The sequence below is a fragment of the Heptranchias perlo genome, chromosome 44 (genome assembly GCF_035084215.1).
Source record: "Heptranchias perlo isolate sHepPer1 chromosome 44, sHepPer1.hap1, whole genome shotgun sequence".
Taxonomy (NCBI): Eukaryota; Metazoa; Chordata; class Chondrichthyes; order Hexanchiformes; family Hexanchidae; genus Heptranchias; species Heptranchias perlo.
Window position 1 is genome coordinate 4,019,138 of NC_090368.1, and position 284,586 is coordinate 4,303,723.

Here is a 284,586-nt window from a genome sequence, read left to right on the forward strand (position 1 = left end):
CCTTGAATGTATTCGATGACTCAGCCTCCACAGCTTTTTGGGGTAAAGAATTCCAAAGATTCACGACCCTCTGGGAGAAGAAATTCCTCCTCATTTCCGTCTTAAACGGGCGACCCATTATTCTGAGACTATACCCCCTAGTTTTAGATTCCCCCATGAGGGGTAACATCCTCTCAGCATCTACCCTATCGAGTCCCCTCAGAATCTTGTATGTTTCAATAAGATCTCCTCTCATTCTTCTAAACTCCAATGAATATAGACCCAACCTGTTCAATCTTTCCTCATAAGACAACCCTTCCATACCCGGAATCGACCTAGTGAACCTTCTCTGAACTGCCTCCAATGCAAGTATGCCCTTCCTTAAATAAGGGCACCAGAACTGTACGCAGTACTGCAGGTGTGGTCTCACCAGCACCCTGTACAGTTGTAGCATGACTTCCCCGCTTTTATACTCCATCCCCCGAGAAATAAAGGCCAATATTCCGTTTGCCTTCCGGATTACCTGCCGCACCTGTATGTTGACTTTTTGTGCTTCACGTACGAGGACAAATCGGGGGCACCTCCAGTTTGTTAGGCGGTGGTCGCATCCTCGGGTCAGGGAGTGCTGCGGTAGCCCACGGGGTACTGTCAATGGCCCACCCCCATTCAAATTTTCCCATGTTGTGACGTGCGATTGGTGCAAGTGACAAAAGGAGAGGTTGGATAGGGTCGTGTGGTGGTTACGTTACTGGACTAATAATAGAGAACGTTAGTTCAAAACCCACCATGGCAGTTTTGAGAATTTGAATTGGAAATAAAAAGCTGGTATCAGTAAAAACGCCCATGAGGCTGTCGGATCGTAGAAACCCAACTGGTTCACTAATGTCCTTCAGAATCGTACAGCACAGAAGGAGGCCCTTTGGCCCTTCTCTTTGAAGGAGCTATCCAATTAGTACCACTGCCCCTGCCCTTTCCCCACAGCCTCAAACATTTTTCCCCTTCAAGTCGTTCCCTTTTGAAAGTTGCTATTGAATCTGCTTCCACCGCCCTTTCAGGCAGCGTATTCCAGATCAGAACTCGCTGCTTAAAAAAAATCTCATCTCCGCCTCTGGTACTTTTGCCAATGACCTTAAATCGGTGTCCTCTGGTTACCGGCCCTCCTTGTCACTTTAGTGGGAGCAAACCTGCCCTCCTTACCTGACTCCAAGGGCCTATATGCGATTCCAGTCTCGCATCAATACGGTTCTCTCTCACCCGCCCTCTGAAACGGTCCCGCGAACCAGTTCTGTTGTATTAGAGGTGGGCAATAAACCTCCGGCTTTGCACCCAGAGAATGAATTTTAAAAAAAGAGAACAGCAGAGCTGAGGAAATATCAAGAGGCACGTGGATCCAAGTCTGCAGCAACTGCAAATATTTATTATGTCAGCTTTGTACAGAGGCGCTCAATGCAGCTACAACACCGACGTGGCACAGCTGGAAGAGACGGCGTGAGGTTCGTCTTCCAGCGGCTTGAGTCTTTTGCGACATCGGCACATCTGAGAAGGGAGAGTGGGATGTCGTGACGTACCAGAGGCGGGCGGAGGAAGACGCCTCACTCGGGGGAGCTGACGCGAGCAGAGGTCGATCCCCAGCGAATGGGGCGGTGCTCGGCTGTGTCAGGCTAATTCGTCAGCTGTTCTGTTGTTAGTTCAGCTCCGGTCGTAATTAGACACGAGTAGAAAAAAGGTGCGTAGCCCAGTGGTGCAGAGCTTTGTGGTATTAAAGCACGGGGTTGCGGACTAGTAGGATAATAGGCCTGGCGTCCATGATTTACCAACCCCCTCCCCATCAAATCTCTCCCCATCTTTTCTGAAGGTAGGGTGCCAAGTGTGTGAGCCTCGATGCTCAGTGCCAGCGGACTATTGAACCACGCAGAGCATCGCAGCTGAGGCCCCCCCAGGGCTGTCCTCGCCCAATGGCACACCTGTGCGCTTTCCAGCAGGGGGTGTCACTGAACAGCAATCAGGAGCAGGAGCTCTGGCTCATTGTCCCCTTTCCTTATGCCCAGGGGGACTGAGGATAACAACCCTATCATTGCCATGCTCACTCCTACAGGTAATCTGGCACCTCAGTGCAGACTGGGCATCGAACCTGGCACCTCCTGGTCTGTATGGTTGACTACCACAATGCGGGGGGGGGAGCAGTTACCCCCTTAGTGTTTGGAAGAGCTTACTGCATAGACCCAAATTGGTAGGATCTCAATATCCAGCACCTCTACCTCTCCCCTTCACTCACGCTGCCTGCATTCACAAGGATGTGGGGCAACTGGGCTACTGCACAGCTGACCACTTTTTTGCACAGAATTACTGCTCCATGCCGGTGTTTATGCTCCACACGAGCCTCCTCCCACCTTACTTTATCTCACCCTATCAGTATAACCTTCTATTCCCTTCGCCCGGATGCGTTTATCTAGCATCTACACTAATCATCACAACCACTCCATATGGTAACAAGTTCCACATTCTCACCATGCTCTTGAGCAAAGAAGTTTCTCTTGGCCTCTGGGATTCTCAACAGTAATAAATTTAGATTTATAACGAGCAGGGGGGAGTCCTATAACCAAGTCTCTTTTTGACAGCATCTCCCAACCCCAGCGAGAGGGAGAAAAACACCATCGCCTCCAGGTTCACCTCCCGTGTCACACGCCACCCTGACCGGGAGATCGAGCGGCCGCTCTTTCGTCGTCGCTGGGTCAAAACCCCGGAGTTCCCCTCCCATCGTCGTGGGTCCACCTTCTCGTGGGCAACAGATGTGGCCCTGCCAGCCTTACCCACACTGCCAACATAATGACCTTCACCCTTACTTATGAGAAAATGTCGCAAGTGTCCCCACTGACCCACCCGGGACGAACGGGAGGTGGGCAAACCACAGCCGTTGACCCCCCCATCTCATGTTGCCACAGAGACTCCTCCAGGTTGATGAGATACAGAAGGGTACATTTTTCACTTGCCCCTCAATAGCAACTTGATCAGGAATCTGTCAGACCTGCTATTTGCCATTCATTATGGCAGTATGGCTGTTCCTATTAAATCCCCCTCCTTCCCCCCCAAACAAAAATCCCTCTCCTCCTTCACAAATTGAAGTAGCAATAACTAGGGCTAGGTTACAGGCAATTCTCATCCATGTTTTCAAATCCCTCAATGGCCTCGCCCCTCCCTTTCTCTGTAACCTCCTCCAGCCCTACAACCTTCTGCACTCCTCCAATTCTGGCCTCTTGCGCATCCCCCGATTTTAATCGCCCCCACCATTGGCGGCCGTGCCTTCAGCTGCCTCGGCAATAAGCTCTGGAATTCCCTCCCTAAACCTCCCTCTCCTCCTTTAAGACGCTCCTTAAAACCTACCTCTTTGACCAAGCTATCGGTCACCTGTCCTAACATCTCCTTTTGCGGATCGGTGTCATCTTTTGTCTGATCATCGCTCCTGCGAGGCGCCTCGGGACGTTTTACTACATTAAAGGCACTGTATAAATGCAGGTCGTTGTTGTGAGAACAATGACCCATCAATTCAAGTCTTGATCACTGGAGTGAAATAACATTTCAGGTCGACGACCGTTTGGCAGAACTCCCAGTTTTTGTCTCACCCGGACAGGTGTCACCGGACAACGACCAGGCCAGCCACCGACAGAAGAGTGTTTGAAGCCAAAGGACATCATTGGTTCCGAAAGTGCCTGCAGGAGTTTCCCGATTGCCCCTGCCCTTGGAGATGCAAAAAAAAAAACACGGGAGGAAAGCCGTTTTTTTTATCCATTAGCTCAGGAGGTGGTAGAGAGAGCCACCCTGCATTAGAAAATCTTTTCATCCCTTCTGTTACCATGGCAATTAAGACGCAATTCTCATTATAGAATCATCCCTGTCTATCACCTTCTCTTACCCGTCTCACCTACTCAACCCACCTTATTGCACATCCATTTATCCAGCTCACCTGGCTATTTCCAACCTGCCCCAACCCAAGGACAGGTAAACCCACCTTGAGCGGAACAACAAGCCACAAGCATTTTTCCTAATTAACTTCTTAAAATATTTTTTCCCTACACAGCCAACTGTAAAGTTCATTTACCCCCCCACCCAACTTCTCTTACTCTCCTAAAGTACGGATCCACAAGCACCTTGCCCAAATGAGCCTGGGCTGCGAGTGTGCCGGCAAGCTATTCAACCACAAGAGGCACACCAGCCAGCTCCGTCCTCGCCCGAGGTCCGCACCTGCACTTTCCCGCAGGAGTCACTGGACCGTTTCTCCCCACCCCCCCCCCCCCCCCCACCTTTAGCTAAGGGACATTGAGGCAAATGGCAGTGTCCCGCCCTGGGGACCAGTTTACATTATCATAGAGCAGGGATGGATCCTGGGATCCTTTGGTCGATATAGCTCAGGTGTCGCAGTGTTATCTAGTGGGCAACTGGGGGGAATGTTTCTGGATCTATGCAGAAGATCTCAGATCACCAGGGCTGCCTCCCAAAAGTTCGGGGAAACCTCCCAATTGGACTGTCCCAATACTCAAGTCCAGATCACCACCGTCATTAGTATAAAAAGGGATGGGCACCTGCAACACTTCATAGCTCCATTGGGAGGGGGAGTGGGGGGGAAAAGAGAGAGAGAGAGAGAAAGGGGACAGTTTCAACTGAAGAAATCAAAATAATAATAATAATGAAAAAAAGGCACTCTCTTTGTAGTCCTAACGGCAATCGATTGCTCCGGGAGAAGCACATTCCCCCCTCCCAATGGAATTTCGGAACTTAGGGAGGGCAGAGTTCCGGCAGAAACAGCTCCCGCCCCCTATTCCGGTTCCTTCACCCCCCCGCCCCGCACCCCTCCCCAAACTTGTATCTTCATTTCATCCTCCCAGGCCCAGGGATTTCAGGGTCCAGGATTCAGTATAGACAATTGGGAATTCTTATGTTCGTCCTGCAGAAAGTATCTCAAGAACCTTAAAAACAAAAAGGAGAGAGAGGGAGCCTCGTCCTTCAAAAGGAACAAAGAATGGAAATGAAAGAAACAGCTAATAATACAATGCCCGATAAGAGTTGTTAAAAGATTAAAGCTTTGGATTGCTCAACAAATCTTCAACCTCAAACTCCATCCATCAACAGTCACAATCTCCGCTCCCTCCTCCTCCTCCTCCTCCCCATTACAGACTTCACACAGATCAGCTGAGATTATGAATCACCCTCTCCCCCCAACCCCCCTGCCATACCCCAAACCCCCTCCAGTCCCCAACAGCAAAGGGATCCAAAACGTCAAAGAATATACGAAGAAGCAAAGCTTAAATACTGTTTTCCAGGCTTGACATACTGGGAGGAAATGCCAGTGAGCGCGAGAGCGAGAGCGAGAGCGAGAGAGAGAGCGAGCGAGAGAGCGAGAGAGAGAGCGAGAGAGAGAGCGAGAGAGAGAGCGAGAGAGAGAGCGAGAGAGAGAGCGAGAGAGAGAGAGCGAGAGAGAGAGCGAGAGAGCGAGAGAGAGAGCGAGAGAGCGAGAGAGAGAGCGAGAGAGCGAGAGAGAGAGCGAGAGAGAGAGCGAGAGAGCGAGAGAGAGAGAGAGAGAGCGAGCGAGAGAGCGAGAGAGAGAGCGAGCGAGAGAGCGAGAGAGAGAGCGAGAGAGCGAGCGAGAGCGAGAGCGAGAGAGAGAGAGCGAGAGAGAGCGCGAGAGAGAACGAGAGCGAGCGAGAACGAGAGCGAGCGAGAACGAGAGCGAGCGAGAACGAGAGCGAGCGAGAACGAGAGCGAGCGCGAGCGAGAACGAGAGCGAGCGAGCGAGAACGAGAGCGAGCGAGCGAGAACGAGAGCGAGCGAGAACGAGAGCGAGCGAGCGAGAACGAGAGCGAGCGAGAACGAGAGCGAGCGAGCGAGAACGAGAGCGAGCGAGCAGCCTGGGTTAGAACCTTCTGCTGGGGAGTGCCAGGGCGCGGTGGGAGTGGGGGGGGTTTCTAGTGAGGGTAACGCTGAATTAAACCGCGAGTGAAGCTGGAATGGTTCAATGTTCCACTCCCAGACAGACAGGTCCAGTGGTCGATCTCAATGAGTTATCCACAGTGGCTCTGCGGGGGAGCTTACAGGAGCTGTAGTAGGTGGGTGTTGACTTTTAGACTAAGGAACACTTGGAGGAACTGCTCTTCTGCGGGCTGTCCAACGAAGTCTTGTTGCTTGAGGAGCCAATGCCCTAGGATTAGACAATAGAAATAGAAGAGTTAGACAAGAAGAAAAAAGACATCGTCAGGAATCTCTGATTTGCAAGGCCTCCGAATTGTTTTTGGGTGAGCCTCCCTCCCCCCTCCACCATCCCCACCTCCAATTTTCTTCCCGAATGTGCTTAAGGAAGAGATTTATGCTGGGGAACAGCACCGACCAATAGCCCTCTCCGGTTAGCTGGCCCGAGCAGCAATTCTAGCCGAGGCAGCGAGCGTCAGCAGGGGTAACGAAAGCTTCGGGAGGCGTCACAGGGAGAAAATCAGCCGGGGACTCCTCCTCTCCCTGATCCAAGTCCAGCGGAAAGTGCGAGTGCACGCATGTCGGAGGTGGCCCCCCCCCCCCTTGCCCTTGGTCCAATAAGCTGGTGACACTCGCTGTCTAGGCTCAAGACATGAAGACCGATCACTTGGGCAATGTCCTGGGGAGCAGACAGCACCTTTAAGAGGGGAGAGGCGAAAAGAGTAGGAAATCAATGCCTGCGCCCCGATAAACCCATAATCAGGCTCCCACATAGAGCAAGGAACAGGCGAGTGGGAAAGACTCTTTGGGGCTTGGGAGCCAGTCTACTGACAACAGTGCAAGGAAATCAGTCCTGCAGTAAACTTACCGATTTCTTGCTTGTCTTTATCAATATGTCGTGGGCCAGGGATTGAAATGCCTGTTAGTGATCAGACAGGGAGTTACGTTCAGTACGTACAGGATAACAGACAGGCTGGAGTGCACTTAAAAAGAAAAACTTTCAATTCTATCATCCTCACCGCATTGAAAAGCATTTCACGCAATGAATTATTTTTGAAGCTGGCTTACTGTAATGTAAAAAGATTTGCATTTATATAGCGCCTTTCACAGCCTCAGGACATCAGCCTGTGAAGTACTTTTTTTTCTTTAAAAAGTGTGGTCGCTGTTGCAATGTGGGAAACGCGGCAGCCAATTTGCGCACAGCAAGATCCCACAAACAGCGATGAAATAAATGACCAGCACGTCTGATTTAGGCGTTGACTGAAGGATAAATATTTGCCCAGGACACCGGAGAGAACTCCTCCTGCTTGTCTTCGAAATAGTGGCCGTGGGATCTTTTACACCCACCCGAGAGGGGCAGACGGGGCCTGGGCTTAACGTCTCATCCGAAAGACGGTTTTTCTCAAACAGAGCAGCCTGGTTGGCGCTCGACGCCTTCCCTCGAGTTTGATAGACCTGCCTGCTGGGTACCGAGCTGTGGGGTTTAAATGGAGGCCAGGGTTCAATCCGTGTCGTCCGTAAGACGGCACCTCCGACAGTGCAGCACTCCCCTCAGCACTGCACTGGAGTGGTCGGCCTGGGTTGTGTCTTGAACCCTGGAGTGGGGACATGAACCCACAATCATCTGACCCAGAGGTAAGAGTGCTACCAACTGATTATAAGGGTGCAAGATGCTGCTGATTTAAGAAGTTATTAAAGTCCGCTAAAGTTTTATGTCTATAGTTTACTAGTGTTGTGCCAACATTGGTCTATTTTCGCCTAACAATTCCCAAGTCCGTCTAGTCCGACGGATCGTCTGGCCATTATCACATCGCTGTTTGTGGGAGCTTGCTGTGCTGCAAAACGGCTGCCGCGTTCAAAAGTACTTCATTGGCTGTAATGCGCTTTGGGAAGCCCTGCGGTCGTGAAAGGCACTGTGTAAACGCAAGTTCGCTCTTTCCCTTCCTCTCACGATCCGCAATGTTCGATCGTTGCTCCGATCTCGGGTGCGGCAGCAGTGGGTCAACTACAGGTGGCCTCACTGCCCCTAGGATGGGGTTTGGGGTGGGGGGGAGTGGGGGGTGAGTAAGGTAGTAAGTCAGCCAGGTTTCCCGCTCGTGATCGCTGTTCAGTCAGTCCTGGTGCAGGTCACAAGTGCGCGCAGGATCGGGCTTGGCTGTGAAGCCCCTGCAGCTGAATTGCCTGCTGGCACTTAAGATTTCACACCCAAAGAATGAGGACTAGGCTAAGGTACTGGAGGGCAGCTCCTCCCCCTGGACCTTCCCCCCCCCCCTCCCCAATGTATGTTGGCACCTTGAGGAGTGGGGGATAAAGAAACCAGAAAATCGACAGAAGAATAATTAGTTTCAACTACAATTTGTGTTTATAAAGCAGCTTTGATGTTGTAAAACGTCCCAAGGTGCTTCACAGGAGCGATAATCAAACAAAATCTGATAATCCGAGCCACATAAGGAGATATTAGGGCAGGTGACCAAAAGCTTGGTCAAAGAGGGAGGTTTTAAGGAGCGTCTTAAAGGAGGAGAGAGAGGCGGAGAGGTTTAGGGAGGGAATTCCAGAGCTTAGGGCCCAGGCGGCTGAAGGCACGGCCGCCAATGGTGGAGCGATGGAAATCGGGGGATGCGCAAGAGGCCGGAATTGGAGGACGTAGAGATCACGGAAGGGTTGTAGGGGCTGGAGGAGGTTACAGAGAGGGGGAGGGAGGGGCGAGGCCATGGAGGGATTTGAAAACAAGGATGAGAATTTTATAATCGAGGCGTTGCCGGACCGGGAGCCAATGTAGGTCAGCGAGCACGGGGGGGTGATGGGTGATCGGGACTCGGTGCGAGTTAGGATAGTTACCAGAGTCAAACAGTAAAATAAAGAAAGAGGGAGGGGCTGGCTTCGCTCGGGCATGTTAGTGACTCGACAGGAAGTAAACTCCCTAACCTAACGTGAGGCTCAGTTTCCCAGGGAAAATCCCAGCTATTTTAAGCCAACACCCTTGTTATCTTCACTGAACAAGAAGGGAGAGTCTCGCAGCTTTACCCAAAATTGCGTACTTGAATGCAGAGTCTCAAATTACACCTGCCATTTAAAACGTACGAGACAAAAATACAGAATCCAGGAAAACGTACACCTGAAAGTGCCCTCAGGCCGACCTTAGTCACGGATTTCAATTAAAACTTCATCTGGTTTAATTAAAAACATGGGAGTGCTCCATCCACCTCCCCCAGGGTTTGAATCTGCTGCTCCCTCTCAGGAGTGTGCTGTAGGACGGGGAAAATGACCAGTGCAGCGCTGAGGGAGTGCTCCACTGTCGGAGGTGACGTCTTTCGGATCCCGTGTAAAAGATCCCACGGCACTATTTCGAAGAAGAGCAGCAGGGGAGTTCTCCCCTCCCCGGCCTCCTGTGGTCACTGTTGTAATGTGGGAAACGCAGCAGCCAATTTGCGCACAGCAAGATCCCACAAACAGCAATGTGATAAATGACCAGATCATCTGTTTTTTTTTTCCCCAGTGATGTTGGTTGAGGGATGAATATCCCCAGGACACCGGGGAGACCCCCCCTGCTCTTCTTCGAAATGGCGGCCGCGGGATCTTTTACGTCCACCCGAGAGGTTTAACGTCTCGTCCGAAAGACGGCACCTCCGATGGTGCGGCGCTCCCCTCAGCACTGCAGTGGGAGAGTCCGCCTGGATTATGGAGTGGGGACTCGAACCCACAACCTCCTGACTCAGAGGCTACCCACTGAGCCACAAATGACACTCGTAAATAGGGCGAGTAATCGGTTATCGCTCAGCGACCCTCTCTCCGGGGCCCCGTAAAGCACAATCGCAGATGCGGGCAGCCAGTCGCGCCACGTGTAGCAAGTTCACGAGCCCATCACTAGCTCTGCCCCTAGACCAACGTACGAGTGACACGGAGGGGAGCCGATAAGAAAATTTAAACTCGGACATTTCTTTTCCCAAACCTTTCCTGGTTAAAATGAGAGGAACTCGTCTTACCTCTTCCACGTTCAAGCTAGATTTGGCACTTGTTTCGAAGAATCGGATCCCGTGATCCTTTGCCAGCTGCAGCCAAGAGAAGAACAGACACAAAATTCAAGTTTATTATTACGGGATGCCCGGGTCTGGGTGTCGTGGCGACTGAAGGCCCGCTTGCACATTCCTTGGCTTTCAAAGAGCAGAATCAGGCAGAAAGACACTGGCGTTAACCGTAATTCTCTGTAAAGTCTTTTCCCCTTTCACCTCCAGGGGAGGAGAGGAGAGGAGAGAACTGCCTGACGATTCCTAACTGGCGTACGGTTCCAGGGGAGCTGGCCAACGTTTCTAAACCGCTATCGGGAGGGAAAACTCAGGCTTCAGGACACGGGCACTGCCCTTCCAAGCAGTGCAGTGCTGGATTCCTGCCCTCATTACCGAGGATTGATCCTTCAACTGCCTCTGTGTCCCACTCTCCTTGTACAGTGCAAGATAAATCATATTTAACCAGGTGTTTCCACTTGTGGAGGGAGTCCAAAACTAAAGGAATATAATTATAAGATAGCTGCCAATAAATCCAAGATTTATCCATCTCCCGGGTATGCAAATACTACCATTTATAGAACTATACTGCAATCCATTAGCAGTGACTATGACACAATGTGTGTTATTTTAAATGTTTAACTAATGCTTGCTTATTGCAAATGAATTGCTATCATTATACGATCAGGAAACACTGAACAGGCTGGGGCTCTTTTCTCCAGAAAAGAGAAGGCTGAGGGGGTGACCTGATCGAGGTCTTTAAAATTATGAAAGGGTCTCGATAGGGTAGACGTAGAGAAGATGTTTCCACTTGTGGGGGGAGACCAGAACTTGGGGTCATAAATATAAGAGAGTCACTAATAAATCCAATAGGGAATTCAGGAGAAACCTCTTTACCCAGAGAGTGGTGAGAATGTGGAACTCGCTCCCACATGGAGTGGTTGAGGCGAATAACATGGATGCATTTATGGGGAAGTACATGAAGGAGAAAGGAATAGAAGGATATGCTGATCGGGTTAGATGAAGTAGGGAAGGAGGAGGCTCGTGTGGAGCATAAACGCCGGCATGGACCAGTTGGGCCGAATGGCCTGTTTCTGTGCTATAAAATTCGATGCATGTAAAGAGAAGAGGTGAGAAGATTGGGGAATCACATTTCGCATTTTAAGCCACCGTTTATAAGATCCCCGACCTAATTGTAAATATTACTGTTTATAAAATTCCTGATCCAATTGTAAATATTCTGCCCGGCTCACTATTGCGGTTATGCAGTGTGCATTCAAGAGAGTGTAATCTGCTCTGCCAAGAGGATCTGCAGCTGAGGGGAATAACATAGATGGATTTAAGGGGAAGCTGGATAAACACATGTGGGAGAAAGGGACTAGAAGGATATGCTGATAGGGTGAGATGAAGAGGGGTGGCAGGAGGCACGTTTGAAGCATAAACACCAGCATAGACCAGTTGGGCCGAATGGCCTGTTTCTGTGCAGTAAATTCGCTGTAATTCTGGGTGATGCTTCCTTCACCTCCAGCCTCACTATTTCCATCACAATCTTTCTTGCTCCATAATTAAAATCAGCACAATTACGCTCAGCGCTTCTCTGAAATTTTCCTCTCTCGTACCTCCTAATTCCCTCGGCCTACCACACACACTCTTCCTACCTCCCTGCATCCTCGCTGCGTTGAAACCGAGACGTACCTCACCGTCTCCTACTCTTAACTCATTCTTTCCCCAGCGCCTCAAGCTTCCACAGCCCGATCTACAAGCCTCCACAGCCCAAACACTACACAAGCACATGGGAGTCGGGATTGTCCAACTCACCTTCTCTGCCTTGTCCTTGGCCACCTTCCTTTTACTTTCCATGTCACACTTGTTTCCCAGTAACATTCGCTCGACCGTTGCCGAGGCGTTCTGCGTGAAGGAAAGCATCAGCCATTAAACCCTCGAAGATTAGCGTTTACAAGTCACAAAATAAATATTGCATAGAGAGGACGGAAGACTTGCATTTCTAATCGGGCCTTTCACGACCTCAGGGCGTCCCCAAAGCGCTTTACAGCCAACGGAGCACTTTTTTGAAGCGTAGTCACCGTTGTAACGTAGGGAAACGCGGCAGCCAATTTGGGCACAGCAAGATCCCACAAAACAGCAATTTGTTAGAGGCCAGGTAATCTGTCTTAATGATGTCGGTTGAGGGATAAATATCGGCCCCAGGACACCGGGGAGAATCCCCCCCTCCGCCCCGCGCTCTTCTTCGAAATAGTGGCCGTGGGATCTTTTACGTCCGCCCGAGAGGGGCCTCGGGTTTAACGTCTCATCCGAAAGACGGCGCCCTCCGACAGTGCGGCACTCCCTCAGTACTGGCACTGGGAGTGTCGGCCTGGATTGTGTGCTCAGGTCTCTGGAGTGGGGGCTCGAACCCACGACCTTCTGACTCGGAGGCGAGAGAGAGAGCTACCCACTGAGCCACGGCTGACACAACGCATGTAAATTAAATGCTAAAAGGAAGCTCCTGGGGAACGAGATAGTGCAATGGATTCTTTCCCCCTCATGCCTCCGCAAAGCGTAGTCACCGTCGTAATGTAGGAAACGCGGGACACTTCTCTAAGTCAATGGCGCATTATAAATGTTGTTCACTGTCTTTTCACTTCTAGCACCTGCGTTAAAATTTTTTCCAGACTTACGGGATAAAAGTTCCTGCTCTCTGGTGGCTGTAAGAGCCCTACATGAAATGAGTTAGTCAGTCTCAACATAGACCTTAGGAGTTATGGACCTGCAGCCCAAAACTGCCTCTAATTCAGCTGCATCTTTGCACAAATTTGGCAATCTCGCTCACAGAAGCTGTGGGGCGGGCAGGCATTGGGTGGGACCGCTGGGTGGGCGGTGGGGCCCCGCCACAGGTGTGTTCTGGCCGGTATGTGGGAGTTGGTCTCACCTCTTTAATGCTCTTCATCCAGTTCTGTATGTTCTCGAAAGACTTCTCATCGGTGATGTCGTAAACCAGTATTATCCCCTGCGGCAAAAAAAAAAACCAGACTGGCATCGCAAAGTGCTTCACGCACAACGAATTACTCTGAAGTTTAATGACTGCCATGTAGGCAGGCGCAACAGCCATTCTGCACACAGTAAGAAAGAAAGAAAGAGAAGAGGAGAGGAGAGAGAGAAGAAAGAATAGGAGAAAGAAATAAAGAAAGAGATAGAGGAGAGAAAGTAAAAAGAGAAAATAGAGAGAGAAAAAATTAGACAAAACGCTTCCTACCATCGCTCCTCTGTAATACGCGGTTGTGATTGTTTTAAATCTTTCCTGTCCGGCCGTATCCCTGAAAGTGGAAACAGTAAAAAGGAATCACCATCTGGACAGAAGGACGTAGCATTAAGGACCGAAACCATAGAGAGCTCTGGCAAGCAATGTAACTGGCCAGCAGCACCTGGCTCCCTACGCGAGGCGAGGGGGAGGGCGGGAGGGAGCGAGGCGGGGGGGGGGGGGGGCCCAGCGAGGCGAGGGAGGCGTGAGTATCAGTGATCGTCACTTAAATCTGCACGTTTATGTCTTTTGCTCCCATCTATCCTCCCTCCGAGATCTCTGCGCTCCTCCAATTCTGGCCTTGTGCGCATCCCCGATTAAGCACTTTTTGAAGTGTAGTCACTGTCGTTATGTAGGCAAACGTGGCCGTCAAATTGCGCACAGCAAGATCCCACAAACAGCAAATGAATGAATGACCAGTTAATGGAACCATTCTGTGGAAGGGTAGGGGAGTCCTGACCAATATTTATCCATCAACCAACGTGACTAAAATCGATTACCTGGTCATTATCGCATTGCTGTTTGTGGGATCTTGCTGTGCGCAAATTGGCTGCCACGTTTCCTGCATTACAAGTGACTGCACTTAAAAAAAGTACTTCATCGGCTGTAAAACGCTTTGGGACATTCTGAGGTCTTGGAAGGCGCTGTAGAAATGGGAGTCCTTTCTTTCCTCCTCTTCATCTGCTTTTGCTGGTGTCGGTTGAGGGAGGTAACGTTGGCCAGGACACCGGGGAGAACTCCCCTGCTCTTCTTCGAACAGCACCGTGGGATCTTTCGTACCTCATCTAAAAGACGGCACCTCCGACAGTGCAGCACTCCCTCGGTACTGCGCTGGGAGTGTCGGCCTGGATTCCGGGGTTCAGAAGCAGGGCTTGAACCCATGACCTTCTGACTTGCAGGCTGAGAGTGCTACCCACTGAGCCAAGCTGACGCACCAGTGGGTGAACCTCCCTTTAAAGCATTAGGCGGGGGGGTGGGGGGTCAATATTCACATTGAAGGGTGGGTACAGTCACCAACTACGGTGATTCAGCACTCACCAGACTTGTAACTTGATTTTCTTCCCGTCGACTTCCACAGTTTTGATCTTAAAGTCGATACCTGAGGAGACGAGGAAAGATATTAAATTACTGGCTGAATAAAAAATGCACAAAGTACCCGGAAGGGCTGGGAAACTGGAATAAGAACAAAAAATGCTGGAAATACACAGCAGGTCTCTGTCGAGGGAAGGAACAAGTTAATGCTTCAGTCAGAGACCACCCTGCTTCAGGACTGGAAACTGTGAGCAAGCCCCTTAAGGAGTTTCCCTACGTTACAGCAGCGACCCCTCCTCAAAAAGTACTTCACTGGCTGTAAAGCGCTTTCGGGACGTCCCGAGGTCGTGACAGGCACTGTAGAAATGCAATTTCTTTCTTTCGTTTACTCCCCTCCTCCTCCTCTCCCGAAGAGACTGACTCTGGCCGGGGGGCATCGTTCCGCGGGGGTGGATCCCTCCAGGGGCCGGCCCAACGTGACAATGCCTTCACGCGGGGCCCCCCCCCCCGGGGCGGCGGCGGCGAGATATTCGACCGTGGGTGGGGACGGAACGTTGGCGAGTCGCCTCTTGCCCTCACCGGGCATCCCCCGTGCACCGCGTAGCCATCGGGAGCGGGAGCCCTGGCTGATTTCTCCCCCCCTCTCTCTCTCTCTCTTTATTAAACTGCGGAATGAGTTGGTCTAAATATGGGAGTGGGTGGAAGAATGGCAAACGAAACTTAATACAGGGCAATGTGAAATACAGCACATCGGTCGGAAAAAAAAGTTATCAACACATGCACCAACCAAGTACACGCACAGAGCAAAGGGGGCAAAACCTTAAAATCAGAGCTCGGCCGCTCAGGGGTGACGTCAGGAAGCACTTCTTCACACAAAGGGGAGTGGAAATCTGGAACTCTCTCCCCACCAACCGCGCCCCCCCCCACCCACCAGAAAAAAGCCTGTTTGGGGCTGGGGAGGTCTATTGAAAATTTCAAAACCTGGAGGTCGATAGATTTTCGTTGGGTAAGGGTATTAAAGGATACGCAACCGAGGTGGAGTTAAGATCCCAGGTCGGCCGCGATGTCATCGAACGGCAGAGCAGGCTCGAGGGGCTGAATGGCCTCCTCCTGTTCCTGTGCGAGTGGCGTTGAGGTAGCCGAGGAGGAGGTGGGAAAGAGACCAGAGTCTCGGCAGCTATAATGGTCAACCTGTACAGAGCCTGTACAATCAACAAAGCTAACAGAATGGAAAGAATTCGCATTTCTATCGCGCCTTTCACCACCTCAGGACGTCCCAAGGCGCTTTACAGCCGATTAAGTACTTTTGAAGCGAGGTCACGGTTGTGATGGAGGACTCGTGGGATCTTGCTGTGCGCAAATTGGCTGCCGCGTTTCCTACATTACAACAGCGAGTACACGTCAAAAGTACTTCCATTGGCTTGCAACGCGCTTTGGGACGTCCTGAGGTGATGAAAGGCACTTTATAAATGCAAGTTCTTCGCCTCTCTGTTGTCCTTATTCCCCTCAAGGGCATTGTTCTGCGGCTCAGTGTTTGAACATCCTGGTTCCTATGCACTCCAGGTCAGTCAGGAAGCCTGTTGCAGTAATCGCTATTTACCTAAGGCGCTCGGTTTCACCCGGTACACTGTTACACAGAAAAGTGAGTGCGCAGGAACGGCCCTGCATTTACACAGGGCTTTCTCATCATCTCTCAGAAAGGTCTCAAAGCGTCCTACGCAGGGATGGTTTAATCTGTGCGACGACTGTTCTCATGTGGTTAAACGTGGCAACCACATTATTCCAAAGCACACATTGTATGTATAAAGAAAAATGAAATGGCTCTGCGCTGTCCTCCAGTATCGGCTGACTGGTTTTCTCTGCGGGGGTGGGGGGAATGTACAAAACTAAGATGATACCAGAACTGAGAGGGAAGATTGAACAGGCTGGGGCTCTTTTCTCTAGAAAAAAAAAGAGAAGGCTGAGAGGGTGACCTGATAGCGGCCTTTAAAATTATGAAGGGGTTTCGATAGGGTAGACGTAGAGAAGATGTTTCCACTTGTGGGGGGAGACCAGAACTAGGGGGCCATAAATATAAAAGAGAGTCACTAATAAATCCAATCGGGAATTCAGGAGAAACTGCTTTACCCAGAGAGTGGTGAGAATGTGGAACTCGCTCCCACAAGGAGTGGTTGAGGTGAATAGCGTAGATGGATTTAAGGGGAAGCTAGATAAACACATGTGGGAGAAAGGGAACAGAAGGATATGCTGATAGGGTGAGATGAAGAGGGTCGCGTGGAGCATAAACACCAGCATGGACCAGTTGGGCCGAATGGCCTGTTTCTGTGCTGTACGTTCTATGTAATTTTGTACACAAGGCCCCATAATGGGATGAACCTAATTACTAACCTCTCCGTGCGTGGGAGTGTCAGCCTGGGTTACGGGCGGGAGTCTCTGGAGCGGGGCTCGAACCCACGACCTTCTGACTCAGAGGCGAGCGCGCTGCCCGCCGAGCCACCGCGGGCCATCCCCTGTCTACGCGGAGACAGCTGACCAGCAGCCACTCAGGCGAAGTGTTGAATGCTGCTGCAGCTTCCATAGCAACACAACCACAACATGAACCAATGCCTGTGATGAGGGAAGGGGATGGGATGGAAAATTAGGAGTTTTAAAAAAAAAATGACCCTTTCGATGTGGCTGAATCATGTTTTGAAGAATGCGGAGCCACAGGAGTCTGAAAAGATAATCTGTGTTGAGTGGAAATGATGCTGAACTTTCTGCTTGGCAGACGGAAGAGATGCATTTGCTCACAGATTCCTGCACTGAAGCAAACTCAGCCACGCGTGCTCCCCAAACATGACCAGGCACGCAGAGCTCAAACGCCTCTCTTTTGCCAAAAGGTTTTTTTGAGCCCGTAATCCAGGCCGACACTCCCAGTGCCAGAACCGAGGGAGCGCTGCGCTGTCGGAGGTGCCGTCTTATCGGATGAGACGTTAAACCGCGGCGCCCCCTCCCCCCGTCTGCCCTCTCAGGTGGCCGTGAAAGATCCCGCAGCCACTACTGGAAGAAGAGCAAGGGGTGGTGTCCTCCCCGGTGTCCTGGGGCCAGTATTTATCCCTCAACTGACATCACTAAAACAGACGGTCTGGTCACTATCACATTGCTGTTTGTGGGATCTTGCTGTGCACAAATTGGCTGTTGCGTTTACCTACATTACAACTAAAAGTGCTTAATTGGCTATAAAGCGCTTTGGGACGCCCTGAGGTTGTGGAAGGACTGAGGGAACGCTGCACTTTTGGAGGTGCCACCTTTCCCTTAAAGAGGTTAAACCCAACAGCTCAGCTGTGATTCTACCCACCCCCTCCCACAGTTGAATAGCACGCTGTCTGTTCAGGTGGATGTTAAAGTTCCAATGGCACTATTGGGAGAGGAGAAGGGGAGTTCTCCCAGTGATCTGACTCCATCCGTTAAGCAACACCGGTCGATAAACACACAAGACTTTAATTGTCCCAGAGAGCCTCACAAAAGGTAAGTACAGACAAGGGAAGCTTGTGGTGTCGGCCGCGGCTCAGCGGGTCGCACTCGGAGTCAGAAAGTCGTGGGTTCGCGTCTCGCCCCAGAGACTCGAGCCCGTAATCCAGGCCGACACTCCCGGCGCCAGTACTGAGGGAGCGCTGCGCTGTCGGAGGTGCCGTCTTATCGGACGAGACGTCAAACCGAGGGCCCCGTCTGCCCCATCTCAGGCGGACGTAAAAGATCCCACGGCAGAAGGTGGTGGGTTCACGGTCCGCTCTAGAGACTCGAGCATAGCCTTCTGATTCGGAGGAGAGTGTGCCATCGCTGAAATGCTATACAAACGCAGCATTTTAAAAAAAATACAAACCCTCTCCAACACCCAATCACTGCCAAAAACATTCCTTAATGTGTTGGCCGGACAGACAGCAAACTACAGAGCAGAACTGGAATAAACAAGCCTACAGAAACAGTATGGGTACACTGCATACTGTGTTTTTTCTCTTAATATTTCCTGTTTACAGGCTTCAACAAGGAAGTAAGTCCCAAAATGTCGGTAAACACCCTGGCTGCTCAATTTTGTTTTGAATGTTTGTCGATGTCACTGTTTCTCACCTTGAATAGACCTCAGTCCTGTGTCATAGATGCCTTCCAGTATAAACTGTTTGACATCAGAATGATACCGCGGCTTAAATTACGAGGACAGGTTGCATAGACTAGTCTGTATTCCCTCAAGTATAGAAGATTAAGGGGTGATCTAATTGAGGTGTTTAAAATGATTCGATAGGGTCGATGGAGAGAAACTATTTCCTCTGGTAGGGGAGACCAGAACAAGGGGGGGCAGAACCTTAAAATTAGAGCCAGGCCGTTCAGGAGGTGATGTCAGGAAGCATTTCTTCACACAAAGGGGAGTGGAAATCTGGAACTGTCTTCCCCAAAAGACTGTGGATGCTGCAGGGGCAGGGATTGAAAATTTCAAAACTGGGATTGATAGTTTTTTGTTGGGTAAGGGTATAAAAGGATACAGAATCAAGGCAGGTAGATGGAGTTCAGATACAGATCAGCCATGATCTGACTGAACGGCGAAATGTGCAAGAGTGTGAGGCATCGAGTGAGAATACGGTTGGGTTGGGCTGGAATGCGATGCCTCCACTGTTGAATGGCCTGATGACAATGACTCAAGAAACCCTGGGAGAGGTTAGCAGATCTTGTTACACACAGGGGGCTAAAGACATGGAACACTTTACCAGAAAGGACAATCCACATTTGCTTTTAAAAGGGACGGAGATCAACCATGATCTAACTGAATGGCGGAGCAGGCCAGAGGGGCCGAATGGCCTCCTAATGTTCCTACATGAAAGGGAAGTGGATGAATATTTGAAAGAGAAAAATTTAAAAGGGGTACTGGAGGATGGGGAATGGGACTAAGTGAAGAGTTCTTTCAGAGAGCCAGCACAGAGACGACGGGCCGAACGGCCTCCTTCTATTATTATTCTAGGTGAGAAAGCCGCCTCTGGGTGAGGAACCACGGGGCAGCCAGTGATTTGGGGAGGGTGGGGGGAAAAAACAGTAGGGACATATTTTCTTTATATAAAAAAGCTTTCAGCTTTAAGAGTGCTGCTAACTTTGCTTGATTACACGCGGTAACTTCACAAAAACCACTTCCAGTTACAGGAATTCCGACAAGAGGGCACATACGAAGAGGCTGAGGCTGTGTGACGGAGATACACCACTTCAGAAGTGCAAATATGTTAAATATGCTGCCCTCTGGCATTTCTAAGCATTCTGTAACACGCAGGTCAACACATGGGGGCGCAGGAATACTGCAGAAAACCAGAAAGATGGAATAGGCGGTGTTGGTCAGCAAATTCTCCCCGTGCTTTTTTTTTGGGGGGGGGGGCGGGGGTTTTAAGGCAAATTGTCACTCGTTTCTCCCTCTCCCTTCCTCCTCCAACTCTGCTTCTGGGAAAACTAACGAGAGACGCACCCCACTGCCAATTCCCCCCCCCACCCCCCACCCCCCGAAGTGTCTTGATAGGGGCGTTCACAATATCCCTCAGTGCCCCTGGGTTGGGGAGGGAGGGAGGGAGGGAGGGAGGGAGGGGGGAGGGAGGAAGAGTCATCGTGGCTCCTGCTCCTGAAACCCTGTCCGCGTGGACCCCGTGCTGGAAGGTCAGCTTGTGCGGACATCTGGCAAGGATCCAGCTGTGACGCACCTCACGGTCGAATGACCTGCCGACACTCTCTGCCCAGGCTCACACGGGCTGTATGACTAGTTAGGTGCCTGCGCCCAGGAAGTCAGTCAGCACCTTTTAGGCAGCAGGGGAGATGGTGAGGAGAACATAGTGGCTTAAAGGGGGAAACGAGTAACTCCAATATTCCCTCCTCCCCTCCCATGTGGGGGTTTGAACGCCTTGCTCCTGTTGACACATTGTCCTTGATGAAGCACTTGGGAGGGTAGAAAGGACAACAGTGTTTGATGGGACAGTGTAGAGGGAGCTTTACTCTGTATCTAACCATGCTGTACCTGCCCTGGGAATGTTTGATGGGACAGCGTAGAGGGAGCTTTACTCTGTATCTAACCCGTGCTGTACCTGCCCTGGGAGTGATTGATGGGACAGTGTAGAGGGAGCTTTACTCTGTATCTAACCCGTGCTGTACCTGCCCTGGGAGTGATTGATGGGACAGTGTAGAGGGAGCTTTACTCTGTATCTAACCCGTGCTGTACCTGTCCTGGGAGTGTTTGATGGGACAGTGTAGAGGGAGCTTTACTCTGTATCTAACCATGCTGTACCTGCCCTGGGAGTGTTTGATGGGGACAGTGTAGAGGGAGCTTTACTCTGTATCTAACCCTGTACCTGCCCTGGGAATGTTTGATGGGACAGTGTAGAGGGAGCTTTACTCTGTATCTAACCCGTGCTGTACCTGCCCTGGGAGTGTTTGATGGGACAGTGTAGAGGGAGCTTTACTCTGTATCTAACCCTGTACCTGCCCTGGGAGTGTTTGATGGGACAGTGTAGAGGGAGCTTTACTCTGTATCTAACCCTGTACCTGCCCTGGGAGTGTTTGATGGGACAGTGTAGAGGGAGCTTTACTCTGTATCTAACCCTGTACCTGCCCTGGGAGTGTTTGATGGGACAGTGTAGAGGGAGCTTTACTCTGTATCTAACCCTGTACCTGCCCTGGGAGTGTTTGATGGGACAGTGTAGAGGGAGCTTTACTCTGTATCTAACCCTGTACCTGCCCTGGGAGTGTTTGATGGGACAGTGTAGAGGGAGCTTTACTCTGTATCTAACCCGTGCTGTACCTGCCCTGGGAGTGTTTGATGGGACAGTTTGGAGGGAGCTTTACTCCCTCTACACCGAGGGGGGAGGTGGGGGGGGCTGCTTAAAAACCTAAACAATGGGAGAAAATAACTGTCGAATTTTTTAAAAAGGACCGAGGACACTGAGATTGAAGACAAAATAAATACTTACGGATACGACACACAACGCCCATTTCCTTCCCCCTCTTACTTCAAAAGCATTTTTCTGTGATTTTGAACGAGGATATTTACAGAATAAATAGCGTACTTTTTTTTATTGCTATTTAGGATGCAAGGTCTGCGGTGCGGAATCCTGCCCAAGGGAGAATCCTCGGTAGGTCACAGACCTCCCCTTCCCCCTTCGCTCCAAGCAGACCTCCCTCCTCCAAAAAAAAACAGGACAGAGGAAGCCTTCATTTACCCCCATCCCTTCCCCTCCCACCCCACTCTACCCCCCCCCCCCCCCACCAATAGTTTGGGTTGTAATGCATCAGATTTAAGGTCCTTGAGGTAAGGGGACAAAATACCACTGTCCAGTCCCTTGCACTGGTCTCAGCCTTGGCTCAGTGGTTGCACTCTTGTCCCTGTGGGGCTGCGGCCTTTCTCTCCAGAGAAGATGAAGGTCGAGGGGTGACCTGATAGAGGTCTTTAAGATTATGAAAGGGTCTCGATAGGGTGGACGTAGAGAAGATGTTTCCACTTGTGCAGAGTCCAAAACTAGGGGCCCATAAATATAAGAGGGTCACTAATAAATCCAATCGGGAATTCAGGAGAAACCTCTTTACCCAGAGAGTGGTGAGAATGTGGAACTCGCTCCCACGTGGAGTGGTTGAGGCGAATAACATGGATGCATTTATGGGGAAGTACATGAGGGAGAAAGGAATAGAAGGATGTGCTGATCGGGTTGGATGAAGTAGGGAAGGAGGAGGCTCGTGTGGAGCATAAACGCCGGCATGGACCAGTTGGGCCGAATGGCCTGTTTCTGTGCTATAAAATTCGATGCATGTAAAGAGAAGAGGTGAGAAGATTGGGGAATCACATTTCGCATTTTAAGCCACCGTTTATAAGATCCCCGATCTAATTGTAAATAATACTGTTTATAAAATTCCTGATCCAATTGTAAATATTCTGCCCGGCTCACTATTGCGTTCAAGAGAGTGTAATCTGCTCTGCCAAGAGGATCTGCAGCTGAGGGGTGGACGCTCCTGCCAACTCTAACTCCGCTGATGCCCGCCCACAGCCTGGCCCAGTTTCCCTCAACAACTTGTGGGTCAAAGTACGACATAATAGGCTGGATATTATATTTCACCCTTCCCCAAAACAATGTGACATTGGATCACCCACCCGGGACTAAGAGGAACAAATGATGTGCCAGCGAGTACAGGAATACAAGGGCTGCATCCAGAGCTTGTTGTCTGGCAGGTGACCCTTCCTTCCTTGTTAGTATCCAACCTCTCGCTCAATTGTACTGTGGTCAGTTCGCCTCTGAACTTTCTTCTCTTGTCCCTCTTAATCTCCGAATCCCCCCCTCCGTCCTACGCACCCTCCCTCTTCCATCCGTGCCTTTGTTACCTCCGGACTCCGACTATTCCAATGCTCTCCTGGCTGGCCTCCCACCTTCCGCCCTCCGTAAATTGAGCTCGTCGAAAACTCTGCTGCCCCCCTATCCTAACTCGCACCAAGTCCCGTTCACCCATCACTCGCTGACCCACATCGGCTCCCGGTCCGGCAACGCCTCGATTTTAAAATTCTCAACCTCTTGTTCAAATCCCTCCACGGCCCTACCCCTATCTCTGTAACCTCCTCCAGCCCCTACAACCCTCCGAGATCTCTGCACTCCTCCAATTCTGGCCTCTTGTGCATCCCCCCGATTTCCATCGTTCCACCATTGGCGGCCGTGCCTTCAGATGCCTCTGGAATTCCCTCCCTAAACCTCTCCGCCTCTCTCTCCTCCTTTAAGACTCTCCTTAAAACCTCCCTCTTTGACCGAGCTTTTGGTCACCAGTCCTAATATCTCCTTATGTGGCTCGGTGTCAAATTTTGTTTGACAATCGCTCCTGTGAAGCGCCTTGGGACGTTTTACTACGTTAAAGGCGCTATATAAATGCAAGTTGCTGTTGACGTTCCATGTATCCTCAAGTGTTGAAATCATTGCATCGTCTCCCACTCTACCTCAATTCTTTCCCAAGACCTCAAAATGATAGCACAGCAGGAGGCCATTCGGCCCATCATGCCTGTGCCAGCTCCATGAAAAAGCTACCTAATTAATCCCATTCCCAATTACTCTTTTCCCCCTAGCCGTGCAATTTTCTACCCTTCAAGTATTTATCCAATTCCCTTTTGAAAGTTACGATTGAATCTGCTTCCACCGCCCTTTCAGGCAGCGCATTCCAGATCGTAACAACTCGTTGCGTAAAAAAATGTTTCCTCATCTCCCCCTCTGGCTCGTTTGCCAATTATCATAAATCCGTGGAACTCCTCCCTCCCTCCAGCATTTAGCACCCAAACCTGGCGTCTTCTAACCAACCGTCTCCGACTGGTTTCGTCTTCGCTCCTATTCTCCTCCACCTTGGGTCCTGATCTGCGGCCCTTCACCTCAATTTAATATAAACGCCAGCTTTAAAAGTCTAGGAGGTTATGCTTGAACTGTATAAAACACTGGTTAGGCCACAGCTAGAGTACTGTGTTCAGTTCTGGTCACCACGTTACAGGAAGGATGTGATTGCACTAGAGAGGGTGCAGAGGAGATTTAAGAGGATGTTGCCAGGACTGGAGAATTTTAGCTATGAGGAAAGACTGGGGCTGTTTTCTTTGGAATATTGGAGGCTGAGGGGAGATTTAATTGAGGTGCATAAAATTATGAGGGGCCTAGATAGAGTGGATAGGAAGGACCGATTTCCCTTAGCAGAGGGATCAATAACCAGGGGGCATAGATTTAAAGTAATTGGTAGAAGGATTAGAGGGGGAGCTGAGGAAAAATGTTTTCACTCAGAGGATGGTGGGGGGTCTGGAACTCACTGCCTGAAAGGGTCGGAGAGGCAGAAACCCTCACTGCATTTAAAAGGTACCTGGATGTGCACCTGAAGTGCCGTAACCTACAGGGCTACGGACCAAGAGCTGACTAGCTCTTTCTCGGCCGGCACAGACACGATGGGCTGAATGGCCTCCTTCTGTGCCGTAAATTTCTATGATAAAACTATTTATGAAAAGGGCAGCATACGCATTCACTCACGTCAGACTATTTTCGCTCAGCCTCGAGTGCGGACAGCAGCGATAATTTCCAGACGTGCATTTCGGTTGGTTGACAGAGAGTTGCATCGCACGGATGAGACGTTAAACCGAGGCCTCCCTCTGCCCCCCCCCTCTCAGGTGGACGCAAAAGATCCCACGGCCACTATTCGAAGAGGAGTTCTCCCTGGCGTCACGGGGCCAATATTTATCCCTCAACCAACACCACTAAAAAGCAGACGATCTGGGTCATTCATCCCATTGCTGTTTGTGGGATCTTTCTGTGCGCAAATCGGCTACATTACGACACTTCAAAAGGCACTCCATTGGCGGTAAAGCGCTTTGGGGCGTCCTGAGCTTGTGAAAAGGCGCGATAGAAATGCAGGTTCTTTCTTATTAAAAGGAGGGGATAAAAAATCATCCAGGGCTACCTAGTAACAACTACTGGAAAGTGCATAGGAGAATGGGATCAGGCGCCTCTCCATTGCCCCCTCACTGATCTAGGTTTGTACAAGAAGAATAGCCACCCGAGATGAGGAACCAAAGGGGGGTCCAGCTGCCACGGGACTCTCCCTACATTTCAACAGTGACCACACTTCAAAAAGTACTTCATTGGCTGTAAAGCGCTTTGGGACGTCCTGAGGTCGTGAAAGGCGCAAAAGAAATGCAAATTCTTTCTTTTTTTTAACCCCCCCTGTATTAGTCAGGACCTACAGGAGAAGCAGGGGTGAAATAAAAAGCAGAAGATGTGTGTGATTTTTTTTAAAAATTGTGTTGCACCACACACACACTCTCAGGTTCTGGTTTGATGCACAGCACATCCTACATCACTGATCAGACCTTACTCGCAGGTAGGTTGACAAGAAAGACAGAACTTGCATTTATATAGCCCCTTTCACGTCCCAAAGCTCTTTACATCCAATTTGGACACAGCAAGGTCCCACAAACATCAATGAGATAAATCACCAGTTAATCTGGGTTTTTTTTCTGAGGGATAAATATTGGCCCCAGGACAACGGGGAGAACTCCCCCCTGCTCTTCTTTGAAATAGTGGCCGTGGGATCTTTTACATCCACTGAGAGGGGCAGACGGGGCCTCGGTTTAACAGCTCATCCAAAAGACGGCACCTCCGACAGTGCAGCACTCCCTCAGCACTGCACTAAGGGATCAACCTAGATTATGTATTCAAACAAACAATTTCATTTAGGTAGTGCCTTTCATGTCCTCAAGGCGCCCCAAAATGCTTCACAGCCTAGCAATTAATTTTGAAGTGCAGTCTCTGTTGTCGTGCAAGCAAACACGGCAGCCAAATTTGTACACAGCAAGATCCCACAAACAGCAAGTAAGATGAATGACCAAATCATCTGTTTTTTTGGCGTGATAAGAACATAAGAAATAGGAGCAAGAGTAGGCCAATCAGCCCCTCGAACCTGCTCCGCCATTTAATAGGATCATGGCTGATCTGATCCTAACCTCAAATCTAAATTCATGTCCAATTTCCTGCCCGCTCCCCGTAACCCCTAATTCCCTTTACTTCTCGGAAACTGTCTATTTCTGTTTTAAATTTATTTAATGATGTAGCTTCCGCAGCTTCCTGGGGCAGCAAATTCCACAGACCTACCACCCTCTGAGTGAAGAAGTTTCCCCTCATCTCAGTTTTGAAGGAGCAGCCCCTTATTCTAAGATTATGCCCCCTCGTTCTAGCTTCACCCATCCTTGGGAACATCCTCATAGCATCCACCCGATCAAGCCCCTTCACAATCTTATATGTTTCAATAAGATCGCCTCTCATTCTTCTGAACTCCAATGAGTAGAGTCCCAATCTACTCAACCTCTCCTCATATGTCCACCCCCTCATCCCCGGGATTAACCGAGTGAACCTTCTTTGTACTGCCTCGAGAGCAAGTATGTCTTTTCTTAAGTATGGAGACCAAAACTGTATGCAGTATTCCAGGTGATGTTGGTTAAGGATAAAATGTTAGCCAGGACACCCGGGAGAACTCCCCCTGCTCTTCTTCCTACAGCGGCCGCGGGATTTTTTTTAAAAATACGTCCGCCCGAGAGGGGCAGACGGAGGTCTCATCCGAAAGACGGCACCCCCGGCAGCGCGGCGCTCCCTCAGTACGGGCGCCGGGAGTGTCGGCCTGGATCGTGGGCTCAAGTCTCCGGGGTGGGGGCTCGAACCCACAGACTTCCCGACTGAAGACGTGAGAGTGCTACCCGCTGTGTCAAAACAGATACTTGAGGTTTTATGTAAGTTTTATATATATACACACACACACATTGGGTGGGACTTAGTCAGGGGCAGCAGCTAGCATTATTCTAGTTAGGAGGCTTCGGGGACATTGAGAGCACCGAAAGCATGAAAGTTTTTTAAAAAGTTGAGGGGTCCACTATACAGCCTGCAGCGTCCGATAGAATCCAAGTGGAGAGGGGAGGTGGATGGGGTGCGAGAGGGGAGTTTAATGCAGGCACCAATGCTATGAATACTGATTGGCATCCTGTTGATTCAGTGCAACGATTCCCATTGTATGCCTCCCCACTCCTACGCTGTAATGCCTCCTTTATACTGTACCCAGTCACTCGGCTATTCCTGGGCTGCGGTGAACTTGCCAAAGTGAGCAAGCCCAAAACACAACTGAACAAAATAAAAGAGAGAAAAAATCAGAATCATTTAGTCGCAGATGAATACATTAGAGACGAAAAGTGCTTTCAAGAGAGAGACAATCCCACTCACCCAACCATCTGCAGGAATATCCCACCACACAATAAAAGTTTTTAAAAAACTTTTTTCCCCTTTAATATATATAAAGTTTCCCCCCCATATTTTGTATTAAAATAAAACAAACATACACATAGCTCCAGTGTATCCCAAACTGACATGGGGGGGGGGGGAACTTTGCAGAAGAGATTGAGAGAGGAGGAAAAGTCTCTCTCTCTCTCTCTCAAACTTCTTTAAACTCACCGATGGTTGAGATATACGTGGTATTGAAGTTATCCTCGGCGAAGCGAATGATCAAGCAAGTCTTGCCCACCCCGCTGTCGCCTATCAGCAGCAGTTTGAAGAGATAGTCGTACGCTTTCGCCATTTTGGACCCAATTCTTCCTGTGAGAAGGAATTGGGACTCTGGAAAGGCTGAGGTTTTTTTTTTCTCTTCCCTCCCACATCAAGGAGTGGCCTCAACTGCGGACCTTATACGCAACCTCTGGCAAACCAGTTTTTTTTTGAGTGGGGGGGACTTTCCTGTCGAAAAAAAAAGTTCTCGCAAAGTCCTGGCTACTGCACAACTTTCTTAAAGGGGAGGGGGATGTGGAAAATTTCTTTAGGGGGAGAGAAATTCGGCTGATGAGACAATTTAAAGCCCCCCCCCCCAATATTTTCACATTTTGGATGGAAAATAGTTGGATATTATTTATTATATTAAAGTGCTGACACAATGATTCACAAGCAGAAACTATTGGCCATTTTGCTTAAAGTTATGTTTTCCGATTTTGAATCCAGCCCATTTTGACTGAGCAATAAGGGAGTGTTGGTCCAGAGTCACCGGACAAGAATCAGTCCAAGTGCCCCTTTTAGGGCACTGCTACTTCAGGGAAAAAACATCTGGTCCAACCAAACTAAAAGAAGCTCAACATAAGCAAAAAAAAAAATAACCTTCCCAACAAAATCGTCATGTTGCGATCGGTGTCCTGCACCCTGCGGTGCCCACCGGTCGCGAAAGGCCTCAAGCACACTGGCGTATTCCCTCTTCAAGACCAGGCCATGCCGGGAGGATGAATGTTTGCTGGGTTTTAGGTGGGAGAGGTTTGAACGGTCTCAATCCACTTAAAACAAAAAAAACAGGGTATGCTGTTAGCATCAAGTTGGCGCCTACTGGCATTAGGCTGGCAATCTCACTCCGGGGAGATCGTTGGGACCAGCTGGTGTGGGCAATTGAAAAGAAAGTCGCCCTGGTGTAAACAGCGGGCAGCGATCAGAGACTGGGGCAGAATCGAGGGAGCTTTACTCGGTCGCTATGTCCTCCCTCAACATCCCTGCCTTGTCGTCTCCCTCCTTGCTTTCAGAAGCCTTCGATTTGACCGGGCTTTTGTTGGATGCGCCTACAGTTGAATAGCCCAGGGACACACTCTGTCTAGGCTCACGCACAAAGAAAACCTTCTTGGGTGAGGCACTGGAGGAACGGCCATTGTCGTAAGCATCTTCAAGATAAACAGTGAGTGTTGGCAAGTTATTCAACTGGAAGGGGCTTCACAGACAAACCTGATTCTGCCCTCGCTCCAATGCCCACACATGTGCACTTTCCAGCAGTGGTCTTTAGAAAGTGATCAGGAGTCGGAATGCTGACTGATTTTTTTTTACTCGTGGGCAATAGGGTGAAGCCTAGTGCCTTCAGGGAGGGGGTGCAGGAAGCCAGTTAATAAATAAAAGTGGATAGTTGATGTCTTTAAACAGAATTGAGAGTGAAAGGTGGTTCCTGTTCCATCAGCAGTGAGTTGTGGCAATCAGTAGTGGGATGTGGCCTTGTAACCATGATTCCTCATGAAACTAAAAAGCTCATTATCGTTGCATTGCTACTCGTGAAATTTTTTATTCAAACTTCTTTCCAATATTCTCCCCTCCTGAAGTCATTTCACCTCGCTGGATTACAGACGGCACTCTGTAGGAGAGATGAGATTTTTTTTAACGCAGCAAGTGGTTACGCGCTGCCTGAAAGGGTGATAAATGTAAGGAATCTTACAACACCAGGTTATAGTCCAACAGTGTTGTAAGATTCCTTACATTTATCAACCCCAGTCCATCACCGGCATCTCCACATCATGAAAGGGTGATGGAAGCAGATTCAATAGTAACTTTCAGAAGGGAATTAGATTAAATACTTCAAAAGGAAAAAAATTGCAGGCCTATGGGGGAAAGAGAGGGGGGGAGTGGGACTAATTGGATAGCTCTTTCATAGAGCCGGCACAGGCACGATGGGCCGAACGGCCTCCTTCTGTGCTGCATCGTTCTATGATTCCAAGAACCACAAGTAGAGACTATAACATTATTTAAAATTGAATTGGATAAGCATTTGAAAAGGAAGAACATAATAGGATAGAGAGAAAGGACAGGCAAGTAGGATTGGACTAAGTGGCTTTAGAGCTAGAACCAGCACAGGTGCGATGGGTCGAATGGCCTCCTTTGCTGCTGCGATTTTTATGATTCCATTCTAATTAGCAGTAGATTTTTGTTTTATTGATGAAATAATAGATTACAAAACCACATGTTAAGCAATAAAAGGGCTTTAAAGATGGGATTTATTCAAGTGTATAGGGAGAGACTGACCTTCCCAATATGGCGGCTGCAGTGGCCATCCAGGACATGACGTCGGCGAGCTTCCGGCCCCTGGGCCTCGGGAAACCCCGTTATATCCGGGTCCCCGGGCCCGGATTCCTCCTTTTCCACGGCAGCGAGTCCACGCTAAGATGCCTGTGAGTGTCCGCTGAGGGCGGGAGACGGGGCAAAAGGCGACGAAACGCCTCTCAGAGGCCGGCGAGCGGGCTGAAAATGGCGGGGGGGGTAGACGGTAGCTGAGGTATCCGGGCAGAGAAGTGGAGGAGGATTCAAAGTGTTTTTTTTTCTCCTCTTTTGCCAGTCGACGAGCGAGCCGGAAAAAAAAACATGGCGGAGTTACTCTCTCCACTGCGAGGGGGCGGCGGCCGCTGCCCCTGGAGCCGGAGCGCGAGGCTGGAACCCTCCCCGGCCAGGGTTACCGGGGACAACGGCGCGAGGCAGATCGCCAGCGCCTGTCACTCAAAAGCCGCCGTCTCCCGGGGCGACGGCGCGAGTCCAAGTGTCCTTGTCTCTTCCCCCCCCCCCCCCCCCCGGAGCGCGTGAACACACACAAACCCAGCCAGTCGCCTGTAGATTTAAAGGGGATGGAGGTCGTGAGAGATATGGGATTTGAAGGAGAGGGAGGAGGTTGGATTGCAAACTGTTGTGAAGCAAATGCAAGTTTATTTTTTTATTTTTGCAAAACCTTGCAAAGAGCCCTGGTTGGGATTTTACTCTCATTGCATCCAGGGATTTGCAAACCGGAGGATTTACAAACCTCTGCATTTTTTTTGCACCGTTAGATGACTTGAGGAATTAGGCTGCCGATGTTCTCTGTCCCCCCCCCCCCCCCCCCCAACCTGCTCCCTTAAAGACGATTGAATTCATGTAGTTTGATTCTGTGCCCCGTGGCTATGTAAAAAGGAGCCGGAGGTTGATTGCTGCAGTGCGTGCTGTGAGCATGCAAACTCCCCTCCAGAATGCGTTTAAAATGAGGGACTTTCCCCTCGTGGTTTTTTTTAAAAAAGCTTTTGGATTCTAGCTGCCAAAATGGCAGTTAGGCCTCGTTTTGCAGTTTCATTTTGGGAGTCAGCTGACATTTAAAAATCACGTGGTTTACATGCCAAACTGTCTAAGCAGTTATTTTTTGTTGCAGGGTAAATAACGTGGAATTGTTCCTCAGTGTTTCCCCCATGTATGATTCACTACAGAACTGAGATTTATCCCCTTTTCCATTTTGAGTAGTCTTATTTTACCATTTGAGATTTACAATGCAGCACCAATATGTCAGCTGATTCACTGTCAGATAGGGTTTGGGAGACAGCAGTCCTGTTTTTGATTCTTAGGACTTGTCTGTCTCTGGGTGTTGTATTAGTACAGCATCTGATCGCATTCAGAAATAATAAGATAGCCACTAATAAATCCAATAGGGAATTCAGGAGAAACTTCTTTTACCCGGAGAGTGGTGAGAATGTGGAACTCGCTCCCACATGGAGTTGTTGAGGTGAATAATGTAGATGCATTTAAGGGGAAGCTGGATAAACACATGAGGGAGAAAGGAGTAGAAGGATATGCTGATAGGGTGAGATGAAGTAGGGAGGGAGGAGGCTCGTGTGGAGCATAAACACCAGCACAGACCAGTTGGGCCGAATGGCCTGATTCTGTGCTGTAAATTCTATGCAATCCTTCAAATGTTCCATGTGGCATTGTGTAGTACAGTTAATCTTACATGGGTAACTGGTGGCCATTTTGTGTCCCACAACAATAATCAGTGACTACACTTCAAAGGTACGTTGTCAGCTGTGAAGCGCTTTAGGACGTCCTGCGGTTGTGAAAGGCACTGTGTAAATACCAATTTTATTTTAAAGTGAAATGAATGAGCAGTTAATCAGTTTCTGGTGTGACCAGGATGCCCTGCTCTTCATACGGTGCCATGCCACCTTTTTACCAGGCACTGGAATGGCCAAAGAGACTTTAATGATTTGTCCTGGGGGGGGTTGGCACCTCCAACAAGGCAGCACTCCCTCCGGTTGGCACTGAACTCTTGGACTTGATTGTGAAGTATTTCCGGCTGAGCTAAGCTGATTATTTCTTAGCCAGGATGCCAGACTGATCGCTTGTGGCAGTTATTCCTGCTACATTTTTGTGGGTTTGTGGGGGATGGGAGTAGATGGCGATGGCCACTACTGGATTCTCCTTGAGCACACTGGCTGACTGATAGCCCGTTATCAGCAAGGTTACTGGTAGAGTGGTATATGTACACCTGTGCTCGGCTAAGGGACAGTGGTGCACCTGTCTGAAGCTCGTGTGCCGCTCAGGAGTGCAGGCCCACAGCGAGTAGTCTGCCTCGTCCCTCCCCTCCCTGCAGCCAAGCGCTGGCTCACATTCCACTCCTAAAGTAACTCATTGTGCGAGGGGCTGTGATAGGTTTCGGTGTGGTAAGATGCTATGTAACTGATCAAGTGGATTGCCATGTAATCCGGGGACCCACGTACAATCTTTTGTTAGGCTGGTGCCAGCACCTTGACTTTGCAACATGTGGATTTAATCCACCTGGATTAGTAAAGAGCAGCAGCAGGTCAAACTAGGTTTAAAAGGGGCACGTGTCATTTTTTTGGCTGCTGGTTTTAGTTAATCCCGAATGTTGATATCCAGCAGTGCCCTTAAGCCCGATGTGAAAGCGCTGAGTGATGTGGAAGAGTCCAGCTGTTCACTGATCTAAAGGATTTGGATGGCCGGTGGGGGAGAGGGACAGGGTTGTGGATGGTCAGTAAGCTTACAGTATTGTTTCTCTGCCTCCAGCTGGCAAAAGATTTGTTGCATCCGTCTCCCGAGGAGGAGAAGAGGAAACACAAGAAGAAGCGGTTGGTGCAAAGCCCGAACTCCTACTTCATGGATGTTAAGTGTCCTGGTGCGTACTACCCCCATTCTGTGAACGCAGAGATTGGGTTCAGACCCTGCATGCTGCTGCAAGGCTCAAAGCCAATTCCCACAATGTTTTGATCATTGGACGTACGAAATTAATTCGTACCAGTCTCTTTCCCATTGCTACTGGACGTAGGCCACAGGCACAAAACAGCCCCATACTCAGCACAAACTAGTGATCCTATTCTAGTGCAATGGGCATGTATAGAGGGAGCTTTACTCTGTATCTAACCCGTGCTGTACCTGCCCTGGGAGTGTTTGATGGGACAGTGTAGAGGGAGCTTTACTCTGTATTTAACCTGGCCTTTGTCTACCCTGCCAGTTCTTGATACTGATATTGGGAACTTGAAATCAGAAAATATTTCATTCCCTGACACTAACATTTTCCTCTATCCTTGAGTAAAATTTTGATCAGTTTTGTGGCATAAATTCCTTTTTAAGTACTTGTTCGTTCATCAGTTTGAAAGGCACACTTATCAGTTTCTGATTACAAATTCTTATGTTGCTGTTTCTTGTCAGGTTGCTACAAAATCACCACTGTGTTCAGCCATGCTCAGACTGTAGTGCTATGTGTCGGTTGCTCCACTGTACTCTGCCAGCCCACCGGAGGAAAGGCAAGGCTAACAGAAGGTAAGTGATGCCCGCCCTTTATCTCCTCGGCACAGCCGTAACGTCCAGTGACCCGAGTTAACTGCCTGAACGGGGCGTGCGGAGTAAACCTGTTGCTGGGGTGACTTGTGTGAAGTGGACGGGTGATATTGGGCACAGCTATAGTTGTACCCTGAACTTTGTCCCATTCTAAGCTCCAAACTCCCTGATGCACTCTCACTTGTCATGACATCTCTTGCTCTAAACTCCTCCTCCAAGACCTCAAAACTGTGAAACTCCTTCCTCGGGCTTCTCTTCCTCCTGCAATCAACAGGCTTTTATAAACTCAAGTTTGGCATCCGAGGTGCTTGGGTTTGATTTACCTTTTTAAAAAAAAATAGCTCCTTCTGTTTTTCAACCATGTGGGTGCCCTGCTTCTTGGAACTGGTTGTTCATCTGGGTTTCTCAAAATATAAACCCACCCGACTTGGTACGAGAGGAGGGGGCCCCAAAGGAGCAGAAATATTCAAATGAATGTGGGTGGTGTGTGGCACTGCCAATGGTATGGTCAGTTACCACCTGAAGGTAGGTATGTGTGGTGCCCCCCATGGTTGGATAGCCTGTCATTGTGCTGCGCGCACACACACACAGCTTAGGGCCTCCTCTTTAACTCGTGGCTTTGCTCCGTGCGTTTCAGGCCCTCTGTCTGTCTTGCGTGCCTTGGATACAGACTGAGCTCTGATTCAGTGTGTGGGGGGGGGGGGGGGGGGGGGGAAGAGGGGAGGGGAAGAGTCAAGCGGACCCAGGCTGTGTGGGATAGCGCACGGCACTGGTTGGGCTGGGAGCCCCAGGCGCAAAGCTGAAGACTAGTGTCTCCCGCACTGTTGCCGTTGGATGATTGCGCAGTGTCTGTTTTTAATGCTTTTTCTTTTTCCCTCTGTTGCAGGCTGTTCCTTCAGAAGAAAGCAGCACTGAAGTGAAGATTGTCGTTGAGGGATGGGTGGGACTACCTGCACAGCTGGGCGTTGGACTCTCGCTGCAGGATACTGATTCGTTTCCCTGGGATCTGGATGGCGGTTTGGGAGATGTGTAACTTGAGAATGAGGGGAGGGGGTTTATCACTGTCCCGTAGCCTTACCCATCTGGTTTATATAAACTTTTTTGGACCCTCTTGCTGGTATTGAGTTCTTTGTTAGAATTGTCAAATAAAAATGACATAAAGTATTGACTTTTACCTGTGGCTTCTTTACTGTTGAATGCAACAACTTCTGAAACTCTACAGCTGGCATCAGGTGTCTTGAGGCACACGAGCAGCTTGGGTACAACTCCTGGGGGTGGGGGCAAGAAAGAGTCTTCCTCCCCTGCCCCAACTCTTCTCCCACTGTCGATGGGGTGCAATCTCGAGCCTTAATTTTAGACGCGTTGGTTTAGTGGGGTAGCACTCGCTCCTCCGAGTCGGACGGTTGTGGGTTCAAGTCCCCACTGCAGAAATTTGAGCACAAAAACCAGGCTGGCACTCCTGGTGCGGTGCTGAGGGAGTGCTGCACTGTCGGATGATTTGTAAAACAGAGGCCCTGTATGCCCTCGGGGGGACGTAAAAGCAGAGTGCGTGACTGCTGATGCCCAGCTGAAATGCGTTGGTGGTTGCTGCTGGTCTTGAACAGGGCGGCTGAGTCTGCTGTAACTACACTGCAGCAACCGTGTAAAAGTGCTGTTGCCCACATCCGTACAGGATTCCTGGATGTTACAGGAAAACAGTTTCTCAGCCTAAAAGGAAAAGGGTGGGCCTTGATTTTTGGGTTCTCGTAACCTAAAATGGTTGCTTTGAGAATCGTATCCATTAAGATACCAGAGAACGATCAGTCAAAAGCTGCTCCCTCCACGGCAAGATATCCTTGGTGTTGGTTGCGCTGGGCTCGAATTCAACAACAACTTGCACTTACGCCGTGTCTTTAACGTAGCAAAGGCGCCGAATCGGAGCGACTATCCGACAAAATTTGACCGTGCCACATAAGGAGATATTAGGACAGGTGACCAAACGGTAGGTTTTAAGGAACGTCTTAAAAGGAGGAGGGAGAGATTTAGGGAGGATATGCCAGAGCTTCGGGCCAATGTTAGAGCGATGAAAATCAGGGGCCAGAGCAGGGGAGTGGGACTAATTGGATAGCTCTACCAAAGAGCCAGCACGGGGTAAACAGCTTAAGGGTAATGATATGCATTCCTAACTTGCAGGTGAAGGGTGCCCGTTTTGGTAAACTTGGGAGCTGGTCTCTTTCCTTCCCTCCTTCATCCCTCAGTCAAACAAATCATCTCTCATCCTCATGTTCAATTCCCTCCGTGGCCCCTTCCCTTCCTATCTCCGTAACCCTCCGAGATCTCTGCGCTCCTCCAATTCTGGCCTCTTGCGCATCTCCAATTTTCATCGCTCCACCATTGGCGGCCGTGCCTTCAGCTGCCTAGGCCCTAAGCTCTGGAATTCCCTCCCTAAACCTCTCCGCCTCTCTCTCCTCTTTTAAAACACTAATTAAAACCTACCTCTTTGACCAAGCTTTTGGTCACCTGTCCTAATATCTCCTTATGTGGCTCCGTGTCAATTTTCGTCTACTAATAACACTCCTATGAAGCCCATTGGGACGTTTTAGCGTATTAAAGACGTTACATAAATGCAAGTTATAAGAGTAAACAGTGAGCAGATTTTTTCACTGCTCAGTGAGATATTAATGAGGAGGGTGTAAATTTAGGATAATCACTAAAAGAATTAAAGGGGAGGTTCGGGGGAAAAACCTTTACACAGATGGTGGCTGGAATGTGGCATTCTCTGCTAGACAAGTAGAATCTGTGAGTTGCTTGAAAGAGTTCTTCCTTTTTAAAGAGGAATATTAAAGTTGTACGGGGAGCCAGCAGAGGAGTGGGAGTCGACTTGGTGGCTCATGTAGAAATACATTGGCAGAGACTTGATGCAACGTTCAGAGGGACCTCAACAGTTTTAAAACTATGTATTCTGCTGCATCCGGCTGGGCTGTATCGACCAGAAAGGCTCCAGGTTTGTGCTCAATTAGTTGATCTCTGTTTGGGTTCTAGAATTGGCTTCGGCGCCTCAGGTCTAGGGGGAGTTTTTAAAAAAAAATAAACCCAGCCAGGATTCCGGTCCCTAATCACTAGCCAGTGACCTCTGCAGGAAAACATACATGTGTGAATGTTGGGGTAAAATCAGGATCGGGCTTGGCTGTGATGCCTTCGGCAGTCAAAGAGCTTGCCAATGCTCATTGGCCACTTGGGGGAGTGACTGCTGTCTGGAAGTGTAACTTGCCGATAGTCAGAACCTTCAAGAAAGGAGGGAAGATGATGCATTTTAATGTCATTGGAAACCAGCCTTTAATGTGTCTTTAATCAATCTTTAATGTGTCACTAGATGGCACTGGATGTCCAACAGACTGGACTCATTGTACAGTAAGCACCTAATTGTTACTGTCATATACTGACAGATGCGATAGAGACTCCTCATTCTGCAGACTGAAAGGGTAATAATTAAAATGGGACTGAGCAGTCACAACCCTGTGTAGTAAGAGTTAGCCCACAGCATAAAACCACCTATAATGCAGCACAAATTGCCAGCAACAATTGCAAGCTGGCTGGTGTGAGAAACTGTATTGTGATACTGATACAATAGAGGGAGCTCTTCTGAGGCAGTTAAAGCTCAATGTTGGGAGCTTTACTCTTTATCTAACCCGTGCTGTACCTGCCCTGGGAATGTTTTGATGGGACAGTGTAGAGGGAGCTTTACTCTGTATCTAACCCGTGCTGTACCTGCCCTGGAAGTGATTGACAGGACGGTGTAGAGGGAGCTTTACTCTGTATCTAACCTGTTCTGTACCTGCCCTGGGAGTGATTGACGGGACGGTGTAGAGGGAACTTCACTCTGTATCTAACCCGTGCTGTACCTGCCCTGGGAGCGTTTGACGGGACAGTGTAGAGGGAGCTTTACTCTGTATCTAACCCGTGCTGTACCTTCTCTGGGAGTGTTTGATGGGACAGTGTAGAGGGAGCTTTACTCTGTATCTAACCCGTGCTGTACCTGCCCTGGAAGTGTTTGACGGGACAGTGTAGAGGGAGCTTTACTCTGTATCTAACCTGTGCTGTACCTGCCCTGGGAGTGTTTGATATCTGACCTATTCTGTACCTGATCAGTTTGTAGGCTTGATATTAGGCACTTGTATCACTGGACACATTCGGGCATGGATGCAGAATAAGCCAGAGGTAATAAAATCCACCAATGCTGAAATTACAAGGTGAAACAAGCTGCAGGGTCAGTCAGCGTCTGAAAGAGAAAAGGCTGGTTGAGACAGTGGGTGGCGACTCTTTTAGAACTCGGGGGCTGAGTCAGGGAGACTAAAAGCAGGGTGAAGAAACAGACTTCAGCTGTACAGCAGATTTACTTTATTAAACTCAAAGCCTATTAGAACATGTAAGAACAGCTACCAGAAAATGGTCCTTTATTGCAAAATGAAAAATCAAAATTACAATATTTTTAAAATAAAATCACGTTACAACAAATTTAATTCTGCTCAGGACAGATCCAGTTATTTAGCCGTTGACCAGGTCACTCATATCAACTCCAGGCTTCTCTGGAGGTGGGGCGTCTAATTCAATTTCTTTTTATACACAGTTTCAAATAAATATATTTTTTTATATTTAAGACCTGTATTATAAAAATATTACGCCTGCTTCTAAAAAAAAACGAGTTTCGTCAGACCTGACCAGATGCTTGGTTTATATATTTTTGTTTAAATAGTGAAAGCTTTTGTAAGACCTACTGGGAGAAGGAACGAGAGAGAGATACAGAGCAAGCAATCGGAAGGCAGTGACGGACGAAGAGGGAAGGGAGCTACGGGTATTGCTGGCCTTGTTTCCGTTCCTAAGTACACCCGAGTATTATCACAACCAGGCACCTTCCCATGCCCAGAGTTGGTTGGTGCGGTGGGGAGATGGATATTTCACCAATAACCCCTCCCTGAAACCCAGAGGGTTTCTCTCCACCAGCAACCCCCCTCCCACCATCTTTGCTAAAGGGGCTGAATCTCGCTGGGGTACGTACGGGTCTCATGGGCACTGGCGACTCTTTGGTACCTCGCTCGCCGGTCGCTGTTCACGTGAGCGCTGGCAGGTTATTCAACCATGGCTGGCCGCCCAGCCCAGCCCAATCCTGTCCCCGGCCAGCATCCACACAAGATGGGTTCGTTGGATAGCGACCAGGAGCAGGAACACTGGCTGATGTTCCCTCTTCTCCCCCTAGTGTTTGATGGGACAGTGTAGAGGGAGCTTTACTCTGTATCTAACCCGGGGAGTACTCGATCCTGACACTGGGTGGTTGAAATGAAAGGTGTTCCATTCCCCAGCACTGGACTCTCTCACCATGATTAGCATGAAATTCACACAGAAAAGTGCCTTGATGTCGAGTGGTTCACAGAACCCCAACCCTTGGCAGACCTGCTCTGGCAGGAATAGGGGGAAGGTGCCCGTGAGCAGCTTCATCGGCCGGCACGAGTGCCCTGTAGCCCGGTGAATCCAGTCAGCACCACCACAACACTCCAAGGCTCAGGCCAGTATACATTTGCTCCCTCTGGCACTCCAGCCGGTTGTTCTGTGTTAAAGGAGGGCGATGGGGAAGGGATGGTGATTTCCCCGTCCTCTGACACACGGTCCTTTCACCTCTGGGACCGTGCGTCAGACTGCTGGAGTGAACGTTAGCCGCGGGATCTTTACACAAAGTGAGTTGGGCAGGCTCGATCCAGTGGGCCCACTACACTGAACTCCCTGTGTCGGCACTGTTTAACACTAATGGGGTAGGAAAGGAGTTCCATTCTGGGAGTCTGGGAGAGCTTCAGGGAGTCAAAAGTGGCAACGCCTTCAATCCCCTAGCACAACGTCGGCCCAAGCAGTAAGGGGCCGATGCTGCAGTTTCAACGCACGGTCACCCACACACCACCTCGTAGCGGGGTATATTTAGCACTCGTACAGCCCGTGTGAGGCCGCTAACTGATCCCAAAACGACGGCCGGAGGCGGTCTCTTGATTTAATCCTGGACCCTGAGCCTGCACGGGGCGGGGTGGGGCGGGTATGAGGAAAGGCAGCGTGAGCTGGATTCAGACCCTGATCCTAGAGGTGAAGGGTCATTCTGTAACCCAATCGGTCACTCGGATATAGCGGAGTTCTTTCAAACACGGTTTCTCCGCTGACGCCCCCCCCCCCCCCCACTCCCCGGCCCCAGAGCAGTTGCCCCACGACTGAGATTTACGTGGAACCCATCAGCCCGCCCCCCCACCCTCCTCCCTGAACAGCCCACTGGTATCACGGCAGGACCACCAGTCTGGGGGCTGACGGGCTCCCGGAGTTAAGTGACCCTTCCACACACTGCCCACACCCCATCGACAGTGGCAGCAGCCGCATGGTGTAGAGGTGAGTAAACACACAGCATCAGGAGTGTTCCAGTCACGTTAGAAACAAGTGCACATCTGCAAAATTTTTAAAACATTATTGCGTTATCAATGAAATCGTTTCCCACTTGGCCTCTCCGGCTCAGCAATTCCCACTCGCTGATCACCTTTGGTCCTCCCGCCTCCACTTAAAGGTGCTTTGGCGACGTGGATGAGATGACCTTTTGACACAGGGGTTAAGGGGCACAGAGAAAGGAAGGGGGCGGGGGGCAGGTGGGGGGGGGGGGGGAGAAACAAGGCAAGCCAGGCGACGAGGCGAATGGCAGCGCTTCACAAATCGTGGAGCTCCGACAGGGTCTGATCCAACATTCGGTGCATGTCGAGGTTCTCCTCTTTGGTCTGTGAGAGTTTATCTGCGACACAGGGAAACAAAAAAAAAAGGCAAGAGACGGGCGTTAAAAGTGGCGCCAAGGCTGGTTGTCCGAACGGCGGTTTAACAGCGATCCTCTTGCCTCTGCGACAGGAGGTCAAGTTGGGAAGGCTGTTAAAAAAAAGCAAACGGGATCCTGGGCTTTATTAATAGAGGCGTCGAGTACAAAAGCAAGGAAGTCACGCTAAACTTTTATAAAACACTGGTTAGGCCTCAGCTGGAGTACTGTGTCCGATTCTGGGCCCCGCACTTTAGGAAGGATGTCAAGGCCTTGGAGAGGGTGCAGAGGAGATTTACTAGAATGGTCCCAGGGATGAGAGACTTCAGTTACGTGGAGAGACTGGAGAAGCTGGGATTGTTCTCCTTAGAGCAGAGAAGGTTAAGGGGAGATTTAATCGAGGTGTTCAAAATCATGAAGGGATTTCGATAGAGTAAATAAGGAGAAACTGTTTCCAGTGGCAGGAGGGTCGGTAACCAGAGGACACAGATTTAAGATAATTGGAAAAAGAACCAGAGGGGGGAGATGAAACATTTTTTTTACGCAGCGAGTCGTTACGATCTGGAATGCGCTGCCTGACAGGGCGGTGGAAGCAGGTTCAATAGCAACTTTCAAAAGGAGAATTGGATAAATAATGGAAGGGGAGCAAATTTGCAGGGCTATGGGGAAAGAGTGGGACTAATTGGATATGTCGTTCAAGGAGCCAGCACAGGCATGATGGGCCGAATGGCCTCCTTCCGTGCTGTAAGATCCCATGGTTCTAGCTGTACTTTAGGTCTGACCATTTCTGCATCAGGGACCCCCTGCAAATGGTGACGTGTTCATGGGCACCCCCCATCTTAACTTTTGACGGCCAGCGTCAGAACGGCAACGACATTGCTGTCATTGCAGAGAGAGTGTGTTTAATATTAATGTGCAGCAACAGAAGTAACATGCTAGCGAATCAACAAATACAGGAAAGATTCAGAAATGTGACGCCACGCCTGAGATCCCATCATAAACCCCCTACAGTCTTGTGACGCCAGTCGGAAACCCCCCACCCTGGAACTGACTGCCACTGACCTCCCTCACCTGAAGCTAAATACCTGAGCAGCACAGACTGTACCTTCCAGCAAGTACTGGACACCCAGGTAACAGTACAGTCCCGGCCAACATTTCAAAATCCCTCAACCGACACCACCAAAAACAGATTAATTGGTCGTGCATTTCGTTTGGCGTTTGTGGGATCTTGCTGTGCGCAAATTGGCCGCCACGTTTGCTTACATAACAACAGTGACTACACTTCAAAGCTAATTAATTATGAGAAACACCGAGCACATGAAAGATGCTTTGTAAATTTTTAAGTTCTGATCTCCCGTATTACAAAAAGGACACAGCGGCACTGGAGAAGGTGCAAAAAGGATTTACAAGGATGATACCAGAACTGAGAGGTTATAACTATCAGGAAAGGCTGAACAGGCTGGGGCTCTTTTCCTCTAGAAAAGAGAAGGCTGAGGGGGTGACCTGATAGAGGTCTTTAAAATTATGAAAGGGTTCGATAGGGTAGACGTAGAGAAGATGTTTCCACTTGTGGGGGGTGACCAAAACTAGGGGGTCATAAATATAAGATAGTCACTAATAAATCTAATAGGGAATTCAGGAGAAACTTCTTTACCCAGAGAGTGGTGAGAATGTGGAACTCACTCCCACATGGAGTGGTTGAGGCGAATAGCGCAGATGGATTTAAGGGGAAGCTGGATAAACACGAGGGTGAAAGGAATAGAAGGAAATGCTGAGAGGGTGAGATGAAGTGGGGAGGGAGGAGGCTCGTGTGGAGCATAAACACCTGCACAGACCAGTTGGGCCGAATGGCCTGTTTCTGTGCTGTAAATTCCATGTGATTCTTTGTAAGTGCAAGTTGCTTTTATCTACCATTGGGCATTAATAAAACTTATCAAGTGGACTGGCGCATCTCAGCTTCCTTCTTCCTCTCTTGTGAAGTCCCCTGACTCTGCTTAGGGCCTCAGACCCCATGGCTTGGCTGGAGAGGAGACAGCTGTGACTGCAATCAGCATGATCAACGATCGTTATTACGGCTGGGAGGACTCATCTCCGGAGGTGAGAACATAACCTAGGATTCACCCTGCCACGTCATCAGCTCCCTACGGGCTTCATCACCCTGCCCGTACTGAGGGAGTGCTGCACTGTCGGAGGTGCCGCCTTTCAGATGAGACGTTACACCGAGGCCACACCTGCCTTCTCAGTAAAATCTCCCACTATTTCGAGGAAGAGTAAGGGAGCTCTCCCTGAGGTCGTGAAAGGCGCTATATCAATGCAAGTTGTTTCTTATGTCGGTGAGAGTAAACGGCCCAGTTTATACAATATTATTTTGCTGTTGAGATGAAACTATCACTTTAAGGTCACTGTTAAAGCAAACACCGGGTGAGCTCAGAGTTCAGTTACTCGTCAGGCTGTTGGTTTTTTTTCTCTGTGATTGGCGAGGTGAGCTCAGAAGCCACGGCCGTTCTGGCTCCTGTTTCAGATACCTGCCGTTGCTTCGTCACACTTTATTTTTTGAAGGGATTAGATTAGACAGGGCTTGATGGCCGGCGCGGACACGATGGGCCGAAGGGCCTCTATCCGTGCTGTATAACTCTATGAAATCGGAATGTGACAGGTGGGAATGCACTGCGCACATTTGTTCAAGAATTATATATATATTTCCGAATTGTGTAAAATATTCTTAATGTTGCCAAGGCAAACGCCGTACACTGGACCTGAACTCGATCGAAACAGCTGGCTCCTTAGTTTCCGCAGATTGTAATCTTGCAACAATAAATAAAATTGCCCGCATTTATATAGCACCTTGTCACATCAATGAATTGTCTTAGTGCTTCCCCCAAATTACTTCACAATATAGTGCCCATTATGTATGCAAATACATTCTAAAGCAGCAGTTATTTTTTGCCGAATATCACTCAAGGGCCCCTCTCAGGAAAGCTGTACCTCGGAGTGAAAGGACATGGATTTTTGACAGTAAAGCCTCATCCGTGCCTTTGTTAACTCCAGACTCCACTATTCCAACGCTCTCCCGGCCTCCCTCCCATCTTCCGAAAACTTTAGCTCATCCATAACTCTGCCCCCCGTATCCTAACTTGCACCGAGTCCCGTTCCCCCATCACCCCCTGTGCTCGCTGACATACATTGGCTCCCGATCTGGCAACGCCTCGATTTTAAAATTCTCATCCTCGTGTTCAAATCACCCCGTGGCCTCGCCCCCCTCCCTGTCCTCTGCGCTCCTCCAATTCCAGCCACTTGTCCATCCCCCGATTTCCATCGCTCCACCATTGGCGGCCGTGCCTTCAGCCGCCTGGGCCCTAAGCTCTGGAATTCCCTCCCTAAACCTCTCCGCCTCTCTCTCCTCCTTTAAGATGCTGCTTAAAACCTACCTCTTTGACCAAGCTTTTGGTCGCCTGTCCTAATAGCTCATGTGGCTCGGTGTCAAATTTTGTTTGATAATCACTCCTGTGAAGCAGCTTGGGATATTTTACTGCATTAAAGGTGCTATATAAATGCAAGTTGTTGTTGTTGTAGTAATTTCCCCATCACAAGAACCATAGAGATTTATAAATGGAAGGCGGCCACACAGCTCATCATGTCTGTGCCACTGCTTTCCCAAAGCAATCAAGCTAATCCCACTGCCCCACTCTCTCCCCATAGCCCTGTATCAATCCCCAAACTAATCCCACTGCCCCGCTCTCTCCCCATAGCCCTGTATCAATCCCCAAATTAATCCCATTGCCCCACTCTCCCCATAGCCCTGTATCAATCCCAAACTAATCTCACTGCCCCACTCTCTCCCCATAGCCCTGTATCAATCCCCAAACTAATCCCACTGCCCCTCTCTCTCCCCATAGCCCTGTATCAATCCCCAAACTAATCCCACTGCCCCGCTCTCTCCCCATAGCCCTGTATCAATCCCCAAACTAATCCCACTGCCCCACTCTCTCCCCATAGCCCTGTATCAATCCCCAAACTAATCCCACTGCCCCGCTCTCTCCCCATAGCCCTGTATCAATCCCCAAACTAATCCCACTGCCCCACTCTCTCCCCGTAGCCCTGTATCAATCACAAACTAATCCCACTGCCCCACTCTCTCCCCATAGCCCTGTATCAATCCCCAAACTAATCCCATTGCCCCACTCTCTCCCCATAGCCCTGTATCAATCACAAACTAATCCCACTGCCTCGCTCTCTCCCCATAGCCCTGTATCAATCACAAACTAATCCCACTCCCCGCTCTCTCCCCATAGCCCTGTATCAATCCCAAACTAATCTCATTGCCCCACTCTCTCCCCCTCCCCATAGCCCTGTATCAATCCCCAAACTAATCTCATTGCCCCACTCTCTCCCCATAGCCCTGTATCAATCACAAACTAATCCTATTGCCCTGCTCTCTCCCCATCTTCCTCTACTTCAAATATTTATTCACTTTTCTTTTAAAAGATGTCATGGTCTCTGCTTCAACCACTTTCTGTAGTAAATGATTCCAAGCTCCAACAACTCTCTACATAAAGAAATTTCTCAGAACCTGCTCACTCTTGGTAGCAATTTTAAATTGAATTGGTGACTCCCCAACCAGAGAAAACAGTCATTTCCAATTCACCCCAGCCAAACCCTTCATAATTTAAAAATAACTATCGAGTCTCCTTTTAACCTTCTCCGCTCCAGTGGACAGAGTCCTCGTGTCTCAAGTCACCTCTGAACTATAAATTCTCAAGCATGGCATCATCCTGGAGGTGACCAAGGCATATAAAAAGGAAACAGTATGGCAGAAAGATTCAGAATGCGAGTTCAAGTCTGACAGTACAATAAGCAGACTCTGAATCAAACTGGGGAAAGGTAAATGCAGGACTGATCTTAGGAAGTTCTTCACACAGACAGCAATCAATAGGTGGAGCTGGACTCCAGGAAGTTGACTGGCAGTGGAGTAATTTAAGGCAGTTGGATGGAGCGATGGGGGAACGGGAGGGCTGTAGGGTCTTTCTGGTTGATGAGCTGGACTGGGCTCAATGACTTCCTTCATCCAGATGTCAGCCATGGCTCAGTGGGTAGCACTCTCGCCCCCGAGTCAGACAGTCGTGGGTTCAAGTCCCAGTCCAAAGACTTGAGCACAAATTCTAGGCTACCAGTACCGAGGGAACGCTGCACTGTCGGAGGTACAATGATAAACCGAGGCCCCGTCTGCCCTCTCCAGTGGATATAAAAGATCCCATGGCACTATTTGGAAGAGCAGGGGAGGTGTCCTGGGCAACGTTCATCCCTCAACCAACATCACTATCTCATTGCTGTTTGTGGGACCTTGCTGTGCACAAATTGGCTGCTGTGTTTCCCTACATGGCAACAGTGACTACACTTCAAATAGTACTTAATTGGCTGTAAAGTGCTTTGGGGCATCCTGAGGTTGTAGAAATGCACTGTATAAATGCAAGTTCTTTCACCTGTATCCATCTTGCGTCAATTCAGTCAGAACAGATACACCACACGCAACCCTTCCAGAATCAGACAGGCCAAAATGTTTTATTGAACGAATGGTGGTGAAAGTAAGACAAGGTGCATGAAAACTTGCATCAGGGCATGGGTACAAATTTTTTAAAAAAACAAAAAGTGATTTGCACTATATAAATCTTTAAACGTACACCCCCAGCCCATCAGCAAACTGGAAAATAAAAATTAACAGAATGCATAACCGCAGCTTACAAGAAAGGCGGGGGACAGAAAAATAGGTGAAGTTGGAAAGCAGAGTGGAAAGTCAAATTCTGGACCAGGCAGCAGGCAAGCAAAGGGAGGGGGGGGCGACGAACATGGCAAACAGAGAGCGCGCCCAGGTGCGAGAGCCACAAAGACGCAAGGCGTAAACGTAACGATCCGCAGCCGGGGGCCGCCGCAAAAGCCTGAAGGAGCAAATCGCTCTCGCTGGTCGGAGGCAACGGTAATTATCTGTACAAAGGAAGCAGGAAGAGGACGTGACGACACGAACTTCAGGCCCAGCTGCCACGCACTAACCCTTTGAGGACTACAGGCTTTTAGCTACTAAATTAATTTTATATATAAATATATATGTCTGCTATACACAAGGCTTTCAAATCCCTCCGTGGCCTTGCCGCTTCCTACCTAGGCCGACACTCAGTGCAGCACTGAGGGAGTGCTGCACTGTCAGAGGTGGTGGGTAAAATTTTGGAGTCTATTATTAAGGAGACAGTAGCAGAACATTTGGATAAACATAATTTAATAGGACAAAGTCAGCATGGCTTTATGAAGGGGAAGTCATGTCTGACAAATTTGCTTGAGTTCTTTGAGGACATAACGTACAGGGTGGATAAAGGGGAACCAGTGGATGTAGTGTATTTAGACTTCCAGAAGGCATTCGACAAGGTGCCACATAAAAGATTATTGCTCAAGATAAAGAATCACTGGATTGGGGGTAATATTCTGGCATGGGTGGAGGATTGGTTATCTAACAGGAAGCAGAGAGTTGGGATAAATGGTTCATTCTCGGACTGGCAACCAGTAGCCAGTGGTGTTCCGCAGGGGTCGGTGCTGGGTCCCCAACACTTTACAATCTATATTAACGATTTGGAGGAGGGGACCGAGTGTAACATATCAAAGTTTGCAGATGATACAAAGATGGGAGGGAAAGTGGAGAGTGAGGAGGACATAAAAAACCTACAGGGGGATATAGACAGGCTGGGTGAGTGGGCGGAGATTTGGCAGATGCAATACAATATTGGAAAATGTGAGGTTATGCACTTTGGCAGGAAAAATCAGAGAGCAAGTTATTATCTTAATGGCGAGAAACTGGAAAGTACTGCAGTACAAAGGGATCTGGGGGTCCGAGTGCAAGAAAATCAAAAAGTTAGTATGCAGGTGATCAAGAAGGCCAACGGAATGTTGGCTTTTATTGCTAGGGGGATGGAATATAAAAACAGGGAGGTATTGCTGCAGTTATATAAGGTATTGGTGAGACCGCACCTGGAATACTGCATACAGTTTTGGTCTCCATACTTAAGAAAAGACATACTTGCTCTCGAGGCAGTACAAAGAAGGTTCACTCGGTTAATCCCGGGGATGAGGGGGCGGACATATGAGGAGAGGTTGAGTAGATTGGGACTCTCCTCATTGGAGTTCAGAAGAACGAGAGGCGATCTTATTGAAACATATAAGATTGTGAAGGGGCTTGATCGGGTCGATGCGGTAAGGATGTTCCCAATGATGGGTGAAACTAGAACTAGGGGGCATAATCTTAGAATAAGGGGCTGCTCTTTCAAAACTGAGATGAGGAGAAACTTCTTCACTCAGAGGGTAGTAGGTCTGTGGAATTTGCTGCCCCAGGAAGCCACATCATTAAATAAATTTAAAACAGAAATAGACAGTTTCCTAGAAGTAAAGGGAATTAGGGGTTATGGGGAGCGGGCAGGAAATTGGACATGAATTTAGATTTGAGGTTAGGATCAGATCAGCCATGATCTTATTGAATGGCGGAGCAGGTTCGAGGGGCCGATTGGCCTACTCCTGCTCCTATTTCTTATGTTCTTATAGGTGCCGTCTTTTGGATGAGACGTTGAACCGAGGCCCCGTCTGCCCCTCTCAGATGGATGTAAAAGATTCCATGGCCACTATTTTGAAGAAGAGCAGGGGGGAGTTCTTCCCTGGTGTTCTGGGGAATATTAGTCCCTCAACCAACATCACCAAAAAACAGATTACCCGCTCATTATCTCATTGCTGTTTGTGGGATCTTGCTGTGCGCACATTGGCTGTCCCGTTTCCTACACTGCAACACTCCAAAAGTATTTAATTGGTTATGAAGCACTTTGGGACGTCCCATGCTATACAAATGCAAGTCTTTCTTTCCATATAAGGTCTTTCCTCACTCTTGATGGGGATTTTAAATTGATGACCCCCTCGTCACTGGACAGGCAAGAGAGTGGGGCTGTCCTTTTGACTGGGGTAGTTGTTTGGTAATAGACAAAAAATGTCTTGGTCTGTGTCGCAGCGGCTTAAAGAATCTGCCTCAGCCGGGAGATCCTGGCTTCAAATCCCAGCAGTGCCTTTGGCTGAACTGAGGGGGTCTTGTTCATACATAAAGCAGAAAGGTAGCATTTCACAGGGAAAAAGGGACTGGAGCAGAAGGCTGGGCACCAGCGCAGGCTTAACGGGTCGAGCGGTCTCCTTCGAACCTCGGACACTGTATGAAAACAGGAACTAAAATAATTCTTAAATATGTGAAGGAGGAAAAAAAAAACCAGGATCTGCAAGTTGTCCTTTCCTGAAACGAGACTTAAATCTGGTCATTTTTTTTTAAAACGTTGTGCTACAAAAGCACTGCAGTCCTCAAAGAGTGGGCTACTGCATTCAGAGATGGACAAACACTCCGGGCCATTCAGAAAAGAAACACAAAAAGCTAGCTGTTCACATGCAGAATCACAGTATTATATATATATATATTTAAATAAGGCATTTCTTTCTCTCTCCTCTTCCTTTTACATTTGTACACAGGCCCCCTCAGTCAGGGAGCTGGGAACATTCCCTCACCACCCTCAATAGTCATTTGTACTTCATAGCATTAGCTTTAGGTGGGAGCCCCTCACATGCGCCTGACTGTAACAGGAGTATTATTTGGGAGGTGAGCCGGGGCAGGGACGGTAATTCATAAAATCATACAGTAGGGAAGGAGGCCATTCGGCCCACCGGTGCTGTGCCGGCTCTTTGAAATTCCTCAACCGGGATCTTGGGTTCATGTCACGTTACACGTAACCCCACCAGCAGGAAAAAAAAGTTATCTGTTTTTAATACAACTGGAAATTTTCTCTCTCTCTCTCTCTGCCTTTTGGGTCTCTTTCTCTCTGTCTGTGTAATTTGACCCATTGTGTATTCAGTATACTGGGACCTACTGTTTTCTGTGGCTAATCTGTCTGAACACCAACGACACCTTTGATTGAGTGAATGAGGTTCTCAAATCGCATATCTTATATTAGGCTGGGACACCATCACACCACTCACCTGACGAAGGAGATAATCTCTGAAAGCTTGTGATTTTAAAATAAAATTGTTGGACTATAACCTGGTGTTGTAAGATTCCTTACATTTGTCCACCCCAGTCCATCACCGGCATCTCCACATCATTACTGCCAGTGACAGAGATATACCCACCAGTGCTGTACAGTGCAGACCTGAAACCAGCATCGCAACCTAAAAGCATCCATAAATAGGGAGGGTCACAGCAAGTTAGACAGGCTTTATGAACAGATCCGTTATGGGTCAGGTGCTCCAAACTAGTCCTCAAAACCCATTGGCCTCTCTCGCCTGTCAGCGAAAGGACACGGAGCAGTGGGGGGGGGCTGGGAACAGATTCTTTGGCTGTCCTTAAGGTTGAGGAGAGCAGGGGAGAAAAACAAGGAGGGAGGAAGACGGGGAAGGAGGGAACTACACACTCGATGGTTTCAGGAGGCAGAAACAACACACCCGGCCTTCTCACAACTTACTGTGAAATGCTTCGATTTGGCCACAGAGGTAAAGTTTTGGGAGACAAGACTAGAGAAAAAAAATCACTGGTGTGGAATGGAATTTTTAATGTTTATTGAGTACAGCAAATCTACAGTGTAGATAGCCACAAAACTTCGGTAAGGAAGTGGCGGTTTTTTCTTTAAAAGGTCAGATTTCCCAACCTAATATTGACATCTGATCGCAGTGCAGATTAAACCTGCACAAAGGAACAGTTTAGCCTGAACCTGGTTTATTGTGATACAACTCAACTTTGTGGGAGAAGAGAAAGAGGAGGGGGGGTGGCCCTTATACAGAAAATATCTTGACTTCTAAGCATTTAACAGCGGGATCTACTTATTTGTAGCAAGACAGAGGGGGGAATTTTCACCTAACTCGCCGGGCAGGAATCCCACGGGACTGGGTAGGACGTGGATTTACACCCCGCTTGATATTACTCTCCGTTGACTCCAATGGAGAGTGAAATCGGGCGGGGGTGTGAGACCCGACCAGTCAGCTCCCCGCTGGGCGGAGTTAGGTTAAAATCACCAACCCACACCCTCCCCACAGCGTTTGATTTCTCTCACAGGTTCCTCTTTGACACTTGCATTCCCCTCTCTCTCTCTCTCGGCCGCCGGTAACCGTCCCGCAAAAAAAAAGTCGCGACAAACTTCCAGTCGGAAAAAACTCACCTTGGAAAACTAAATGTGTGGGGGACAGACGATGTGGGGCCGGGGCGCGAGACTGGGCGAGATTAAGATCATGACCAGACGGACACACTGAGCACAGACGGACACAACGAGCAGAGGACACTGCACTCAAATCGCTAACGTCGCTAAAATAGATTATCTGGTCATTATCTCTCTGCTGTTTGTGGGATCTTGCTGTGCCGTGCTTCCCCACAACAGTGACTGCACTGCAAAAAAGTACCTAATGGGCTGGAAAAGTGCTCAAGTTGTGAAAGGCGCTATACAAATGCAAGTTCTCTCTGTCTTTACAGAGCAGCCAAACAAACCACGAAGCTCGAGGGACAAAGAGAGAGCTGAGGCTCAGTGAGCCAGATGGAGGGGAGCATAAAGAGGAACGGGCCCTAAACGTGACTAATAAAAGGAGATGATCTGCGATTGTACCCAAACACAACAGCAGACGCTCCCTCATCCCGACAATCTGCGAAAAGGTTTTCTACCCGGTGAAATTATCAGTGTTTATTATTAGTGTTTTACACCAGCAGAGACACAATTGAGGAGTAAAATTAGGCCTTTTAGAACTGAGGCACACAGATTACACCCACCGCGCCCCCCCCTCCAGCTGAAACCGAACGTGCGTCAGCAATTCCAAACCAGATCCACGACACACACCCAGTTAGAGAGTGCAAAAACCCACAGCATGCGACAAATGCTACAGTACACAGCCCTTCAGGGTTCATGTATATTTCGATAGAGTAGATAGGGAGAAACCGTTTCCAGTGGCAGGAGGGTCAGTAACCAGAGGGGACACATTTAAGATAATTGGCAAAAGAAGTAGAGGGGAGAAGAAGAGAATTTTTTTTTTAATATATGCAGCGAGTTGTTCTGATCTGGAATGCGCTGCCTGAAAGGGCGGTGGAAGCAGATTCAATAATAACTTTCAAAAGGGAATTGGATAAATACTTGAAAAGGAAAAATCTGCAGGGCCACGGGGGAAATTGCAGGGGGGAGTGGGATTAACTGGACAGCTCGGCGTGATGGGCCGAATGGGATCCTTCTGTGCCGTATCATTGTGTGATATCTACAGTGTGAGGGGATGGCTGTCTGCCTTTTTGTGCTATTGTTAGGGAGCTGGGAGAACAGTGATTGAGCAGAGACCTGCATCCTTCGATCATGCAGCCCAACAACCACCCCCCCTCCCAAGTAGGGCTGGAGGCTCCACGCTGGGGACCGTCAGCAGCTATAGGGAGGCTCGGAAATCTAGGGAAATGGAATTTGCTGTAACGTGCCCCCCCCCCCCCCAACATCTGGGACTGGTCCCTGGAAGGAAAAGTGCGGACAGTAAGCTGCGGTCGGACTTCCCCTTTAAAAAAAAGGTGGCTGCTCTCAGGAAGCAGATCCACGCCGCGTAAAATAAAAAAAAAGGAAACACTGCACCAGAAGGTGAGGCGCTCTCGTATAGATTCTGTGACAAAATCATAGTAGCGGCCACACAGTCGGGGGGTGGGGGGGGGTGAAAGAGAGAAAGAGGCCCTCGTGCTTCCGCACAGGGAGGAAAGGGACAACCAGTCCGGTCACCGCTGCCTCCTGCAGAACAGGAAAGGCCCGTTTAGCCCGTGGGTTTTCAAATTAGGGTCTGCACAGTGAGGTGTGTATGTGGGGTTTGGGCGCACCATGTGCTGTGAACACGACGTCTTGCGAATTCTGTCCCCCTACATGCTTTCTTCCGTTGCAGTATGCTAATGAAATGTTTTTTTTTTTGCAATGGTAGCACCATTGGCTAGTTGCCCCTGCCAGGGGGGGGCTCTGGGGAATGTGTCAGTATCTGCAGGGAGTCTCACCCCCACCCCCCAAACACAGTTTTGAAAACCACCCATCTTGGGGGCTAGTTACAGCTGCACTGTTCAGAGTATCAAGAGCGGGGCTCCCTCCTATGTCCAGCGTTATAGGGGGACACTCAAAAAGGACCAGAGATGCCGCAGGTGGTCCCAGGCCGTGAGCGGAACCCAATGCACTATCGGGTGCGGAATGGTGTCTTTATTACAGCTGTGTAGAGTAGTTAGGTTATAGCACGTGAGACAACAGCTGCATTCAGCGAGCGAGCTGGGTTTAACAATGCATCACCGGCCATCAGGCAAGACACCAGCGCTGTACGCTGGGGTTAGAAATCGAGGTGATGCACAGCTGAGCAAGCAGGCAGCAAAGGGGCCAAAGAGACCAGGTATTTACATGGAGGTCATGTCATTCAGAGCATGGTCCAACTCCTCGCTGATGGCTTTATACTTCAGCTTCTGAGCGTACAGTTCATCTGGCAGAGTGAGACCGAGACAGCAGCGGAGGCGGGAGTATGAAAAGGAGATGGAGGAAGCCAGCCAGGGGATGTGAAGGTGGTGATCCAGTTGGTAGAAAAGAAAAATAAGTGGGACAAAGGAGGAAAAAGAGGTTGGAAATAAGGGAATGAATAAGAAAACATGAAATGTTAGAACAGGAAAGTAAATAAAAGTGTGATTTAAATACAGTAACTAACCGAATAAACGGACGTCAAACCAGAATAGTTCCATTTCTAACAGTGCATATTGAAGTGCTGATCCCTCTCCCAGCGTGTGTGTATATAAAGTGCTGATCTCTCTCCCAGTGTGTGTATAAGTGCTGATCCCTCTCCCAGTGTGTGTATATAAAGTGCTGATCCCTCTCTCCCAGTGTGTGTATATAAAGTGCTGATCCCTCTCTCCCACTGTGTGTATATAAAGTGCTGATCCCTCTCTCCCACTGTGTGTATATAAAGTGCTGATCCCTCTCCCAGTGTGTGTATATAAAGTGCTGATCCCTCTCTCCCACTGTGTGTATATAAAGTGCTGATCCCTCTCTCCCACTGTGTGTATATAAAGTGCTGATCCCTCTCTCCCACTGTGTGTATATAAAGTGCTGATCCCTCTCCCAGTGTGTGTATATAAAGTGCTGATCCCTCTCTCCCACTGTGTGTATATAAAGTGCTGATCCCTCTCTCCCACTGTGTGTATATAAAGTGCTGATCCCTCTCTCCCACTGTGTGTATATAAAGTGCTGATCCCTGTCCCACTGTGTGTATATAAAGTGCTGATCCCTCTCTCCCACTGTGTGTATATAAAGTGCTGATCCCTCTCCCAGTGTGTGTATATAAAGTGCTGATCCCTCTCTCCCACTGTGTGTATATAAAGTGCTGATCCCTCTCTCCCAGTGTGTATATAAAGTGCTGATCCCTGTCCCACTGTGTGTATATAAAGTGCTGATCCCTGTGCAGGTCCCAGGACCAGTTTACAAACACTTATCCCTATGAAGATTCCAGTACTGCGGATGACTTTTAACATGTCTGGGAAGCCACAGAGAGTACGATAGCATCTCTTCTCTCCCCCACCCCCCCCCTCCTAACTTTGTCCAAGTTACCGTTGTTTCAGGTGCAAATGCAGATAGTGTGCGACTGCAGGCTACCCCACCGTGGGGGCAGCACCGCCCAAAGCTCAATCTGGTCCTATAAACGCGCACACCCACTTTCCAGCAGGAGTGGCAGGGGAAACCTTGGCCCATTTTGATCCTCCCTGACCCTGGCTGCGATCAGGGACTGAAGCAGAGACTCTCCCCGATCTGTATGGTTCAACTACGGCCTGAGCTTTACCAACTGAGCCGGCGAGGGAGGGAGGAGCTGCGAGTCGGAGGAAAGGGGGGTTAGAGGTCAGCATGGGGGTTACTCAACTCTTACACAACAGCCAATTAGATCTCAATCCCAACCGGAAGACGTGCAGGTTTCCTCCCTCAGGGCACGGGAAACCATCAGCAGAACCCGAGAGTTCCTGGGAACAAAGGGAATGTCTATTTAAACCCAACTTTATGGGAAAGCCATGGCAAAAAGAGATGGATTGCGATGGTCAAAACGCCAGTGAAAGACCCTTGGAAGTAAAACAGAATTTGACTTATTCACTTATAAACCCGTGGGGTCCCAATAGGACTCGTACAAAGGCAAACTACCTGCTCGCTGAGATTCCTTACACAGAATTTACAGCACAGAATCAGGCCATTCGGCCCAACAGGTCCATGCCGGTGTTTATGCTCCATGCGAGCCTCCTCCCACCCCTCTTCATCTCACCCTATCGGCATATCCTTCGCCCTCATGTGTTCATCTTGCTTCCCCTTAAATGCATCTATGCTAGTCGCCTCAACCGCTCCACGAGTTCCACATTCTCACCGCTCTCCGGGTAAAGAAGTTTCCCCCCGAATTCCCCTGTTGTAGTTACTAATACACTGTTCAACAACTGACTACAGAATACTCATTAAAATTACACTATAACACGGGGGCCACACTATAGATTATCTACGGGGTCATTGCAGTGACTAAGTTAATTTCCACAGTAATTTTTTTTTACATGGGATTTCAAACTGGTGGTTTGGCGATCGCAGCCCACGTTCGGGTCTGGCTTTCGAGGGCAGGAAATTAATGGGCCCTATGATCAGGCCCAGAGTGCCACCTGGAGGGGCAATGGGTTAAAGTCGGATTTCAGTGAAGCACCAGGTGCTGCATCAAGTCAGGAGGAGCCGACATCGGGCGTTCAATATTTCATGTCGCGGTGCAGGGTGGCACAGGGGCGCCAGAGACCCCGGGCAAAGTGTAAGACTGTGCTGCAATGAATGAGTCCCTCCCCGCCACTGAGGGTTTGGCTCGGTGGTAGCACCCTTGCCTGAAAGTCAGAAGGTTGTGGGTTCAAGCACTCACATGTCAGACTTGAGCCATTAAACTAGACCGTACTGAGGGAGCGCTGCACTGTCGGAGGCGCCGTCATTCAGATGAGACGTTAAACCGAGGCCCCGTCTGCCTGTTCAGGCGGCTGTTAAAGAGCTCATGGTGCAGCAAGGGATTCATCTCACTGCTGCATGTGGTCTTGCTGTGCACAAATTGGCACAGCAACTACACTTGTGAAGCGTGTTAGGATGCCCGGAGGATGTGACAGGCGTTATAATCAATGCAGGTTTGTTCTTTCTTTGCTATTGATAGGATTAGCGACACACACTGGTGCCATTTTACCTTCCAGTTTTACTGTACGAAGTATACACAAAGTCGATTGCCGTTTATACAGCTCGAAGGGCCCCACAGAGGCAGCAGTTGCTGGATTTTCAGAACAGTTTAACCCACGTACCTTCTAAGTCATCAATGGTCTTCTCCAGCTTCGCTACGGACCGCTCTGCAAACTCCGCACGGGTCTCAGCCTAAAGACGACAACACCACCACACAGGTTAACCCAGGGTAAAGACGACAACAGCTTGCTTTTATATAGCACCGTTAACGTAGTAGAACGCCCCAAGTGTTAATTGTATCCATGTGATTAATAGCAATTAATGTTAATTGTATTCAGGTGGTGAGTATCAATTGGGGACTCTCTCATATCCATTTATAAGAGAGCTGATCTAAGGTGATCTCTGTGAATAAAGGCTTGGAAGCAACTGAAGACCAGGCTCGAGTATTCTATCCATCACCTGGCTATCCAGTTTGTAACACCAAGGCCCCTCACAGGAGCGTAATCAGATAAAAATTGACACATAAGGAGATATCAAGACAGGGGATCAAAAGCTTGGTCAAAGAGGTAGGTTTTAAGGAGCGTCTTAAAAGGAGGAGAGAGAGGCGGAGGGGTTTAGGGAGGGAATTCCAGAGCTTAGGGGAGGGGATAAAATCAGCTAGGGTTCCCACTCCCGATCGCTATCCACCAACACTGTCCAGACTGCTGGAGGACAGAGATTGGACGAGGATACGGTCAGGCTCTGCTGTGTCCCAACAGACAATTAAGGGGAAGCTAGACATGTACCGTGAGGGAGAAGAGAACAGATGGATATGTAGATATGGGTGAGATGAAGTAAGGTGGGGGAGGCTTGTGTGGAGCATAAACACCGGCACAGACCAGTTGGGCCCAATGGCCTGTTTTTGTGCTTTACATTCAATGTAATGTTAGTTCCTTGAGGAGAGGAGAGGGGAAAAGGCACGAGGGTTGAATTTGATCGACACAAACCACAGAGCAAAGTATTCTCACCTCCTTGAGTTTATCGGTCAGGAGTTTGATCTCTTCTTCATATTTGTCTTCCTTTTGGGAGTACTACAAGAGGGGGGTGGGGAGAAAGAGAGAGAGAGAGAGAGACTAAATCAAATAATCTGAGAGACTGCACACAAATCTTATCTGTTACCAGTCATTAGGTACAACTTCAGGAGCAGGAGCAGAGGGAATGCTGCTTCAACAAACCCATTTATGGCATCAAACCAAGTCAATGTTTATTTATTTTTTTAACACAAGGACGTCTCTAACCAGCAGTTTACAGTGTGAGCTATAAGAAGGGGGTGGGATGCAACGTGCTGACTGTTCAGCACAGGGAGAAAGACACCTTTGAGCGATCCACAAGCCCCCCCCCATAGCCATCATCGGTCCCGATCGAGGGGCAACAGGACAGAGGCCCGTGTTTTAACTCCAGGCATGGCTCTTGGGAGCCAGGGTCAGGTTGCAGACTTTTCCTCCTTCATCCTACATGCCCGGGGCCTATCGGCATTTTTAGAAACACCATTGATTGGGGGGAGGAAGGGGGCTTGGGCTCGGGTCTTAAGACTGAGGGAACAGCAGAAAAAACAGGAAATTGGAGGGCAATAGCCCAAATTAGGCACCGGTTTACACAGCAAGCACATTTTTAGTACGTGGAATCGTATTTAAGGCACAATTGTCGTGGATGGTCGGTGCAGAAACGACTGAGGAAAGGGAGCTTCAGAGCAGATCCTCTTGCACAAGAGGCCCGGGGATCCGTTGCAATGTTAACTTCCGCATTTTAAATTACACACGTTTCCTGCTTTGAATTTGCATCCATCGCTTCAAAGTTTTAGGATCAGGGTGTCGGTCTGCCAAGTACAACATCCCGCCTCCTGAGGTAGAGGAGGCGAAAACCTTGGAGCCATTTAAGAACTTGCCTTTGTAACGACGTTCCAAAGCCCTTCACAGCTAATGAGTTACTTTTGGAGGGCAGTGACTTTACGTGGGGAAATGTGGCAGCCATTTTGTGCACAGCAAACTCCCGCAAACAGCAAATGAATAGCCAGTTAATCTGTTTTTGGGTGAGGAATGATACACAGGGCACAAGGAGACCTCCTTGCTCAGTATCAGTTGATTGACCAGAAAGGGGCATTGCAACCAATCTTGGTCCAGTCATTCCCCGACCTACGTTTGCATCCTCACCTTCCATCAGGATAGCAAGCAGGAGTGGGATCACCGGATTCCCCCCTCTCGCTCCAACTGCTCCACCAGCTTACCCTGAACAGCCCAGGGATGGAACCTCAGACTCCCCTGCTCTGCGGCTCTCACAAACTGATTTTTGAAGGAATTCCTCGAGTCCCCTCCCCCCAAACCAGATGGACCCTTCCACTGGGCGGTGTCACTGACTGAGCAGGCAGGGAGAGACCCCATAGATGGGATCAGTGGACAGGGAACGAGGGGGGCAGCACAACTGCAAGAGGACAGAAGGTATTGTAGCCGAATGTTAGGCTTTTTGAAAAGGATGCGGGCTTGATGCCAACTCCAGGAGTTGAGCAAATAATCGGAGCGGGCATCCCAGTGCACCACCGAAAGCGCGTTGCTTTACCAGAGGTGCTGCCCGCTGGGTGACACATGGTGTCAGCCGTGGCTCAGTGGGTAGCGCACTTCCCTCTCAGTCAGAAGGTCGTGGGTTCAAATCCCACTCCAGAGACTTGAGCCCATAATCCAGGCTGACACTTCGATGCCACTACCGAGAGTGCTGCACTGTCGGAGGTGCTGTCTTTCAGATGAGACATTAAACAGAGGCCCCGTCCCCCTCTTTAGGTGGACGTAAAAGATCCCAGGGACTTTCGAAGAAGAGCAGGGGAGGTCAGAAAAGTGGCAAATGAAGTTCAATCTGGAGAAGTGTGAGGTAATGCATTTGAGGAGGGCAAACAAGGCAAGGGAGTACACAATAAATGAGAGGTGTAGAAGGACAGAGGGACCTTGGAGTGCATGTCCAGAGATCCCTGAAGGTAGCAGGACAGGTAGATTAGGTAGTTAAGACGACATACGGGATACTTTCCTTTATTTGCCGAGGCACAGAATACAAGAGCAGGGAAATTATGCTAGAACTGTATAAAACACTAGTTAGGCCACAGCTTGAATACTGTGTACAGTTCTGGTCACCAAATTACAGGACGCGACTGCACTAGAGAGGGTACAAAGGAGATTTACGAGGATGTTGCCAGGACTGGAGAATTTTAGCTATGGGGAAAGACTGGATAGACTGGGGTTGTTTTTTTTTGGAAAAAAGGAGGCTATGGGGAGATTTAATTGAGGTATATAAAATTATGATAGGACTAGATAGAGTGGATAAGGAGGACCTATTTCCCTTAGCAGAGAGGTCAATAACCAGGGGGCATAGATTTAAAGTAATTGGCAGAAGGATTAGAGGGGAGCTGAGGAGAAACTTTTCCACCCAGAGGGTGGCGGCGGCCTGGAACTCACCGCCTGAAAGGGTGGGAGAGGCAGAAACCTTCAACTCAGTCAAAAAAGGTACTTGGATATGCACTTGACATGCCGTAAACTACAAGGCTACGGACTCAGTGCTGGAAAGTGGAGTTAAGCTGGATGGCTCTTTTTCAGCCGGCACAGACACGATGGGCCAAATGGCCTCCTTCTGTGCCGTAAATTTCTACGATCACTAAAAGAGATTATCTGGTCGTTATCACGTTGCTGTTTGTGGGACCCTGCTGTGCGCAAATTGGCTGCCGCATTTCCCTAGTGACTACACTTCAAAAAGTGCTTCAAGAGGTGCTACAAAAATCCAAGTTCTTTCTTTCAAGCCAATGCCCCACCTGCCTGCTCAAGTGGACAAAGACCCCATGGACCTGTTTGCACAGGTCTCCCAGTACCCTAGCCAGCATTCATCCCTCAATTAATGCCACTAAAAAAAAAATTAACTGGTCATTGTGGACGTTAATGGCACAGAATAATTGCCTACATTAACAGTCAATGCACTTCAAATTTAATACACTGTGTGAAATGCTTTGAGATGCTCTGGTGCAGTAAGACAATACAAACACAAGTGCAATAAAAACAGAAAATGCCAGGAACACTCAGCTGGTCAGGCAGCATCTGTGGAGAGTGAAACAGAGTTAGCGTTTCAGGTCAAACGTCAACTCTTGTTTCTCTCTCTACAGATGCTGCCCGACCCGCTGAGTGTTTCCAGCATGGCCCGATTTTATTTCAGATTTCCAGCATCCGCAGTATTTTGCTTTTGATCGCAACTGCAACCAGCAGCTCCTTCCGCTGCCTGGCCGATGAGTGGAGGATCCTTCGATGTCTTGTGAAGCGCACGACGGCAAACAAAAAAAAAAGGACCAGGGGAGGAAAGGAAAGAAGAAACCCGGGCACAAAGGCAACCCTACCTTCTCAGCCTGGGCTTCCAGTGACTTGAGATTATTCGTCACATTTTTAAGCTCCTCTTCCAGCTCTGCACATTTGCTGTGGTGCAGGGAGAGTAAGGAGGGACAGAGGGAGGGGTGGGGAATAAGTGACAAGACAGAGGTAAGAAAAAGCAACCAGATGATGGGTATTGGGTGGGGGGGGGGGGGGGGGGGGGGGGGGGAAGAGGAAAGAGAGGAAGAAAGAGAAAAAAAAGAGAAAGAGAGAGATGTGGTATACACAAAAAAAAATGGGGCACACGGAACACGCAGGGAAAGACAGAACAGAAAGAAAAAAAAAAGAGAACAAACAGTGAAAACAGAGCAGCACGTACCTCCTGAGAGATCTCGGGCAATTCATTCTCAAACTTTATGCTCAGGGCTGTCAAGTTTTGTTTTTAAAATAAAAAGTTGTGTTTAATCATCCCATGCACATATCACTAAAGTAAGCCGCCAGTATGAAGGATAAATTTTAAGTTAGCGTCTAGTAAATTAAAAACTAGTAAACGGCCCGTCGCGTTGTCAGGAATCTTTTTTTAAAATATTCAAGGAGGCGACAAAGTTGGAGACTTGCTGGATCAAAACCAGATTAAGCGGAAAATCGTGACATAAAAACCGCACACGTGATACCACGGTGCACAAAATAGCTGCTGCATTTACCTTCACATTGCACGAACTCTCTCCCCACCCCCCCAAAAGGCCGTTGAGGCTGGTGGTCAATTGAAAGCTTCAAAATGGAGTTTGGTAAGATTTGTGTTAGGTAAGGGTATTAAGGGTTACGGAGCCAAGCTGGGTCAATGGAGTTAAAGATGCAGATCCGCCATGGAGTTAGATCACCACTGAACAGGACGGTGGGTTGAATGGCCTCCTCCTGTTCCAATGCATGTAAAGTGTGTCGGGACATTTGAGACAGTGCAAGGCGAATGTCTTATTCACGTAGTGGAGGCAAAAACTTGAGTCATTTAAGATTTAGTTAGATGGTGGCTGAATGAGCTGCCTCTGTTTATTGTGTGATCGTCTGACAGCGTTCATCATTTCCCCCCTCCTCCCAGCGTTATAGTGAACGAGACCTACACTGGTGGGGAAGTGCCCGTTTCTTCTCAAGTGTCCCTCTGCAGTGCTAAAAGGAACTCCAGGATGCAGTGTTTTGGGGCTTTAATATGCTGGCTCTAAACACTTTCAGCCTCAGGTCTCAGTTGAATCTATGGCCACGGGCCAAAACCTCGACTGCGGCATTCTGTGCAGCTTTCACCGTTAATGGACGGGGCAGTTTGTACAAGGGTTGCCAGGCCCAGGGCGGGAGGGAGATGGCGCAGGGTGCGGGACGCTGTTGGGGTTCTGAATTTTGCTTCCCGAGGAGAGTTTGTCCCAAAAAAAAAGCATAAATAGCCAGTGCCTGCAAGTCATGGGGAGCAGAAGCTAGCGCAAAGATGGACTTCGGGTGTCGGACTCTCGTTTTAGAAGTTTACAGATGATCCCCCTCGATGAACTGGACTGCCATTGGACAGATGGCAATCTTCCTCCTCACCAAGAGAGACACATTGTGTTTGGCATATTACTGCTTTTTCTGTAAATTTTCTCCTCCCTGCAGGTATGAATACACAGGCGTCATTTCCAAGTCGCCATCACTCGTGGAACAGCCTGGGCACACTGAGGTGTCGGTAAGCTATTCAACCACGGGAGACATCACAGCCAACCCAGATCCTGTTCACGCCCAAAGTCCATTTGTACACTTTCAGCAGAAGTTGGTGGGGGGGGGGGGGGGGGTGGTTGGATTGTGGAGCAGGAGACCTGGATGATTTCTCCCCTCCCCAACTCAAGGGTGCAGAGGCCAAAAGCAGCATCCCAGACACCGGCACAAAACCAGTAAGCAAACCCGGCACCTTCCTGGCCTGTACGACTCAGGTACTCAATGACTTAGGCACCTCATCAATCAGGGATGGACCTGTAACCTGGCTGAGCACCAGCAGTCAGCGGTAATTATATTACGGCATCATGCAACAGATTTACAAAGTGAGACCTCGCTGACTGGCAACATTCCGCTTTAATTTATATCCCGGACCCCGAAGTTCCCAGCTAATTATTTTTTGCCGATGGAATTTTCATTTAAAACAAGCCACGTCAGGAAGAGAAATAACACGGAACCACTCGTGTGAAGTGAGACACAGCAGTCATTCACAGCTCAGGAGATACCAGTGTTCTTATGTAAGTTTTCTGGGCCAATAGGAATCCCAAATTTTGACATGTTCCTGGGTCGATTGAGTAAAAGTAAAAATTTGGTATGTGCTCAATTTGATTTATTGTCGTCAACTGGAGGCATCAAGACTGTATTGTATTTCAGTGGGATACATTTCAGAGGCTTCAATATAGTCAATGAAAAAACCACACACTGGTGGAGAGAAGCTCAGTGTGTGCCCAGCACTCCCTGCAAGAATAGGCCTTGGTAAAATAGATTATGTTAAAAACACAAAACAGTGCACGTGCTAAGCAGGTATTGTCCACCTGCTGCCCATTGGCACTGTCTTCTATTTTTATTCCAAAATTTCACAGCAATGCAGTTTTATCTCGACACTCAATTGTTAATCAGACAGCAGTATTGGGGTCCACGCTATCGGAAGGATAGTGAGGCTTTAAGAGAGGATACAACGCAGATTCAATAGGACGCTGCTTGCTACGATGAAATACAAATATGACGAAAGGCTTGAAACATTGGATCATTTTTTTTTGTTAGAACACCACTGATTATGGGGGCGGCATGACAGAAGTTTTTTAAAATTATGGAAGGATGGGACGAGGTAGATAGAAACAGACTGTTTCCAGTAGTCGAGGGGTCCAGAACGAGGGGCCGTAGCCACAAGATTAATTGTGAGAGATTTAGAACAGAGAGCCGGGGACACAGACACACAGACATGAGTGGATGAAGGAAAGGGATATGGGAACAGAACAGGTATATACGATTAGAACTAATTGCTTGACCAGAGGGTAAACACCGACATGGACTGGTTGGGCCGAGTGGCCTGTTTCAGTGTTGTAACTACGTGTCGCTGGGATTAAGAGTGGGGCAGTAAAGCAAATTAAGCCCACATCAAACCGACACTCCCTTAAACTTTACATTTAGATTTGGGAGGAACCATAACAGTGCATTAAATTCACTGGAAACGTGTAAATAATAGTGTGGGTGATTCAAATATTTAATATCCATGGCGGCACACACTGTAGAACGAAGCAGCCCCGATTTCTCCCTTTTATTTCCAAGATTGCAGGTATGTGAGCAAGTGAGGGAAACTCATTTCAAACAAGTGCGAAAACAAGGCAATAAGTTCAGTACCTTTTCCTCTAATGCAGTTAAGGCTTTCAAGTTCTGATCCCTGGTTCTAAGCTCCTCGTTCAGTTGCCGCATAGTGCTGTTAGTGTCCACAAGGCACGTGCAAGAGGGGTCAAGGGTCAAATGGGATGATTTGGTAATGTAGAGCATGCAAAGGAATCAGAAAACAAAAAAAGGATACAAAAAAAAAAGGGGAAACAGTCATGACAAGCTTTGCCCGCCGAGAGCCCCGAGAACTTAAGATGTTGAACAAAAGCAAGTTAAAATGGAATAGTTCACAGCAAGATGTCACTTTTCCCTCTGAGGAACCTGTTTACTGCTCAGGTCTAAAGTGCTGAGGGATCAAAGGAGAGTTGTGTACCTCCTTCCCCTCAACGACAGCACCAATGCTTACAGGTTGACCTTACACGATGGCCTAGAGGGGAACCACACCTCCTGGTGTAGTACCGCGTCACGCACACTAGAAGGACTCGGGTTCGAATCCCCAGTGAATGCTGAGTTAGCCAATTTCAGCCAGGATGGAGGTTGGAGTGCTACATTGGTCTGAGTGAGAGGGGAAAATAGCAAAAGAAGCCATGGCTGCCTGCCCAGTCACTAACCAGTGACTCTTTTTACACAGCGTACACATGAACCTTGGGTTGAGAAGGTCGGGCTCAGCCGTGATGCTCTCCACAGCTGAATAGCCTAAGCTCACACATTTAAGAATGGCCACTTAAGTGAGGTACTGGAGGGTACGTGGTGCCTGTGGAAACCTATACCCCAGTGAGCAGGCAACTGAAACCAAAATCCCTCACGGAGCTCTCGTTATACTGACCGGACCAACACAGCTTCAGGGAGATCAAAAATCTCTACTCAACTTTAAAGGAATCCTGCAGATTATGCATACTTTTCATCAATTAAATCTGGCTCCACAAACAGAATGAGAAAGAAAAAAAAAAGAACAGAAAGAAAAGACTGAATCCAGATTCCTAATCACTATGCAGGAGTCGAGTGACTTGCTATCACTTGCTGCTGTTGAGGCCCAGATGTGTTGGGACCGTGAGCTTGGTGCCAGCGGGTGACTAACATCAGTGGAGCTGTACTCCAGCCAGAGTGGTCACCTTCAGATAAAGAGGGAAAACTGGGATAGAGGGCAGGAATTAGGGAATGTTCGCATGGGACATAAAACAAAGCAACAGCAGCATGGGTTCATACCAGTGATATTCATTTGAAATCTGCTCAGGAAAGTGACATCTTCACTGCACCAGTTAAAGTCTCGAAAATGCAGCTGGTTTCCAAACACATAACCCAGACACATTTAACCTTAAAACTTTCTTTCTTTTTTTCCCTCTTCCCCCAACCCATAAACTGTAGCTTAATAACACTGACCATGCACCATTAAAGAGGGTTCCCTAGATCACCACCTTCTCAAGGGCAATAAATGCTGGCCTCGCCAGCGACGCCCACATCCCATGAACGAATAAAAAAAAAACTCAGGTGTCAAACATTACCTGACGTCCGTATTCGAGGGGCTTTGCTGGACTGGCCGAGCTCGACTCGCTCTGAAAGTTTCCTGTGGTTGTTTCGTGCTGGCACTGTAGCAGATGGTACGGCTATAGCACTTTCCTGCTATTGAATGTCTGCCCGTTTCCAAACTGAGCTTGTGGTCTCTCAGGAACATCTCAGCCCTTGACCCACAAATTCAGTCACGTGTTGATGCCTCGATGAAAGGCATCCGCACTGAGCCTCAGCTGGTAACATGCATCAAGGGCAGGTTCAGTCACGCAGAGCAGGAAGGTACCAGATTCCATCTCCGGGTTTAGGGAGGTGCCAAATATGTAGATGACCAAGTAGATATTTTCCCCATACAATTGACTCAATCATAAAACACACTGCAGGAAACCAACCAGATTTTCGGGACTTAACCACTAGGACCCATCACCCAAGCAATGTCTGTTTTGAGCCAGGTAACCACAATTCCACGCCCATGCTCACGAGCAAACAAGAGGACGAACAGTTGGAACTGAATACTTACGACTCTGTCACCTCAGCACGCTCCTCAGTGCGCTCCAGGTCACTCTCAATGATCACCAGCTTACGGGCAACCTACAGGAAAGATAGTTTGCCGGTTAAGTGCAATTTGTTCCCATTTTGAAGTCGTACTCCGTCCTTATATACTCAAAGTAAAATATTACTTATGTAGAGTTGGTTGTAGCATAGGAGCTTTTCTGCATTACAGGCTGAAGAATTGGGAGACAACACTAAGGAGCTATAATGGGAGGTTGCAACTGACAGGTTTACATAGGCAGTTTCCATTATAAATGTGGACATAAGAATTTATACTGGCAGTGCACACAGAAACAAAGGGGGGTAATTTTAACCCAACCCTGAAGGAGAGTGATATTGAGCGGGGTGTAAAACTGGTGATCCACCCGATCTCATGGGTTTCCCACCCGTCCAGTTAGGTTAAAATTAGACCCAAGATATTTAAATATTATAGATGTAAAGCATGTTTTGCCCATCAGACACTACACTTTGTTACAGATACAAAACAATCTTAAAAAAGGAGAAATGCTGGGTGGTTCTGACAAGTAGCCTGAAATTTACAAAGATTTTCTAATATGTACAGTCCCTTCACCAATTAAACTGAGGCTGTTTTTAAACTTTGAATTAGACTTTGCTTAATGGTAAAATAACACATTGTGTGCGCACTACATGTATTAACATCCCAACCTGTCTATCCCATTGAACCCCCCGCCCCCCATCATTCACTCACCTCTTCATACTTGCGGTCAGCCTCCTCTGCGATGTGCTTGGCTTCTTTTAACTGGATCTCCTGCAGTTCCATCTTCTCCTCATCCTTCAGGGCCCTGTTCTCAATCACCTTCATCCCTCTGGGAAGTTAAGAAAAAGCTTCGAGTCAGCTAGGTGTCGGGTGGTCTGAACAAATGCAGTTACATTCACCTGCCTGACGCCAGAATCCCCACAACAGGAGCGTTCGAGTGAATAAACTAAGCCATCATGACCTAGAAGATCCCAGGTTCAGTCTAAGAGTTAGCAGATATCAACTGGCATCACCCATCACCCCGAGCTCGCTGACCTACTTTGGCTCCTGATCCGGCAACGCCTCGATTTTAAAATTCTCATCCCTTGTTTTCGAATCCCTCCATGGCCTCGCCCCTCCCTATCTCTGTAACCCCCTCCAACCCTCCAAGATCGCTGCGCTCCTCCAATTCTGGCCTCTTGCGCATCCCCCGATTTTTAAACCGCTCCATCGTTGGCGGTCATGCCTTCAGCCGCCTGGGCCCTAATCTCTGGAATTCCCTCCCTAAACCTCTCCGCCTCTCTCCTCTCCTTTAAGACGCCCCTTGAAGCCTACCTCTTTGACCAAGCTTTTGGTCACTTGCCCCTAATATCTCATCGTGTGACTCGGTGCCAAATTTTGTTTGATAATCACTCCGGTGAAACACCTTGGGACGTTCTACCATGTTAAAAGCGCTATACATCACTAAAAAATAGATTAACTGCTTATTATCTCATTGCTGTTTGTGATTGCAATTTGTTGTTGTAGCAGGGGGGACATAATTGGCCTAGGCTCTGGGGGGAGGGAGGTGGAAAGAGAAGGGAAAGGGAAAATGGGGGTGGAGAATCATTCAGAGTCCGTGCTCCTGATCCCTACCCAGCAACCCAAGCTGGAAACAGCACGTGTGGGGACAAGGTTTCCACTGTGACGCCCTCTATAGATAAATAGCCCACTACTCTATCTAGGCTCACACATGAACAATGACCACTTAGGAGGGAGCTATCAGAGTATAAGGAGTCTGTGGAATCATAACCCAGCACGATTCAGCACATCTGATTTGGGCAGGGGGAGTGAAAAGAGAGGGGTTCCAATAATATTTATGCTATGAACAATTGAGTTTTCCAATCTCAATTAGGGTGGCACGGGAGCACTACAGTTGTATTATAACAGTGACTACGTTTCAAAAGTAATTAATTGGCTGTAAAGCGCTTTGGGAGGGCCTGAGGGCGGGAAGGGCGCAAAATAAATGCAAATTTTTCTTCTTTACAGCTGGTTTCAGCTCCCTTGAGTTTGGGACAAGTAAGAAAAAGCATGTTTCCTACTCTCGATTACTATCCGGTGAATAGAACGTGAAGGAACAAGTGCGTCCACATCGGCAGAGAGAATTTGCATTTATTTAGCGCGGTTCATGACCTCAGGATGTCTCAAAAGTGCTTTGCAGCTGTTGTTTTGCAGGCAAATGTAGCAACCAGATTGTGCATTGCACGGTCCCACAAACGGCAATGCGATAGTGACCAGTTAATCTGCTTTTAGTGACGTTGGCCAGGACACCAGGAGAACTCCCCTCTCTTCTTTGAATAGTGCCTTGGGATCTTTTACGTCCACTTGAGGGGACAGACGGGGCCACGGTTTAACGTCTCATCTGAAAGACGGCACCACAGACAGTGCAGCACTGGGTGTGTCAGCCTGGATTACGTGGGACTCGAACCTACGACCTGCTGACAGAGGCGGGAGTGCTACCCACTGAGCCACGGCCGACTCTTATTGGGTTAGAGATTTGGCTGTGTTTGCCCGGATGCACGCGCAGCGATATCATCTGTTGGCCTAGTGCACGCGCAGAAGAGTGACATCATCAGGTTGCCCGAGAACCGCAAGTCTCCACGTGGTGTCACTAATCACTCCGTATAGATTTTGTCCTTCCAAACTGTTGGGTTATGTCTGGAGAGAAAACCTTTTGAGCTGCGTAACACTTGGGGTGAAGTACAGGTCGGTCACTGGGGGCAGGACCAGAGTAAAGGGCAGGTGAGTCACACTTCAGGCGTGTTGGACCAAGTGTGATTTCTCCTCCAATGGATTGTTACCAACACAATGAATGAGTCCAGTGACAACACTGACTGTCACATTAATAAATCAGGACAATGCCTTTATTGTTAGCTCTATTGTGCAAGTGGTACGAACTGATTACAGGAGACTGCGTACAGCCTAAACACATTAATGACACAAAGGACTTAGCTCTTCAGTGAATCTACCACATTAAATAGTCCTTAAAAATATTTTAGGATTACTTCAAGTTTGCCTATGTAACAGTGACTGTAGTATCTCTCCGACCACCCCCATTGATATCAAGTAATTCAGTGCAAACCAGGGACGTCCATGGTCTATGTGGGCAGGAGATATGATATTGTACAGACAAAATAATATTAGAATTTACAGCACAGAAACAGGCCAGTCGGCCCAACTATTCTATGCCGGTGTTTATGCTCCCACCCTACTGGCATATCCTTCTATTCCTTGCTCTCTTACGTACTTATCTAGTTTACTCTTAAATGCATCTATGCTGCTCGCCTCAACTACTCCATGTGGTAGCGAGTTCCACATTCTCATTGCTCTCTAGGTAAAGGAGTTAGAAATGCCTTAGGACAGTAGGGGATTTAACAGTCCCTCCTTCAGTCTCACCTCTCGCTCTCATCCGCCGCCTTCTCAGCCTCTTCCAGTTTCTGCAGGGCAGTGGCCAGGCGCTCCTGGGCACGATCCAACTCCTCCTCAACCAGCTGGATGCGCCGGTTCAAGGAGGCGACCTCCGCCTCGGCCTAGGCAAGGGAAGAGAGAGAGAGAAAAAAAAACAGCTCATGAGTGACGAGGCCAGGTACAATGCACCGTACTGAAGACCAAGGTCACCAGAACGCAAGGAAATCTGGAGCGAGAAACCGTCATTTGGCCCATCAGTCCATTGCATCCAGAGCCCACGTCTGATAAATATCATGGACTCCTCTCCTCCCACCTTCACACACACCTGTTGATTCCCTCCTACATTACAACAGTGACTACACTTCCAAAGTACTTTTGGACATCCTGAGCTTGTGAAAGGCACTATATAAAAGCAAGTCTTTTACTTAAGGGTCAATAATTTCCGACCTGTACCTCCCCCCAAAGGGGAAACAAAATCTGGCAGCGTTATTAAATATCTCTAACTCTCAATCCCCTCTCTCAACAGATGCTGATCCAGCTCCTTTTTAAAAAAAAAGCGGTGACAACTGACCCTGAATCAACACCCTTCGTTGGGAATTTATTCTGCACATCCTGTTTGTACCACAGTTTACATTATCACATTACATGATGCACCTGCACTAAATTTAAATCAAAATGGCCTTCTGATAATCAGGAGTGACTCACACAAGATATCTGTGCATACGCATTTTCCAGCTGAAATCACTGGATAACGATAATAACCCGGGCTGATTTTTCCTTCATAGTTCAACTGCAATATTAAGGGGAACGGATAGGGTGGATAGAGAGAAACTATTTCTGCTGGTTGGGGATTTTAGGAGTAGGGGGCACAGTCTAAAAATTAGAGCCGGACCTTTCAGGAGTGAGATTAGAAAACATTTCTACACACAAAGGGTGGTAGAAGTTTGGAACTCTCTTCCGCAAACGGCAATTGATACTAGCTCAATTGATACTAGCTCAATTGATAATCAAAGGTATTAAGGGATATGGGCCAAAGGCAGGTATATGGAGTTAGATCACAGATCAGCCATGATCTTATCAAATGGCAGAGCAGGCACGAGGGGCTGAATGGCCTACTCCTGTTCTTATGTTCCTAATATGGTTAAATACAACAACCCTAGTTGGGATCAGCTATCGCAGCACAGACAGAATATTGTGCCTTCCCGTGCCGAGGGGAGAAGGGACAGGCCTGCTACAATTCCTCAGCTCCCCTGGGCTGGGCAGGGGAGAAACATCATGGTTCCCAGTCCTGACAGCTAACCAGCTAACTGCAGGAAAACGTGCACGTGGGGACGACGAGCGAGGATATGATCAGGCTGGGCTGCAAGATCCTACTCCCCCCCCCACCCCCCCATTAAACCGCCTGCTGACAGCCACTGTATCAGCTCACACACGAAGCACAGCTAGTTAGAGGGTGGCAGGCACCTAGGGAATCGTATACCACCTGCGGATAGCGAATTCGAGAAAGGAGAGGGAGAAACTGGCGGGAAACAGAATTTTAAAATGCGTTATTGATAACCAGGTTATCTAGTCATTTGTCTTACTGCTGTTTGTGGGAGCTCGCTGTGCACAGATTGGCTCCCGTGTTTGCCTGCAACAGTGACTACACTTTGAAAGTAATTCATTGGTAGCACAGCACTTTGGGTCATTCGTAACACATGATAAAGAAGAAAGGACTTGCATTTATTTAGCACCTTTCACAACCTCAGGACATCCTAAAGCGCTTTACAGCCAATGAAGTACTTTTGAAGTGTAGTCGCTGTATGTACTGTAAGGTAGGAAACGCGGCAGCCAATTTGCCCACAGCAAGGTCCCACAAACAGCAATGAGATAATGGCCAGATAATCTGTTTTTTTGGCACTGTTGGTTGAGGGATAAATATTGGCCCAGACTGGGGAGAATTCCCCTGCTCTTCTTCAAAATAGTGGCTGGGGGATCTTTTACATCCACCCAAGAGGACAAACGGGGCCTCGGTTTAACATCTCATCCGAAAGACGGCACCTCAGGTAGTGCAGCACTCCCTCAGTACTGCAGAGACTTCAGCACATAATCCAGACTGGAACTTCAGTGCAGGACTTGAATCCACAACCTTCTGACTCAGGGGCAAGTGCTGAGCCAAGGCTGACACTTCAGCCAGTTATTTGCCCATTGTTTAATGGGCCCCTTCTCCTCCCTTAGTACTTTGATAAGGAAGGCCGTGAATTTCAGGAGACAAACTCTGTAATTGAGATGACTCATCAGCAACGGGGCTGTATATTAAATGTTAAAAAACAGATAATGTGCCATATAAATGCAATTTCTTTCAACAACTTGCATTTATATAGCACCTTTAACGTAGTAAAACATCCGAAGGTGCTTCACAGGAGTGATTATCAAACAAAATTTGACACTGAGCCACATAAGGAGATATTAGGACAGGGGACCAAAAGCTTGGTCAAAGAGGTTGGTTTTAAGGAGCGTCTTAAAAGGAGAAAAGAGGAGGTGGTTTAGGGAGGGAATTCCAGAGCTTAGGGCCTAGATGGCTGAAGGCACGGCTGCCAATGATGGGGCGAAGGGAGTGGGGAATGCACAAGAGGCCAGAATTGGAGGAGCGCAGAGATCTCGGAGGCTTGTAGGGCTGGAGGTTAGAGATAGGGAGGGGACGAGGCCATGGAGGGATTTGAACACGAGAATGGCCACAGGCTAAGCGCCAGAGCCCGCCAACACCCCAACAAAAGGCAGCATCGTCAGGATGGAATAAACCTTAAACAAAAAGGAACTATGTCCTCAACAAGGCAAGATTGCTTGAGTTTTAAACCGAAAAGCACCTGGCTTTTAGTCAGAATATTGACGGTGGAAGCATACTATTTTAGCAATGCCTTTGAATGGCTGTACTTTCAGGAAGGAAGCAGCCACCCACATCCGATGGCTTTGCCACACCCTGCCAGCGCCTGGGTGTTGAATCAACTGCGACAGTGCACATGTACCAGCCCTAGAGAGTCAGCACCTCTGGGCTGCGGGAGAAAACCAGTGAGAGAAAAAGATGTCACTCGGTAACTAGTTAACCTCATTCACTGACTCCTGACTCAGCCTGTGGGGCTTCAGCCAGGAGAAGTGCCCAGCAGCCAAAAAAAAATAATCAAATTCTTGTTTGTTCAGTTAACAATGCTGTCAGTCTTCCTGAAGAGCTGTTGCCAACTAGAGGGGATAGACTGTACCATGCCCACATTGGCTGGGTCAAACACACAACTGTTAAATATTGAGATTTCATCTCTTTCCAACATAACTATTGGGCTTATCTGCACCTATAGTACTCAATTGCAAGGACCAGGTGGGTCCCAGATTTGATCCCTGCTCTGCCGTGATCTCAGCTGTGGGTTTGGGGGAGAAAAAGGGGGACGGGGTACGACAATTAGCGTTAGTGCTGCAGGGTTCAAGGAGGGGAAAAAAAAGCCAGGCTTCATGCTCCTGATCACTATCCAGTGACCCCTACTGGAATTGCATGGGACACAATGTGAGGGCCAGTGCTGGATCCAAAGCTATATGCACTCCAGCCCTAGCACCAGTCTGTCAGCTTGGCTCAGCAGAGGCAGCACTCTATCCTCTGAAGGTCAGGAGTTCAAGCCCCATTGAAGAACTTGAGCTCATATTCTAGGCTGACAGTTCACTGTGGTACTGAGGGAGTGCAGCATTGTCTGAGGCGACTTTCTTCGGATGAGACGTTAAACTTAGGCTGTCTGCCTGTTGCAGTAGTTCAGATGGACATTAAAAGATCCCACGGCACCGTCCTGGCCAACAATCCCGCCTGTCAACCAATACCATCCCTCCCCCAACACCACATCATGGCGGTTTGTGGGTCACTATAAAATGGCTGCAATATTTCCCATCGCAATGGTCACTGCCCTGAAAAAAGTGCCATCTAAATGCAAAGATTTTTCTTGTAAATGTTCTCGAACTGCATAACCCCAAACAATTTTTGTATATACTGAAACCATCGAATTCTCTGCCACAAATCTATGCTATTCACCTAAACCACTCCACGTGGTAACAAGTTCCACATTCTAACTACTCTCTGATTAAAAGAAGTTTCTCCTGAATTCACTGTCGAAGCAGAGTCCATTAATTCTTTTAAAAAGGGAAATCAGATAATTGCTCGAAAAGAAGGATTACTAAGAGAGTATGTGGAGCGAGGAGAGTTGGATTAGACTAGACGGAGAGAAACCCGTGCAGATTTGAGGGGCTGTTTTTGTGCTGCAACATTTGATGATTGCTGTAGGAGACTAGTGCTCCAAAGTACTCCACGAATGTCAAAAGACAAGTTAAAACTTTTAATTTCTTATCCCAATAGCGACCCACCGTTTCAGCATCCGGCCCGGATGGTTGCACTAACAGGCAGCAATCTACAGCTGCTCGGCTCTGGGAAATCATGACCGCATTGCCCAGAGAGTTAAAATGAACCCAATTTCCCCCTCTGTAGCCCTGGGGCTGTCCAACCCAACTCAGTCCCATTGCAGAGACTTGAGCACAAAATCTAGGCCGACACACCAGGGCAGTACTAAGGGAGTGCTGCACTATCAGAGGTGCAGTCTTTCAGATGAGACGTTAAACTGAGGCTCCATCTTCCCTCTTAGGGAGTGAGGGGAAGAGTGGGATTAGACTGGGTGAGATATTAAAGGGTACGGGGAATGAGGGGGAAAGTGGGATTAGACTGGGTGAGATATTAAAGGGTACGGAGAATGAGCAGGAGAGGGGGATTAGACTGGGTGAGATATTAAAGGGTACGGGGAATGAGCAGGAGAGGGGGATTAGACTGGGTGAGATATTAAAGGGTACGGGGAATGAGCAGGAGAGGGGGATTAGACTGAGTGACATATTAAAGGGTACGGGGACGTAAAAGATCCCATGGCACTATTTCAAAGAAGAGCATGAGAGTTTTCCCCAGTGACCTGGCCAACATTTACCCTTCAACCAACATCACTGAAACAGATTATTTGGTTATCACATTGTTATTTGTGGTACCTTGCTGTATGCAAATTGGCTGCCGCGTTTCCTACATTTTGAAGTGTGGTCACTGTTGTAAAGTGCTTTGGGACGTCCTACGGTTGTGAAAGACGCTATATAAATGCAAGTCTTTCTTTCCTCTACTACCACCCTAGCAGAGACCAGCGACGAAAGGCAGGAAAATCCCTAGCCCGTGTGGTTCAGTCCAGCACCAACTGGTCGGTGAGATCACCGAGCAAACAAAATCTCAAGGCTTTGTTCTGAAAAAAAAACACGGCCTTTTTCGGACCTCCAGTTGCATCTCACTTCTGCTTCTCCCCCACCCAGTTCCAGTCTCACTTCCTCTCTTCTGCTCCCCACATAATAGAAAAAAGGCCTGTGTCACTGACAAAAAATAAAAATCAGACCACCCATGCAGAAGTAGTTGTTTAGCTTGAGTAAACCAGCAACTTAAGGGTCAAATCAATTTTGTATAGAGAGAGAATGATCAGTAGATATAGAGGGCCTTTCAATCTTCAGGGTATCCCAAAGAGCTTTACAATCAATGAATGAATTACTTTTGAAGGGTAGTCACTGATGTTATAGGAGGTGAATACAACAGTCCCACAAACAGCAACGAGATAAGCGACCAGTTAATCTGTGTTTTTGTGTGGTGTTGATTGAGGGAGCAATGTTGGCCAGTAGACAGGGAAAGCTCCTTTGAATAGTGCCATGGGAGCAAGGGCTTAGATGAATGTCTCATCTGAAGGACAGCACCGCTGACAATAGCGCTCTCCCCCGGTACTGCACTAGGAGTATCAGCCTAGAAGATGTGCTCAAGTCCTGAACCAATGCAGTTATGATGATTGTGCTGCCAACGGAGGCATTTCTCACATTCTGCCAGGCTCCAACTCACCGCATCCAGTTCTCAACCAATGCTCACAAAAATGGTTTAAAAAGTGTAAGATCCCCCTGATGGCCCGGGGGGTAGCTCAGCCATGCAGGCCAAGAAGGTCCCAGGTTCAATCCCTGGGTTGGGCCGAGATCACCAGGGTGTTAGTAGTGGCACTCTAGATGGTCCCAGCAAATCAGTCACATCCCAAATACAAACTCTCAGCCCGACGGCTCAGTGGATAAATGCCTCTCAGGTGGATGTATAAAATCCCACGGCACTATTTCGAAGAAGAGCAGTGGCGCTTTGCCCGGTGTCCTGGGCCAACATTTATCCCTCAACCAACATCACTAAAAAAACAGATGATCTGGTCATTACCCTCACTGCTGTTTGTGGGATCTTGCTGTGCGCAAATTGGCTGCCGCAGTTTCCCTACAACGTAACAGTGACTACCCTTCAAAAGTACCCCATTGGCTGTAAAGCGCTTTGGGACGTCCTGAAAGGCGCGACAGAAATGTGAGTCTTTTTTCTTGATGCGATGTGGTACTGAGCGAAATGGATCAGGGAGGACAACTCGATACCTGGTTTGTGCAACATTTGGCAACGTTGCACGGGATCAGGTGGATCCAAGAGCACAAACGGGCGCAATCTGCAGCTAAAGCTATGCGTGCGTTTTTTCGCAGGATTGCTCTAACAAGCACGCCATCCACCTCCTCCCTCCCTATCCAAAATGACAGCTAAGCGTGAACTTTTCCTTCTGTGGTTAACAGCTAGCTACTGGATGTACTGACTAGCTTCAAGCTCTTGCTGAAAGTTAAGACCAGGGCTTCTTTTAGTTTTTGCAATGATTCGCTATCTATTGGATCATTTCTTCTCTTCGCTCGCCATCTTCCTTCACCTACCCCAGCCACACTGCAGACTTGTCAGTCAAAATGACTCTTCGCCACCCCTGCCCCCATCGGGCAGCAGACATGATACAGGAAGGCTCCATCCTTGATCTGTGCTGAATTAGCTGATCTTAGGTAGGTTAACTGTAGGGATGTTACAGTTGTCCTCAGTACAATGGACAGGGGTCAGAGAACAGAAGGGGGGGGATCTCCTTGGCTTTACTACCCCCCCCCAACTTCTGATCACTCACTCCCCAAGAACGAACTAGAATTAAGCTCTATGGCCTCCATATTTGGTGAGCAGGGGAGGGAAAAATGTCTAAAAACTTGCTTAATTCAAATTACTTTTTTGTGCAAAAATGCCTTTGAATTATCAGAAGCACACAGCATACATATTGTAAAATAGATTTTCTTCCCCTTCCTCTTTCCTTTCTGCCTAACTCCCTTCTCTTCCCTCTCAGCCTCGGCTCAGCGGGTAGCACTCTCGCCTCCGAGTTAGAAGGTTGTGGGTCCAAGCCCCACTCCAGAGACTTGAGCACGTAATCCAGGCCGACACTCCCAAAGCAGTACAGAGGGAGTGCTGCACTGTCGGGAGGTGCCGTTTTTCGGATGAGACTGTAAACCGAGGCCGCATCTGCCCTCTCAAGTGGGCGTGAATGATCCCACGGCCACTAATTCGAAGAACAGCAAGGGAGTTTTCCCCGGTGTCCTGACCAACATTTTATCCCTCAATCAGCACAACTATTTGCTCACTGCTGTTCGAGGGGCCTTACTGGACCTCAATTGGTTATTGCGTTTCTTGCCTTACAACAGTGACCACAATTCAAAAGTACTTCTTTGTAAAGTGCTTTGGGACATCCTGAGGTCGTGAAACACGTCACAGTTTTTCTTTAAACAGTCAAAGTGAAAGCTTATCCCCACCCTTGCTTTTTCCAAACAGGTTAGTTTCAAATCTGGTCACCATAGAACGTTATTAATAGCCAGGATCATGCATCCCCTTGAACAAACTGCATGGTGCTCTCAAAACTCGGCCGTATTAATGCACATTTATTTTTTCAGTGCGAGTCACACCACTGCTGCCACCACTTCCTCTTTACACAGGATCCATCTGTATTTGCTCAACCTGCCTCACGCACCAAAAAGTGCAGTCACAGATCCTTACACAAAAAAAAATCATGTGTCTCCTCCCACACACACACACTATACAGCCCATACATACTCAATAAATGCTTATCTTCAACAGCACTTTTTAGAAAAAAGTTTCAAAGAGGAAGGAAACAGTCTGTGTTGAAAGCATTCCCCCCCCCACCCCCCATTATAGAGCAAAAAAAGTTTATAGCTGGGCTCAATTCGTAGCACACTGCTAGCTCTAGTGATGAGCCATTTCTCTAATCCCATTCTCCTGCTTTTTCATCCCCCTCACCCCCGTACCAGTCAATTTTTCTGTGAGGGTCCATCTAACACCCCCTCTTCTATATTGCAATTGACTCCTAGAACTTATGGTAAAGCATCCCATATCCCAATAAGATCTTCCAACATCCCTATTGAAAACACAAGGACTGAGTTTATACCTCTCAAACATCTCAACACTTCAGATTCAATGGATTACATTCAAGGTGCTGGTATTGTCTATTGCAGACAATTTGACGAGTAAAATTTCACATAGCAGAGATGAATGATCAGTTAATGTGCTTTTTTTTTAAAAAATGTTGATTAGTCAGGACATCAGGAGAACTCCCTGCTCATCTTCAATTACTGCCATGGGATCTTTAACACTCAGTTCAACAGGCCTCCATCGCCTTTGACGACGCAGCACTCACTCAATTCGGCATTAAGGAGTGTGATGGAATACTCTCCACTTGCCTGGATGAGTGCAGTTCCAACACTCAAGAGGCTCAACACCATCCAGGAAAAGGCCATCCGCTTGATTGGCAGCCCATCCACCACCTTAAAACATCCATTCCCTTCACCACTGGTGTACCATGGCTGCAGTGTGTCCTATTTATAGGATACACTGCAGCAACTCGCCAAGGCTTTCTTCAACAGCACCTCCAAACCAGTGACCTCCACCACCTAGAAGGACAAGGGCAGCAGGTGAATGAGAACACCATCACCTCCGAAGTCACACACCATCCTGACTTGGTCATATATCGGCCGTTTCTTCATAGTCATTGGGTCAAAATCCTGGAACTCCCTCCCTAACAGAGGGAGCACCTTCACCACACAGGACTACAGCAGTTCAAGATGGCAACTCACCATCACTGTCTCAAGGCCTAATTGGGATGGGCAATAAATGGCTCGATAACCCCTGGTTACCGATTCACTAACCAATGAATATAATCTTTTTATCCTTTCTTAATTTAAGACACGTCCCAGACAATTTCTCGAGTGTGATGCTCCTTTAATTGGTAAGACAGCGTATGAATGCGTCACACAGATTAGAAAGGCCCCATGTTTACATACAAACATACTCCACCCCCACCCAGTTTGTGTCGGTTTTGCTAATCTCAGTTGAGGCAACAGCACCACATTACAAACGGCCTCGGCGTCCCTGGGCTTGGGGATAAGGGTTTAAAAATTAACAGCCAGAGCTCCCCTGCTGGTTTTTATTTTTCACTGTTACCGCCAAAGTCCAGGGGTGCTAAGACCATTTGTAGAGATGTGATGTTGCCCCACAATGAGTGAGGTTAAGATCAGGCACAACATTGAGGTCAGACTCGGAGACTACCCACTTTAGCAATGAGCTGACGAGCTGCAAATACCTATGGAATTGTACCCCAGCACGAGTCAGCACTGGATGGGAAGAAAAATCTGATGGGTGTGGGATAAACAAATCACTTCAGATATTACCCAATATACAAAGAATTGTACAGCTCAGAAACTGGCCATTCGGCCCAACAAGTCTATGCCGTTGTTTATACTCCACATGGGACTCCGCCCACCTTATCAACATATCCTTCTATTCCTTCCTCCCTCATGCATTTGTCTAGCTTCCCCTTAAATGCATCTTCGCTATTTGCCTCCTTGTGGTAGTGAGTTCCACATTCTCGCCACTCTCTGGGTAAAGAAGTTTCTCCTGAATTCCATATTGGATTTATTAGTGATCATCTTATATTTATTGTCCATAGTTTTGGACTCCCCCACAAGTGGAAACATCATTGAAACTATAGCAGAATTCTCCCAGTACATCTGACCTATTTAGAACGGGGTGGGGGGGAGTTTGAGACTGATTGGGACTAGCTTAGTGGTATAAACTGGGCGACGTGGACGTGTTGGGCCGAAGGGCCTGTTTCCATGTTGTAACTTCTATGATTCTATGATCCATAATGGCCCAGTGAGCCTGGAGATTAAGTCTATTCATTTTGCAACTCTGCAGCTCACTGAAATTCAGAATTCCCCCAAGAATGAAACAGTAACTAAGATGGCTGGTTTCTGAATTGCTGCGTCACAACATTCCCCTGATTTTAAGAGCCACTTCTCTAAAAACAAACTGCTCTCTCAGATTGCCAGTTAATAATTTTTTATGGAGCCAGAGATCACATCAGGGGTTCGAGCAGTTTCCCCCGAAGCACACCTTACCCTACAATAGGCCCACGTCGGCCCTCCAAAGCAGGATAACCACCTGCATTTCCCCTCCTCCTCTCCTGAAGATCCTGGCTCTTGCTGGAGTCTAGCTCCACTGGCACTAACACCTTCCAGTATCCCACTCACTTTCCATTCAAGTATCAGCATCGAAGTGAGTGTCTGCAGCTATTCAGCAACATCACGGCCAAACCCAATAATGTCCCCAACCTGAATGCCGCATCCCCCCCACACACTGGGAGGAAGAGAGAGGGAGAAAAAGGCAGCCGGGGTTCTTCCCCCAGATCATTACCTAGTGAATGCTGGACAGTGCACCTATGAGGATCAATTGAGGACAAGTTACCACCCCTCCAATGTCAAATAACATGCCACCGATGATCACTTGGCACGCCTACCGGAGGGCAACTAGTACCTGTGAAACCATACCGCAGTGAGGTGCAAAAGAGAGGAGAAAGACTGGCAGAAAAGGATAGAATTTTTAAAAATATACTAGCAGATCTACCATGGCATTGCTCAGAGGATACAGTGTGATGATTACATTACAAAGAAATAAACGTGGCACAAGTGCAAACCTTACGCACAGCTTAATATTAAGTCTTGTATATAGCACACACTTGAACAAAGTGTCATGCTTTCTTCCTGTAATACTTTCCCCATCACACTTCTTATTTTCATAGTATCATAGAAGTTACAACATGGAAACAGGCCCTTCGGCCCAACATGTCCACGTCGCCCAGTTTATACCACTAAGCTAGTCCCAATTGCCTGCACTTGGCCCATATCCCTCTATACCCATCTTACCCATGTAACTGTCCAAATGCTTTTTAAAAGACAAAATTGTACCCGCCTCTACTACTGCCTCTGGCAGCTCGTTCCAGACACTCACCACCCTTTGAGTGAAAAAATTGCCCCTCTGGACCCTATAAAACAGCTCACTGCGAGCATTGCTACAAGAGGCCCGCTAGCATACTGTAAAAGTCTTGCATACAGTGCATGCTTCTGGTAAAGTGTCGCACTTACTCCCTGCAAACCTTCTCTCCTCTCCCCTCCCCCGCCACACACCACACTTTAACAGAGTATCCTCTGACTCACTGTGAGCAACGCCACGGGGCGATGTGCAAGTACGCTTTTTTAAAAAAAATCTATATATGGGAAGGAAAGGCAAGCATAACCACAAGCGATCGTATCACTGCTGAGCAGGACGAACCTTCCGACACCGGCTTAAGAAGCTTTCAGCTGAAGTGGGAAGTTGTGTGACTTGGTTAAGTCAGTGGATAAGTTTTATTTCCAATCATATCTCTATTGTTTTCTCTTAAATGCCGGTTTTCTCCCTTCCTTGTTTAAAGTGATCGCCCAGGTTTCAACGTGCACTTGTGGTAAAGTAGTCCATACCCTGATGGCCCTGTCCTATGTAAAAAAAAAGATTCCTACCAACCTTTTCCCCCTCTGTTGAAACCTGGGCGATCACTTTATGGCTCAAGAACTAATCCGGAGTTTAAGATGGGTAGCACATATCAGTCAGCGTGTAAAAGATCAGGCTGAGCATTGAGTGTGACATTCTGACAAGTCACTAGCTGAGGTGTTAACCTGCCTCCCTCTCTGTCTCAGATGCCTACTGATATGTTGTGCATTTCTATCCAATCTCTGGTTTTACTGACAAACACACGACTTTTGTATACTTTTGCAGTAATGTGTTCTTAATTTCGGAGTCAGGTCGTGGGTTCAAGTCCTACTCAAAACACTTGAGCACATAATCCAGGCTGGCACACTCAGTGCAGTACTGAAGGGATGCTGCACAGTCAGAGGTGCCTTCTTTCGGATTAGGTGTTAAACTGAGGCCCCTGTCTGCCCTCTCGGGTGGCCATAAAAGATCCCACGGCGCTATTCGGAGAAAAGCAGGGGAATTCCCGCTGTCCTGGCCAATATTTATCTCTCAATCAACACCTTTAACAGAATATCTGGGCATTTATTTCATTGTAGTTTGTGGGATCTTGCTGGAATCAGCTGCTGCATTTCTTCCATTACAACAGTGCCTACACTTCAAAAGTGCTTCATCGGTTGTGAAGCGCATTGGGACGTCCTGAAAGGACGCTTGTTACAGCATAGTAGGAGGCCATTCAGCCCATCGTGCCTGTGCTGGTCTTTTTTTAAAAAAGCTTCTTAACTTGTCTTTTCTCATACTTCTCTTTTGGAGACATTGTGGACCTTGACTCATTGGGGGGGGGGGGGGGAAGAGATGTTGCACGGGCACACACACACATCGAGGAGGGGGGGGGGGGGGAGATGTTGCATGGGCACACACACACATCGGGGGGGGGGGGGGGGGGAAGATGTTGCACGGGCACACACACACACATCGGGGGGGGGGGGAAGATGTTGCACGGGCACACACACACAGAGGGGGTAGGGGGAAGATGTTGCACGGGCACACACATCGAGAGGGGGGGAGGGGGAAGATGTTGCACGGGCACACACATCGAGAGGGGGAGGGGGAAGATGTTGCACGGGCACACACATCGAGAGGGGGAGGGGGAAGGATGTTGCACGGGCACACACATCGAGAGGGGGGGAGGGGGAAGATGTTGCACGGGCACACACATCGAGAGGGGGAGGGGGAAGGATGTTGCACGGGCACACACATCGAGAGGGGGAGGGGATGTTGCACGGGCACACACATCGAGAGGGAGGGTTTGCACACGCACCGGGGGAGGGGTGGTCACGCAAACGCACACTCACTGGCAGCAATGATAAGAGTTGGCTGCCGAGGCGCGCCCAACATTATGTACAGCTGGACACCGACCTCTCCCTCCCGCCCGCCCGCCTGCCTGCCTGCCTCTCGGTTACTCACATGCTCCCGGGCCTTGCGCTCCGCTCCCATCTCCCGCTGTAGGCGCTCGGCCCGCTCCTCCGCATCGTCCGCCTGTTGCTGCAGCACTTTGATCTTCCGCTTCACCGCCTCGAGACACGTCCCGGCCATCGGGACTGCTGCGTACAACCCCGGCCCCCCGAACCGAACCGAACCGAACCCGGTGCAAAGTGAAGCAAGAGGGAAGAAGTCGGGGCTGCAGGGCCGCCGCCGGTTTAACAGACTCGCTTCCTGTCAGAGACACCCAGCGACAGCGCCGGAGCGTCTCCAGGAAGTGACCCGCGCGCGAGGCGGGGTGATTGCGGCTTTGAAAGAAATAGGCGGGAAAGCTCCTAACGGTCGGTCCTACTAAGCTAAGAGAAATCAAATGCCAAATGTTGGCCAGTCTGCGAGAAATCGCCTCAAATGTTGGTCAGTCTGAGAGAAATCTCCTCAAATGTTGGTCAGTCTGAGAGAAATCTCCTCAAATGTTGGTCAGTCTGAGAGAAATCTCCTCAAATGTTGGTCGGTCTGAGAGAAATCTCCTCAAATGTTGGTCATTCTGAGAGAAATCTCCTCAAATGTTGGTCATTCTGAGAGAAATCCTCTCCAATGTTGGTCAGTCTGAGAGAAATCTCAAATGTTGGTCGGTCTGAGAGAAATCTCCTCAAATGTTGGTCGGTCTGAGAGAAATCTCCTCAAATATTGGCCAATCTGAGAGAAATCTCCTCCAATGTTGGCCAATCTGAGAGAAATCTCCTCCAATGTTGGCCAATCTGAGAGAAATTGCCTCCAATGTTGGTCAATCTGTGAGAAAACTGCTCAAATGTTGGCCATTTGTATCGAACCTTGGTTAGACCACTTAGAGTACTGGGCGCAGTTCTGGTCTCCATATTATAAAAAGGATATAGAGGCACTGGAGAAGGTGCATAAAAGATTTACAATGATGATACCAGAACTGAGAGGTTACACCTATCAGGAAAGACTGAAAAGGCTGGGCTCTTTTATCTAGAAAAGAGAAGGCTAAGGGGTGACCTGAGAGCGGTCTTTAAGATTATGAAAGGGTTTGGTAGGGTAGACATAGAGAAGATGTTTCCACTTGTGTGGGAGACCAAAACTAGTGGCTACAAATATAAGATAGTCACTAATAAATCCAATAGGGAATTCAGAAGAAACTTCTTTACCCAGAGAGTGATGGGAATGCGGAACTAGTTACCACAAGGAGCAGTTGAGGCAAATAGCATAGATGCATTTAAGGGGAGGCTAGATAAACACATGAGGGGGAAAGGAATAGAATGTTATGCTGACAGGGTGAAGAGAGGTGGGAGGAGGCTCGTGTAGAGCATAAACACTGGCATGGACCAGTTGGGCTGAATAGCCTGTTTCTGTGCTGTTCATTCTATATCATCTGGGCCTGGGGGGAGCCGCAGTTTGGACACCCCCTAATTTGTGGAGTCAGTAGCAGATATTAGCGAGTGACCGCAGAAGCCACGATTGTGTGAGATAACTAAAACCATTCGTAGCACTGTCCTCCCCATGGAATGGTTCTGCTGCGAGAGTTAGCACCTTCAGGGGAGGAAATAGGAGGGGGAGGAGGGCAGAAATGAATCCGTGAAGAGAAAAGGCTGTCACACACAGAAGATGCCCATTTCAAATCGTTGATTTGAACCTTTAGACATTTCCAAAAGCTTAATCCTCCCAACTGTCAAAACATTTGGAGTTAGGAATATGTTTGGAATTCAAAGCATTCATTAGTAATCTCTCTGCCAGTCGTGGAAGCATTTTATTGCCTGCGGGGGATGGAGGGCCTCCTGACTGACAAATGCCAGAATGTTAAAAAAAAATCTCTGTGAAATCGCATCCTTCTGTTTTCTGGTAATGGCATCACTGGCTAGTTGGAATAGTGCACAGAAAGCTGAAATGCAGTTCTGACCCTATTTTGGATCAAAAGGAAATGAACAGCAATGAGGACGTTTTATACTTCGGTGGTTTTGGGTCTTTTTTGTCCTTTGTGGAGCGTCTCTCTCTCCCCCGATGCACCATATAGTTTCCCTAGCTGAGAAAACACGAGATGCTTGGCAAGCATAAGGGATACGGAACCAAGGTGGGTATATGGAGTTGAGGTACAGATCAACCGTGGTCTAATTGAATGACAGAGCAGGCTCGAGGGACTGAATGGCCTGCTCCTGTTCCTATGTTTCTAAGCTGCTGGTGAAAGGGGCATGGGGTAAATTGATAGATTTTTGTTAGGCAAGGGTATTAAGGGTTACGGAACCAAGGCGGGTAGATAGGGTTGAGATACAGGTCAGCCATGATCTAATTGAATGGAAGAACAGGCTCGAGGGGCTGAATGGCCTCCTTCTGCTTCTATGTTCTTCCTTCACTCCTGTCCTGTGAGCAGTCCCTGCCCCCTCCCCAACACCGAAGGTAACAACGCAGCATGCTTGGTGAGGAATCACGATGGAGCAGCCTGGTGCAGGACCTGGCGACAGAATAAGTTGGATTGTGTTGTTATTGCACGGGACTCCAGGATTTGGTCCATCGTGCTTCTGCTGGTGCTGGCTCTTCACCTGCAGATCTCTACTGTAATCCCATTACTCTTCCCTTCCCTGTCTCTTTGTCTTTGTTTGGTGAAGGCTGCTGCTTTTAGGATTTAGAGTCCAACACTGTTGGAATTATTAGATCTGTGTTGCAGCTAATTTGCGAATCAGCAGTACCATTAAGTTGGACTATCAAATGGTAAATGCAACTTGGAAACCCACTTCTTGTGCAGTTAGTAACACAGGAAGTCTTGGGCTGGACTCCCGGAAGTGCCTTCCCCTGTCTTGCTTGGCATTTGCATTAAGGTTCCCCTTTAGACGCCAAGTTTCAACACTTTAAAAGAAAAGTCTTGCACTTATCCAGGGCCTTTCAAGGCCTCGGGATGTCCCAAAGTGTTTTACAGCCAATTAAGTACTTTTTGTAATGTAGGAAACACAGCAGCCAATTTGCACACAGCAAGGTCCCACAAACAGCAATGTGATAATGACCAGAAAATCTGTGTTTTTTTTGTAGTGATGTTGGTTGAGGGATAAATATTGGCCAGAACACTGGGGAGAACTGCCGTGCTCATCTTTGAAAAAGTGCCATGGGATCTTTAGCGTCCACCTGAGAGGGGTAGATGGGGCCTTGATTTAACATCTCATCCAAAAGACGGCACCTCCGACAGTGCAGCACTCGGAGTATCAGCCTAGATTATGTGCTCAAGTCTCTGGAGTGAAACTTGAAGCTATAATCTTCTGACTCAGAGGTAAGAGTGCTATCCACAGCTGTCACATATAGGAGGAGCAAGGAGAAACAGTCAGTGAGTGCACCACCTGGTGATCTAACCGGGTAATCATTGTGTCACAGAGATGCCCGCAGGTTCCACCAGCCAACCTTCAGGATATAGGCTTCGATTAAGATGAGGGCTAGCTCAAGAATGATGGAGTTGAGGACATTTTGCTCGACTATCACTTTGGCTAGTAAATGGAGACTGCGAGGTTGTGGGGGGAAGACATTAAAAATAAGGGAGGGAGGAATAACACTTTGAACATCCTCACTCACATCAGCCGCTTTCTTCTCAGCCAGTTCCAGTTTCTCCTGGGCATCTTTCAGGGCCTCTGAATACTTGTCCAGCTCATCCTCCGTCCCTTTGAGCCTCTTCTGCATGGCTGCCAGCTCATCCTCCAGCTGTCAGAGATGGAGCGGGAGGAAAAAAGAAACAGTGGGAGAGAGAGAGAAAGAAACAGGGCGAGGGAGAGAGAGAAAGAAACAGGGCGAGGGAGAGAGAGAAAGAAACAGGGCGAGGGAGAGAGAGAAAGAAACAGGGCGCAAGAGAGAGAAAGAAACAGGGCGCGAGAGAGAGAAAGAAACAGGAAGAGAGAAATAAACAAAGGGAGAGAGAGAGAGAAAGAAACAGGGAGGGAGAAAGAAACAGGGCGAGAGAGAGAGAGAAAGAAACAGAGGGAGCGAGAGAAAGAAACAGGGCACGAGAGAGAGAAAGAAACGGAGAGAGAAATAAACAAAGGGAGAGAGAGAGAGAAAGAAACAGGGCGAGAAAGAGAGAAAGAAACAGGAGGAGAGAGAGAAAGAAACAAAGGGAGAGAGAAAAAGAAACGGAGTGAGAGTGAAAGAAAGAAACGGAATGAGAGTGAAAGAAACAAGGAGACAGAGAGAAAGAAACGGAAAGAGAGAAAGAAACGGAATGAGGAAGAAACAGAGGGAGAGAGAAAGAAACAGGGAGCGAGAAAGAAACAGGGAAAGAGAAAGAAATAGGGAGAGCGAGATATACAAACAAAATAAAAAACAGATTATTAAGATAACAAAATTAGATGGATTATGTTAAACAAAATGAACAAAAGTTACATATGAGCATTTATGATAAATATTGTAATGTAATAGAGAATGATGAGGGGATATCAGAGTGTTACAGTGAGGGGTGTGGGGTATATCAGTATTATAGTGAGGGGTGTAGGATATATCAGTGTTACAGTGAGGGGTGTGGGATATATCAGTATTACAGTGAGGGGTATGGGATATATCAGTGTTACAGTGAGGGGTGTGGGATATATCAGTGTTACGGTGAGGGGTGTGGGATATATCAGTGTTACAGTGAGGGGTATGGGATATATCAGTATTACAGTGAGGGGTATGGGAAATATCAGTATTGCAAGGGTGAAGGGTGTGGGATATATCGGTGTTACAGTGAGGGATATGCGCTATATCAGTGTTACAGTGAGAGGTGTGGGATATATCAGTATTACAGTAAGGGATGTGGGGTATATCAGAGTGTTACGGTGAGGGGTATGGGGTATATCAGTATTACAGTGAGGGGTTTGGGATAAATCAGTATTACAGTGAGAGGTATGGGGTATATCAGAGTGTTAGATTCTATGATTGTTATTATTATACGAGACTCCTGTACAATTAAATCAGAGACACTGACACATTCATTATAAATGGGGTAGAGGCTGTGTTAAAATGGTGGACAGTGGAGTGCTAGTATTGTTAAAAGTGTGTCCAAGCTGTATAAGGTACCATATAATCAAGTATAAATTGCACCTTCCTGCTTGAGGATGCAAGTTATCCACTGTGACCAAAGATTTTTTTTTGCAGGAGAACATAAGTTAACATCAGTTGGTTAATCATACAATTATATAGCATAGAAGGAGGCCATTCGGCCCATTGTGCCCATGCGGGCTCTTTAAAGAGCAATCCAATTAGTCCCACTCCCCCCTGCTCTTTCCCCATAGCCCTGCAAATTTTTCCCTTTCATGTATTTATCCAATTCCCTTTTGAAGGTTATGATTGAATCTGCTTCCACCGCCCTTTCAGGCAGTGCATTCCAGATCAGAACAAATTGCTGCATAAAAAAAATGTCACCTCATATCCCCTCTGATTCTTTTGTCAATTATCATAAATCTGTGTCCTCTGGTTACCGACCCTCCCGCCTGTGGAAAGTTTCTCCTATCTACTCTATCAAAACCCCTCATAATTTTGAACACCTTTATCAATTCTCCCCTTAACCTTCTCTGCTCTAAGGAGAACAATCCCAGCTTCTCCAGTCTCTCCACATAACTGAAGTCCCTCATCCCTGGTACCATTCTGGTAAATCACCTCTCCAAACTTATTGAATTGGCCCAATGGCTTGGAGGATAATTGCACTGCCCAATGTAGCCATATACATCAGAATGTTCCAGGTGCGTTGATCTCGATGGGGGTATTAGTTGGATGAGCCGTTACAATCGGCCTTATCACCTGTAGGATGGGGAGGCAGGGTTCCCCTCTCCAGATCGCTATCCAGTGATTCGCGCTGGAAAGTGCGCACATGTGTGGCTGTCAGGACTCTGCTGTGATGCCCTGCATAGTCAAATAGTCTGCCGCCATTCAAGCTCGCTCGAAGATTGGCTCCTGGGACATGGAGTTGGGGGGGAGTATGGGCTCTATCTGGGGTACCAATTCCACAGGCGCTCAGTGCCTCGCCCGAGCTGCCATTCTTCACCCACAAGTCCGCGCAGCGACCTAAGGCCCTTGACCGCGAGGTGGGGGGAGGTGCGCAGTCACAATCGAGCCCCAATCCCTCCCTCCCTCACGTCCCAGCAGGGGTGGTTGAATAGCAGCCAGGAGCCGGGCTGACTCGCACCCACCCCCTCAACCCAAGGGCACTGAGACTGACTGCGACACCTGAACCTCTACCTCGATCGAGATCAGCGCAGGCCAGAGATGGAACTTGGGACCACCGGCCGGCGCGTTTAACCACCCCACCCCGAACTGTGGGGAAGGAAGCGAACAGATTTAGTGTGATTTTAAACGAGGCCCGCCTGCTCTCCTCCATCTCACCTGCTTGCTCCTCTCTTCTGCCGCCTTCTTATCCGCCTCTGCCTGCTCTGCTCTGTCCAGTGCATTTTCCTTGTCCAGCTTCAGCATCTGCATCTTCTTCTTGATGGCCTCCATTATGTATTTTTTAATAGAAAGGAAAAGCAAAGAAAAGAAAAAAAAATCAAAGCAACGACACGGGGAACAAGTGCCGGAGGTTACGGCTCGGAGGGATTGGGAGCGAGGGAGCGCCTGAGAGAAAGATGCCAAGTTGCAAAGTGGCCCCTTCTCTCTCTCTCTCTCTCTCTCTCACACACCGGATGATATCTCCCCTCGTCTCCGAAGCCCAACCTGAGACTATTTTATTCAGCCGGCTAGACTCAGTCCACACCTCGGGACACGTCCAGGGTCGAGACAATGATTGGCTGGCCGTTTACCAAGCGATCCCGCTGTGTCTGGGTCCAATGGACAGCTGGTTGCTATTAAAAGAGTGGGCAGCTGCCAAGGCTCTCCTCACTGACTGTTTTTTCTTCCCGCCTCCTTTCCTCATGGACTGAGTCTTTACATCGAATTTACAGCACAGAAAGAGGCCATTCAGCCCAACGCATCTATGCCGGTGTTTATGCTCCACACGAGCCTCCTCCCATTCCTACTTCATCTCACCCTATCAGCGTATCCTTCTATTCCTTTCTCCGTCATGTGTTTATCCAGCTTCCCCTTAAATGCATCTATACTATTCGCCTCAACCACTCCATGTGGTAGCGAGTTCCACATTCTCACCACTCTCTGGGTAAAGAAGTTTCTCCTGAATTCCCTATTGGATTTATTAGTGACTCTCTTATATTTATGTCCTCTAGTTTTGAACTGCCCGCACACAGTGGAAACAGCTTCTCTACGTCTACCCTATTGCACCTCTTCTGCTGAGGTACAGTTTCCACAGAGCTCAGGGACCCTCCGTTATCTCACCCGATGTTCTTGTTCGAGCCTTGAAGGCGAGTGCCATGGACCGGAGACATGGCAGGCTAGCACGATCCTGATGTCCAGGCATTTAATTCACTGCAAGGGTTGCTGGGGGGGGCGGTCACTGGATAGCGATCAGGAGCAGGAACCCCCTGGCCGATTTTTCCTAACCCTAGCCCAGATCAATGAGGCCAACTGTAGTGCCCCATTTGCCACCCTAGCTGAGATCAGCTGTCAGCCGCAGCTCAGTGGGTAGCACTGTTGTTTCTGACTCAGAAGGTTGTGGGTTCAAGTCCCTCTCCAGAGACTATGAGCACAAAATCCAGGCTGATTCTCCCAGTGCAGTATTGAGGGAGTGCTGTACTGTCAAAGGTGATGTCTTTCAGATGAGATGTTAAACCTACCCTCTCAGGTGGATGTAAAAGATCCAGGGCCACTATTTTGAAGAAGAGCAGGGGAGTTCTCTCAGGTGATCTAATTGAGGAGTTTAAGACGATTAAAGGATTCAATAGGGTAGATAGAGAGAAACTATTTCCTCTGGTGGGGGTAGTCCAGAACATGGGGGCAGAACCTTAAAATTAGAGCCAGGCTGTTCAGGGGTGATGTCAGGAAGCACTTCTTCACACAAAGGGGAGTGGGAATCTGGAACTCTCTCCCCCAAAAAGCTGTTGAGGCTGGGGGTCAATTAAACTTTTCAAAACTGAGATTGATAGATTTTTGTTGGGTAAGGGTATTAAGGGTTACGGAACCAAGGCGGGAAAATGGAGTTAAGATCCAGATCAGCCATGATCTAATTAAATGGCGGAACAGGCTCGAGGGGCTGAATGGCCTACTCCTTTTCCCGTGTCCTATGTCCTGGCCAATATTTAGCCCTCAAACAACACCACTGAAACAGATGAGCTGGGCATTTATTTCATCACTATTTGTGGGGACAGATTTCGACAAAAAACTTTGAGAAGTCCCTCCAGCTTTCACAGAACATAAACTGTTAACCGGGAATTTTAGCGTAGTTTATCTGCCGGAATTTATCTGCCTGGCTATTTTGAACGATGTTACACTGCTCCGGCCTTCACCCGTCGCGGCCTGTCTAATCCGTGCGTCAGGAGGCTTACAGTGTGTTAAGATGGGCCTATTCCTGTCGGGTAACCTGAGTCACACGAAAATTAATCCCCGGGAAGAATTTAACCAACAACTATCAAATCACACATCGGTTCCACACACAATTAGACGGTGATGATGTCCTCAAGGCTTTTAAGAGTCATTGTTTTTAAAACCACAGGCACCAGCTGTCCTGCAGTGCACCCAATGTCCATTCTTTATCTCCAAGTCTAAAAAGTGTGGGCTCTCTGGCACTTCGACTCTTGGGGGCGTCACAGCCAGGCATGATCCCGTCCTTGCCTGACATCCACGTGGAAGCTTTCCAGCAGGGCTAGCAGTCAGGAGCGGGAACAGGGTCTGATTTTTTTCTCCTTTGAAGCCCAAAGGAACTAAGAAAGAAAGACTTGCATTTTTATAGCACCTTTCACGACCTCAGGACATCCCAAAGCGCTTTACAGCCAATGAAGTATAGTCACTGTTGTAATGTATGGAACACAGCAGCAATTTGTGCACAGTAAGCTCCCACAAAAAGCAACGTGGTAATGACCAGATATTCTGTTTTTAGTGATGTCGGTTGAGGGACAAATATTGGCCCCAGGGAGAACTCCCCTGCTCCTCTTCAAAATAATGCCATGGGATCGTTTACATCCACCTGAGAGGGGCAGACAGGGCCTTGGTTTAACATTTCATCTGAAAGACAGCACCTCCGACAGTACAGCACTCCCTCAGTACTGAACAGGGAGTGTCAGCCTAGATTTTTGTGTTTAAGTTTCTGAAGTGGGACTTGAACTCACAATCTTCCCATGCAGAGGGGAGAGTGCTACCCATCGTCTTATCCTACTTGCTGAGGCTGAGATCATTTCAGACATTCCTTGGTCTCTGTGTCTTGGCATCACCCTGAGTGGTGCATTTACCCAGTGACCACAGAGAGGGAAAACCTTCCTGGGTTCTGAACTGTCAGAATCCCTCAGTCATGTTAGCTCCCGTAACATAGACTGTCGTTAAGTGTTGACTGTCGATGTGAATCTTTCCAAACCCGGATCCTGGTCCAATCCCTGATCTTTCCTGAATTAGCAGATCTCAGTGACAGTAGGAGAACTATAATTAGACTCAGCATCCCCTGGGCTAAGGAGGGAGAAATCAGACACCACTCCCGCCCGATCAGTATCCAGTGACCCCTGCTGGACATGGGAAATTAGTGTAGAGAGAGCTTTACTCTGACTCTTACCTGTGTTGTACCTGCCCTGGAAATGTTTGATGGGACAGTGTAGAGGGAGCTTTACTCTGTATCTAACCCGTGCTGTAATTGCCCTGGGACTGTTTGATGGGACAGTGTGAGGGAGTTTTATTCTGTATCTAACCCTCTACCTGCCCTGTGAGTGTTTGATGGGACAGTGTAGAGGGAGCTTTAATCTGTATCTAACCCATGTTGTACCTGCCTTGGGAGTGTTTGATGGGACAGTGTAGAGGGAGCTTTAACCTGCAGCTAACCCGTGCTGTACCTGCCCTGGGAGTGTTTGATGGGACAGTGCAGAGGGAGCTTTAGTCTGTAACTAATCCATGCTGTAACTGCCCTGGGAGTGTTTGATGGGACAGTGTAGATGGAGCTTTACTCTGAATCTAACCCGTGCTGTACCTGCCCTGGGAGTGTTTGATGGGACAGTGTAGAGGGAGCTTTACTCTGTATCTAACCCGTGCTGTACCTGCCCTGGGAGTGTTTGATGCCAATACTGGAGTTTGAAATGGAAGTTGTTCCTTTCCCAGCAGGAACATCCCTCACCCCGATGAGCATAAAATGAAAAAGAATCAGACTGGGCAGAGATGTCCCCACAGCTGAATCGCCCTCCCCATTTGCTGTCTCGGCTGAAGCATGAAGAATAAGCACTTTGGTGAAGCACTTGGCTCGTGGAACTGTCACCAACAAATGTCTGGACCTTCGGGGGAGGGGCGGGAAGGGGGAAGAAAAATTCAGGAAATTACATCGCTGACTAAAAAAAGAAGCATGACTGCTCCTTGCTGGCAGAGCTCGGCTTACAGACCGAGTTTTGTGGGTCACGTTGCCTAATGATAAGGTCATGAATTTCCAGGATTATAACAATGGATTATGGGAAACAGAAGAGTGGGTGAGCAAGGTGCTATTTACAGGGCACAAAGCTCCATAAAAGGCCTTTTTATTGTAGGTGTCACTGCTCAGGCAGGTGATGGTGACCTTATCGCATTGGAACTCGGTCGCTGGCACTTGGGCAAAGCAACAGGTGGGTTGCATCCTAAGGATGCCCTGCTTGGGAAGAGAGAGAGAGAGGCATGCATTAATAGGCGGTGAGAGCGATAGACAGAGGGAGAGAGAGAAATAAATAGGGAATAAAAAGAGACAGAGGGAGCAGGCAAGAGACAGACAGATGTAGAGAGAGAGAGGCACGCATGAGTGAGCAATAGATAAAGGGAGGGAGAGAGAAATAAATAAGGAGACAGAGAGAGAGAGACAAAAATAAACTAACTCCTGAATTTCCTTAGGAATATAGGACAACAGGGCTGCATCCATCAGACTTCCCATCCCATAATAAACCTAGTTTCTGTTCCTTCAGCATTCGATGTCGGGTTATTCATAGAATCGTACAACACAGAAGGAGGTCATTCGGCCCATCGTGCCTGTGCCGGCTCTTTGAAAGAGCTATCCAATTAATCCCACGCCCCCCACCCCTGCTCTTTCCCCATTGCCCTGAAGAATTTTTCCTTTTCAAGTATTTATCCAATTCCCTTTTGAAAGTTACTATTGAATCTGCTTCCACCGCACTTTCAGGCAGTGAATACCGATCATAACAACTCGCTGCGTAAGAAAATTTCTCCTCATTTCCCTTCTGGTTCTTTTGCTAATTATCTTAAAAATCTGTGTCCTCTGGTTACCGACCCTCCTGCCAGTGGAAACAGCTTCTCCTTATTTACTCCATCAAAACCTCATATTATTTAGAAACCTTAACACTGTTTCAGCGAGTACAGAAGTGTGGTTGGAGTTGGTGTTTATCTGTGCAGTGCATCTTGTCTCTGGTCCCGTTTCTTGCATTGTTAGTTCCAAGTTTTATTTATAATCAAAAATGTTTGCCAACTAGTTTAAAATATAAAGAAAAGGCGACCAGTTTTACCTTAGTTAATCAACTCTTTCGTTTATTAGCAGGTCTCCCGTGGCATTGCTTTGGTATTAGGAGGACACTCTGTTTTACAACTATACCAATGTAACGTACAATATATATAGGCTAATAAAGTTCAGTGGTAAGTAACATGAGCTGTCCCTTTTAAAGCCACAAGTTTTAATTGCTGTAAACGAGCACAAGTAGAGGTCACCTAGAGCGTAATTGCTGCTTGGCACGACCTACAGTCAATTGGAGGGCAGTTGTTTCTCTGAGGATTGGCATCAACTCAAAATGACTTTATTTCTTCCTCTTTATATTTGCTTTTAAGATTGTTTTGTACCTGTGACTAAGTGTGACACTTGGAAGTGTGAAGTCTGAAGTGTGATAGACTTAATCTCTCACACGCACTTGTGTACATAAACAAATTTATTACAGTCGCACAGATGATGGTCCATCTCCTGTAGAACGGGCCAGGCGCTGGAGGAATATGTCTGATATGTAGTTGCTTTTCAAAAAAACAACCCAATATCAAACATATCAAACAGAGTCAGGCAGAGCGAGCGAGTTTGATGATCTGCAAGGTCCAGAGCAAGAAGTGGGGAGGGAGGGAGTTGTGGGGTCCGGAGCGAAGGAGATCGGAAATTAACAAGATCCTGAGCGATAAGGGTCCAGAGATCAGTGAGGTCCCAGAGTGAGTGTCCATAGGCTACTTCAGAAAATCCTGGAGAGGTGACTCAAGAATATATAGGTCAAATAGGCTCCAGATACCCGTTCCTATACCCACAGCATCGCTGATTCACTGAGGGGAACTCACTCCGCCCTGACCTTCTGTGGCCAACACCAAGTGAGACCCTTAACATCAACTGAAAGATTTCTCTTCTCCAAAAAAGAATAAATAAACCCAACTTCCTAAACCTTTCTTCAGAACTTAAAGTTTCTGATACCCAGAATCTGATACCCAGAATCTGATACCCAGAATCTGATACCCAGAAGGAGGCCATTCGGCCCATCCTGCCTGTGCCGACTCTTTGAAAAAGCTGACCAATTAGTCCCACTCCTCGCTGCTCTTTCCCCATAGCCCTGCAAATTTTTTCCTTTTCAAGTATTTATCCAATTCCCTTTTGAAAGTTATGATTGAATCTGCTTCCACCGCCCTTTTAGGCAGCGCATTCCAGATCACAACAACTCGCTGTGTAATAAGTCTGGTGTTCACAGTACGACGCTCCCTATGATTGAACGGACGGGGCTTCACACCGTTCTCTAAATGGGTCTGATCAGTACAGTATACAGCAGTAATCCAACGTCTGCATTTGTGGTCTATCCCTCGGCTAACAGAACCCAGTACCTTACTAACATCCTTACTGCACCTCAGCATTGTGCTACTGATTTCATAGATTAACCCACAGTAACACCTCCCTCTCTCTCCTGGTCAGCACACTGTCCCGTTGACAACACACACTACAACCCTTGGATATCTCTCCTGTCAGCACACTGTCCCACTGTCCCATTCAACACATTAACCCCTCAATCTCTCTTGATCAGCATGCTATTCTACTGTCCCATTTACCACGCAATATAACCCCTTTGCTCTCTCCCCTGATTACACCCTGTTAAATTTAACACACAATATAACCCATCGATCTCTCTCCTGATCACACCCTGTCCCACAGTCCCAATTACACTCACTGTAACCCCTCAATCTCTATCTCTCTCTCCTAATCACACCCTGTCCCACAGTCCCAATTAACACACACTATAACCCCTTGGTATCTCCCCTGATCACACCCTGTTCCATTTAACATACACTATAACCCCTCAATCTCTCCCAATCAGCACACTATCCTGAAGATGTGATAGGTGCTATATAAATGCAAGTTTGCATTTTTTTTTGTCTACAAGTCCAATATTTATAACAGGTTCTGCTGGTGAGATTCACCATTTTAAAATCAAATAGCAATTACAAACACTTTCAAACGGAAAGTAAAACCTGTCAGATGAAGGTTCTTCGGTCGGTGTGAGTCCTCTCGAGTGCCTTGCATGATCGAGGGAGCTGCCGGGACCCGACATGGAGGCCTTGGGGTCTGTCCTGCCTCCTTGCCTGGGATCCTCCTGCCCTTTTTATATACCCCCATTGCAGTTTATAGTCAGGTCAGAGCATCACGAGTGTGTGTGTGTGTGTGTGTGTGTGTGAGTTCAGTGTAATTAAGTCTATTGATTACCCCTGCCCTCAGTTTGTAATGCTCTGGTTTCAGAAAATCTATCGGATCGATGGGCTTGCTTGCCTGGAGCTAGCAATGGACAGGGATTGGGCGGGGAGGAGGTTAATCCATTACTAGCACCTTTAACTAAGGAAACTTAATGTGAAACAGCAGCAGGCATCAATCTGGTTTCAAATTCCACAAAGGTTTTAACTGATGCACTCCTCTGAGTCAGAAAGTCGTGGTTTCAAGCCCCACTCCAGAGACTTGAGCACATTATCCAGGCCGACACTCCCAGCGCCAGTACTGAGGGAGAGCTGCACTGTCGGAGGTGCCGTCTTTTGGATGAGACGTTAAACCGAGACCCCGTCTACCCCTCTCAGGTGGATGTAAAAGATCCCACGGCCACGATTTCAAAGAAGAGCAGGGAAGTTGTTCCCGGTGTCCTGGCCAATGTTTATCCCTCAACCAACATCACTAAAACAGATGATCTGGGTCATTATCACATTGCTGTTTGTGGGACCTTGCTGTGCGCAAATTGGCTGCCGCGTTTTCTACATTACAACAATGTCTACACTTCAAAAAGTACTTGATTGACTGTAAAGCACTTTGGGAGGTCCTGAGATCATGAAAGGCATTCTATAATTGCGAGTCTTTCTTTTTGCTTTTTGCTCAAGATCAGGGAAGAGAACATCTGGAATTTTAACACAGTACCTGTGCAGAATTCCAATCTATTACAGGACAGCTGTGCACAAATGCATGAAGGAAAACCGGGAATCTCCAGGGATTTCTAGGAGAGGGAAAGTGTGTGCTGAAGCCCCAGGTGGCAGAGATTTTAAAAGTGTGACATTACAGGGTGTGTGAAACGGGCGGGATAGCTGACACCCCTCCCCACCCTCCGACTGAACCACTCACTGTGGTACTGAGTCATACAGGTCAGGAAGATCCCAGGTTTGATTCCCCCCCACCCCCTTCCCGGTCTGTGCTGTTAGCTCATCTGAACAGTGATGATGCTGCTTTTGGCCTCTGAGCCCCTGGGCTAGGGAGCAAGGGGGGGGGGGGGGGGGGAATCAGCCGTGAGCAGGAACCCCAGCCAATTTCCAGGCTTTCCACTCCGGCAGTTATACAGGTGGCTGAATGAGGACAAGATCAGGCTCTCCTCCAGAGTTGAATAGCCTGCTGCCCACTCACTGTCCAGGCTCACGCGTGGAGAGTGGCCATTTGGGCGAGGTATGGGAGGGTGTACAGCGCTTGTGAAATCATACCCTCAGCGTCCTTAACAGAGGAGTATATTAAAACAGAGCAGGAGAAGGCCATACGGCCCCTCGAGCCTGCTCTGCCATTCAATCAGATCATGGCTGATCTTCGACCTCAACTCCTGTTTCTCGCCCGATCCCCATATCCCTTGATTCCCCTAGAGTCCAAAAATCTATCGATCTCAGCCTTGAACATACTCAACGACTGAGCATCCATAGCCCACTGGGGTAGAGAATTCCAAAGATTCACAACTCTTGTGAAAAGGAGAAAAGATTGCTGGAGAAAAAATAATACATCTGCATATTCAAAAATCTTGCATAGAGCATGCATTTCCTGTTGTCTCAATTTTTGGTCACGCCTGCATGTCGACATTTACCATTGCAAATTGCTATGTCAACAACTCCCAGTCAATTTTTCCATTTCAACCGTCACGGTGTAGTTGCAGTCTCTGGACACTAAGTGGCACCATGGAGCAAATTTTCAGTCTCTCTTTCTCTCCCAACTCCATTGCCATCTTACCTATTAAAAAAAATCTATGATCTTTATCAACTAACTGTGGGAACCCCCACAGGGCCAATTTCAAAGTAAAATTATACACACACGGGAGCCACATATAAAGGGACGGAAACCTGACTGCAAACATGGAATTGAGGGGGAAGATGGGCACGGATTTGGGAGGCGACAACATGTTCATGGAGTCTGTAAAGGAAGGGAGGTTGGAGATGGGGCGGTAGTTTGCAAGGCCAGCAGGGTCGAGGGTGGGTTTTAAAAGAGTGGGGGGGGCCGATACCTGAGGAGAGGAAACCCTTTACGACATCAGATAGCATGGGGGCCAGGAACGGATGTTGGGTGGTCAGCAATTTGGTGGGAAACATAGAATCATAGAAAATTTACAGCACAGAAGGAGGCCATTCGGCCCATCGTGTCCGCACCGGCTGAGAAACGAGCCACCCAGCCTAATCCCACTTTCCCACACGGGGTCGAGGGAGCAGGAGGCTGGTCTCGGGGACAAGATGAGTTCGGAGAAGGCATGGGGGGAGGGGGGAGATAGAAGAGAAACTAAAGAAACAGGATCAGGACTAGCTAGGGCCATATAAATGCAAGTCCTTCTTTCTTTAGTGCTCCAGTAAACTATCATGATGTAAGTTGGATAGTCTGCTTATAGGAGGAGGAGGGGAGGGTGCTGTAACTTTGACTGAAAGGAAACAGCTTGGAGCTGGCAGCACCCCCCTCCCTCCTCCCACCACCGCACAGAAGGTCCAGTCACATTAAAGAAATCGATGGAATGAAAGACCGGATAACCTTGGAATATTGTCCGCCCTCCCTCCCTGTTTAAAGATGGCCCACTATTCCTATTCAGCAATTAGCACACTGCCGGCGGGAGAGGAGGTGTTGGCATGACGATGATGGGGACGGACAGTCCTGGCTCGCATTGGAAGGGTCTCCGCTCGCACTCCCGCTCCGCCCCACCGCACACTGTCAATACCTTTAGTCAGTTCACAGCAACAGGCCCGCCCTACAGGCCCATTTGGCCTCTCCCCAGCCCCGGCCATCCCAAGGTCAAGCAGTGCGTCCCTCGAGCTAATCATTAACTATAACCATCAGCGCAGGAGCGTGAAGGGCAGACACTGTCCTTTTCAGTTAAAACATCAGGGACTTCGGTTATGTGGAGAGACTCGACAAGCTGAGATTCTTCTCCTGAGAGCAGAGAAGGTTAGGTCTCAGCTGTGTTCTGGGCACCACACTTAGGATGTCAAGGCTTTGGAGAGGGGGCAGAGGAGATTTACCAAAATGGTGCCAGGGACTTCAGTTATGTGGAGAGACGGGAGAAACTGGGGTTGTTCTCCTTGGAGCAGAGAAGGTTAAGGGGAAGATTTAAGAGAGGTGTTCAAAATTATGACCGGTTTTGATAGAGTAAATAAAGAGAAACTGTTTCCACAGGACACAGATTTAAGATAATAGGCAAAAGAACCAGAGGGGAGATGAGACATTTTTTTTACGCAGCGAGGTATGATCTGGAATTCGCTGCCTGAAAGGGCGGTGGGAGCAGATTCAATAGTAACTTTCAAAAGGGAATTGGATAAATACTTAAAAAGGAAAAATTTGCAGGGCTACGGGGAAAGAGCAAGGGGGAGTGGGACTAATGGGATAGCTCTTTCAAAGGGCCGACACAGGCAGGATGGGCCGAATGGCCTCCTTCTGTGCAGTTTGATCCTATGGTCTTTGCAAATGTTAAAGTGGAACAAAAAAACCTCACTGACGGGCAGCGATTCAAATATGGTCATTGTTTACAACATCTTGTGTTTCTATAGCGCTTTGAACGCAGAAAATACTCACTGTCTTTTTCCCTCTTTTTCTCCATCTCATTCTCACACCGCCCCTCGCTTTCTCTATCTCATTCTCACTGACTCTCCTTCTGACTATCGCTCATTCTGTCTGCGTCTCTCCCTCTCTCTGATTCTCGGGGGGAGGGGGGGGTGGAATTTTAACCCCCAAGGACGGGTGGGTTGGGGGAGGGTGGGAAAGAAAATTGTCAAAATTCTCAAACCAGACCCCAACCCACCTTCCTGTTTTGACGGAGGCGCGACTGGGTGCGTGTGAGTAACCTGCTCGCTGGAGCAGGGGCACTTATTATCACATGCTAATGAGGCTCATTTGAAGAGATTTTAACATGAATTTAAAACTAACTCCCCCAGCACGGATTTCCCGGGGCTCGGGAAACTCGTCAGTGAAACGGAGGCGAGAATGAATAAAGGCTCAGTGCTTACAGCTGCTTTCTCAGTTCCCTTCGGCAGACATTTTGCTGTGGTCCTTGTGGTGAGACACTGGTTGCAGAAGTTCGGAGGCTTTCAAATGGACAAAATCAGGATGGGAGTGGGGGAGGGAGCGCCATGGGTGCGATTTCGATTGGAATTCAGACGAGGAAGACAATCACCATCCACGGCAGCAAGGTCATGCTGTGGTGGGTGCTGCAGGTGCACAAAAGAGAGGAGAACAGCAGAGAGGTCCGGGATCGCCTCGATTTTTAAATTCTCATCCTTGTTTTCAAATCCCTCCATGGCCTCACCCCTCCCTGACTCTGTAACCTCCTCCAGCCCTACAACCCCCCGAGATCTCTGCGCTCCTCCAATTCTGGCCTCTCGCGCATCCCCGATTTCCTTCGCTCCACCATTGGCGGCCGTGCCTTCAGCTGCCTAGGCCCTAAGCTCTGGAATTCCCTTCCTAAACCTCTCCGCCTCTCTCTCCTCCTCTAAGACGCTCCTTAAAACCTAACTCTTTGACCAAGCTTTTGGTCACCTGTCCTAAGGAGATATCCTTACGTGGCTCAGTATCAAATTTAGTTTGATAATCGCAACAGTGAAGCGCCTTGGGACTTTGATGTTTTACTACATTAAAGGCGCTATATAAATGCAAGTTGTTGTTGTTGTCGTTGAGCGGAGAGCGACAGAGGGGCCGAGGTCGCATGAGGCATTACCCACATAACAGGGTGTACGGATAGAGGGTCAGCTTCCTGGACCTATCTGAGGAGCAGTGCCTCGGCAGGCTCAGATTGACAGGGCAGGTGGTCGCAGGAGAAGAGCTGCTCCCTGTTGGACCTGGTGGCCACGCATTGCCCATCGCTGTCAAAGTCACCCAAACTGCCCTCAATTTCTTTGCTTCTGGCTCCTTCTAGGGCACCACTGGACTCATTTTGAGGGCCTCTCAGTCGGCTGCACATAAATGTATAAGGCAGGTGACGGATGGGTTGTTTTCCAGGGCACTGTCAACTTCCCACGGCGACGACAGTAACCAGAATGAGCGGGCTGTCGGATTTGCGCCCCTGGCCGTCTTCCCACGGGTGCGGGGTGCCACTGATTACAAACACGTGCAATCCGAGGACCACCAGGTCAAGCCGGAATATTCGTCAACCGCAAGGGATTTCATTCCATCAATGAACAACTGGTGTGCAAGCACAAGAGGAGGTTCACGCAGGTGTGCGCCAGATTCCCTTGGAGCTACCATGATGCTTTTATTCTGCGGCAGTCCAACATTTCAGATCTCTTCCTACCAGGAGACAGACTTAAGGGCTGGCTCGTAGGAGGTAAGGGATACCCCCTTCAAACTTGGCTCATGATACCTGTGAGGAACCCCACCAAAGAAGCGCAAGAGTGCTACAACAAGAGCCACATGACCACCAGGTGTGTCAGCGAGCAAGCCGTCAGCGGGTTGAAGATACGCTTCAGGTGCCTGGACAGGTCTGGAGGCGCCCTTCAGTACTCGCCAGCGAGGGTCTCCAGAATCATAATGGTGTGCTGCGTCCTGCACAACATTGTGCAGCAGTGAGGATTAGAGGTGGAAGACGACCAAGGCGCTCGTCAATCATCTTCTGATGACGAGACCATTGAAGTAGAGGAGGAGGACGAGGAGTAATACGAAGATGGGCCACCCATTGCCAGACCAGCCATGTACATTGCTGTTCGGGATGCCAGGGATGACCTCGTAGCTCGAAGCTTTCAGTTAGTTTGTCAGACTGGAAACAATTAAATCTTTGTCCCGCTGAGCAGAGCTTGTAGAGGAGTGCGGACTCTCCACAGCTGTCCCTGCTACCAGTGTCTGCTCGTGCTCACTTGTGAATTGTGAATCACCAGGTGAAAACCCAACTAACTGTCTAACTGGACCCATCGAAGTGCGAGTATTTGCGCTGGTGCATGTCTGTACCTGTGACGGTGCGCCCTCAGAAGGAATGAGCTCCTCTGAGGAATCGTCGTCAGGCAGGTCCGCTGACTGTTGCTCAACGCGTGAAGGTCCTGCAAGACAGAAGAAATGGTTATGAATTAGTCCTGGCAATGTAACAATCAGCATACTCAAGCTTCTCATAGTTCAGTGATTTATGAAATAAAGTCAATCTGTGTGTCAGAGTTCTTTTTAATTCTGTCACCAGACATCTGCGAGTTCCCAGTCTCTCCATCTCCGCCTATCAGAGACGCAGAGGTGCCACTTGTCTCCATGGCCTCCTCCTCTGCATCTGTCAGCTGGACTATTTGTAGTGGGCCACTTCCAGTCCTCTCCCTCTCCCTTGCGTTTTGCGCACTCTTCTACAAGGGGCGAAAGAACAGACCTATGAGTGAGTGTTCACCCGATGGATGCAGTGCATTCGGTGAGGGTGACTATCAGACGGATGCGTCATATTGCCTAAGGATCGGGGTGAGTGGCAGTGGTAGATGGACAAATGGGGAGGTGAGGAAGTGCATAAAAAGTGAATGATGAAGCTCTTGAAACTTAAATGGGTGCGAGGAATGATATGGTGGAGCACGCTTGGCAGGACAGAATGAAAGGAGGGTCGTTGTACACCACAGGATGTACGTGAATCAGCAACTGTACACACATTTCCTGACCCAATTAGGTACACAAATCTTTGAAGATGGCAGGACAAGTTGAGAAGGCTCTTAAAAAAGTATATGGGATCCTGGGCTTTATTAATAGAGGCATAGAGTACAAAAGCAAGGAAATTATGCTAAACCTTTGTTAGACCCCAACTGGAGCATTGTGTTCAATTCTAGGCACCGCACTTTAGGAAGGATGTCAAGCCCTTGGAGAGGGCGCAGAGGAGATTTACTAGAATGGTCCTGGGGATGAGGGACTTCAGTTATGTGGAAAGTCTGGAGAAGCTGGGATTGTTCTCCTTAGAGCAGAGAAGGTTAAGAGGAGATTTAATGGAGGTGTTCAAAATTATGAACAGTTTTGATAGAGTAAATAAGGAGACACTGTTTCCAGTGGCAGAAGGGTCGGTAACCAGAGGACACTGATTTGAAGTGACTGATAAAAGAACCAGAGGCGACATGAGGAAACATTTTTTTACGCGGCGAGTTGTTATGACCTGGAATGCACTGCCTGAAAGGGTGGTGGAAGCAGATCCAATAATAACTTTCAAAAGGAAATTAGAGTAGGGGAGTGGGTCTAATTGAATAGCTCTTTCAAAGAGCTGGCACAGGCACGATGAGCCGAATGGCCTCCTTCTGTGCTTTAACATATTATGATTAAACCATTTCCTGCACTGTATCTAAGAACGGGATACAATGCTCCTGCTGCTCACCTCTCCTTTTTTTCATTCGTTCATGGGATGTGGGCGTCGCTGGCGAGGCCGGCATTTATTGCCCATCCCTAATTGCCCTTGAGAAGGTGGTGGTGAGCCGCCTTCTTGAACCGCTGCAGTCCGTGTGGTGAAGGTTCCCCCACAGTGCTGTTGGGTAGGGAGTTCCAGGATTGTGACCCAGCGACGATGAAGAATCGGCGATATATTTCCAAGTCGGGATGGTGTGTGACTTGGAGGGGAACGTGCAGGTGGTGTTGTTCCCATGTGCCTGCTTGTCCTTCTAAGTGGTAGAGGTCGCGGGTTTGGGAGGTGCTGTCGAAGAAGCCTTGGCGAGTTGCTGCAGTGCATCCTGTGGATGGTACACACTGCAGCCACGGTGCGCTGGTGGTGAAGGGAGTGAATGTTTAGGGTGGTGGATGGGGTGCCAATCAAGCGGGCTGCTTTGTCCTGTATGGTGTCGAGCTTCTTGAGTGTTGTTGGAGCTGCACTCATCCAGGCAAGTGGAGAGTATTCCATCACACTCCTGACTTGTGCCTCGTAGATGGTGGAAAGGCTTTGGGGAGTCAGCCACCTCCAACCACGCCTTCTTGCTGAAAGTAAGAGAGTTTCTTCCTCTTGTTGCTCGGCTAAATTATTGCCCTCCTGCTCTGGACTGCCCCTATCAATAACTCAAGGGAAGCATCATTAAATCTGGGTGCTGCCCTTGCTCGTCCTGAATCCACCTTCAATAACTCTCACCATCTCCTTCCAAAACTTCAAAACTTCCAAGTTACATTTTTGCATTGGCCCTTTAAATAGTGGAGTTTTGATTGCAACATGGGGGTGCGCATCGCGCCTCACAACTGGGAGACACAAGACCTGGAAATAAAATTCTAATTAGGCAGCCTTGTTAAAATCGTACATTCCGACCCGCTAAATTCTCTTCCAGGTTTTGCGCACGCAACTTCACCCCTCGCCCCAGCTCGGAACTCGCCTCTGCATTAAATTCCAGGCCTCTATCTCTCATTCTCACTCTGTCTCTCTCTCTAAGAACAGAAGAAATAGGAGCAGGAGTAGGCCAATCGGCCCCTCGAGCCTGCTCCGCCATTCAATAAGACCATGGCTGATCTGGTCCTAACCTCAAATCTAAATTCATGTCCAATTTCCTGCCCGCTCCCTGTAACCCCTAATTCCCTTTACTTCTAGGAAACTGTCTATTTCTGTTTTAAATTTATTTAATGATGTCGCTTCCACAGCTTCCTGGGGCAGCAAATTCCACAGACCTACCACCCTCTGAGTGAAGAAGTTTCTCCTCATCTCAGTTTTGAAAGAGCAGCCCCTTATTCTAAGATTATGCCCCCTTGTTCTAGTTTCACCCATCCTTGGGAACATCCTTACCGCATCCACCCGATCAAGCCCCTTCACAATCTTATATGTTTCAATAAGATCGCCTCTCATTCTTCTGAACTCCAATGAGTAGAGTCCCAATCTACTCAACCTCTCCTCATATGTCCGCCCCCTCATCCCCGGAATTAACCGAGTGAACCTTCTTTGTACTGCCTCGAGAGCAAGTATGTCTTTTCTTACGTATGGACACCAAAACTGTATGCAGTATTCCAGGTGCGGTCTCACTAATACCTTATATAACTGCAGCAATACCTCCCTGTTTTTATATTCTATCCCCCTAGTAATAAAAGCCAACATTCCGTTGGCCTTCTTGATCACCTGCTGCACCTGCATACTAACTTTTTGATTTTCTTGCACTAGGACCCCCAGATCCCTTTGTACTGCAGTACTTTCCAGTTTCTCGCCATTGAGATAATAACTTGCTCTCCGATTTTTCCTGCCAAAGTGCATAACCTCACATTTTCCAACATTGTATTGCATCTGCCAAATCTCCGCCCACTCACCCAGCCTGTCTATATCCCCTTGTAGGTTTTTTATGTCCTCCTCACTCTCCACTTTCCCTCCCATCTTTGTATCATCTGCAAACTTTGATATATTACACTTGGTCCCCTCCTCCAAATCGTTAATATAGATTGTAAAGAGTTGGGGACCCAGCACCGACCCCTGCAGAACACCACTGGCTACTGGTTGCCAGTCCGAGAATGAACCATTTATCCCAACTCTCTGCTTCCTGTTAGATAACCAATCCTCCACCCATGCCAGAATATTACCTCTCTCTCTCGCTATCTCTCCAGATCTCCCTGCCTTTTTCTGACTCGTGTGTGGCCTGTTATGCCAGGTATGGATGTGGCTGAACCTGTTGGATGGAGAGGCGTTGTTTTTTTTCAGTTAAAACAAACAGTGCCCTTGAGATTAATTTACATCTGGGAACGCACAATGGTTAGCCAAAAATGACTATTTTTATTGCAGAAAGCGGCTGCTCTGGTGTACCTTAGAGGGGAGGGGTCTAACAGCTTCATGATCTTTTAATCTCTCTCGTTCCATCTGCTCAGTCGGTAGCTCTCTAGCCTCTGTGCCAGACAGTTGTGGGTTCAAACCCCACTCCAGGACTTAATCTAGGTTGACGCTTCAGTGCAGTACTGAGGCTGCACTATCAGAGGCACTGTCCTTCAGCTGAGACGTTACACCGAGGCCCTGTTCTGGTGTGCGTTAAAAGATTCCCCAGCACTATTGGAAGCACAGTAAGGTGTTCTCCTGGTGTGTAACATTCTACCTCAACCAACATCAACAAAAAGCAGATTAACTGGTCATTCTTCTCATTGGTGTTTGTGGGATCTTGCTAGGTACAAAATTGCTGTTGCGTTTTCCTATTCAACAGCAGTCACCGCAAACGTAGAAACATAGAAAATAGGAGCAGGAGTAGGCCATTCGTCCCTTCAAGCCTGCTCCGCCATTCAATATGATCATGGCTGATCCTCTATCTCAATACCATATTCCCGCTCTCTCCCATATCCCTTGATGCCGTACTTTAATTCATTGCTTTTGAGATCTGAGAAGGTGCTAAATAAACACGTCATTCCATCTCTATTTCCTGCATTCCCTCTTTTTCCCTTTATTCCCTCTCTCTTTCCTTCATTTCCATTCCTTTTCCTCCATTTTCTCTCTTTTTCCTTCATTTCCTCTTTTTCCTTCATTCCCTCCTTCCTTAATTCCCTCTCCTCCATTCATTCTCTTTCCCTCGCTTTCTCTTTCTCCCTCACTCTCTCCCTCACTTTTTCTCCCTCGCCATCTATCTGTCTCCCCTCACTCTATTTCCCTCACTCCTTCCCTTTATCCCTCACTCCCTCCGTTTCTCCCTCACTTTTTCTCCCTCGCCATCTATCTGTCTCCCCTCACTCTATTTCCCTCACTCCTTCCCTTTATCTCTCACTCCCTTCCTTTCTCCCTCACTCTCTCTTTCCATCATTCCTTCCCCCTCTCCCTGGCCCGGCTGCCCAGTGCTGCATTCTCCCAGCACTGCCGGGATGGTTTAGTGCTGAGTACAGCTGCCTTTTGAGCAGTTAAAAAGAAAAGAAAGACTTGTCTCCTCTATTACTCTTTCCAAACTTGCTGGTGCCCTGCACTGTGGGCCTCGGGCCTCTCAGCTGTATAAAACAAAAAGTAACAAAGTTAAGCAGTGATCTGCATCAAAAATCAACAGTTTATGAAAGAAAAAACTTGCATTTATCTCGCGCCTTTCACAGCCTCAGGTGTCCCGAAGTGCTATACAGCCAGTGAAGTACTTTTTGAAGTGCGGTCACTGTTATAATGTAGGGAAATGCGGCAGCCAATTTGTGCACAGCAAGATCCCACAAACAGCAATGAGATAAAGATCAGATTACCTATTTTAGTGATATCACTTGAGGGACAAATATTGGCCAGGACACCAGGGAGAACTCCCCCGCTCTTCTCCCAATAGTGCCCTGGGATCTTTTACAGCTACCTGAGAGGGGCAGATAGGGCCTCGGTTTAACGTCTCATCTGAAAGACGGCACCTCCGACAGTGCAGCACTCCCTCAGTACTGCGGTGGGAGGGTCAGCCTGGATTTTGTGCTCTAGCCTCTGGAGTGGGGACTTGAACCCACTGACTCTGCTACCCACTGAGCCACGGCTAACACTGCAGACAATCTCTACCTTCCTCCGCTATCTCCTGGATGGGAGGGCTGGAGTGCTACCCACTGAGCCACGGCTGACACCGTTGACTGGGATTGGAGTTTTGGCCAGTGCGGCAACGACAACAACAGCAACTTGCCTTTATACAGCGCCTTAAATGTAGTAAAACGTCCCAAGGCGCTTCACAGCAGCATTGTCAAACAAAATTTGACCCCGAGCCACATAAGGAGATAGTGGGACAGGTGACCAAAAGCTTGGTCAAAGAGGTAAGTTTTAAGGAGCGTCTTAAAGGAGGAGAGAGAGGTAAATGATTTTATTAAAAAGCAGAGAAAAAAAATAGTCTCACCATAACCAGATGTTTCCCTTCAACTTTCCAATTGTTGAAATGTAATATTTAGTTTATTTTTGCTTTAGAATGATTTATGTATGTCCTAACTAGTTTTATATCTTCCCCTCACTCTCAGTTGCAAGAGTCGCATTTGGCCAGCAGAGGGTAGCAGACGCTACAGGACAGGAATTGGAGAAAGTGTTTAAAGGTCAGTAATTTTACATAAAGTTTGTATTTTACTTTAAATAAAGGGACAGAACCGCAACTGTAAATGCAAAAAAAAAACCTGGGAAATGCAAACAAATTGGAAAAAAAAATTAGAATAAGTTAGTATTTAGAGGTTATCCTTTAGAGATCTGCTGGGGGAGGGGTGGCATTTTGTCATTACAGCAACAACTTGCATTCATGTAGCGCCTTTAACATAGGAAAACGTCCCAAGGCGCTTCACAGGAGCGTAACCAGATAAAAAATAAAAAAAATTGACACCGAGCCAGAGAAGGAGGTATCAGGGCAGGTGACCAAAAGCTTGGGGTCAAAGAGGCAGGGGCCCTAAAGGAGGAGGATTCCAGATCTTAGGGCCCAGACGGGGGATGCACAAGGGGCCAGAATCAGAGGAGCATAGAGCTGGAGGAGGTTACAGAGATAAGGATGGTGGGGTGAAGCCATACAGGAATTTAAACACGAGGATGAGAATTCGAGGCATTCACACAGTTTCCTCGACTCTCGTTTTTTTTTCCCATTTAATAAGGAGGTTTGTGGAGGAGCGGGGTGAACCAGCGTACTTGTGTTCAAATTTTCTGCAGTGGGACTCGAACCCATATCCTTCTATGACTCTAGAGTCACGTGTGCTACTGACTGAACCATAGCTATCACTTAGCATAGGTTACTGGAATGGGGGTTGGGGTGAGGGGGGTGGCTAGTGTCAGTGTCCACAGAACCAAACCCAGTAAGAGTCAGGAGAAGCGGGGAGAGAACTTTGGCCAGGATTGGGGAGGGGGCGAATTGCCCAGTCAGCCGCGATCGTTCAAGCTGGCGGCACCCGGTTCTGCCCTTTGGCCCACTCCTCCCAGGGGTTAAAGGGCGAACTGAACCAACTCTGGCCAAGGTGAACGCCACGAGTTTTTTTTAGAAAAAAAAAATCATCTTTAAAAAAAAAACAATTCGGAAAAAAAAAACAAAACAGCCTCTGTGTAGGCCACACCCAGCCTACTGTGGGAGCAGCTTCCCTTACAATTGTTGGCACATTCCACTGTCAACAGACTGAGCAAAGGAATTCCGTGGAAGGTTATTTCATTATCGAGCTGAGGCCCGCTTCGCCGGTCCAGGAGTAAAGAAGAGCCACAGGTGCCTTTAAGAGCAAGTAACTAAAAAAATTAATAGCCAGATCTGGCATTAAGCTTTGAAGAGCCTCGGTCAAGTTGCCAAAAGAACCGGTCACGCTGCAGGGAAGGAAGCATGTCGAAGATGAGCGGTGGCAAGAGCCCTGTTTTCATTGTGGTGGTCCTGCTGATTTTGCTGGCCATTCTAGGCCTGCACCAATGGATGATGGTGTCGGAGAACAACTTGCTGAAGCAGGAGACCGGGCAGTCGAGGGAGGTGGCGGGGAAGCTGAGAAGGGAGAAGGAGGAACTGCACAACCAGCTGGCCGAGCTGCACATGACCCTCGACGACAAGAAGCGCTACATCAGCGACATCGACGGCAAGTTCCTTAAAGCCAACGCCGACCTGGAGAACAAGAGTTCGATGCTGCAGCGCTGTGTGGAAGAAAAGGTAAGAACTTGCTTTTAAACAGTGCCTTTCACCACCTCAGGACCTCCCAAAGTGCTTTACAAGCCAATGAAGTACTTTTTTCAAAGTGTTGTAAAGTAGGAAACGCGGCAGCCAATTTGCGCACAGCAAGATCCCACAAACAGCAATGAGATAAATGGCCCAGTTCATCTCTTTAAGGTGTTGGTTGAGGGATAAATATCAGCCGCAGGACACCAGGGAGAACTCCCCCCTGCTCTTCTTCGAAATAGTGGCCGTGGGATCTTTTACCTCGACCTGAGAGGGGCAGAAGGGGCCTTGGTTTAACGTCTCATCCGAAAGACGGCACCTCCGACAGTGCAGCACTCCCTCCGTACTGGCACTGGGAGTCTCAGCCTGAATTATGGGCTCGAGCCTCTAGGGTGGGACTTGAACACATGATCGTCTGACTCAGAGGCGAGAGTGTTACCCACTAAGCCGGGGCTGACACCGTGTTTTTAAGAATTTATTTTTATAAATAAAAATGTATGTAAATATTTAATACCTTGCTGCTTACAGCACAGACCTGGATTGAATCATTAACCACTGTGTGACACGGGCCATCAGGGGCCTGAACGTCTGAATTTTAATCACCCATTCTGGAAAAAATGGTATTAAAGAAACAAAATCATGACTTGCAGTTCTAGATTCCAGCAATTCAAAAAGTGCTGAATGAAAGAGGGACTTTCACTTTGAATCTGGTTGTGCGCTGAACAGGTTTAAAACGAGTTCTTCTACCCATATTCATTCCGCAACTGGATCTCTCCTCCGCCTGGATCTCTTGCACCCTGCTCCTAAACAGGGGGAGGGGCAGCACAGGGTTCACATGCAAAGAAGAGAGACAGAAAGTCAGAGCGAGATAGAGAGAGAGAGAGAGAATGTTAGAGGGAGATAGAGAGAGAGAGAGAGAATGTTAGAGGGAGATAGAGATAGAGAGAGAGACACACACACACAAAGTCAGAGAGAGATAGAGAGAGAGAGACAGAAAGTCAGAGGGAGATAGAGAGAGAGAGACAGAAAGTCAGAGGAAGATAGAGAGAGAGACACACACAAAGTCAGAGAGAGATAGAGAGAGAGACAGAAAGTCAGAGGGAGATAGAGAGAGAGACAGAAAGTCAGAGAGAGATAGAGAGAGAGACACACACACAAAGTCAGAGAGAGACAGAGACAGAAAGTCAGAGATATAGAGAGAAGAGAGAGAGGGAGACACATACAAAGTCAGAAAGAGAGAGAGAGGGAGAGAGAGACAGAAAGTCAGATAGAGAGAGAGAAACAGAAAGTCAGAGAGAGCTGGAGAGAGAGAGACAGAAAGTCAGAGAGAGATAGAGAGAGAGAGACAGAAAGTCAGACAGAGGGAGATATAGAGAGAGAGGGATAGAGAGACACAGAGCAATACCGAGAGAGAGACAGAATGTCAGAGAGAAGCAAGATGGATAGAGAGGCAAAGAGAGAGATATGCAAATGGATAGAGCGAGAGAGATAGATAAATGCAGAGAGATAGAAGATCAGAACAATAGAGACAGACAGAGAGAATAGAGACAGAGTTACGGAGACACACAGACAGATATAGCGACACAGACAGTGAGAGAAAGACAGGCAGAGAGACACATACAAACAGGCGCACAGAGATAAGAACACAGACATGCAGAAAGGTGAACACAGTAAGCCAAAGGAGGTTCACACAGAGACATTCAGATTTAGCCCCCTGTTGAAAATTCATTAAAACCTGTAACTTTCTTTAAAAATTGAGAACACCAGTGCAGCTGAATAGAGTGGGAAGGCATTCAGAGAGAGAAAGTTGAAGCAGGGGCATAAAACTCTTTAACCCAGCAGTACAACACTTACCCACTGGGCCAAACTTCCTATATCTTTGTTTTGCTTGGATCTTCCCAGCAGGAAAATGGACCTCAGGATGAGGCCAAGATTGGCTGAACTGCGATGCTACACTTGGTAGAATAGCATGCCGCTACTCGCTGCCCAGACCGCTCCGTCAAGTTACTAGAAAGGGGCACAATGTTATCCCCGTCCCCCCCTCCAGCAAGGGGATACTGGTTTCAGGGAGGGGGGAGTTAGTGGTGCATTCTGGATCATTTAACTTTATACTTCACAATTAAGAAATTTTTAAGTTAAAAATAATTATAGGAAAGATATAAGTGACATTTTTGTTTATTCATATTCAACAGAACTTCACTAAAAACAATCTGAAAAGTCACTTCCTCCCCCACACTGACCCTCTACCCCTCCCCCACACTGACCCTCTACCCCCTCCCCCACACTGACCCTCTACCCCTCCCCCACACTGACCCTCTACCCCCTCCCCCACACTGACCCTCTACCCCTCCCCCACACTGACCCTCTACCCCTCCCCCACACTGACCCTCTACCCCTCCCCCACACTGACCCTCTACCCCCTCCCCCCACACTGACCCTCTACCCCTGCCCCACACTGACCCTCTACCCCTCCCCCCACACTGACCCTATACCCCTCCCCCACACTGACCCTCTACCCCTCCCCCACACTGACCCTCTACCCCCTCCCCCCACACTGACCCTCTACCCCTCCCCCACACTGACCCTCTACCCCTCCCCCACACTGACCCTCTACCCCCTCCCCCCACACTGACCCTCTACCCCTCCCCCACACTGACCCTCTACCCCTCCCCCACACTGACCCTCTATCCCCTCCCCCCACACTGACCCTCTACCCCTCCCCCACACTGACCCTCTACCCCTCCCCCACACTGACACTCTACCCTTCCCCCACTGTGACGCTCTACCCCTCCCCCACAGTGACACTCTACCCCTCCCCCACACTGACACTCTACCCCTCCCCCACACTGACGCTCTACCCCTCCCCCACACTGACGCTCTACCCCCTCCCCCACTGTGACGCTCTACCCCTCCCCCACGCTGACGGTCTACCCCCTCCCCCACACTGACGCTCTACCCCTCCCCCACACTGACGCTCTACCCCTCCCCCACAGAGACGGGCTACCCCTCCCCATAGTGACCCTCTACCCCTCCCCCACAGTGACCCTCTACCCCTCCCCCACAGTGACCCTCTACCCCTCCCCCACAGTGATGTTCTATCCCTCCCCCCACAGGCCACTCTACTCCTCCCCCTCACAGAGGGATTTTCTCCCCTCTCAGTCCTGACTCGAGAGGCGAAAGGCGCTAATGTAAATGCAAGTCCTTACTTTCTAGCGGGTGAAGGTCACTGGGCAAATCGCAAAACTGAATTCAATAAATGTGACAATTTGTTTTTCAAAAATCCATTCTGGGGATGTGGGCGTCGCTGGCAAGGCCGGCGTTTATTGCCCATCCCCGGTTGCCCTGAGAAGGTGGTGGTGAGCCGCCTTCTCGAACCGCTGTAACAGTGTGACACAATCAAGGGGCTTGTTGGGCCACTTCATAGGGCAATTAAGAGTCAACCACATTTCTGTGGGGACTGGAGTCACATATAGGCCCCAGACCGGGTAAGGACGGCAGATTTCCTTCCCTAAAGGGAGATCAGTGAATCAGTTGGGTTTTTACGACAATCTGACAGCTTCACGGTCACCTTTACTGATCCCGGCTTTTCATTTCCAGATTTTTAAAATTGGATTAAAATTCTCCAACAGTCATGGATGGGATTGGAACCCACCTTCTACTGGATTAATAGCACCAACATCTGGATTACTAGTTCAGTAACACGACCACTATTCTACCATACCCCTTAAAGCCCCAATTCCTTCACTAACGCCCTTCAGGGATGGGAGTTTGGCCTCACGATGTGACTGACTCTTACTGGCCTCTGAAGTGGCCCAGAAGAGTCACTCAGTCAGAAAGAGAATCAATCGGCACACTAGCAAGGGAGGGATGGGCAATAAACACAGCTCAGCTTTCATCTCCGGAACATATATTGATTCAGAATCCTGGTTGGCTTGATTGCATTGTAAATATCGCCACTCCCCCACTCCCCCTCCCCCACCGCCTGTCTGAAGTAAATCATTCAATGGTCAATCGGTGTGCTGCCCCATTGTTCTGTCCGTTCATTTACTGGGAGACCAACTGAACCATGGTTCAGTGAGGAGAAACAATTAAAAGCAACCGAGCTGAAAGTCGAGCCTATTGCACTCACAGGTCACAATCAGGTTTCAACCAGCTCTTCTCAAGATAAGACCAATGTAAGGAATCTTACAACACCAGGTTATAGTCCAACTGTTTAATTTGAAAATCACAAGCTTTCGGAGTCTTCCTCCTCCTGACGAAGGAGAAAGCCTCCGAAAGCTTGTGATTTTCAAATAAAACAGTTGGACTATAACCTGGTGTTGTAAGATTCCTTACATTTGTCAACCCCAGTCCATCACCAGCATCTCCACATCAAGATAAGACCTACAGTATAACTCCATGAAATGGGGTCACAATTAAAGGGGAACTGAATAGCGTAGCGGGCCCAACAATCTCTTGCAGAGGCTTTCCCCTGCAACTCTAAATCCTCCCCCTCTCCCTGAAGAGGTATAGCCTCCGTCCAGTACACCCCACCCAAACCTTTGTACTTTTACAGTCAACCTTTAGGGCACCAGTGGGCGGGAATGATGGGGCCAATGATCCATTGGTGGGCTAGTGGTTATGGTGCTGGACTAGCAACCCAAAGGCTGGTAATTTGAGGGCTGGTACCAGAAAGTGACCATGAAGCTGTCAGATTGTTGTAAAAACCCAGCTGGTTCACTAATGTTCTTCAGGGAAGGGAACCAGCCCCCTCCCTACCCAAAACTGACCTACATGTGAGTCCAGTCCCACAGTAGGAGGTTGGCTGTTAATGCCCTCAGGGCAATGAGGGATGGGCAATAAACGCTGGCCTTGCCAGTGTCGCCGACAACACAACAAGCTCGACATCATGACAAAGCAACTCATTCGATCGGCAGCCCATCCACCACCTTAAACACCCACTCCCGCCACCACCAGCACTCCGTGGCTGCAGTGTGTACTATCCACAGGATGTAGGATGCACTGCAGCAACTCACCACCGTTTCTTCGACAGCGCTTCCCAAACCCACAATCTCCACCACCTAGAAGGACAAGGTCAGCAGGTGCTTGGGAACACCATCACCTCCAAGTTCCTCTCCGAGTCACACAAACCGTCCTGAATTGGATATATATCAGCCGTCCCTTCTTCGTCGCTGGGTCAAGATCCTGGAGCTCCCGACCTAACAGCATTGTGGAAGCACATTCACCACACGGACTGCAGCGGTTCAAGAAGGCGGCTCACCACCACCTTCTCAAGGGGCAACTAGGGGATGGGCAATAAATGCCAGCCTTGCCAGTGACGCCCACATCCCAAGAATGATATTAAAAATTCTCACAGCTCACTTGCTATTCTGGTTGAGACCAGCCTGATTCCTGCTCAGCTATTTAGGGAGCAGAGTCAAGAGTCAACATGTGTTGGCAGCTGTTGCTCAGTGGGTAACACTCTTACTCTCTATTGTGGGTCCAAGTCCCACTCCATGACTGGAGTGCGCTCCAGAGCAGTACTGAGGGAGTACGATGAATATGTCAATAGCTGTTATTCTTCATTAAACCAAGGCCCTGTCAGGTGGACCTTAAAAATCCCATTGTGTTATCACAGAATCTTACAGCAGGAGGCCATTCAGCCCATCATGCCAGTGCTGGCTCTTTGTAAGAGCTATCCAACTAGTCCTGCTCTTTTCCCAGAGCCCTGCAAATTTTTCCTTTTCAGGTATTTATCCGATTACCTTTTGAAGGTTACGATTGAATCTGTTTCCACCGCCCTTTCAGGCAGCGTGTTCCAGATCATAACAACTCACTGCGTAAAAAAGTTCTCCCCATCTCCACCCTGGATTTTTTGCCAATTATCTTAAACCTGTGTCCTCTAGTTACTGACCCTCCTGTCAGTGGAAACAGATTCTCCTTATTTCCTCTATGGAAATCTCTCATGATTTTGAACACCTCCATTAAATCTCTCCTTAACCTTCTCTGCTCTAAGGAGAACAATCCCAGCTTCTCCAGTCTCTCCACTGTCACTGAAGTCCCTCATCCCTGGTACCATTCTGGTAAATCTCCTCTGCTTCCTCTCCAAGGCCTTGACATCCTTCCTAAAGTGTGGTGCCCAGAATTGGACACAATACTCCAGCTGGGACCTAACCAGTCACGTGGAAACTCTTGAGAGCGGAGTTTACAAGCCTCTATTGCTAGTGCCAGGTGCACAGTGGGGGGCACAAGACGAGGTGGTGGCGGGGGGGAGCGGGGGGAGCTGTAACTTGGTCTCTCTCACCTGCACTCCTGTCATCCACCCTATCACCTTTCCAGGCCCCCCTCACCCCCCCTTTTCCTTGGCCATGGCCCTGGAATATGTCAATGAGATGAGGGCAAGTCTGTGATCTAAAAGAGGGTGTGGTGAACATAGGATCATAGGAACAGGAGTAGGCCATTCAGCCTCTCGTGCTTGCTCCGCCATTTGATAAGATCATGGCTGATCTGTGATCTAACTCCATATACCTGCCTTTGGCCCATATCCCTTAATACCTTTGGTTGCCAAAAAGCTATCTATCTCAGATTTAAATTTAGCAATTGAGCTAGTATCAATTGCCGTTTGCGGAAGAGAGTTCCAAACTTCTACCACCCTTTGTGTGTAGAAATGTTTTCTAATCTCGCTCCTGAAAGGGCTGGCTCTAATTTTTAGACTGTGCCCCCTACTCCTAAAATCCCCAACCAGCAGAAATAGTTTCTCTCTATCCACCCTATCTGTTCCCCTTAATATCTTATAAACTTCGATCAGATCACCCCTTAACCTTCTAAACTCCAGAGAATACAACCCCAATTTGTGTAATCTCTCCTCGTAACTTAACCCTTGAAGTCCAGGTATCATTCTAGTAAACCTACGCTGCACTCCCTCCAAGGCCAATATGTCCTTCCGAAGGTGCGGTGCCCAGAACGGCTCACAGTACTCCAAGTGCAGTCTAACCAGGGTTTTGTATAACTGCAGCATAACTTCTGCCCCCTTGTACTCTAGTCCTCTAGATATAAAGGCCAGCATTCCATTAGCCTTCTTGATTATTTTCTGCACCTGTTCATGACACGTCAATGATCCATGTACCTGAACCCCTAAGTCCCTTTGGACATCCACTGTTTTTAACTTTTTACCATTTAGAAAGTACCCTGTTCTATCCTTTTTTGATCCAAAGTGGATGACCTCACATTTGTCTACATTGAATTCCATTTGCCACAGTTTTGCCCATTCACCTAATCTATCAATATTACTTTGTAATTTTATATTTTCATCTACACTGCTTACAATGCCACCAATCTTTGTGTCATCGGCAAACTTAGATATGAGACTTTCTATGCCTTCATCTAAGTCGTTAATAAATATTGTGAATAATTGAGGCCCCAAGACAGATCCCTGTGGGACACCACTAGTCACATCCTGCCAATGTGAGTACCTACCCATCATCCCTACTCTCTGTCGCCTTTCGCTCAGCCAACTTCCTAACCAAGTCCGTACTTTTCCCTCGATTCCATGGGCTTCTATCTTAGCTAACAGTCTCTTATGTGGGACCTTCTCAAATGCCTTCTGGAAGTCCATATAAATAACATCCATTGACATTGCCCTGTCCACTACTTTAGTCACCTCTTCAAAAAATTCAATCAGGTTTGTCAGGCACGACCTACCTTTCACAAATCCATGCTGGCTCTCTCTGATTAACTGAAAATTCTCGAGGTGTTCAGTCACCCTATCCTTAATTATAGACTCCAGCATTTTCCCCACAACAGATGTTAGGCTAACTGGTCTATCATTCCCCGGTTTCCCTCTCTCTCCTTTCTTAAAAAGCGGAGTGACATGTGCAATTTTCCAATCTAGAGGGACAGTTCCTGAATCTAGAGAACTTTGAAAGATTATAGTTAGGGCATCCGCAATGTGCTCACCTACTTCCTTTAAAACCCTGGGATGGAAACCATCTGGTCCTGGGGATTTGTCACTCTTTAGTGCTATTATTTTCTTTATTACTGTTGCTTTACTTATGTTAATTCTATCGAGTCCCTGTCCCCAATTCAATATAAGTTTTCTTGGGATTTCCGGCATGCTATCCTCTTTTTCGACTGTAAATACTGACGTGAGGTTGCATGACTGGGCTTGTTCGTGAATTTTTCTTTTATTCGTTCATGGGATGTGAACGTCAATGGCGAGGCCGGCATTTATTGCCCATCCTTAATTGCCCTTGAGAAGGTGGTGGTGAGCCGCCTTCTTCAACCGCTGCAGTCCGTGTGCTGAAGGTTCTCCCACAGTGCTGTTAGGAAGGGAGTTCCAGGATTTTGACCCAGCGACGATGAAGTAACGTCGATATATTTCCAAGTCGGGATGGTGTGTGATTTGGAGGGGAACGTGCAGATGGTGGTATCTGCTGCCCTTGTCCTTCTAGGTGGTAGAGGTCGCGGGTTTGGGAGGTGCTGTCGAAGAAGCCTTGGTGAGTTGCTGCAGTGCATCCTGTGGATGGTACACACTGCAGCCACGGTGCGCTGGTGGTGAAGGGAGTGAATGTTTAGGGTGGTGGATGGGTGCTAATCAAGCGGGCTGCTCAAATTTTGTAGCTTTTCTTCAACAAAATAAAAGCTGCGCGCTTTCTCCATCTCCCTCCTTTCTCTCTTTCTCCTCTCTCTCCCTTTCTCACCCATTTCTCTCCCCTTTTCTCTCTCCCCTTTCACTCTTTCACTCTCTCCCTACTTTCTCCTCCCTTTCTCTCCCTCTTTTTCTCTCCCCCCTGGGCCATCCTGTCCTTTCCTCTCTGTGAGAAAAGATTTCTCCTCATCTCCCCTCCCCCTCTACCCCCAGTTCTTTCGCCAATTATCTTAAATCTGTGTCCTCTAGTTACTGACCCTTCTGCCAGTGGAAACAGTTTCTCCTTATTTACTCTATCAAAACCCCCTCATAATTTCAAACATCTCTATTAAATCTCCGTTTAGCCTTCTCTGCTCTAAGAAGAACAATCCCAGCTTCTCCAGTCTCTCCACATACCTGAAGTCCCTCACCCCTGGTACCATTCCAGTAAATCTCCCCTACACCCTCTCCAAGGCCTTGACATCCTTCCTAAAGTGTGGTGCCCAGAATTGGACACAATGCTCCAGCTGAGGCCTAACCAAGTGCACTTTTCTGGGCAAGTTTATTGGCACTTCAGCGCAACTCAGGAGGAAAGACGGAGGTGGAGGGGGTTAAGGAGGGAATTCCGGAGCGTGGGGCCCAGGAGGATGAAGGCACGGCCACCAATGGTGGAGCGAAGGGAGGGAGGATGCACAAGAGGCCAGAGTCAGAGGAGCAGAGAGCCGTTTCCTCCTGCAATCTAACGACTTTTAAAACCCGAGCTTGGTATCACCCAACTGCTAGTGTCAGCCGTGGCTCAGTGGGTAGCACTCTCACATCTGGGTCTAGGAGGTTTTGGATCCTAAGCCCCACTGCAGAAACTTGAGCACAAAATCTAGGCCGACACTCCTAGTGCCAGTACTGAGGGAGTGTTGCACTGTCGGAGGTGCCATCATTTGGATGAAATATTAAACCGAGGCCCTGTCTGCCCTCTCAGTTGGATGTAAAAGATCCCAGGGGCACTATTTTGAAGAAGGGCCGGAGTGTTCTCCCCGGTGTACTGGGCCAATATTTGTCCCTCAACCACCATCACTTAAAGCAGGTTATCTGGTCATTATCTCATTGCTGTTTGTGGGATCTTGCTGTGCGCAAATTGACTGCTGGTTTTCCTACATTACAACAGTGACGACACTTCAAAAAGTGCATCGTCGGCTGTAAAGCGCTTTGGGACGTCCCGAGGTTGTGAAAGGTGCTATAGAAATGCAAGTCTTTATTTTTTATTTCTTAACTTAGCTTGTCTTTTCTCATAGTCTCTTTTTCAAACTTGGTGGCGTCCCTGCATTGTGGGCCGTGACTCGGACTTCTCAGTATGTCAGAGTTTCGTGGGTTTGAGCCCCACTCCAGGGAGTTGAGCCCATCCTCCAGTAGTGAGGGAGTGCTCCACTGTCGGAGGTGCCGTCTTTCGGATGAGACATTAAACCGAGGCCCCGTCTGCTTGACTGTAAATGATCGCACGGCCCCATTGAAAGAAGAGTGGGGAGTTCTCCCCAGTATGGTGGAGCCAACATTTCTCTCTCGACCAACACCACCCAAAAACAGATTAACTGGTCATCCATCTCATTGTTGTTTGTGGGATCTTGCTGTGTGCATTCACCCAGTAACTGCGTAGTTCAGATAAGGCGCTGTGTTCAAATGGACTTCATTGTTGTGATGCTCTCATTAGCCCGGAGAGACTGGGGTTGCTGAGAATTATGCTGCGTCCTTTCAAAAGTTTGTTTTTCCCTTGCCCTCCTTTTCCAGAAAAAAGTGGTAGAAGTTGGTGAAAAACAGAAAAAGGAACTAAAGACAAAGGAAGGTAGGAAACAAAGCTCTCTTTTTAAATGTATTCATTAAGGGAATAAAACAATAATAGCGACTATTGTACGATGTTGCTCGATCCTCCCTGCTACTGTGTTTTATTCAGCCTCAGCTCATCTGCTGCTGAAACCCTAACCCGTGCCTTTGTTACCTCTACACTCGACTATTCCAATGTTCTCCTGACCAGCCTCCCATCTCCCACCCCCTGTAAACTTGAGCTCATCCAAAGTTCTGCTGCCCCCATATCCTAACTCGCACCAAGTCCCGTTCACCCATCACTCCCACTGTGCTCGCTGACCTACACTGGCTCCAGTCAGGCAACGCCTCGATTTTAAAATTCTCATCCTCCTGTTCAATTCCCTCCATTGCCCTCGCCCCCTCTCTATCTCTGTAACCTTCTCCAGCCCCACAACCCTCCGAGATCTCTGCGCTCCTCCAATTCTGGCCTCTCGCCCATCCCCCGATTTCCATCGCTCCACCATTGGCGGCCGTGCCTTCAGCTGCCTGGGCCCTAAGCTCTGGAATTCCCTCCCTAAACCTCTCCGCCTCTCTCTCCTCCTTTAAGATGCTCCTTAAAATCTACCTGTTTGACCAAGCTTTTGGCCACCTGTCCTAATATCTCCTTATGTGGCTCGGTGTCAAATTTTGTTTGATTAACGCTCCTGTGCAGCGCCTTGGGATGTTTTAAAGTTGCTTTGTAAATGGAAGTTGTTGTTGTTTCAAAGCTGCCATTTTTGTGTCTCCTCCCCAGGCCCCTCCAGTGTCTCGGTGGGTAAATTGACTGCCCGGTCTGTGCCGAGTCTCAGCCAGGGTAGCTGTAGGCGGGGGGGAGGGGGGGAAAGGTGGGAGTGGAACAATTGGTGCTTCAGAGCTAGGGAAGGGAAAAAAAATCAGCCAGCGGTTTCCCACTCCCGATCGCTCTCCGGCGACCCCTGCTCGAACGTGCGGACATCAGGCCCGGCCGCGATGCCCCACATGATCGAGCATCCTGCTGACTCTCCTGCTCTGTGGCTGGCCCGTGAAGAATGGTCGTTGTGCGAGCGGATGTCCTTTGCCTGTGGGACCTGCATCCCAGCGCCTTCAGGGGAGGAACATAGGAACAGGAGGAGGCCATTCAGCCCCTCGAGTCTGTTCCGCCATTCACCTAGATCATGGCTGATCTGTATCGTATCTCCACTTACCCACCTTGTTTCCGTAACCCTTAATACCCATACCAAAGAAAAATCTATCAATCTCAGTTTTGAAATTTTCAATTGACCCCCAGCCTCAAAGCTTTTTGGGGGAGAGAGTTCCAGATTTCCACTCCCCTTTGTGTGAAGAAGTGCTTCCTGACATCACCCCTGAACGTCCAGGCTCTAATTTTAATGCACCCTTATTCTGGACTCCCCCACCAGAGGAAATAGTTTCTCTCTATCTACCCTATCGAATCCTTTAATCATCTTAAACACCTCAATTAGATCACCCCATAATCTTTTCTACTCAAGGGAATACAAGCCTAGTATGTGCAACCTGTCCTCGTAATTTAAGCCTTTTAGCCCAAGGGAGTATTAAGAAAAGCTATTAACATCTGCTTCTCTGCTTCGCAGTCCCATGGGGACATTAAGAAAGACCGCAACAAAGGGGAAGCAGTAAGCCTGAGGCCGAGGGTGAGATGACACACATTCCATTCACTCGCCCCCTAGTCTCCAGACGCACAGGTCGAAAGTCGATTAAACAATCCTGCATGGTATGTGCGTGGGAGGCATATTACCTCACACATTCCCCTGTGGCCAAAAATAAGGATCCTGGTTCAACCCCCCACCCCCAGTCTGGGCTCAGTTAGGGGGGGGGTGGTCGCTGCAGCTGGCTACAGTGCCCCCCTAGATTCGGGAGGGGGTAAATTCATTCAAGGTCTCCCCCCACCACCAGTCACTGTCTAGCGACCTTGCTGGGGAAGTGCACGTTTGCAGAATGCTTGGGCGAGGGCAGGATGGCGTCTGGCTGCGATGACGCTCTGTCTAGACTTACACTGGCGGAGTGGCCACTGTGGGGGAGGTATCAAAGGCATGACTGTATTCCCCCCCCCCCACCCCGGCCATGGTACTACCCCCCCTACCCTCCCTCACCACCAATGAGGCAGTCAGTGCCTTCAGGAGATAGCTGAGGAAGGTAGAGATTGTCTGCAGTGTCAGCCGTGGCTCAGTGGGACCTGCACCCCAGTCCCCACTCCAGAGACTTGAGCACAAAATCCAGGCTGACCCTCCCACCGCAGAACTAAGGGGGTGCTGCACTGGCAGAGGTGCCATCTTTCAGATGAGATGTTAAACCGAGGCCCTCTCAGAAGGATGTAAAAGATCCCACGGCCACTATTTGGAAGAAGAGCAGGGGAGTTCTCCCCGGTGTCCTGGGCCAATATTTATCCTTCAACCAACATCAGTAAAAACAGATTATCTGGTCATTATCTCATTGCTGTGGGTGGGATCTTGCTGTGCGCAAATTGGCTGTCGCATTTCCCTACATTACAACAGTGGCTACACTTCAAATGTACTTCCTCGGCTGTAAAGCGCTTTGGGACGTCCTAAGGTCGTGAAAGGCACGATAGAAACGCAAGTCTTTTTTTCTGGGGCTGGAGAATGATACATTTTAATATATATATATAGTGAATTACGGACACCTAGGGGACTGGCATCAGCTGTCTGTGTTTTGCAGGTGTCCTTATTTTAAGATGATGTGGAGATGCCGGTGATGGACTGGGGTTGACAATTGTAAACAATTTTACAACACCAAGTTATAGTCCAACAAATTTATTTTAAATTCCACAAGCTTTCGGAGGCTTCCTCCTTCCTCAGGTGAACGGTGTGGAAATTTGAAATTCGAAAATTTCATTTCCACACCGTTCACCTGAGGAAGGAGGAAGCCTCCGAAAGCTTGTGGAATTTAAAATAAATTTGTTGGACTATAACTTGGTGTTGTAAAATTATTTTAAGATGGTTCACAGTACCACCAATTACTGACCCTAAATCGAGAGTCACAAGGTGACTCGCGGGGCAGTTTTCAGCCATTATACTGCACACAGAGCACGCGACAGTTGTAAGAAATTACATTACATAGAATTTTACAGCACAGAAACAGGCCATTCGGCTCAACTGGTCTATGCCGGTGTTTATGCTTCACATGAGCCTCCTCCCATCCCACTTTATCTCACCCCATCAGCATATCCTTCTATCCCTTTCTCCCTCATGTCTTTGTCTAGCTTCCCCTTAAATGCATCTAGACTATTCGCCTCAACCACTCCATGTGGCAGCGAGTTCCACATTCTCACCACTCTGGGTAAAGAAGTTTCTCCTGAATTCCCTATTGGATTTATTAGTGACTATCTTATATTTATGGTCCCTAGTTCTTGTCTCCCTCCGTAAGTGGAAACATCTTCTCTACGTCTACCCTATCGAACCCCATCGTTATTTTAAAAACCTCCATCAGATCACCCCTCAGCCTTCTCTTTTTCTAAAGAAACGAGCCTCAGCCTGTTCAGCCTTTCCTGACGGGTAGATCTCAGGACACCAGATATAATCGGCTGCTTTACCCGCTATCTAGAGCAGCAACCCCGGGCCCATACAAAATTGATAGGCGGGAAAAGATCAGCTGGTCCATCAAGCCTGCGCCACACACCATGATGGCCGGACCATCAGGACTAAACACGTCCCACCTCCACCTTGTAATCTCCTGGGAGAGGCAAAAAAACAGAGAGAAAAATACCTAGGGCCAATAAGAGAAAAAATACTCTCCTACCCCCTCAGGCGATCGAAACCAGTCCAGAAGAGCACACGGTGTTATCCATAAAGACACTTGTTTTCTATATAACACAATCTCTGCCCCGTCAGGAATGGGTCCAGCTCCCTCTTGACAGCAGAGAGTCAGCACCAGCCGGTAATATATTCCAGAAGCTCACTACTCTCTGAGGAAGGAGTATCACAAGTTACCCAGATATCAGATGTGTGGGAAGTGAGCAAAAGGGAACTAACTATCCAGGTAAAAGTGCAAAAATGTCACAGCGAACAGACCCTAAGTGGAGATTCTATGGTTGGGGAGGGGTGGTGGGGCGGGGGGGTGGAATAGAGGAACAAAAGGGATCTGATTTAGAAAAAGAAGAAGAGGCGTTAAAAGTTTGTTTGCTTGTTCAGAAATGTTACACTTTACAATTCATCATGCAGATGAGCTAAAGAAAATGAACGAAGAGAAAAAGAAGGTGGAAATGAACATGGAGGAATTCAAGAAACTCTGTACGGAGGTGGATATGACGAAAGATTTGGCAAAGTAAGAGGGAAATTCAACCTTGACGAGAGCACGTATCCGTGTGTGTGTGTGTGTGTCTGTGCATGTGCGCGCGCTTAACATGTGTCACAGAATCTCCAAAGAGCCTCAGACATGTTAAGGACATGGATGCGCTGGGAGGGTGACATTAAGGTCGCCAACTTTATTTGGATGTATTCCTTGGAGGTTTCATCAAATGACCTCCTCCCTCCAATTGCCCCCCCCCACACGCTCCCCTCCCCATTGGTCGTCCATTCTCATAGTGCCACATCCAATTGGAAAGCGAATAGACTCTTTGTTATCCAATTGGACGGTCCTTGGCTATCAGTCGAACAGCTATTCTTATAACCAACAGTGTTGAAAGAAAATGAATTTTATTTTGAATGCCCCTATGGTGTTTCTCTTGGGCTGTCCTGGAGACTAATCTTCAATTCTAGGAGACACCAGGAGGGTTGGGAACCCCTAGGTGACGCTCAATATTGACAAACTCCTGGGGACCCCCTATAAATACTGACACACTCCCGGGGACCCCCTGTAAATACTGAGAAACTCCCAGGGACCCCCTGTAAATACTGACAAACTCCCGGGGACCCCCTGTAAATACTGACACATTCCCGGGGACCCCCTGTAAATGCTGACGAACTCCGGGGGACCCCCTATAAATACTGACAAACGCCCGGGGACTCCCTGTAAATACTGACAAATGCCCGGGGACCCCCTGTAAATACTGACTAACTCCCGGGGACCCCCTGTAAATACTGACAAACGCCCGGGGGCCCCCTATTAATACTGACTATCTCCCGGGGACCCCCTGTAAATACTGACAAACGCCCGGGGACCCCCTATAAATACTGTCAAACTCCCGGGGACCCCCTGTAAGTACTGACACATTCCGGGGACCCCCTGTAAATACTGACAAACTCCCGGGGACCCCCTGTAAATACTGACACACTCCCGGGGACCCCCTGTAAATACTGACACACTCCCGGGGACCCTCTGTCATTACTGACACACTCCCAGAGACCCCCTGTAAATACTGACACACTCCTGGGGACCCCCTGTAAATACTGACAAACTCCCGGGGACACCCTGTAAATACAGACACATTCCCAGAAACCCTTTGCAAATACTGACACACTCCCGGGGACCCTCTGTAAATACTGACAAACTCCCATGGACCCCCTGTCATTACTGACACACTCCCAGGGACCCCCTGTAAATACTGATACACTCCCAAGGACCCTCTGTAAATACAGAAACACACCTGGGAACCCCTGTAAATACAGACACACTCCTGGGGACCCCCTGTAAATACTGACACACTATCGGGGACCCCCTGCAAATACAGACACACACCTGGGGACCCCCTGTAAATACAGACACACTCCTGGGGACCTCCTGTAAATACTGACACACTCCCAAGGACCCCCTGTAAATACAGACACACCTGGGGACCCCCTGTAAATACAGACACACTCCAAAGGACCCCCTGTAACTACAGGCACACTCCCACAAACCCTCTGCAAATACTGACACACTCCCAAGGACCCCCTGTAAATACTGACACACTCCCAGGGCCCCTTGTAAATACTGACACGCTCCCAGGGACTCCCTGTAAATACTGACACACTCCCAGGGACTCCCTGTAAATACTGACACACTCCCGGGGGCCCCTTGTAAATACAGACACACTCCCAGGGACCTCCTGTAAATACAGACACACTCCCGGGGGCCCCCTGTAAATACTGACACACTCCCGGGGACCTCCTGTAAATAGTGACACACTCCCGGGGACCACCTGTAAATACTGACACACTCCGGGGACCCCCTGTAAATACAGACACACTCCCAGCAAACATTGACACACCATATAAGCCTGAAATCCCGATCAGGCAGCCACAAATGGGTTGGGTGGATAGGTCTGACTGCTAGGCCCGAGGCCTGGCCATGACTAAAGGTAACCGGGCGGGCAGGAGCAGGTGGGCTGCAGCCCAAAGCCCAGAGAGCGGAATCGGGCGGCCACAAATGGGTAGGCGGGTAGGGAGGAGGGGGAATCCAGCTGCCCCAAGGATCGGGCGGGGAGACGAGGTGAACCTAAGAATCAGACAGTGGGGAGCTGAAAATTGGGTTTAAAAAAACAAATAAAATGGCAGCAGAGAGACAAGAGAAGCTGGGATTGTTCTCCTTAGAGCAGAGAAGGCTAACGGGAGATTTTAATAGAAGTGTTCAAAAATTATGAGGGGTTTTGATAAAGTAAATAAGGAGAAACTGTTTCCATTGGCAGGAGGGTCAGTAACCAGAGGACACAGATTTCAGATAATTGGCAAAAGAACCAGAGGGGAGATGAGGAGAATTTTTTTTACGCAGTGAGTTGTTAAGATCTGGAATTCACTGCCTGAAAGGGCGGTGGAAGCAGATGCAATAGTAACTTTCAAAAGGGAATCGGATAAATACTTGAAAAGGAAAAATTTGCAGAGCTATGGGGGAAAGAACATGGCGGAGAGAGGGGGGGTGGGGACAGTGGGACTAATTAGATAGCTCTTTCAATGAGCCAGCACAGGTGTGATGGGCCAAATGGCCTCCTTCTGCGCTGTAAAATATGATTCTAGGTGGGCCTGGGAGGCGTGGGTGAGGGGGGTGTAACAGACCACCTAGTGTCCAGAGGCCTGGAACGATTCATATCAACAGGAGACATGTGACAGCCACATCATGAACATATAGATTAACAAAGGCAGGCGGGTGACACAAGTATTGTTGAGCTATAAATTCCGTGACAGACGGAGTAATGTTAATGACTACAAGCAGAGCAAGCTGCATGCAAAATGTCTGATGTATTCGAGATATCGATCGATGCGGCCCGTGCTGGTTTATTTTTCACCTGACACAATGCTTCTTGTTTACAGGAAACTCTGCCCTAAACCTGCAATTTAGGTCAAGCCATAGGTAAGAGTTAACTTCAGTTTTTACTTCACCATTTTTCTACCCCCTCCCAGCCCTCTCCTCCTTCAGTCATGAAAGTGGAACGGCCTGGCCTGTAGAGAGACATCCCCCTCCCCCCCACCCTGAATCCTGCTTCCTTTCATTCAGTCCGAGGACGGCCTTCCACCTTCCACCCTCCATAAACTTCAGCTCATCCAAAACTCTGCTGCCCAGTAACCTAACTCGCACCAAGTCCCGTTCACCCACCACCCCCCTGTGCTCGCTGACCTACATCGGCTCCCGGTCCGGCAACGCCTCGATTTTAAAATTTTCATCCTTTTGTTCAAATCCCTCCATGGCCTTGCCCCTCCCTCGCTATCTCTGTAAACTCCTCCAGCCCTATAACCCTCCGAGATCTCTGCACTCCTCCAATTCTGGCCTCTTGCGCACCCCCGATTTTCATCACTCCACCATTGGCGGCCGTGCCTTCAGCTGCCTGGGCCCTAAGCTCTGGAATTCCCTCCCTAAACCTCTCCGCCTCTCTCTCCTCCTTTAAGACGCTCCTTAAAACCTACCTCTTTGACCAAACTTTTGGTCACATGTCTTAATATTTCCTTATGTGTTTTTATTTTAATATTTCCTTATGTGTTTTTATTTTAATATTTCCTTGTGTGGCTCGGTGCCAAATTTTGTTTGATAATCACTCCTGTGAAGCGCCTTGGGACGTTTTAAAGGCGCTATATAAATGCAAGTTGTTATTGTTTTGTTGAGAGGACCTATGTGGATTGTGTATTTCACCAATTATCACTCCTCTGCCATCTTCTCCTCTGGACTCCTTGCTGGGCTCTGGTTCCAGTAATGCCTTTCACTTTCATACCCTTCTGTCTGATATGCTGACAGAGTGAGATAAAGAGGGGTGGGAGGAGGCTCGTGTGGAGCATCAACACTGGCATGGACCAGATGGGCCAAATGGCCTGTTTCTGTGCTGTATAATTCTATGTAATTCCACGTTGCGCTCTGTATCGCAGTGTGTTCAACTTTTACTCTCTCCTACTGTGGAAATCTCGTGTTCCTTCTATCTCCTGTCTCTCACACTTTCTCTTTCTCTCTACCAGTCCTTTTCCTTCTCGCTCTTTTGCCCGCTCTGTACTCCTCTTGTGCACACGCGCACTCTGTCACAATTAAACAGGGAATTATTCCACCTTTGCAAACTGTGAGTCTCAAGACAACATTTTTATTGATGCTGTAAAGGAGTCATGTGGAGATGAATTGAAACAGAACTGTTGAAACCACAATAGGTGCTGCAGTGGCAAATAAATGAGCTTTCTGTGCCACAGTGATTGGTCATTTTGAGTGTACAGGTTGCTCTTTCAATCAGTCCTCTCGTACATTGAAGTTTTTTATGCGTTTCTGTGTATGAGAATGTAGCTATCCTTTCACATTACTTTCATTTCTAACAAAGACAGAACAGTAATGTAGACAGAATAGGTTTAAACTGTGTTCTCGCAAATCCTGCCTTTTCCCCTCAATGACACAGATAACATTGGAGAAGGATGAATTTCAGGGCCGAAGACTTTGTACTGTAAGGATAGGCACATATAGGTAATTAAATAAATAAGCTAGGTGGATAATATTGAGCTTAAACGGCTGTTAGGATTAAAACACAGGCTTTTGATCACAGCAGGAGGAGTGTAAGAAAGGAGATTGCTGCAATGTACAAAGACAATAGGGTTGCATCATAGGGTTTGTACAACAAAGCTATGGCTTGGGAAAAACAATGATAAGAAGTAACAGCGTTGTATGAAAAGACATGAGGCCTCTCATCCCTGTCCAGCAATCTGTTCAAAGAGCCTGGGGTCATAAAACACCTGATAGTCTTGCATCCAGCATGAAGTAGAGAATGGTATAAAAAGAGCTACAACACTTGATTTCGTAGGAACCTTTGCTTTGCTGACAAGACCCACGTCCGTGGATAGGCTTGGATAAGCCATTCTCGCAATTCACGCCAAGAAGTTCACCGCACAGCTGGTTTCAGATGTGGGGCTAACAGTGTCCTATTCCAAATGGAATGTTTGAAAGATGAACGTTTAAAGGAATAAATGAAGTTAATTCTCAGACATAGTACTGTCTCTAGCTTTACGAGGATAAGCAAGGCATTATCCAACTCCGTGGCTCAGTGGGTAGCATTCTGGCCTCCGAGCTAGAAGGTCATGGGTTCATAGTCCCACTCCAGTGGATATTGAGCATAAAATCCAGGATCACAAATGCAGCACTGTCAGTGGTTTTGTCTTTCAGGTGAGATGTTAAACTGAGGCCCTGTTCTGCCCCTCTCAGGTGGAAGTAAAAGATCCCATGGCACTATTTTGAAGAAGAGCAGGGGAGTTACCATAAGAGATAGGAGCAGGAGTAGGCCATTCGGCCCCTCGAGCCTGCTCCGCCATTCAATGAGATCATGGCTGATCTGATTTTTACCTCAACTCCACTTTCCCGCCCTTTCCCCATATCCTTTGACTCCCTTGCTGATCAAAAATTTGTCTAACTCGGCCTTGAATGTATTCAATGACTCAGCCTCCACAGCTTTTTGGGGTAAAGAATTCCAAAGATTCACGACCCTCTGGGAGAAGAAATTCCTCTTCATTTCCGTCTTAAACGGGCGACCCCTTATTCTGAGACTATACCCCCTAGTTTTAGATTCCCCCATGAGGGGTAACATCCTCTCAGCATCTACCCTATCGAGTCCCCTCAGAATCTTGTATGTTTCAATAAGATCTCCTCTCATTCTTCTAAACTCCAATGAATATAGACCCAACCTGTTCAATCTTTCCTCATAAGACAACCCTTCCATACCCGGAATCAACCTAGTGAACCTTCTCTGAACTGCCTCCAATGCAAGTATGTCCTTCCTTAAATAAGGGCACCAGAACTGTACGCAGTACTCCAGGTGTGGTCTCACCAGCACCCTGTACAGTCGTAGCATGACTTCCCTGGTTTTATACTCATCCCCCTAGAAATAAAGACCAATATCCTGTTTGCCTTCCGATTACCTGCTGCACCTGTATGTTGACTTTTTGTGATTCATGTACGAAGACACCCAGATCACTCTGTACTGCAGCATTTTGTAGTATTTCTCCATTCAAATAATATTTTGCTTTTTTATTTTTCCTCCCAAAGTGGATGACTTCACATTTTCCCACATTATATTCCATCTGCCAAATTTTTGCCCATTCGCTTAACCTGTCAATATCCCTTTGCAGATACTTTGTGTCCTCATCGCAACTTGCTTTTCCACCTATCTTTGTATCATCAGCAAATTTGGCCACAAGACAATCTGTTCCTTCAAGGTTCTCCCCGGTGTCCTGGGCCAATATTTATCCCTCAACCAACATCACTAAAAATGTGGTCATTTAACTGCCGTGTTTCCTACATTACAACAGTGACCACACTTCAAAAGTACTTCATCGGCTGTAAAGTGCTTTGGGATGTCCTGAGATGGTGAAAAGTGCTATAGAAATGCAAGTCTTTCTTTCTTTCTTGTTTTTTTCCCTCTTTTCTTGGGGTCTCCCCTGAGATTACATGGCTGCGGGGTGGGGCGGGGGGTGGTGGTGGGTCAGTAGGAAGTGTCTAGACACGATGCTCCAAGCCATCATGGTGTGTGGGGCAGGCTTGATGGACCAGCTGGTCTTTTCCTGCCCATCATTTCCGTATGGTGGTATCACAGTAAAACCTAACCTCCTATGTTCTTTCTTTCTTACAGTCATTTCAAGGTGGGGGGGGGGTCGTTCCCAGGGTTCGCCGGGCACGTCAATCAGGACCTCGTTCCAACGACCTTCACACAGAGCTTTGCTGAAGAGATCAACCTGAGAGAGCACGGAAATGACCAAGAGCATTGGGCTCATCCACCCCACTCCTTCCACACACCGTGTCCAATCTTCACAACGGTGGGCTCTACCCGCCCTCCTATCTATCTCCTGAAGAAAGCAAAAATACACGAGCTAGTTCCAACACACTGACCCTCCAATATTGAGATAACTTCCTCTATGGCATTCAGCCCTCTAATCATTTCATCTTTTCCATCCATAACCGTGTTGTCCAATACGTTAGTCACTAGCCACATGTGGCTCATTGGGAATCCAGATGTGGTGAATTGCGTTTCTGATTAGTAAATAAATAATACCATTAATATCATATTTAATATCATTAAATATAAAAACCATCATTGGGCGTGGATCTCATTTGCACGGTGTATGCAAGTGTACTTTAACACCTCTGTGCGTTTGTTGGCCAAATGGTAAGACCCCCAATGAATATTACTGGCACTTGTGTACAGCCCACACTTCCTGTAAGTGTCACACTTCCTGTCACACTTTGGCCGTCACACTTCAGATGTCACACTTTGATGTACCGTCTGACTCGCGACGAGCAATGCCACGGGCAATCCGCTCGTGATACATTAGCAGATCTCCCGTGCACTTCCTGTAAGCGTCACACTTATTTCCTGTAACACAGTGCCCGTCACGCTTTGGGACAACCACTCACCACGAGCAATGCCAGAGGAGATCTGCTAGTCATCACACAATCCTTCAGTTCCGTTCCTAACCAGCTAGTTACACAGCTTTTAAAGTCAAGGATTGAGAGCAGGCCCATCGAACCTCGTCCCCTTATCTCTCCAGTAACCCAACTCTTGCTAATCTGCCATCCATCTGTGTCTCTGTACCCTGTCTGGCAGATTATCTCAGACAATTGTTCACCTTCTGTGTGAAGTTCCTTCTGATTTAAATTGGCCTTTTGGTTGTTCATATTTACAGTCTCGGTTTCAGTGATTTTATTAAAAAGCGATCAGGATTTGTTCAATCTGAGAGATTTAATATTTCTTTCACCGCTCACTTGAAAGGGAATTTTATATCGGTATCTTGAAGTTATAGCGAGTGTTCTAGAGTCCCGTTTAAATCTACCTGTTGGCATTTTTCTTTACTTGTTCCTTTTTTTTGTGTGATCATCGAGGCGAGGGATGTCAGCACTGGGGAGTGGAACACTTTCAAATTTCAGGCAGCACGAGCCTTCCCTCTGCTGCACCCCCAGTTAAAATCGACCCTCGAGTATCAGCATCGAAAGCTCCCAGTTCAGCCGCTGCACGTGTTGGACGCAGTGTAAGGCTCCCTCCGCACCACCCCAGGCATTGTTCCATCTCCCACAGGCTCCTGTCCCGGGGTGAGATTGACTGGTGATGGATTAGGGGCAGCTTTTTCTGCAGTGGGGCTCATGTGGGTCTTGACTCCCCAAACTCATTTTGCGTAGGAAGGCTTTCGACTTTGGAAGCTGTGAGGTTAGAAATTCGTCTCAGGGCGGCAGTGTAAAACGGGCGCTGTGGCACAAGCCAAGGGGTCAACCGTGGCTCAGTGGATAGCACTCTCGCCTCTGGATCAGAAGGTCATGGGTTCAAGTCTCACTCCAGAGGCATTGAGGCACATAATCCAGGCTTATACTCCCAGTGCCAGGGAGTGCTGCACTGTCGGAGGTGTTGTTTTTCAGATGGGACGTTAAACCAAGACCCCCGTCTGCCCCTCTCAGGTGGATGTAAAAGACCACTATTGGAAGGAAAGCAGGAGAGTTCTCCCCGGTGTCCTGGGCTGATAATAATTCCTCTACCAACATCACTCAGAAAACAGATTTTCTGGTCATTATCGCATTGCTGTTTGTGGGATCTTGCTGTGTGCAAATTGGCTGCTGCGTTTCCTACATTATAACAGTGACTACACTTCAGAAGTACTTCATTGGCTGTAAAGTGCTTTGGGACGTCCTGAGGTTGCGAAGAGGCGCTATAGAAATGCAAGTTTTTTTCTTTTTATACCCCCTGTGGAACTGAATATTGGGCCGCTGCAGCCAATGCAAGATGAATTTTGAGCCCCCTTTGAGTGCTTAGTCCTGTGGCGGTGGTATTTTTACGATGTTTGTCTCTCATACTATCTGGTTTTTAATCCTTCAATAAATATTTTTTATTCAATAACAGCTGTAAACCTTTCTGTGTGTAACAGTGGTTGTTCATAGAATCATACGGCACGGAAGGAGGCCATTCGGCCCATCGTGCCCGTGCTGGCTCTTTGAAAGAGCTGTCCAATTAGTCCCACTCCCCCCTGCTCTTTCCCCATAGCCCTGCAAAATGTTCCTTTTCAAGTGTTTATCCAATTCCCTTTTGAACGTTATTATTGAACCTCCTTCCACCGCCCTTTCAGGCAGCGCATTCCAGATCAGAACAACTCACTGCGTAAAAAAAATGTCTGATTTCCTCTCTGATTCTTTTGCCAGTTATCTTAAATCTGTGTCCTCTGGTTTACCGACCCTCCTGCCAGCGGAAACAGTTTCTCCTTATTTACTCTCTCAAAACCCCTCATGATTTTGAGCACCTCTATTAAATCTCCCCTTAACCTTCTCTGCTCTAAGGAGAACAATCCCAGCTTCTCCAGTCTCTCCACGTAACTGAAGTCCCTCATCCCTGGTACCATTCTGGTAAATCTCCTCTGCACCCTCTCGAAGGCCTTGACATCCTTTCTAAAGTGTGGTGCCCAGAATTGGATATAATACTCCAGCTGCAACCCTCGAGGGCAGAGATTACGAGGCTCCATTGCTGGTGCCGGACACACTACGGGAGGGCACAGGACGAGGTTTGGGGGGGGTGGGGGGCTGTGCTTTGCCAACTTGAGGTTGGCAGCCTGGGCTGGTAACCTGCTTCCCCTCACCCTTGTATTTTGTTAGCTGTGGGACTTTACAGTTGTATAGAGCCTCGGTCAGACCCCATTTAGAGTACTCCGTTCAGTTCTGGGCACCGCACCTCAGGAAGGATATTTTGGCCTTGGAGGGGTTGCAGCGCAGATTCACCAGAATGACACCGGGGCTTAAAGAGTTAAATTATGAGGACAGGTTGCACAGACTAGGCTTGTATTCCCTCGAGTATAGAAGATTAAAGGTTGGTCTAATGGAGGTGTTTAAGATTATTAAAGGATTAAATCCTTTTGGGTTGCATAAGCTTGGCTTGTATTCCCTTGAGGATTTGGGAGGGATCAGCCATGATCTAATTGAAGGGCGGAATGGGCTAGAAGGGTTGAATGGCCTCCACCTGTTCCTATGAATGAGGCATTGGTGAGCAGCCAAGCCCTGTGAGAGTCGGCACTAGGAGGGGCAGGAGGGAAGCAAATTGGAAAAGCAATTAAACCCATAATTTAAGACGAATAAACCATTGCAAGATGTTTTATAGGCATTATCAGTACAGTACATATCATAAATAAAAACAGAAAACACTGGAGAAGCTCAGCACGTCAGGCAGCATCTGTGAAGAATGAAAGAGTGCTAATGTTTTGGATCAAAGAACTGTACATATCAAAGTTCAGTACAGACTGTACAGGACCTGCAGTTATGTGCAAAGAGTCTGGCATTGAATCAGAGAATCGTACAGCACAGAAGGAGACCATTTGGCCCATCGTGCCTGTGCTGGCTCTTTGAAAAGTTCCACTCCCCGGCCCTTTCTCCATAGCCCCTGCAAATTTTTCCTTTTCAAGTATTTATCCAGGGTTGAAGGTTGCTATTGAGTCTGCTTCCACCGCCCTCTCAGGCACCCAGATCGTAACAACTCGCTGTCCGTCACAGGCAGGTGAGGGCTCTTCCATGGCAGGGGGCCTGAGAGTGGGAGGGGTCGCTGTTCCCGAGAGTGGGAGGAGACGCCGGCCTGTGGGCGGGAGGGAGATGGCTCTGGCATAATTGACATGGTACAATTGCGAACACACCCAGCTATCTGAAATGTTGATTGACTGGTACTTTCAGGTTCAGCAGCTTCATCTAACCAGCACTCCCTGTTTGTGGTATTGTGTCAGCATTCCTCGTTAGACATAAGCACGGGAAAAATTTAACTAGAACTTGGAACAACATGGCGCTCAGCGGGTAGCACTCTCGCCTCTGTGTCAGACGCTTGTGGGTTCAATCCCCACTCCAGAGACTTGAGCACAAAATCTAAGCTGATCCTGCCAGTGCTGCACTGTCGGAGGTGCCGTCTTTCAGATGAGATGTTAAACTGAGGCCCCGTCTGCCCCCTCTCAGGTGGACGTAAAAGATCCCACGGCCACTATTGGAAGAAGAGCAGGGGAATTCTCCCCGGCGTCCTGGCCAATATTTATCCCCCAATCAACATCACTAAAATAGATTATCTGTTTAGTATCAGGGAAAGCTAGAGGGAGAAAGGAATAGAAGGATATGTTGATAGGGTTAGATGGGAGGAGGCTTGTGTGGAGCATAAACTCTGGCATAGATCTGTTGGGCCGAATGGCCTGTTCCTGTGCTATGAATTCTATGTAAGGCTATGTTTTAGCAGGTTAAACTCCAGCATACCCCCCCATGCACATTAGGATTCCATAAGCCATGGCTCTGCCAACCTCCACCTAAGCTCTCTGGACTTGGGTAAGCTGGATGAGAGATAATAGAAACATAAAAAATAGGAGCAAGAGTAGGCCATTCGGCCCTTCGGGCCTGCTCCGCCATTCAAAATGATCATGGCCGATCGTCTCAGTACCCTGTTCCCGCTTGTTCCCCATAATCTCTTGATCCATTTAGCATGAAGAAATATCTCCTTCATGAATACATCTAATGACTTGGCCTCCACTGCCTTCTGTGGTGGAGAATTCCACAGGTTCACCACCCACTGAGTGAAGAAATTTCTCCTCATCTCAGTTCTAAATGGCATACCCCGTATCCTGAGACTGTGACCCCTGCTTCTGGACTCCTCGGCCATCGGGAACATCCTCCCTGCATCTAGTCTGTCTAGTCCTGTTAGAATTTTATATGTTTTGATGAGATCACCTCTCATTCTTCTAAACTCTAGTGAATATAGGCCAAGTCGACCCAATCTCTCCTCATACGTCAGTCCTGCCATCCCAGGAATCAGTCTGGTAAACCTTTGTTGCACTCCCTCCATGGCAAGGACATCCTTCCTCAGATAAGGCGACCGAAACTGCACACAATACTCCAGATGTGGTCTCACCAAGGCCCTGTATAACTGCTCCCGATCGAGCTCCCATATGAAGTCAGCAGGAAATCCTACAAGTGGGAGTGGGTTTCCCCAGCAGTTTGCTTCAGAGACTCTGGGCTGAAACAAAACTTTAAAAAAAAACAAATAAAACGAACAGCTTTCTGAAAACCAACATTCAATCTCCAGGGCGAATCACCAGATGTTGTCCAAACCTCTGCATCCACTCCTTAGACTCAATCGCCTGCCGTAAGGGAGATGGTGTCCTCTGGTGGGCAGTAGAAATTAGGAGGTATCTGAGAGTCTCCAGTTCTTGGCTTGGCAGATATAAGAAAGAAAGGACTTGCATTTCTATAGCGCCTTTCACCACCTCAGGATGTCCCAAAGCGCTTTATAGTCAATGAAGTACTTTTTGAAGTTGGCCACTGTAAGGTAGGGGATATGATGCAGAAAGTTCCCAGGGCATAGGGTTGCCAACCTTCCAGGATTGGCCCTGGAGTCTCCAGGAATTAAAGACTAATTTCCAGGACACTGCTGCAGGCAAAAAAACCCAACGGGGTATTAAAAAAAAGTGTTTAAAATTTTCTTTGAAGACTTTTGTTTATTAGTTATAAAATTTTCAAACATGGGGGGGAAGAAAGGACTGTTTGACTGACAGTCAAGAATCAGCCAATTGGGTAATGAAGAGTCTGTTTGGTTTTTGATTGGCTTAGGAAGGTGGGATGCAGTGAAGATGGATGTGTCGGGCGACCAATGGGGAGAGTGTGGGGGCTGGAGGCGGGAGGTCATGTGATGAAACCTCCAGGAATACGTCTAACCAGAGTTGGCAACCCAGGCTGGGCTGGGATTGAAGATGAGAATGGCACAGACATTGGGAACATTACATCGTTTAAGTAATGCCGTCTGTGTAATTCACAATCTTCCACCCCAAAAAGGCTGTGGATAGTGGGAGTCAATTGGAGCTTTCAAGACTGAGATGGATAGATTTTTGTTGGGTAAGGGTATCGAGGGATATGGAGCAAAGGCGGGTAAATGGGAGTTGAGGTGCAGATCCGCCATGATCTAATTGAACGGTGGAGCAGACTCGAGGGGCTGAATGGCCTCCTCCTGTTCCTATGGCCCTAAGACAAAACGCGGGTAACAAAAGGTAGCTTAGCCGTGCAATGAGGTGACCTTTCGCACAAGATGAACATAGGAACAGGGTATGGGGTCGGAAGGTCAGCTCAGGGTCAAATGAGACGACAAGGTTGCGAACAGTCTGGTTCAGCCTCAGACAGGAGGGAGGTGGAGAGGAGGGGGGAACAGAGTTTGTGGTGGGGGCCAAAGACAATGGCTTCAGTCTTCCCAATGATTAATTGGAGGAAATTAATTGGAGATCTCCTCTTGACCTTCTTTGTTCCTACTGCATTTATATAGCGCCTTTAACATAGTAAAGCGTCCCAAGGCGCTTCATAGGAGTAATTATCAAACAAAATTTGATACCGAGCCACATAACGAGATATTAGGACAGATGACCAAAAGCTTGGTCAAAGAGGTAGGTTTTAAGGTCCGTCTTAAAGGAGGAGAGAGAGGCGGAGAGGTTTAGGGAGGGAATTCCAGAGCTTAGGGCCCAGGCGGCTGAAGGCACGGCCACCAATGGTGGAGTGATGAAAATCGGGGATGCGCAAGAGGCCAGAATTGGAGGGGCACAGAGATCTGGGAGGGTTGTAGGGCTGGAGGAGGTTACAGAGATGGGGAGGGGGGTGCATCCTTGGGATCAACATAGTGAATCTCTTCTGTACCCTCTCCATTATGATCAGTTATGGACCATTCTAGCCTTCATGAGGAGGATTGAAAGGTGAACCTGCATTTATCAGAAATGTCGCAAAGTGCTTCATCTACCATGAACTACTTCGATGTGCAGTGACTGGTGTTATGTAGACTGCCATTTTGTACATAGCACAATCCCAGAAACAGCAATGACCAGCCAAGCTGTTTTTAGGCGAGGGAGGAATATTGGCCCAGGACCTCAGGGGGAATTCCCCTGCTCTTCTTCAAAATAGTGGCCGTGGGATCGTTTCAGTCCGCCTGAGAGGGCAGACGGGGGCTTCGGTTTAACAGCTCATCCGAAAGACGGCACCTCCGACAGTGCAGCACTCCCTCAGTACTGGCGCCGGGAGTGTCGGCCTGGATTATGGGCTCAAGTCTCTGGAGTGGGGGCTCGAACCCACGACCTTCTGACTCGGTGAGATCAGGAGAAATTAAACTGGTACCTTGCGGATGTATGGTATAACTAAATGGTTTATTGGTAAATGCTAATACATTCTGTTGCACAAATCGCGCGATAGCTGGAGTCTTTTGAATGAGGCAGGGTCGCTGTTGGCTTCTCTGCACTCAGATGCGCTCCTTATGGAAGGTCTTCCCCTGCATGTGTAGCTCCTCCAGGTACTGTTGGTATTCAGTCTCGAACAACTCTTTCATCGCTGACTGGCGGATCTTTAAGGGAGACATGGAGGGGTGGGGAGGAAAAGTGGGTTGATTCATGTCACTATCGCCGGGTGGGGGGACTGATCGCCCACCCCGCCCAAGTGCGTCCAGCCCCTGCCCCACCCGACGCAGAGCCTCGTCGATCGAGGCCACCTGTGGGGAATTCCCAGGCCTGCTCCTCAGGGTGATTGTGGACGACCCTCCCTCTCCCTCTTACCCCTCTCCCTCGCCCCTTCCCCCCCACTATGCTATCTCCCGACACCTCCCTCCAACCTCCACCGTAAAGTCCGCCATGAATCCACGGCCTGGATAACGGGTTCCGGCAGGGGCTGTTCGACTGTGTGGGGCGGCGGGATCATCCCCGCCATCCACAAACGTGAACTTTCCAGCACGGGGTGACAGACAGCAATCAGGCCTTTCAACTCTGACCCTGAGGTAAAGGAAGAAAGAAAAGATTTTGCATTCCTATCGTGCCTTTCACCACCTCAGGACGTCCCAAAGGGCTTTACAGCCAATGAAGTACTTTTTGAAGTGCGGCCGCTGTTGTGATGTAGGGAAACGCGGCAGCCAATTTGCGCACAGCAAGATCCCACAAACAGCAAATAGAACCAGAGAAAAGATACAGCACCAGAAGGGGGCCATTCGGCCCGTCGTGTCTGCACCGGCTCGAAGAAATGAGCTAAATGACCAGCTAATTGTGATTTTTTTTTTTAAAAAGTGACGTTGATTGAGGGATAAATATTGGCCAGAGGACACGCACAGAAGTCAGTAAGGGACCTTGGATGAAAAAAATAAGATTGAATTACTAGAAGAAATGCTTTTCTTGCCATTTTAACTTCATAGTCCATTTGCTTCCTTTCGCGATCATTTATCTTCCGTCTCGCTGTAGCGTCAATGAACTTCAGCGCAATGTTATAAGTCAAGAGCTTACGCCACCTGCCAGGGAACAACGTACGACACAGAGAGCTAAACATCAAAAACTTTCATTTATCCTGCGTCTTTAACTTGGTAAAAACGTCCCAAGGCGCTCCACAGGAGCGATTATCAGACAAAAATTTGACACCGAGCCGCAAAAGGAGATATTAGGACAGGTGACCAAAAGCTCGGTCAAAGAGGTAGGTTTTAAGGAGGGGCTTAAAGAGGCGGAGAGGTTTAGGGAGGGAATTCCAGAGCTTAGGGCCCAGGCAGCTGAAGGCACGGCCGCCAATGGTGGAGCGATGGAAATCGGGGGATGGGCGAGAGGCCAGAATTGGAGGAGCGCAGAGATCTCGGAGGGTTGTGGGGCTGGAGGAGGTTACAGAGATAGGGAGGGGAGGGCGAGGCCATGGAGGGATTGAACACGAGGATGAGAATTTTAAAATCGAGGCGTTCCCGGCCAGGGAGCCAGTGGGTGATGGGTGAACGGAACTTGGTGCGAGTTAGGATACAGGGGAGGGCAGCAGAGTTTTGGATGAGCTCCAGTTTACGGAGGCCGGCCAGGAGAGCGTTGGAATAGTCGAGTCTGGAGATAACAAAGGCATGGATGAGGGTTTCAGCAGTAGAACGAGACCCAACTCGGGCTCTCAACTTTACTTTACTCTCTTTATTTATTTTTGCCCCCTTTTGAAAGAAAGACTTGCATTTATATAGCGTCTTTCACGACCTCAGGACAGCACAGTGCACTTCCCAGCTGACGAAGGATGTTTTTGAAGTGTAGTTACTGTTTTAATGTGGGAAATGCGGCAGCCAATTTGCGCACAGCAAGATCCCACAAACAGCAATGTGATTACATTCAATTACACAGCACAGGAACAGGCCATTCGGCCCAACTAGTCTATGCCGGTATTTATGCTCCACACGAGCCTCCTCCCACCGTTCTTCATCTCACCCTAATCTTCTATTCCTTTCTCCCTCATGTACTTATCTAGCTTCCCCAGATAATGACCAGATAATTTGTTTTAGTGGTGTTGGTTGAGGAATAAATATTGGCCCAGGACACTGGGGAGAACTCCCCTGTTTTTCTTTGTAAATAGTGCCCTGGGATCTTTTACTTCCCTCTTGGAGGGCAGACAGGACCTCGGTTTAACATCTCATCCGAAAGACGGCACATCTGACAGTGCAGCACTCCCTCGGTGCTGTGCTGGGAGTGTCGGCCTGGATTTTGTGCGCAAGTCCCTGGAGTGGGACTCGAACCCACGACCTTCTAACTCAGAGGCGAGAGTGCTGCTCACTGAGTCATGGCTGACACCAATTTATTCCCTCCTCTCCTCGGAGAGACCCTCGGTGCCGGGTCACTGCCGACCTCTCACCCCCTCCAAGTGGCTGTTTGTCAACTGTTAAGGTAGGACAGAAAGTGTCAATGGGGATATTCGTCCACAAGGGGCATCGCAGCCGAGTCCGGTCGTGCCTTTATCCGGTCTCCAGACGCACATTCTGGCAGGGGCGGGGGAAGGGGTGGGGTGGGGGTGGGTGATGGAACTGATTTTTCGATCCCCTGACTCTGGAGTGCTGAGGCCCATCGTGGGGGCCTCGATCGCCGATCCTCCCATTGAGATCAGCACAGAAACTGGAATTGGACCTGTGGCCTTCCCTGGTCTGCACGATTGTCCAGATTGTCCCGTCCGACGGATGGAAGGAGACTTAATAACAGTACGGAGATCCTCGAAACCGGGGCCGAAAATGGAAGGGGAACAGAGAGAGAGCCAGTTACCTTTCTAATTCCATCTCGATTGCTTGGATAGTGTCTTCTCTCTGAAATGGAAAAACAAAACAGTAACAGATAATTGCTTGATTGAAATCTTACATCGGTGAGTTTCGGCAGGCTATTCGACTGCATGGTTCCTCACCCTGACGCCTAGACTCACGCAAATTCCAGAAGGGGGGAGGGGGGGAAAAAAATCGCTGGAGAGAGATCAGGACTGTGCCCGAAATTTATTTTCCCCCTCCCTAGCCAGGGGCACTGGGCTCAATTGCAGTATCCCTACAACCACCCCAATTGAAATGATTCGGCCCATCGTGCCTGTGCCGGCTCTTTAAAAGAGCTATCCAATTAGTCCCACTCCCCCCTGCCCTTTCCCCCCCATATTCCCTGCAAATTTCTCCTTTTCAAGTATTTATCCAATTCCCCTTTTGAAAGTTATTATTGAATCTGCTTCCACCGCCCTTTCAGGCAGCGCATTCCAGATCACAACAACTCGCTGCGTAAAACAAATTCTCCTGGGTGAACGGGACTTGGCGCTAGTTGGGATACGAGTAGCAGAGCTGAGGATGAGGAGGCCATTCAGCCCCTCGAACCTGTTACATAGGATCAGGAGGAGGCCATTCAGCCCCTCGAACCTGTTACATAGAAACAGGAGTGGGCCATTCAGCCCCTCGAACCTGTTACATAGGATCAGGAGTAGGCCATTCAGCCCCTTGAACCTGTTACCTAGGAACAGGAGGAGGCCATTCAGCCGCTTGAACCTGTTACATAGGAACAGGAGGAGGCCATTCAGCCCCTCGAACCTGTTACATAGGAACAGGAGTGGGCCATTCAGCCCTTTGAGCCTGTTGCATCATTCAGTTAGATCATGGCTGATCTGTATCTTAACTCCATCTACCTGCCTTGGTTCCCTAACCCTTAATACCCTTGCCTAATATAAATCTATCAATTTCAGTTTTGACATTTTCAGTTGACCCCCAGCCTCAACAGCTATTTGGGGGGAGAGAGTTCCAGATTTCCACTCCCCTTTGTGTGAAGAAGTGCTGCCTTACTTCACCCCTGGATAGCCCTGAATGGCCTAACTCTAATTTTAAGCTTCTCACGTCAGGGTCCCTCAAGGTGGGACGCGTTGTCGAGCCTGACGATTAAAGCCCCTCTGCCAGCTACATCCTGGATTGACGAGGAAATAAAAAGCGTAAATTTAAATTAAAAAATGCAAAAAAAAAATCAAGAAATGAAATTGAATTCTGACAGATTGAAGCCCCTTCAGTGAGGGCTGGGAGTGTGTGTTGGGGGGGGGACGGGGACAAGCAGTTTGAAAGGCTGCAGGGGAGGCTGGAAGGGGTTTGTAGACTCTGCGTGCCCCCCATGGTTGAATTGCCGACTGGGTACTGCACCTTCAGGTTCTCCTTCACATGGCTTTGGTTGAACCTGGCATTTGCTCGAGTGCGTGAACACATGTCGTCGGCGGGGAAATAACAGGAAAGGCGGAAAAAAAAATCGAGATTTAAGAAGAAAATGATTAATAAATAAAACCAGCCAAACGCCTGAAGTTTAAAATGTTCTGAACACGCGGCTCCCTCCTCTTTTGTTGACGGAAGCGGCGTCTCGTTGCCAGGGTAACGACGTTGCCAAGGTAACGACGTCGCCAGGCCGTCTTAAAGGGATAGCGGCATGCAGAATTCTTAAAGGGTGCCAACTGAAAAAAAAAGAAAAAAAATTGCATTTATATAGCGCCTTTCACGACTTCCCAAAGGGCTTTGCAGCCAATGAAGTAGTCTCTGCTCTTACTGTAGGGAAACACAGCAGCCCATTTTTGCACAGCAAGATCCCACAAACAGCAATGAGATAGTGAGCAGATAATCTGTTTTGGTGATGTTGGTTGAGGGCTAACTTTTGGCCAGGACACCGGGGAGAAGTCCCCTGCTCCTCTTCGAAATAGTGCCGTGGGATTTTTTTTTTTACATCCACTTGTGAGTGAGGGGCGGACAGGGCCCCGGTTTAACACCTCGTCCAAAAAGACGGCACTCCCTCAGAGCTGCACCGGGAGTGTCAGCCTAGATTATGTGCTCAAGTCTCTGGAGTGGGGCTTGAACCCAGGACCTTCTGACTCAGCAGCAAGTGCACTACCCACTGAGCCACCTCGCGAGGCCACCAACCTCTTTTGATCTTGATTTTCATTATATCATAGTAGGTACAGCACAAAAAGGAGGCCATTTGGCCCATCGTGTCTGTGCCGGCTCTTTGTAAGAGCTATCCAATTAGTCCCATTCCCCCGCTCTTACCCCACAGCCCTGTAAATTTTTTCCCTACGAGTATTTCTCCAATTCCCATCCCCTAACTTCAGTTCACTGTCTAAAGCTCCTCCTGTTGAGCGTCTTGGGATGTTTTGTTAAGTGAGAGGCCTTAAAGAAGAAAGAACTTGCATTTATATAGCACCTTTCACAACATCCCAAAGTGCTGCACAGCCAACGAATTCAATCCGAAGTTTAGTCACTGTGGTTCTGTAGCGACACGCAAGGTCCCACAGCAAAAACAGCAAATGAGATGGATGACCACTTAAACCTGGATTTGGTGCTGTGGATTGAGTACATGTTGGTAAGGACACTAGGAGAATCCGAGAATCATACAGCGCAGAAGGAGGCCATTTGGCCCATTGTGCCTGTGCCGGCTCTTTGAAAGAGCTATCCAATTCGTCCCACTCCCCCCCCCTGCTCTTTCCCCATAGCCCTGGGAACTTCCTGCTCCCCTTCAAATTATGCCATGAGATCTTTTGTGTCCTGAACAGGCAGACATATTTTTAACGTGTGCACACTTTCCAAGGCATAAAAGTGTTAGAAAAATAACTTCTCTCTCTCTCTCCATCCAAAAGACAGCACTTCTGACAATGCGGCGCTGCACTGGAAAGTCAGCCTAGATTAAGTGCTAATGTGAGGCTTGAACCTGCTGACTCAGAGGTAAGAGTGCTACCAGCTGAGCCAAGCTCACTAAAAAATAACAAATCTTTTAAATCTGACTAATTACAGTGTCTAGCAGCTGAATGAGCAGCCTCGTGTTACATAACATTGTATTTTTTTTTACAATATATTTTGAAATATGTTTAAATGAGTCAATTTCACTGCAGGAATTACCCAATAATAATACAAATAGCAGCACCTCTGCTTTTAATTTACGGGTGAGTTATGAAGAGAGTGCAGTAATGTCGCTGAAATTCATTGGGAGAATTTGGCAATAGTGAGAATGGAAAGAATGAATCATCAGCAAGATTTAGAAAATACTGGAAATAACCAGACATAGCAGGTTAGTCAGAATCTGAAAGTGTATGGGACTCGCAAACACTTACGATTTTAAGGTATGTAGTTGAGAAAGCTAAAAGGGAGGGGAAAAAAGGAACTCTTTCTGTGCTTTCTGCCCCAGTGAATCACACAACTTAAAACTACAGTGCAAAATTAATGATTCTGTCCATTACTTGACTAAAGTTAGATCATTCCACTTTGGGCTGGTCTGTATTTTATATACATTTCCCTTTGTATGATCATGTTAATATGCCTGTCTGCCTCTTATTTTCCAGTTTTAAAGAAGCGTCCATACCTGAAATGTTAACATGTCTTTCTCTCCACAGATGTTGACTAGCCTGCTGTGCGTGTCCAGCATTTTCTGTAAATGTTTCAGATTCCCAGCATCTGCTTTTTGCTTGAACGTCTCCCTTGAATCTCAGTAATCAGAATTCGACATTACTCAAGGAGCAGTCTGATCAGAACTGTAAGGAATCTTACTACACCAGGTTATTGACTATAACCTGGTGTTGTAAGATTCCTTACATTTGTCCACCCCAGTCCATCACCGGCATCTCCACATCATGATCAGAACTGGGTACTGATGAAGAATCCCACCTTGGTGGTGGAAATCTGGAACTCTCTCCCCCCAAAAAGCTGTTGAGGCTGGGGTTCAATTGAAAATTTCAAAACTGAGATTGATCGATTTTTGTTCGGCAGCGGTATTAAGGGTTAGGGAACCAAGGCAAGGTAAATGGAGTTAATATACGGATCAGCAATGATCGAGTTACATTGAGTCTACAGCACAGAAACAGGCCATTCGGCCCAACTGGTCTGTGCTGGTGTTTATGCTCCACATGAGCCTCCTCCCTCCCTAGTTCTTCTCACCCTATCAGCATATCCTTCTATTCCTTTCTCCCTCATGTGTTTATCCAGCTTTCTCTTAATTGCATCTGAGCTATTTGCCTGAATTACTCCATGTGGGAGCGAGTTCCACATTCTCACCACTCTCTGGGTAAAGAAGTTGCTCCTGAATTCCCTATTGGATTTATTAGTAACTATCTTATATCGATGACCTCTAGTTTTGGACTCCCCACAAGTGGAAACATCTTCTCTTCGTCTATCCTATTGTCTTAAAGATCTAATTGAATAGCGGAACAGGCTCGAGGGGCTGTTCCTATGTTCAGATGCTGATTAATTTACTGTGTGATGTAATTCCTAGAATTTATTGCTTTTATTTCAGATTTCCAGCATTTAAAAATGTTCAATCATCTAATTAAGGCTTTAAAAAAAATATATATATAATTTTATTTAAGGAAATAATGCTGAGCTCATATGGGAGTTGAGGGGGTTGAAAAGCTGAAACAAGCCTGTATCAAACATGGCCGCCCACTGACGTCAGCCGATGACGTCAGCGCAATGCCTCTATTACTTACTACGGGAGGAGGCGGGGGGGAAACCAAGTACCCACAACGCATGCGCGGTACCCGATGTTGCAAATCCCAGGATTCCTTGCTTCACTTACGTAGCCGTCACCTCGACATGCGCAGTGCGCGCCTCTCGCCCATCGGCTTTCTTCCCTCAGCAAGATGGCGGCCGCGAGAGGCTGTTGCGTGGAGAGCGCCCTCCACAGGGAGCTGATCTGCTCCGTCTGCCTCGAACTCTTTCAGGAGCCCGTCATTCTGAAGTGCGGCCACAATTTCTGTCAGGGCTGCATCCTGCACGTGTGGGAGAGCCGGGAACGGCAGCGGAGAGTGGCGGGAGGGAGAGGGGGAGGGGCGAACAGTAGGGGGCGGGGCGCCTCAGGGGGCACAGCAGGGGCTGGGAGCGGCTACTCCTGTCCCGAGTGCAGGCAGGTAGGTGTCACACTTACTTCCTGTCACACCGTCCCGTCACACTTACTTCCCGTCACACCGTCCCGTCACACTTACTTCCCGTCACACCGTCCCGTCACACTTACTTCCCGTCACACCGTCCCGTCACACCACCCCGTCACACTTACTTCCTGTCACACCACCCCGTCACACTTACTTCCCGTCACACCGTCCCGTCACACTTACTTCCCGTCACACCGTCCCGTCACACCATCCCGTCACACTTACTTCCTGTCACACCACCCCGTCACACTTACTTCCCGTCACACCATCCCGTCACACTTACTTCCTGTCACACCACCCCGTCACACTTACTTCCCGTCACACCGTCCCATCACACTTACTTCCCGTCACACCGTCCCGTCACACTTACTTCCCGTCACACCATCCCGTCACACTTACTTCCCGTCACACCACCCCGTCACACTTACTTCCCGTCACACCGTCCCGTCACACTTACTTCCCATACCATCCCATCACGCTTACTTCCCGTCACACCACCCCGTCACACTTACTTCCTGTCACACTATCCCATCACACTTATTTCCTGTCACACCGTCCCGTCACACTTACTTCCCGTCACACCGTCCCGTCACACTTACTTCCCGTCACACTATCCCGTCACACTTACTTCCCGTCACACTTACTTCCTGTCACACTATCCCGGCACACTTATTTCCTGTCACACTATCCCATCACACTTATTTCCTGTCACACTATCCCATCACACTTATTTCCTGTCACACTATCCCATCACACTTATTTGCTGTCACACTATCCCGTCACACTTCCTGTCAGCTATCATCTCGTCACACTTGCTTTCTGTCAACTATCATCGCATCACACTTACTTCCTGTCAGCTATCATCTCGTCACACTTATTTCCTGTCACACTATCGCATCACACTTACTTCCTGTCAGCTATCATCTCGTCACACTTATTTCCTGTCACACTATCCCATCACACTTATTTCCTGTCACACTATCCCATCACACTTATTTCCTGTCACACTATCCCATCACACTTATTTCCTGTCAGCTATCATCGCATCACACTTGCTTTCTGTCAACTATCATCCAGTCACATTTGCTTCCTGTCACACTTTCATCCTGTCACACTTCCTGTCTGTCATATGTTCATCCTGTCATTCCTTCATCCTGACACACTTGCTTCCAGTCACACTATTACCCTGTCACGCTTACTTGCATCACTCTCCTCCCGTCACCCTGTCACTGTCTGCTCACTTCCCGTTACCCTTTAGCCATTGCACTTCAGATGTCACACAGTGAGTGATGCCAAGGGAGATCTGCGCAAACAGGACTGAGTTGGCTGGCCTTCGAGTGCCAGATTGCCAGAGCTCGGGGAACTGCATATGGCCCATGGCACACAGCTTGGCTACCGGTTCCCTAGGGTCCAGGGCCCCCAGTTTGAAAAGATAGTGTTGGAGTGACAGGCGAATTGAGGGAATCGAGAGCAATATAGAGTAAAAGGGTTGCACAGCAGGGAGTTACCACCATTGTGCTTTACTGAAATCCCAGCAACAACACTGTGCAGTGTCCACGTAACTTCACGTCATGACATCCCCCCACAATGACCCAGTTGTCTCTCAGATTGCAGAAACATAGCTTTGATTGAAATATAGACTGGTCTTATCGAGGCTTGAGTAAGTGCGAACAATCTTTATTGCTAATTGTTTCATCTTTGCGTGCAGACTTTCCCGAATAAAAACTTCACCAAGAACTTCCTGGCTGCAAACTTAGTTGAGAAACTGCAGGAAATTAAGTCTGCCTCCAACTCCCACGGTCGCTCAGTTCCGAAGAGGTGTGAGAAACACCAGAAACCCATGACAGTGTATTGCAGGACCGATCACAAGATCCTCTGCAACTTATGTAGGTTATCGAGAGCGCACAGGTAAAGGCAACTGATTAGTCGTGGCACACCGCCCTGAGATTTTGCTTAAAATTCCTTCCCTGAACCCCTCTGCCTCTCTCGCCTCCTTTAAGACGCTCCTTAAAACCTACCTCTTTGACCAAGCTTTTGGTCGTCTGTCCTAATATCTCCTTATGTGGCTCGGTGTCAAATTTTGTCTGATAATCGCTCCTGTGAAGTGCCTTGGGATGTTTTACTACGTTAAATGGAAGTTGTTGCAGTAAAAAGATCCAGAGTAAGGTAGTGGTCGTTGAGCCAGCATGTTTTGCCTCCCATATTCGTGCCCATCTTGTTTGAATCTCTCCAATGAGATTTCCACTCCTCTTTCGACCTCTCTGCAGCCTTTGACATGGTTGACCACACCATGCTTCTCCAACACCTCCACTCCAGGAATAACCTGCGGCCAATTCAGGAAATACTTGCGGAAAAATCCTCTCCAGCTTCCTAAAGTGGCTCAGTGGGTAGCACTCTCGCCTCTGAGTCGCAAGGTCATGGATTCAAGTCCCACTCCAGAGACTCGAGCACAAAATCCAGGCTGTCGCTCCCTGTGCAGTACTGAGGGAGCGCTGCACTGTCAGACAGTGCTGTCTTTCAGATGAGACGAGAAACCCAGGCCTCGTCTGCCCCCTCAGGTGGACGTAAAAGATCCCTTGGCGCTATTTGAAGAAGAGCAGCGAAATTCTCCCTCAATCAACGATGATCTGGGTCATTATCACATTGCTGTTTGTAGGAGCTTGCTGTGAGAAAATTGGCTGCTGAGTTCGTGAAAGGCATTATAGAAATGCAAGTCTTTCTTTCTTAATGCCCCTTGAACTGGCTTAGCAAGGTACTCAGTTGTACAAAACATAGTAGTGCATGCAGCCATTGTCAGCATCACGAACATCCCAAGAACAAACGCTTAAAACAAAAAATGCCAGGCTGGAATAGTGGGCATTGACCTATTGCTGAGGGAATGTTTGACGTATCTTTATTTGCTCTGGTTTTTAGGTCTTGTGATGTTCTACTAGCTCATGAATTAACTGAAGAATTCCCGGTAAGCAGAACTCTCTTAAAGAGCCATGGCTAATTTTAATGTTTGTTTTTTTTTTAAATAAGGCTGCTGGTCGCTCCCAGCAATTGTAAATGACACTACTTTGCCATGAGATCAGCTCTTCAGACGAGATGCTAAGACAAATTTCCAGTTGCCCGCTCCGGTGGTTCCGATGGACGTTGCAATCTCTCTCCTTTTGGAAGAAGAGCGGGTAGTTCTCCCAGTGTCCTGTCCAACATTCCTCCCTTGACTAAAAACAGATTAACGTTTCATTTGTCTCCTTGCTGTTTATATTGCGTTGCTGGTGCAAGAATGGTTGCTGTGTTTGCCTACATAACAACCGTTACTGCACTTCAAAAAAGTAATTCACTCTGCGAAACGCATTGAGATGTTTTGACAAAGTGATGACGTATTATATAAATGTACATGTCATTTATCTGCTCTCCGTCCCCAGTTCCCCAACCTGGCAAATATTGACATACTCCCAGGGACTCCCTGCAAATATTGACATGCTCCCAGGGACTCCCTGCAAATATTGACATACTCCCAGGGACTCCCTGCAAATATTGACATACTCCCAGGGACCCCCTGCAAATATTGACATACTCCCAGGGTCCCCCTGCAAATATTGACATATTCCCAGGGACCCCCTGCAAATATTGACATACTCCCAGGGACTCCCTGCAAATATTGACATACTCCCAGGGACCCCCTGCAAATATTGACATACTCCCAGGGTCCCCCTGCAAATATTGACATACTCCCAGGGACTCCCTGCAAATATTGACATACTCCCAGGGACTCCCTGCAAATATTGACATACTCCCAGGGACCCCCTGGAAATATTGACATACTCCCAGGGACTCCCTGCAAATATTGACATACTCCCAGGGACCCCCTGCAAATATTGACATACTCCCAGGGACCCCCTGCAAATATTGACATACTCCCAGGGACTCCCTGCAAATATTGGCGTACTCCCAGGGACCCCCTGCAAATATTGACATACTCCCAGGGACCCCCTGCAAATATTGACATACTCCCAGGGACCCCCTGCAAATAATGACACACTCCCGGGGACTTCCTGTAAATATAGACACACTCCTGGGGACCCCCTTCAAATAATGACACACTCCCGGAGAACCCCTGCAAGTACTGACACACTCCCGGAGACCCTCTGCAAATACTGACACTCCCGTTCTAACTTCCAAACGACAGTCTCACCTTTGACAGTGCCAAAAGAAAAAAACAAATTGCAGAAAGTGTTTTATTCATTTACAGCAGCAGACATAATGTAAGTTACTGAATGGGGGTGGTGGGGGGGGGGTTACGTTACATGTGAGGAAGGGGCTCCAGACCCCTTAGCACTTTCCGAGGCCTACTCAGAGACCATATTTCACTAATCTGTATGTTATATTAAATATCTTGTGTGTGCGTGCATTTCTTGCTCACAAACTTCACTTCCTGTTGTCACAATGTTTGGTCACACTTTTGGTATGAACATTTAGCATTGAAAATGACTATGTAATCAGTTGCAATGGCCACGCCCTATGTAAACAGGTCCCAATGTTGCCGGCTGTGGCCATTAGGTGGCGCTATATCTCCGCTGCATCATGAGCAACACCACAGGATATCTACTAGGGCTTAATAGCTTCTGACACATTTCTCTATAATTTCAACTCTATGCCTCATCAAACGCTGCGACAAATGCTTTGCCAGGACCAATACTTGTACATTGTCAGCCGTGGCTCAGTGGCTAACACTCTCGCCTCTGAGACGGAAGGTTCACAGTCCCACTCCTGAAACTTGAGCACAAAGTCTAAGCCTACACCCCCCAGTGCAGCGCTGCACTGTCGGAGGTGCCCGTCTTTTCAAATGAGACATTAAACCGAGGCCCCATCTGCCCCTCTCAGGTGGGACGTAAAAGATCCCCTATTTCAAAGAAGAGCAGGGGAGTTCTCCCCGGCCAATATTTATCCCGCAACCGCCACCGCTATAACAGATTATCTGGGTCATTATCATGCTGCTGTTTGTGGGAGCTTGCTGTGCGCAAATTGGCTGCCGTGTTTCCTACATCACAACAGTGACTACGCTTCAAAAGTACGTCATTGTCTGTAAAGCGCTTTGGGACGTCCTGATGGCGTGAAGGTCCCTGTGTAAGTGCAAGTTCCTTCTTTCCCTGAGCTTTTTTGTTCAATTGCAGCTTCTGACCTGCAACATTTGCTGTGGTTTCTGCAGAGAGGACAAAGAGGTGCATGTAGTTGTTGTATTATGTGTAGGTGTCAATTAAAGTTTGGTTCACGTCCCGTGGAACCAAAACACTGATGTCCCGGTGCCTAAGCACAGTGACTGAGTTAACCCTGATGACGGCAATCTGCAATGCTATAAGTGATTGGGATGACACCCCACAATTGAAGGTACTGGGAAGTGATCTACTGTTTTTTTTGATGCCTAGAATATAATCAAGCCTGGGGTGACATTTTCAGGATCTACAGGACATCACACTAGTAATGCGTAAAGGAAACCAGGGACAATTATAATGGGGAGGGAGCACCTGGTCTCCAGTCAGCCAGCATCTTGCCGTTGCAACAGGAATAGGATTGGGAATTTGGCGTGTGTGTGTGTGTAGGCAGGGTTGGGGTTGCAGGTACAAGCCTGTGTCCCTCCATCCTATTGGTGCTGTAGAGTACTGAGCCCCAGAGGTAGCAAATCTCTTTGCAGAACCTAAGTGTCAGATTGAAGAGAGCAGCAGACGACAGCCAGGTGTGAGGGAAAGAAAGATAGAAGAGGACTGTAGCGCGTGGAACGTAGCAACTGGAATAGGCCATTCAGCCCCTCGAGCCTGTTCCACCATTCAGTTAGATCATGGCTGATCTGTATGTTAACTCCATTTACCCGCCTTGGTTCCACATCCCTTAATACCCTCGCCTAACAAATGCCTATCAATCTCCGTTTTGAAATTTTCAGTTGACACGCCCAGCCTCAACAGGTTTTTGGGGGAGAGAGTTCCAGATTTCCACTCCCCTTTGTGTGAAGAAGTGCTTCCTGACATCACCCCTGAACGGCCTAGCTCTAATTTTAGGACTACTTCCCCTTGTGGACTCTGGCAGTCTGGTGGCCGTCTTATATTTGCGGTAAGGGAAGAGTCCTTGGTTCCTGCCCAAAATGTCTTAATAAGGACAGGAGCCTTTGTAATTTTCTTGGTTGCCTATTCTGCCCAAATAATGACCACTGCACCAAAGGCAAGAAGCCCTTATCTTTTTATTTTTTCCTCCCTTTATCTCCAGGCCCATATGTAGCAGATGTTGGAATGGTTGCAGGAAAGGAGAAACTTGCTCCAGTGTGTGAAGAAATGTGTCGAGGGGATGGTCTCAACTGTCAAGGTGGGTTGATATGTTGGGGGGCGAAGGGGGGGGCTTGCCTAGTAGATCCCTGCTTTGTGCATCTGTGGCTGCAAATCCAAGTCTACACAACCCTTGAATTTAGGGGCAGGATCACAACCTTCTAGTTGGATTGCTGTGGCTCTGGGCCATTGTCTTGGACACGAGTGTTCAAACCTCAGCCTGGCCTGACAGTCTCACTTGGCATCTTGGGCAGGGAAAAAAAGAAAGACTTGCACTTATACAGCGCCTTTCACGACCTCAGGACGTCCCAACATTTTTTACAGCCAATGAAGTACTTTTGAAGTGTAGTCACTGTTGTAATGTAGGAAACGCGACAGCCAATGTATGCACAGCAAGATCCCACAAACAGCAAGGAGATAAATGACCAGATAATCTGTTTTAGTGATGTTGGCCCAGGACACCGAGGAGAATTCCCTTACTCTTCTTCGTAATTTACGTCCACCTGAGAGGGCAAACGGGGCCTCGGCTTAACGTCTCATCTGAAAGGGAGAAGGGTTGCTAGTCTTAACCAGAACAAATTGTTATTTTTGTTAGGAAGTGTATTAAGGGTTACAGAACCATGGCAGATAGATGGCGTTAAGATACAAATCAGCCATGATCTAATTGAATGGCGGAACAGGCTCGAGGGGCTGAGTGGCCTGCCCCTGTTTCTGTGTTCCTAAATTGGGAAGGGGAGAAACTGCAACTGGTGGGATGGGAAGCAAGTGTGTCAAGTGGTTCGATCAAGGAGTGTTACTGGCATTCTGTGGAGATGTCTGGAGGCTGGACTGGTGGAGGATTGTGTGGTGGGACTGGATTAACGGAGAGAAAATGAGGACAGAAATGCAACAAAAAAAACGCACCCCGCGTTGTTTTAATGGAGGAATTGAGCCCAGGTTGAAGTGGATGTAGAGGCATGAGAAGTTAGTGGCGAGAGTACATTACATAGAGAGAATAGTAGATATTGTAGGCAAATTCAAATAGGAGCTGGATAGATATTTGGCAGAGAAAGGAATAGAGGGGCACAAGAGAGTAGGGTATGGGATTTCTCCCAACTATGGAACCAAAATGGTCTAGTCCTGTTCTGTACATCCTAATAAATTGATAACCAGGAGCGATTCCCAGACCTTGAGGACATTCAGCCAAGTTGTCATAAGCTGTGAAACCCATCCTAAAGGTCAACTGGGCTCCTCAAGAGTAAAGACTGAAAATTATTTTTTGGCCTCCTTCCGTACGGTAACCTTTCTATGGTTCTATGATTTGCCTGCATCCATTATTGCCTGTATGGATGCCTGTATCCATTATTCTTAATAACAAATTTGTGTTGATAGAGGCAGTTTCATTGTATGTCTGTCGAGTACCCATCGTGTGAGTCCGGTTCTCATCCCTAATCCGTCCTTGCGCTACACATTTGAAGCCCTGTTGTTGTCTGTGCAGCCCCTCTCTGACCCAACAGCTCTCGGGCCCCCTCAGTGCTGACTCCTAGCTGAGCCTAATCCTACCTTCTCTCAACTTCCTCCCGTACATTTCCAGCAGGGAATTACTGGCTGGCTGATCAGGAGCATGAACCCTTTTTGTCTCTCCCTCCCATCTCCAATCGTGTAAACGTGGCATTGGAGTCACAGTGCCCGAGGCTCCTCTCATGAGCCAGAAAGTGACTCAACCTACATTCCAAGAATCATAGAATCATACAGCACAGAAGGAGGCCATTCGGCCCATCGTGCGTGATCCGGCTCTTTGAAAGAGCTATCCAATTAGTCCCTCTCCCCCCTGCTCTTTCCTCATAGCCCTGCAAATTTTTCCCCTTCAAGTATTTATCCAATTCCCTTTTGAAAGTTACTATTGAATCTGCTTCCACCGCCCTTTCAGGCAGCGCATTCCAGATCTTAACAACTTTCTGCTTAAAAAAATTCTCCTCATCTCCCCCTCTGGTTCTTATACCAATTATCTTCAATCTGTGTCCTCTGATTACCGACCCTCCTGCCAGTGGAAACAGTTTCTCCTTATTTACTCTATCAAAACCCTTCATGATTTTGAACACCTCTATTAAATCTCCCCTTAACCTTCTCTGCTGTGAGGCGAACAATCCCAGCTTCTCCAGTCTCTCCACATAGCAGAAGTCCCTCATCCCCGGTACCATTCCAGTAAAGGTCCCGAGTTTGATCACTATGTCTCTGCCAAGTGAGTTGATCTCAGCCAAGGGTGGCCTCAGTACCTGGATTAGAGAGGGCTTCCCACTCCCGATCGCTATCCAATGGCTCCCACTGGACAGCACAGGTGCGGACAGCGGGTGAAGAAAATTTAGGCATGGTTGTGTTTGCCCCTCTCTCCCCACGATCAAATGGCCAACGCTTACTGCGTGGACTCACATGAAGGATGGTGTTGGAGGGTGCCCTTTGCCCTTGGAGCCGAGAATCCCAACAGGACTCAGCGGCTTTGGGAGAGGGGGTGAGAAAGCAGGGGATGCAAAATACCCCAATCCTTTTTTTGGGGGGAGCGAGGGGAGGGGGGGGTCCTTCAGGTTAGAGATTAACTTTGTGTTGTTTTCTTTTAAAATTTCCCCCCCTCCCGCCCCATCTATTTCCGTGAAAACGAACAACAGAAGAGAAAAAAAGAGCTGAAGGCAAGAATTCGGAAAGAATTTGCAAAACTTATAGAGTTTCTAATTGAAGAAAGGGAGATTTTTTTAGTGCAATTGGATGTGGAGGAGCAGGCGGCAATGGAGGAAGTGGAGGCGGGACGGATGGACCTGGGAGCTACCATTGTGGAGCTGGAGCAGTCCATCGCCGACATTCAGAGCAAGTTGAACCGTTCCGTCCCACTGGAGGTAAAGAACTCTCATTTGGTTTTGTGGGGGTCGGGGGTGGGGGGCGGGAGAAGGGAAACTGGGCGGTGAAGTGGGTTAGATGCTGGGTCTTGGGTTCAAATCCAGATGGACTGACGGGATGAACGGCCCCTCTCTCTCTCTCTCTCTCTGCTCGCTGGCTCCTGATGAGAACGGAGCTGCCCCTTAAGTTGGCACTAAATGGGCAGCCGCATCCAGGGAAGGACGGTGGGGGTAGGAAATGGATGACTGCGGTACCGCAGGGGCCACTTTTCTGAGGTTGCGACTGAGGCATATCATTGGGTGGTGACGCTTTAACCTGCATCCAACCCGTGCTGTACCTGCCCTGGTAGTGTTTGATGGGACAGTGTAGAGGGAGCTTTACTCTGTATCTAACCCGTGCTGTACCTGCCCTGGGAGTGTTTGATGGGACAGTGTAGAGGGAGCTTTACTCTGTATCTAACCCGTGCTGTACCTGCCCTGGGAGTGTTTGATGGGACAGTGTAGAGGGAGCTTTACTCTGTATCTAACCCGTGCTGTACCTGCCCTGGGAGTGTTTGATGGGACAGTGTAGAGAGAGCTTTACTCTGTATCTAACCCGTGCTGTACCTGCCCTGGGAGTGTTTGACGGGACAGTGTAGAGGGAGCTTTACTCTGTATCTAACCCGTGCTGTACCTGCCCTGGGAGTGTTTGATGGGACAGTGTAGAGGGAGCTTTACTCTGTATCTAACCCATGGGAGGGATATTGTAGCAGAACGAGGTATAACATACGGGGTTATTCCATGATAAGTGACCCATGTGGGTGCTACATCCCAGGATTGTAAGTCCTTGGGAGGGAGGACGGTTGGGACCCTCCACTTTTCTTCCACCCACTTCTGGGCGGACAGGGGCAACAAATCAGATGGGATGGGTCTCCTCTGAGTCACTACTCTCCGTCCCCTATTCAGGGGGAGATTCCCCAGCGGAGGCCAGGGTTCCTTCGAAAATGATACGAGCGTCCCTGAGGCTGCAAAATTGGCCCGGGCGGCCAGGCCGTGTGGAGAGTGGAAGTCCTGTCAAGCCCTAAATGTGTCCCACTTCTGCAAGATCGAGGCCGAAGCCCTCCACCACTGGGGATTTTCCTCGCCTCGTTTCTAGGTCTGTTGTAGACTAACTGATATCGATTAATTCCCATGATTACTCAACAACTCCATCATTATTGTATCGTGCGACTATCAGGATGGTAGAAGGCGAACTAGATGGACCTTGGCTTTCCTTCATCTCGCAATTCCTATCACAGTATCATAGCAGGTACAGAACAGGAGGTGGCCATTTGGCCCATTGTACCTGTGCCGGCTCTTTGAAAGAGTTTTCCCACTCCCATGCTCTTTCCCCATCGCCCTGCAAATATGTTTGAACATTTTTAACCAGCTCGAGTCACAGGAACAGGAGGAAGCCATTCAGCCCCTCGAGCCTGTTCTGCCATTCAGTGAGATCACAGCTGATCTGTATCCTAACTCCATCCACCCTCCTTGGCTCCATATCCCTTAATACCCTTGGCTAGCAAAAATCTATCAATCTCAGATTTAAAATTATTAATTGAGAGAGTTGCTCACTTCTACCACCCTTTGAGTGAAGGGTTTCCTAACTACTTTCCTGAATGGCCTGGCTCTGATTTTAAAGTTAGGTCCCCTTGACCAGGACTCCCCCACCAGCAGAAAAAGTTTCTCTCTACCCTATCAATTCCTTTCAAAATCCTAAAAAACATCAATCAGCTCGCCCCTTAACCTTCTGTATTCTAGGGAACACAAGCCTAGTTTATGGAATCTCTCCTCTTAATCTAACCCTTGGAGCCCCGGTAACATTCTGGTGAATCTGCGCTGCACGCCTTCCAAGGCCAATATGCCCTTTCTAAAGGTGCGGTGCCCAGAAGGGTACACAGTACTCCAGATGTGGTCTAACCAAGGCTTTGTATAGCTGTAGTCATCTCTCGGATCGGCATTGAGCGAGGCCCTTTGATTTAGGATATGACTATTGTAACTTGTCTCATAGTATTAAGGTTTGTAAGTGATTGTGGTTGCTCTGTTGAATATGACCTTCTCCCCCACCTCTGTTTCGCAGGAGATGCTGGATTCAATTTCCCGGTAAGCTTGTGTTCCTGGTTTCTTCTTTTTTTTTAATATAAATTCTGTCCAACCTTGGCTCCGGCCGACCTAGATTTTGGTCTCCCCCACAAGTAGGCAAACGTAGCAGCCAATTTGCGCACAGCAAGCTCCCACAATGGTCAGTTAATCTGTCTTTGGTGGCGTTGGTTTTGAGGGACAAATATTGGCCAGGACACCAGGAAAGCTCCCTTGCTCTTCTTCGAATAGTGCCATCCGATGTCCATCCGGGAGGGCAGGCGGGGCCTCGGTTTAACGTCTCTTTTCGAAAGACGGCACCTCCATTATTATGTTGCACTACCTTGATAAAGGAGTGTCAGTGAAGATTGTGAGCTCAAATCCTGGAACGGGGCTTGAACCCGTGACTTTCTGTCTCTGTGGCGAGATTGCCACTCATGTGTGCAGGATTCTCTTATCTCTAGTCCCATTACTTTGGCCTTTTTATTATTATAAAATTCTCATCCTTGTTTTCAAATCCTTCCATGGCCTCGCCCTTCCCTCTCTCTCTGTAACCCCCTCCGGCCCTACAACACCTGAGATCTCTGCGTTCCTCCAATTGTAGCCTCTTGTGCGTCCCTGATTTTAATCGTCCCACCATTGGCGGCCATGCCTTCAGCCGCCTCGGCCCTAAGCTCTGGAATTCCCTCCCTAAACCTCTCCGCCTCTCTCTCCTCCTTCAAGACGCTCCTTAAAACCTACCTCTTAGACCAAGCTTTTGGTCACCTGTTCCAATATCTCCTTATGTGGCTCGGTGTGAAATTTTGTCTGATAATCGCTCCTGTGAAGCGCCTTGGGACGTTTTACTACGTTAAAGGCGCTGTATAAATGGAAGTTGTTGTTGTTGCTGCAGCACAGCTCTGTAGAGCATGCATTTATATTTAAAATCTTTAAGCTCTTACCTCCCACCCCTTTGCAGGCCAATTCCACGTCTTGAGAAATCCACCATGGCAAAGCTGAACCCACGATGGGAGCTCTTTACCGGACCCCTTCAGTTCATTGCCTGGAAAAGGATGCTAGATATCGTCAATCCAGGTACCAAGAACACCACGTCCCTTAGCTCAAGGGGGAATGGCTGGGTAGATAGATGCCCCTCGGTCGCCTGCTGTTCGAATTAGAAGCCTCAGCCGGGCATTCAGGAGCAATGTGCACTGTATTCGCTGCTCACAACGCGGTCCCCTCTACATGGGGAGAGCAGACGCAGATTCCGTTCAGTCGGGAGCCTGAGCCACCGATCGCTTGCCCCTTTAATTCTCCGTCCCACTCTGACCTCTCGGTCCTCGGCCTCCTACGCTGTTCCAGTGAAGCTCAACGCAAGGGGGATTGAAGTTATAGGGTGAAACTCGGGACGCTGGTGAGCAGGCGGCTGGCAATCTCTGGTCTGGAAATGACAAAGGTGTGATTAAGGTCCTCAGTGGCATGGTCGGTTGAGATAGGGAGGGAGGCAGGTGATATTTCAGTGGTAAATGTAAGTATCTACACGCGCACAAGTCCTTATACTGCCTTGAAAGGAAAGGAAAGAGTGAGACCTCCTGCCCATCCACTGTCTATCTAAAAGAAACTGGAAAAATATTCCTTGCCGTTTATGTCTGCGTATGAGAGGGTGTGGATGTGTGTTTGTATGTTTTTTTTTCATTCATGGGATGTGGGCGTTGCTGACAAGGCCAGCATTTATTGCCCATCCCTAATTGCCCTTGAGAAGGAATGTTTCTGTGTTTGTATGTTTGTGTTTTCTGTATTGTGTTGTATGTTTGTGTGTGTGTTTGCCTGTTTGTGTTGTGTGTTTTGTGTTTGTCTGGTTGTGTGTGTTTGTCTGGTTGTGTTTTGTGTGTCTGTGTTTGTATGGGTGTGTTTTGTGTATTGTGTTTGTCTGGTTGTGTTTGTTTGTGTTTTGTGTGTTTCTGTTGTGTGTGTATTGTGTGTGGGGTGTGCGTCTATAATTTTGTCCCCTGCAGTTTCACAGTTGAACAATTGGTGGAGCTGTTGCCTCTCGGTCAGAGCTAGTGGTTTAACTGAGTACAGGGGAGAGCGCCATGAATGGAGGCAGATGTGAGGGGTCTGTCAGAGGGAGAAGTGGAACCACTGGTCTGTTCAGTAGTTAATTTTGTGCGCTCCCTCGAAGGCTGAATGGGTAAACGAAGGTATGATCCCTGATCCCTAGTCTGTACTGAGTTACTGAATCCGGGCTCTGCCGTGATGCACAACATGACTGAATAGCTTGCCTCCTTCTCACTGTCTCAGGCCGGCCCAAGAGGAATTGGATGAGATACCAGTACCCGTAGTGCTGTACTGCGGCAAGAGGTAGCTGGTAGCTCCTTTAAGAGACGAGGGAAGAGAACAATTACTGGGGACTTTACATAGAATTATTTGGAATTTACACAGAAACAGGCTATTCGGCCCAACTGGTCTATGCCGGTGTTTATGTTCCACACGAGCCTCCTCTCACCCTATCAGCATATCCTTCTATTCCTTTCTCCCTCATGTACTTATCTAGCTTCCCCTTAAATCCATCTACGCTATTAGCCTCAGCTACTCCATGTGGGAGCGAGTTCCACATTCTCACCACTCTCTGGGTAAAGAAGTTTCTCCTGAATTTCCTGTTGAATTTATAAGTGACTATCTTATACTAAACAGTGTTCTCCTGAGAGGAGAGAAGGTTATGGGGAGATTTAATAGCGGTGTCCAAAATCATGAAGGGGTTTTGATAGAATAAATAAGGAGAAACTGTTTCCACTGGCAGGAGGGTCGGTAACCAGAGGAGACAGATTTAAGATAATTGGCAAAAGAACCAGAAGTGGCGTGAGGAAATGTTTTTTTACGCAGCGAGTTGTTAGGATCTGGAATGCGCTGCCTGAAAGGGTGCAGATTCAATAGTAACTTTCAAAAGGGAATTGGATAAATACTTGAAGAGGAAAAATTTTCAGGGCTATGGGGGAAAGAGCAGGGGAGTGGGACAAATTGGATAGCTCTATCAAAGAGCCGGCATGGGCACAATGGGCCGAATGGCCTCTTTCTGTTGTGTATCACTCTATAATGGATGGGATGGGGGGAGGGAATGCTATCATGGTGCCTCTTCCCTAATTCTGTTCATTGATATTCCCAGGGCTGGTGAACCTATATTTCAATCCCGTCACCGCCCACCCCAACCTCAAATTCAACGGCGATTGCACTGCGGTGGAGTCCTCGAGCTCGCGCGCCGCCGCCACCCCCGACAGCCCCGAGAGGTTCAACCGTTTCCAGGCCGTGCTGGCCAGCGCCCACTTCACGTCCGGCCGGTGCTACTGGGAGGTGTACGTGGGGGACTGTGTGGCCTGGTACCTCGGCGTGACCTGCGTCCACAGCACCCGCAAGGGCTACGTCAAGCTGGCGCCCACCAACGGCTACTGGAGCATCTGCCGGCTGCTGGACTACTGGGCCAACAATGAGCGGCGGAGACCCCTCGCCGTGGACTCTGACCCGTCCAAAGTGGGCGTCTACCTGGACTTCGACGGGGGGCAGGTCTCCTTTTACGACGCCAGCTGCATGACCCTCCTGTGCACTTTCAAGACCACCTTCCGGTGCCCGGTGGTCCCGTTCTTCAGCCCCAGCAGAGAGGTGGGCGGAGTCCTCAAGCTTTGCCACTTCTAACGGAAGCGATGGCGCTCTCTCTCTCTCTCTCCACGAAAACCCCAAGGAGCCGCCGTGTAGTCATTAAGTAAACGTAATGAGGTATTCTATCTGTGACAGCTTTCGCTCTTTCTAATTAGTAAGGACTTCTACACCCGCTTGACCATTCTGTGATGTCTCCTCGGAATCGATAACTCCTCTTACTTTTAAAGAAAATAATTTCCATAGCGCCTTTCACGACCTCAGGACGTCCCAAAGCGCCTTACAGCCATTGGAGTACTTTTTTTGAAGTGTAATCATTGTTGTAATGTAGGGAAACGCGGCAGCCAATCTGCGCACAAACTGCAATGTGATAATGACCAGATCATCTGTCTTAGTGACGTTGGTTGACGGATAAATTTTGGGCCAGGACGCCGGAGAGAACTCCCCTGCTCTTCTTCGAAACAATGCTGCGGGATCTTTTTGCATCCGCCCGAGAGGGGCAGACGGGGCCTCGGCTTAACGTCTTATCTGAAGGACGGCACCTCCGACAGTGCAGCACTCCCTCAGTATTGCACCGGAGTGAGCCTGGATTATGTGCTTTGGAGTGGGACTTGAACCCACAACATTTGTAATTTAGAGGTGGGAGTGCTACCCACTGAGCCACAGCTGACCCGTTTTATTTTACTAGGTAGGTAGGCGCAGCCGTTTCTGTTTCTGAACAAAACTGTATCCTTCAGTACCCCTCAGGTTTAATTGGTGTGTTACGCAACTGGAAATTTCACACTTACTCCAATTCGCTTCAATGTTGTGTGATACACCTATTGTGCAATTCGTCATGCACCCACCACTGCTGCCTCCCCTAGTGACAGACCTGAACCCACCAATACTTCACCTGAGTGTTACACAGACCTTAATGTTGTCTGCAAAAGCAACCCAAGTCTGGAAGGACATCTAGAATTGTACTGCTGGGTGTTTGTGACAGTTTAGGTGAGTGACTCGCCTTGGCGAAGGCTCAGTGGGTAGCACTCTCGCCTCTGAGTCAGAAGGTTGTGGGTTCAACTCCCACTCCAGAGACTTGAGCACAAAATCTAGGCTGACACTCCAGTGCAATACTGAGGGAGTGCTGCACTGTCGGAGGTGCTGTCTTTCGGATGAGACGTTAAATTGAGGCTCCGTCTTCCCTCTTGGGTGGATGTAAAAGATCAAATGGCATTATTCGAAGAAGAGCAGGGGAGTTCTCCCCAGTGTCCTGACCAATATTTATCCCTCAACCAACATTACTCAAACAGATGATCTGGTCATTATCCTGTTGCTGTTTGTGGGAGCTTGCTGTGCGCAAATTGGCTGTCGCGTTTCCTACATTGCAACAGTGCCTACACTTCAAAAAAAAAAGTACTTCATTGGCTGTAAAGCGCTTTGGGATGGCCTGAGGTTGTGAAAGACGCTATATCAACGCAAGTCTTTCTTTCTATGGGGCACTCGACATGTGTGGGAGCCCTCACCGGACATAGCTCAGCCATTGACTCGGTGGGTGACTCAGTGCAGTAGTGACACTCTGAATCTTCAGATGTCTGTATCAGACGTCTTAGTCAAAAAATGCACCGCTTCCCCCACTCTCAAAGCAACATGGTTTCCTCCTTTTCATGGTGGGAAATTTTCAGAGACAATAATCCAGGACAAAATCAATTGGCACTTGGAAAAGTCTGGGCTAATTGATGAAAGTCAGCATGGATTTGTTAAAGGAAAATCGTGTTTGCCTAACTTGATTGAGTTCTTTGATGAAGCAACGGAGAGGGTTGATGAGGGTAGCGCGGTTGATGTTGTGTATGTGGACTTTCAAAAAGCATTTGATAAAGTACCACGTAATAGACTTGTTTGCAAAACTAAAGCCCATGGGATTACAGGGACAGTGGCAGTGTGGATACAAAATTGGCTAAGGGACAGAAAACAGAGAGTAGTGGAGAATGGTTGTTTTTCAGACTGGAGGGAAGTATACAGTGGTGTTCCCCAGGGGTCAGTATTAGGACCACTGCTCTTTTTGATTATTTATTAATGACCCGGACTTGGCTATAGAGGGTATAATTTCAAAGTTTGCAGATGACACGAAACTCAGAAATGTAGTAAACAATGTGGAGGATAGTAACAGACTTCAGGAGGACATAGACAGACTGGCGAAATGGGCAGACACATGGCAGATGGAATTTAATGCAGAGAAGTGTGAAGTGATGCATTTTGGTGGGAAGAGTGAGGAGAGGCAATATAAACTAAATGGTACAATTTTTAAAGGGGGTGCAGGAACAGAGAGAACTGGGGTCCACATATACAAATCTTTGAAGGTGGCAGGACATGTTGAGAAGGCTGTTTAAAAAGCATATGGGATCCTGGGCTTTATTAATAGAGGCAGAGGCAAAAGCAAGGGAGTTATGCTAAACCTTTATAAATCACTGGTTAGGCCTCAGCTGGAGTATTCTGTTCAATCTGGGCACCGCACTTTAGGAAGAACACCAAGACCTTAGAGAGGGTGCAGAAGAGATTTATTAGAATGGTACCGGGGATGAGGGACTTCAGTTACGTGGAGAGACTGGAGAAGCTGGGATTGTTCTCCTTAGAGCAGAGAAGGTTAAGGGGAGATTTGTTGGAGGTGTTCAGAATCATAAAGGGTTTTGGCAGAGTAAATAAGGAGAAACTGTTTCCAGCGGCAGGAGGGTCAGTAACCAGAGGACACAGATTTAAGGTGATTGGCAAAAGAGCCAGAGGCGACATGAGGAAACATTTTTTTATCCAGCGAGTTGTAATGATTTGGAATTCACTGCCTGAAAGGGCGGTGGAAGCAGACTCAATAGTAACTTTCAAAAGGGAATTGGATAAACACTTGAAGGGAAAAAAAATTACAGGCCCGTGAGGAAAGAGCAAGGGAATGAATGGGACTAATTGGATAGCTCTTTCAAAAAGCTGGCACAGGCACGATGGGCCGAAAGGCCTTCTCCTCCTAATACTGTGATGCCCTGTAGAGGGTAAATGGGGAGGTGTGGGATAACCATTCATAGACAGTGGGTTGAATTGATCATTCACACCACACCAAACTGCAGCAGATTTCACTCTGACTAAGTGTTAGTGTCTGATAGCTGATCTGAATCCAGAGTTTCACTGGCACTTTTGCATGACTGAAGCACAAGGTAGCCAAACCTTTCATTCCTAGATCTGGGTGCTCCTCTCCATCCTCCTTAAAACCATAAAGAACCAGTTAATTTCTTTTCAGGTGATCTGGATGATTTCCTTAGAGATTGTACGCATTCCCATTTTTCTTTCTGTCTCCCGCCAAAACCGCTATTTCTTCTTAGGACTTTGTTTGGTGCAGTAAATCTGAGAGAGATTTGCACCGGAAGTTCCATAAAAGTGCAGATGAAAGACTTACAGTTTTTCCACAATATAAGATAGTCACTAATAAATCCAATAGGGAATTCAAGAGAAACTTCTTTACCCAGAGAGTGGTGAGAATGTGGAACTCACTACCACAAGGAGTGGTTGAGGCGAATAACATAGATGCATTTAAGGGGAAGCTCGATAAACACATGAGGGAGAAAGGAATAGAAAGAAATGCTGAGATGGAGGAGGCTGGTGTGGAGCATAAGCACCAGCACAGACCGGTTGGGCCGAATGGCCTGTTTCTGTGCTGTAGACTCTATGTGATTCTATGAGTGGGTTCTGGCCTGGAAAGGTGTGATACAGAATGGATAAGAAAGAAAGACTGGCACCTTTTATAACCTCAGGACGTCCCAAAGTGCTTTATAACCAATGTAACTCCAACTTTTGAAATGTAGTCACTGAGGTAATATCGGAAACACAGCAGTCAAATTGCACACAGCAAGGTCTCAGACACAGCAATGTGATAATCTGTTTTAGAACATAGGAACATAGGAACAGGAATAGGCCATTCAGCCCCTCGTGCCTGCTCCACCATTTGATAAGATCATGGCTGATCTGTGCTCTAACTCCATATACCTGCCTTTGGCCCGTATCCCTTAATACCGTTGGTTGCCAAATAGCTATCTATCTCAGATTTAAATTTAGCAATTGGGCTAGTCTAGTTTAGTGATAACTATTGGCCAAGACACTGGGGAAAACTCCCCTACTCTTCTTTGACCTGTGGGACCCTTTACATCCACCCAAGAGGGCATACAGCTCCTCCTCAGTTTAACGTCTCGTCTGAAAGACGGCACCTCCGACAGTGCAGCACTCCCTCAGTAATACACTGAGAGTGTCAGCCTGGATTATGTGCTTAAATCTCTGGAATGGGACTTGAACCCACAACCTTCTGACTCAGAGAACTGGGGTGCACATATACAAATCTTTGAAGGTGGCAGGACATGTTGAGAAGGCTGTTTAAAAAGCATGTGGGATCCTGGACTTTATTGGACAAAAGCAAGGAAGTTATGCAAAACCTTTATAAGTCACTGGTTAGGCCTCAGCTGGAGTATTGTGTTCAATCTGGGCACCACACTTTAGGAAGGATGCCAAGGCCTTAGAGAGGGTGCAGAAGAGATTTATTGGAATGGTACAAGGGTTGAGAGAATTCAGCTATGTGGAGAAGCTGGGATTGTTCTCCCTAGAGCAGAGAAGGGAACCCACTGAGCCACAGCTGTCACCATGCAGGGGGGACTCAAAGACAGTAAACCAGTTAACAAAATGCTGGACAGATTACTGGAAGAGTGAAATAAAAATGTAGAGGTTACGAGTTGTTATGATCTGTAATGCGCTGCCTGGAAGGGTATTGGAAGCAGATTCAATAGTAACTTTCAAAAGCGAATTGAATATATACTTCTGAAGGAAAAATTTTCAGGGCTATGGGGAAAGAGCAGGACTGTTGGGAATGCTCTTTCAAAGAGCCAGCACAATCACGATGGGCCGAATGGGCCTTCATCTCTGTTGTATGATTCTATATGCAGATTAAGCAGGCGTCGCCAGAGTGCAGCATCCTGTGTCAAATGGAGGGGCGTGAGGCTCCTTTAAATGTGTGAAAGATTGTGGTTTGGTGGTTAGTGTGAAACACAAAAGAAAATTAAAATCACCATCTGAATAACGAGATCGGTATCATAAGCACCAGAGGGGACGCGTTATTAAAAGAGAAGATCAGAATCTCAGACGAAAGTAATATTCGGAGACGAGCTCTTTGTTCCAGTAATAATATATATATATCTTTTTTTAATTAACAACTGAAAAAAAAAACACACACAAGTGTGGGTAAAATATTACAGTAAGAGAGAGGTGGGGAGGCGGGCAGTGAGTGTTGCAATTAACAATTCACGTGTGGGAAATGGCAGACTTTCTGCTGTCGGTAAGCGTCTGCTCAAGGGGTATCTGTGACATTTCAGGGCCTAGCTCTTCCCACAGTAAGTGGTGGTTCTGATGGGGCACTGGGGAGAAGAAGGGGCTTCCCTTTGCAAAAAGAACCCTGAGCTTCAAAAACACTGGAATAACTGACTCAGCTGCAGGCACCGACGGGCAGGTTTGTGCGTACGACAGGAGCCTGGAGCTTTTTCTCTTCCTGTCTTGGGTTGCTGGAGTCTCATTTTTAAAAGTTTCAGATCCCCTGTTTTGCCAGATATGAAAGAAAAAGAAAGACTTGCATTTCTGCAGCGTCTTTGGCGATCTCAGGACGTCCCAAAGCGCTTCACAGCCAATCAAGTCTTTTTTTAAAAAGTTTTGCAATGTAGGCAATGCGGCAGCTGATTTGCGCACAGCAAGCTGCCACAGACAGCGACGAGATAATGGCCAGATAATCTGTTTTAGTGATGGGACACCGGGGAGAATTTCCCCTGCTCCTCTTCCAATGGTGCCATGGGATCTTTTACATCCACCCAAGAAGACAGAGGGAGCCTCAGCTTGACGTCTCATCCGAAAGACGGCACCTCAGATAGTGCAGCACTGGAGTGTCAGCCTAGATTTTCTGCTCAAGTCTCTGGAGTAGGACTCGGAGCCATGACCTATGACTCAGGTGAGAGTGCTCCCCACTGAGCCACGGCTGACACTCGAGCTGCTAAAAGATCTCGGTGCTCTAGCTTAGGACTAAGAAGGGCCCCTCCACCCCCACGAGATCCAAACAGGACAAACCAGAGAGTAGGAGCGGTAAATTGAACTGAGTTGCCTACTCGACGCGGGTCAGATAAAGCAGGGCTCAGGTGTGCGGCTCGCAGTCGTAGTGCGGACACTCCCAGCTTAAGAGGCAGGTAAAGCGGAGCCACCGTTTAACTAAGATCTCGCGATTCCCGAAGAGACGACTCTCTCACGCCTCCAAACCTGCCCAATTGCTAAACTCCTGAGGAGAGGAAAGCAATTCAAACCAGGCAAAAAAAAAATGTCACAACAATGAGCTTCCTCCATGTAATTATGTGTTGAATATTATGAGGAGTTTTGATAAAGTAGATAGGGAGAAACTGTTTCCACTGGCAGGAGGGTCGGTAACCAGAGGATTTAAGGTAATTGGCAAAAAAAAGCCAGGGGGAAGATGAGAAATTTTTTTACTCTGCGAGTTGTTGTGATCTGGAACGCGCTGCCTGAAAGGGCGGTGGAAGCAGATTCAATAGTAACTTTTCAAAAGGGGAATTGGATAAATACTTAAAAAGGAAAAATTTGCAGGGCTGAGGGGAAAGAGCAGGGGGACAGTTCTTTGAAAGAGCCGGCACAGGCAGGATGGGCTGAATGGCCAGCTTCTGTGCTGTATGCTTCCATATTCCTGCCAGGTAATGAATAGCGCACCACAGTGTACCAGAACGAGTTAATCCCCTCACCCCAAACCTATGCACAGATTTTTCAAGGGTGCCTGTTACATCATCAAATTTTGTCTGTCTTTTGATTTTTGTATCTGTTGGTTTTATTAACTTTATTTTTGTTGCTGTACACTAATTAACAAACTAAAATGTTTTCTGCAATGAATGGTTTGTTTCCCGTTGAGTCTGAAGTTAGGACTGGGAGTGTGCCAGTATTTGCAGCGGGCCCCAGAGAATGTCAGTATTTGTAGGAGCTCCACGGGAATGTGTCAGTATTTGCAGGGGTTTTCTGGGTGTGTGTGGGCATTTTGCAGGAGGTCCCTGGGAGTGTGTCAAAGAAAGAAAGACTTGCATTTCTATAGCGTTTTTCACAACCCCAGGGTGACCCAAAACACTTTACAACCAATGAAGTACTTTTGAAATGTAGTCACTGTTGTAATGTAGGGAACGCAGCAGCCAATTTACACACAGCAAGATCCCACAAACAGCAATGTGATAATGACCTGTTAATAATCTGTTTTAGTGATAAATATTGGCCAGGATACCAGGGAGAACTCCCCTGCTCTTGTTTGAAATAGTGGCCTCAGAATTTTTTACAGCCACCTGAGAGGGCAGACGGGGCCTCGGTTTAACATCTCATCCGAAGAACGGTACCTGCGACAGTGCAGCACTCCCTCAGTACCGGCACCAGGATTATGTGCACAAGCCTCTGGAGTGGGGACTTGAGCCCATGACCTTCTGACTCATGAGCCGAGAGTTATACCCACTGAGCCACGGCTGACACCTGATTAAGTCCGGCTGGCTGGGCGGTCATGCAGGCTATGTTCGCTCTGTCCTTCTGCGCCCATCACCATCACCCCTACAGGTACCGCAGAGAAAATTTAGTCGTAAACCTGAGATGTCACGTAAGAAGAGACAACCTTTCGCAACACAGACGCGAAGGACGTATTTTGTGAAACAAAAAAAAACACCCGCAAGCAAAAGCTGAAGTTGACCTGGCAGCTGTGACTTGGAACGTGCTGGGTGAGAGGCCTCAGATTGCCGTACCTCAGTGCAAGACCAGTTACGTAACCAGGTGGTCAGGCTCTGCCGAAGTGATGGTGCGACAGGTTTTTTTTTTGACGAATCTGTGACACTGTTAAATAACATCTTAAAAGGTCAGAGCACTGTGATTAGTAAATGGAAAGACTGTTTCCTCTCTGTAAATCACTGGTGTCAACAGTTTATTGTCTACCTTTCTGGTAAATTTTGCACCGTTTCCACTCAGAATGCCTCTGATGTCACATTTGGCGACAGTTCAGTTACTGTTTTTATTCTGAAACTCTCGTTCTCGAGACCTCCCGTGGGATTAAAGGTCGTGCATTTATACAGCGCCTTTTTACGCTCTCGAAACATCCCAAAGTACTTCGGAGCTGATGAATTACTTCTGAGGTGCAGCCGCTCTTGTTTTGCAGATAAACACAGCCGCAGATTTGCACACGGCGAGATCTCACAAACAGCAATGCGATAAAATGTCATTTGAGTAGCCCTTTCACCTCTTGAGTTAGAAGGTCCTGCTCCAGAGACTTGAGCTCCTAATCCAGGCTCCCAGTGCCGTACTGAGGGAGTGCTGCACTGTCGGAGGTGCCGTCTTTCGGATGAGACATTAAACCGTGGCCCTGTCTTCCCTCTCAGGTGAATGTAAAAGATCCCACGGCACCATTTTGAAGAAGAGCAGCAGGGAGTTCTCCCCGGTGTCCTGGCCAATATTTATCCCTCAACCAATATCACTAAAACAGATTGTCTGGTCATTATCACGTTGTTGTTTGTGGGAGCTTGCTGTGCGTAAATTGGCTGCCACGTTTCCTGCATTACAGCAGTGTCTACACTTCAAAAAAAGTACTTCATTGGCTGCAAAATGGTTTGGGACGTCCTGAGGTTGTGAAAGGCGCTATAGAAATGCAAGTTCTTTTTTCCTTCAACTAACACCCATGAAAACAGATGACCTGATCGTTATCTCATTGCTGTTTGTGGGGCCTTCCTGTACAATAAAATGGCCGCCGCGATTTCCAACAGAACAACAGTGGCTGCTCGTCTTAAAACAAAAAGAATAGCTGTAAAGTGCTTTGGGACGTCCCGACGACATGACAGAGTGCTGTAGAATTGCAAGTTCTTTCTTTACTTCACCTTCCGTCTTACGCTTAATGGTGCCCTGCACTGCGGGGATCTGAGTTTCTCAAAGAAAGAAAAGAAAGCCCTTGCATTTTTATGCGGCAGCCAATTTGCGCACAGCAAGATCCCACAAACAGCTATGACCAGATCATCTGGTTTTTTTTGTATTGATGTTGGTTGAGGGATAAATATCGGCCCAGGACGCCGGGCGGAACTCCCTTGCTCTTGAGATCTTTTACGTCCCCCCGAGAGGGCAGACGGGGCCTCGGTTTAACATCTCTTCCAAAAGACAGATAAGCAATATATTTTAAAAAAATTAGTCGGCGACGGCTTTCGAGAGAGCTACCAGAATATTTTATATCTCGGGGCAGTGGGTTAGGTGGCTATCGCTCTGCCCGTGACTCGATTGTGTAATCAGTTTCTGGCCACTTACCTAACCAAAACCACATTATCATAAAGTGGTCAATTTTTTTTTTCCTGTCGGCCAACTCTAGCACACAATTAGCCGCGAGAAAGTGTAGCGTGATTGACCAACTGGTGTTTCCGTCTGATTACGCTCCTGTGAAACGCCTCGGGACATTTTACTGAGTTAAAGGCGCTGTATAAAAACAACAATTTGCATTTATATATCGCCTTTAACATGGTAAAACGTCCCCAAGGCGCTTCACAGGAGCGTTATCAGATAAAATGTTGACACCGAGCCACATAAGGAGATATTAGGACAGGTGACCAAAAGCTTGGTCAAAGAGGTAGGTTTTAAGGAGTGACTTTAAGGAGGAGAGAGAGGCGGAGAGGTTTAGGGAGGGAATTCCAGAGCTTAGGGCCTAAGTGGCTGAAGGCACGGCCGCCAATGGTGGGGCGATGGAAATCGGGGGATGCTCAAGAGGCCAGAGTTGGAGGAGCGCAGAGACCTCGGAGGGTCGTGGGGGCTGGAGCAGGTTACAGAGATAGGGAGAGATAGAAATGTCCCAAAGCACTGTGCATAGAATGAAGTAAAGTGCAGTGACTGTCATTCTGTAAGCACATGAGGCCGTCTTTTTGCAAATACCAAGATCCCACAAATAGCGATGAGATGAATGAACATAGTGGAGCGATGAAAATCGGGGATGCGCAAGAGGCCAGAATTGGAGGAGCGCAGAGATCTCGGAGGGTTGTAGGGCTAGAGGGGGTTACAGAGATATGGGGGGGGGGGGTTGGCAAGACCATGGAGGGCCTTGAACAAGAGGATGAGAATTTTAAAATTGAGGTGTTGCAGGACTGGGAGCCGATGTAGGTCAGCGAGCACAGGGGTGATGGGTGAACGGGACTTGGTGTGAGTTAGGATACAGTGGGGCAGAGTTTTGAATGAGCACAAGTTTAAGGATAGTGGGAGGCCGGCCAGGAGAGCATTGGAAAATTTGAGTCTGGAGGTAACAAAGGCATGGATGAGGGTTTGGATCAAATTGCAAGCTTCTGGGGGTTGATTGAGCCAAAAGCACATCTTATATAGACACCTGGTGGAAAATGGGGGCAGAGTTTCCTGTTTCTGCACCTGGGGCTTTTAGATTATCTGGGCTCAGTGAATACTGTAAAATTGGACAGAGAGAAGAACATGCCCATGAGGGAGCCTATCTGATTGTCGTCCATATAAGTTAAGATGGTCTGGTTATCATCACATTGCTGTTTGTGGGATCTTGCTGTGTGCACATTGGCTGCTGCGTTTCCTACATTACAACAGTGACTACACCTCTAAAAGCACTCCATTGGCTGTGAAGCGCTTTGGGACGTCCTGAGGTCGTGAAAGGTGCGATAAAAATGCAAGTCCTTTCTTTCTTTCGTGTCCGTAGGACGTCCCAAAGTGCTTTACAGCCAGCAAGTGACTTTCGAAGTGTAGTGGCGAATGTGGTGGCCAATTTGGACGTGGCAAGGTCTCACAAACAGCGATGAGATAAAGGACCAGCTGTTTTTGGTGGTATTGGTATAAGGGAGGAATGTCCGGCTCTTCTTCACATAGTGCCATGGGATCTTTTACGTCCACCTGAACAGAGCCTCAGTTTAGCATCTCACCTGAGAGACCACGCAGCGCTCCCTCAGTACTGCACTGCGAGTGTCAGCCTAGATTTTGTGGTCAAGGCTTTGGAGTGGGGCTTAAAACCACACCTTCTGAAACAAAGATGAGTGCTACCAGCCTAGAAATATATGGGTAACATGCTCCTAGCTTTGTGATGCACATGTAACACACTTCCAACTATGTGTTGTCTTGTATATAACGCAGATGATATTAGCCTAGGGAGGAACTTACATAAGAAACATAAGAAATAGGAGCAGGAGTAGGCCATACGGCCCCTCGAGCCTGCTCTGCCATTCAATAAGATCATGGCTGATCTTTGACCTCAACTCCACTTTCCCGCCCGATCCCCATATCCCTCGATTCAACTTCGAACAGATATAAGAAAAGCCTTGTCACCACCCTCACTAACAGCTTCCAACCTCTCCCTCCATCACCTTGTCTCTTTATTTTATTGATGGAATCGAGGGAAAAGTACGGATTTGGTTAGGAAATTGGCTGAGCGAAAGGCGACAGAGAGTAGGGATAATGGGTAAGTATTCACATTGGCAGGATGTGACTAGTGGAGTCCTGCAGGGATCTGTCTTGGGGCCTCAATTATTCACAATATTTATTAACGACTTAGATGAAGGCATAGAAAGTCTCATATCTAAGTTTGCCGACGAGACAAAGATTGGTGGCATCGTAAGCAGTGTAGATGAAAACATAAAATTACAAAGGGATATTGATAGATTAGGTGAATGGGCAAAACTGTGGCAGATGGAATTCAATGTAGACAAATGTGAGGTCATCCACTTTGGATCAAAAAAGGATAGAACAGGGTACTTTCTAAATGGTAAAAAGTTAAAAACAGTGGATGTCCAAAGGGACTTAGGGGTTCAGGTACATAGATCATTGAAGTGTCATGAACAGGTGCAGAAAATAATCAAGAAGGCTAATGGAATGCTGGCCTTTATATCTAGAGGACTGGAGTACAAGGGGGCAGAAGTTATGCTGCAGCTATACAAAACCCTGGTTAGACCGCACCTGGAGTATTGTGAACAGTTCTGGGCACCGCACCTTCGGAAGGACATATTGGCCTTGGAGGGAGTGCAGCGTAGGTTTACTGGAATGATACCTGGACTTCAAGGGTTAAGTTACGAGGAGAGATTACACAAATTGGGGTTGTATTCTCTCGAGTTTCGAAGGTCAAGGGGTGATCTGATCGAAGTTTATAAGATATTAAGGGGAACGGATAGGGTGGATAGAGAGAAACTATTTCCGCTGGTTAGGGATTTTAGGAGTAGGGGGCACAGTCTAAAAATTAGAGCCAGACCTTTCAGGAGCGAGATTAGAAAACATTTCTCCACACAAAGGGTGGTAGAAGTTTGGAACTCTCTTCCGCAAACGGCAATTGATACTAGCTCAATTGCTAAATTTAAATCTGAGATAGATAGCTTTTTGGCAACCAAAGGTATTAAGGGATATGGGCCAAAGGCAGGTATATGGAGCTAGATCACAGATCAGCCATGATCTTATCAAATGGCGGAGCAGGCACGAGGGGCTGAATGGCCTACTCCTATGGTCAGTACTCCTTTGAACTTTCTCTTCCTGGTCATCCCTAGCTCCAAATCCACCATCGTGCAGTCTCTCCCTCCTCCCCACGCCCTCACTGTGTTGAAATCCAGACTCGTCACCTGCTCAAACTCATTCTTTCACCGGACCCCAAGATGTGCAACTCCTCATCTCTCTCACCCTCCTACAATCTCCAGGCTTTGAAATCCCAAGCGTCCCCTCACTGAGCCACTACTTCTCGATCTACATCCTCTTCTCTCCAACTCTTTTCAACCTGGCTGTTGTCCTGGCACTGTGGATCTCTCGATCCAAACACTCCACCGCTGGAGAGCCAGAGGTCAATGCTTTGGACACAGTCAGTGCTCAAGAGTTCCATCAGCTGTGGGTGATAATGGGTTAATTGTCTCCCTCAAGCCAACCCTCTAGCCACAGATGAAATACTGACTAACGAACATTTAGTAAATGGGTCACGTTACGTTACGTGTGATTGTTTTTTCCCTCTCGCTCAGTGATTGGGGTCTGTTGCAGATGCCTTGTTTTCCATTCTGCTGTGGTCAGGGCTCGATGGCAGCCTGCACCATGTTTCCATTTTGTGGTCAACTGACCATTTCGAGAATATTCGAGTGTTTGCGAAAAGCCCACAGCTGTATCTCGAGACCGCAGGTTGTAGACAACGCTTTTTTTTTGGCAATTCTGTTTAATTTCTCCAGGTCAGATGAAGGCCGTTTGGGTCCCTGACAGTCAATCCCTGCGTCCTTCGAGAGGGTGCTGTCCATACTGTGTGAGTTTAGACTGCGAGGGAGGGCTACATGATATGCCTGGTGTTGCAACGAGATTCCCAGACAAATTGCTAAGGGCATTATTGCATGCTAGGCGTTACCTGGGGCTCAGTGGGTAGCACTCTCGCCTCTGAGTTGGAAGGTTGTGGGTTCAAGTCCCGCACCAGAAACTTGAGCGCAAAATCCAGGCTGATGTTCCCAGTGCAGTACTGAGGGAGTGCTGCACTGTCAGTGGTGTTGTCTTTCGGATGAGATGTTAAACTTTTTTTAAATTCATTCATGGGATGTGGGCGTCGCTGGCGAGGCCGGCATTTATTGCCCATCCCTAATTGCCCTTGAGAAGGTGGTGGTGAGCCGCCTTCTTGAACTGCTGTATTCCGTGTGGTGACGGTTCTCCCACAGTGCTGTTCGGAAGGGAGTTCCAGGATTTTGACCCAGCGACGATGAAGGAACTGCGATAAATTTCCAAGTCGGGATGGTGTGTGACTTGGAGGGGAACGTGCAGGTGGTGTTGTTCCCATGTGCATGCTGCCCTTGTCCTTCTAGGTGGTAGAGGTCGCAGGTTTGGGAGGTGCTGTCAAAGAAGCCTTGGCGAGTTGCTGCAGTGCATCCTGTGGATGGTACACACTGCAGCCACAGTGCGCCGGTGGTGAAGGGAGTGGATGTTTAGGGTGGTGGATGGGGTGCCAATCAAGCGGGCTGCTTTGTCCTGGATGGTGTCGAGCTTCTTGAGTGTTGTTGGAGCTGCGCTCATCCAAGCAAGTGGAGAGTATTCCATCATACTCCTGACTTGTGCCTTGTAGGTGGTGGAAAGGCTTTGGGGAGTCAGGAGGTGAGTCACTCACCGCAAAATACCCAGCCTCTGACCTGCTCTTGTAGATACAGTATTTATATGGCTGGTCCAGTTAAGTTTCTGGTCAATGGTGACCCCCAGGATGTTGATGGTGGGGGATTCGGCGATGGTTATGCCGTTGAATATCAAGGGGAGGTGGTTAGGCTCTCTCTTGTTGGAGATGGTCATTGCCTGGCACTTGTCTGGTGCGAATGTTACTTGCCACTTATCAGCCCAAGCCTGGATGTTGTCCAGGTCTTGCTGCATGCGGGCACGGACTGCTTCATTATCTGAGAGGTTGCGAATGGAACTGAACACTGTGCAATCATCAGCGAACATCCCCATTTCTGACCTTATGATGGAGGGAAGGTCATTGATGAAGCAGCTGAAGATGGTTGGGCCTAGGACACTGCCCTGAGGAACTCCTGCAGCAATGTCCTGGGGCTGAGGTGATTGGCCTCCAACAACCACTACCATCTTCCTTTGTGCTAGGTATGACTCCAGCCACTGGAGAGTTTTCCCCCTGATTCCCATTGATTTCAATTTTACTAGGGCTCCTTGGTGCCACACTTGGTCAAATGCTGCCTTGATGTCAAGGGCAGTCACTCTCACCTCACCTCTGGAATTCAGCTCTTTTGTCCATGTTTGGACCAAGGCTGTAATGAGGTCTGGAGCCGAGTGGTCCTGGCGGAACCCAAACTGAACATCGGTGAGCAGGTTATTGGTGAATAAGTGCCGCTTGATAGCACTGTGAACGACACCTTCCATCAATTTGCTGATGATTGAGAGTAGACTGATGGGGTGGTAATTGGCCGGATTGGATTTGTCCTGCTTTTTGTGGACAGGACATACCTGGGCAATTTTCCACATTGTCGGGTAGATGCCAGTCTTGTAGCTGTACTGGAACAGCTTGGCTAGAGGCGCAGCTAGTTCTGGAGCGCAAGTCTTCAGCACTACAGCTGGGATCTTGTCGGGGCCCATAGCCTTTGCTGTATCCAGTGCACTCAGCCGTTTCTTGATGTCACGTGGTGTGAATCGAATTGGCTGAAGACTGGCTTCTGTGATGGTGGGGATATCGGGAGGAGGCTGAGATGGATCATCCACTCGGCACTTCTGGCTGCAAACGCTTCAGCCTTGTCTTTTGCACTCACGTGCTGGACTCCGCCATCGTGAGGATGGGGATGTTTACAGAGCCTCCTCCTCCCGTTAGTTGTTTAATTGTCCACCACCATTCACGGCTGTAAGTGGCAGGACTGCAGAGCTTTGATCTGATCCGTTGGTTGTGGAATCGCTTAGCTCTGTCTATAGCATGTTGCTTCTGCAGTTTAGCATGTATGTAGTTCTGAATTGTAGCTTCACCAGGTTGGCACCTCATTTTTAGGTACGCCTGGTGCTGTTCCTGGCATGCTCTTCTACACTCCTCATTGAACCAGGGTTGATCCCCTGGCTTGTTGGTAATGGTAGAGTGAGGAATATGCCGGGCCATGAGGTTACAGATTGTGCTGGAATATAATTCTGTTACTGGCCCACAGCACCTCATGGATGCCCAGTTTTGAGCTGTTAGATCTGTTCTGAATCTATACCATTTAGCACGGTGGTAGTGCCACACAACACGTTGGATGGTGTCCTCAGTGCGAAGACGGGACTTCGTCTCTATGAGGTGGTCACTCCTACTAATACTGCCATGGACAGATGCATCTGCGACAGGTAGATTGGTGAGGACGAGGTCAAGTAGGTTTTTCCCTCACCACCTGCCGCAGGCCCAGTCTGGCAGCTATGTCCTTCAGGACTCGGCCAGTAGTGGTGCTACCGAGCCACTCTTGGTGATGGACATTAAAGTCCCCCACCCAGAGTACATTCTGTGCCCTTGCTACCCTGAGTGCTTCCATCCAAGTGGTGCTCAACATGGAGGAGGACTGATTCATCAGGTGAGGGAGGTGGTTTCCTTGCCCATGTTTGACCTGATGCCATGAGTTTTCTTGGGGTCTGGAGTCAATGTTGAGGACTCCCAGGGCCACTCCCTCCTGACTGTATATCACTGATACCGCCACCTCTGGTCGGTCTGTCCTGCCAGTGGGACAGGATATACTCAGGGATGGTGATGGACGAGTCTGGGACGTTGGCTGAAAGGTATGATTCTGTGAGTATGGCTATGTCAGTCTGTGGGACAGCTCTCCCAATTTTGGCACAAGTCCCTAGATGTTCATGAGGAGGACTTTGCAGGGTTGACTGGGCTTGGTTTGCTTTTGTCGTGTCGGTGCCTAGTGGTCCGATGCCGGGTGGTCCAACCGGTTTTATTCTTATGACTTTTTTTTAAACGAGATTTTACAAATGAGTGGCTTGCTAGACCATTTCAGAGGGCAATTAAGAATCAACTATATTGCTGTGAGTCTGGAGTCACATAGAGGCCAGACCGGGTAAGGACGGCAGGTTTCCTTCCCTGAAGGGCATTAGTGAACCAGATGGGTTTTTACGACAGTCCAGTAGTTTCATGGCCACCATTACTGATGCTAGTTTTTTTAATTCCAGATTTTTATTTAATTAACCCTAACCCAGCTGCTATGGTAGGATTTGAACTCATGACTCTGGATTATTAGTCTAGGCCTACTAGATTACTAGTCCAGTAACATAACCACTACTTACCCTACTGTAAAAAGTCCCAGGGTGCTATTTCAAAGCAAACACAGGGGGAGTTCTCCTTGATGTCCTGGAAAATATTTATCCCTAAACATTAAAACAGATTATCTGGTCATTTATCTCATTGCTGTTTGTGGGATCTTGCTGTGCACAAATTGGCTGCCATGTTTCCTACATTTCAACAACTTTTTGGTGTAAGTTGAGGGATAAATATTGGCCCTGGAAGAACTCCCCTGCTCTTCTTCGAAATAGTGCCACGGGATCTTTGACATCCAACCTGAGAGGGGCAGACAGGACCTTGGTTTAATGTCTCATCCAAAAGACGGCACCTCCAACAATGCAGCACTCCCTCAGTACTGCACTGGGAGCATCAGCCTAGATTGTGTGGGCAAGTCTCTGGGATGGGAATCGAACCCATAAACTTTGGATTTAGAGATGAGAGTGTTACCTACTGAGCCACAGCTGACACGTAACAGCAGCTAAACAGAAACCCTATGGGTGTGGATTTCTCAGTAGTTTGGTTGAGACTCAGAGCTTGGGAATGCATTTCCAGAAGTGACCCAAAAAAAACCCCCCCATTGTACTGCCCTACTGCACTGGTGTGATATTTCCATTTCTCACACCAGCTACGCTGCGGCCTCGACAAGATTGGCAGTTTAGTGCCGGGTAGCTCTGTGCGGAAGGGAGAATGCCACCTAGAGAGATCTTGGTGAGGATCGCACAGCAAAAGCGCTGATAAAAATGGCCAGGTGCCGAACGACGTACCAACCTTCTCAAGTTGGATTTATATTTCCTTCATTTCTAAACCACATGGACGCTTTGAATAACCACATATCGATGTTACTCACCAACACTGGGCTGGCTTAAGTAGCACAAAGAGACCTCCTTAAGTCGGCCAGAAGTACTGTGCACAGTTCTAGGATGTCTGCGTGCAGTTTTGGTCCCCTAGTCATATTACTGCATCTCAGAGGCTACAGAGGGAAGCAGCAAGGAGCCTGGGTGTCGGGAATTTAAGTTATCAAGAAAGGATTAAGTTGGGCTTCTTTTCGCTTATCCACCACACTGGCAGGCGTAAAGAAAAGAAAGACTTGCATTTATACAGGACCTGTTTACATCCCAAAGCGCTTCACAGCCGGTTAAATACTTTTAAAGTGTAGTCACTGTTATAATGTCGGAAACAGTAAGGTCCCACAAACAGCAGTAAGATGACAATCAGATCATTTGTTTTAGTGATGTTGGTTGAGAACTAAACAGCGGACCAGGATACCTTCCTCTACTCTTCTTATAGGGCCATGTGATCTTTCATGTCTACTAAGAGGGCAGATGGGGGCCCTCAGTTTAATATCTTATCACAAAGACAGCTTGGATTATATATTACAAGTCTCTAGATTGGGGCTCGAACGTACAACCTTCTGACTCAGAGGCGAGAGTGCCACCCACTGCGCCACAGCCGACGCACGTATGTTGCATAGTGACGTGGTGAAGTAGGAAAACCCTCACAGCTAACAGTCTGGGCTGAATTTGAATCCAGGTCCCAGAAGTGAAAATCCAGTGTCTAATCCACTCCGCCAACCAGTTCCTCCCCTCTTACATTGCTTGTACTTCCATGAATTTAAGCAACTGAGTTCACAGTTGGATTAGCCCCTCCGCATCGCTACATTCCATCCAAAGCGTTGGTCGTGGCTCAGTTCGTTCCTCCAATTCTGGCCTCTTGCACTTCCCCCACTTCCTTCGCTCCACCATTGGCGGCCGTGCCTTCAGCCGCCTGGGCCCTAAGCTCTGGAATTCCCTCCCTAAACCTCTCCACCTCTCTCTCCTCCTTTAAGACGCTGCTTAAAACCTACCTCTTTGACCAAGCTTTTGGTCACCTGTCCTAATATCTCCTTATGTGGCTCGGTGTCACACATTGTCTGATTTACGCTCCCGTGAAGCGCCTTGAGACGTTTTACTACCGTTAAAGGCACTGTATAAATGCAAGTTGGTGTTGCTGTGTAGGCTGCAGTGTTGTAAGAACATAAGAACATAAGAAATAGGAGCAGGAGTAGGCCAATCGGCCCCTCGAGCCTGCTCCGCCATTCAATAAGATAATGGCTGATCTGATCCTAACCTCAAATCTAAATTCATGTCCAATTTCCTGCCCGCTCCCCGTAACCCCTAATTCCCTTTACTTCTAGGAAACTGTCTATCGTGTATCGAGGGGGCAGATGTTTAGTGTAAATCTTGTTTATTTTTTCATTTAATTTGTCCTCCCAAACGATACAGAGCAACATCAGAAGAAATATATATTTTCTTCCCCCAATTAGAGGTGAAGTGAGATGAATTGTAGATACTCCTTCCAAATATTGCCCAATCCCCTCCTGTTAAGTTTTTCTAAAGGGGGGGAGCCCTGCTAAAAGTTGAATTTTTACAGCAAAAATGCTGCATTCTAAACATTATTTTACTTCACAACTGATAGAATTTTAATTTGAAAAAAAGTACCAGCAAAAAATAACTAGAAGGTGTAAATGTTAAATCCCTGGCAAAACTACAAAAGGAGGAGATAGGTCGGATGTTTTATTTGCACAGAGGGTTGTTAGGACGTGGACGGTCCAACCAAGCACAGTAGTAGGAGTGGAATCCAGACTAGCTACGCAAGGCGATATTTGGAAAATTAAAATTTAAAAAGGGTCTGGGAAGGAGCATGGGAATGGGACTGAGAGGGAAGCTCTTTCAGAGAGAGAGCACAGGGACGATGGGCCGAATGGGGAGAGGGCAGGGGAATGGCACTGAGGGGGAAGCTCTTTCAGAGAGAGAGCACAGGGGCGATGGGCCGAATGGGGAAAGGGGAGGAGAATGGCACTGAGGGGGGAGCTCTTTCAGAGAGAGAGCACAGGGGCGATGGGCTGAATGGGGAGAGGGCAGGGGAATGGGACTGAGGGGGAAGCTCTTTCAGAGAGAGAGCACAGGGGCAATGGGCCGAATGGGGATAGGGCAGGGATAGGGGGAGCTCTTTCAGAGAGAGAGTACAGGGGCAATGGGCCGAATGGAGAAAGGGCAGGGGAATGGGGTGAAGGGGGGGGGCTGTTTCAGAGAGAGAGCACAGTGGCGATGGGCCAAATGGGGAAAGAGCAGGGGAATGAGGCTAAGGGGTGAGGTCTTTCAGGGGACGAGGTCTTTCAGAGAGAGAGCCACAGGGGCGATGGGCCAAATGGGGAAAGAGCAGGGGAATGGGGCAATGGGGGTAGCTGTTTCAGAGAGAGAGCACAGGGGTGATGGACCGAATGGGGAAAGGGCAGGGGAATGGGACTAAGGGGAGAGGTCTTTCAGAGAGTGCATTGGGCCGAATCCCTCCTGCGACACCCCCTCTTCATATGGGCGCTCTCCCCCATTCACAAATAAGTTCTTCCCCTCCCTCCCCACCAGTTCACAAAGACACTGTTCCCCTTCAGCAACCCCTCCCCCCCCACAGTTCAGAGTCACTCGCACTGCAATAGCCGATTTGCTATTGGGGATTATCGTCGACTCGTTCACGTTTGTGCGTACTCCTGCCTCTGCCACCATTACCCCCCGCCCGATGGCCACGGTGGTTTCAACTCAGCCCCCGGTGTGATTGTTTAGAGCCGGGCCGTTCAGGGGTGATGTCAGGAAGCACTTCTTCACACAAAGGGGAGTGGGAATCTGGAACTCTCTTCCCCCCAAAAAACGCTGTTGAGGCCGGGGGTCAATTGGAAATTTCAAAACTGAGATTGATCGATTTTTGTTGGGTGAGGGTATTAAGGGTTAGGGAACCAAGACGGGTAGATGGAGTTAAGATACAGATCAGCCATGATCTAATTAAATGGCTTTAGCCACATGCACTAATTTTAGTGGAAAACACCTTCCACACAATACAGGTAGAGCGGCGGCTGAGATGAACACTGAGATATAGATTTTTGGACTCTAGGGGAATCAAGGGACATGGGGATCGGGCGGGACAGTGGAGTTGAGGTCGAAGGTCAGCCACGATCTGACCGAATGGCGGAGCAGGCTCGAAGGGGGCGTATGGCCTACTCCTGCTCCTATTTCTTATGTCCTTATTAGGCTCGAGGGGCTGAGTGGCCTTCTCCTGCTCCTATTGGCATTGGCAAAGTGCAGCTCAGGTTCTGAATCCCCCCCCAAAAGAAAAAAAAAAGGTGGGGGGGGGGGGGACAAGGCAATTTCACCACATCCGATTTCGCGCCCCCTCCCCACATGTCTGCAGGCACTGTCCTCTAAAGGGTTAAACCGTTGCCAATGGACGCCAGCGACCACATTTTTTTTTTAAGAAGCCTGTTGCGTGAGAGGATCACCGCGTGCTTCAAAGATTCTCAGAATCCCCAGAGAGAACGTTAGCTTCTTAGAAACCTCCACCACCCACCCACCCCCACCCCCCCGTCCCCCCCGCCGCCCCCCCCCCACTGCCTGCCCGCCCGCCCGCCTGCCTGCCTGCCACCTCCGATTTCAGCCCTGGGCTCGGTGGAGAGGGCACCAAGAGACAACAAAAAAAAAAACTATTTCCTCGCACCCAACGGCAGTGAGAGTGGGATTTTTTTTTCTCTCTCTCTCTCGCTCTGTGCTTTCCGCAGCGCGAATGGGACCAGGCTGCCTGAGGCAGAATGTCATTGTGTTATCTCCTCGCTCTAAGCTCTTGTGGTCTGCCACCGAGGGGGCTCGTACACATTGCATAAGCGGCAAGGCTTAGCTAATATTGACAGTTAAGTTAAATGGATGGGTCTATTGGTGGTTTCCTGTAGGCTAACACTTACCAACTGACTGACTGTTAATCTCAGCTCAGTTGGGTGGGTGCGAGGGAGTGAGAACTCACTCGAGGGAACAGTCAAGAAATACGAGTAGCAGATTGCCTCGGTTGGCAGCACTCTCGCTCTCTGGCTCAGAACGTAGTGGGTTTGAGACCCACTCTTGGAATCGTACAGCACAGAAGGAGGCCGTTCGGCCCATCGTGCCTGTTCCGGCTCTTTGAAAGAGCCCTCCAATTAGTCCCTTGATGCCTTGCAAATTTTTCCCCTTCAAGTATTGATCCAATTCCCTTTTGAAAGTTATTATTGAATCCGCTCCCACCGCCCTTTCAGGCAAAAGGTTCTGACGGAAGGTCTTCGACCTGAAACGTTAACTCGGTTTCTTTCTCCGCAGACGCTGCCTCACTTGCTGAGCTTTTCCAGCGTTTTCTGTTTTTATTCCAGATCATGACAACTCGCTGCGAAAAAAAATTTCTCCTCATCTCCCCCTCTGGTTCTTTTGCCAATTATCTTCAATCTGTGTCCTCTGGTTACCGACCCTCCAGCCACTGGAAACAGTTTCTCCTTATTTACTCTATCAAAACCCTTCATAGTTTTGAACAGCTCTGTTAAATCTCCCCTTAACCTTCTCTGCTCTAAGGAGAATAACCCCAGCTTCTCCAGTCTCATAACTGAAGTCCCTCATCCCTGGTACCATTCTGGTAAATCTCTTCTGCATCCTCTCCAAGGCCTTGACATCCTTCCTAAAGTGTGGTGCCTGGAATTGGATGCAATACTCCAAGTGGGGCTTGACCATTGATTTATAAAGATTTTACATAACTTCCTTGCTTTTGTACTTGATGGCCCCGATGTTAGAGGGGAGGAGGCGGGATGGCAGCGGTGGGGTGAATGGGCGCGCGGGTAACCCGCCCAATAAAAAAAATATCCGTTCCCCACACATTCGCGATTCAATTGGTGCCACTTAACGTGGCTTCCGGGTTTGCCGTCCGAAAGCTGCGCGGCGGGCGGACTGCGCACCCGCATCACAGGCTGTCAGCTGGAGGAGCTCCATTTAAAGGGGCAGTCCTCCAATGGCTGCTCCTGGAGCAAACAGCCGCACACCACAGTGGAGCAGCACAGGGGCAAGGCTGCTCCAAGATTCAACCATGCCTCACTCCAGCTGCTACTGGATGGGGTGAGGAGGAGGAGCGGTCTTTTTTACCCGACGGACGGGAGGAAGTGGCCTGCCTCTGCCACCAAGAAGGCCTGGCTTGAGGTGGCAGAGGAGGTCACCAGCAGCAGCAACATCTCACGCTCCTGGGTCCAGTGCAGGAAGCGCTTCAATGACCTAACTAGATTAGCCAAAGTGAGTACACTTATTGATTCTCTTACATTCCGTCTTCCACATCACTGCCCCTACCCCCCAACTCATTCTGCACTGCCTACAGTACTCTATCACATCACTCCTCACATCCACTCAAACCTCATCCTCATCTTACCCGCATTTCCTCACCTCCCCATTAGTCACCCCACCACTACCACTCAACCCAATCCTCATAAAATGTCATGGCTCTGTCTCATACTCACCGTCTGATGCATCTCTTTCACGGTCAGCCTCACCCAAACCAATGCATTCTTCAGTTGGCCACTTCACCATCACTCACTCACATGTCTGTTCTTTCTCCCCTTATAGGAGAAGAGAATGCAAAATGCACGGGAGAGAGGGAGGACCGGAGGGGGGGCCGCAACAAATCGTCATCCTTACAGACGCAGAGCAGGAGGCGCTGGAGCTCAGCCGAACCCTCGAGCGCCTGTCCATCAGGGACGCCGAGACTGGCAGCCGACAAACGTCTGGTGACAGAACTTTAACATTCAGCACTCACAATATGAACTGATGTTAACATGCCTTGCCATCTTCAGCACCTCAGTATGCTCATCGTAACATGACACATCTGTGATGATGCTCAATATTGCATTCTGTTCTAATACAGGGCCTTCAGCAATCGCTGTGATGGCAGAGGGCAATTCCTCAGAGGACCTGCCGGCCTCTGAGAGAGCACCGTCACATCTTAGCGAGCCATCCACCAGCGCAGACACTCACACCTCGTTGGGTCCTAGTCCTCAGTTAGTTGGGTTGGCACCTGGTGAGTTACCACACACATGTGAGCACGAGCAGACACTAGTGGCAGGGGCAGCTGTGGAGAGTCTGGGTCGGTGGGAGCACTCCTCTCCAGGCTCTGCTCAACTGGACACAGATGCTGAACCCTGGGGGCCATCCTTTAAAAGGAGAATGATCGAGGTACATTTGCGAGGTACTGGAACAGGTGCCACGCGCACTCTCCACAATAGCGCAGAGGATGGAGGAGTCCAGCTCCTGTATGAGTGGAATGTGGCACAGGTACGGGAGGGAATCTCTGAGATACTGTCACGGGGACGTGAGGGAATCTCTGAGATAGTGTCACAGGGATGTGAGGGTATCTCTGAGATAGCGTCACAGGGATGTGAGCAACTCTCTGAGATACTGTCACAGGTAAGTGCGGGAATGTCTGCGATGGAGAGAAGGCTAGCCTCCATTGAGCTTCAAGCACGGCTCACAAATGAGTCCATTCAGGCCCTGACAACGGCCGTTTGGACTCAGGCTGAACAACATTCTGCCGCCTTAAACAGGCAGACATACACAAGCACTGGCCTTACAAGGCATCATACATGTCCTTCAAACTGTTGCCCAGCAGAGTGATAGAAGTGATGTGGGCCTGGCCCAGGGGAGGGATGATGGTGAAACAGAGAGCAGGCATAAATGGGTCATTTTCAGGTTGGCAAGATGTAACGAGTGGAGTGCCACAGGCCTCAACTATTTACAATCTATATCAATGACTTGGATGAAGGGACTGAATGTACGGTTGCTAAATTTGCTGATGACACAAAGGTAGGTAGGAAAGTAAGTTGTGAAGAGGACATAAGGAGTCTGCAAAGGGATATAGATAGGTTAAGTGAGTGGGCAAAAGTTTGGCAGATGGAGTATAATGTGGGAAAATGTGAACTTGTCCACTTTGGCAGGAGGAATAGAAAAGCAGTATATTATTTAAATGAAGAGAGATTGCAGAACTCTGAGGTACAGAGGGATCTGGGTGTCCTAGTACATGAATCACAAAAAGTTAGTATGCAGGTACAGCAAGTGATTAGGAAGGCAAATGGAATGTTGTCATTTATTGCAAGGAGAATGGAATATAAAAGTAGAGATGTTTTGCTACAGTTGTACAGGGCATTGGTGAGACCACATCTAGAATACTGTGTGCAGTTTTGGTCTCCTTATTTAAGAATGGACATAATTGCTTTGGAGGGGGTTCAGAGAAGGTTCACTCGACTGATTCCTGGGATGAGGGGGTTATCTTATGAGGAAAGGTTGGACAAGTTGGGCCTGTGTACACTGGAGTTTAGAAGAATGAGAGGTGATCTTATTGAAACATATAAGATCCTGAGGGGACTTGAAGGGGTAGATGCTGAGAGGATGTTTCCCCTTGTGGGAAAGACTAGAACTAGGGGACACAGTTTAAAAATAAGGGGTCTCCCATTTAACACAGAGATGAGGAGAAATTTTTTCTCTCAGAGGGTCATGAGTCTGTGGCACTCCCTTCCCCAGAGAGCAGTGGAGGCAGGGTCATTGAATATTTTGAAGGCTGAGTTAGATAGATTCCTGATTAACAAGGGAGTCAAAGGTTATAGTAGGTAGACGGGAAAGTAGGGTTGACGTCACAATCAGATCAGCCACGATCTTATCAAATGGCAGAGCAGGCTCGAGGGGCCGAATGGCTCTTAATTCGTATGTTCGTATGAAAGGGGAGATGGAAGTGGGGACGCCACTCAAAGCGCTCCCACGTCTCACCCGTTGCCCCTCTCTCAACCAGTAACCGCAATGCTGCCTCCTCTCCAGGCGGCCGAGTCTGCCCCTGCACAAGTGCAGGTGGAGCAGTCTTTGGAGGGGCCCCTCACGGGCTCCAAAACCCAGAGGGTGTAGGCCCAAAGCATCTAAGCAGTCAGGGCATGAACGTGAGCAACCTACCACTACATCTGCTGCAGCCACAGGGGATGCACCACGTAGAAATAGTTGTAAGAGAAAGGCGAAGGTTTTGTGAGCACGAAGGGTATGAACAAGGGTGTTTGACAGACTGTCATGTTTTTCATTTATATTTAGTTTTTGTTAAAGTGACATTAAATTTTATGATTGTCACCACTGCTGCCACATCTTGCCCATTCTTGACTGGCTTTTCTGTTAGGGCCCTTTCGTGAGGTTCACCATGAACGGCGACACTTGATGCCACTCATTGGGTCACTTAAAGTGGGCGTATGCAGGACTGTTTTGTGCCTGGTGTGTGCGCTGCTCTTTCCAGGTGGTGTGAGGACTGGACTGTTCACACCTTCTGATGTTAGGAGAACCGTTCACACATCAGTGACTCCCTGGCCTCATGAACAGCCAGGTGAGCCGCTGCTCTGCCCATGGGTTCCTCCTCCTCCTCTTCCTCCTCCATGAGGGTGGCAGATGTGGATGGGGCCTCCTCAAGGGGCACCCCTCTCTGTTGTTGCCCTCTGTGCCCTTGTGCAGGTGCCCGTGGCGCAGCACTGTGTTGTGGAGCTCCACGTGGCGGAGGTGGACGCCGTGCCTGGCGAGGCTGGTGATGTTGCTCGTCCTCGGATGTAGTGGTGAGTGCAGCGACGGCACCTGACGGTGTGAGTTTGAGGGGGTCCGCAAAGTAGTTAAATATGTGCGAACAGAAGAATTTTGAGTGGAAAGTAAGAATTTTCAGTGAAAACGCAAAGATCGCACAGCCAAAACTTTGAAAGAACTGAGTGCCCTGCTGCAATAAATGACCTTTTCTCCCCATCTGTCAAATAAGCATTTGAATGTGCAGCTGGCTGCTGGCTGAAACACGTCTGTTGCAACATGGAGTGTTTCCCACAGCACGGGAAACACGCTGCCTCAATGTGGAGAAAATCAAGTAGTTCAACTACTTAAACTATCTAAACAATTGTGCCAAGTATCATCCCGCTGGCTTTAATTGCCGGTGGGACTTCCACATTCGGGAGGCGCACACGCACGCTGACGCGTCAGCGGGGAACCCGGAGGTCTGTGGGTTGGAGCCGGGTTCCGAACCGGAAAGGGATTTTCCCGATTTTTGGAGCCCTCCTGCCCCCAACGCAATTTCCCGGGAAAATTGAGCCCCATGTCTCTATTTATAAACCCCAGGATCCCATTCGCTTTTTTAACAGCCTTCTCAACTTGTCCTGCCATCTTCAAAGATTGGTGTATGTGAATCCCCAGGTCGCTCTGTGACTCGGGTTCATAATTTAGGCTGTTCCACAGGGGAGTGCTGCACTGTCGGAGGTGACGTCCTTCAGATGAGATGTTAAACCGAGGCCTCTTCTCCCTGTTCCACTGGATATTAAAGATCCCCCGACACTATTTGAGCAGGGGAGTTTTCCTGAAATCCCGGGCCAACATTCCAACCTCAACCCCAATGCCATATTCGTTCATCTTATTGCTCTTTGTGGAATCTTGGTGTTTGTAAAATAAGTGGCCTCGCACATACAGAACAACAGTCACTGCACTTTACTACGTTCTGCGCGCAGTGCTTTGGGACATTTCTATCCCTCCCTATCTCTGTAACCTCCTCCAGCCCCTACAACCCTCCGAGATCTCTGCGCTCCTCCAATTCTGGCCTCTTGCACATCCCCGATTTTCATCGCTCCATCATTGGCGGCCGTGCCTTCAGCTGCCTAGGCCCTAAAGCTCTGGAATTCCCTCCTCCTTCCTCCTTTAAGATGCTCCTTAAAACCTACCTCTTTGACCCAGCTTTCGGTCACCTGTCCTAATATCTCCTTGTGTGGCTCGGTGTTAAATTTTGTCTGTTCGCGCTCCTGTGAGAGGTTTTACTGCGTTAAAGGCGCTATATAAATGCAAATAGTTATTGTTGTTTCTAAGAGATGCGAAGAGGCGCTAGATAAATCTCTCAGAATTCACGGACTGACAGGATTGATTGGGTTATCCCAGAGATTGCTGTGGTGATCAGTGTGTCCTTTGTTACGTGTGGGCCACACTCCTCGTTAAGTTGGTAACTATACTGCTGGGGAATGAACTCAACTACGCTACAGGAACTTTAAACCCTCATTTTGTTCTCGATTCTACTGGCGACGGTCATGGAAAGTCAGGACACGGCGAGTTTCCCCCGGATGCCATTAAAAGAAAGAAAGAACTTGCATTTCTATAGCGCCTTGCACGACCTCAAGATGACGCCAATGAAGTACTTTCTGAAGTGTGGTCACTGTTGGAAACATAGCTGCCAATTTGCACACAGCAAGATCCCACAAACAGCAATAAGATAACCTGTTTAATGATGTTGATTGAGAGATAAATATTGACCAGGACACCGGGAAAATGCCCCTGCTCTTCGTTGTGCGTTCTTTCACTTCTACCTGAGAGGGGCAGTCGAGACCTTGGTTTAACGTCTCATCGGAAAGATGGCACCTCCGACAGTGCAGCACCCCCTCAGTACTGCACTGGGAGCGTCAACCTGGATTATATGCTCCGTGTCTCTGGAATGGGTACTTGAGCCCATGATCTTCTGACGCAGAGGCGAGAGTGGTACCCACTGCGCCAAGGCTGACACCTATTTTGTCAGTCTAGCTAAGTGGGGTCTGCAGCTTAGGGAGCTCCACCTAGTGACTACGTGTCACAGAAGGGCAATGCCCAAAGTGAGGAGTGTGCGACACAAAGAGCAAATTTAATCTATTATGGATTTTCTTGCCCTTGCTTTCCCTTAGGCCTGGGGTACAGTTGACCGAACAATGGCAGCGATCCATTTAAAGTAGCTCTGCACCATAATTAAAATCACCCAAAAAGAAACCCCTCCATTTTACTCACAACTGCCAGGCAGCCATTTTGGGAATAAGACTCTAAACGGGGCTATTTCCAAGTTTTAGTTTTATTTTATTCACAGATGAAATTCAGGCCTAGTTTTAGTCAAGCCCTTTGTTCGCAAATCTCAGTCATGTTTTAGTTTGAGTCTTAGAACAATTATTTACTCAAAAAAAAAATTGTTTCTCATATTTTCACCCTAGTCTCTTCAGGAATTTTTAATGGGTCAAAATTTATGTTTAAAAAATGTCCCAGTTGTTCCAAGGCTATAGGAAATGTTGAGAAATATTAAACTGGCGCTTACAAACATCATAGAATCGTAGAAATTTACGGCACAAAAGGAGGCCATTTGGCCCATCGTGTCTGTGCCGTTATGTAAACAACGGACAGGAAATGACCAGCTGGCCCGTCAAGCTTGAATGAAAACTGGGATTTTTATTCGGATGTTTCAATTTCCAACTTCTAAATAACTTCCAAAGGTTGCGGATTATTGACTGCAACAAAACAAGGGGGAATATCTGTATTTTATGTGATGGAAGGTGGAAATCCCAAGAGTTCAAATGGAGCCTGTTTTTCACCATAGCAAATTTCAAAACAAGAGGTCGGGAGACAAGTTGGCTACAGGACAAGGCCAAGCTGATTGATCTGATTGTAAGTGTAAAGTGAATTGTGCAAGGTCGACACACTAACATGGAATAGGAAGATCGATGATGGGCAACCATCTGCTCATTAGCATTCTTTGCAATAAGCCCACACCATAGTGTCTTTGATCCTGCACAATTGACAGCTCTGACTTTACACAGAATTACATTGAGTCTACAACACAGAAACAGGCCCTTCGGCCCGACTGGTCTGTGCTGGCATTTATGCTGCACACGAGCCTCCTCCCACCTTTCTTCATCTCACCCTATCAGAATATCCTTCTATTCCTTTCTCCCTCGTGTTTATCCAGCTTCCCCTGAAATACATCTCTGCTATTCGCCTCAACCACTCCATGTGGGAGCGAGTTCCACATTCTCACCACTCTCTGGGTAAAGAAGTTTCGCCTGAATTCCCGATTGGATTTATTAATGACTCTCTTATATTTATGACCTCTAGTTCTGGTCTTCTTCACGAGTGGAAACATCTTTACGTCTACCCTATCAAACCCTTTCATAATTTTAAAGACCTCTTTTCTAGAGAAAAGAGCCCCAGCCTGTCCATTGCTTCCTGATAGTTATAACCTCTCAGTTCTGGGATCATCCTAGTAAATCTTTTTTGCACCTTCTCCAGTGCCTCTATATCCTTTTTATAATACGGAGACCAGATCTGTGCCCAGGACCCCAATTGCGGTCTAACCAAGGTTCGATACAAGTTCAACCTAACCACTCTGCTTTTCAATTCTATCCTGCTAGAAATGAACCCCAGTGAATTGTTTGCATTTTTATGGCCTTATTCATCTGCGTCGCAACTTTTAGTGATTTGTGTATCTGACTTGAGATGTCTTCGGACCGAAGAGGTAACTGCGGAATTCTCCCGTAGTCTTCAGTTCTGGCAGAAGATCAAACTACATAGATGAATGGACATTCGCACCGTCCACAGACAATGGATCTAAAAGAGAAGATGCAAAAAAGATGATCCCAGAACTGAGAGGTTATACCTACCGGGAAAGACTGAACAGGCTGGGGCTCTTTCCTCTAGAAAAGAGAAGGCTGAGGGGTGACCTGACAGAGGTCCTTAAGATTATGAAAGAATTTGATAGGGTAAATGTAAAGCTGTTACCGCTCATGTGGGAGTGAAAAATTAGTGGCCATAAATATAAGATGGTCACTAATAAATCCAATCGGGAATTCAGGAGAAACATCATTACACAGAGAGTGGTGAGAATGTGGAACTCACTCCCACATGGAGTAGTTGAGGCGAATAGTGTAGATGCATTTAAGGGGAAGCTAGATAAGCCTTGCTGCTTATCAGACTCCATAAGGAATACATTCTAAAAAGGGTTTTTTAACCTTTTATGGACTGGCTCTAATCTTTAAGCTTTGTGCTGTATCACGTTCTTCTGTTTGTTGATCTTGAATTGTGGTTCTAGCCTGAAAACGTTGGTATTTTCCGCCTTTCGGGAGAGACAGGAGAAAGCGCTCTGTGATTCTCCAGTGAATAATTAGCAATTAAGCGTTAAACCTGGGCCTGCAATCTAGTACGTGGCTAGTATTTAAAAACACATTCACGGGATGTGGGCGTCTCTGGCAAGGCTGGCATTTTATCGCCTGTCCCTAGTTGCCCTGAGAAGGTGGGCCTTCTTTTTGAACCGCTGGTAGCAGTTCGATACAACCGAGTGGCTTGTTAGGCCACTCCAGAGGGCAATTAAGAGTCAACCACTTTTGGTGTGAGACTGGAATCACACGTAGGCCCAGACCGGGTAAGGGCAGGTTTCCTTCCTTAAAGGACATTAGTGAAACCAGTCGGGTTTTTACGACAATCCGACAGCTTCATGGTCACTTTTCATAGAATCATACAGCACAGAAGGAGGCCATTCGGCCCATCGTGCCTGTGCCGGCTCTTTGAAAGAGCTCTCCAATTCGTCCCACTCCCCCTGTTCTTTCCCCGTGGCCGTGCAGTGTTCTCCCCTTCATATATTTATCCAATTGCCTTTTGAAAGTTATTATTGAATCTGCTCCCACCGTCCTTTCAGGAAGCGCATTCCAGATCAGAACAACTCGCTGCGTAAAAAAATATTTCTCCTCATCTCACCACTGGCTCTTTTGCCAATTATCTTAAATCCGTGTCCTCTGGTTACCGACCCTCCTGCCAGTGGAAACAGTTTCTCATTATTTACTCTCTCAAAACCCTTCACGATTTTGAACACCTCTGTTAAATCTCCCCTTAACCTTCTCTGCTCTAAGGAGAACGATCCCAGCTTCTCCAGTCTCTCCACTTTTAATGATACCAGCTTTTTAAAAACTGAATTCAAATTCTTAAGCTACCATGGTGGGATTTGAACTCACCTTCTTTGGGTTACTAATCCAACAATATAACCACTACACCACCTTACGGTGCAGGAGGTGCTGCTATTTGCCATGAACACATCTGAAGTGTTGGATGGGGAAAACCCCAAAACGCCACACTGACCGATATTGCTTTAATTTTAGTCCCTTCTCACTAACTCAGATTTTTAATTTTAGCCGTGATAAGAAATTTGGCTCTAATTTTGAGTTGTAGCGACCAAAATATAATCACTTTGATCACTGGTTAACGCTGCTCAGGTTTAACAAATGGACCTCGCTGCTGTGAGATGTAAAAAGGGGGAGTAGAGAACTGATTCCTTGAGTTAAAGAAAAAGCCTTAGTTACTTCTCTTTTAAATGAGGACACTTAGAAATGCATAACAGTTACAGCTCGGAAACAGGCCATTTGGCCCAACTATTCCCTGTCGGCATTTACCCTCCACGAGAGCAATTAGTCCCAGTCACATTTATCCACCCCGTTCCCCTAACCCTTCAACCCCTTTACCTTCACGTGTCTATGCAATCTCATCTTGAATGTTCTCACAGTTTCTGCCTCAACCACTAACCCTAGGAGTAAATCCCACAGCCTCGCAACTCTGTGTGTGTGTGAAGAAGTTTCTCCTGCCCTCTCTCGCTCACGTTTATCTACAGCCTCTTGTTCTGGACCCCTCAACTACTGGAAACAACCTGCTTCTATCCACCTTGACATGATTTAAACACTTCTATCATATCGCCCCCGTAATTTGCGTTGTTCTAATGAGAAAAGACCCAGTTTTTCAAGTATCTCTTCGTACTTGTATTTCCTCGTACCTAGTGAATCTGCATTGTACCCTCTCTAAAGCCTCAATATCCCTGCTATAGTGTGGAGCCTAATACTGCACATAACGCCCTAACTGAGGTCATATTAAGGTTTTATATAAGAACATAAGAAATAGGAGCAGGAGTAGGCCATACGGCCCCTCGAGCCTGCTCCACCATTCAATGAGATCATGGCTGATCTTCGACCTCAACTCCACTTTCCCGCCCCATCCCCGTATCCCTTGATTCCCCTAGAGTCCAAAAATCTATCGATCTCAGCCTTGAATATACTCAATGGCTGAGCGACCACAGCCCTCTGGGGTAGAGAATTCCAAAGATTCACAATCCTCTGAGTGAAGAAATTCCTCCTCATCTCAGTCCTAAATGTCCGACCCCTTATCCTGAGACTATGCCCCCTCGTTCTAGACTCTCCAGCCAGGGGAAACAGCCTCTCAGCATCTGCCCTGTCAAGCCCTCTCAGAATCTTATATGTTTCAATGAGATCACCTCTCATTCTTCTAAACTCCAGAGAGCACAGGCCCATTCTGCTCAATCTCTCCTCATAGGACAACCCTCTCATCCCAGGAATCAATATGACGGTGAGAGTTTTAGACGGGATTCACTATGGAGGCGGGAAGTGGAAAAACGTTCTGTCACGTGTTTATGTTTCTAAGTTGCTCTCGAGGTGTGGGTGGCACTTGCAAGGCTGCATTTATCGCCCATTTATGCCCCGACAAGGCGGTGACTGGCGTCCTATGGAAATTGTCTTTACGACTGAGTGGCTTGGTAGGGGCACTTCGGAGGGCGTTAAGAGTCGACCATGGTGTCCATACTTAAGAAAAGACATACTTGCTCTCGAGGCAGTACAAAGAAGGTTCACTCGGTTAATCCCGGGGATGAGGGGGCGGACATATGAGGAGAGGTTGAGTAGATTGGGACTCTACTCATTGGAGTTCAGAAGAATGAGAGGCGATCTTATTGAAACATATAAGATTGTGAAGGGTCTTGATCGGGTGGATGCGGTAAGGATGTTCCCAAGGATGGGTGAAACTAGAACTAGGGGGCATAATCTTAGAATAAGGGTCTGCTCTTTCAAAACTGAGATGAGGAGAAACTTCTTCACTCAGAGGGTGGTAGGTCTGTGGAATTTGCTGCCCCAGGAAGCTGTGGAAGCTACATCATTAAATAAATTTAAAACAGAAATCGACAGTTTCCTAGAAGTAAAGGGAATTAGGGGTTATGGGGAGCGGGCAGGAAATTGGACATGAATTTAGATTTGAGGTTAGGATCAGATCAGCCAGGCTCGAGGGGCCGAATGGCCTACTCCTATTTCTTATGTTCTTATGACCGCGTTTGTGAGACTGGAGTCACGTGTAAAAGAATAAGAAAGGAAGAAGAGTGCTGCACTGTCGGAGGTGCCGTCTTTCAGATGAGACGTTAAACCGAGGCCCCTCTCAGGTCGATGTAAAAAAATATCACGGCCACGATTCAAAGAAGAGTAGGGGAGTCCTCCCTGGTGTCCTGGGCCAAAATTTATCCCTCCGCCAACATCACCAAAAACAGATGATCTGGCCATTATCACATTGCTGTTTGTGGGATCTTGCTGTGCGCAAATTGGCTGCTGAGTTTCCTACATTACAACAGTGACTGCACTTCAAAAGTACTTCATTGGCTGTGAAGCGCCTTGGGACATCCTGAGGTCGTGAAAGACACAATAGAAATGCGGCCGTGCCTTCAGCTGCCTGGGCCCTAAGCTCTGGAATCCCCTCCCTAAACCTCTCCGCCTCTCTCTTCCCCCTTTAAGACGTTCCTTAAAACCTACCTCTTTGACCAAACATTTAGTCACCTCTCCTAATGTCTCCTTTTTTGGCTCGGTGTCGATTTTTGTCTGATAACGCCTTGGGACGTTAAAGGCGCTATATAAATGCAAGTTGTGGTATAATAAATGAAATATCCAAAGTCTCTTATCCCTGTCACACTCATTTGGTCACCTGCTGTAGTTTGTCTCCCACTTCTTGCGTGTGAGTTGTGGTGTATTCATGTGATGCACATACTTTATTGAGAGTGAAAGCAATAAAGATTTAATTGTGCATTGGGATAAGAAACTACTTATATTGAAACCCCATGTTGTTCATTTAGAAATTTACAACAACAACTACTTGCATTTATATAGCGCCTTTAACGTCGTAGAACGTCCCAAGGTGCTTCACAGGAGCGTAAATCAAACAAGATTTGACATGGGGCCACATAAGAAGATGTTAGGACAGGTGAGAAGTAGGTTTTAAGGAGCTTCTTAATCTTAAAGGAGGATGGAGAGGCGGAGAGGTTCAGGGAGGGAATTCCAGAGCTTAGGGCCCAGGCAGCTGAAGGCACGGCCGCCAATGGTGGAGCGATGGAAATCGGGGATGCGCGAGAGGCCCAGAATTGGAGGAGCGCAGAGATCTTGGAGGGTTGCGGGGCTGGAGGAGGTTACAGAGATAGCGAGGGGCGAGGCCATGGAGGGATTTGAAAACAAGGATGAGAATTTTGAAATCAAGGTGTTGCCGGACCGGGAGCCGATGTAGGTCAGCGAGCACAGGGGGTGATGAGTGAACGGGACTTGGTGCGAGTTAGGATACAGGGGGCAGCAGAGCTTTTAGATGAGCTCAAGTTTACGGAGGGTGCAAGGTGGGGAGGCTGGCCATCTAGGCTAGAATTGTTTTATTCCCCCCGTCCCCCCCCAAGAGGGGGTAGGGGGCGGAATTTCAAATGTACCTGTGCATGATGTGCTGCCACTTTAAGGAATTCAAGCCGCTGTCTCTTTAAATGTCCCTGGAGCTGTGTCAGTCTCCACGCGTGGCGCAACCCACCAGCGTCACGCGTGTGGAAACACGGGGCTGAAATTGACACAACCTTCCAGGAGAGTGGCAACAAACACCTTTCCCATTCCCCGGCCTGCACAGAGCCCTCTGCGCTGATCCACCCATGTTTTCAAAAGCATTTGAATTATTCCTGTTAATATTTTATTTCCCACTCCTCCCAGTCAAGACATTGCGAGCCAATCCCTCACTCTCTCAAACTGCGCATTCACAAGCTGCATTGTTTGTTTGTTTGTTTGTTTCCCGTGCCGTTCATTTTTTTGCAGGCCGTTTCTGCTGCCTTGCTAAGGAAGGTGGAGGGTGTTTGTTTTTTCTTGCTAGTCGTCCTGAATTGTTAGTTGCGATTTCAGAGACCCCCCCCCCCCCCCCTCCCCCCCGCCGCCGTTTGCAGATCTGTGATCTGGTGAAATCATTGAAACGCTTCAAATACCTGGAAACAAAAGCAAAGGCGGATTTAAAAGTAGACAAACCTTCATTCGTAATTATTTTAAATGCTTTTATGCCAAAAGACGTTTATTTGTGTAAAGTACAGCTAAAAAGAACTGGTTAAAATATAGCATATATCAGAAAATAAACAGATGTACAATCTTTCCAAACAAGAGTTGAGGAGGAGTGTGACATATTGGATGGGATAAACATAGTGAGAGAGGAAGTATTAAGGGGTTTAGCATCTTTGAAAGTAGATAAATCGCCAGGCCCAGATGAAATGTATCCCAGGCTGTTAAGAGAAGCATGGGAGGGAATAACAGAGGCTCTGACCATCATTTTCCGATCTTCCCTGGCTACAGGCGTGGTGCCGGAGGATTGGAGGACTGCAAACGTTGTACCGTTGTTTAAAAAGGGAGAAAAGGGATAGACCGAGTAATTACAGGACAGTCAGCCTAACCTCGGTGGTGGGCAAATTATTGGAATCAATTCTGAGAGACAGTATAAGCCGTCATTTAGAAAGGCACGGATTAATCAAGGACAGTCAGCATGGATTTGATAAGGGAAGGTCGTGTCTGACTACCTTGATTGAATTTTTTGAGGAGGTAACAAGGAGGGTCGATGAGGGTAACGCATTTGATGTAGTGTACATAGATTTTAGCAAGGCTTTTGACAAGGTTCCACATGGCTGACTGGTCAAAAAATGGGATCCATGGGATCCAAGGGAAAGTGGCTAGTTGGATCCAAAATTGGCTCAGTGGCAGGAAGCAAAGGATAATGGTTGCCGGGTGTTTTTGCGACTGGAAGGCTGTTTCCAGTGGAGTTCTGCAAGGCTCAGTACTAGGTCCCTTGCTTTTTGTGAAATTAATTATTTGGATTTGCATGTGGGGGCTTGATCAAGTAGTTTGCAGATGATACAAAAATTGGCCGTGTGGTTGATAGTGAGGAGGAGAGCTGTAGACTGCAGGAAGATATCAATGGACTGGTCAGGTGGGCAGAAAAGTGGCAAATGGAGTTCAATCCGGAGAAGTGTGAGGTAATGCATTTGGGGAGGACAAACAAGGCAAAGGAATACACAATAAATGGGAGGATACTGAGAGGTGTAGAGGAAGTGAGGGACCTTGGAGTGCTGAAGGGAGCAGGACAGGTAGATAAGGTGGTTAAAAAGGCATATGGGATACTTTCCTTTATTAGCCAAGGCATAGAAAAAAGAGCAGGGAGGTTATGCTTGAACTGTATAAAACACTAGTTAGGCCATAGCTTGAGTACTGTGTACAGTTCTGGTCACCACATTACAGGAAAGATGTGATTGCACTAGAGAGGGTACAGAGGAGATTTACGAGGATGTTGCCAGGACTGGAGAATTTTAGCTATGGGGAAAGATTGATAGGCTGGGGTTGTTTTCTTTGGAGCAAAGGAGGCTGAGGGGAGATTTAATTGAGGTGTATAAAATTATGACAGGACTAGACAGAGTGGATAGGGAGGACCTGTTTCCCTTAGCAGAGGGGTCAGTGACCAGGGGGCATAGATTTAAAGTAATTGGTAGGATTAGAGGGGAGCTGAGGAAATTTTTTTTCACCCAGAGGGTGGTGGGGGTCTGGAACTCACTGCCTGAGAGGGTGGTAGAGGCAGAAACCCTCAACTCATTTAAAAAGTACTTGAAGTGCCGTGACCTACAGGGCTACAGACCAAGTGCTGGAAAGTGGGATTAAGCTGGGTGGCTCGTTTTCGGCCGGCACGGACTCGATGGGCCGAATGGCCTCCTTCTGTGCCGTAACTTTCTACGATTCTACGAGACTGAGTAACAGGTTCCTTCTATTACTCGCTCTGTGATTCTTTTCTTGAATACTTTTGCCTCTTTTCTAACCTCCCCTCTATTAAAAGGTAACATCTCTCACACTGCACTAATAATTTTGATGTGGGGGGACAGAAATGAAACCGCCTTTATTTATAAATATGGACTAATAACTCCCACTTTTTATTCAGGATCAGCCCTGTATAATGTGCAGAGATAAAGAAACTGAATTAGCCAGTGTTTTTTTTCAGATCAGGATCCTTGCTTTCTGGAAAGAACTCGATTCTGTGCCTAGTGACGATTTTTAAAAAAAAAAATTAACAATTGTAAAGTTTTCTGTAAATTTAATATTTGATGCATTTTTCAGCACGCCCTCCGAATGCACTAACGTAGAAAAAAAAAGTTTAAGGCTAGTAGTTTCAAAGTTTTGATACTTAATTCACCATCCCATAGATATTAAAATCATAATTTTAAAAAATCAATTTCTACTCTCCAACCTCGCTGCTGTAATTTAAATACTTGAGAACATGCAAAGCTCCTCCCATGTAAATCCTTCAATTTTATACAGCGTATATATTTAATTTTGGTTCTCAGATTAATTCCCCCCCCTTCCTACATAGAGGTTGTAGCGAGATGAAATCACACACACACTCAGTCTCCATTTGACTCAGTTTGTGATAGCTCATTGCAACTTGGACTGTCAAACGATTAAAGAGAGCTTAGTCTCTGAGCTCGACTCGATTTCCCTGCTCAATCCTCTCTCTCTCTCTCACACACACACACACACACACACATATCTGATGTACCCTTTACCCTGCCCGTCTCCTAAAAGTAGATACCACCCACAGAGACAGTGAGGACTTTATGGACCGATTGCTTCCAGATGCCGACTTTCCAACCATGCAGCAGCACCAGTCCTGCAAAGGTAGGATGTGCATTTTATTTTCAGACCAGATTCTCTGCAGACCGGGGTTGTCATAATCTCAGCGAGCTTGCATGGGCTGCATATTTCTGTATTGCGACTCAAACACAACTCACAAATCTTGTTATTTCTGCTGCAGCTTAGACCGGTGATAGAATAGCAGGGGAGGGGGGAGAGATAAGACACCTGATTGCAATTGTTTATTCACGACCTGTATTATCGAAGAGGCTTTTTTTTGGTGCATTGGAGCTGAATTAAACCTTTTTTTTTTCTCCTCTCTCACTGTGCAAGTGCAGCTGGCCGGGATTGAACAGTGTGCATAATAGTCCTGGGATGTTCCTCGGCCTGCACCCCCCCCCCTCCTCTCCACTCCACTCCACTCCCCCCCCTCCTCTCCACTCCACTCCCCCCACCTCCTCTCCACTCCACTCAGCTCCCAGTGCACTAGGATAGATGGGGAGGGAAGAGTGAGTGGAAACTGCCAGAAGTGATGCAGTTTTGTACCCTGGCATGGGCAGGGTTTCCCTTGCAAGGGTGACCCCCCATCCAACTATGTTTTAACTGGATAAACTTGTCGCTGGGATCCTCTCTGGACGCCCCCCCCCCCCACCCTTGACGCTAACCTGTACAGCGGTCGATGCTGAGTGAAGCTGGGAAGGGGGGCTGCTTACAGTTTGCCCTCACTGCTCCTGGGCTGGAGAGTGAAGATTCAGCCAGGGTGCCCGCTCCTGATCACCAGTCGGTAACGTCTGTTGAGCAGTGTGTGTGTGTGTGTGTGTGTGTGTGCTGGGTACCAACAGGACCACATACACCCCTCCCCCATTGGCAATGGGTTATGTCCGTCCCTTATCCCCTCCCCTCGCCGCTCCAAATCCTGGAATTGCCCCGATTCTGTTCTCCCAGAACCCACTCTATCTGCTGGTGACTGCCTCCCACCACGGTCGAACAGCTTGCCGACACTCACTGCGAGCGCGAGCTCCCCCTCGGAGAATGGGCAGCTGGGCAAAGTGCGGGACGGCAACCAGTGCCCGTGGACCCCGGACTTGAACACTTAAAAGAAAAGACTAACTGAGGTTGTTGGGAATTGTAATCTTACGGTGCGGTAAATATGGAATTGTTACCCCATTTAAATCAGCTAGTAATTAACTTTTCACTCACCGCCTGTATATACCGACATTCTGCCTGTATATACCAACATTCCGCCTGTATATAGTGACACTCCGCCTGTATATAGTGACACTCCGTCTGTATATACTGACATTCCGCCTGTATACTGTGACACTCCGCCTGTATATAGTGACACTCCGCCTGTATATACTGACATTCTGCCTGTATACTGTGACACTCCGCCTGTATATAGTGACACTCAGCCTGTATTTAATGACACTGCACCTGTATATAATTTTTTACTCTCCGCCTGTATATTACAACTCCTCTAGCTGGTCCATTTAACCCGATACAATCACATTGAGCAGTACTGTGTACCAGTAAATTGCCCCATTATCCTGCTTTTCTCCATTTAGAAAAGCGATTTTAAAAGTGGAAAATAAAACCACTTTTCAATACTCGCCTCTCCTCTCCCAAAGCCCTCTGTCTCCTCGCCGGGCTTTCGGGAGCTCACTTGCTCCCCCGTACCTCACCCGAGTGCCGTGGGGCGATTCCAAACGTTGAGTGTGGGTCCTGCTGCCGATTTCAGCAGCGTGAGTTTAAACGGCTACTAAAACATCTGTTGGCAGCCAGCTGGGCTACTCACTGAGAAACTTCAAAGAGCCTCATTAATGGGAAGATAGGAACAGAAGGAGGCCATTCAGCCCCTTGAGCCTGCTTGGCCATTCAATTAGATCATGGCTGATCTGTGTCTTAACTCCATTTGCCTGCCTTGGTGCGTAACCCTTAATACCCTTATCCAACAAAAATCTATCAATCTCAGGTTTTCAATTGACCCCCAGCCTCAACAATACAAACACAGCAGTGGGATGATGACCAGATCATCTGCTTTAGTGATGTTGGTTGAGGGACACCTTAAAATACTGGTCTGCTTTTCCCTTTGCGGGAGAACTTTCACCGCACGGACTACAGCGGTTCAAAAAGGCGGCTCACCACCACCTTCTCAAGGGCAATTTAAGATGGGCAATAAATGCCGGCCTTGCCAGTGACGCCCACATCCCATGAATGAATAAAAAAAACAATTTTAATTAAGTACAACTTTTAACAGCAATGATTGTGACGCAGCAATACTTTAAAAGAAAACACTTTTTTGTGATTTTTTTATATGCCAGTGAAGGTGAGGGATGTCGAGGCTTGTGTGGGGAATTAACTTCAAGCAATTGACCACTGACTTACGACAGACTTGTCCCCCGCCCCTCTAATCCCCCAACTTTGAGTCAGCAACACCAACCTGCATTTATATAGCGCCTTTAACGTAGTAAAACGTCCCAAGGTGCTTCACAGGACCGATTTTCAAACAAAATTTGACACCGAACCACATAAGGAGATATTAGGACAGGTGACCAAAAGGTTGGTCAAAGAGGGAGGTTTTAAGGAGCGTCTTAAAGGAGGAGAGAGAGGCGGAGAGGTTTAGGGAGGGAATTCCAGAGCTTAGGGCCCAGGCGGCTGAAGGCACGGCCGCCAATGGTGGAGCGATGGAAATCGGGGATGCAGAAGAGGCCAGAATTGGAGGGGCGCAGAGATCTGGGAGGATTGTAGGAGTGAGGGAAGGGCTGGTTCTGTTTCACGTCGCCAGGGAAGCGGGTCTGGGCCACACAGGGCGGGAGGGGAGGGGAGGGGAGCAGGTGATTTCAATGTCCTCAACCTACCCGCCTTCAAAATGGACGGCATGGCGGATACCGGCAGGGCGTGAGGGGGACTCAGTGGGTCTCTCTCTTTCGTCTCTGAGTCAGAAGGTCGTGGGTTCGAGCCCCACTCCAGACACTTGAGCACATAATCCAGCCCGACACTCCCAGTGCAATACTGAGGGAGCGCTGCACCTACGGAGGTGCCGTCTTATGGATGAGACGTTAAACCGTTGCCCCGTCTGCGCCCCTCAGGTGGGCACCATTTCGAAGAAGAGCAGGGGGGAGTTCTCCCCAGTGTCCTGGGCCAATATTTAGCCCTCGACCAGCATCACCTAAAACAGATTATCTGGTCATTACCTCACTGCTGTTTGTGGGATCTTGCTGTGCGCAAATTGGCTGCCGCGTTTCCTACATTACAACAGTGACTACACTTCAAAAGTTCTTAATTGGCTGTAAAGCGCTTTGGGACATCCTGAGGTGGTGAAAGGTGCTATCGAAATGCAGGTTGCTGCTGATTATTGCTGACAAGCAAGGTTTTTCTCTGTGTGATTGCACACTTCATCCTGTTTCCGTCCAGGATACGTGACACGCCTTCACGTTTAGCCGATAAACCACCAGTGACGTTGCCCAAAGTACCTCGCTGGCCCATTGGACCCGGCTTGTCATTGGAAACCACCAGGTCGTCTCATGTACCGTGTTCATACCGCACGCTGACTAATTCTCCTAGTTAAACTTTTTTTTTTCATGTCTCCCTCAAGAAAGAAAGGCTTGCAGTTATACAGCACCTTTCACTACCTCGGGACGTCCCAAAGCGCTTTACAGCCAATTAAGTACTTTTTTGAAGTGCAGTCACTGTTGTAGTGTAGGAAACGCAGCAGCCAATTTGCGCACAGCAAGATCCCACAAACAGCAATGCGATAGTGACCAGATACCAGTCCAGTAACATCACCATCACACTACCGTACCCAGTATACTCTCTCGAGTCACAACCCTAGTTTGGAAGGACAGAATATACCTGGTCCTACGCAATAAAAGCAGTTACAAATGGTACAGCTGAATGTTTTTTTTTCGCAGTACAAGTGAGACAATAAGCAAGTTTCTCTCGCCCACCCTTACCCTTTACTGAAATCCAAGTGACAAATTGCCATTATTGTTGCTTTGTTTTTAGCTCTGTGCGATTCTGCGATCAATCCTCTTGTAGCCTTTTGCGTAACGAAATTGTACATTAAAGAAGCGTTTTATTGAAAGCAACAATCAGGGATGTAATCTCACCTTAGGCAAAAATTAGAAAGCTTGTGTTTTAATAAATATTGTATGAAGCGCGCGGTACATTTTGACACAAGGTGCTCGATAAACACAAACTTGTATTGATTAGGTGGCTCAGCGGGTAGCACTCTCTCGCCTCTGGAGTCAGGCGGTCGTGGGTTCGAGCCCCCACTCCAGAGACTTGAGCTCATAATCCAGGCCGACACTCCCAGTGCAGTACTGAGGGAGTGCCGCACTGTCGGAGGTGCCGTCTTTCGGATGAGATGTTAAACCGAGGCCCCGTCTGCCCCTCTCAGGTGGATGTAAAAGATCCCACGGCTACTATTGGAAGAAGAGCAGAGGAGTTCTCCCTGGTGTCTTGGGCCAGTATTGATCCCTCAACCAACATCACTAAAATACGGATGATCTGGTCATTATCACATTGCTGTTTGTGGGACCTCGCTGTGCGTAAATAGGTCTTAAGGAAGAGAGGTTTAGGGAATGAAGGCACGGCTGCCAATGGTGGAGCGATGGAAATTGGGGATGTGCAAGAGGCCAGAATTGGAGGAGCGCAGAGATCTCGGAGGGTTGTGGGGCTGGAGGAGGTTACAGAGATAGGGAGGGGGCGAAGCCAAGGAGGGATTTGAGCGCTCGGATGAGAAGTTTAAAACTGTGGCGTTGCCGGACCGGGAGCCTATCTAGGTCAGCGAGCACAGGGGTGATGGGTGAACGGGACCTGGTGCAGGTCAGGATACGAGTTTTGGACGAGCTCAAGCTGAGAGCGGGCTCCCTCGCGCAGAAATGTCAAAGGGTCGGGGTTGGGATTTGGGGGGCGGAATTTTTTTTTTTGTTGTCATTTTTCCGTTTCCCATCACTGACATCCCCCTGATGACACACCGAAATAGGCACTGACTCACTCTGTGTCGACGAGAGTCTTTAGTTAAAGACGCCCACACAGACCGACACCTGGAGAGAGGAGCACGCTGTGTCTGAAGTGGTGGAAACAAAGAAAAAAAGAGCAGATACGTTCAATTTAATTTGGGTGTTTTTAAACACTGCGTCTATGATTCTGGGCTTTATAAGCAAGGAAGAACTGCTGAACCTTTATAAATCTCGGTCTCCTTATGTTGCTCGGTGTCTGATTTTGTCTGATAAGGAAGCGCCTTGGGACATTTCATTGCGTTAAAGGCACTGTTGTTGTTGTTAGGCCTCAGCTGGAGTATTGTGTCCAATTCTGGGCACCACACTTTGGGAAGGATGTCAAGGCATTGGAGAGGGTGCAGAGGAGGTTTACCAGAATGGTACCAGGGATGAGGGACTTCAGTTATGCGGAGAGACTGGAGAAGCTGGGATTGTTCTCCTTGGAGCAGAGAAGGTTAAGGGGAGATTTAATAGAGGTGTTCAAAATCATGAACTGTTTTGATCAGAGTAAATAAGGAGAAGCTGTTTCCAGTGGCAGGAGGGTCGGTAACCAGGGGCCACAGATTTAAGATAATTGGCAAAAGAACCAGAGGGGAGATGAGGAGAATTTTTTCTTTTACGCAGCGGGACAGCACTGCCTGAAAGGGCGGGGGAAGCAGATTCAGTAGTAACTTTCAAAAGGGAATTGGATAAATACTTGAAAAGGGCTACGGGGGAAAGAGCAGGCGAGAGTGGGACTAATCGGACAGCTCTTTCAAAGAGCCGGCACAGGCCCGATGGGCCGAAAGGACTCCTTCCGTGCTGTATGATTCCACGAGAGTCACATCGACGGGACCCTTTTCTTAAAAGGAAAAGTCACCCAATCACAAAAAAATCCACGAGGAGGCCGCTCAGCCCATCGTACCTAGCTAGCGTCACATCGCAGCTGTCTGCTCACACCTCCTTCCTCTGTATCTTTTAACACGTCTCTCCAAGTGTTTATCCAATTTCCTCTCAAATGGCAAGGCTTCAGCAGGCTCTTGTGGTGATGGATTCCATATTCTAATAACCCTTTGTGTGAAAATTCTTATCAAACCTCCCCTTGTAGACAAATCCTGAATTTATGCCTCCTTAGTTACCGATTCACTGACCAGTGGACATAGTCTTTCGCTATTTACCCCTTTGTAATCAGATTCCCCCCTTAACCCCAATGACTACAGTCCTAGTTTTTCCAAATTGCTCATCAGAACTCTATCCTCCCATCCTGTGTACCATCCCGGTGAATCTACATTGTAAGCTTTCCCATCTCTGCAACATTCTTTTTATAGGAACATAGGAATTGCTATAAAACTCCTTGTTAGGGGACTAGAGGGCTGAGTTTGGATGGGAGAGTTAGGGGATTAGAGGAATGGGTTTGGGCAGGGGAGTTAGGGGATTAGAGGGATGGGCTTGGACAGGGGAGTTAGGGGACCAGGGGAATGGGTTTGGGCAGGGGAGTTAGGGGATTAGAGGGATGGGCTTGGACAGGGGAGTTAGAGGACTAGAGGGATGGGTTTGGGCAGGGGAGTTAGGGGACTGGAGGGATGGGTTTGGACGGGAGAGTTAGGGGACTAGAGGGATGGGCTTGGACAGGGGAGTTAGGGGACCAGGGGAATGGGTTTGGATGGGAGAGTTAGGGGACTAGAGGGATGGGTTTGGACGGGGGAGTTAGGGGACTGGAGGGATGGGTTTGGACGGGGGAGTTAGGGGACTGGAGGGATGGGTTTGGACGGGGGAGTTAGGGGACTGGAGGGATGGGTTTGGACGGGGGAGTTAGGGGACTGGAGGGATGGGTTTGGACGGGGGAGTTAGGGGACTGGAGGGATGAGTTTGGATGGGAGAGTTAGGGGACTAGAGGGATGGGTTTGGACAGGAAAGTTAGGGGACTAGAGGGATGGGTTTGGACGGGGGAGTTAGGGGACTGGAGGGATGAGTTTGGATGGGAGAGTTAGGGGACTAGAGGGATGGGTTTGGACAGGAAAGTTAGGGGACTAGAGGGATGGGTTTGGACAGGGGAGTTAGGGGACTAGAGGGATGAGTTTGGACAGGGGAGTTAGGGGACTAGAGGGATGAGTTTGGATGGGAGAGTTAGGGGACTAGAGGGATGAGTTTGGACAGGAGAGTTAGGGGACTAGAGTGGTGAGTTTGGATGGGAGAGTTAGGGGACTAGAGGGATGAGTTTGGATGGGAGAGTTAGGGGACTAGAGGGATGGGTTTGGACAGGAAAGTTAGGGGACTAGAGGGATGGGTTTGGACAGGGGAGTTAGGGGACTAGAGGGATGAGTTTGGATGGGAGAGTTAGGGGACTAGAGGGATGAGTTTGGACAGGAGAGTTAGGGGACTAGAGTGGTGAGTTTGGATGGGAGAGTTAGGGGACTAGAGGGATGGGTTTGGTCAGGAAAGTTGGGGGACTAGAGGGATGGGTTTGGATGGGAGAGTTGAGAGACGGGGGACTAGAGGGATGGGTGTCTAAGAATCTTTGTGAACCATTTCCCTTTCTGATTGATAACAAAGGATAGTGTGAAGACTGCAGAAAGGGGTGTCTTCAATCCACTAACCCTAATATTTACAAAATCTAAAGCTGAAATGGTGGAACGGAGGGACCCAGGACCTGGCGAGCCGGTTTAACCCAAGCTCTCGGGCCATATCATCGCGAGCGGCAATCTTTCACCCCCGTGGTGATGGGGCAGCCCAGTGCTGCGATGAACTCTGGGTGACCTGCTCCCCCCCGCACTGGTTTATCTGATTTGCAACGAGTCGAAAAGGATTTCACACTTTGTAAGATAGAGAACGCTCGACATGTCTGTGAGCTACTTTCCTATCCGACGAGCGAGCAAGAAGTGTGCGCCGCGGGGGATTTCTCAACCACCATTCGGTGATCTTCCTGGCACAAGTGTTTACTGCTACCGTGAAAAACCTTTCCCCCGCCCCTGTGATTTGCCTATCGTCTCTCTAGTTCATGAGTTCAAATCCACCCCCCCCCCCCAACGTCAGTTTGAGAATTTGAATTCAGTTTACAAAATCTGCAAATAGATAGCTGGTATCAGCAAAAGTCACCACGGACCAGTACTGAGAGAGCGCCGCACTGTCGGAGGCACCGTCTTTCGGGTGAGACGTTAAACCCAGGCCTCCGTCTGCCCCTCTCAGGTGGATGTCAAAGATCCCACGGCCACTATTGGAAGAAGAGCAGGGGAGGGGAGTTCTCCCCCGGTGTCCTGGGGCCGATATTTATCCCTCGACCAACATCACTAAAAGAAGATGGTCTGGTCATTATCATATTGTTGTTTGTGGGATCTTGCTGTGCGCAAATTGGCTGCCGCTTTTCCTACAGTGCAGCAGTGACTACACTTCAAAAGTACTTCATTGGTTGTAAAACGCTTTGGGACGTCCTGAGGTTGTGAAAAGCGCTATAGAAATGGCCTCTTAAGCGAGGCAGTAAAAGCCAAGTGGAACTGTACCACAGTGATGTGGGTCAAGAGGGATGGAGGTAGAGGGCTGGGACCTTCCAGAAAAGAAAATTAAAATAACTTTGCCATATTCTGCCACAGGCCCTCGACAATCAAACGCAAACACATATACACACACGCACATACAAAAAGTGGGTTGCGATTGAACTAAGTGGTGTAGGACGTGTTGTGATCCTGTCTCTGGTCGGGTGTTTCAAGCAGCTCTGACCAAAGTGCGAGTTGGTTGACTCATCCTGTGTCTGACGGTTTAACACCCTCAACCCACAAGCACAGACACTGCTTTACGAGTTGTGGCCTGTAGCTCAGGCTGTGGCCACCCAGCCCACTGCAACGGGTGGAGGCTCCCACACTGAAACTGCTGGGGATGGGGGAATATAGGGGTCTGGATAACTATAGGAGGGGTCTGGACCACTATAGGAGGGGTCTCGTCAATTGTAATAGGGGTCTGGACAACTATAGGAGGGGTCTCGTCAATTGTAATAGGGGTCTGGACAACTATAGGAGGGGTCTTGTCAATTGTAATAGGGGTCTGGACAACTATAGGAGGGGTCTCGTCAATTGTAATAGGTGTCTAGTCAATTGTAATAGGGGTCTGGTCAATTGTAATAGGGGTCTGGTCAATTGTAATAGGGGTTTTGTCAATTGTAATAGAGGTTTGGTCAATTGTAATAGGGGTTTTGTCAATTGTAATAGAGGTTTGGTCAATTGTAAATGGGTTCTGGTCAACTGTAATAGGAGTCTGGCCCATTGTAATAGGGGTTTGGTCTATTGTAATAGGGGCCTAGTCAGTTGTAATAGAGGTCTGGTAAGTTGTAATAGAGGTTTGGTCAGTTGTAAATGGGATCTGGTCAGTTGTAAATGGGATCTGGTCAATTGTAAATGGGATCTGGTCAATTGTAAATGGGATCTGGTCAATTGTGCTCCCTCCCAATGGGAAGTAAATTCCTCAGGTCTTTTCCACACTCTCCCATCTCGTCTAGATTAGGTTTCCAAGGAAACAACACAGAGGGGAAGAGATTGCCCCATGTTTTTTCCCCTCCCTGTCCTTCCTTCCTCCTCTTCCCCGTGTCGAAGCCTCTCATTGTACCATCAACTCAGAGACTTATTCCCAGGCCGCTGGTCTGCATCTGGCTGCTAGGAGACTTTCGAGAGAGCCCCCACCCTAAACTAAACCCATTTAAACAACAACTTGCATTTATATAGCGCCTTTAACGTAGTAAAACGTCCCCAAGGCGCTTCACAGGAACGTAAATCAGACAAAATTTGACACCGAGCCACATAAGGAGATATTAGGACAGGTGACCAAGAGCTTGGCCAAAGAAGTAGGTTTTAAGGAGCGTCTTAAAGGAGGGGAGAGAGAGACGGAGAGGTTTCGGGAGGGAATTCCAGAGCTTAGGGCCCAGGCGGCTGAAGGCACGGCCGCCAATGGTGGAGCGAAAAAAAACGGGGATGGGCAAGAGGCCAGAATTGGAGGAGCGCAGAGATCTCGGAGGGTTGTAGGGCTGGAGGAGGTTCTAGAGATAGGGAGGTGGCGAGGCCATGGAGGGGATTTGAAAACAAGGATGAGAATTTTAAAATCAAGGTGTTTAAAAGAAAAGGAGAGGGCGAGAGGAGAATCAGATTTTGTTGCTTTCTGTCAACATTTTGTGGAATATTCAGTCAGGCTCCTTCCCGCCCTCCCAAAGCGCCAGATTCCCAGCTGTTAATGGGAACTCAGGACTGTTAGCGCTGTGCACTCTCTGAACTCAGGACTGTTAGCGCTGTGCACTCTCTGAACTCAGGAGTGTTAGTGCTATGCGCTCTCTGAACTCGGGAGTGTTAGCGCTATGCGCTCTCTGAACTCGGGAGTGTTAGCGCTATGCACTCTCTGAACTCAGGAGTGTTAGTGCTATGCGCTCTCTGAACTCGGGAGTGTTAGCGCTATGCGCTCTCTGAACTCGGGAGTGTTAGCGCTATGCGCTCTCTGAACTCGGGAGTGTTAGCGCTGTGCGCTCTGAACTCGGGAGTGTTAGCGCTATGCGCTCTCTGAACTCGGGAGTGTTAGCGCTATGCGCTCTCTGAACTCGGGAGTGTTAGCGCTATGCGCTCTCTGAACTCGGGAGTGTTAGCGCTGTGCGCTCTGAACTCGGGACTGTTAGCTTTGTGCGCTCTCTGAACTCGGGAGTGTTAGCGTTGTGCGCTCTCTGAACTCGGGACTGTTAGCGTTGTGCGCTCTCTGAACTCGGGAGTGTTAGTGCTGTGCGCTCTCTGAACTCGGGAGTGTTAGCGTTGTGCGCTCTGAACTCGGGACTGTTAGCGTTGTACGCTCTCTGAACTCGGGACTGTTAGCGTTGTACGCTCTCTGAACTCAGGACTGTTAGCGTTGTACGCTCTCTGAACTCAGGACTGTTAGCGTTGTATGCTCTCTGAACTCAGGACTGTTAGCGTTGTACGCTCTCTGAACTCAGGACTGTTAGCGTTGTACGCTCTCTGAACTCAGGACTGTTAGCGCTATGCGCTCTCTGAACTCAGGACTGTTAGCGCTGTGCACTCTCTGAACTCAGGAGTGTTAGCGCTGTGCGCTCTCTGAACTCAGGACTGTTAGCGCTGTGCGCTCTCTGAACTCAGGAGTGTTAGCGTTGTACGCTCTCTGAACTCAGGAGTGTTAGCGCTGTGCGCTCTCTGAACTCAGGAGTGTTAGCGCTGTGCGCTCTCTAACCTCAGGACTGTTAGCGCTGTGCGCTCTCTGAACTCAGGACTGTTAGCGCTGTGCGCTCTCTAAACTCAGGAGCGTTAGCGCTGTGCGCTCTCTGAACTCGGGAGTGTTGGGTGAGCACTGTCCTCTCACTCCCTGGGGGTGTGAATACACTTCTACTTTAATTGCACCAGAGTGGTGTCAGCGAACGCAGCCTAGTGGGAGAGGGTCGCGATTGTGAGGTTGGAGTGGAGGAGTGCAGGAAGTTGTGTCAATCCAGCGGGTTAGTGCTGAGAGAGCATTCTGCTGAGAAATTTCCGTCTCCCCCCACCTCCCTCGAACCCTCCCTCCAGCTCACACAGCATTAGAAGGCCGACATTTCAAACCTCCCACCCACACCTTGGACCACAGATTTGTGTGTTTTTTTGTATAAATCTCTCTGCTCCCACCTACGACAATCTGTTTTTGTGCTGCCCGTCTTCTGTCGCTCTGACACCCATCTTATCACTGCCATCAGACTTGAGAAAGCTGATGTGCGTCTGTCCAATGCTAAAGGTTATAGAGACCTTTTATAGATGCTTCTCTTTTCACGAGCTGCTGATCTGTTTTCCCCCCTTTTGGTCTTATTTTAGAAAATAACGCTGCCTCCATTCATCAAATTGGCCAAATTTCCCCACGCTTTTATTTACTTGAGCACAAAATCCAGGCCGACACTCCCCAGTGCCGTGACTGAGGGGGTGCCGCACTGTCGGAGGTGCCGTCTTTCGGATGAGGCGTTAAACCGAGGCCCCGCCTGCCCCTCTCGAGTGGAGGTGAAAGATCCCACGGCCGCCATTTCGAAGACGAACATGGGGGAGTCCTCCCCGGTGCCCTGGACCAATATTCATCCCTCAACCAACATCGTTAAAACAGATTATCTGGTCATTTATTTTAATTGGTGTCTGTGGGATCTTGCTGTGCGCAAATTGGCTGCCGCGTTTCCTACATTACAACAGTGAACTGCACTTCAAAAAGTACTTCATTGGCTGTAAAGCGCTTTGGGACGTCCTGAAGGGGTGGAAGGAGCTGTAGAAATGCAAGTCTTTAAGAGTCTCCACAACAAGCTACTGGAAAATTGCACCTGTAGACTTCCCGCTTGCCCGATTATGCAGTGCCCATTTTTTTCTCCGTAGGGACGTGGTCCCACTTTATCTAAGTCCAGCGAGTTCAGCTGCAGATTGGCAGAACCCAAGTTTAAAGACCCACAGGTATGGACTAATGGAGTTTAGCCAGGGAAAATGCCCCAGCTACCCGCCACAGATCACCGTGGAGCTTCACTGACTTGGCCCTTAACGTAGTGAGACGTCCCAAGGCACTTCATAGGCACGATTATCAATCAAAATTTGATACAGAGCCACATAAGGAGACATTAGGACAGGTTTGGTAGGTTTTAAGAAGCATTTTAAAGGAGGAGAGAGAGGCGGAGGTTTAGGGAAGGAATTCCAGAGCTTCGGGCTTCGGCAGCTGAAGGCTACTTGTCCGTCTAGGACCATCAGACCCATTAAGGCATCGTCTTCCAAGGGGGAAGAACCCCCAGTGGCAGCCATTCTTCTTATTTTTGCCGCCCTTGTGAATTTTATGCTCACCATGGTGAGAAAGGATATTAGTGCTGGGGACATTAGAGCAAGGTCCTATTTACAGTACCCAGGGGCCCACTGTCCTTAGGATGGAGTTCAGGCACATTGTTGGGGCAGTGTAGAGGGAGCTTGACTCTGTATCTCACCCGTGCTTGTACCTGCCCTGGGAGTGTTTGATGGGACAGTGTAGAGGGAACTTTACTCTGTATCTAACCCGTGCTGTACCTGCCCTGGGAGTGTTTGATGGGGCAGTGTAGAGGGAGCTTTACTCTGTATCTAACCCATGCTGTACCTGGGGACCGGGGAGGACTCCCCCATGCTCGTCTTCGAAATGGCGGCCGTGGGATCTTTCACCTCCACCCGAGAGGGGCAGGTGGGGCCTCGGTTTAACGCCTCATCCGAAAGATGGCTCTGTATCTAACCCGTGCTGTACCTGCCCTGGGAGTGTTTGATGGGACAGTGTAGAGGGAGCTTTACTCTGTATCTAACCCTGTACCTGCCCTGGGAGTGTTTGATGGGACAGTGTAGAGGGAGCTTTACTCTGTATCTAACCCGTGCTGTACCTGCCCTGGGAGTGTTTGATGGGACAGTGTAGATGGACTCTGTATCTAACCCGTGCTGTACCTGCCCTGGGAGTGTTTGATGGGACAGTGTAGAGGGAGCTTTACTCTGTATCTAACCCGTGCTGTACCTGCCCTGGGAGTGTTTGATGGGACAGTGTAGAGGGAGCTTTACTCTGTATCTAACCCGTGCTGTACCTGCCCTGGGAGTGTTTGATGGGACAGTGCAGAGGGAGCTTTACTCTGTATCTAACCCGTGCTGTACCTGCCCTGGGAGTGTTTGATGGGACAGTGTAGAGGGAGATTTACTCTGTATCTAACCCGTGCAATAACTCCCAGTTTAGTTCTGAATGGGCGTTCGTTCTGTGCTGTGGGCCAACAGAACTGTGTTCAGACTGCACGAAACTCCATCCCCTCAGCCTGTGCTGGAGTCAAACAGTAGCTCAGCTTTAAACCGATTGTGCACTGCGTTATTTGCTAACGAGGCGAAGCTTCTTACAGACAGGAGAGGAAACGATGCTTCTTGTGTCCCACAGCTTCACTAAAAACCACACGTGTGGTATGAGTGCAGTTTCACATTGAGACCGTGTCTGTACACAGCTCTGTGGGAGGCACTTGCGTGTTTAAAAGGTAAAGATTTCACCGTCGAAGGCTTTGTGCTGAGTAACACGATATCTGGGGGCTGTGTGAAGAATATCCGTTCTTTTCACCTCTGGGAACCCCGCATGGTTCCACCCCTGGACAGATGGGATGAAAGTGCCTCCTGTCCTCTCCAATTCTGGCCTCTTGTACATCCCCGATTTCCATCGCTCCACCATTGGCGGCCGTGCCTTCAGCCGCCTGGGCCCTAAGCTCTGGAATTCCCTCCCTAAACCTCTCCGCCTCTCTCTCCTCCTTTAAGACACTCCTTAAAACCTACCTCTTTGACCAAGCTTTTGGTCACCTGTCCTAATATCTCCTTATGTAGCTCGGTGTCAAAGTTTGTTTGTGAGTTAAGAACCAATAGAGGTGCCATTACACTACTGGGTGTACTCGATTGGCCACCAACTAGTGGGAAGGATATAGAGGAGCAAATTTGCAGGGAAATTTCAGAGAGGTGCAAAAGCCATAGAGTAGTGATAATGGGGGACTTTAACTATCCTAATATAGACTGGGATAGTAATAGTACAAGGGGCAAAGAGGGGGAGGAATTTTTCAAGGGTGTTCAGGAGAACTTTCTTGACCAGTATGTTTCCGGCCCAACGAGGAAGGTGACATTGCTGGACTTGGTTCTGGGGAACGAGGCGAGCCAACTGGAGCAAGTGTCAGTGGGGGAACATTTAGGGAACAGCGATCATAGTATCATAAGGTTTAGAATAGCTATGGAAAAGGACACGGACCACTCTAAAGTAAAAATACTCAATTGGGGGAGGGCCAGTTTCAGTGGGATGAGAACTGATCTGGCCCGGGTAAATTGGAATCAGGCAAAACTGTAATTGAATAATAGGCAGCCTTTAAGGAGGAGATGGTTCAGGTACAGTCTAGGTACATTCCCACGAGGCAGAAAGGCAGGGCAACTAAAGCCAAAGCTCCATGGATGACAAAAGAGACAGAGGGTAAGATGAAGCAGAACAAAAGGGGCATATGACAGATGTCAAGTTGATAACACAATTGAGAATGGGGCTGCATATAGAAAGTTCAGAGGGGAAGTGAAAAAGGAAATAAGAGGGGCAAAGAGAGAATATGAGAATAGACTGGCGGCCAACATAAAAGGGAATCCAAAAGTCTTCTATTGGCATGTAAACAGTAAATGGGCAGTGAGAGGAGAGGTGGGGCCGATCAGGGACGAAGAAGGACATCTACTCATGGAGGCAGAGGGCATGGCCGAGGTACTAAATGAGTACTTGCCTCTTTACCAAGGAAGAAGATGCTGCCAGAATCTCAGATGAGGTAACAGAGAGGGTCAATGAGGGGAATGCGGTTGATGTGGTGTTTATGGACTTTCAAAAGGCGTTTGATAAAGTGCCACATAATAGGCTTATCATTAAGTTTGAAGCCCATGGAATAAAAGGGGCAGTAGCAGCATGGATACAGAATTGGCTAAGTAACAGGAAACAGAGAGTAGTGGTGAACGGTTGTTTTTCGGACTGGAGGGAGGTGTACAGTGATGTTCCCCAGGGGCCGGTGCTGGGACCACTGCTTTTCTTGAAATATATTAATGACTTGGACTTGGGTGTACAGGGCACAATTTCCAAATTTGAAGATGACACAAAACTTGGAAGTGTAGTAAACAGTGAGGAGGATAGTGATAGACTTCAAGAGGATATAGACAGGCTGGTGGAATGGGTGGACACGTGGCAGATGAAATTTAACACAGAAAAATGCAAAGTGATACATTTCGGTAGGAAGAACGAGGAGAGGCAATCTAAAGTAAATGGTACAATTCTAAAAGGGGTACAGGAACAGAGAGATCTGGGGGTATATGTGTACAAATCGTTGAAAGTGGCAGGGCAGGTTGAGAAAGCGGTTAAAAAGCATACGGGATCCTGGGCTTTATAAATAGAGGCATAGAGTACAAAAGCAAGGAAGTCATGATGAACCTTTATAAAACACTGGTTCGACCACAACTGGAGACTTGTGTCCAGTTCTGGGCACCGCACTTTAGGAAAGATATGAAGGCCTTGGAGAGGGTGGAGAAAATATTTACGAGAATGATTCCAGGGATGAGGGACTTTAGTTACGTGGGTAGACTGGAGAAGCTGGGGTTGTTCTCCTTGGAACAGAGACGGTTGCGAGGAGATTTGATAGAGGTGTTCAAAATCATGAAGGGTCTGGACAGACTAGATAGAGAGAAACTGTTCCCATTGGCGGAAAGGTCAAGGACCAGAGAACATAGATTTAAGGTGATTGGCAAAAGAACCAAAGGTGACATGAGGAAAAACTTTTTTACGCAGCGAGTGGTTAGGAGCTGGAATGCGCTGCCCGAGGGGGTGGTGGAGGCAGATTCAATCATGGCCTTCAAAAGGGAACTGGATAAGTACTTGAAAGGAAAAAACTTGCAGGGCTACGGAGATAGGGCGGGGGAGTGGGACTAGCTGGATTGCTGTTGCATAGAGCCGGCACGGACTCGATGGTCCGAATGGCCTCCTTCCGTGCTGTAACCGTTCTATGATTCTATGATAATCACTCCTGTGAAGCACCTTGGGACGTTTTACTACGTTAAAGGGACTGTATAAATGCAAGTTGTTGTTTGTTGGAGGTTGGTCGTCAGTATTCTACTTGAGATAAATCTGGGGCAGTCCAATTAGAGTGTGGGTCCAGGGCACAAAACTGCTGTCAGTTTGGCACCAAATTTACCATTTCTCTCTCAAAGACCAGCGTGTGGAAATGCTAACCAGGGCACAGTGAGGCTGCTCTTCATAGGTTTGGGAGTCAACATGTTAACAGGGCAGAGCAGAGGGAGGATACAGAGGGAGTGTCTCTACCCACTAACACATGCTGTACCTGCCCTGGGAGTGTTTGATGAGACAGTGTAGAGGTAGCTTTACTCTGTATCTAACCCTGTACCTGCCCTGGGAGTGTTTGATGGGACAGTGTAGAGGGAGCTTTACTCTGTATCTAACCCTGTACCTGCCCTGGGAGTGTTTGATGGGACAGTGTAGAGGGAGCTTTACTCTGTATCTAACCCTGTACCTGCCCTGGGAGTGTTTGATGGGACGGTGTAGAGGGAGCTTTACTCTGTATCTAACCCTGTACCTGCCCTGGGAGTGTTTGATGGGACGGTGTAGAGGGAGCTTTACTCTGTATCTAACCCTGTACCTGCCCTGGGAGTGTTTGATGGGACAGTGTAGAGGGAGCTTTACTCTGTATCTAACCCTGTACCTGCCCTGGGAGTGTTTGATGGGACAGTGTAGAGGGAGCTTTACTCTGTATCTAACCCTGTACCTGCCCTGGGAGTGTTTGATGGGACGGTGTAGAGGGAGCTTTACTCTGTATCTAACCCTGTACCTGCCCTGGGAGTGTTTGATGGGACAGTGTAGAGGGAGCTTTACTCTGTATCTAACCCTGTACCTGCCCTGGGAGTGTTTGATGAGAAAGTGTAGTCACCAGAAAATCCATGAAGCTGTGACTGAGTATTTGGTTCCACCAGCGATGCCAGATTTGGTTACTGTTACTGGAAGGATTGGGGTATGAGAAGGACGAGCTTCGATGGGTCAAAGGGCTATTTATTGACCAGTGATTTCCTTTTCCCTCCTCTTTGACATTTTCTTCCGTATTTCCTAAGACCCCCCTGCACCATTCACCCATCGACAGTACCATTAGGCCGAGCTCCCCTGATGGCCTAGTAGTGAGGGTTGCCAACTCAGGTTAAACGTATTCCTGGAGGTTTCATCACATGACCGCCTGCCTCCAACTGGCCCCCCCCCCCCCCCCACACTCCCACCATTGGTCACCCAATACGCCCACCATTGCAATGTCCCGCCCCCACGCTACCACCATTGGTCACCCAACATGTCCATCCCTCCTTCCCACGGCCAATCGGAAACAAACAGACTTTTCATTACCCGATTGGATGATTGACTGTCAGTCAAACAGCCATTTCCCCCGCCCCCCCCAATCTCCGATATTTTTATAACTAATAAACAAAAGCCTTTAAAGAAAATGAAAAAAAAAACACAATTTGTTTTAACGTCCCGATGATTTTTCTCCCTGGTTTTTGCTCACAGCAGTGTCCTGGAGATTAAACTTTAATTCCGTGAGACTCCAGGGCAATCCTGGAGGGTTGGCAACCCTACTAATAGCGACTGTGGTCCTCAAGAATACAGAGCAGGAAGGCCTCAGGCTCCCAGCCAGGGCAGAATGGAGTGGAATTGGCCACCCCACCCTCGGACTAACAGCAACAACAACTTGCATTTACACAGCACCTTTAATGTAGTAAAAACGTCCCGAGGCGCTTCACAGGAGCGATTATCAAGCAAAATTGAGCCAAAGAAGGGGACATTAGGGCAGGTGACCAAAAGCTTGGTCAAAGAGGTAGGTTTTAAGGAGCGTCTTAAAGGAGGAGAGAGAGGCGGAGAGGTTTAGGGAGGGAATTCCAGAGCTTGGGGCCCAGGCCGCCAACGGTGAGGCGAAGGGAGTGGGGGATGGACCAGAGGCCAGAGGAAGAAAACCACAGTTCCTGATCACTGTCTTTGGATGTGTGGCTCACTGCGCTTTCCTTGCTCTGTGAGGAGAGCAGGTGGTATGAGTGTGCAGGCATTTGCACAGGTGGTATGAGTGTGCAGGCATTTGCACAGGTGGTATGAGTGTGCAAGCATTTGCACAGGTGGTATGAGTGTGCGAGCATTTGCACAGATGTTATGAGCATATGAGCATTTGCATCTGTGGTATGAGAGTGTGCAAGCTTTGGAAAAGGTGGTATGAGTGTGCGAGCATTTGCACCTGTGGTATGAGTGTGCGAGCATTGTACCCGTGGTATGAGTGTGCGAGCATTCGCACCACTGACATGAGTGTGCAAGAATTTGCGCCGGTGGTATGAGTGTGCGAGCATTTGCACATTTGGTGTCAGCATTGCCCCGGTGGTATCAGAGGTGCTATGAGCGTGCAAGCAATTGCACAGGTGTTGTAAGTGTGCAAGTATTTGCATCTGCACTTGTCTCCTTCTGTGACTGGCACCTCAGTACAGACCAGCGATCTCTCTGTGCATTGAGTCGCAGTGTGAGATGCACGGGGCGACACAGCCAAACGGGCAGGGGCAGTCTATTTTTATCTTTTGTCAGTCTTTGCTAAAAAAAAAGTTGTCACCTCCGACTGTTGCGCCTAATTTCATAAAGATTCGACCTGATGATCTGATAACGTACAACTTATCAGGTCATCGAGTAAGTGAACTTTCTTTCACCCTTCATTCACCCTTACAGTTATTTCAGTGTAATTCCCCAAATCTGCCTCTCAGATTCTTTATAATGTTTTGGGTGACATTTAGGTCACTGGCCCGATGAGTGTTATCTCTAGGCAGCGGGGCCCTTCCCGCAGTTTCACACCCAGTTGAGCACGGCACGGGTAACAAGCACTACCAGTGCACCTCGCTCACTAATCCCAGAGACCTGAACCCGCAATCCAGGCCGACACTCCCAGTGCCAGTAACTGAGGGAGTGCTGCACTGTCGGAGGTGCCGTCTTTCCGGACGGGACGCTAAACCGAGGCCCCGTCTGCCCCTCTCTGGTGGACGTACAAGAACCCACGGCCACTATTATCTGGTCATTTATCTCACTGCTGTTTGTGGGATCTTGCTGTGTGCAAATTGACTGCCACGTTTCCTACATTACAACAGTGACTACACGTCACTGCAGTAATTGGCTGTAAAGCGCTTTGGGACGTCCTGAGGTTGTGAAAGCCACGATGGAAATGAACGGTCTTTCTTTGCCTTTAGTGTTGTACAATGTGCACAGCGTTTATGTCAATGTGCTGGCGGCTGCTTCGGATGGAGGTGCTGACCATCGTGATGGCCTTCGGGGGCGCTGGTGGACGACCGGGTTCCCCAGGCTCTGTCGGCAGAGGAAAGAAAGAAGGAACTTGCATTTATATAGCGCCTTTCACGACCTCAGGACGTCCCAAAGCGCTTCACAGCCAATGAAATACTGTGTTTGAAGTGTAGTCACTGTTGTGATGTAGGGAAACGCGGCAGCCAATTTGCGCACAGCAAGATCCCACAAACAGCGATGTGATAAATGATCAGATAATCTGTTCTTAGTGATGTTGGTTGAGGGATAAATATTGGCCCCAGGACACCTCCCCTGTTCTTCTTCCAATAGTGGCCGTGGGATCTTTTACGTCCATCCGAGAGGGCGAGAGGTTTAAAGTCTCGTCCGAACGTCAGCACGGCACTGGGAGTGAGAGCCCAGATTACGGGGCTCAAGTCTCTGGAGTGGGACTTGAACCTTCTGACTCAGAGGCGCGAGTTTGCTACCCACCGAGCCACGGCTGACAGATCGATTTAATCTCGCACTTTTTCTGGATGAGGGGCTGGGGGGGGGCCGGGCAGTGGTTTGGTGGCAAGTAGCTGCATGTGTTTTTTTTGCAGATTCGCACGCCTCCAGCCAGCCACGGAGCCCCCCCCCCCCCCCCGCCCCGCCCTCAACTCTCATCCCCGCTCCGCTGCCTAATAGACCAGGTGGTGCAAACCACAGAGGCAGTCGCTCGGCGCTGCCTCGAGGAGGAGCAGCTGTGTGTAAAGCCACACAAAGTGCTGGCAATTCATCCCCAGGGCCAGTCGCAGGCGATTCACCATCGCAAACCGAGCAGAGGCACGGACCCGTTCCGCACTCCAAGCGATTCCGTTCTCACTCTCGTCTTCATCCTCTCATCTACGTGTTCTCGCTCTCTCTCCCCGCTCTCTCCCCCTCCCTCGCTCCCCGACTCTACCCCACTCTCTCCCCGATCTCTCCCTCCCTCTCTAAACCCCCCCCCCCACCCTTCCCTATCTCACCCCCTTCTCCTTCCTATCTCACCCCCCTCTCATCCCTCTCTAATCTCCTCCCCTCTCTCCCCTTCTCCCCTCATCCCTCTTCTCCTTCCTATCTCACCCCCCTCTCATCCCTCTCTAATCTCCTCCCCCTCTCTCCCCTTCTCCCCTCATCCCTCCCCTTTCTCTGCCTTCTCCTTCTGCCTCTCTCTCGCTCCAATCTCTCGCCCTCTCTCGTCATCTCTTTCGCCCTCTCTCGCTCACTCTCTTTCGCCTCTCTCTCGCTCACTCTCTTTCGCCCTCTCTCGCTCACTCTCTTTCGCCCTCTCTCGCTCACTCTCTTTCGCCCTCTCTCGCTCACTTCTCTTTCGCCCTCTCTCGCTCACTTCTTTTTCGCCCCTCTCTCGCTCACTCTCTTTCGCCCTCTCATGCTCGCTCACTCTCTTTCGCCCTCTCCTCTCGCTCACTCTCTTTCGCCTCTCGCGCTCAGCTCTCTTTGCCTCTCGCACTCTCTTCGCTCGCTCACTCTCTTCGCCCTCTCGCTCACGCTCTTTCGCCCTCTCTCGCTCACTCTCTTTCGCCCTCTCTCGCTCACTCTCTTTCGCTCTCTCTCCGCCATCTCCCTCCCCTCTTCCCCTCTCTCACCCTCTTCCTCCCCCTCTCTCCACCCTCTCTCTTCCCTTCCCTCTCGCCCCCTCTCCCCATCTTTCTCCCCTCTCTCTCCGCTATCTCCCTCCCCTCTTCCCCTCTCTCACCTTCTCCCTTCCCCGCTCTCTTCCCTCTCTCTTCCCTCTCTTCCCTCTTCCCCTCTCCCTCGCCCCCTCTTTCTCCCCTCTCTCTCCGTCATCTCTCTTCTCCTCTACTTTCTCTGCCCCTCTCTGCCTCTCTCCTCCCCTCTCTCTTCCCCTCTCTCTTCCCCTCTCTCTCCCCTCTCTCTCCCCCTCTCTCTCCACCTTCCTCTCTCACTCCTTCTCTCTCCACTTCCCCTTCCCTCCCCTCCCTCTCACTCTCGTCCTTCACCCCTCCCTCTCTTTCGTCGGCCCCTCTCTCTCCTCTTTCTTTGAGCCCATAATCTAGGCTGACATCCCAGTCCATTACTGAGGGAGTTGTGTATTGCTGGAGATGTTTTCTGTCAGATGCGAATGGTCCCAGGCCTGAGTTCTCTCAATGTTCTGGCCAACATTTAATCAACGCCATCAGTAATAGAAAGGTTTACTGGTTATTCATAGCAAAGGGAGTGGGACAAGGAATTAGCGAGAAAAAAGATTAATTTTTCTGTTTTGTTTATTTTAGGTGAGGCCATCACCAAAAAGACTCACAGATGTAAGTGTTTTTCTGTATGCTTCTCATGTGCACTGTCTGATCTGACCTGTATGGTGTTATGTTTTATACAGAAGGTAACATGGGCTAGGATGTACTGTCATTGGTGAGGAGTGGTTACAGGGTGGGATCTGTTCGGGGGGTTTATATATAGAATAACAGATACCCAGGAGTGAGTTACAGACTGGAATCTAATCGAGGGGTTCGGAGGGGTTTATATATAGAATAACAGATACCCGGGAGTGAGTTACAGACTGGAATCTAATCGAGGGGTTCGGAGGGGTTTATATATAGAATAACAGATACCCGGGAGTGAGTTACAGGCTGGAATCTAATCGAGGGGTTCGGGGGGTTTATATATAGAATAATAGATACCTGGGAGTGAGTTACAGGCTGGAATCTAATCGAAGAGTTCGGGGGGGGGTTTATATATAGAATAACAGATACCTGGGAGTGAGTTACAGGCTGGAATCTAATCGAGGAGTTCGGGGGGGTTTATATATAGAATAACAGATACCCGGGAGTGAGTTACAGGCTGGAATCTAATCGAGGGGTTCGGGGGGTTTATATATAGAATAACAGATACCTGGGAGTGAGTTACAGGCTGGAATCTAATCGAGGGGTTCGGGGGGTTTATATATAGAATAACAGATACCCGGGAGTGAGTTACAGGCTGGAATCTAATCGAGGGGTTCGGGGGGTTTATATATAGAATAACAGATACCCAGGCTGTTACAGGCTGGAATCTGATCGAGGGATTTAGTTGAAATGGTAAATACTGCGATCTGTAGCCTATCATCTGACTGGTAGATCTATTCATGTGATTGTGTTGGCCACTCATTTGATCAGGAGTGTTTGATGTGTTTTGTGCTGAGTGTGGTAACCACCTGAGTGCTCTGTCCAAGCGCTCGCTGATGCTCACGCTGCAGGATTGAGGATTGTGGTTGTGCTTTGAAATCTATTAAACTGTAATCTTGATCAGAGCTCTGGGATGTGTCTTTTAGTGGTTTAATCTCTCACCGTGAGTTGGCGAGAGCCTGTAAATTCTGCTATTGCCACTGAACATCCACCAATAACTGCCCTGGTGGTTGTCACCTGATGCGAGGGGCCAACGATACAAGAGTATTTTTTTTGGCGAGCTGTGACTGGACACTTGGACTGGCTATTTCTTCATTGAAATGCTTTGATTGGGAACTGGATGGTGCATGGGTTAAGGAAACAGCCCTGTCAGGGGCGGGTGGGATTAATTGGACAGCTTTCTCAAAGAGCCGGCACAGGCACGATGGGTCGAATGGCCTCCTTCTGCACTGTAAGATTCGGGTCTCTCAGGCAGAAAATGGGTGCCTTTACCCATCAGGACTTTGGGGGGGGGAGCACTGCAGCATTTTACCCGGACTGGCTGGGCAGCAAACGTTATTGAGGGATCGAGGCAGAGTGGCTCAGGCACTGGTCAGGCATCTCGGAGGCCGTGAGTTCAAATCCCACCACGGCAAGTGGTGCAATTTGCGGGCTGGTTCACTGATGTCCTTTCAGGCCAGAGAAACCTGGCCCACACGTGACTCCGAGCCCACACGTGACTCCGGGCCCACACGCTCTGACCTTCTGGAGTGGCCCGCCAAGCCGTTCAGCTGTAAAACAAGCACGACACTCTCGTCTCTGAGTCAGAAGGTCTTGGGTTCGAGCCCCACTCCAGAGACTCGAGCACAAAGTCCAGGCCGACACTCCCCGTGCGGTACTGAGGGAGTGCTGCACTGTCGGAGGTGCCGTCTTTCGGGTGAGATGTTAAACCGAGTCCCTGGCTGCCCCTTTCAGGTGGACGTAAAAGATCCCACGGCCGCTAATTTGAAGAAGAGCAGTGGCGCTGTCCCCGGTCTCCAGGGCCAATATTTATCCCTCAACTAACATCACTAAAAAAACAGATTGTCCGGCCATTATCACATTGCTGTTTGTGGGATCTTGCTGTGCGCAAATTGGCTGCCGCGTTTCCCCACATTTCAACAGTGACTACACTTCAAAAAGTACTTCATTGGCTGTAAAGCCCTTTGGGACGTCCTGAGGTGGTGAAAGGCTCGATAGAATTGCAAGTTCTTTCCACCTGCAGGCAAAGGCCAGTATCCCAAGAATCAATCCTCTTTAAACAAAAAAATACTGATCTAGGCGAGCAGCTTGTTTCCCCGAGAGGCGCCCATTTGCATTGGTGTTTGTGAAGCAGCTCAGACCCCCCTCTCTCCTATACCTCCCCCGCCCTCCCCAAGCTGCGAGGGAGGAGCCGTGTGTTAGAAGTGGCGCGTGCAGGTGGCGCCTTGGCGTCTCTGGGGCGGGCAGCGGGCGTGTGTCGTTAACCTGGAGCAGCTGTTTCCTGCCTGATGCCGCGTCAGCACCTGTGCCCGTTTCAAAGGCTGGGACTGGCAGGCAGCCATCAGTTTGTGGGCGATGGAGGAGGAGGGGGAAGAGGAGTGTGATCACAGTGCAGTGAGTTGGCGCACTAGAGGGATGAGCTTTTAGCTGCCAACTGTGGCTCTGACCTTCTGATGGGATGTAGGAGGGAGATGACCCCTGGGGTAATCAGGCGACTTTGGTATCTTTCTCTTAAACCTGGGCTGTTTCGTCAGGACCCAGAGCAGTGAGCACCAGGCCCGGGGCCATCTGATGGGCAGGGAGTTAGGTTTCCAATGATGGGAGACAAGGCATTTACTCATCTGACCTCTGTGTGGAACACGGAGGAGGCAAGAGGAGAGGGGGAGAGGCGAAGTGGGTGAGCGGAGGGGAGAGAGGGCGAAAGGGAGAGGAGGGGGAAAGGGAGAGGAGGGGGTCGAGGGGAGAGGTGGGCAAGACGAGAGGTGAGAGGGGGGCTGAGAGGAGAGGGGTAAAGGAGAGGGAAAGAGAGAGGGGGTGAGGGGAGGGGAGAGAAGGCAGAAAGAGAGGTGAGGGGCAGAGTGGGGAAAGGGAGAGAGAGAGAGAGAGAGAAAACCAGAGATTGAGAGAGAGAGAGAGAGAGAGAGACAGAAGGAGGGACGAGAGGAGAAGGAGCCAGAGGAGAGGGGCTGAGGCAGAGAGGAGAGGGACAGAGGAGAGAGATTGAGGAACTGACAGTGGAAAGAGTTTAGGGGGTATGTGAGGAAATGACAGAGAGAAAGAGAAAGAGAAACAGAGGAGGGTGGGAGTCAGGAGACTGGAAAGGAGTGAGAGAAGAGAAAGTGAGAGAAGACATTAAAGAGAAGGAAACAGAAAATGAAGGTTTATCGCACAGCTCAATGAATGGAAATTGTCCTGAGTCGGGTTTTCGTGGCTGGGCTCTGCTGTGTTTTGAAATTTTCCAGTTTGAGTTTATTGGCGTCCTCTGCGGCAGGACCTCATCCTGTGGTTGGCTACACGGAACGCCTGTCAGAGGGAGTGGGTGTCGCACGTACCCGAGCCCTGGTAGAACCGTCGCAGTTAAAGAGGCGGCTCGCGGCTTGCTGCTCAGAGAGACGGCGCGCGAGCGAGCCTGTGGGTTAGGGGCTCTGGCAGGTGCCCCTCGAGTTGAGCGAGAGAATTTTTAAAAAGAGGCTTCATCCTCCTCCTCGCCCTCTTCTGTAACCCCCACCTACCCCACCCCACCCACCCTACCCTGGGCACGTCAGGTGGCAGATGAACAGCGAGCCCACGATTTGCGTGACCTCAGCGATGAGAGGTAAGGGAGGTGCCGTCTGTTGTAGAATCATAGAATGATATAGTGCAAAAGGAGGCCATTCGGCCCATCGTGCCTGTGCCGGCTCTTTGAAAGAGCGGTCCGATTAGTCCCACTCCCCCCTGCTCTTTCCCCGTAGCCCCGTAACTTTTTTTCCCCTTCAAGTATTTATCCAATTCCCCTTTTGAAAGTTATTATTGAATCTGCTTCCACCGCCCTTTCAGGCAGCGCATTCCAGATCAGAACAACTCGCTGCGTAAAAAATGCTTCCTCATGTCGCCTCTGGCTCTTTTGCCAATTATCTTAAATCTGTGTCCTCTGGTTACCGACCCTCCTGCCACTGGAAACTGTTTCTCCTTATTCACTCTATCGAAACCCTTCATGATTTTGAACACCTCGATTAAATCCTCCCCTTAACCTTCTCTGCTCTAAGGAGAACAATCCCAGCTTCTCCAGTCTCTCCACATAACTTCCTTACTTTCGTACTCTTGTGCCTCTGTTTATAAATCCCAGGATCAACTTGTCCTGTCACCTTCAAAGATTTGTGTACATACACCCTCAGGTCTCCCTGTTCCTGCACCCCCTTTAAAATCTTCTTTTTTCTTTTTCTTTTTTGGGAACATAGAGGAGAGTTGGGGGGGGGTGGTGGTGAGGGGAGAGATGGGAGGGGGGGCGAGAAGAAAGGAGGGCGAGAGGAGAGGTGGGAAGGGGGTGAGAGGAGAGGTGGGAAGGGTCAAGGGGAGAGGTGGGAAGGGGGCAAGAGGAGAGTTAGGCGGGGGCGAGGGGAGAGATAGGAGGGGGCAATGGGTGCTAGGAAGGCGAGAGGAGAGAGGGAGAGGAGAGGTGGGAGAGGGCATGAGAGTGAGGGGGAAAGAGATGGGGGTGAGGGGTCAGAGAGAGGGCAAGAGGGGAGAGGAAAGAAGGTAGAAAGAAGGGAGGGACAGAGCGGAGGGGAGAGGAGAGGGGAGAGGAGGTGAGAGAGGAAAGGAGAGAGAGGAGAGGAAAGGAGAGAGAGGAGACGAGCGAGAGAGGGGAGAGGAGAGGAAAGGAGAGAGAGAGGAGAGGGAGAGGAAAGGAGAGAGAGAGAGAGCAGAGGAAAGGAGAGAGAGAGGAAAGGAGAGAGAGAGGAAAGGGGAGAGAGAGAGGAGAGGAGCGAGAGAGACAACGTCGGGTTCCTCAGCTGTTGTTGTTTACATTAAATGACGTTTGGAAGTGAGGCTCTGTCGGGCCCGGCCTGTCGCCTAGCAACTGACAGGCCCAGGCGCGCAAAGCTCCGTCGTGTTCTCCCCCGCTGCCGTTTCACGGGCTCTGCCTGCCCTCCGCTACCTCCCGTCGCTCCCGTGCGAGTGCCAGAGAGAGAGAGAGAGAGAGTCGCCGGGCTGATCGACTGTGAAAGGCAGCACCACAGCTGAGCTTAATCCTGTCCCCCCCTCCCCCACATTCCTCGGGGGTTGTAGGCAGCCATCGGGAGTGGGAACCCTTATCTTATTTTACCCCCCACCCCCGGGGAGAAGAGAGGGAAGAGGAATTTGCAGTCAAGCCTCCCCCACTTTAACACTTTAATTCTTTAATACTGAGGAGGACTGCGACAAATTACAAGAAGAAATTAAATTTCAATATAGATAAGTGTGAGGGGGGTGCATTTTGGTAGGGAGAACAAGGCGGCCGCATATTGCTTGGAAAATAAGAGTCTAAATGGGGTAGAGGAACAACGAGATCTCGGTACAGATACACAAATCACTAAAAGTAGCGAGGCAGGTTAATAAGGCCATAAAAAAAAGCAAACCAAGCACTGGGGTTCATTTCTAGAGGAGCAGAATTGAAAAGCAGAGAGGTTATGTTAAACTTGTATCGAACCTTGGTTAGACCGCACTTGGAGTACTGTGAACAGTTCTGGTCTCCATATTACAAAAAGGATATAGACACACTGGAGAGGGTGCAAAAATAGATTTACAAGGATGATCCCAGAACTGAGAGGTTACACCTAACAGGAAGGACTGAACAGGCTGGGGCTTGTTTCTCTAGAAAAGAGAAGACTGAGGGGTGACCTGATAGAGGTCTTTAAGATTATGAAAGGGTTCGATAGGGTAGACGTAGAGAAGATGTTTCCACTTGTGGGGGGAGACCAGAACTAGGGGACCATAAATATAAGAGAGTCACTAATAAATCCAATCGGAAATTCAGGAGAAACCTCTTTACCCAGAGAGTGGTGAGAATGTGGAACTCCCTACCACATGGAGTGGTTGAGGCGAATAACATAGATGGATTTAAGGGGAAGCTGGATAAACACATGAGGGAGAAAGGAATAGAAGGATATGCTGATAGAGTGAGATGAAGTAGGGAGGGAGGAGGCTCGTGTGGAGCAGAAACACCAGCACAGACCAGTTGGGCCGAATGGCCTGTTTCTGTGCTGTAAATTCTATGTAATCCCGTTATATTTGGTAATAATTTATTTTATCCCTTCCATTTGAGGTTGCCAAAGTAACATTACTCAGAATAGTCCCTGCGTTTACACAGATGCTTTTCTTGCGTCTCCCAGAAACATCCGTCTCAAGCAGAAGGAATGACTGTGAGGTGCAGCGACTGTTGTCCTGTAGCCACGTGCGGCAGCCATTTTGTGCACAGCAAGATCCCACAAGCAGAAACGACCCGGACGTCCGGTCGAGGGGAGGAATGTTGTCCCGGGGCACTGAGGAGGAACTCCCCCTGCTCTTCAGATAGTGCCGTGGGATCTTTTACGCCCACCTGAGAAAGCAGACGGGGCCTCGGGTTAACAAAGGCCGGCACCTCTGACAGTGCAGCACTCCCTCAGCGCTGCCGAGCGTCGGCCTAGGTTTTACGCTGTAGGTCCTGAAACTGCAGGGACAGGATATCCGGTCCTAGCAGGTTTATTATCTGTCAAAAGTTCACTCCCACATGTGTCACACTGATACACTGACCTGTAATTGGATGAATGAGTCATTGGGCAACTTAAAATGTGCCTCCATCGTGGCGCGCTCCGAATTGATCTACGTTTAAAATTAGTGGGGCTATACCTTACTTAACCACAGAGGGTTATTTACTGCCGAGGGGAAGATTTTAAAATTTTCGTGCTTGTGTTCAAAGGCCTTACCTCCCTCCCGATCTCTGTGACCTCCTCCAGCCCTACAACCCTCCGAGATCTCTGCCCTCCTCCAATTCTGGCCTCTTGCGCACCCCCGATTTTCATCGCTCCACCATTGGTGGCCATGCCTTCGGGTGCCCATGCCCTAGGCTCTGTAATTCCCTCCCTAAACCTCTCCGCCTGTCTCTCCTCCCTTTAATACCCTTCTTAAAACCTCCCTTTTTGACCACCTGTCCTAATATCTCCTTATGTGGCTCGGCATCAAATTTTGTTTGATTACAATCCTGTGTATAAATTCAAGTTGCTGTTGTAGTTGAGGAGGTTGCAGTGAAATGTTTTAAAAGATGAGATGTGGGACTCGGGGGATTGCAGACGGGGGCCAGACCACCTAAATTGTGTGTTTAAAAGGGAGAAAGGGGTTGGGGAGGGAGTTTAAGTGTATCACATTCTGGGTCGGCCTAGATTTCCGATCATCCTCTCCAGGGACAGCGTGGAGGGCAGCTGTGTTGATGTACCAGTGTGTTGATATATCAGTATGTTGGTGTACCATTATGTTGGTATACCAGTATGTTGGTGTGCCAGCGTGTTGGTGGACCATGTGTTGGTGTACCAGCGTGTCGGTGTACCAGCGTGTCGGTGAACCAGTATGTTAGTGTACAATATGTTGATGTACCAGTGTGTTGGTATACCAGTATATTGGTGTACCAGTATATTGGTGTACCAGTGCGTTGGTGTACCAGTGCGTTGGTGTACCATTGTGTTGGTGTACAGAATGTTGATGTATCAGTGCATTGGTGTGCCAGTGCGTTGGTGTATCAGTGCGTTGATGTACAGTGCGTTGGTGTACCAGTGCGTTGATGTACAGTGTGTTGGTGTACCAGCTGTGTTGGTGTACAGTATGTTGATGTGCCAGTGCGTTGGTGTACCAGTGTGTTGGTGTATCAGTGCGTTGATGTGGCAGTGCGTTAGTGTACAGTATGTTGATGTACTGGTGCATTGGTGTACCAGTGTGTTGGCGTACCCGTGTGTTGGCGTACCCGTGTGTTGGTGTACCAGTGTGTTGGCGTACCAGTGCATTGGTGTACCAGTGTGTTGGCGTACCAGTGCATTGGTGTATCCTTGCGTTGGTGTATCGGTGTGTTGGTGTACTTGGGCACTGTGCTCTAGTCTTCGGGAGAGGACAGGAGCAAACTGTCAAGCTTGCAATTGTAGTCTGAGTGTATCAGTCAGCCTCTTATCGGGACTGCGAGTGTGGTTTGCCTGTGGCTTCTCTCACTTCACCTAGTTTGTTGAGTGCAGTTTTGACACCCAAACCCTGGAAATCTTTTTCGAAGAATAAGCTCTGAGCCGTTGTGGGACTATCAGATCTATTTTTAAACCATGCTGTGATTTTATTTCTCCCTTCTCCCTGGATAAGTACATGAGGGAGGAAGGAATAGGGGGAAATGCTGATAGGGTGAGATGAAGTAGGGAGTGAGGAGGCTCGTGTGGAGCATAAACACCATTTGGGCCGAATGGCCTGTCTCTGTGCTGTAAATTCCGTGTAATTCACTGCCTAGACACACACTTGAAGGATGAGCAGAGGTACCAGACTACGATTAGCATTGGTTGGGACTTGTATCCTAGCACGAGACAGTGCCTTCAGGGGAGAAGACTAGGAAATGGGGAGAGGGTGGGACGGGGTCGAAAGGAAGACCTAGAAAGCGGGAGAGAAACAGACCAGAGAAGTGGCGTAACACCAGAGACACGGGCAGAACGGTGGGCCGAGAGGCAGCGACCACGCTGTGGTCTTCCTGTGGGAGACGGGCCTGATTTGGAACATACGACATCGACGGGCAGCTGGTCCATCAAGACTGGCTTACCCACCATGATGGCCAGAGCATCATAACCGGACACTTCCTCCCTCCCCTCCGCAGACACGTGACCTCCTGGGAGAGGCAAAAAAAAACACCCAGGGCCGATACGGGAAAGACACTCTGGAAAATTCTTCTCCGGCTCTCCCTCTTGTCAATCAGGAGATTGAAGTTGAGTGTGTCTCTCTCCCAGTTCCACTGACCCGAGCCCCCTGTTGTACCTTGACGGAGCTGGGATTCAGCGAGAGAGATACTCGGCTGCCATTGTCCCAGCCCGGTCTAACCTGGTCCTGCTGCGAGGGTCCTTTTATGCACCCTGTTGGACAAGAGGGCACAAAGTATTCCCGGTTGGCATTGATGAAGCAGCTGGCACCTGATAGCTCGAGTGAGCCTATCTGTTATTGCGAGGCGCTCTTTTTGACATGCATCAGCACTTTCTGTTTCCCCGTCAAGCCTCAGACTCTCTCAGCCTGCCAGATACCGTGACGAGCATCGACATGAAGGAGGCAGAGAGGAAACGATGGGGAGCTTTTATCTCAATGACTTATCAGCAGTTATCGCTTCCAGGCACCGGTCTGCACCCAGCCTCCCGCCGCTCGAGGCCCCTTGTGTAACTTTTCCGATCGCAGAGGAGGCGGATTTCCTGCCGCTTCGAAGAGGGGGTCGCGGTTACGGCCGCCGTCTGCCGATCGCCTCTCTCTGCCGGGGGGAGGTTTGGCGGGGGGGGGGGGTGGGTTTCGATGAAGACTGGCTTCCTGTTTGGTGAGGGAGGGGAGGGCTGATGGGCAGTCAGTACAGGACAACCAGAGCTCAGTGAGTACATTGGACCACCCCGGTGGGTGGCACACTGAAGGGAGAGAGGGAGGAGGAGGAGGAGGAGGAGGGGGAGAGGGAGAGGGAGAGGGGAGGTGGGCCCCTGGTTCGATCCCATGTCTTGTGCCTCAGCCGGGCGACATTTGGGATGCTTCATATTATCTCTGATGCTGGTTCCCACTTTGTGCGCCAGCCTAGTCCCACACACAGCACTGCCCCCTGGCACACTCCTGCCCATGTATTGCTCATCTTGACTGGAGAGGGGGAAATCCCTCGGCTCCTACTTCAAAACGTAGGCACATTTAAGGGGCACCCTATCTGTAATTAGCTCTCTCCCTCTCTCCCTACTCCTCCCTCCCTCTCCTTCCCCTCCTCCTCCTCCCCCTCACTCTCTCCCTTTCCCTTTCCCTCTCTGTCTCCCCTTGTCCCTCTTTCTCCCTCTCCCCCCTCCGCTAGCCCCTCCTCACTCCCCTTCCCTCTCCCCTTCCTTTCCCCTCCCCTCGCTCTGCCCACACTCTCCCTCTCCCCTCCCTCTCCCTTTGCCCTCCTCCCTACCCTTCCCCAGCCCCTCCCTCTCCCTCCCTCTCTCCCTCCCCCCATTCCCTCCCTCTCCCCTCTTCTCCTCCCTCTTCCCCTCCTCCCTTCCCCTCCTCCCTTGCCCTCCACCTCCGCCCCAGCCCCCCTCCACTCCCCACCCCCTCCCTTCCACCCACCCTCTCTGCTCCTCCCCCTCCCTTCTCCCTCCACCTCCACTTCCCCTCCCCTTCCCCCTTCCCCTCCTCCTTCCCCCTCCCCTCCCCCTCCCTCCCTCTCTCTACTGCCTCACCCCCGACCCTCCATCTCCCACCCCCTCCCTCTCCCCTTCCCTCATCTCCCCCCCTCTTCCTCACCCTCTTCCTCCCCCTCTTCCTCCCCCTCTTCCTCCACCTCTCCCTACCCCTCTTCCTCCCCCTCGCTGCCTCTCCCCCCTCCCACTTCCCCTCCCTCTCCCCCTCCCCTCCCTCTTCCCCTCCCCTCCCTCTCCCACCCTGTCCCCAACCCCTCCCCCTCCTTCCTGCTCCCTTCTCCCTCCCTCCCTTGCCACCTCTCTTCCCCCTCCCCCTCCTCCTTCCCCCTTCCCCTCCTCCTTCTCCTTCTCCTTCCCCTCCTCCTTCCCCCTTCCCCTCCTCCTTCTCCTTCCCTCTCTCCTCTGCCTCCCTCCCCCTCCACCTCCCATCCCCTTCCCTCATCTCCCACCCTCTCCCTCCTCCTCTCCCTCCCCCTCTCCTTCCTCCTCTCCCTACCCCTCTTCCTCCCCCTCCCTCCCATCTCTCCCCTCCCTCTTCCCCTACTTCTCTCCCTCCCCCTCTCCCTCCCCTCCCTGCCTCTCCCCTCTCCCACTTCCCCTCTCCCCTCCCCCTTCCCTCTTCCCCTCACCTCCCTCCTTCTTCCCCTCCCCCTCCCTTTCCCTCTCCCCTCCCCTCCCTTCATTATCCCTTCCTTCCCCCCTCCCCCTCCCTCCCTCTCCCCTCTCTCCTCCCTCTCCCCTCTCCCTCCCCCCCTCCCTCTCCTCCTTCCACAAGCACCCCAAGAACCTTCACCAGTCACGAGACTCGTGGTGAAGTGAGTCCATCGAGCTCCCTCCCCCCGAATCTACCGTCAGCCCACAGTCCCTCACCGTCCCATCCTGAGTCGAGGTCAGGCAGAACGGCCCATCCTTTCCATGCCAACCGGTGGGTTAAAGTTCAAAGCGATGATCCCGGCAGCTGGCGTGGGTCACGGGTGTGGTGCTGGTGTAAACAGTGGGGCTCGGGGGGCCGTGACTGTGCTGCGAGATTTCAGTTTGGTTTATGTGGGAGACGCGTCAAACTCTCACTGAAAAGCTGCAGCTTCTGTTGCCTCCTCCGGGGTCAGACGTGTTAACCAAAAAACCGAGGGGTTGCATCACCATTTAATGGCGCGTCTGAGAGCAGCTTTGCACTGGGACAGCGGGCTCTGCTTCCATCCAGTGTTCCGTGTGTCTCAGTTTCTTTATCTCTGTCTCCCTCCCTCCTTCTGTCTCTCTCTCTCTCTTTCTGTCTCCCTCCCTCCCTCCCTCCTTCTGCCTCTCTCTGATTCCCTCTCTCCCTCCTTCTGTCTTTCTCTGTCTCCCTCCCTCCTTCGGTCTCTCTCTCTCTGTCTCTTCCCTCCCTCCTTGTCTCTCTCGGTCTCCTTCCCTTCCTTTTTCTGTCTCTGTCTCCTCCTCTCCCTTCTTCTATCTCTCTCTGACTCCCTCCCTCCTTCCTTCTGTTTCCTTCTGTCTCTCTCTGTCTCCTTCCCTCCCTTATCTCTCTCTGTCTCCCTCTCTCCCTCCTTCTGTCTCTCTCTGTCTCCTTCCCTCCCTACTCTCTCTCTGTCTCCCTCCCTCCCTCCCTCTGTCTCTCTGTCTCCTTCCCTCCCTTCTGTCTCTCTGTCTCCCACTCTCCTTCCTTCTGTCTGTCTGTCCCTTCCTCCCTCCTTCTGTATCTCTTTCCCTCTCCCTCCCTCTTTCTGTATCTCTCTCTGTCTCCCTCCCTCTTTCTGTATCTATCTCTCTCTCCCTCCCTCCTTCTGTATCTATCTCCCTCCCTCTGTCTGTCTCTCTCTGTCTCCCTCCCTCCCTCCTTCTGTCTCCTTCTTTCTCTCTCTGTCTCCTTCCCTCCCTTCTCTCTCTGTCTCCCACCCTCCCTCCTTCTTCTGTCTGACCCTTCCGCCCTCCTGTATCTCTCTCTGTCTCCCTCCCTCCTTCTGTCTCTCTCTGTCTCCCTCCCTCCTGTGTCTCTCTCTGTCTCCCTCCCTCCTCTGTCTCTCTCTGTCTCCCTCCCTCTTTCTGTCTCTCTCTGTCTCCCTCCCTCCTCTGTCTCTCTCTGTCTCCATCCCTCCTTCTGTCTCTCTCTGTCTCCCTCCCTCTTTCTGTCACTCTCTGTCTTCCTCCCTCCTCTGTCTCTCTCTGTCTCCCTCCCTCTTTCTGTCTATCTCTGTCTCCCTCCCTCCTCTGTCTCTCTCTCTGTCTCCCTCCCTCTTTCTGTCTGTCTCTCTCTCTCTGTCCCCTCCTTTCTCCTTCTGCCTCCCTGGTTCTTTCCCACTTTTACTTGCTTTCTCTTTATCAGTTTCCCTCCCTTGCTCTTTCTCTGTTTCTCCCCTCCTATCTCTCTTTCTCTGTCTGTCTCTTTCCCTCCTTCCTATCTCTCTCCTCTATCATTGACTGTGTCTCTCCTCGTATTCTCTCTGCCTCGCTCCTTCTGCCTCTTTTTCTCACTCTGTCTTTCTTTTGGTCTCTCGCCCTTCCCTTGTGCTAGCCATCTCTCCTTCTCTATCTCTGTGTATGTTCTTCCATGCTCTCTCACTCTTTCCCCTTTATCTCTCTTACTTTCTCTCTCATTCTCTCCGACTATCTCCCTCCCTTTTTCTTTCCTTCTTTCCCTTTCTTTTTCTCTTTCTCCCTCTGTCTCTTTCTCTATCTCTTTCTCTCTCTCCCTCTGTAAGAATCAGTGTCTGTGGAACCTGTACCCCAGTGAGAGTCAGTACCTGTGGAACCCGTACCCCAGTGAGAGTCAGTACCTGTGGAACCAGTACCCCAGTGAGAGTCAGTGTCTGTGGAACCTGTACCCCAGTGAGAGTCAGTGTCTGTGGAACCTGTACCCCAGTGAGAGTCAGTGTCTGTGGAACCTGTACCCCAGTGAGAGTCAGTGCCTGTGGAACCCGTACCCCAGTGAGAGTCAGTGTCTGTGGAACCCGTACCCCAGTGAGAGTCAGTGTCTGTGGAACCCGTACCCCAGTGAGAGTCAGTGTCTGTGGAACCCGTACCCCGGTGAGAGTCGGTGTGTGTGGAACCCGTACCCCAGTGAGAGTCAGTGCCTGTGGATCCCGTACCCCAGTGAGAGTCAGTGCCTGTGGAACCCGTACCCCAGTGAGAGTCAGTGCCTGTGGAACCCGTACCCCAGTGAGAGTCAGTGTCCGTGGAACCCGTACCCCAGTGAGAGTCAGTGTCTGTGGAACCCGTACCCCAGTGAGAGTCAGTGTCTGTGGAACTGTACCCCAGTGAGAGTCAGTGTCTGTGGAACCCGTACCCCAGTGAGAGTCAGTGCCTGTGGAACCCGTACCCCAGTGAGAGTCAGTGCCCGTGGAACCTGTTCCCCAGTGAGAGTCAGTGCCCGTGGAACCTGTTCCCCAGTGAGAGTCAGTGTCTGGGGAACCCGTACCCCAGTGAGAGTCAGTGTCTGTGGAACCCGTACCCCAGTGAGAGTCAGTGCCCGTGGAACCTGTTCCCCAGTGAGAGTCAGTGTCTGGGGAACCCGTACCCCAGTGAGAGTCAGTGTCTGTGGAACCCGTACCCCAGTGAGAGTCAGTGCCCGTGGAACCTGTTCCCCAGTGAGAGTCGTAAGAACATAAGAAATAGGAGCCGGAGTAGGCCATACGGCCCCTTGAGCCTGCTCCTCCATTCAATCAGATCATGGCTAATCTTCGACCTCAACTCCACTTTCCCGCCCAATTCCCTTGATGCCTTTTGTGTCTAGAAATCTATCTAGCTCCTTATTAAATATATTCAGTGACTTGGGCTAGAATCCAAAAATCTATCGATCTCAGCCTCGAATATACTCAATGACTGAGCATCCACAGCCCTCTGGGGTAGAGAATTCCAAAGATTCACCACCCTCTGAGTGAAGAAATTCCTCCTCATCTCAGTCTTAAATGTCCGACCCCTTATCCTGCGACTATGCCGCCTAGTTCTAGACTCTCCAGCCCGGGGAAACAGCCTCTCAGCATCTACCCTGTCAAGCCCCCTAATAATCTTATATGTTTCAATGAGATTATCTCTCATTGTTCTAAACTCCAGAGGCCCATTCTACTCAACCTCTCCTCATAGGACAACCCTCTCATCCCAGGAATTAATCGAGTGAACACAGAAACATAGAAAATAGGAGCAGCAGTAGGCCATTCGGCCCTTCGAGCCTGCTCCGCCATTCACTATGATCATGGCTGATCCTCTATCTCAATACCATATTCCCACTCTCGCCCCATACCCCTTGATGCTTTTTGTGTCTAGAAATCTAGCTCCTTCTTAAATATATTCAGTGACTTGGCCTCCACAGCCTTCTGTGGGAGAGAATTCCATAGGTGAATGAAGTGAAGAAATTTCTCCTCATCTCAGTCCGAAATGTCCTACCTCGTATCCTGAGAACCTTCGTTGCACCGCCTCCAAGGCAAGTGTATCCTTCCTTAGATAAGGGAACCAAAACTGTACGCAAAACTCCAGGTGAGGTCTCACCAAAGCCCTGTAAAACTGTAGTAGAACTTTCTTACTCTTGTACACCAACCCCCCTGCAATAAAGGCCAACATGCCATTTGCCTTCCTAATTGCTTGCTGTACCTGCATACTAACTTTTTGTGTTTCTTGTACAAGGACACCCAAGTCTCTCTGAACACCAACATTTAATAGTTTCTCACCATTTAAAAAATATTATGTTTTTCTATTCTTCCTACCAAAGTGAATAACCTCACATTTCCCCACATTATACTCCATCTGCCACCTTCTTGCCCACTCACTTAACCTGTCTATATCCCTTTGCAGACTCTTTGTGTCTTTCCCACCTAGCTTTGTATCGTCAGCAAACTTGGATACATTACACTCGGTCCCTTCATCTAAATCATTAATATAGATTGTAAATAGCTGAGGCCCAAGCACCGATCCTTGCGGCACCCCACTAGTTACAGCCTGCCAACCTGAGAATAACCCATTTATCACTACTCTCTGTTTTCTGTCCATTAACCAATCCTCAATCCATGCTAATATATTACCCCCATCCCCATGAGCCCTTACCTTGTGTAACAACCTTTTATGTGGCACCTTATCGAATACCTTTTGAAAATCCAAATATACTACATCCACTGGTTCCCCTTTATCTACCCTGCTAGTTACATCCTCAAAAAACTCTAATAAATTTGTCAAACATGATTTCCCTTTCATAAAACCATGTTGACTCTGCCTAATCATATTATGATTTTCTAAGTGCTCTGTTACCACTTCCTTGCTAATGGATTCCAGCATTTTCACAACAACTGACGTCAGGCTAACTGGCCTGTAGTTCCCTGTTTTCTCTCTCCCTCTCTTCTTGAATAGTGGGGTAACATTTGCTACCTTCCAGTCCACTGGGACCATTCCATAATCTAGAGAATTTTGGAAGATCATAACCAATGCATCCACTATATCTGCAGCCACCTCTTTTAGAACCCTAGGATTAGGCCATCAGATCCAGGGGATTTGTCGGCTTTTAGTCCCATTAGTTTGTCCAGTACTTTTTCTCTAGTGACATTAATTGTTTTAAGTTCCTCACTCTCATTTACCCCTTGGTTCCACACTATTTTTGGTATGCTTTTTGTGTCTTCTGCAGCGAAGACAGATACAAAATATTTGTTAAATGCATCTGCCATTTCCTGATTCCCCATTATAATTTCTCCTGTCTCAGTCTCTAAGGGACCAATGTTTACTTTTGCTACTCTCTTCCTTTTTACATACTAGTAGAAGCTCTTACAATCCGTTTTGATATTTCTTGCTAGTTTACTTTCATGTTCTATTTTCTCCCTTTTTATCAATTTTTGGTTGTCCTTTGTTGGTTTCTAAAACTCTCCCAATCCCCAGGCTTATTACTCTTCTTGGCAACATTATAGGCCTCTTCTTTAAATCTAATACTCTCCTTAACTTCTTTTGTTAGCTATGGGTGAATCACTTTTCCCATGGAGTTTTTATTTCTCAATGGAATGTATACTTGTTGAGAATATTGAAATATTTCTTTAAATGTTTGCCATTGTTTTTCAACTGTCAAACCCTTTAATTTGAATTCCCAATCTACCTTTGACAACTCGCCCTGTAATTGGGTTTATTTAAGTTTAAGACTCTAGTTTCTGACTTTAGTACCTTACTTTCAAACTGAATGTGAAATTCTATCATGTTATGATCACTCTTCCCCAGAGGTTCTTTTACTGTGAGATTACTAATTAACCATATTTCATTACATAATACAAGATCTAAAATAGTCTGTTCCCTGGTTGGTTCCATGACGTATTGCTCTAGGAAACTGTCTCAAATACACACCATGAACTCGTCTTCCAAACTACCTTTGCCAATTTGATTTGACCAGTCTGTATGCAGATTAAAGTCCCCCATGATGACTGCATTTCCTTTGTTACAAGCTCCCATTATTTCATGCTTATGTCAGGTGTCTGGGTAACCTGAGTCGGTGCCTGTGGGACCCGTACCCCAATGAGAGTCAGTGTCTGTGGAACCCGTACCCCAGTGAGAGTCGGTGCCTGTGGGACCCGTACCCCGGTGAGAGTCAGTGTCTGTCGAACCCGTACCCCAGTGAGAGTCAGTGTCTGTGGGACCCGTACCCCAGTGAGAGTCAGTGCCTGTGGGACCCGTACCCCAGTGAGAGTCAGTGTCTGTGGAACCCGCACCCCAGTGAGAGTCAGTGCCTGTGGGACCCGTACCCCAGTGAGAGTCAGTGTCTGTGGAACCCGCACCCCAGTGAGAGTCAGTGCCTGTGGGACCCGTACCCCAGTGAGTCAGTGTCTGTGGAACCCGCACCCCAGTGAGAGTCGGTGCCTGTGGGACCCGTACCCCAGTGAGAGTCAGTGTCTGTGGAACCCGCACCCCAGTGAGAGTCGGTGCCTGTGGGAACCGTACCCCAGTGAGAGTCAGTGCCTGTGGGACCCGTACCCCAGTGAGAGTCATTGTCTGTCGAACCCGTACCCCGATGAGAGTCGGTGCCTGTGGAACCCGTACCCCAATGAGAGTCAGCGCCTGTGGGAGAGGAGTGGGGAAATCTGGGGAGGGGCGAAGGGAAAAATAGATTAGTTTGGAGGTAAAACAGGGCCTACAAAAACCGCTTGTCTCTCCATTTCCTGCGTGTTGTCACACACCAGTTGGTGCAGTTACTCAAAGAACCCCTCGGCGGGGACTCGGATTACAGCATCTGTTTCAGTTTCAATGGAAAGAAGGGTCCGAGGTGATCTTACCTGTTGGGGCAGGGTGAAAAAAGCAGGGGAATAACACGGTGCAGCTTCACTAACGGTGAGGCAAAGAAGTTCGAATTCCCTTCAGGTTGACAAGAGCACTGAAGAGGGAACTTGGCTCACCGGGTGAAGGTGCTGCTCGGTGCAATCCCAAACTATCGATCAAGAATATCCCAGCTTCAAATGCCGGTTTATGCTGAGTTCGCTGATCTCAGGTGGGAGAGCAGTAGAAGATTCCACAATTACATACAATTTTAAAGGGGTTGCCAGAACAGAGAGGCCTGGGGTTCACATACACAAATCTTTGAAGGTGGCAGGACAAGTTGAGAAGGCTGTTTTTAAGAAAGTCACACGGGATCCTTGGCTTTATAAACAGAGGCATAGAGTACAAAAGCAAGGAAGTTGTTCTAAACCCTTTATAAATCACTGGTTAGGCCCCAGCTGGAGTATTGTGGCCAATTCCGGGCACCGCACTTTAGGAAGGATGTCAAGGCCTTGGAGAGGGTGCAGAGGAGATTTACCAGAATGGTACCAGGGATGAGGGACTTCAGTTACGTGGGGAGACTGGAGAAGCTGGGATTGTTCTCCTTAGAGCAGAGAAGGTTAAGGAGAGATTTAATAGAGGTGTTCAAAATCATGAAGGGTTTTGATGGAGTAAATAAGGAGAAACTGTTTCCAGTGGCAGGAGGGTCGGTAACCAGAGGACACAGATTTAAGATAATTGGCAGAAGAACCAGAGGGGGAAAGGAGGAGAAATTTTTTTACGCAGCGAGTTGTTATGATCTGGAATGTGCTGCCTGAAAGTGCAGTGGAAGCAGATTCAGTAGTAACTTTCAAAAGGGTATTGGATAAATACTTGAAAATGAAAAATTTGCAGGGCTACGGGGAAAGAGCAGGGGGGAGTGGGACTAATTGGATAGCTCTTTCAAAGAGCCAGCACAGGCACGATGGGCCGAATCGCCTCTTTCTGTGCTGTATTATTCAATGATTCTATGATACAAAGAATTTACAGCACAGAAACAGGCCATTCGGCCCAACTGGTCCGTGCTGGTGTTTATGCTCCACACGAGCCTCCTCCCTCCCTACTTCATCTCACCCTATCAGCGTATCCTTCTATTCCTTTCTCCCTCATGTGTTTATCGAGCTTCCCCTTAAACGCATCTACGTTATTCGCCTCAACCGCTCCACGTGGTAGCGAGTTGCACATTCTCACCACTCTCTGGGCAAAGAAGTTTCTCCTGAATTCCCCATTGGATTTATTGGTGACTCTCTTATATTTATGGCCCCTGGTTCTGGACTCCCCCAACAATTGACCTCCTTGGTTGGGGGACGGGGGTGGAAACTGGCTCCGAATCACTAGCGCGATGGGAAGGTATGTCTGTTAAGCGCGCACTGGGTGAGGTAGTGACTGGGGGTTTGCTTGTGAGGCCCTCCACAGTCGAATATGCCGATACTTGCGGTGCAGGCTGACAGAAGAAAGGACACTTGGGCGAGGTACCTTCAAAGGCTCTCGAGTAACCAGTCTAAATGAAACGGGGTCAACAGAACCTGTGTATGTTTTTTTTTTGCTTGTTTCCCAGTTGATTACTGGAACTTGTACACTTCCTGCACCGCTTGCTTACGTACGGTCAGCTCTATTTCTGTACAGTCTCCGCCGATCGACAGCAGCCCGTCATGGGATCTTTCTTGCCTTTTCTTCTCTGTCCACCCACCCACCTCCGTTTTCCACGGAAATTGTTCAGTCGCTGGACGACAGCGGAAGTGGAACAAACGGACTGACTGCCTGAACTCGGCAACGGCAGATGAAAGGGCAGAGCCGGGTTCGAATGAGTAATTTTAATTACTGTTAATAAACCCGCTCTGACTGTCAGTTTTCTTGAACGAGCTGATGAGGAGAAGTCAGTTCTTATCCCCTCGCCCCCCCCACCACCCCCGATCAGACCAGATCATAGAATAGTACAGCACAGAAGGAGGCTATTCGGCCCATCCTGCCTGTGCCGGCTCTTTGAAAGAGCTATCTGATTAGTCCCACTACCCCCACTGCTCTTTTCCCCCATCGCCCTGCAAATTTTTCCTTTTCAAGTATTTATCCAATTCCCTTTTGAAAGTTACTATTGAATCTGCTTCCACCGCCCTTTCAGGCAGCGCATTCCAGATCATCACAACTCGCTGCGTAAAAAAAATTTCTCCTCATGTCACCTCTGGTTCTTTTGCCGATTACCCTAAATCTGTGTCCTCTGGTTACCAATCCTCCCGCCAGTGGAAAGTTTCTCTTTATCTATCCTTATCATGATTTTGAATCATCTCCGTCTTTCGATAGTGAACTCAGCATTAAACAAAAGCTGGAAATTTCGTAGTATCATAGAATGGTTACCGCACAGAAGGAGGCCATTTGGCCCGTCGAGCCTGTGCCGGCTCTTTGTGAGAGCAATCCAGCTAGCCCCATTCCCCCCGTAGCCCTGCAAATTTTTTCCCTTCAAATATTTATCCAACTCCTTTTTGAAAGTTATTATTGAATCTGCTTCCACCGCCCTTTCAGGCAGCGCATTCCAGATCAGAACAACTCGCTGCTTTTCCCTCATGTCGCCTTTGGTTCTTTTGACAATCACCTTAAATCTGTGTCCTCTGGTTCTCGACCCTTCCACCAATGGGAACAGTTTCTCTTTATTAACTTTATCTAAACCCTGCATGATTTTGAATACTTCTATCAAATCTCCTCTTGGTCTTCTCTGCTCTAAGCAGAACAACCCTAGCTTCTCCAAATTTAAAGCTGACCTTTTTTGACCTCCCCCTCCCAGCCACAGAGTGGCTGAATGGATTAAATGCGTTGCCCAGAATATTCCTGAGACACACAGACCAGGAAATTCCCAGGTTCGATTCCCGGCCTGTGTTATCTTGACTGCCCTCCAGGGTTCCATGCTCTGGTTGGTGTGCAGTGACCCCTGCTGGTAGTTATGTGGAAGCCGGGTGACAGCAGCGTCGGGCGCAGCTGCGATGGTACCCACAGTCAAATAGCCTGCTGACATTCGTGGTCTGGGCTCGCAAATGAAGAGTGCGAGGTGCTGGGGGGCAGCAGCTGCCCGTGGGACCCGTTTCCCAGTGAGAGTCGGTGCCTGTGGGACCCGTACCCCAGTGAGAGTCAGTGTCTGTGGAACCCGTACCCCAGTGAGAGTCAGTGTCTGTGGAACCTGTACCCCAGTGAGAGTCAGTGTCTGTGGGACCCGTACCCCAGTGAGAGTCAGTGTCTGTGGAACCCGTACCCCAGTGAGAGTCAGTGTCTGTGGGACCCGTACCCCAGTGAGAGTCAGTGTCTGTGGGACCCGTACCCCAGTGAGAGTCAGTGTCTGTGAAACCCGTACCCCAGTGAGAGTCAGTGCCTGTGGGACCCGTACTCCAGCGAGAGTCAGTGTCTGTGGAACCCGTACCCCAGTGAGAGTCAGTGTCTGTGGGACCCGTACCCCAGTGAGAGTCAGTGTCTGTGGGACCCGTACCCCAGTGAGAGTCAGTGTCTGTGGGACCCGTACCCCAGTGAGAGTCAGTGTCTGTGGGACCCATACCCCAGTGAGAGTCAGTGTCTGTTTGACCCGTACCCCAGTGAGAGTCAGTGTCTGTGGGACCCGTACCCCAGTGAGAGTCAGTGCTGTGGAACCTGTACCCCAGTGAGAGTCAGTGTCTGTGGAACCCGTACCCCAGTGAGAGGCATCGCCTTCAGAAGAGCAGGAAAGTTAAAGGGATGATCTAGCACTAATCTTGCTGATCAAACCCACATCTCTCTCATTTGAATATATGCAAAACTATTTCAGTACAGTAAATGCTGCAAAAGTCCCTACATTCTCCCTCATGTACCCATTCACCTGTGTGACACTCTGTTTTCTCTCTCTTGCTCTCTCTCTCTCTCTCTCTCTTTTTCTCTCACACTCTCTCCCTTAACACTGCAGTGTTGTTTGTGACGGATGGAGCAGTTTCAGTCATGCTACAATCTGTGGTTATTCATTGCATGGACTTTCAAGGCTACAGGTCTAAATAATGAGCAAGGCTGAGGGGCTCTGAGTAATAATCTGTAATGTCAGGGTTATTGGCTTTTTATGCAAAGCCCCTCATCCCTGGTACCATTCGAGTAAATGGCCTCTGTACCCTCTTCAAGATAAATGGCCAGTAGTGTTGGTCGAGGGATAAATATTGGCCCCAGGACCCCGGGGAGAACTCCCCTGCTCTTCTTCCAATAGTGGCCGTGGGATCTCTTACGTCCACCTGAAAGGGCAGGTGGAGGCCTCGGTTTAACGTCTCATCCGAAAGACGGCACCTCCGACAGTGCAGCACTCCCTCAGTACTGGCACTGGGAGTGTCGGCCTGGTTCGTGGGCTCAAGTCTCTCTGGAGTGGGGGCTCGAACCCACGACCTTCTGACCCAGAGGCGAGAGAGAGTGCTACCAGCGAGAGCAAGAAGGGCAGGCTGCTCCCATTCTGCAGTAGCTGAGTCGTTCAGTGTTGGGAGGGCCCCCAGTTCGATCCCTGATCTGTACCGAATTTGCTGATCTCAGTTGGGGGAACACTAGGGGTAGAAAATTAGTTACCCAAGCCCCCCCCCCCCCCAAGTAGCCATTCGACTCATGCAGAATAATCTCTCTTCTCTTGGTAGCTCTCTTGCTTGTGTCCGAAGTTCATGGGTTCGAGCCCCACTCCTGAGACTTGAGCATAAAAATCCAAGCTGACACTCCCCGGTGCAGTACTGAGGGAGTGCTGCACTGTCAGAGGTGCCGTCTTTCAGATGAGACATTAAAGTGAAGCCCCTGTCTGCCCCTCTCAGGTGGACGTAAACGATCCCACGGCCACTATTGGAAGAAGAGTAGGGGGGAGTTCTCCCCGGTGTCCTGGGGCCAATATTTATCCCTCAATCAACATCACTAAAAACAGATGATCAGGTCATTTATCATTGCTGCTTGTGGGACCTTACTGTGCACAAATTGTCTGACGCATTTCGTACATTACAAAAATGACACTTAGCCTGACATCGGTCGTCGGGAAAATGCTGGAATCTAAGGACATAGTAACGGGGCACTTAGAAAATCATAATACGATTAGGCAGAGTCAAAATGGTTTTATGAAAGAGAAATCGTGTTTGACAAATCTATTAAAAGTTTTTTGAGGATGTAACTAGCAGGGTAGAAAAAGGGGAACCAGTGGATGTAGTATATTTGGATTTTCAAAAGGCATTCGATAAGGTGCCACATAAAAGGTTGTTACACAAGCTAAGGGCTCTGGGGATGGGGGTAATATATTAGCATGGATAGAGGATTGGTTAAAGGACAGAAAACAGAGAGTATTGATAAACGGGTCATTCTCAGGTTGGCAGGCTGTAACTAGTGGGGTGCCGCAAGGATCGGTGCTTGGGCCTCAGCTATTTACAATCTATATTAATGATTTAGATGAAGGGACCGAGTGTAATGTGTCCAAGTTTGCTGACGATACACAGCTAGGTGGGAAAGTAAGCTGTGAGGAGGACACAAAGAGTCTGCAAAAGGATATAGACAGGTTAAGTGAGTGGGCAAGAAGGTGGCAGACAGAGTATAATGTGGGGAAATGTGAGGTTATTCACTTTGGTAGGAAGAATAGAAAAAATAATATTTTTTAAATGGTGAGAAACTATTAAACGTTGGCGTTCAGAGAGACTTGGGTGTCCTCGTACACAAAGAACAGAAAGTTAACATGCAGGTACAGCAAGCAGGAAGGAAAATGGTATGTTTATTGCAAGGGGGTTGGAGTACAAGAGTAAGGAAGTCTTGCTGCAATTGTACAGGGCTTTGGTGAGACCACACCTGGAGTACTGTGTACAGTTTTGGTCTCCTTATCTAAGGAAGGATATACTTGCCTTAGAGGCGGTGCAATGAAGATTCACTAGATTGATTCCTGGGATGAGAGGGTTGTCCTATGAGAGATTGAGTAGAATGGGCCTTTACTCTCTGGAGTTTAGAAGAATGAGAGGTGATCTCACTGAAGCATACAAGATTCTGAGGGGACTTGGCAGGGTAGATGCTGAGAGGCTGTTTCCCCTGGCTGGAGAGTCTAGAACTAGGGGGCATAGTCTCAGGATAAGGGGTCGGCCATTTAGGATTGAGATGAGGAGGAATTTCTTCACTCAGAGGGTTGTGAATCTTTGGAATTCTCTACCCCAGAGGGCTGTGGATGCTCCGTCGTTGAGTATATTCAAGGCTGAGATCGATAGATTTTTAGACTCTAGGGGAATCAAGGGATATGGGGATCGGGCGGGAAAGTGGAGTTGAGGTCGAAGATCAGCCACGATCTGATTGAATGGCGGAGCAGCCTCGAGGGGCCGAATGGCCTACTCCTGCTCCTATTTCCTATGTTCTTATGACTACACTTCGAAAAGTACTTCATTGGCTGTGGGACACTTTGGGACGTCCTGAGTTCGTGAAAGGTGCTCTAGAAATGCGAGTGTTTCTTTCTTATTTCATTTGGACTCTGAGGTTAACTAGCCGAGCAAATAAACACAATTTTCAGAATTGAAATAAAATGAGTTCCACATGTTGTTTGTAATTTAAATTCAACCCCCCCCCGCACCCCCCAAAACTGGCCAAATAGTAGTGCATAAGGTTCGGGTGACCTAACCAGCCTGGACCACATCGCTGAGTGGAAAACCTCAGACAAACACACTTACTGGCAGGACAGCGGGAGCTGAACAAGACAAGGGCTTACTGGCAGTCAGGTTGTGGTGTGAGTAATTCAGCGCTGATACAGGAGGGCAGGGGAGCTCACTGACACATTGTGAAACTCATTCCTGGCTCTTTGATCTGTGTCTCGCAAATCAGACAGCCTGAGTCTCACACACAGGCTGCTAAATCACAACTGGGAGTGAGTTACACCCGGACTGACATACACCCGGTGTAATGTATAGCAGCAGTCACACCAGAGTCGGGTAACCCGGAGTAACGAACACCCGGAGTAACGAACAGAGTAATGTAGAGTAGGTGCCACACCCCGGGTCAGATACAATGACAACTTGCGTTTATATAGTGCCTATAACGTAGTAAAACGTCCCAAGGTGCTTCACAGGAGCGATTGTCAAACAAAATCTGACACCGAACCACATGAGATATTAGGACAGGTGACCAAAAGCTTGGTCAAAGAGGGAGGTTTTAAGGAGCGTCTTAAAGGAGGAGAGAGAGGCGGAGAGGTTTAGGGAGGGAATTCCAGAGCTTAGGGCCCAGGCAGCTGAAGGCACGGCCGCCAATGGTGGAGCGATGGAAATCGGGGATGCGCAAGAGGCCAGAATTGGAGGAGCGCAGAGATCTCGGAGGGTTTGTAGGACTGGAGGAGGTTTCAGAGATAGGGAGGGGGGGCGCGAAGCCATGGAGCGGATTTGAAATCAAGGATGAGAATTTTAAAATTACACCCAGAGTAATGTGCACCAGGACTAACGCACAGCAGGAGTCGCACCCAGAGTAGGGTAAACCCGGAGTAATGTACATCAGGAGTAATGTAGAGCAGGGATTTACACCCAGAGTAATGTGCACTGAGGAATCAAATGTGAAGCAGTGTACAGCAGTGATTCAGTTACATGTGGACTAGTGTGCAGAAAGTGAATTAGATATTTTTATAAATGCACTTGGAGCTTAAAATGACTCCTAAGATTAGTGTATTAATACTATTTGTATTGTATACAATTTCTTTGTCCACTGTTTATTGACTCGTTTAAATAACGCACTGAGAATTTGGTATGTTATCTTTTCACAGTGTCATTTCAAGGCCCACGCTGTGCCGTATGTCACCTAATATAACACCCCATGTGCCGTATGTCACCTAATATAACACCCTATGTGCCGTATGTCACCTAATATAATGCAGTGTGTACCATCCACAGGATGCACTGCAGCAACTCGCCAAGGCTTCTTCGACAGCACCTCCCAAACCCGCGACCCCTACCACCTAGAAGGACAAGGGCAGCAGGCACATGGGAACAACACCACCTGCACGTTCCCCTCCAAGTCACACACCATCCCGACTTGGAAATATATCGGCCGTTCCTTCATCGTCACTGGGTCAAAATCCTGGAACTCCCTTCCTAACAGCACTGTGGGAGAACCTTCACCACACGGACTGCAGCGGTTCAAGAAGGCGGCTCACCACCACCTTCTCAAGGGCAATTAGGGATGGGCAATAAATGCCGGCCTCGCCAGCAACGCCCACATCCCATGAACGGATAAAAAAAAACGTTCCCTGTGCCATTTGTCATGTAATGTAACACCCCCTGTGCTGTAATATAACACATTCTGTACATGACTTAATATAATACACCCTCTCCCATGTCATATAATGTAATACACCCTGTGCCTTCTATTGTAGTATATAACTTAAGTCTTATGTCATGGAAAATAGTGGAACCCTGTACCTTATGTCATGCACCCTGTGCTGTACTGTTTATTTATCATTTTGAGATGTGGGCATCGCTGGCGAGGCCAGCATTTATTGCCCATCCCTATTTGCCCTTGAGAAGGTGGTGGTGAGCCGCCTTCTTGAACCGCTGCAGTCCGTGTGGTGACGGTTCTCCCACAGTGCTGTTAGGAAGGGAGTTCCAGGATTTTGACCCAGCGACGATGAAGGAATGGCGATATATTTCTAAGTCGGGATGGTGTGTGAGTTGGAGGGGAACGTGCAGGTGGTGTTGTTCCCATGTACCTGCTGCCCTTGTTCTTCTAGGTAGTGGGGGTCGCGGGTTTGGGAGGTGCTGTCGAAGAAGCCTTGGCGAGTTGCTGCAGTGCATCCTGTGGATGGTACACACTGCAGCCACAGTGCGCCGGTGGTGAAGGGAGTGAATGTTTAGGGTGGTGGATGGGATGCCAATCAAGCGGGCTGCTTTGTCCTGGATGGTGTTGAGCTTCTTGAGTGTTGTTGGAGCTGCACTCATCCAGGCAAGTGGAGAGTATTCCATCACACTCCTGACTTGTGCCTTGTAGATGGTGGAAAGGCTTTGGGGAGTCAGGAGATGAGTCACTCACCACAGAATACCCAGCCTCTGACCTGCTCTCGTAGCCACAGTATTTATATGGCTGGACAGAGCGGGCGACCAATGGCGGGAGCGTGGGGGCGGGGCATTTGGAGGCGGGAGGTCATGTGATGAAACCTCCCGAAATACGTCCAACCAAAGTTGGCGACCTTGGCCCCTCTCTGTCTCTCGTCCACTACGGATGGTTTGGAAGGTCAAAGGTCGAATCCCTTGACCGTGCTGAGTCAGCTGATCTCGGCGGACGTGTGGAAACTTGCCTCAGTGCCCCTGAGGCAGGAACGGTCCAAACCAGCCAGGGTTCCGTCTCCTGCCCGCTGTCCGGCTGGGAAAGTGAGCCTGGAAAGGGATTGTGATGCCGCCTGCGGCCGAATATCTAGGCGTCACGAGCAGACCAGCGAGAAGTAACGGAGGGCTTTAGAAGGTCCAAAGCACGAGTCAGAAGGAGGGAGGAAGGGGAGAAACGGAGGTGGGGGTGCGGGGATTGCGTCGTGAGATGGTGAAGAGGGCTAACTGCCTGGGTGGAAAAACTGGACTGGACGTTTGAGTGTGGGCCGAAATGGCTGCTGACCACACAGGAAGATGCTGCGGTGACTGAGCAGTGAGCAGTGGCCTCAGAGACGAGGAGGTCTGAGACGATGCAGGTCGCAGTTTCTGTGTCCTACTTGTGGTTCTGCGACTAAATTGGTCTTTGGTGTCAGTACAGTGGGCTTTGATTTCAGCACCACCGCAAGGAGCGTTTGAGCTGGGCCTCACTGAGGGAGGGACGCTGGTAACCAGACTCGCTGCAAACTCGGCGGCTTATCAGTGGTAGCAGCCGAGGCGTGAATGTCTTCGGAGTGTTCGATGGGACAGTGTAGAGGGAGCTTTACTCTGTATCTAACCCTGTACCTGCCCTGGGAGTGTTTGATGGGACAGTGTGGAGGGAGCTTTACTCTGTATCTAACCCTGTACCTGCCCTGGGAGTGTTTGATGGGACAGTGTAGAGGGAGCTTTACTCTGTATCTAACCCTGTACCTGCCCTGGGAGTGTTTGATGGGACAGTGTAGAGGGAGCTTTACTCTGTATCTAACCCGTGCTGTACCTGCCCCTGGGAGTGTTTGATGGGACAGTGTAGAGGGAGCTTTACTCTGTATCTAACCCTGTACCTGCCCTGGGAGTGTTTGATGGGACAGTGTAGAGGGAGCTTTACTCTGTATCTAACCCGTGCTGTACCTGCCCTGGGAGTGTTTGATGGGACAGTGTAGAGGGAGCTTTACTCTGTATCTAACCCGTGCTGTACCTGCCCTGGGAGTGTTTGATGGGACAGTGTAGAACACATTTGCGAGTCAGCTCGTGTGAGGTACATGGGAGAAAGGGAGGGAGGGAGGGAGTGATGGGGAAGGGAGCGAGAGAGGGAGGAGGAAGTGATGGGGATGGAGAGGGGGAGGGAGGGAGTTATGGGGAGGGAACGAGAGAGGGAGGGAGTGATGGGGGCATGGAAAGAGGGAGGGAGTGATGGAGAGTGGGAGTGAGGAAAGGAGAGATAGAGCGAGGGAGTGATGGAGAGTGGGAGCGAGGGAGTGATGGAGAGTGGGAGCGAGGGAAGGAGAGATGGAGCGAGGGAGTGATGGAGAGTGGGAGCGAGGGAAGGAGAGATGGAGTGAGGGAGTGATGGAGAGTGGGAGCGAGGGAAGGAGAGATAGAGCGAGGGAGTGATGGAGAGTGGGAGCGAGGGAAGGAGTGATGGAGAGTGGGAGCGAGGGAAGGAGAGATGGAGCGAGGGAGTGATGGAGAGTGGGAGCGAGGGAAGGAGAGGTGGAGCGAGGGAGTGATGGAGAGTGGGAGCGAAGGAAGGAGAGATGGAGCGAGGGAGAGTGAGAGCGAGGGAAGGAAAGATCGAACGAGGGAGTGATGGAGAGTGGGAGCGAGAGAAGGAGAGATGGAGCGAGGGAGTGATGGAGAGTGGGAGCGAGGGAAGGAGAGGTGGAGCGAGGGAGTGATGGAGAGTGGGAGTGAGGGAACGAGAGATGGAGCGAGGGAGAGTGAGAGCGAGGGAAGGAAAGATCGAACGAGGGAGTGATGGAGAGTGGGAGCGAGAGAAGGAGAGATGGAGCGAGGGAGTGATGGAGAGTGGGAGCGAAAGGAGAGATTGAGCGAGGGAGTGATGGAGAGTGGGAGCGAGGGAAGGAGTGATGGAGAGTGGGAGCGAGGGAAGGAGAGATGGAGCGAGGGAGTGATGGAGAGTGGGAGCGAGGGAAGGAGAGATGGAGCGAGGGAGTGATGGAGAGTGGGAGCGAAGGAAGGAGAGATGGAGTGATGGAGAGTGGGAGCGAGGGAAGGAAAGATAGAGCGAGGGAGTGATGGAGAGTGGGAGAGATGGAGCGAGGGAGTGATGGAGAGTGAGAGCGAGGGAAGGAAAGATAGAGCGAGGGAGTGATGGAGAGTGGGAGCGAGAGAAGGAGAGATGGAGCGAGGGAGTGATGGAGAGTGGGAGCGAAAGGAGAGATTGAGCGAGGGAGTGATGGAGAGTGGGAGCGAGGGAAGGAGAGATGGAGCGAGGGAGTGATGGAGAGTGGGAGCGAGGGAAGGAGAGATCGAGCGAGGGAGTGATGGAGAGTGGGAGTGAGGGAAGGAGAGATGGAGCGAGGGAGTGATGGAGAGTGGGAGCGAGGGAAGGAGAGATCGATCGAGGGAGTGATGGAGAGTGGGAGTGAGGGAAGGAGAGATGGAGCGAGGGAGTGATGGAGAGTGGAGCGGTGTCTCCAGTGCTCTCAATTCCCTCCCCCTAGGTTGGCGAGAGGGAGGAGGGATTAGTCTGACCTTGCTCGGATCAGGAGGATTAGCCGGATTAAGCAGCGTACGCTGGCCGGTCACGTGACTGCAAACATCGGTGTGCAGTGGGGGATTTGGGAGGGAAGATCAGGAATGTGTAATTATACTGACGCAGAGTTACCATGGTGACCTGGCAAACCAGTCGCCGACTTTCACCGGATCGACACGGTTCCCTGAGGGGCCGTGCGGTTGCCGGAATCCGGCCATGCGTCGGCACTCGTTTTAAAGGCACAGTCCCATCGTGGGTGAAAGTCCCACGTGTCCGAAACGCCTCTACCCACCGCCCTTCCGTAAAAATCAGAGGCGGGCGCAATGGCGTCCTGGCGCCACGTTGGAGGTACGCGCTCTAAAGTCGGAACACTTCCCTCGGGAGCTGCTTGGGCTCCCTCGCAGAGAGGGAGCAGGGCGGCAGGCAAAGGCAAAAAGGAATGGACGAACGGGAAACCTCATCGCGCCACAACTTTTGAAGTGCCGTCGCTCCGTCGGCAAACGCGGCAGCTATTTTGCGCACTGCAAGATCCCGCAAGCAGCAGCTGAGGTGAATGACCAGTCGCCTGGTGATGGTCGAGGGAGGAAAGTTGTCCTGAAAGAAATAAAGAACTCGCAATTATTTTGCGGCTTTCACAACCTCAGGACGTCCCAAAGCGCTTTACAGCCAATGAAGTACTTTTTTGAAGTGTAGTCACTGTTGTGATGTAGGAAACGCGGCAGCCAATTTGCGCACAGCAAGATCCCACAAACAGCAATATGATAAATGACCCACATCATCTGTTTTTTAGTGACGTTGGTTGAGGGATAAATATTGGCCCCAGGACCCCGGGGAGAACTCCCCCCTGCTCTTCTTCCAATAGTGGCCCGTGGGATCTTTTACGTCCACCCGAGAGGGGCCAGACGGGGGCCTGGGTTTAACGTCTCATCCGAGAGACGGCCCACTCCGACAGCGCGGCGCTCCCTCAGTGCTGCAGCCGGGGGGGGGGGGGGGGGGGTGTCGGCCCAGATTACGGGGCTCGAGTCTCTGGAGTGGGGGCTCGAACCCACGACCTTCTGACTCGGAGGCGGGAACGCTGCCACTGAGCCGAGAGAGAGAGAGAGCGAGTAGGACGGAGGGAGATCGGTGGCAAGTAAATAATGACATGATTGTGCTTTGGTGGGACAAGAAAATGCGCTGGGGACCAAAGTACAAGGATGGTTGAACGTAGTGGGGGTTCAGTTTGACCGTGCCTAAGACAGGTCGGGAGGGGGCACACTGCCTCCGTGTGGCAGAATCTGGTAACAACAGGTTAAATGGAGTTACGATACAAAACAGTCACGAACTAATTGAATGGCGGAACAGGCTGGAAGGGCTGAACGGCCTCCTCCTGTACGCACAACCGGTGGAGCAGAGACCGGGCGGAACACGGCACGGAGACAGGGAGATCTACGCACAGAATGAGGCAAACAAACACACACACACAGCTGGCACAATTCATCGCCAATGAAATTTCTCTCTCTTTCCCTGTTGCAGCACAAATTGAAGTTATTCCGTGTAAAATCTGTGGAGATAAATCGTCCGGAATCCATTATGGAGTCATAACCTGTGAAGGCTGCAAGGTAATGGCCCCTGAGGCACAACATGACCAGAACTACTGCCCTCGATAGACGAGGGCGGAGGGGGTGTGGGGGGAGATCTCTCTATACACAGGAGGGCGGGGGGGGAGGCGGTAAACCCCCCAGGATTGTCCTGGAGTCTCCCGGAATTAAAGATCCATCTCCCGGACACCCGCATGCTGGGAGAAGAGCCATGGGAACCCTTGCCCTGGATGCAATGGGGGTTCTAACCAGTAACGCCATGCGATGGATAGAGCAGTTTCTGGAGCGCAGAGGATCGTGGGTATTGTAGCCGCCATTGTTGACCGATTGCCACAAGGGGAACCAGTGGCAGCGAGGTGGTTGAATGGGGATTCATGTGATGAAACTTTACTGGTGGGAGCATGGGGGTTGGGGAGGAGGGGGAAAGGAGTGGGGTGGTGGGTGGGTGGGGGAGAGGGGCAAGGCCCTGACGTCCTGCGTACGCCGTGTGATATTATTTTTTCTCTCTCTCTCTCTCTCTCTCTCTCTCTCTGCTCCTCAGGGGTTCTTCAGGAGAAGCCAGCAGAACAGCGTCATCTACACCTGCTCCCGACAACAGAGCTGCCCGATCGACCGCACCAGCCGCAACCGGTGTCAGCACTGCCGGCTGCAGAAGTGCGTTGTGCTGGGCATGTCCCGAGACGGTGAGGGCCGTGCTTCTGGTACGCGGGGTGGGCCAGGGGTCCGGTGAAGCTCTGAGTGATCGCTCGGGGCTGAGGAGCGAGTCTCAACCCCCCCCCCCCGCCGCCCCCCTCCCCTCTGAGCCTCAAGGATCAGGAACGCCCCAGGATCTATTCTTGATCTCCCCTTAAATTGTTGTTGTCGAACAGTGCGAAGGATTCTCAGGCTGATTAACAGTCTGACAGGGTGGCATTGTCGTTATTTTCGTATCTTTGCATTCTTCCCTTGGAGAACAGTGTGAAGCACTGGGAAATACGCAGGCTGATTAACAGCCGCGACATGAATGCTCCTTCCATGGCCGTAACCATCTTTGTACAGCTGATAGCGGGGTGAGTCCTATTCGAGGGGTGGGGGGGCACCCACACCCACTGGATGCAAGAATCCCGCTGGATGTCAACCCAGAATTCAGAGCCAGACATCTGGTCTCCACTCCCCAGAACTGTCTGGAGCGCTCCAATCTCTGCTCGTCTGGAGCTCCGGCCTCCGCTACCCTGGGACCGTCTGGAGCTCCGGCCTCCACTCCCTGGGACCGTCTGGAACTCTGGCCTCCGCTCGCCAGGACTGTCTGGAGCCCCGTCTGGAGCTCTCCGGAACCGTCTGGAGTTCCGGCCTCCGCTCGCCGGGACCGTCTGGAGCCCCGTCCTCCGCTCGCCGGGACCGTCTGGAGCCCCGTCCTCCGCTCGCCGGGACTGTCTGGAGCCCCGTCTGGAGCTCTCCGGGACCGTCTGGAGCCCCGTCCTCCGCTCGCCGGGACCGTCTGGAGCCCCGTCTGGAGCTCTCCGGAACCGTCTGGAGCTCCGGCCTCTGCTCCCTGGGACCGTCTGGAGCTCCGGCCTCCACTCCCTGGGACCGTCTGGAGCTCCATCCTCCGCTCTCCGGGACCGTCTGGAGTGCGGCCTCTGCTCTCCAGGACCGTCTGGAGCTCCAGCCTTCACTCCCTGGGACCGTCTGGAGCTCCGGCTTCCACTCCCTGGGACCGTCTGGAGCTCCGGCCTCCACTCCCTGGGACCGTCTGGAGCTCCTGCCTCCACTCCCTGGGACCGTCTGGAGCTCCGGTCTCCACTCGCCGGGACCGTCTGGAGCTCCCCGGGACCGTCTGGAGCTCTGGCCTCCGCTCGCCGGGACCGTCCTCCACTCCCCGGGACCGTCTGGAGCTCCAGCCTCCACTCCCTGGGACCGTCTGGAGTTCCGTCCTCCGCTTGCTGGGACCGTCTGTAGCCCCGTCTGGAGCTCCCTGGGACCGTCTGGAGCTCTGGCCTCCGCTCGCTGGGACCGTCTGGAACAAGGGTTGAACCCTGCACCTTCTGACTCGGGTCAGGAACTGAAAATTGGAGGGAAAGTCACCCCAGGGTCTGCTCTCTTGTAGCAGAATTTGGAGAGACGCAGACCTTACCTCCAAACCTGGAGTGTGACCAATAGAGATCCTAAACAGATTACAGAGAAATATTAATTGGGGTCCATCTTTTGTTTTTTTTTAAGCTGTCAAATTTGGACGTATGTCGAAGAAGCAGAGGGACAGCCTGCACGCTGAGGTACAGAAGCATCGACTGCAGCAACAGCAGCAGCAGCAGCCAGGCAAGGCCGAGGCTGCAGTTCAGGCCTACGCCCCCACCACTGCGGCCCACGGGCAGGCTAAGCTGGCCCAGGACCCCCTCCCCAGCGGGCACGGCCCAGCTCCGGCCAAGGCGGGGAGCGGAGGTCACGGCTATTGCCCCCTGGAGCCGGGCTCGTCCCCCGATCAGACGGGGCCGCCCCTGAACGAGATGAAGTACCGGCCCTTCGCCCAGAACTCGGCCTGCGCGGATTTCCTCAGCCGGCCCAGCTTCGTGCGCCTACAGGGGTCGCCGCTGACGTCCGTGACAGAGCTCGGTAAGTAGAGCGCGAGGGGAGCGCTGATTCCTAACCCATGGTGCCTGTACCATCGCTGATCGTGGGGGAGCAGAGAGACACGCTCAATTGGAGCAGAAATCAAGATGGCGGCGAGGGCCAGAACATTCCAGTCCTTAATTATAGTCTCGTGCTGCAATTTGCTGCTCTGTTCGCCCGTGAAGTGCTTAACATTTTTTGGGATACGGTATATGAGTAATTTGAGACATGAACTGTGGCGGGTGTCGCATGCTTGGGACAGACAGATGCTTTTGGCCCTGTGGTTACATCGAATTTACAGCACAGAAACAGGCCATTCGGCCCAACAGGTCCGTGCTGGTGTTTATGCTCCACACGAGCCTCCTCCCACCCCTCTTCATCTCACCCTATCAGCATATCCTTCTATTCCTTTCTCCCTCATGTGTTTATCCAGCTTCCCCTTAAATCCATCTTTGTTATTCGCTTCAACTACTCCTTGTGGGAGCGAGTTCCACATTCTCACCACTCTCTGGGTAAAGAAGTTTCTCCTGAATTCCCGATTGGATTTATTAGTGACTATCTTATATCGATGGCCCCCTAGCCCTGGTCTCCCCCCACAAGTGGAAACATCTCTACGTCTACCCTATCGAACCCCTTCATAATTTTAAAGACCTCTATCAGGTCACCCCTCAGCCTTCTCTTTTCTAGAGGAAAGAGCCCCAGCCTGTTCACTCTTACCTGATAGTTGTAACCTCTCCGTTCTGCTATCAGCCTTGTAAATCTGTTCCCAAAACTCTCTCCACCACTGGGGGTTTTCCTCGCCTCATGTCTGGGTCTATTGTGGACTGATTGATGGCGATTGATCACTATGGATTAGTCAATAACTCCATTGTCGTATCATGCGACTACCAGGATGGTAGAAGGCAAACTAGATGGACCTTGGTCTGCATTCAGCGATTCCTACGTTCCCAAGAAACCTTCACCAGTACTATTAACTGATGTGGAGATGCCGGTGATGGACTGGGGTGGACAAATGTAAGGAATCTTACAACACCAGGTTATAGTCCCAGTTGGACTATAACTACTGTTGGACTATAACTACTGTTGGACTATAACCTGGTGTTGTAAGATTCCTTACTATTAACTGACACAGGGATACAACCAATCAACATCAACATTTCTATAGCTCTTTCAACATAGTAAAACGTCCCCAAGGTGCTTCACAGGAGCGATTATCAGACAAAATTTGACACCGAGCCACATAAGGAGATATTAGGACAGGTGACCAAAAGCTTGGTCAAAGAGGTAGGTTTTAAGGAGCGTCTCAAAGGAGGGGAGAGAGGTTTAGGGAGGGAATTCCAGAGCTTAGGGCCTAGGCGGCTGAAGGCACGGCCGCCAATGGTGGAGCGATTAAAATCGGGGATGCGCAAGAGGCCAGAATTGGAGGAGCGCAGAGATCTCGGAGGGTTGTAGGGGCTGGAGGAGGTCACAGAGATAGGGAGGGGGGTGGGGGCGAGGGCCATGGAGGGATTTGAACACAAGGATGAGAACTTTAAAATCGAGGCACTGGCGGACCGGGAGCCAATGGAGGTCAGTGAGCACGGGGTGGGGTGACGGCTGAATCATTTACTATACCTGCAATATGATGAGATGTTAAACCGAGGCCCCGTCTGCCCTCCCTGGTGGTCGTGAAAGATCCCACGACCACTATTTTGAAGAAGAGCAGGGGAGTTCTCCCCGGTGTCCTGGGGCCAATATTTATCCCGCAATCAACATCATCAAGAACAGATGACCTGGTCATTATCACATTGCTGTTTGTGGGATCTTGCTGTGCCCAAATCGGCTGCCGCGTTTCCTACATTACAACGGTGACTACACTTCAAAAGTACTTAATTGGCTGTAAAACGCTTTGGGACGTCCTGAGGTGGTGAAAGGTGTAATAGAAATGCAAGTCTTTCTTTAGAAGGACGAGGATTGAGATAAGTTCCAATAAATCAGTATTTTAGGTTTGTATAAAGAAACTTTTGGGACAAAGGCTGAGACAGAATAGGAGTGGGCAGGGTGACAGAAAGGGAGAGACAGAGAGGGGAGACTGAGGTGGGGTAAATTTGGAGAGGTTTTGGGGAAGGGAGAGACAGAAGGAGAAGAGAGGCCAGAATAGAGAGAAGGGAATGATGGGTGGGGGGGGGAAGGGGGAGCCTCAAAAAGGAGAGAGAACGGTCGGGAAGAAATGTGGAACATGGAGATAGAGGGGGAGAGAGCGGTGAGGAATGAGGAAACGGAGAGGGTGGGCAGGGAGGGAGAGATACGTAGGGTAAAGGGATGGAGAGAAAGTGCCAAAAAATATTATGAAAGAGACAGTAAAGCAAGAAAATAGGAAGGTATTGTCTGTATGTGTCTGCCTGTCTATATGTGTGTATATGTGTCCATCTGTATGTGTATGTGACTGTATGTATGTATGTGTGCTTATGTCTGTCTGTGTGCGTGTGTCTGTGTGTGTGTATATCTGTGTCTGTGAGTGTGTGTGTATGTGTATCTCTGTGTGTGTATATGTATATGTGACAGTCTGTGTGTGCATGTGTCTGTGTGTGTTTATGTCTGTGTGTGCATGTGTGTATGTATATTTGACTGTCTGTTTGTATATGTGTCTCTGTGTGTGTATATGTATACGTGACTGTGTATATGTGGCTCTTTGTGTGTGTATGTATATGTGACTGTCTGTGTGTTTATGTGTCTGTGTGCATGTATATGTGACTGTGTGTATATGTGTCTCTGTGTGTGTATGTATGTGACTGTGTGTATATGTGTCTGTGTGTGTGTCTGTGTGTGTGTGTGGATGTGTGTGTGTATGTGTCTGTATGTGACTGTGTGTATATGTATCTCCGTGTGTGTATATGTATATGTGACAGTGTGTGTGCATATGTCTGTGTGTTTATGTTTGTGTGCATGTGTGTGTATGTATATGTGACTGTGTGTGCATGTGTCTGTGTGTATGTATATTTGACTGTATATGTGTCTGTGTATATATGTATATGTGACTGTGTGTATATGTGTCTCTGTGTGTGTATGTATAAGTGACTGTCTGTGTGTGTCTATCTGTGTGTGCATGTATGTGTGTATGTATATGTGACTGTGTATATGTGACTGTGTGTGTGTGTGTGTGTTTGTATGTATGTGTGTGTGACTGTCTGTGTGTGTCTGACAGTCTGTGTCTCCCTGCGTTCCTAAGTCCCACTTTAACCATGAGATGTTAAGTGTTGAGACTGTGCGGGGGTCGGGGGTGACAGTGGCAGTGTGCAGGCGATAGACTCGGACTGACCGGACACTCCAGCCTGCCCTTCTAGTTTGAGGGAGGGAAGGGGGGCACACACGTACCACCTGAGGGGAGTCTGATGGAGACCAGCGTCGAGATCTGGGCCGTCCAGGGGTGTCTGCCTGGGGATCGAGTGGGCGCTGTGATTTACCCAACACTCTTGACCTTTCTCTCCCTCACCCCCACCTCACCCCCACCCCCAGTAGATCACGTGATACAGAACGTTGTAAAGTCGCATCGGGAGACGTGTCAGTTCCTGCCCGAGGAAGTCCAGGCTCTTCGCTGGGAGATATTCTCACCGACCGAGGTTGAAAGCTACCAGAAGAAGGTGAGAAAACCACAGGCGGTGTCTGGGGTTAGACGTGAGGTCTGGTCTTAAAAACACGAGTCATTTCTAGCTCCAGTGTGATATTGAGCCCTTGGTACATAAGAACATAAGAAATAGGAGCAGGAGTAGGCCATTCGGCCCCTCGAGCCTGCTCCGCTATTCAATCAGATCATGGCTGATCTTTGACCTCAACTCCACTTTCCCGCCCCATCCCCATATCTCTTGATTCCCCTAGAGTCCAAAAATCTATCGAGCTCCACCTTGAATATACTCAACGACTGAGCATCCACAGCCCTCTGGGGTAGAGAATTCCAAAGATTCACAATTCCTCCTCATCTCAGTCTTAAATGGCCGACCCCTTATCCTGAGACTATGTCCCCTAGTTCTAGACTCTCCAGCCAGGGGAAACAGCCTCTCAGCATCTACCCTGTCAGGGCCCCTAAGAATTTTATACGTTTCAATGAGATCACCTCTCATTCTTCTAAACTCCAGAGAGTACGGGCCCATTCTACTCAATCTCTCCTCATAGGACAACCCTCTCATCCCAGGAATCAATCCTTGGTACAGACAATATAAAAAGCGACAGGTGAGAAAAGGCAGCTCATCCATTGAGATGGTGCCTCTAGTACCTGACGCAGTGGCCAGGCTGGCATTTATTGCCCATCCCTAGTTGCCCCGAGAGTGGATGATGGACCTCCTTGAACCTCATTGTTTGTACAACTGAGTCTCTCGCTCGGTCCCCTTCAGAGAAATACGAACAATGACGCACAGGAAAAGACCCTCTGGTCCACCCAGCCTGTCCCAGACAATTTGTGATCAATTGTCCATCACCGTATGTACATGCTCCACCCCCACCCCAAACCCATGTGATATCCTGGGAGAGGCAAAAAAAATCAAAACCCCAGGCCAATTTGTGGGGGGGGGGGGGGGAAATCTGGGGGAATCTTCTTCGACTCCCCCCCCCCCCACCATGGCGATCGAAACTAGTCGAGGAGAGACCCCACTCTGGACCCTGATAATTCTCCCTTTTGTAAGAGGTGTTCTCCGTCCCAGCCAGAAGCAGGTCCAGCTCTCCAGGTCCAGAGACCGTTAAGAGTCAACTCACCCGAGGCCCAGACTACGTAGGGGTGACATTGGTGAACCAGTTTGGGTCTTTAGGACAATCTGGCAGCTTTTTATAATCCTCTTACCAAAAAAGGATCCCTGATTCCCTTTGACACCCCTCACCCTAAACTGTGTCCCCTGCCCCTCGAATCCTGCATCCCATAGATGGACTGCCTTCGATCCAAATTCTCCACATACCCTTGAAACGTCTCCATCAGGTCCCTTCCTCCTTCATCCTCCTCTTCCCCAGTTCTTCCAAAGATCTGCTTTAAATTTACATTTTACTAATTTCAATTTCTGCCTCATTTCTTTCTTTCCTTTCCTTCCTTCTTTCTCTCTCTCTTTCTTTCTCTCGCTCTCTTTCTTTCTCTCTCTCTCTTTCTTTCTCTCTTTTTTTCTTTTTCTCTTTCTTTCCTTTCCTCCCTTCTCTCTCTCTTTCTTTCTCTCTTTCTTTCCTTCTTTCTTTCCCACTCTCTCTTTCCTTCTTTCTTTTTCTCTCTCTCTCTCTTTCTTTCTCTGTCTTTCTCTCTCTCTTTCCTTCTTTCTTTCTCTCTCTCTCTCTCTCTTTCCATCTTTCTTTCTCTCTCTCTCTTTCCTTCTTTCTTTCTCTCTCTCTTTCCTTCTTTCTTTCTCTCTCTTTCTTTCTCTGTCTCTCTCTCTCTCTTTCCTTCTTACTTTCTCTCTCTTTCTTTCTCTGTTTCTCTCTCTCTTTCCTTCTTACTTTCTCTCTCTCTTTCTTTCTCTGTCTCTCTCTATTTCCTTCTTACTTTCTCTCTCTTTCTTTCTCTCTCTCTCTCTCTCTTTCCATCTTTCTTTCTCTCTCTCTCTTTCCTTCTTTCTTTCTCTCTCTCTTTCCTTCTTTCTTTCTCTCTCTTTCTTTCTCTGTCTCTCTCTCTCTCTTTCCTTCTTACTTTCTCTCTCTTTCTTTCTCTGTTTCTCTCTCTCTTTCCTTCTTACTTTCTCTCTCTCTTTCTTTCTCTGTCTCTCTCTATTTCCTTCTTACTTTCTCTCTCTTTCTTTCTCTGTCTCTCTCTCTCTCTCTATTTCCTTCTTACTTTCTCTCTCTTTCTTTCTCTGTCTCTCTCTCTCTTTCCATCTTTCTTTCTCTCTCTGTCTCTCTCTTTCTTGCCTTCTTACTTTCTCTCTCTCTTTCTTTCTCTGTCTCTCTCTCTTTCCATCTTTCTTTCTCTCTCGCTCTCCTTCGTTTCTTCTCCTCCTTTCTTTCTTTCCTTCTTTCTTCCCAGTCCACGGAGGAGATGTGGCAGAATTGCGCTCACCGCATCACAGACGCCATCCAGTACGTGGTCGAATTCGCCAAACGGATCGATGGGTTCATGGAGCTGTGTCAGAACGACCAGATCGTGCTCCTCAAAGCAGGTAAGACCTGGACGTAGCCACGACCAACAACAACAACTTGCGTTCATACAACGCCTTTAACGTAGGAAAACTAGGCCATGGAGAGGGTGCAGAGGAGATTTACCAGAATGGTACCAGGGATGAGGGACTTCAGTTATGTGGAGAGACTGGAGAAGCGGAGGGCACAGATTTAAGATAATTGGTAAAAGAACCAGGGGGGGGAGATGAGGAGAAATTTTTTTACGCAGCGAGTTGTTACGATCTGGAATGCGCTGCCTGACAGGAAATTCAATAGTGACTTTCAAAAGGGAATTGGATAAATACTTGAAAAATAAAAATTTGCAGGGCTATTCGGAAAGAGCAGGGGAGCGAGACTAATTGGATAGCTCTTTCAAAGAGCCAGCACAGGCACGATGGGCCGAATGGCCTCCTCCTGTGCTGTAAGATTCCATGAAAATGTCCCAAGGTGCTTCACAGGGGCGAAATTGGACAAAATTTAACACCGAGCCATATAAGGAGATATTAGGGCAGGTGAACAAAAGCTCGGTCAAAGAGGGAGGTTTTAAGGAGCGTCTTAAAGGAGGAGAGAGAGGCGGAGAGGTTTAGGGAGGGAATTCCAGAGCTTAGGGCCCGGGCGGCTGAAGGCACGGCCGCCAATGGCGGGGCGATGGGAGTGGGGGACGGACAAGAGGCCGGAATTGGATTCAACACAGTATTGGTGACCCTGGGACACCATCGAGATTCACACACGGCGATCGGCCAGAACCCCCTAGAACTAAACCAGACGTCGGGGTGAATTATAAAAAAAAAATCCTGGGGAGAACCCTGGGGCCCCAGTCCGCCATTAATGGCTTGTTCTTGGTTTCCCCCCCCCCCCCCCCCCCCCCCGATCCCGTCTCTCTCCGTGTGTAGGATCGCTGGAGGTCGTGTTGCTGCGCATGTGTCGGGCCTTCAATCCGAGCAACAACACCGTCTTCTTCGAGGGGAAGTACGCTGGGCCCGAGGTCTTCCGCTCGCTGGGTAAGAAAAGGCTCTCGCTGCGATCGACGGGCGCTTCCAGACTGGCACGGAATAATCCGGAAGGGGGAGTCGGGGCTTGTGTAGCTTGGCTCAGTTGGTAGCACTTTGGCCTCTTTCTCTCTCTCTATCTCTTTCTCCGTTTCCTTCGATCTGCCTCTCTCTCTCTCTTTCTCCGTTTCCTTCGATCTGCCTCTCTCTCTTTCTCTGTTTCTCTCGATCTGCCTCTCTCTCTATCTCTTTCTCCGTTTCCTTCGATCTGCCTCTCTCTCTCTCTTTCTCCGTTTCCTTCGATCTACCTCTCTCTCTTTCTCTGTTTCCTTCGATCTACCTCTCTCTCTCTTTCTCCGTTTCCTTCGATCTACCTCTCTCTCTCTTTCTCTGTTTCCCTCGATCTGCCTCTCTCTCTCTCTCTTTCTCTGTTTCCTTCGATCTGCCTCTCTCTATCTCTTTCTCTGTTTCCCTCGATCTGCCTCTCTCTCTCTCTCTTTCTCTGTTTCCTTCGATCTGCCTCTCTCTATCTCTTTCTCTGTTTCCCTCGATCTGCCTCTCTCTCTATCTCTTTCTCTGTTTCCTTCGATCTGCCTCTCTTCTATCTCTTTCTCTGTTTCCCTCGATCTGCCTCTCTCTCTCTCTTTCTCTGTTTCCCTCGATCTGCCTCTCTCTATCTCTTTCTCTGATTCCCTCGATCTGCCTCTCTCTCTATCTTTCTCTACCTGTTCACCATGATCTGTCTGTCTGTCTCTGTCTTTCTATCTCTCTCTCTATCTCGTTCTCTGTTTCCCTCGATCTACCTCTCTCGCTATCTCTTTCTCACCTGTACCACGATCTGTCTGTCTTTCTCTCTCTCTGTCTCTTTCTCTCCGTTTTCCTCGATCTGTCTCTGTCTTTCACAGTCTGCCTCATGTTCCCTCTCTGCTACATCGCTGTGTGAGTTATTCCCTCTAACACGGAAGAAGCTCTTATACTTTATCCTCTCTTGTTGACAGGTTGTGAAGATTTGACCAACTCTATATTTGAGTTTTCACAGGGCATGTGTTTGCTACGTCTCTCTGAGCAGGAGCTGGCTCTCTTCTCCGCAATGGTGCTCATATCTGCAGGTAGGACTCCCATATCCCATGGGAAGCTGGGGGAGGTGGGGGGGAGGGTGATGGGTGTGGGGTTGCCAACCCCTCCAGGATTATCCTGGAGTCTCCAGGAATTGAAGATTTATCTCCAGGACGCTGCGGCGAGCAAACACCTGGGAGTAAAATCATATAGGGGACGTTAAAAAAAATGTTAGTTTCTTTCAATTTTCTTTGAACAGTTTGGCTTGTTAGTTATAAAAATATTGGAGATGGGGAGAAAACGTCTGTTTGACTGAGAGTCAAGAATCATCCAATCGGGTAGCGAAGAGACTGTTCGCTTTCTGATTGGCTGTGGGAAGGCGGGGCATCACGATGACAGGCACGTTGGGCGTCCAGTGGCAGGAGAGAGTGGGGCAGGGAGCCACAATGACGGGCATATTGGGCGTCCAATGGCAGTAGAGTGCGGTGGGGTGTCGTGATGATGGGCATGTTAGGCGTCCAATGGCAGTAGAGTGCGGTGGGGCGTCGTGATGATGGGCATGTTGGGCGTCCAATGGCAGTAGAGTGCGGTGGGGTGTCGTGATGATGGGCATGTTGGGCGACCAATGGCAGTAGAGTGCGGTGGGGCGTCATGATGACAGGCACGTTGGGCGACCAATGGTGGGAGAGTGTGGGGCTGGGAGCCACAATGATGGGCATATTGGGCAACCAATGGCAGTAGAGTGCGGTGGGGCGTCGTGATGATGGGCATGTTGGGCGACCAATGACGGGAGAGCAGGGGGGGGACAAGACAGAAGGTCATGTGATGAAACCTCCAGGAATACGTCCAACCAGAGTTGGCAACCCCAGTGAGACAGCATAGGCGGTGCTGTATTATATTAATTTTCAGAAATTTGACAAAAAGTTATCTTTTGTCCCTGGGGGCACATTACGTGTTCATTTATCGTTCCTTAACATCAAATCCTTGTATCCCTGGAGTTTCCCTTAGTTAACGGACTCTATTCGTCCCTCCCGAGCAGATCGACAGTTTCTTCAAGAGAAGTTCAAAGTGGAGAGACTCCAGACCAACATCCAACTGGCACTGAAACACGTCCTTCAGAGAAACCGCCATGACGCCATACTAGCCAAGGTAGGCCGGTCGTCCCCGGCAACGGGGCCTAGTGCACAGCGCTGAGCCTGTCGGGATTCTCCCTTTTTTTTTGCCTCCCGTCCTTTACTGACGATGCTGATTTGTGCTGTCTGGTACCTCGCTGATGTGGCAGCTCTTCACGCCTGAGCCTAAACAGTAATTGTCGGTGGGCTGTTCGACCATGGAGGGAATCACAGCTGAGCCTGCCCTTGTCCAGCATCCCCCGCACAGGATCACTTTCCAGCAGGGGTTACCGGATAATGATCAGGAGCAGGAACTCTGGCTGATTTAATCCCCCCCACCGCCGTCCCTCCCTCCCTCTCTCTCTCTAACACAGGGGCACCTCCAACTGATGCACCCATACAAGGTCAATCAGCCCGGCACAGACCAGATATTGAGCTCGGGGAATCGCCAGCCAAGAGCACTCACTCCTAATCGCTCATCCCCATCAGGCGTGAGCTGTGGCTCACTGGGTATAACTCACTCTCTCTCTCTCTCGCCTGAGTCAAGAGGTTGTGGGTTCGAGCCCCAGTCCAGAGCCTTGAGCCCATAATCCAGGCCGACGCTCCCAGTGCCAGTACCGAGGGAATGCTGCACTGTCGGAGGTGCCGTCTTTCGAATGAAACTTTAAACCGAGGCCCTGTCAGGTGGATGTAAAAGATCCCACGGCCACTATTGGAAGACCAGGGGAGTTCTCCCTGGTGTCCTGGCCAATATTTATCCCTTAACCAACACCACTAAAAATACATGATCTGGTCATTATCTCATTGCCGTTTGTGGGATCTTGCTGTGCGCAAATTGGCTGCCATGTTTCCTACAAGAGTGACTACACTTCAAAAAGTACTTCATTGGCTGTGAAGCGCTTTGGGATGTCCTGAGGTCGAGAAAGGTGCTCTTTTTTTCCTGGATTGCACGTCGGGCTCAATTCTGACGAGCCCCTCCCTTGGTCGAATAGCTGGTCGACGCTGACGGACCGGGCTCACGGGGTGAAGGCCGGGCGGCTCGGACGGGGTACTGGGAGGTGCCCAGTGGGACCCCTGTGGGAGGAGGAGGGGAACGGACACAAAGACTGGCTGTAACTCCCCGGGTGTTTCTCGTTTTAATTTATTTCTCCAGCTGCCGCTGAAAGTGTCGTTGCTGCGGGCTCTGTGCGTCCATCACGCCGAGAAGCTCAGGACCTTCCGACTGACCTACCCGCTCATTGTCCACTCACTCTTCCCGCCGCTCTACAAAGAACTGTTCACCTCGGAGTCCGAGCACTCAACGACCTTCGACCTGTGACTGCCGGCCTCCGGCTCCGCCGAAATGCAGGTCCTTTCTTAAAGGGGCAGCGTCCTCCTCGTCCGGCCACCGTCCTGGGTAATTGTATCAGCGTTCTACTTCTCTGCTGCTTCAGTTGGAACAGGTGTGAGGGGGGCAGTTTAGAGGGAGTGGGGGCAGTGTAGAGGGGAGTGGGGGCAGTTTAGAGGGAGTGGGGGCAGTGTAGAGGGGAGTGGGGGCAGTGTAGAGGGGAGTGGGGGCAGTGTAGAGGGGAGTGGGGGCAGTGTAGAGGGGAGTGGGGGCAGTGTAGAGGGGAGTGGGGGCAGTGTAGAGGGGAGTGGGGGCAGTGTAGAGGGGAGTGGGGGCAGTGTAGAGGGAGTGGGGGCAGTGTAGAGGGAGTGGGGGCAGTGTAGAGGGGAGTGGGGGCAGTGTAGAGGGGAGTGGGGGCAGTGTAGAGGGAGCGGGGGCAGTGTACAGGGGAGTGGGCCAGTGTAGGGGGAGGGGGGGCAGTGTTGGGGACGAGGGGGCAGTGTAGGGGGAGGGGGGCAGTGTTGGGGACGAGGGGACAGTGTAGGGGGAGGGGGGCAGTGTAGGGGGAGGGGGGGCAGTGTAGGGGACGAGGGGACAGTGTAGGGGGAGGGGGGGCAGTGTAGGGGGAGGGGGGCAGTGTTGGGGACGAGGGGACAGTGTAGGGGGAGGGGGGCAGTGTTGGGGACGAGGGGACAGTGTCGGGGGAGGGGGGCAGTGTTGGGGACGAGGGGACAGTGTAGGGGGAGGGGGGGCAGTGTAGGGGACGAGGGGACAGTGTAGGGGATGAGGGGACAGTGTAGGGGATGAGGGGGGGCAGTGTAGGGGGAGGGGGCAGTGTAGGGAGAGGGGGCAGTGTAGGGGGAGGGGGCAGTGTAGGGGACGAGGGGGCAGTGTAGGGGGAGGGGGGGCCGTGTAGGGGGAGGGGGGGGCCGTGTAGGGGGAGGGGGGGCAGTGTTGGGGACGAGGGGACAGTGTAGGGGGAGGGGGGGCCGTGTAGGGGGAGGGGGGGCAGTGTTGGGGGACGAGGGGGCAGTGTAGGGGGAGGGGGGGGCAGTGTAGGGGGAGGGGGGGCAGTGTAGGGGGAGGGGGGGCAGTGTAGGGGGGAAATAGTTGAAGTTATTAGTGGCCAACTTAGGCCCAATCCAAAATGGAGCAGAGATACAGAACCAAAATGGACGCGGTGGATTTAGGAGGCGACCAGTTAAAAATTGGACCTTCGCCTCTCGTTAGTCAAATTACCCAGGGAAAGACCCCCCAAAACCGGACGTTTCCAATTCAAAACTGCACGGAAACTCACCCTACTTGAAGGGGCCGCAGTCTAAAACGTCTTCGAAGTTAGGCTTCGGCCTAGGAACCGTTTCCATGGCGAACTGCCACACATTCAGCAATAAGATAAAAATGACTTTGATATTTGCACAGGTTATTCTTAATTGTAGTTTACGATGAAGTAATTTAATTTTTTATTACAAAGGAAAAACGTTTTTTTAAAAAAAAAACACAAGCTTTATTGATCGCAACTCGCGAAAAGAAAAAATGTTTAGGATTTTTTAATGTGTTTATTTGCTAATTTTTTAAATCAAAAATAAGTGTTTTTACAGCTGGTGCATTTTTAGATTGTTTTTGCATTAGAATTCAGAAGAAAATATATTTGGAAAAAAAGATTATATATATTTACCTGTTTTATGAGGTAAAGCAAGAGTTGTTATGTCAAATAACTTTTATTGACAGTATTTTACTGCATGCACTTCACTGCTTTCACATCCGACAGGCGATTCAGTATTTGTCCCCTCCGAGCCTCCAAAAGGGTTTATTTTGCCCCTTCATTGTCTCCCCCTCCTAATACCTCTGCACCTTGACCAGATAGGTGTCCGCAGGGCCCCTCTTGCAAAACCCTCCTTTGTGGGCCCTCTGTATGTGTTAACTGGCTATTCAACTCGGGTGGGCAACACAGCCAAGCTCCAATCCCGTCCTCACCCAGTCAAGAGCGAGACTACTGGCTGATTTGTGATCCCTCAGCTCCGCTCCTCTCCCCCGCCCCCCCCACCCCGAGCCCAGGTGTGCGGGGGATCCTGGCACCTCTACCCAGCCCCCTCACCGCGATCTGCTGACTCGGCACTGGCCAGGGATCCCACCGGCCCGGCCTCCGAACTGTGTCTTGAATTCCCCCCTACCCCATGTGTTTGATTCCACCCCCTCGCCTGGTACACGATTCAAACAGGAATTCAGGAAGGACCCTTGTAGTTCTCTGGTTTTAGGGAGAAAACATTTTTTGAAGCTTAATTTGTAAAGTTTTCAAGCTTTTTTTTAAAAAATGAAAAAAAATCAAGATAAAAAAATGAACAGGTTTATAATCTGTGTTGACGCAGTCGTTTGTAAATAACGTTTGCGAGCCCATAAATCGAAGGGCAAGTGTCATCGCAGAGCTCCTCCCAGTCCCAAGTGTTTTTTTTTAATCTCGGTCTGGCCCTCCTCTGCAGGGGCACTGAGTCTCGTTTGACTAAGGGGCCAGCCGCAGCCCAACTGCCCCGTTCTTTAACCAGCGACAGTCATTGTGGGCTGGCTATTCGACCACAGCGGGCATCTTCTGCCCACTTGTCCCCTGCAGGGTGGTTGGTCGGGAGCAGGAACCCTGGATAATTCCCCCCTTCGCCACCCGCTCCCTCGTCCAAGGGAAAGCTGGAGCTAGCAACCCCCCTTCTGAGATCAGCCAACTCAGCACACACCAGGGCTCAAACCTGCGTCCTCCTGGGTGCTCCATGGGTGGGTGGGGGGGGCAGTGTAGTTATCCACTGAGCCAGCAGAAGGAGCAGTTTTAACAACTGTTCCAACGAGCTCCCGAAGACAATCGGACAGTCTCCAAGAGCCCACCCTTACCTGTGTGCCCCTCGCCCTTACCTGTGCCCCTGTCCCTTACCTGTGTGCCCCTCGCCCTTACCTGTGCCCCTGTCCCTTACCTGTGTACCCCTCACCTTTACCTGTGTGCCCCTCACCTTTACCTGCACCCCTGTCCCTTACCTGTGTGCCCCTCACCTGCATCCCTCGCCCTTACCTGCACCCCTCGCCCTTACCTGTGTGCCCCTCGTCCTTACCTGCACCCCTCGTCCTTACCTGTCTGCCCCTCGTCCTTACCTGTGTGCCCCTCGTCCTTACCTGCACCCCTCGTCCTTACCTGTCTGCCCCTCGTCCTTACCTGTCTGCCCCTCGTCCCTACCTGTCTGCCCCTCGTCCCTACCTGTCTGCCCCTCGTCCCTAACCCAAGCCGTTGAGCGGGAGACAAATTTAAAATCGATTTGGGGTTGCTGCAGGGCAGACACTGGCCTGTGGAATTACCGCCTACATCTCAAGTGTTGTTACCGTTTCAGTGTGAATGCGCGCGGTTTTAATTTTAGATTTTAGAATAAGTTCTGGCATCGAGCGTATTGTGGTTAAACCCTATTCTCGGCCCGTGTTTACTTTTCAATAAACTGGTTGATTGAAAGGATCGGCGTCTGAGGTTTAGTTTTTACACAAATGTCCACACCCGCATGCTCGCTAAATCCGTGGAGGGGTTGGGGGGAGGGGGGTAGATCTCCCTGTTTTTGGGCTGGGGGTTGTGGTTCTGCCAAGACCTCTTGGGGCCTGAGCCCCTTTCTGCCTGATTTTCCTGCATTCTCTGCACCCCAGGGATCCACGCAATCTGCTCCACTGCCCTTCTCTCCTCTACTGAAGGTGCTGGGGCACAGGCCCATGGGTACCTGGTGGGCCCCACCCCAAATGCCCTTGTGACCCCCAGTAAGTGACAGAAGGGTATTCGACTGTGGAGGGGCACCACTGCCGAGTCTGATTCTGTCTTCACCTGACATCCACCGGGGGACTAGGTTCCAGCTAGAATCAAGGACAGGACCCCTCCTCTCCCCCTTCCTCTTCACCTCTCCCCCTCTCCCCACCCCTCCCCTTCTCTCCACCTCTCCCTCCCCTCCCCTCCCCTTCTCTCCACCTCTTCCCCCCCCCCCTTCTCCCCCTCTCCCCTCCTCTCCCCCTCCTCTCCATTCCTCCGTCCACCTCTCCCCTCCCCTCCCCCGCCTCTCCCCTTCCCCTCCTGTCCACCTCTCTCCTCCTACTCCCTTCCTCTCTCTACGCCTCTCCCCCTCCCCTCCTGTCCCCTTCCCCACCTCTGCCCTTCTCTTCCCTCCCCTCCCCTGCCTCTCCTGTCCACCTCTCTCCTCCTCTGCCCTCCCCTCCTGTGCACCTCTCCTCCTACTCCCCTCCTCTCTCTAAGCCTCTCCCCCTCCCCTCCTATCCCCTTCCCCTCTTATCCCCTTCCGCACCTCTCCCCTTCCCCTCCCCTCCTCTCCTCTCCCCCAGCCCAAGGACACTGAGTCCAACTGCAGCACCCACTCCTGCTGCTCTGTGGAACTTCAGCCAACAGCACAGACCAGAGCTTCCTCGTCCATGCAGTTCAGTATCACACAGGGTGGGGGGAAGGGTAAGGACGCAGGATCAGAGGGAGCATTAACTCTGTGTCACTCCTGCTCCTCCTAGTGGCTGTAGATAGACTGCCCTCTCAAGGCAGACCAGTGCGGGGAGAAGGGAGAAGAGAGGAGATGGGGAGTGAGGGGGAGGAGGTGGGAAGAGGGGGTGGAGGGGGGAAGAGAGGAGATGGGGAGTGAGGGGGAGTAGATTTGAGGATTTTAAGGTTTGTTATGTTTGTGAAGGAGACACCACACAACTCAGAAAGAAAAGTATTTTGAAAACTGTTTATGTCTTTTTTTTTAAAAAAAAGTCCATTCTCATTAATTTGTGGATCTTATTTCAATTCTGGTTGAGGCCGGTCTTGGAATCGTGTGTCTGTATCAGGCTTTACAGGGTATCCGGAAAACTAGGAGAATCCCACCGACTCTGACCCTGGAGTTGCTGACGGACCACCCAAGAGCCCGGCTGGCTTGCCGTGTTGGTGCAGAGTATAGTGTGTGTGTGTCTCAGTCTGGCAGGGCCGGAGCAGAATAGTGTCTGTCAGTGAATGTATGTTGTGTGTCTTTCCCCAGGTCTGTATGGACGTGCGTGTGTCTGGACATGCATGTGTCTGTCTGCGTGTGACTGTATATGTCTGTGTTTCTGTCCGTCTATGTATGTGTATATGTGTGTGTGTGCTTGTTTGTGTGTCTGTGTTTGTCTGTGTCTCTGTCTGAGTATGTGCGTGTGTGACTGTCTGTGTCTGTGTGTGTTCGTTCACCTACGTATGTATTTGTGTCCAATGTGACAGGGGGTGGGGATGGGGTTGCGTTAAGCTCTGTGTTGCTGGGGAGACCAGAAATTAGATCACAAAAGGACATCTAATTTCCCAAGTTATTCTGGATATTCCACCTACATGTCCTCAGCTCGGCAGAGCCCAAGTAAAGCACACTGGTAATCTCCCTTCGTGTCGTCCTAAGGGCAAAGAGAGAGAGAGAAAATCGTCACCTTCGGGGTGTCTCGGGCTTCAGCGAAAGATCCCACGGCCACTATTCGAAGAAGGGGGGAGTTCTCCCCGGTGTCCTGGGACGATATTTATCCCTCAACCAACATCACTAAAAGCAGATTATCTGGTCATTATCACGTTGCTGTTTGTGGGATCTTGCTGTGCGCAAATTGGCTGCCACGTTTCCTACATCACAACAGTGACCGCATTTCAAAAGCACTTCACTGGCTGTAAAGCGCTTTGGGACGTCCTGAGGTCGTGAAAGGCGTGATAGAAATGCAAGTTCTTTTTTCTTTCCCATAACAATCTGCGTCTTCGGGGGGGGGGGTGGGGGATGTCACATTCCTTGGTTAAGGTCAAAGATTATCTTGTACAAGCGAGCACAATGCGGAAGGGTAAACGTCCACACAAAGACACCTGGGGTGGCCAAATCACGCTTAACTTTCTCGACTTCCGAACTGACTTACCCACCCCATCCCCTAGGGAGGCCCCACAGTCAGATCCCAACGCCCCCCTATCGTAATTTAACTCCACAGCACGAGGCATAATTGTTTGAGGAAGCAAGAGGCGGGCAATCAACAACTGTCAGACGGTTACTCACCCGGATTGCGGAGTACAGGGACTTTCCGTATTTCTTTCTGAACTCAGCTCGGATGCTCAGAAGGTCGGTCTCGCATCGGGACACCAGCAGCCTGGTGAGGGTTTGGTCCCTGGTCCCCAGACCCTTTCAAAACAAAATACAACAGATGAGGACAGGCATGCAAGGTTCAAGCCGGCCAAACCATCCAACAGACATTTCCATTGCACAAAGGCAAATAAAATAATGCTTTTAATAACTTTATTTTCTGAATTTTGTGTTCAAGGTGAGAGATGTCAGTGTGGGAGTAGATATTGTCCCAATTTCAGGGACCCAATGCCCCACCAAACACTCCCAGGGCAGGTACAGCACGGGTTAGATACAGAATAAAGCTCCCTCTACACTGTCCCATCAAACACTCCCGGGGCAGGTACAGGGTTAGATACAGAGTAAAGCTCCCTCTACACTGTCCCATCAAACACTCCCAGGGCAGGTACAGCACGGGTTAGATACAGAGTAAAGCTCCCTCTACACTGTCCCATCAAACACTCCCAGGGCAGGTACAGTGAAATGCTTTGGGATATCATGAAAAGTACTGTGTAAATTCAAGTTCTTCCAACAGTCTGAGTTGTATCTGAATCCCGATCTGAGAGGTGAAAGGCCATTATCTAAACCACTGAACCATCCAGTCTTCTCCTTAAAAACCGATACAGTACTAATCATCTGTCGGTAGATGTCACGAGTACAATAACGTCCACACTGGTCGCCCTAATTGGCCACTTGAGTCTCAAGTTACCGACACTAACAGATCTTGGTGTTCTGATTTAGCGTGTACCGACCAATGGGTTAACAGCCCTAAAAATAGCCCTTCCCAAATCTCCAGGCCCATGAGATTCAAACAGCGAGTAAGGAATAGAATGGCAATTAGCAGCGAGTTGCCTGGTATTCGAGGGCTGGATTGGCAGAGTATCGCAGGGTGAACAGGACCCTCGGGCTGTTCCTTGGGCCCTCCCATGTATTAGGATAGATTTTAAAGAGGCCGGGAACTGGGCCGTGAGGAGCTCCATCCGTTGGCAGAGTGTGCTCCTGTCACAGGAAGCTCTGCGTCGCTGTGCACATTCAAGAAATCTGCCCTTGTGTCCCAGCAGGAATAAAACCAACCAAGTTAAATGAATCACTGCTGGATATTCATTACAATATAAATCACCCGAGCCCCTCGATTAGATTCCAGTCTGTAACTCACTCCCGGGTATCTGTTATTCTATATATAAACCCCCCGAACCCCTCGATTAGATTCCAGTCTGTAACTCACTCCCAGGTATCTGTTATTCTATATATAAACCCCCTCGAACCTCTCGATTAGATTCCAGCCTGTAACTCACTCCCGGGTATCTGTTATTCTATATATAAACCCCCCGAACCGCTCGATTAGATTCCAGCCTGTAACCCACTTCCGGTAACAGAGCTAAAACTGAACATTATCATTACTTATGCTGTAAAACATAATCTGATTTCCAGACAGTATTTTCTCCCTACCTTCATGGAGCTTTGCAGTCTGTCAGCTAAATACTCGGGCGTGTTCTGAATGCTCTGCACTGGAAGGACACAGGAATAAAGAGTTAGTCGCAAAGACATCTGGGCTGATGTTACTCATTCCCCCCTTACCTCCCCCCCCCCCCCCCCTCCTCCAGTTTGCTCCTCTCCTGAAGACACTGGCTCTTTTTGGGGTACGGGTTCCACAGACACCGGTACCTCTCTGGATGTGTGGGCCTACACAGTGAGTGTCAGTAGGCTACTTGACCGTGGGGTTGTCATCAGAGCAGAGCCTGGTCCTGTTCTCACCCTCAAGGGGTCACTGGATAGTGTTCAGGAGTTATGATCTGGAATGCGCTGCCAGAAAGGGCGGTGGAAGCAGATTCAATAGTAACTTTCAAAAGGGATAAATACTTGAAAAGGAAAAATTTGCAGGGCTGTGGGGGGAAAGAGCAGGAGAGTGCGACTAATTGGATAGATCTTTCAAAGACCTGGCACAGGCACGATGGGCCGAACAGCCTCCTTCTGTGCTGTATGTTTCTAATGAATAATACAAATCCCACTTTCCCTTCTTCCCCACCAGCCAGCCCAACCGGCCACCGAAAGCTTGGAAGACCCATCCTGCTGGAGCATCCTTGGTTCCAACACCTCCCAAAGTCTCGGGTGGGGGGAGGGGGACAACAACAACAACAGCCTGCATTTATATAGCTCCTTTAACGTAGTGAAACGTCCCGAGGCACTTCACAGAAGCGATTATCAGACAAAATTTGACACCGAGCCACATCAGGAGATATTAAGACAGGTGACCAAAAGCTCGGTCAAAGAGGTAGGTTTTAAGGAGAGTCTTAAAGGAGGGGAGAGAGGCGGAGAGGTTTAGGGAGGGAATTCCAGAGCTTAGGGCCCGGGCGGCTGAAGGCACGGCCGCCAATGGTGGAGCGAGGGAAATCGGGGGATGTGCGAGAGGCCAGAATTGGAGGGGCGCAGAGATCTCGGAGGGTTGTGGGGCTGGAGGAGGTTACGGAGATAGGGAGGGGGGGGCGAGGGCCACGGAGGGGATTTGAAAGCACGGATGAGAATTTTAAAATCGAGGACTGGAACAATGCCCAGCACCGTTCTTACCTAGAGCGAGGAAGCCTTTCTCATCGTTACCCTTCATCTGCTTCTTGATGGTTTCAGTGATGTCGCAAGAGCTGTAGACCTTGTACAATTTAAACACTACAAGGGGCAGAAATGACACACACAGAGACCCATTGTCAATACACTAAACTCCAGACGGACACTGCGTTAACCATTGTCTTTCCATCGAGGACAGATTTAGACTCATACCCAAAACACTCAAGCAATCAGATACCATTTGTGCTTTCAGCATGCACTCCCCCAGTTTAAAAGAAAGAGCTTGCATTTATACAGCCCCTTTCACAGCTTCAGGATGTCCCAAAGTGCTTTACAGCCAATTAAGTACTTTTTGAAGTGCGGTCACTGTTGTAATGTAGGAAACGCAGCAGCCAATTTGCGCATAGCAAGATCCCACAAACAGCAGTGTGATAATGACCCAGATAATCATTTTTTTTTAAGTGATGTTGGTTTAGGGATAAATATCTGCCCAGGACACCGGGGAGAACTCCCCTTGCTCTTCTTCGAAATAGCTGCCGTGGGAATTTTTACATCCACCCGAGAGGGGCAGACGGGGCCTCGGTTTAACGTCTCACCCGAAAGACGGCACCTCCGACAGTGCAGCACTCCCTCAGTACTGGCACTCGGAGCGTGGGCCTGGATTATGTGCTCAAGTCTCTGGAGTGGGACTTGAACCGACGACTGCAGTTATACAGGGCCTTGGTGAGACCACATCTGGAGTATTGTGTGCAGTTATGGTCTCCTTATCTGAGGAAGGATGTCCTTGCCATGGAGGGAGTGCAACGAAGGTTTACCAGACTGATTCCTGGGATGGCAGGACTGAGGTATGAGGAGAGATTGGGTCGACTAGGCCTATATTCACTAGAGTTTAGAAGAATGAGAGGTGATCTCATCGAAACATATAAAATTCTAACAGGACTCGACAGACTAGATGCAGGGAGGATGCTCCCGATGGCTGGGGAGTCCAGAACCAGGGGTCACAGTCTCAGGATATGGGATATGCCATTTGGAACCGAGATGAGGAGAAATTTCATCACTCAGAGGGTGGTGAACCTGTGGAATTCTCTACCACAGAAGGCAGTGGAGGCCAAGTCATTAGATGTATTCAAGAAGGAGATAGATATATTTCTTAATGCTAAAGGGATCAAGGGATGTGGGGAAAAAGCGGGAACAGGGTACTGAGTTAGACGATCAGCCATGATCATTTTGAATGGCGGAGCAGGCCCGAAGGGCCGAATGGCCTACTCTTGCTCCTGTTTTCTATGACCTTCTGACTCAGAGGCGAGAGAGAGCTACCCACTGAGCCCCGCCTGACACACGTCCGTCTTTGGTGCGTGCCGGGGTGGGAGATGCAGTTTGTGTCGCGCGTTCTTACCTCTGTTCAAGTGATTTTGGCTCCGTTCTGTCAGAATGGGAATCCAGGCGTCAAAATCAGGGGGCTTCTTTTGGGTGGCTGCTCTGTGCAAGTCCTTAAAGGGAGGAAGCGGGAGAAAGAGGAGTCAGAAAAAACTTGGATGACGTTCAAAAGTATCTCTTCTTTCCTGTCCCGAGAAAGAAAAAAGAACTCCCATTTATAGCGGGCTTTTCACAATCTCAGGACGTCCCAAAGCGCTTTACAGCCAATGAAGTACTTTTGAAGTGTAGTCCTTGTTGTGATGTAGGAAAACTTGACAGCCAATTTGCGCACAGCAAGATCCCACAAACAGCAATGAGATAATGACCAGATAACCTGTTTTAATGGTGTAGGTTGAGGAATAAATTTTGGCTACGGGGCACCGGGGAGAACTCCCCCTGCCCTTCTTCCATTAGTGGCCGGGGGAATCTTTTACGTCCACCTGAGAGGGGCAGACGGGGCCTCGGTTTAACGTCTCATCCGAAAGACGGCACCTCCGACAGTGCGGCGCCCCCCTCGGTACTGCACCGGGGAGCGTCTGCCTAGAATTTGTGCTCAGGTCTCTGGAGCGGGGTTCGAACCCACGACCTTCTGACTCAGACGGGTTCAGTGTTCGAAGAGGAGCGACGTTCCTCCCTCAACCAACATCACCAGAAATCAGATTAACCAATCATTCATCTCAATGCGCTTTTTTTTTTGCGTGTGGGATCTTGCTGTGCGCAAATTGGCTGTTGGATTTACATACGTAAAAAAAGCCGTCGCACTTCTCTCATTGGTGTGAACGGGATGTTTCTGAGAGATGTAATAAGAACAAGTTGGTTCTTTCTCAAAGGTTAGTGGATGCTCATTAATTTTAGTCTGGTTCTCTATATGCAACTCGTGTGGATAACCTGCTTCTATCTACACTGTCCGTTCCTCTCCATTAAAAAAACCTGAATAATGTCCCCCCTCATTTTTCTTGCTTTAATCGTTGGCCGTCCCGACGTTAAACAGTAGGGGGTGCACAAGGCTCCCTGAAGCTCGAAAGGACGATTAGGGGGAGTGTTCAATTTGCTCTCCAGCCTCAGGACTCATACTGTTAGGGCCGACACTCCCAGTGCAGTACTGAGGGAGTGCTGCACTGTCGGAGGAGCCGCCTAAAAGCTTGACTCAACGTCACCACCATGAGACGTTAAACCGAGGGCCCCCGTCTGCTCTCTCAGGTGGACGTAAAAGATCCCACGACACCATTCGAGGAAGAGCAGGGGGGAGTTCTCCCCGGTGTCCTGGGCCAGTTTTTATCTCTCAACCGACGTCACTAAAATCAGACCATCCGGTCGTTATCACACTGCTGTTTGTGGGATCTTGCTGTGCGCAAATTGGCTGCCGCGTCTCCCTACATCACAACAGCGGCGAGGCTTCAAAAGTATCTCGTCGGCGGTGAAGCTTTTTGAGGCGTCCTGAGGTCGTGAAAGGTGCTATATAAATGCAGGATCTTTCTTTCTATTTTGAGAATATGCAGAGTTTCTTGAATTTTTTTCATTAAAGATTTCTTACCATGGCATCTTCTTCGATTAGTTCATAGTTGATTACATTCGAGTTGGTCTCTCTGGTTCCCTAGAAGGAATTCATCAACATGAGTTAGTGAAGTCGGAGGGTTGTTCCACTTTTTTCCCTCTTGTTTTCTGCCTTGAGTGATGGTAAATATGAAAAGTGGGGATCAAAGATTTGGACATCGGTTAAAATATTTTCTGTTTCAACCGCCTCCTCCCGAGATTTTCTCCCCTCCTCTCCCGAGGGACCATTTCACAGATTCCAGCCACTGAGGGCAAGTGCTCAGTCCTCCTGTCTGAACCGAGAGAGGCGCTAATGGGCTGTATCCCAGTCGAGCCCAACGTCCTGAAAGGAATGTGGGTCTCCTCCTTGGAGAGTCACTTGGACAGAGACGGGAACCAGGCTCTGATTTCCCTTCAATAGCTTAGGGGGCACTGAGGTCAATTAGAACAGCCCTACTCTTCACCCCCCCCCCCCCAACTAGCTGGGATCGGCCAACTTAGCACAGACTGGGGATGGTTCCTGGAACCCGCCCGGCCTCTGTGGCTCAGACACTCACTGGATAAACCCCGCATCATGGAGGGACCTCAGCTCATGAATTGGGATATTCAGGGAACGCCACCAGGGTCTTGCGGGAATCTTAAACGTCCTGGGGATTTTTTTTTTTTTACCTTTGCCAAGGCGAGAACAAGCTTCTGGAACCTTCCGCTTGTATCGGCCACAATATCCTTCTCAAGATCTTTCTGAAATTCTGAAGAGGCAGAATAAATGTTCATGAGAACGCAATAATAGCGCTAAATAATTTTTTATACACCAAGTGAATCGCCTGTGGCTTTGCTGGAGCTAAGTCAGAGGTCCCGATCGTTTGTAAGATCAAGAGGATTAATCCGTGTTTAAGCACAGTGTATTATTCTGCTGCTAATCTGGAGGTGTGTGTCCCTTTAAGGCTATTAAGTTTAATTAATGCTAAGTAAACACTGGCTGAGTTCATTCAAAAGATAATTGTTACTCAAAATGGAGGTCAGATCTCTGGCTTTGTTTGTGTGAAGGTCAATTCAGAACAGGAGGCCATTCAGCCCCTCAAGTTTGTTCCATCGTTCCAATAGATCATGGCTGATCTGTACCTCAACTCAATTTACCTGCCTTTTCTCCCTATCTCTTAATACCCTTACCTAACAAAAATCTACCAGTCTTGAAATTTCCAATTGACCCCCAGCCTCAGCAGCTTTTTGGGGGGAGAGAGTTCCAGATTTCCACTCCCCTTTGTGTGAAGAAATGCTTCCTGACATCACCCCTGAACGGCCTGGCTCTAATTTTAAGGTTCTGCCCCACCTTGCTCTGGACTCCCCCCACCAGAGGAAATAGTTTCTCTCTATCTACCCTATCGAATCATTTAACCGTCTTAAAACACCCCAATTAGATCACCCCTTAATCTTCTACACTCGAGGGAATACAAGCCTAGTCTGTGCGACCTGTCCTCGTAATTTAACCCTTTTAGCCCCGGTATCATTCTGGTGAATCTGCGCTGCACCCCCTCCAAGGCCGATATATCCTTCCCGAGGTGCGGTGCCCAGAACTGAACGCAGTCTCTCCAGATGGGGTCTGACCACATCCCGAGAATTAATATAATCAAATGCAGTGCATTGTGCAGGAATGTACAATTCAGCATCCTCCAATGGAGCAGCCTCACTGCGTTATGTGTGCACGAACCTTCCTTGTAGGCAGCATCAATCTCGTGCAACTCTTTGTTGGATCTGGTGGCCAGGATTTCGATCAAAGTTGCTTCATCTGTCCCAAGCCCCTGTCAAAACAGGGCGCAAGAAGATAAGCATTAAGTCAACGTAAACCTCTGCACGTCACGGTTGTGTATGAGGTGTAGGTGCTGACCGAGGCTCAGTGGGCAGCCACTCTCGCCTCCGAGTCAGAAGGTTGTGGGTTCGAGTCCCCGCTCCAGAGACTTCAGCCCATAATCCAGGCTGACACTCCCAGTGCAGTGCTGAGGGAGTGCTGCACTGTCAGAGGTCTCAGATGAGATGTTACACCGACTAAGGGAGTGGACGAGCTCTGTGCTTTTGAAGCCCTGGAAAAGAATGAGTTAGAGTAGGAGGCAGCGCGATGAGTCTGGATTTCAACACAGTGAGGATGCAGGGAGGTGGGGGGGCAGGGAGGGGGGAGGGGGCGGAAAGGAAGAGTGTGAAGGATGGGGAATTTTGAGCTTAGGGGGAAGAAGCGAAAAAAGTTCAGAGGAGCACAGATCATCGTAGTATCAATGAGAGACAAACACAAGAGAAGACAGAGACACAGAGAGTGTGAGAGAGAGAGACGGACAGAGCAAGAGAGGGACAGACAGACAGAGAGAGAGTGAGAGGGACAGACAGACAGAGAGAGAGTGAGAGAGACAGAGAGAGAGTGGGAGAGACAGAGAGAGTGGGAGGGACAGAGAGAGAGTGGGAGAGACAGAGAGAGAGTGGGAGAGACAGAGAGAGAGTGGGAGAGACAGAGAGAGAGTGGGAGAGACAGAGAGAGAGTGGGGGATACAGAGAGAGAGTGGGAGAGACAGAGAGAGAGTGGGAGAGACAGAGAGAGAGTGAGAGAGACAGAGAGAGAGTGGGGGAGAGAGAGAGAGAGAGTGGGGGATACAGAGAGAGAGTGGGGGATACAGAGAGAGAGTGGGAGAGACAGAGAGAGAGTGGGAGAGAGAGAGAGAGAGTGGGGGATACAGAGAGAGAGTGGGGGATACAGAGAGAGAGTGGGAGAGACAGAGAGAGAGTGGGGGATACAGAGAGAGAGTGGGGGATACAGAGAGAGAGTGGGGGATACAGAGAGAGAGTGGGAGAGACAGAGAGAGAGTGGGGGATACAGAGAGAGAGTGGGGGATACAGACAGTGCGAGAGGGAGACAGAGAGAGAGAGACAGACAGAGCGAGAGAGTGAGAGACACAAAGTGGGAGAGAGAGAGAGACAGACAGTCAGAGGAGCACAGATCATTGCAGTATCAATGAGAGACAAATACAAGACAGAGACACAGAGAGAGACACACACACAGAGAGTGAGAGAGAAAGTGAGAGAGGTATAGACAGAGCGAGAGAGAGTGAGACGCACAGAGAGAGACAGACAGAGCGAGAGTGAGACGCAGAGAGAGACAGACAGAGCGAGAGAGAGTGAGACGCACAGAGAGCGACAGACAGAGCGAAAGAGAGAGAGAGACACAAAGTGGGAGAGAGACAGACAGACATGAGAGAAAGAGGAGAGAGAGAAGAGATGTGAGACAGAAAGAGAGACAGAGACAGAAGGAGGGAGAGAGGCTGAAAAGTGAAGGAAAGAGCACCTCTCAGACCACGAGCTCACCTTCATTGAGCCTTTCAGCTCCTGAGCACCGATCTGCGCTGGAGACTTTAAGAGGGTGAGAATGACGTTCTCAAGGTAACCGGACAGCTTTTTCTTCAGTGAAGTTTCCAGGTCCTGCAGGCCCAACACAGAACAATTAAAGTTAACAAATCGGGCAAGATATCCTGGCCGCACAGAAACGTGACAATAACAAGTTTACATAGGCAGTTCCCATTATAAATGTGGACATGGGAAAAGTTGATGCAAAAGTGTGACTAAAACGTGACAGGAAGTCCATGCATATGTTTGCGTTTGTGAATCTGCGCCATCGCTCTGAGCTGGTGGGATTCCACTAGCCTGCTGGTATCTCCACCCAACTAATCCCACCTCCTCTACAGGCCACCGACACCACCTTCAGCATTTAAAGCTGTTTCTGTTCCACCAGCTAACCCCCAACTTAAACAAGCCTTGTCTGAGCAACCACACAGCCGCTCGAGAACGGCAGGCTTACACTAACCGCTTAGAACCGTCCCACTGCACTCACATGCTGAACTAATGATATCCTCGCTGAATCGTGCCCTTCAATGACATCTGCAGCAACAATTTACTGTTAGATATCGTCTTTAACGTAGGAAAATTTCCCAAGGCTTAAAATATTAAAAATCTAGTGTGTCAGCTGTGGCTCAGTGGATAGCACTCTCTCTCTCTCTCCTCTGAGTCAGAAGGTCGTGGGTTCGAGCCCCCACTCCAGAGACTTGAGCCCATAATCCAGGCCGACACTCCCGGTGCCAGTACTGAGGGAGTGCTGCACTGTCGGAGGTGCCGTCTGTCGGATGAGACGTTAAGCCACTCAGGGGAACGTAAAAGATCCCACGGCCACTATTGGAAGAAGAGCAGGGGGAGTTCTCCCCGGTGTCCTGGGCCAGCATTTATCTCTCAACCAACATCACCAAAAATCATTGCTGTTTGTGGGATCTTGCTGTGCGCAAATTGGCCGCTACATTACAACAGTGACCACACATCAAAAAGTACTTCACAGGGTGTAAAGCGTCTTTGGGACGTCCTGGGGCTGTAGAAATGCAAGTCTTTCTCTCCTTAGCCCTGGAGGCTGCGAGGCTAACTGTATCGTCCGTGGGCCCCGACTGAGATCGCCAACTCAGACTCTGGACTCTGCGTGGGGTCAATGGGTAAAGCTGCTGGTCCGGGGGGGGAAGGGTGACATGGGGGTCTTCCTGCTCGGTGTGGTTCAGTAGCACAGCACTGACTGTCGGTATGAGCGAGACATTGGGTCAAGGCACTCACCATCTTGGAATGCTTGTTGAAGGCCTTGGTGATGAGCACCCTCTGCTCCCGGCTGCGATTGCTGAGGATTCTGACAATGGTCGCCTCGTCGACCCCTGCATTTTGGAGTGGGGGGGGGGGGGGGGGGGGGTGTGGAAAAAGAACAACTGGAGTAAAGGGGGCATTCGGCAATTCGGCAGGAGAAAGATCCGGAAAGGGAGAGGCGCTGGGTGCCAGGGAGCGCCGTGGGGAAGGGGTGTCAATGCCGGGCAGGAAGGCGGTGGGCCGAGCCCGCCGTGTGGCTCAGTGGGCTGCACTCTTCCCCACTGAGTCAGAAGGTCGTGGGTTCGAGCCCCACTCCAGAGACTCGGGCCCATAATCCAGGCTGACGCTCCCGGTGCCGGTACTGAGGGAGCGCTGCTCTGTCGGAGGTGCCGTCTTATCGGATGAGACGTTAAACCGAGGGCCCCGGCTACACTCTCAGGTGAAAGTAGAAGATCCCCAAGGCCACTATTTCGAAGAAGAGCAGGGGGCATTCACCCTGGTGTCCCTCAAACAACAGAATATCTGGGTCATTACCACATTGCTGTTTGTGGGATCTTGCTGTGCGCAAATTGGCTGCCGCGTTTCCTACATTACAACGGTGACTACACTTCAAAAGTACTTCATTGGCCGCTAAGCGCTTTGGGATGAGAAAGGTGATATGGAAATGCGAGCTCTTTCTTTATCATTTTACAGCAGAGAGGGGTCTCCTGCCTCGCTTCGTTCCTTTGTCGGGCATTGGCGGAGATCAGCGAGCCGGCAGCCCACTCATCCTGCACCCCCCCACCCCACTGCCTAGCCCGTTTCATTTCCCCTTCTAATGTTCTCACCCCCCCGCCCCCGCCCCCCATCCCCCCACAAAGGGGCTGAGTCTCGCTGGGACGCAGTTCCAGGCTCCCTGGCTGCCTCGACCGTTCCTCACGTGTTGGGCTCGGGCAGTGACCGTGGGCAGAGCCTGATCCCGTTCCGCGGCCGGGGTGGCTGGACAGCAATGGGGAGGGGAGGGGAGGGGAGGGGTCCCGGCAGTCGCTCTGCAACTGCCCACTGGAAGGCAGTATTGCCAAGCGGCTTCCCCCCTTGAGGCTCCCGCGCCCCCTGGGCTGAGCTGGTGGGACCCGTGGGCATAATGCCTCATCCTTACCACTGTGTGGTCCCACAGCGTACAAGCCAGGTTTGCAATCGGCAGCCCTCCTGAACCCAGGGGGAGCGGGGAGGGGGAGGCGCTGGAGGTGCAATAATAGAGAAGCAGAGGGACAAAATCCATAGTTACCTTTGGCATCAATGGCTTTCTTTAGGGCTTCCACATCTTGATCGACAATGAAGTTGGGATATGGTTTCAAGGTAGCTAGAGTGCCCCAGTTCATAGGCTGCAGGGCAGAAAGGAAATGTTAACAAGAGTTAAAGCCTGGAATCTAATCGAGGGGTTCGGGGGGTTTATATATAGAATAACAGATACCCGGGAGTGAGTTACAGACTGGAATCTAATCGAGGGGTTCGGGGGGTTTATATATAGAATAACAGATACCCGGGAGTGAGTTACAGGCTGGAATCTAATCGAGTGGCTCGGGGGGTTTATATAAAGAATAACAGATACCCGGGAGTGAGTTACAGGCTGGAATCTAATCGAGGGGCTCGGGGGGTTTATACATAGAATAACAGATACCCGGGAGTGAGTTACAGGCTGGAATCTAATCGAGGGGCTCGGGGGGTTTATATAAAGAATAACAGATACCCGGGAGTGAGTTACAGGCTGGAATCTAATCGAGTGGCTCGGGGGGTTTATATAAAGAATAACAGATACCCGGGAGTGAGTTACAGGCTGGAATCTAATCGAGGGGCTCGGGGGGTTTATACATAGAATAACAGATACCCGGGAGTGAGTTACAGACTGGAATCTAATCGAGGGGTTCGGGGGGTTTATATATAGAATAACAGATACCCGGGAGTGAGTTACAGACTGGAATCTAATCGAGGGGCTCGGGGGGTTTCTATAGAATAACAGATACCCGGGAGTGAGTTACAGGCTGGAATCTAATCGAGGGGCTCGGGGGGTTTATACATAGAATAACAGATACCCGGGAGTGAGTTACAGACTGGAATCTAATCGAGGGGTTCGGGGGGTTTATATATAGAATAACAGATACCCAGGAGTGAGTTACAGACTGGAATCTAATCGAGTGGTTCGGGGGGGTTTATATATAGAATAGCGGATACCCGGGAGTGAGTTACAGGCTGGAATCTAATCGAGGAGTTCGGGGGGTTTATATATAGAATAACAGATACCCGGGAGTGGGTTACAGGCTGGAATCTAATCGAGGGGTTCGGGGGGGTTTATATATAGAATAACGGATACCCGGGAGTGAGTTACAGGCTGGAATCTAATCGAGGAGTTCGGGGGGTTTATATATAGAATAACAGATACCCGGGAGTGGGTTACAGGCTGGAATCTAATCGAGGGGTTCGGGGGGGTTTATATATAGAATAACGGATACCCGGGAGTGAGTTACAGGCTGGAATCTAATCGAGGGGTCGGGGGGTTTATATATGGAATAACAGATACCCGGGAGTGGGTTACAGACTGGAATCTAATCGAGGAGCTCGGGGGGTTTATATATAAAATAGCAGATACCCGGGAGTGAGTTACAGGCTGGAATCTAATCGAGGGGTTCGGGGGGTTTATATATAGAATAACAGATACCCGGGAGTGAGTTACAGGCTGGAATCTAATCGAGGGGTTCGGGGGGTTTATATATAGAATAACAGATACCTGGGAGTGAGTTACAGGCTGGAATCTAATCGAGGGGTTCGGGGGGTTTATATATGGAATAACAGATACCCGGGAGTGAGTTACAGGCTGGAATCTAATCGAAGGGGTTCGATTCCTCTTGATCTGTCACTTTAAGGAATGAATCATTTCTCCTTGGCGTCTCTGTCTGGTAACTCACTGGGCGAAGGGGAATCAATCAGCTGCAGACTGCTTTAAGAGGATGTGTCTCAGCCGAGCCCAGTCCTGTCCTCCCCTCCGATATCTGCACGCCCGCACCTTTCCAGAAAGGTGTCAGTGGATAGCGGTCGGGAACAGGTCGGGAAGCCTCTCTGTCCCTCGGGCACGTGGATGAAGTGTGGTGCCCCGGTAAGATGGGCAAACCCGGAGCAGACCAGGGGGTGGAGCCGGGGCTTCTACCCCACTACCCCACCGTGCAATTACACACTAAACCATCGGGGGAGCCTTGCTGGCTGTGCGCAGTGCTCTGAGCTGCAAGATATGGGCGCAGATTCTGATCGCCCAACCGCTCTGAGAAATAGTTTCACTCAATCCTGGAGCTAAAATATTTTATGACAGTGGAAAATATTTTTGGACATTTTTTCTGAGCCCTTGAGCT

At 49.1% G+C, this 284,586-nt stretch overlaps 8 protein-coding genes across 15 annotated transcripts in view; 4 read left to right on the plus strand and 4 right to left on the minus strand.

Moving 5' to 3' along the window:
- Positions 1-5,933: 5,933 nt before the first annotated feature.
- Positions 5,934-27,513, minus strand: rab13 (RAB13, member RAS oncogene family). Its single transcript, XM_067976117.1, has 8 exons — positions 27,258-27,513; positions 14,275-14,335; positions 13,192-13,252; positions 12,868-12,945; positions 11,757-11,846; positions 9,921-9,986; positions 6,806-6,856; positions 5,934-6,169 (listed from the first exon to the last, which is right to left on the minus strand). Exons 1-8 carry the CDS (start codon positions 27,379-27,381, stop codon positions 6,092-6,094), a joined length of 609 nt encoding a protein of 202 aa, XP_067832218.1. The 5' UTR covers positions 27,382-27,513; the 3' UTR covers positions 5,934-6,091.
- Positions 27,514-29,656: 2,143 nt separating this feature from the next.
- On the plus strand, positions 29,657-34,340 carry LOC137306630 (small ribosomal subunit protein eS27). The gene is made up of 4 exons (XM_067975944.1): positions 29,657-29,761; positions 32,406-32,514; positions 33,048-33,158; positions 34,063-34,340. The coding sequence occupies exons 1-4, from the start codon at positions 29,756-29,758 to the stop codon at positions 34,089-34,091; spliced, it is 255 nt and encodes an 84-aa protein (XP_067832045.1). The 5' UTR covers positions 29,657-29,755; the 3' UTR covers positions 34,092-34,340.
- Positions 34,341-37,536: 3,196 nt separating this feature from the next.
- Positions 37,537-88,113, minus strand: LOC137306631 (tropomyosin alpha-3 chain). Of its 4 annotated transcripts, XM_067975945.1 has the most exons (10): positions 88,000-88,113; positions 85,225-85,350; positions 68,424-68,557; positions 65,721-65,838; positions 64,980-65,050; positions 62,969-63,044; positions 56,234-56,296; positions 55,349-55,418; positions 52,413-52,491; positions 45,939-45,957 (listed from the first exon to the last, which is right to left on the minus strand). In XM_067975945.1, the coding sequence occupies exons 1-10, from the start codon at positions 88,111-88,113 to the stop codon at positions 45,954-45,956; spliced, it is 855 nt and encodes a 284-aa protein (XP_067832046.1). In that variant the 3' UTR covers positions 45,939-45,953. The 4 variants fall into 4 exon arrangements, with proteins under 4 accessions (XP_067832047.1, XP_067832049.1, XP_067832046.1 ...); XM_067975946.1 differs by lacking the exons at positions 45,939-45,957; positions 52,413-52,491; positions 62,969-63,044 and adding exons at positions 37,537-39,963; positions 59,626-59,701; XM_067975947.1 differs by lacking the exons at positions 45,939-45,957; positions 62,969-63,044 and adding an exon at positions 59,626-59,701 and having other exon boundaries at positions 52,409-52,491.
- Positions 80,001-132,485, plus strand: LOC137306633 (protein GOLM2-like). Of its 3 annotated transcripts, none has more exons than XM_067975951.1 (7): positions 80,001-80,060; positions 107,192-107,263; positions 108,315-108,825; positions 119,216-119,270; positions 123,463-123,565; positions 126,466-126,505; positions 130,236-132,485. In XM_067975951.1, the coding sequence occupies exons 3-6, from the start codon at positions 108,511-108,513 to the stop codon at positions 126,491-126,493; spliced, it is 501 nt and encodes a 166-aa protein (XP_067832052.1). In that variant the 5' UTR covers positions 80,001-80,060; positions 107,192-107,263; positions 108,315-108,510; the 3' UTR covers positions 126,494-126,505; positions 130,236-132,485. The 3 variants fall into 3 exon arrangements, with proteins under 3 accessions (XP_067832052.1, XP_067832050.1, XP_067832051.1); XM_067975949.1 differs by lacking the exon at positions 80,001-80,060 and adding an exon at positions 81,996-82,071 and having other exon boundaries at positions 108,584-108,825; XM_067975950.1 differs by lacking the exons at positions 80,001-80,060; positions 130,236-132,485 and adding exons at positions 81,996-82,071; positions 128,418-128,596 and having other exon boundaries at positions 108,584-108,825.
- Positions 132,486-137,750: 5,265 nt separating this feature from the next.
- Positions 137,751-142,226, minus strand: LOC137306748 (cilia- and flagella-associated protein 141-like). 2 transcript variants are annotated; one of them, XM_067976119.1, is made up of 4 exons: positions 142,032-142,226; positions 140,644-140,684; positions 138,782-138,890; positions 137,751-137,963 (listed from the first exon to the last, which is right to left on the minus strand). In XM_067976119.1, exons 1-4 carry the CDS (start codon positions 142,092-142,094, stop codon positions 137,862-137,864), a joined length of 315 nt encoding a protein of 104 aa, XP_067832220.1. In that variant the 5' UTR covers positions 142,095-142,226; the 3' UTR covers positions 137,751-137,861. The 2 variants fall into 2 exon arrangements, with proteins under 2 accessions (XP_067832220.1, XP_067832219.1); XM_067976118.1 differs by having other exon boundaries at positions 138,761-138,890.
- A 3,272-nt stretch (positions 142,227-145,498) lies between these two features.
- LOC137306688 (zinc-binding protein A33-like) lies at positions 145,499-160,930 on the plus strand. The gene is made up of 7 exons (XM_067976029.1): positions 145,499-145,765; positions 147,495-147,694; positions 148,700-148,745; positions 154,728-154,952; positions 157,051-157,073; positions 158,008-158,123; positions 160,192-160,930. Exons 1-7 carry the CDS (start codon positions 145,499-145,501, stop codon positions 160,713-160,715), a joined length of 1,401 nt encoding a protein of 466 aa, XP_067832130.1. The 3' UTR covers positions 160,716-160,930.
- Positions 160,931-224,379: 63,449 nt separating this feature from the next.
- On the plus strand, positions 224,380-265,078 carry LOC137306750 (nuclear receptor ROR-alpha A-like). 2 transcript variants are annotated; one of them, XM_067976120.1, is made up of 10 exons: positions 224,380-224,601; positions 251,714-251,799; positions 252,320-252,461; positions 253,978-254,367; positions 257,860-257,984; positions 260,333-260,465; positions 261,357-261,464; positions 262,451-262,561; positions 263,548-263,657; positions 264,774-265,078. In XM_067976120.1, the coding sequence occupies exons 1-10, from the start codon at positions 224,559-224,561 to the stop codon at positions 264,936-264,938; spliced, it is 1,413 nt and encodes a 470-aa protein (XP_067832221.1). In that variant the 5' UTR covers positions 224,380-224,558; the 3' UTR covers positions 264,939-265,078. The 2 variants fall into 2 exon arrangements, with proteins under 2 accessions (XP_067832221.1, XP_067832222.1); XM_067976121.1 differs by having other exon boundaries at positions 257,863-257,984.
- A 4,591-nt stretch (positions 265,079-269,669) lies between these two features.
- The window catches only part of LOC137306751 (annexin A2-like), a 20,584-nt gene continuing 5,667 nt past the window's right edge, over positions 269,670-284,586 (minus strand). The window contains exons 3-13 of the mRNA XM_067976122.1: positions 282,474-282,570; positions 281,183-281,277; positions 279,902-280,015; positions 278,265-278,355; positions 277,226-277,305; positions 276,558-276,617; positions 275,004-275,097; positions 273,614-273,709; positions 272,498-272,556; positions 270,986-271,108; positions 269,670-270,353 (exon numbers count right to left, since the gene is read on the minus strand). Of these exons, the coding sequence (XP_067832223.1) occupies positions 270,291-270,353; positions 270,986-271,108; positions 272,498-272,556; positions 273,614-273,709; positions 275,004-275,097; positions 276,558-276,617; positions 277,226-277,305; positions 278,265-278,355; positions 279,902-280,015; positions 281,183-281,277; positions 282,474-282,570 (972 nt within the window). The 3' untranslated portion in view covers positions 269,670-270,290. The remainder of the gene's footprint in view (positions 270,354-270,985; positions 271,109-272,497; positions 272,557-273,613; positions 273,710-275,003; positions 275,098-276,557; positions 276,618-277,225; positions 277,306-278,264; positions 278,356-279,901; positions 280,016-281,182; positions 281,278-282,473; positions 282,571-284,586) is intronic.

Excerpts from the sequence above, each read along its gene's own strand:
- LOC137306631 (XM_067975946.1), bottom strand. The coding sequence starts at position 88,113 with ATGGAGGCCATCAAGAAGAAGATGCAGATGCTGAAGCTGGACAAGGAA. Across the intron at positions 65,051-65,720 it reads CTGACCGCAAGTATGAAGAG|GTTGCCCGTAAGCTGGTGAT; the intron begins GTGAGTGAATGA and ends TCTTTCCTGTAG. Across the intron at positions 55,419-56,233 it reads TGACCGATAAACTCAAGGAG|GCTGAGACCCGTGCGGAGTT; the intron begins GTGAGAATACTT and ends TGTCGTCTTTAG.
- LOC137306688 (XM_067976029.1), top strand. The coding sequence starts at position 145,499 with ATGGCGGCCGCGAGAGGCTGTTGCGTGGAGAGCGCCCTCCACAGGGAG. Across the intron at positions 148,746-154,727 it reads AATTAACTGAAGAATTCCCG|AAGAGAAAAAAAGAGCTGAA; the intron begins GTAAGCAGAACT and ends AACGAACAACAG. Across the intron at positions 154,953-157,050 it reads ACCGTTCCGTCCCACTGGAG|GAGATGCTGGATTCAATTTC; the intron begins GTAAAGAACTCT and ends TCTGTTTCGCAG.
- LOC137306748 (XM_067976118.1), bottom strand. The coding sequence starts at position 142,094 with ATGTGTTCACGCACTCGAGCAAATGCCAGGTTCAACCAAAGCCATGTG. Across the intron at positions 138,891-140,643 it reads ATCGAGATGGAATTAGAAAG|GTGGCGTAAGCTCTTGACTT; the intron begins GTAACTGGCTCT and ends GTTCCCTGGCAG. Across the intron at positions 137,964-138,760 it reads CAAGAAAAGCATTTCTTCTA|ATCCGCCAGTCAGCGATGAA; the intron begins GTAATTCAATCT and ends TCTCCCTTAAAG.
- LOC137306630 (XM_067975944.1), top strand. Across the intron at positions 32,515-33,047 it reads CATGGATGTTAAGTGTCCTG|GTTGCTACAAAATCACCACT; the intron begins GTGCGTACTACC and ends GTTTCTTGTCAG. Across the intron at positions 33,159-34,062 it reads AAAGGCAAGGCTAACAGAAG|GCTGTTCCTTCAGAAGAAAG; the intron begins GTAAGTGATGCC and ends CCTCTGTTGCAG.
- LOC137306750 (XM_067976120.1), top strand. The coding sequence starts at position 224,559 with ATGAACAGCGAGCCCACGATTTGCGTGACCTCAGCGATGAGAG. Across the intron at positions 251,800-252,319 it reads TAACCTGTGAAGGCTGCAAG|GGGTTCTTCAGGAGAAGCCA; the intron begins GTAATGGCCCCT and ends TCTGCTCCTCAG. Across the intron at positions 260,466-261,356 it reads GATCGTGCTCCTCAAAGCAG|GATCGCTGGAGGTCGTGTTG; the intron begins GTAAGACCTGGA and ends CTCCGTGTGTAG.
- rab13 (XM_067976117.1), bottom strand. The coding sequence starts at position 27,381 with ATGGCGAAAGCGTACGACTATCTCTTCAAACTGCTGCTGATAGGCGAC. Across the intron at positions 11,847-12,867 it reads GGATGAAGAGCATTAAAGAG|AACGCCTCGGCAACGGTCGA; the intron begins GTGAGACCAACT and ends TCCTTCACGCAG. Across the intron at positions 6,857-9,920 it reads CTAGCTTGAACGTGGAAGAG|GCATTTCAATCCCTGGCCCA; the intron begins GTAAGACGAGTT and ends GATCACTAACAG.
- LOC137306633 (XM_067975949.1), top strand. The coding sequence starts at position 82,035 with ATGTTGGCCAGTCTGCGAGAAATCGCCTCAAATGTTG. Across the intron at positions 82,072-107,191 it reads AGAAATCGCCTCAAATGTTG|TTGCAAGAGTCGCATTTGGC; the intron begins GTCAGTCTGAGA and ends CCTCACTCTCAG. Across the intron at positions 119,271-123,462 it reads GGAACTAAAGACAAAGGAAG|ATGAGCTAAAGAAAATGAAC; the intron begins GTAGGAAACAAA and ends TTCATCATGCAG.